Raw genomic sequence first — 288,358 nt, 5'->3', positions numbered from 1 at the left:
ATGAATTAAATAGTCCCTACCATTATGCAGAAGGCAAGGCAGAGAGCAGGGCAGCCTCACTGTAAAGGCAAGTTAACCTGAACAACTTGACCCCAGCAAGGTAGCAAGGAAGATGACATGACTAGGAAGGAAGGAAGGTCACTGATTCTGCTGCCACCTGGTTGGCTCCTGGTGATGGGGGATGAGGACGATGTCTGTGAGAGACATGTGGATGACCCGGACCTGTATTAGAAAGTATCAATTCAGAGCAGTGAGTATGGCAGCTTTGTGGTACCAGGGAGAGCTGAGCCCAGAATAATATAGTGAGATGTAAATTGTGAAAAGGTTAGAGATAAAAAAGCAAGAAAAAATAATTACTTGAAAATGGTGCCTCTCGACTGAAAATGCCTTGAACTCAAGAGTCTTCTTATTTATCTTTGAGCTTTTGCATAGTGCACAAAACAGATGCAACAGTTAATATTTGCAGAATAGATGAGAGCAGCAGCAAAAATGGCAAGAGCTGAAACAAGCAGGACTCTGAACATGGCCTCGTATTGGTGCAGCTCAATATTTGGACTACAGGATGAATGACCGGCAATGGCAAGGCGGCCCCATCCTAATGACCCTTGAGGGTAATTTTGAATGCTATGTATGAGGTACTTTCTATCTTCCCAACCTAAACCCTCCATTTACAATGTGGCTTACCTACAGTGAAGGGATCGACACTGGCTTAATCTCCGTCGTTAGAGTCCGACTCCCAAAAGGTGATGAGTTCCCAGAGAAACTTGAATGTATAACCTGTTTATTGGTGCATCTTTCAAAAGAGGTTCCAGGCTCCTTGAGTTGGGAGTCATATCTCAATTATCCTTATCCTCCTCCAACTGTTTTGAGCAATTTTGAGGATATAGCAAGTACTTAAAGCACCCTTATTGAATGAATTGGTAAATAATGATTAATTGGCTCTAAACAGGAATAATGACTATAGCGAACTTGTTATAATTTTTAGTACATTTTTATGTTTACCCATGGTATGATTGATTTTTCCTAAAATCTGTTGTTATAAATATTTCAAATAAAAAGTCCTATGGTGTAGTATTATAGTAGAATTAATGATCTGAATCCAGAAGGGCCCATGTAGGTATTAATCAAAATGCTAGTTTGCAGCAACTGGGCTGAAAAACAAAAGCCCTAGTGGAATAGCTACACAAAGATTTTAACAACAGGGACTCTGTCATATTAACAGCACCAGAACAATACCAGGTCATTAAAAAAGTGCCTAAATTGGCTTTTCCTGCATGTTGTATAGTGAAGTAAGCATAGTATAACATAACAGCACAGCATAGCATAATGTAAATAGTGTAATAAAGTATAGCATAGTGAAGTATAGTGTAATAGAGTAGAGTATAGCATAAAATAGTATAGAATAGTGTAGTATCCTATATACTAAAAGGCTAATATGCAAATCAACCAAACTGTGGAACCACCAGTTGCTATGACACACCCTGACCACCTGGGGCAGACACTCAATGCAGGAGCTGCCCTCTAGTGGTCAGTGTGCTTCCACAGAGGGCGCACTGCTCAACCAGAAGCTGGGCTCACAGCTGGCAAATGCAGCAGCAGTGATGGAAACAGGAGCCTCTCCCAACTCTGCTGCAGCACTAAGGATGTCTGACTGATGGCTTAGGGAGCAGGCCTAAGCCATCAGCTGGACATCCCCCAAGGGCTCCTGGCTGGCCTATGTGGGGCTGAGGGACCCCCACCCCCACCCGTGAGTGCATGAATTTCATGCACCGGGCCTCTAGTAGTATAATATAGCATAGAATAGTATAGAATACTGTATTTTCAGGCGTATAAGACGACTTTTGAAATGAAAAAAAGTCAACCGAAAATCGGGGGTGAAAGACCAAAATTGCACAAAAATTACCTGCAGATCTTGACGGCAAAGTAAGTCTTTTCTTTGAAGTGGGGGGTAGTCTTATACAGTGAATATAGGCCTAAACCTATGTTTTAACTAAAAATTAGGGGGTCGTCTTATACGCCGGAAAATAGGTAGTATAGTTTCAGTTTTCCCTCTATATTAAGTGGAGGCAGGTGATATTTAATCCTCTCTCATGCTCAATATGTTTATGAAAATTATGGTTTTGCTTTTTAAAAATTAATCAGATAAAATATGTTGGCTTTTTAATTCTTTCTCCTTATGGTTCCTCAACATACCTAGTGGTGAACTGGTGCAAAAAGGAGTGATGTTCTAAAACTTGACAGATTTCCTTTGGAAGCATCAATAAAGATCAGTATTGGCTATCCACTGCACATGAGGCAATACACTAAGTTCTTCAGTGAAAGTGGAAAGCAAATAAGAAAACAACTTCAAGGAAGTTTGGAAATCTATAACTATCAAAAACAATGCAGTGCAGTCCAAGTACATGCATATTAAGAGGCTTCATAATAAACACCTGACTTGGGATAAGAAAGAGTGAGGGAAAGACCGCTGGTAGAGGTATCCTGTGAATCCCCTTTTGGCGAGGTCAGGAGTATGCATTAGGCAAGAAAAGGGGCACGGTTTTGCTAGGTGGAGGCATTGCATGTGCAGAGGCACAGAGGCACATGCATGGCATGTAAAGATGACTAGTGGAGGAGTCAATTTCACCCATCGCTTAGTCATTTGGGAAAATATAAGAAATGTTCTAAGCCAGACAAAGCTCCCTCATTCCCTGGGCCTGGTGCTGGCACCCCTATCATTCCTGACTGAAATGCTGCAGATATACAGTGATGTCATCTCACCCAAGCTGCCCCACCCAATCAGGATTGACTTTCCTGCCCTTTTCAAAGTACCTTCGTGACTGGACAAGAGAATGCCCCTCTCACTGCCAGGGCTCAGCCAGCCCCGGATCTCTCCACCGACCGCACACACTGTCTGCAAAATAAGCAAACAGATGCCCCGGTTCTTTCAAAATAAACACACGTCGGAGACAGAACCCTTATCAACCGCTCCAAAATTGCATTTTCACCTGAGTCTGTGGGATGTGTTCCTCTTGTTTAGGAGGAAATTATTCTGAATATTGTTTAGGGGCTGTGTGTCATCAGAACCAGCCTTTCCTTTCCTTTCCTTCCTCCCCAGTGATCTCATTTGCTACCTCTACCAAGAGGTATTAAGTGACCAAGTTCCTGATCTAGTCCTGCCTGCTTTCAACACGATTGATCAGGAGTTGTTGTTTCTCAGCGGTGCTGCTTCTGCAAGGAGGTTGCTCTCATAGGTTGCTTGCTTGGAGCACCAGAATTTGCTCTCTCTAGTAGTGCCAGGAATCAGGATCATCTTCTCCAGAAGATTCTGATTTGTAGCATCCTGTCTCATTAGGGACTATCTTGTTGGTGGAGGAAGGGGAGCAGTGAACAGAAAATGTCTGGAGCCAGAGTTAGGGGTTAGTGGAAGGAGCTCTGAGCTGAACTGGGCCACTTGCAGTCCATTACTAATAGCAATTAACTAGCTGCCAGGCAAGTCCATTCTCATCTCTGGATCTTACTAAAAAGTCTGTAAAATGAGATATTTGCGCTACATAATTAAAAAAAATTTTTTTAATGATTTCAGAGAGGAAGGGAGAGGGAGAGAGAGATAGAACCATCAGCGATGAGAGAGAATCATTGATCAGCTGTATCCTGTGGACTGTGGAAATGAACCTTGACCTCCTGGTTCATAGGTTGATGTTCAACCACTGTGCCACACTGGCCTGGTTGGACTACATAATTTTAAAAATATGTTCCACCTCTAAAATGCTATGAGGTTACTTCTTTCCAGATAACAAGAAAGCTCCCAGAAAACAGAATCACTGAAAACATATTTGTTCTGAAGTTATTTTTTAATTTTCCCCTTAGTGCCCTACAGGTATACAAAGGACAAAATATTTGGAAAAGGAGACCTAGGATTTCTGATAAAGGTCTTGTGATTGGCTCTAAATGGGTCCTATTTAACATGCTTTCTGCCTCTCCATAGAGGCAAAGTTATAAAGACTGGACTCAAACAATATAGTACAATTTCTTTTTAAATCTGCCTCGTTGTTTTTTAACTGTTCTGTTGGAATCATATGCATTACCTGGAAACTGAAGTACTGCTATCATTAAGAAAAAATACTGTTTTTCTATCTTGTGACAAATACTTAAGAAAAATAGTTGTTTACCCAGTCAGCAGCTGAATTCATTATAAAATGGCATGAGTAATTATGGCAATTTAGGAATCTTTCTTCCTTCCTTTCTTATTTTTAGCTCAGCGGTAATTTCAGATAAACTGGTATAGAAAATGTAACATGGAACCAAAACAACTGATACGGTTCTACATTTTCGGGAGGCCACGCTGAATTAGAAATGGGATTAAAAAAATCTGCTAATGTACGTGTTTTTTAGAAAAGATATATGTTTTTAATGGACTTTGAGCCAGCTATTGTATAATGAAATATCAGGGGGGGGGGACCACTTAACCTTATTACATCTCTAAAATTAGTCTCAATTTGTCCTAAGTATAGCTAAATATTCTTAGGTATTGGTGCCATCTTTCTCTGTAAAATAGGAACATGGAACTGATTAACTTTATGCAGTCTATACAAGAAGACGGTTACAGAATGTGCTAGTAACAATTTATGAGAAGTACTGACCAATGCAAGCATTTACAAACAAGAACAAACAGAATCCCTAGCAGGTTGAGTTCTCTCCAGTAATAGAACCCTTCTGTTTATCTGAGCTAAGCCAATTGCTGGTTACTAACATCAGCCATTCACAATAAGGTGAAGCCAGTTGGGTGGTTTTTTCCAACGGGACACCAAGTCCTAGCTCTGTTAGGTGATGGCCGGTGTGTCCTAGCTTTTGTTACTTTAGCTATGTCTTTGCTATTGCAAATCATAAAACTCAAAGAAAATCTCAGATAGGTTAAAATAAATTATTTGATTAAATTTAAATCATTTGAAATATTTAATTGTTTAATTAAATAAGTAGTTAATATGCATTCATTTCATTATAAGAACAAAAATATACAGTGAAATCTTTCCCCCATCTTCCTAATTCCTAGCTCCACCTTGTTCCCAAGTGAATTCTGAAGCTTAACCAATTTTTAACTGAATTCACACAAACCTGTTTGCATGCTTAGACAACTCACTTTGTCTTTTTCAACTTGTTTTATAGAAATGTTGCTTTCTAGTGAGTGTAAGAGAGAAAAAATATTGCAGAAGCAGAAAATATCTTGCCCTGTTAGCAGTGAAAATATATTTCTTTATTTTTAGAAAGAAAAGAACAATTCTCTATTTAAAAAAAAACAAACAAAAAACAAAACAAAACAAACCTCAAAGATTGTCTTCTTAGCAATTACACAGTTGGAAATAACTGACTTAACAGGATAACAGGAAATTACTAAATCTTGGCAGAAAAGTCAGTCACTATAATTGATTTTATTTGTATATCTGTTTTTTATAATGTTTAGGTATCAATTAAAATTAGCCTCTTATGAAATTAACTTTAGCTGTTGGGAAAACAGTGTAGTATGATATCCGGAAATACAAACAGCTATAGGCATTTGTATCCTATGATTTGTAAAATGCACACTGGAAACTGTGATTAGTCTTGATAAGGAATAGGGATGTGTCTTTGTTTTGGAAGAGCCAGAAGTGGAAAAGATGAGCTCAGCATGGTTCTAGGGGTGTGGTGTGGTGTGTATTTGCGGTGTGGACGGTTTAAGGTTATATAAAATTGGTTGGAGTGCCTTTGGTGAATCAGCAAAAGGTAGCCTGCCGGCTTGAGGAAATAGCGCACCTCTCCTAGAAGTGCCTCTTGCCTGATTCTGGAGAATTCCATTGGAGATTGTCTTGTCTTAGATAAAAATACACCTTAAAGTTCACTTTGATGAACTAGAAGGTTAGGATTCTTCCCTATGATGGACCTGTTTTCAGAGGACTTTCATTCTCAGGAATCATTTGAGAGAGATCCTGTTGACACCTTTGAAATGAAATAAAAAACATGCCTTTTACCTGCTTCCTCCTCAGGCCAAGGGAATGGGTTTGATCCATTTGAATGTTTTCCCCTTAGTCTGCTTTGGAATGTCCTTTAAATTATTTCTTCACAACTATAAGATCTTTTAGCTTATTTTTGCCTTGTTCTTTAGTCATAAATTTTATTGATCATTTATTCTTAGATTTTATTTATTTATTCTTCTACATTTATAGCTACTTTTTATTGATAATGCAATTTCCTGAATATTAATACTTTATATTATTTAACATTTTTATCTCAGTTCATTGTCCTTTGCTATTCTTTTTATTTTTCACATTGTATTTATTTTTCCTATTCTTTATTTTGTATTTTTATCTTGGTTTTATCGTATTTGATCTTACTGTTTTAGGTAGGATTTTTTTTTTCTAGCCAATTAGACTTATGTATTTTTTAATAACTTAATTTGATATTTAAGGAGGAAATTAAAAGTAGAGACTTTCTTTCTTTCATTCCACTTTTGGCACCAAGCAGATAATCTACAATTGTTGTTTTACCTAATTGCTTATATATCTAGCCTAAAAACCAATCAGACTAGCTCAGTAGATATAGTTAGTCTCACTTTTTTGATTCATGTTTCAAAAATAAGTATTTACTTGGAGATTAAAAATATTATGACAACTGAATTGCAGTTTTTGTTAAATAGTTGTTTTTTGTGTATTGTTGTTTTGCTTGGTACCATCATTCAAATTGAAAAATAAATTTTAATTCTGGAAATGTTTGAACATATGGCATCATCAGAATAATTCAAGTTAATTATATTTATGAAATTGTGAGCTAATGTGATAAAGTGGGGAGGGGGGTTTACATTGTCAGAATTATAATATTTAAGCATTTTCCACAAGAAAAAAAAGAAGGCTTTCACAAAGTCAGGGAAGCTATGTAGATTTTTTTTTTTTTTTTTTTTTAATTAGAGGTATTGAAAAATGGTTCGTGGACCAAGAGTGGCTCATGGACCCTTTCTTAAGGGTTAGACTTCTCATGTTTTCATACAGTAAATAAAAAGCTTTTGAGATCCTAGCACTACAGCAATCTCAAATAAGTACACAAAGTATATAATACTTTCAGCTCAGCCTTTGATTGTCCAAACAGATTTTTAAATGATTTTGTCTTTATTTTAATAAGAATTTTATTATCAGCTTTATAGTATATTTTTAAAAAAATAATTGGAAGTTGGGTTTTTTGTTTGTTTCTAACATTTATGTCATTTCTTGGGAGTTTAACTTACCTATTGCATATATGTAAGTTAAAGATTTTTAAAATATATATACAGTTGTGTAGTCACCATCACTAACATGATATAAAACACATCTATCATCCCCAAAACTTTTCAGTGTTCTCCAACCCCTCACTCCCATTAATCACTTACTCACTTTTTATCATTATAATTTGACCTGTTCTAGAATTTTATATAAATTGAATCTTGTGGAATGAAGTCCTTCTAATTTAATTCTTTGACTGAACATTATCATATTGATATTAGTTCATGTTGTGGGTATATCAGTAGTTCTTTTCCTGCATGAAAATGTGAATAATAAGTCAACAGAGAAGTGTAAAAATGCCCTACTTTTTAGTGACAGTAAACATTCTGCAACAACTATACTAAGGAGTTCAGAAGAGTTAACTTATAGTCCTACTTTCAGCTAAAGCATCGACAGAGACATGAGCTCATTGTTATACAAGGAAATAACCAGGAAGATTAATGGTGCTTAAACAAATTCATCTTAATTTCTATTACTCTTCCAGCATAGACCTGTTTGTTGTTTGGAACTAAATTCATATTAAAAGGTCTCTAGTGCTTCCACTATGTGTATGTTTTGCTTCTAAAGTAGTTAAACAGCTTTTAAGAAATTCTTTCCTCAAAATGAATGGAAACATGCTCTTCCTGGGACTATTGACAGGAACTCAGTCACCCTTTTCATTGTTTATCCTGCGGTTCCTATTAAGTAGTAGAGACAACTACACTTACCTACCCTGTATTTGTTTTATAGTTTTATAACATTTTCTACTGCTAATGACTTGACAGTGCAGCAAAGGTACATGCCTGGATTTCATAGGGAATGAAATTGTTAGTCAAGGTGCACAAATGCTATTGAAACAACTCTTCCCGCCCCCCCCTACACAAAGTTATTACAATGAGAAAACCATAGACCATTGTTTATTCTTTTCTTATTAAGTATTTACTCACGAGCAATAATAGTGTATGGTCACACAAAATGTGGAGATGATTGTTCAAAGTAGCTTTATCATAATAGATCCCAAATGAAAATGACTTAAACGTCCATCAGTGGTTGAATGGATAAACAAAATGTGAACACTTCTCAGCAGTGAAGAGGGAAAGAAGTGGAGTAGCAAGACACAAAGAGTATATAAGACATGATTCTATTTATCTTAGAGAATTAAACTAATTTATAGTGGCAAAAATGAGATCAGTGTTTGCCTGGGAAGGGGTTGAAACATGAGGAGTTAGCCACAAGGAGCCATGAGGAACCTTGTACATGTGATCAATATCTATTTTGACTGGAGCAGTGATTTCATTGGTGCATAAATCTATCAAAATGTATCTGATTGTACAACTTAAATGGATGCAGTTTATTGTGTAGAGATTATATTTCAATAAAATTACTTCATGTTTTTAAAAAAGCAACGTTTAAAAACAAGAAAGGGGAGTCTCTGCATATGATAAATTGAGAAGTCTTGACAACAAACAAATAAAACTTAAAAGACAAACAAATGGGAACCCATAAAGGTAATCCAGGGATAGGGACAACAGTTCAAGGTCAGAGGGAGGCTGTACTGGATGCATGCCATCCATGTAGCATCACGACTAGGGTCTCAATGTCTGTGTAGGTGGAGCCTCTCTCTGCAGGTGGGCATCAGGTGAAGTGTGATCTAACACCTTGCGAAAAGGAGCCAGCATTAGTTGCCTGGAAACAACCATGCCCAGATGCTCAAATTTGCAGCAAGATATGAGACTCCATTCTACTGCAGGAGGAGGAGCAGGATTACGCACGCACACGTGGGATTCAGGCCTGTACTGCCTGTGCAGGTGTGGCCACAGAATGGCACCACCAGCAAGGAACCGGAACCCTAAGTGTGGATACCCAGAACATGTCTAGTTCAGAGCTGTGTCCCAAGAATCTGATAATTCACTTGCACGTGAGCCACAAATGTGGACCAGATTTCCAAAATATTAATAATTTTGAAATGTACAGAGTAAAAGTACACAAGATTATTATCCCTAGGGTATGTTTAGTGTTTGACTATGTGTGGGGGGATGAATGTGGGATGGGGATGGCTGGGGGTGGGGAGGTGTAATAAAATAGTAATAATGCAGATGCCTTCAAGAAGAGAAAGAAATCACCCCAAAAATATGTAGAAAAGAAAAATAATAATGTGTGTCTTTTTTGTGTGTGTTTTTTTTGTATTTTTTAAAGAATAAAGTAAGAGAGAATTTAAGAAAGAAGAGTGGCCAGATTTTGACATTTTCCTAGGCTCAGAATTGAGTAATGGTCTCCCTAATAAGCCTCTCTAAAGTATGTTTTCCATTATTGTCTTTATTACCATCTACATAATGATAATTCCCTATTTACATAAGTTTTAATTTACATGCATGCTTATATATAAATAAATTTTAATGTTTATTACATCTGGCTTCTCCTCTGAGTCACTAAATTAATTTACCGGTGATTTGAATCTATCTGCAAAATATGTCCACTTTTCTCCCTTCCACTGCTCTTTCCTGGGTTAAACCACTATCACCACTTGCCTTAATTCTTACAGTAGTCTCCTCACTATTCATTCTCCCAGTTTCCACTCTTGCATTTCCTGTCATTCTCAACACAGCAGCTAGAGAGGACCTTTAAAAACATTAACCAGAACTCTCCTCTCTTGGGCTTACAACCCTCCAATGTCTTCTTTAGCAAATAGTATTATGAAGGAATAATTAATTTTCAGTGTAGGAAGGTCCTGACTGGCTCTCAGAAGACATAAAATTATACAAAGTGAATCCATTAGGTTGAACTCAAGACATTGAAACTATATTTTAAAATGACCTTTTGTATATGTATGAAACTATATTTTAAAATGACCTTTTGTATATGTATGAATAGTAATTTGGGGTTATGTAAGGTAACCAGGAGAATAGCTTTTTCTGATGTCTTCTTTGGGATTTGGGATAGGACGGGGTGGTGGGGGTGGGTGTTATATTACTACCATTGAATGAAGCTCCAAACTCTGAAACAATACATTTAAAAACCTGTTTTTTCTTGGCAACTCCCAAGTTAGAGAGTGTGGGTGGCAGTCTATTTCCTATATTTGTTCACTTGGTGCCAAATTCCTCTGGGTTTGATTTGATCAGCATAGCAACTCCAGCGAGTGATAAGAAGTTTAGTTGAGGAGGAATAAAACCAGGGAAGGACAGAGGTACCATCCATCTGGTGTGTTTTTGTTTTGATTTGTTGACAAATATAGACATCAAAATATTTATTTGAGAAAATGTTTATTTGTGGTGTGATTAGTATCGTTTGTGGTTCTACTAGAGCCTCTTTAATCTTTGGGATCTTGTGAGAAGCTGTGAGCTCTGATTTACTTCTTTACAGAACGTTCAAGGTCAATATGTCATAGAGCAGAAAACATTTTGTTGAATCATTGACTCCTTATGTTTGACACTGATAAAAGTCATGCAGGGGCAATTTGTTGTCCAGAAGATGTTACAGGAGACAGAAGAAAAGAAAATGCTAAGTGTGGTGAATTGATTGCAATAATGGCCCCAGTTTTTTCATTAATGCTTATAACCTTGCCCTTTGATAGCATCCTTCTATAATGACTCGTTCGACTTGTTTTGACCAATGGAACAAAACAATCTGTGACAAGGAGAGACTTGAAAAACATGGCCTTGCTGCTCGTGAACTCTGCCACTATGGGTATGCCCAGGCTAGCCTCCTGGAGATCGAGACCATGTGGAGGAGATTGTACATGCCCCAGCCAACTGTTAGCCAGCCTCTAGCCTAACCGGAAGATGACATCTGACTGCAAACATGAGTGACTTAGATCAGCATAATAGCAGAGCTGAGCTCCCCCCCAGCCCCGAATTGTACATCCATTCTAAGGAGGAGGAAATAATCCAAGATCCACAAGAATATTTTTTAAAAATATATTTTATTGATTTTTCAGAGAGGAAGGGAGAAGGATAGAGAGCTAGAAACATCATGAGAGAGAAACATCAACCAGCTGCCTCCTGTACTTCCCCCACTGGGGATGTGCCCACAACCAACGTACATGCCCTTGACTGGAATCGAACCTGGGACTTTTTGGTCTGCAGACCGACTCTCTATCCATTGAGCCAAACCGGTTTTGGCTCCACAAGAATATTTTATCTACTACTATAAACCACATGTGTCAAACACAAGACCCGCGGGCCAAATCCGTCCCGCCAGGCCTTGCAATGTGGCCCGCACCGCGCTGTCATCACTGCACTCCGCTGCGTTTCCATCACAATGACAGTTTATGACTGTTCAGTAAACCATTCGGCCCGCGATTTAGGCTGGATTTTAGATTTTGGCCCCTTCTCTGATTGAGTTCGACACCCCTACTATAAACCATCATATTGGTAGTCATTCTATGAATTCTAAACCAGATTTGTCTGTGGGAACATCCCAAGTGCTTGGGAACTATTATAACCCTCTGCAGGAGGGCTCCCTAAATACCTCTTTACTGACTGATGCAAAAGAGCTGGCATTGTTTCAAAGCTGTTTTAATTAAAGTGCCTTTATCTGTTTTCAGTTTAGTGGGAAGCTACCCAATATTTACCACGAAGCTCTTTCCATTGTGGTCTAATTCTTGCTGGCCTATTTTTTCTAACCGTATTACAATGACTCCTTCCAAGACCTCACTATAGATCACAGAAATGACCTCTACTGAGAAGACGAAATGCTGAGTTATAGCTTATAATTTGATGCAATATTTACTAAGAACCATCACAGTTTTTTAAATTCAAGATGTCAGGTATGAAGTCATGGAGATAACTGGAGACCAAAAGGAAAACTTTATTGCCTCTGAAATTGCAAATACCTTGAATCATGCTATCTAACAACACAGTGGAGCAAGGGCTGCTGGGAGAGCAGTGGCTGATGAATCAGCCAGGCACCCAATAAAAAGAAATCCCACAAAACGAAAATAATAGTTCTCATAAACAACTTTGAGCTACAAGTAGTTATTTTGTGTTTCAGTGAAATAAAATGCAATAAAAGCCTTTAAGAGAGTCACACCCAAGTATCTCATAGATATACTAGAGGCCCGGTGCACAGTGTTCATGCAAAGGTAGGGTCTCTAGGCCTGGTCAGCGATCAGGGCCAATTGGGGCCTTCTGGCTGCAGCCTAGGCCTGCCTTTGTTCTGAGCTGCCCCGTGGTGATCAGCACATGACATAGCAAGTGATCAAATTCCCAGTCTCCCTTAGAACTCCCAAGGAGATATTTTGCATATTAACCTTTCATATGTGTGTGTGTGTGTGTGTGTGTATATATATATATATATATATATATATATATATATATATATATAGTACTGTACACAGTGCATACAAGGTAATCTAGAAGTGACAGGTATTTTCCATTAATCCAAAAACTCAGTCTAGGAGGTCAAAATAGCAGAAGGCACTGTGACAGGATTTTCCATGTCACATAGGACTGAGTATGTGGCTCATGAGCCTTTTCACCCACCACTGTATACACTGACTGGGTAAAAGTCAAGTGTGTTGGGACATTCACTCATTATTCAGATGACTGGATGGTGACTGCTATGATACTCGAAATAGTACAAAGTCTTTCATAGTCAACCTTTCTATGGAAGAAGTTTTCAAATCCCAACTTTTATGATGAAAAGCTTCTGTTTCAAAGATGCCAAAGCGATCCAAATCGTGTCTGTTCTCCCTGGACATAAGAAACTGGTGTTCTTTAATTACTGAGCATTGCATTTGTAATCTTCCTTACTATTTCAGTGATTTTTGTTTTGTCAAATAATTTCTCAGTTTTGTTTTGTTTTTCTTTGCTGGTTGCCAGTTTTGTTTTGTCTTGGTAATGCAGAATACAGAGAATGGACAAAAAGATGAAGGAACACACTTGTACTTATTCTTGCTTGCTTGTTTGATCAGTTCTCAAGTGTTCTCTTGGTCTCTTTCCCTTCCTTCTTTCCTCTCCTTTCTTTTCTCCCTTTCAAGTGAGTGCATTTTCTCTCTTGGAGAGAATATGGGAAATTAATGAAGCAGAGGAAACAAATATTTAAAAATCCAGAAATGTTTAATTTTGTTTTTACATTGAAAAGTTGGGAAGAAGGACAAAAGACAGGAAAGTTGTGGGTAGTCTTAAGCATTGGAGAGAATTTAGGGGAATTTCTCCAGGTTGAAAGGATGCAGAGCAGCTGTGACTATGAGACTTGGTTGGCAAGGGGTTTGGGAATTGTGGGGGGAGCAAAAATCTTTTTGGAAAAATGTCACTATGCTTTATAAATTGGATACTTTTAATTTTTTTTGGAGAGATGCCAGGATATTTGGAATTCCTTTTTATTTACATTAGGTTGTACCTATTTAAAAATGACCTCACACAGTGATTGACATACCTGGTATAATCTGGGAATTGTTGAGAGGCAACAAATAGGAAATGGTTTTAATTCTTTGTCCACTAAAATATTTAAACCCATTTCCTTTGACTTTCATAGTCTTTAATTAATTTAATTTAATTATTTGATTTAAACTTCATTAATGACCTCTTAGGCTGATTCCATAGATTTCTACTCTCAGTGATTAAAACATCTAGGCTAATTTTAGTCCTGCTGAACACGTGAATCCTATATCTACACTAGGGCTCATGTATTTTTTTTCTTTTGGCATTTAGCTTCTCCAGAAAAGGAGGATTAATTAGGAGGAAAAGAAGTTATCAGTCACATTCCAGCAAGAAACAGATACTACACTCAAAATAAAAGAGAATTTATTCATGAGATATTTACAAAGATGGCTTTAGGGAACCCCAAAAAGGATAATGCATCAGGCGTAGTGGCAGCTAAGCCTGTACCATTCCTGCAGGGACAAGGAAAGATCCAGGGTAGTTACTGGGGACTAGAAGGAATGAGTCATCATGCATTAGATTCATCCTAATGTATTTCTATTTCCTGAGACCTTTAGACTTTTTCCTCTCTATAGCATGAAAGGGAAATTCTGGTAGTTTGACCTCTACAAATGTAGGCCCTGATCGAGTCCACATTTTGATTTTTTAACCCAGCAAACTATTAACCCACTCCCTGGGTCACAAAATAATTCTGAATCTCTGGTAGAAAGGACATACGATAATGAATTTTTCCCAGTCAGATATATGTTATATGTCAGTTGGATTAACACCATTGGAATCTACCTTTACTCGTGCTCCTTGGGGACTTATTGACATTGATTGGTAGTGTCTTGTGGTTATACTGATTGTCTTCTTCCAGAATAGGCCTATAACTCAGCCCAGGCAGCGTCTTATAGGTTAGAGACGATAAAGGGCAGCAAAATGTGTCCAGACAAGAATGGGCATCAACTTGAGAGTCTGCTCATTAACGTAATTACATATTCACCATCATTCCTATCTCCCTTCCAAGGCAGAGTGCTTCTGGACAATCTGGATCATGAGGTGATAGAGGCAATGTCTTAAATGTTGCTGCCATTGACAACTCTGGGTCTCCTTTTAAACATTGTTACCAAGGTCAACTGGAGGTGAATGTCAGGAGGAGGCTTAACTGCTTTCCAGAATAATGAGACTCAAATTCCAGATGTTTCTGGAAAGCTAGATCATGATAACAGACTTTTAGGAGTATTGCTCAGCCTCTGCTTTTGTGCTTTTTTTGTAAAAAAAAAAAAAAAAAAAAAAAAAAAGATGCCCATAGATTCAAACATATAAGCTTTAGCAGTTGGCTCCAAATCACAAGGAAATGTTTTCATTAGTATGTGACCTCATAGAAGGCAAAGATTAGGCCATCTTTTTCATGCTATGGGAATTCTCAAGGTGCCTAGAATTTCACCAGGAACTCAATGGGTTTTCAACAAATAATGGCAGTTGCAAAGCATGGCAGGCTGAGCAGAGAGATGGTTCTTGGATTTGCACTTGAGCAGTCCTGGGTAGTCCATGTAGCTGTGATCACTCCTCGTGTATTCTCTGTTACATGTTCTCCCCTCCTGGTGCTCAGGTTATTGTGAGGGCCATTCATCTCCACACTGCAAAGGAACCTTTTAAGTCCTTATCAGTTTAGTTCATAATTATGTTTGTAATCCAGTGAAAGCCTAATTAGCTCTCCCATCCCTTTATCTGCTTCCTTCCCATCAAAACTAGTTAATTCATATACTTTTATAGTTTCTATTGTGTATTGCTCATCCTGGCAGCCAAGCTTTTCCACTTTCTCACCCACCTAGCATTTTCAGTTTGATCTTCATCTCGTTATAGGTCCTTTAACCCACTAGACAGGCCACAGTAGAGGCAGTTCACAATCTTGGCCTTTATTTATTTGTTTTTAATATATCTTATTGATTTTTAAAAAATATATATATTTTATTGATTTTTTTACAAAGAGGAAGAGAAGAGGGATAGAGAGTTAGAAACATCGATGATAGAGAATCATTGATCAGCTGCCTCCTGCAAATCCCCCACTGGGGATGTGCCCACAACCAAGGTACATGCCCTTGACCGGAATCGAACCCGGGACCTTTCAGTCCGCAGGCCGACGCTCTATCCACTGAGCCAAACTGGTTTCAGCAATGTTGGCCTTTATTACCTGCTATAGCTTTATTATCTATTTGACTGGAATTTGGCAATGTGTTCATTGAATTCCCTGATCATTTCCTGACTTCTCTTAGCTTTGAACCTGTCACTCTTCAGTTTCCCTCCTAAGATTTCTCCCCTCCCCCCATTCTTTTCTTTGTATTTCAATTTGGGAAAATTTTACCAACATGTCTTCAAGCTCACGGATTCTTTTCTCAGCTATGTCTATTCTACATTTAAAGCAGTCTCAGTTTTAGTTACAGTGTTTTTAATTTCCAGCATTTCCTTTTGATTTTTTCCTAGAGTTTTCATCTCTCTGCTTACATTACCCATCTGATCCTGCATGTTGTCTATATTTTCCAGTAGAGACCTTGTTGTATTAATTATAGTCTACTTAACATCTGTCTGATAATTCATTTTCAAATGATAAAATTCACTTCAAAACTTTCAAATGATAATTTTTGTTTTAAGTCTGAGTCTGGATCTGCTGATTCTTTTGTTTCTTCAAACTGTGCTTTTATCTGCTTGTTAACGTGCTTTGTACTTATTTCCTAAAAGCTGGACATAACTTACCAGGTTTTAGGAACTGAAGTAAATTGTTCTTTAATTTGAGATTTTATGTTAATATGGGAGGAGTTGAGCTATAATATTTAATTTTCAGCTATAAGGTCCTGAGACTTCCAATTGCTTTAATGGCTTTATTTTCTTATTTCACCTGTTTTTGAGCTTCTCTAGAAACTCTTTCTTAAAAAGAGGTGATGTCTCACCTGGCCAGTGTGTTTCAATTGTTAAGCAGGTCACAGTTCGATTCCTGATCAGGGCACAGGCCTGGGTTCTGGCATCCATTCCCAGATGGTCAGACAGGGGGCACCCAATCAATTATTTTCTCTCAACATTGATAAACATATCTCTCTCTCTCCCTCTTCCTTCCTCTCTGAAATCTATAAAAAATATATTTAAAAGAAAAAAAAAGAAGTGAGATCTTGCTACTCTTCTATCTGAAGTCCACTGGTGCTACTGATGTGGTATAAGGTGTGAAGAAGAAGTGTGATGGTCTATGATTCAGCCTCAGTCTTTCACTGGCCTGTGGCCCTGGGCTGTGACCGTCAGAAGCTTTCTTACCCCACCTCATCTTAGCAGAGACAGGAAGGCTAGAAGAGGCTGGCGTTGGGTTATTCCTCTTCCCCCAGGGATAGTGCTCTTGTAAAGTCTTTTCCCCTTTATAATAGGTCTTGGTTATGGAGCGTGGCCTGGGCATATTTCAATATGGGTCATATTCTCCACCACCCACTACCAGAAACACTAAGGGTTTGGGGTTTTTTTTGTTTGTTTTGTGTTTTGTGTGTGTGTGTGTGTGTTCTTTTATTGGCTGTTCACCATGAGAACATGGTGGTATTCCTGAATATAAAACTCATGATGATGTGGGTCCTCCTGAAGACTATGATCCTCAGGAATGTTTTGTTCTCGCACTAGCTTCATGTTCTCTGCCTCTAACAAATTTGACAAAATTACCATTCAGGGGTTTCAGTTTATGGCTCCTGCAGTTTTAGGTCCAGGTAAACAGATATCAGCAGTGATTCTCCATGTTCTCCTGTCTTTCCAGATTTCAGAGTGGCAGTATGACCTCAGATCCATGGTGCGCCCAAGAAAAGACATTGATTTCAGTTTAACTTTTTTCTGGTTATAAGTGCAGGAATGACAACTCCCATTTATGTGTCAGAGCGTGGCAAATGAGAATACCCTATCCACAGAGCTTTGAAAGCTCCCTCCCTCCCCATGATCTTGGTTTAGTGTTTGGGTACTTGGTAATCCCTCTTTTATGGCAAAATCAAAGTTAGTTCAACCTAGGTTTGCTTGCTATTTTTTTTTTTTTTTCTTCCCGGAAATACTTGCTGAATCTCTACTGCATGCCATTCACTGTTTCAGGTTATGGAGATACAGTGTGAACAAATATGTGAGATCATCTCTTTGTCCTTTTGGCCAGAATTCCTCCATAGCCCTGTTCCTACCAGCTCCTTCAGGTTAGACCTTGCCACATTGTCACAAAAGTATATCACCATCCACCAGGAGATTTTCTTTCCTCTATTCTTCACATTCTATCCAGCCTTTGGGGCCCAATGCAAAATCTACATTGCTTAACCTATAGTGACCTTTTCCTCTCTTGAATTCTTATCATTTTGTATTTATTTATACATTATCCATTGGGAGATGAATAATATCTTGAATTGGGAGTTGCCTTTTTAAAATACCATTTGCATCTCAGACTTAACATATTTATAAGCAATTAGGATGCAAGAACATGGTTGTTTTGTAATCAAGAGCACACAGTGGTCTTTGAACAATTCCTCAGCATTTTGCAATGTGCAATAAGTACTTGATAATATCTGAAAGTATGGATTGTGTCATAGTCAATCATTTCATTTGCAAGACAATTTATGCATCTGCACTAAACAACTTCAACTCGTTCTCGTTAAAAATAACTATGTTTTATAGACATTTCTATAAATACACCCAATTTTACAATGCTTCCTATAAATAACCAGCGTGGTTTCTGCACTATGGACCATGGAGATACATATGTGTCCTGTACCGTTCATTGCCTTGCATTTGCTAAGAAGTGTTGTTGATGAATGTGTGGAATGCCCTTTTTCCAGAGTCAGACATCTGGGTTTGGCATCCATTTTCAGGCCAGCTCCATGCTCAGCACAAAAATGGAATGTACTGGATTTTCTCATGCAACTCACATTTCCAAATGCAAAGGCTATTGCAAAATTCATTTAAGTTGGTACTAGGTATGACATGGAATCAAGAGCAGTATCCTTCTTGTTAGCTCTAGATTTTTTGCTAGTGCTACCATCCCATATTAATCATCGTGTCACGAGTTTCTGTGTGTCAAGGGAAGACCTAATTTACCAGCACTAGCAAAAGTAGCAATTTCTGCCGAAACCGGTAGCAATTTCCTTGTAAAAAATCAGGAAAACAATGGCATATTTTGAAAATTGTAGTAACAGCTAAACTTACATTTTTAAATTGTTGAATGTTATTATTAGTATTATAATACTAGTAACATTATTTTAATATTATTTAATATTTTATTAACCCGTGGTTAGATGTAAAAATGAGAAAGGCAGCCATTTGGGGCTTATGCTTAACTGTACTCTACATTAGACAACTGTTTACTTAACGGGTAATACTATTAAACCTTTTAGCTTAGTAGTACTGAGCTGTAAGTTGCTGGAGGAGAGTTTTAGCTGTACCCTAGAGCTCCTCCCCCCTACTGAATCTATGTGTCACTTTTTCATTTTTCAATAAACATTTATTGAGGACTATGTGTCAGTCAGTATAGTATGTGTTAAGGATATAGCCATGAATTAAAGACCATATAAAAGTCAAGCAGGAGCAGGTGAGACAATACAAAATAAATGAACAGATAAATATGTAAAAAGTAATGTGAAGCAAACTAGAGTGAGAGTCCTGGCTGGCTTTGCTCAGTGGTTGAGCATCAGTCTATGAACCAGGAAGTCACAGTTTGATTCCCAGTCAGGACACATGTGAGGATTGCAGACAGGATCCCCGGTTGGGGTGGGGGGGGGGGGGGAAGGGGGGGCATGCAGGAGGCAGCCGATCAATGATTGTCTCTCATCATTAATGTTTCTATCTCTCTCTTTCCCTCTCAGAAATAAATAAAAACATTTTAAAAAATAAAGTGAGAGGATAATGACATATGGGTGACATCTTAGCACACACCTGAATAAAGTGAGGAAGTGAGGCAGGCAGGCATGCAAATATCTGGCAGAAGAGTGGTCTGGGAGAAGGAAGGGAGAGAGTGCAGAGCAAATGCTCTTAGTCAGAATCTTATCCAACCTCTTCCACCAGAAGCCAGGAGAGAAGTGTGGCTTCAGCAGAAAAAGCAGGTGCAAAGGTGATGGTCAGCTGAACAGCCGTGGTAAGATCTTGTAGACCAAAGTAAAGACTTGGAATACTCCTAAGTGTGATGGGGAGCTATTGAGGGCTGTATCCCTAGAGCTTCGCAGATCCTAGCAGAGTCACCCTAAAAGTAAACATTCATTGAATGGCAAAAAAAAGAAAGGACAAAAAAAGATGAAAACTGAATGGCACATTATTAAACTCAATAAGGACTTTAGCAGGACAAAGTGAATAGGATTATAATATCTCATTCTTTGCTCTATATCCTCTACATTTCTCTTTTAATATGTATTTGATCTTTCTATATGTCTAATAATTTTCACTGTCTGAATAGTTATATTACATCCCCCTTTCAGCTACAACAGGGAGACAAGATTTCACCAGCATCACTCCAGTTGACTTGCTATGGAAGGGCTTGGACTCTGTTCCCATGTGTGCTGGAACACTGGCTTGTAGTCTAAGCCCATTCCTCTTGTTTGTTGTCTAGGACACAGCAGAAGCTCTCTGGAGTCAAAGAGGGAGCAAGTTGTCCATTTCCTTTGTCCAGACCAGAGGGCTTGCCATGTTATTCCTGTTATCAACATTGATTTTTTTAGGTATAATTTTATTCTGGGTATCTAAAACAGAGCAGGTGGCCAACATATATTTTGACATTCTTACCCAGCCTAGAGGGAAAAATATAGGCATGTAATTCAGACAGGCACAGGCTGTAATTCTGACTGCTGGCACATGTGTCGGGGGAGGCATTAAGTGTGAGAGCTCTGTAGTTAGTTAGGTGACTTTGGGAAATTTGCTTACATTTTCTGAGCTTTACCTTTAGCTGCCCAAGTGGCAAAACATGGAAAATGAAAGTACTGTATTTAACTCAGAGGTGATATAATAATTAATGAGTTAATGCTATATGTATAAAGTACTTAGGAAGTACCTAACATACAGTCAGCTCAAAATAAATATTAGTTATTACTATATTTATTATTATACTAACTGTGTACCTTTAGAAATTGCTTAGTGTCTGTGACCCTCATTTGAAAATTTGGGATTATTGATAGATCTACCTTACAATATTAATAAGAGCAATCAATGAGATGATATGTGAAACAGTTAACATAGTACCTGACACATAATGGTATCAGTAATACTAAAATTATTATTTGAGGTGGTTTTTAGAGAAACTTATATTCCAGATATGGCTCTTATGGTTTTTTCATATATAACAGTAAAGCTCTTGTGATTTAGAATATTACTAAACTAGAGGTTCAGTGCACAAAATTCATACATGGGTCCCCAGGCCTGGCCAGCGATCAGGGCCGATCTGTGGGGCGACCAATGGGGGAATCGGGGCTCTGCTGGCACCTGCCTTGGCTGTCCTGGGGCCTGCAGGCTGGGGGAAGCTCCTGCTTTGAGCATCTGCCCCCTGGTGGTCAGTGCACTTCATAGCAACCAGTCATTCCACCAGTCACTCTGCAGGTCGGTTGACTTGCATATTAGGCTTTTATTATATAAGACACTAGATTCTAAAACATATACCATGGTTTCTTGTCTCTCTTTGATAATGTATGTTGAATGGTGGATCCCGAAACAGTTAAAATGCATTTGTTTACAATTTAAAAACATCTGATTCAATATATAAGAACAAAAGGAATTGCCTCCCAGAATCAGCCATTGTCAGGGAAGTGGGTTCGGCATTACTGCATTCTCTAACTTAGGAGATGGTCAGGGATGCAGGATCCTCCTCCCTTCCCCTTGGGTATTTGCCAGACTTGCCCTCAGGTCAGCTATCCTTGTGGCAAGAAGATAATGTAACAAATAGAAAGGAGGCTGGGGAACACATCTCAGAAGTCCCCAACAGACTTACCTTTATATCTCATTGGCTGAAACTGGGTCATCTGCCTCCAACAAGTTCATCACTAGCAAGAATAAAAGGCTCGCTGTGATTGGTTTAAACAAAATCAGGATTTGCCTCTGGAGTTGGGGTAGGGTCATTCTCTAGTGAGTCCTAGGGGGGAAGTGCTAGAACCCTGAACAAATCCAAGGGTCTGCTCTCAAGGAAAAAAAGGAGAGTAGGAGGGAGGGTTGATAACAGGGTCTGCAATAAATGACCAACAAACCTTGCAAAGCTGCTTGACTATCCTCTAAAATGCACTCTGCTGGGATCTTTTGTTTTTATGAATTCTAAGCACTGGCTGACTGAGTAGACAGTAGCTATTTTCATGTTTATCATTCCAGACTATTACACAGAGATGGTTTCCAAGCCTTGGATATCTTCAAAGCAACCTTGTCTTTTTAGATACCCCAAAACAACCAGAAGTTGCACAGAATCTTCCATGAAGATCAAGAGTTCTGGGTCAGAGACTTTCTTGTTGCCAGTTGAGTTGGATTTTGCCGTCAAACCACGTTTCCACAATCCCGGCTGGCAGTGGGACATGGATGCCAATGTGGAAGGGAGAGTTTGTTGTGAAGCTTGTCTTTTCTGCATTTGTAGTAATAGTGCTTTAAGTGGGCAGGAAATGCTAGCCTTGCTCTTTCTTTATTGAATGCAGCCTGCTATAAACTAATTTTACTTTCCCCAGAGCTGTATTTGATTTTCATCTGAGTTGGTGCCTCAAATAAATGTCCAGCAGGACCAGCTGGAGGGGATTTGATACCAACAGAGATCACTTTCTAAAAAGTAGTTCATTGTGAGAAGCAATGAAACAGTTAAAAACTAAATAAGGAACTCTTCTTGCTGAGAGTACAAATTGTACTATCAGCACCAACCATGCACTGCTAAATGAACACAGTTAGCAAGAGAGCCAGAAAAAGAGAGAGAGAGAGAGAGAGAGAGAGAGAGAGAGAGAGAGAGAGAGATACAGAGAGAGATACTCCAGTTGAAATTTCTATTACAAATCTTTTATCAAAGGTGTTAAGACGTTGAATAAAACCCATCTTAAGTGGGATTTTTTACTTAGTACTTAAATAATACGTAGTGGGTATTAATACTTGCTTACATGGACCTAATTTCTGTAAATGAGAAACTTATTCTTCCTTATCTACTATAGTCTTTCTTCTGCCATCAACACTCTAGTATCTTTTAATATTCATTATTCATTACCAAGTGCAATAATCCTTTCTCTGTTATTCTACAGTATTTGGTTTACTTTTTTCCTTCTTGAATTTTTTTTCCCCATCCCCCTTTGGATCTGGACTAAATATATTCAAACTGAAAATGTTAATTCTTCATTATAAATGCAGTGTTGGAGCCAGGGGTCACTGGAAGCCAGTAGAGGGTCAGAAATGAGGGGTGATTTATTTTTTAAAATATATTTTTATTGATTTTAGAGAGGAAGGGAGAAAGATAGAAACATCAATGATGATAATTATTGATCAACTGCCTCCTGCATGCACCCTACTGGGGATTAAGCTGGAAACATAGTCACATGTTCTGATTGGGAATCGAGCCATGACCTCCTGGTTCATAGGTCAATATTCAACCACTGACCCACACTGTCCGGGCAAGGGGTAATTTCTAATTTACATATAGGTGTAAGCAATGTGAGTCTACTACTATACCCAAAAGAAACAGACTCTTTTAGCTCAGAGATGAAGGCAGCAAGACTGGAGTTTTGTCGAACTCAATCCAGAGAAGAACAATTGGACCAATATAATGATCAAGTTCACAGGGTGAAGACACAAGAAAGATGAAGAAAGTAGATGGACCAGAGGAACTAGAGAGTAATCAGTAAAGCAGAGAAATCTCCCAAGTCTCAGCAAGAAATAGTCATGAGGGAAATATGAATATAGTTCCATTAATAATCAAAATACTGCCGAGACCGGTTCGGCTGAATGGATAGAGCGTCGGCTTGGGGACTGAAGGGTCCTGGGTTCGATTCCGGTCAAGGGCATGTACCTTGGTTGCAGGCATATCCCCAGTAGGGGGTGTGCAAGAGGCAGCTGATAGATGACTCTCTCTCATCGATGTTTCTAACTCTCTATCTCTCTCCCTTCCTCTCTGTACAAAATCAATAAAATATATTTAAAAAAATAATAATAATCAAAATACTTTTCTTGAGTCAGAGACAGTCTGTTGTTTGAGAGAAAGAAATTCTTTCATCATAGTCCAAGAGTGTCTTTTCTGTTTACAAAACCAGCAGCTCAGGTGTGTAGGAAAGTTCTGAAGATGCCTGGGAAATGTTAAGTGGTTAGCAAACCTGGGGGTCATGCTGCATGGCCCATGTGATTCTGGCCTCTCTGATATTACTCAGCCTATCATTCCTGAAGATTAATTATTCATTTTCTATGCCTGATTTACGTTATCTTCTCTCTTCCATGATATAATGGCAGGTTTTCTTCCCTCCTCTCTCCTTGGTAATTTCATTCACTTTTCTGATTTCAAATCTACGTATCTGCTTCCAGCTTCACTCCACAGCTGTAGTTCTGCTCTCTCCACTGAGCTGTATCTAGCTACCATCATCTCAAAGTGAGTTTTTGTTTTTCATTGTCAGTCACCATGTCTTAAAACATCACTGGTATTGGAATACCTTAATTCTTACTCTTATGCAAAGATTCTGCTAAATCCTAGACATTCTTCCAGGTCCGGTTTGGCTCAATGGATAGATCTTTGGCTTGGGGACTGAATGGTCCCGGGTTCGATTCCGGTCAAGGGCATGTACCTTGGTTGCGGGCATATCCCTGGTGGGGGGTGTGCAAGAGGCAGCTGATCGATGACTCTCTCTCATCGATGTTTCTAACTATCTCTCTCCTTCCTCTCTATATAAAATCAATAAAATATATTTAAATAAATAAATAAATAAAATAAATCTTAGACATTCTGACTTCTCCATCTCTCTCATATCTGTTTCATCCTCTATCCCCAAAGTCATTACCTTAGTTCAGGCTCTTAGTTCTCATGTAGTCTTATTATTCCAGCTTCCAATTGCTTTTATTTCCCTGCTCTGTCCTACATAGCACTGTCATATTAATTTTCCTAATGTATATTTTTGATAATTCCCACTAATGTTCAGAAAACTTAATTCCCTATCTCTTCATTACCTCCGTCCATAGTGTAATCCAGGCCATTACTGATTCCTCACGTTGATGAGTGCAATAGACTTTTAATAGTCTCCGGTCACCTTGACTCTACTCTAGTTGGTAACCTGTGACTAGAATGATTATTTCTAAGATCAAGTGTAAACTTGTTAGTTCCCTGCTTATAGCACTTCGTGGTTTTCTACAGTTTTAATATAGTTTTAAAGTCCTGTCAATATCTTGCCCCTATTTTTGTCTCTGATTTCGCCTCTTGTTAGCAGTGGACAACTGTCCCATCCCCTATAACCTTTTTAGGGCACAAAACAAGAAGTAACTAGTAGCATATGGTTCCCCGTATCAGACAGGGGCAGCTCATGTGGGTAGGCACCCGCTTCCTCTTTAGAAATGGGCTCCAGGCCACTGTGTAAACAATGCCTGATCCTCTTTTTCCATGAAGCCAGAAACCATGTCGGATGAAAATGAAAAATCCAGTCAATCATCTGGAGGCATCCCAAATATCCAGATGTTTGGCATCCTGGAGACAGAACAGGCAGATGATTCTAAAATACATTTTCACTTTCCAGTTAGAATGTGTTTTGGTGTCCGGTAGTTATCAAAGGAGCAAACATGCCCAAGTGACTTTCTTGAGAAAATGAGTTCCAGGTGGAATTAAAAACACCAAAAGGCTGAAAGAGGAGTGAGAACTGTGGTTATTGCCCTTGTAAGACTAAGAACAATAAAATCATCTGAATTTGTTGTAAATCGGTGTTAACAATGATCTGCTTTGGTACTGGTTGATGCTCCCAGCTCTAACTAACTGTATCAGTAGCTCCCACAACAAGAACTTCCACAGACACTCCGACAGTCACTAGGCACGAGTCCACACACAGTGCACTACAATGACTGGAATGCTTTTTGTGTACAAGCCAGTTTAGTTACCTGAAAGAATCAACATTATATTCAGGGTTATTATGACTGAAGCTGACATCTCTGGTCCTGTGTCTCATAGCCAAGACAATCTGCAGAGCTAAAGAAAGGCTATGGCAAAATAAATAATTGCTTTTGAGTCATCTGAAAAAGAAAAATAAGGAACAATTAAATATAACTCACAAGTTGATAAGAAAGCAAGAAGATGTGTTTCCACTTCTCAGAGTGGTGTTGGGAAGAGGCTTAGAATTACACGAAGGATGTTTATTCAAACCAAGCAACACTGAGAAGTTGGTGAACAACCCCAGGGAGAATCAAATGAAGGTAGTTTAGAATTTGTGTCTGAATGTATTATAAGTAAAGTTTATTTAAGTTTACAAAGTCAATGACTGAAGCCCTTTAATTTTCTACAGCTATTTGTTAGTGATTTAATGTTATCTGGGCAAATACACACTGCTAAGGGAATCAGTTGTAACCGTTTGTGACTTGGAGAACCCTTGGTTTAAAAATGGCTGCTGTCATCCTGGCCAGGTGGCTTAGTTGGTTTGAGCGACGTCCTCTATAGGTTTGATCCCTGTTCATGGCCTGTACGGGAAGCAGCCAATCGATGTTCCTCTCTCACATCCATGTTTCTTTCTCTCTCTCTCCCTCTCCCTCTCTCTCTCCCTTTTTCTCTCCCTTTCTCTCTCTCCTCCCTCTCCCTCTCCTTCCTCCCTTATTTATTTCTCCCTTCCTCCTTTATTTATCTTTCCCTTCCTCCCTTCCTCTCTCTTTAGAATTAATGAAACATATCTTCCAGTGAGGATAAAAAATAAGAAAAAATCAGATTTCTGTCTTATATGCATGGTCTCCAAGTGTTTAAATATGAAAAAGTTTCCATTGCAAAATTATCACCAGTTGCTTGAAGTCGTTGGTGAGACTATCTTCATCAAGCAGAAAATTAATGGGAAATTTTTTTAAGGTTAAGAGATTAGTGATGTACATTAATGTGGAAAATCAGCAAACACAAACCCAGGAGCCTCCATAGGGTGTCCCAAAAATAATTTAATAATTATAAAGATTAAAATACATTTCATTGTCAAAATTGAGCTATCAGTGGTTAAAGTGTGTTTACATTTTGGGGGGACACCCTGTGTTATGGGTGAGCAGCAATGATAACAACAACAGAAAACTCATCTCAAAGTAGAATATAATCAAAGCAGAGAAGTGGTAACTCATTAAATTGCTTTCTACTTTACAGATGTTAGGTTGTGTAGGAAATCACATTATTGTGCTGTTTAAAACAACGTAGTATTTTTTTCTTACCTACATAGAAAAAAATGGTTGAACAAATACATCTTGTGCAACCATTGCTATGATTGCATTTGTAGTAGCTTCAATCAGTTATATATCTTTTGACATTCACCTGGCTAGCAACGTGGAGACTGAAGCAAAGTACCTTTTGGACATTCTTGCGGCTGTTAGAATTGCCTGGTTATGGTGGCGAATCTGCAGGTCTGTCTGGTCTATGTATAGGGAAAAGCTAGTATTCGTGGAAACAGAAACTTTGTTTTATTAAATCTTTACAGCCCTAAGTCTTACAGAATTTTATAAGTTTTAAGAAACAACACGTAGCTCTGCTCCTGTGAGATTAGAAATAATAATGTTTTATTCTTTTAGAGGAAAGGCAAAAGTTGATTGCTTCCTGTGGGTATAACTTATTTTTTGGGAATCAGGCTGTAACTGGGAGACCTGTTAATTTCCATAGATAGTCTGTACACTCACGCACATGCATAGGAGTAATTAAGGTTCTCTGAGGAAAATTCTTTAGCACATGATGTTGAGACCAAGTCTACGGAATACAGACTCCAACATTTGGTTATGATTAGCTACCATGAGCATACGATAAAAATTCATTCAAAGAACTAGGGTGCGTGCTGAGCAGAAGACTGATAGTTCTTTAAAGTTCTGTTCTATTATTAAATTTCTTCTGCTTCCATATTAAACTTCAATTAAATAGTCTCATTGGTTCATTGGAGTAAGTTTCCATTCAAAATGCACATTTGTCAGCAGATGCCTTTATAAACAGCTGTGGTTTTCTTTGGATATATATATATAATGTCATTATCCAGACCATCTGGCCACTTTGCTGATGGTGTTTCTTATTTGGTCCCTCTCTCTGACATATAATTTATTATCTTTAATCTCCTTGATTTCTTTACAGAGAACTCTCTCACACCTCATAGAGCAAAAAGAGGAAACCGACAATTAAAAAGGTTACTGGAGATGAACAGGCCTTTCTAAAGGTCACTCTATAGCCTGGTTACTTTTCTTCTTTCTCTTTTTATTGTAAAAATATAGCCTGGTTAAAGAGAAAGGTCAACGTAATAACAGAGCAAATGGCATTAATATTTTTCAAAGAAATTCTTTCCAAATTTAAGTATTTTCTGGGATTTATTTGTTTGATTTATTGTTTCTTTGATTTTAGAAACCTTGGCCACTTCTCAAATGATTAAGAAACAACAGCTTTATTTTTTCAGTGCTTATCATGCTAGCTTGTGCTTTTCTTACCAGTGTTTTATTCAGAATGGTATACCAATGGGAAAAAAAGAGGAGAATGAAGGTGTTTGCTTTAAAAGCTCCATCCTTGAGTAGCATAGGAACATAAGAGTTATACGCTTTTTGAATTCAGATAAAAGAAGTACATTTTTTAAATGCAGGAAGGTATAAAGAAGTAGAATTTACTTTCATGTGAACCCAGGATGCAACAAGTATATTGATAGTCCAAGAAAAATGTGTGTGTGTATGGGGGGAATGGAAAGGACATAAGTCACATCCTTATAATTCTCTTATTATGAATATGTAAAGTATTAATTTTTGTATTAATATAATATAAAGTTTTTGGAAAAATTATATTAGAAAGAAAATAATCAGCAGGGGAGGTGAATTAGACAGAGGTGGTAGTCATTCTAATTAACAAACAACATTATGACAACTTAGTTTACAGCATCAAAACTGTCCATTAAAGTTTCTTTCTTCTTAATGACCAGAGGTGCCCTGTTGTCTCCAGTCTTTATTGAGTTTTGTATGAAGTTCATCACAGAATAATAACTTTTGACTTCTAAAAGCAAGTCCACAACTTTATCTCCCTAAATCTTCCATATCAAAACTGTATGCTATATTGAGATTGTCTTTCTGGATGTGAAGGGTCATCATACACTAAGTGGCCAGATTATTATGATCTCTGAATGCATAATAATCTGGCCACTTTGTGTGTGTGTGTGTGTGTGTGTGTAAAAGCCCCAGTGCATGAATTTGTACATGGATGGGTGGGGTCCGGCCAGCCTGGCAAGGCGGGGGGGACATGGGTGGTTGGCTGGCCTGCCTGCTGGTCAAACTCCTGGTCTAGGGGACAATTTGCATATTAGCCTTTTATTACATAGGATATACATTTGAGTGGCCAGATTATTATGCATTCAGAGATTATAATAATCTGGCCACTCAGTGTAGATTTGCTGTGATGATCTCTAACATAAAATTTTTTGTAAGACAAGCAACTATGGTATCTGCTGCATTCTGTCCACAAAAGTATGCTGCAAATTTTACATTGAAATAGTGACAAATTCTACATGTAGAAAGTGTTTTCTTGTTATTGATGTAAAAAATATAAACAAATTTAATGAAAGATAAGGTGATATGGAACCAATGGTAATTTATACCTTCTCTTTAAACAGTAGATCTTTACTGGAAGAAAAAGTTTTTACTCATTAGGGATATGACTCTGCATGGCCCTGAATTGTTCTCTAGGAAAGGCTCTTCCCTGATAGAAGAGAAATCATGAGCTAAGGAACTAACATGCCAACTTTTCAAATGGATGGTTCCATCTAGACTCTCTGTGATACTGTGATTTAGGATAAGAAACATATACATGATCTTTGTCTGGTTTCTGGAACTGGTTTCTAAAACTCTTGGAATTTCTTAAATGGTGAGAACGTCAAAGGTGTCTTTGTGTTAATGAGTGACCTTTGGAAAATACTTAAAATAGGGCTGGTTGCCAGGAGAACCAACCTGTGATTGCAAGGTTGGGACTTTCAGTTCCACCTCCAAACCTCCAGGAGGTTGGAGGAACTATGGGTTTAATCACCAATGGTTGATGATTTAACCAATCTTGCATAAATAATGGAGCCTCCATTAAAAAACACAAGGATAGAGTTTAGAGTGTTCTGGACTGGTGAGCACATGGAGATTTGAGGAGAGGACATAAAAACTGTGCCCTTTCTCCATCATTTCCATCTGGCCGTTCCTGAATTATATCCGTTTATAATAAGTAACCTAGTGAGTAAACTTGTTTCCTGAGTCCTGTGAGCTGCTCTAGCAAATTAATTGAACCCATGCAGGAGGTTATGGGGACCTATGATTTATAGTCAGAAGCATAGGAGACAGTTTAGGCTTGCCATTGATTTCTGAAGTAGAGGGCAGTCTTGTGGAACTGAGCCCTTAACCTGTGGAATCAGATGCCATCTCAAGGTAGTGTCAGAATTGTGTCAAACTGTAGGTCACCCAGCTGGTGTTGAGAATTTTTGTTGGTATAGGAAACCCTCCCACCACCAGAACTGGAGTCAGGATCATTACTCCTTAAAGATCTTTTCTAATTCCCTTATTCTGTCAATGGCTCATAATTCTTTAGTCCCACAGGCTTCAAATTGTGCTATAATTTTTAATTCTTTTAATTTCAGTTACAATTAGTTAGCAATTCCTGATGAATCTTGTTTGTCATTGTGTCATGCATCGCCCTCACCCAACATTGCTTTCCAAGCCTCACGTCTGAGTCCTACTTAATTGCTGAATCCTTCTGCTATTGACATACTGCAACCCCACTAACCCCCATCCACGGGTGAATGCCTGAAGCTGCAGATAGTACCACAGTCTATACAGAAAGTACTATTTTCTTTCCTATATATACCTATGATAAAGTTTCAACTACCCTTGTGCTTTGGGGAGCATTAATAAGCACTTGAACACAAATACTGCAATACCTTGACAGTTGATTCACTTTGGCATGGAGCAGGATTTTATGAGATTTCATCACACCACTCAGAATAATGCACACTTTTAAACTAATAAATTACTTCTGAAATATTCCACTTAATATTTTTAGATCACAGTTGACTACAGATAACTGAACCCATGGAAAGCAAAACCTTGGATATGGTGACTACTTTGCTGATAAAATGCTAATGTATCACATCACCCTTTACTCAAGAACCTTCAATAGTTCCCTGTTGTGTGATGGCAAATTTTATTTCTTTGCCTAGCCATCCACATTCTCCTAAATTTGTCTCCAAATAATCTGCAGGGATTGCTTCCTTCTCCTCACGGTGAAGCTTTGCTCTGTACAAGCTCCTCTTGTCAGCCATTGCCACTGTGTTCTCTAAGGTGACCTCACATGATCCCTTGTTCTCTACTGTTGGGTTTGGCCTACAGGGTGTACTATTAAGGAGTTTAGTGTAAAAGACACTTGCCTTTAAAATAGATCCCAAATAAAATTGGTTTTTCTCTATCCTAACCAGAATTGCAGTGAACTACATAGAACTTCAGAGTAAAAAGAGTTCATAAAATTGATATAACACAACCCTCTTCCAAAGCAAAGCACCCTTTAGAGTGTCCCTAGCTTATGTTCCCTCTTTTCCAAGAATTTCCTTGCAGCCTTCAGCAGCTTTCACTTTTAGAAAGTTCTTTTTTATATATCAAACTTTCAATCTCTTCAGAGTTATATCCACTGTCCCTATCTCCTACTATAGACCTTTACAGCTGAAAGTGCAATTTCTCTCCTTATTTCAAACATTTTATGATAGCTATTACTTTGCCTTCCCTTCTCGAAGCTGGAAATTGTTAAATTTATGTCTGAACATATTTTATAAGCTCCACAGAGCATGTTGATTCAGTCTTCCTTCTGGTGCTCACTACCTTATGAGAACACTAGTTTGGTAGGTGCCCTTGCTACTGTATTGGATGCCTGGACCCTCTGTCATTGTGATCTCTTCAGAATCAGGGGCTGTGTCATTGATCTTTGAATTCCCAGTGCCTGGCCCAGTTATTTCATTTTATTATTTTTTAAACAAATAATTCAATGAATCCAGTTACTCCTCTTTTAATGCTTTGAGCGTACACCTTCTTCTCAGAAACTAACTCAGCAATCAAATGACATCTGAGCAGTATAGTATAGCGGACAGAAGCCGAACTTGTTCAGGATGGAATATCATACTCCTGTAATGCAGCTTGAGATTACATCAGCATCTTCCCACAACCATACCTACTGTTGACTCACGTGAAATGTATTTTAAATTAAGTTCAAGTTCTTCTTCTCCTTCTCCTCCTCCTCCTCCTCCTCCTCCTCCTGCTCCTCCTCCTCCTCCTCCTCCTCCTAATCCTCCTTCTTTACGTATTACGTACAAACGATAACATTCCTAATATGTATTGGTGCAGGAGCTTTTCTTTTTCTTATCCAAATATAAGAATTGATTTAACAGATAAAAATGTGTTAAATTTATTCTTGCCAAATCTATCAAACTATTCTTTTAGATCATCTTGGTTCCGGATACTATGATCGATTATATTTGTTATGCCTCCTATTTTTTTCTTTGTTAATAATGAGCAAGTCTTTATAATTCTTTCTCCAATGTATTGATAAAGATATCAATTTTATTAATTTATTCAGTGACTATTAATTTAGCATTTAAAAAATGCAAGCACTGTTCTAACTGCTGAGGATTCGGTGGTGAACAAAAGATGGTCTCAGCCCTCATGAACCTTATATTCTACGGTGGCGGTTTTCCAATGTTAGCATATATCAGAGTAACTGGGAAGACTTATTAAAATATAGATTGTTTTACATATAGATGTTAAATATAGGATGTTAAAATACAGGTTATTAAAATAGTGCCCATCCCCAAAGTTTCTGACTTACTAGGTATGGTGTGTGCGTGAAGTGAGATTTTGCATTTCTAATAAGTTCTTAGATGATGATGATGATACTATCTGGTCAGGGCCCACACTTTGAGAACCAAGGTTCTAAGGAGAGAGATACTTTTAAATACTTGCCTGGCCAGTGTGACTTTGTGGATTGAGCATTGCCCCGTATAAAAAAAGGGCATGGTTCAATTCCTAGTCAGGGCACATGTTCAGGTTTTAGGTTTCATCCTCAGGAGGGGGCATGCTGGAGGCAGCCAATCAATGTTTCTCTCTCATCACTGTTTCCATTTCTCTCTCCCTTCTCTCTCTAAAAAAATAAAACAAAACAGTAGAAACATATTTAAAAGATTTTTAAATGCTAATGATACTTGTTAACAAATATGAGTTCAAGAACTGAGAACAGATCCTTGCTTATAGAATATCCCAAGGTTTATTTCATTTTATATGACATTTGTAAATATAACAAAAAGAGTAGGTTGACAATTAATTATGGTCAAAGCAATTATCTACTATATTGGGGAGGAGTCAAGGACATACTAATAAAAAAGTCAAACTGCTCTTGAATAAATTAATCAGTTAATTTTATTGAAATAAAATATTTAATTTTATTATGTAACTAGAATGCTTTTTAGAAATGATTATTGTATTAGATTAAATAATCTCTCATGTGTTTTGTTCAGAAACTAGTAAATCTCAAATATTCTATTAATATAACTATGAATAAATAAATGAGAATCAGAATGACAAGTGATTTTTCAGATAATTGATCTATTGATAAGTGTCAGAATCTGGACTTGAACTCAGATCTCCAATAGGTTACAGAGTCAACTGTATATTTAGAGCAGTGAAGGCTTATTTCTAAGTCATTATAGTCTCCGAGTTAAATATGTGAGTTGCCTAAAGTTTGAGCACTGGTGTTGCTTAGTGGTTGAGCTTTGACCCATGAACCAAGAGGTTACTGGTTGCTTCTCGATCAGGGAACATGTCTGGGTTTTAGACTTGATCCCCAGCAGAGGGGGTGTGGGAGGCAGCTGATCAATTATGATTCTTTCTCATCAATGTTTATATCTATTCCTCTCCCTTCCTTTCTCTCTAAAAAATCAACAAAAACATAATTTAAAATAAGTTTGACCATTTATTTTCACAAGCACAATAAGGCTTAAGGAGCTTATGAGATATGGAGGATGATACATCTGAATCCCTTGAGAATTTCCCTTAACCTCAGATCCTTAACTATTTTTTGTCAGAAAGCCAAAGAATTGAACAAACTCTACTGTTAACAGCTGGGATTTGGCTGACTAACTTAAGAAAAATTCAAGGGTTGGCCCACCCAGATAGGATCTGTTTGGCCCAGATAAAATGTGCTCAGTCCCTGCGGACTGCCCAGCTACAAGAGGTCACTGAGGAGATGCGTGGTGATTGTTAAAGGTTGCGGCACAGGGTCCTTCCTACAGCCTGCATTTAGGTGCCATGCGTCCAAAGTGATGATATAGATCCAATGCAATGGTTTCTTTGAACCATCCAGTGTGCTGTTCTGGAGATAAGCCTAATAATCTGTAAATCAGCTGACCTAAAACCTGTCAAAACTTCTAACATTTATTAGTTTATCAGATGGCTCAACACCCAAATGATTTGGCTTTCTTTATGTCAATTTCTTACATTTTTTTGAAGTAAAAATATTGTAAGTTTTTGTGTTTTTAGTCCTTGCCTATTTTGAGCCTGCAAATAGCTCTCCCTCCATTATTTTATAGATAACTTATCTACCTTGGTAATCTCTTAAGTTCCACAAGGATTTCACTTAAACAATATAAGTTTAAATGAAAGTGAAGTGAAATCAATGTTATGTTGAAACACTCACACCCCTAACTAAATGACAGTAAGAGTCTGGATGGTTGGAATCAGTCAGAGGGGGGAGAAGTGGTTTATATTCACAATGACAAAAGAGGCTGCTATGGACTGAATTGTATTCCCCCTAAATTCATATATTGAAGCCTGCCTCCCACCCCCCAATGTGGTAGTATTTGGAGGTGGGACCTTTGATAGTTAGGTTTAGATTAGTTCATGAGGGGTGAGCCCTCATCATGAGATTCGATCCCTTAAAAGTGTAGACACCAGAGAATTTGCGCGCTCGTGCAAGCACGCGCTCGCGCGCGCTTGCGCGCGCTCGCTCTCGCTCGCGCTCTCTCTCTCTCTCTCTCTCTCTCTCTCTCTCTCTCTCTCTCTCTCTCTCTCTCTCTCTCTCTCGCCCTTCCTCCCTCCCTCCCTCCCTCCCTCCCTTCCCCCCTCCCTTCCTTCCTCCCTCTCTCCCTCCCTCCCCCTGACCTGTGAGGACACAACAAGAAGGCAACTGTCTATAAGCCAGGAAGAGAGCCCTCACCAAAAACTAACTCTGCTGGCACATTGATCTTGGTCTTCTTGCCTTGAAAACTATAAGAAAATAAGTGCTTGTTTTTTAAGCCACCCAGTCTGTGACATTTCATTATGGATGACTAAGACACAAAGCTCTTTAAATTAAACTTTTAGATGAATTAAACCATCTCAACTAATAACACTCTTAGGATTTTTCTGCAAATAAAACAGACTCCATTTGATTTTTTTAAAAAAAGCCTAATTGTACTTGAACTTGGACATTATGAAGACATGACTGTTAATTTTTATTGTGCATCATTGCAGATGCAATCATTAGAAATAAACAAGATGAGTCTAAAAGCAATGTCCAAACTCATTAGCAGTGAGAAAATGGGGGGGAAACATGCATCCCTTCTCCTTTCTTCTGCGAGAAAATCATTGACACCCAGAACAATGCCCAGAATCATAACTAATTAACTTGGACATGCCATTCTTGAAGTATATAATTGAAATGCCGTAAGTACTCTCCTGAACTACAGCTGTATCTTAACAGAACACGATAGGAAACTAAGTTGTGTAAAAGAGTCCAAGGGCTTAGGAAGATACTGACTGGCAGAGAACCAAACAAAGCCATCCTCTGAGTCAGTCAGATGTTCAGATTTCCAGTAAAGGCTCCACAAACAGCTACCCCGAGTGCATTGACAGTCAACTGCCAAAACAACAGCCCCTCTGTTTTCCAAAGCAGTACTTGTGTACAACCCATAAACAAACTGTCAGAGACATTGTACATCTGGACAGCACAGTTGCAAAGTTAAATTTGGTTGGGGAAAAAAAAACAACCAAAAAACTATACCCCTGGTTTTAATTTGGGTGGAATTTTGATCAGGGAAAGAATCCTATTGTGGGCACTTCTAACGTTTCTATGGACATGTGCAACAATGCTATGAACTGCCAAACAAGAGAAGGTTCTGATAAATAAAAGTGACGCTTGGAGTGAAGTCAAGGAGAGGTGGAAGGCTTTGTTTCATGGGCCGTATAGCAACACGGACCAGCAACATTCACGATCACATTATAGACTTGGGTTTTAAGATTCATCATATAGAAATAACTTTCTTGTTATGTGTGCTCCTAACATTTAGGTAGGCGGCTACCAAGGGGGTGATGCTGCCTGGTCCTTGAAAAGCACTGAGCAGTTCCTCCTGCCTCACAAACCAGTGGCGAGTTTCTCACTGTTAGAAAGGAGTAGCCACCATTTCCAAAGAAGTCCAGATCCTCTAGCACCTGCACTAATCCAGAGTATCTGGAGCTTGAAAACTGTCTACCGAATCCTTCTCTTATTCCTCATATCATTGAGGTCCATTTAAAAAAAAAAAAATCTAGTGTCTCCAAGGCACTGATATCAGAGAACCAAATACTCTTTCCATCCCAATCCTTTCTAAGCGAAAAAATAAGCATATTCATAATGACAGGACTCACTGGAGAATATGTGTAATTGAGGAGAAAAAAGAAAGCAAATAACTTTCATGATGTTGCATAAATGAACCCACATAAAAATCAATCAGATTCTCCCTACCACGCTCTTCATATTTCCTACTTGTCCCCTGAGTAGGCCATGGTCCACTGCATAATACAGCTGCCTTCTATTCTGCTGGGGCAATGGACTCTTAATAGTTTCCATCTGCAGTTAGGACCACCTCTGAAGTCGTAAGTTCAGCTTACTGTCTGAGGAAGAGTTGGAGAAGCCTTCAACACTCAACTACTAGGTGTCACCCCTGAACCCCTATTTTAGCAGCTTTCATCACCATTCTGACATGTGGCTAGGCTAACGTGTTTCAATAACGTGGGCTCAAGATGTTGGCTTTTCAAATTTGAGTAAAGCCAACACACAAAATTCAAAGTTATAAATAGATGCATTTGAGAAACTTCATTTTTACAGGAGTTGAAATTTTGGCCAAAGAATTACCACAATTTTCCTAAAGAATGACAGCTCCCAGTGTTAAATGTACTAATGTATAGAACCTATTTTTTGTTTGTTTGTTTTTAATTTACCTGCAACTATACAGGAAGACAAAAATATCACCATTTATATTATAGCAATATTTCATACTCTTTAAGTATATTGATTCATATTATCTTAACAGTTTTATAAACAATATAGAGCAAGACTGGTGCCAATTGTAGTTGTATAATCTGAGAAAAAGTAAATGACTAGTATAAATTCTCATTGATTGGGAATTAAAATCAAAACTCAAATTTTAGTTTCAAGACTTGTGTGCTTTCTACTACTCAGTGTCTACCTCTGAATATTTCCCACCTAATAACACATTGTTATTTAAAGATTAAGGATCAGGAACCCCAAGTATTAAGGATTATGAATGCTAATTCATACTAAAAATAATGGTGTGTCTACAACATACATATTTTAAAATATCACACTGTCTGTTTTTTTTATCTCTATATATCTTAGCTAGACCTTAAGCATAAGCACTGGCTCCATCCCCATGTGGGAAATACAAAGACCTATAGATTTTCTGGTGAATTAGAAAAAATTTACTGTTAATCTTACATCAACCTGTAAAACATTTCTAATAACTGGACTTCTAATAAGCTATAATCCTAAATCCATGTTCCAAATCTCTTTCCTCTTGTCCAAATTTCTGTCTTACTTTAATGCCAGGCACTTTGGTTCCCACAGTTTGAGGAACTTTTCTTGTTCTGATAGGCCTGTATCTTCAAACAGCACTCATGATTCCATGGCCAAGCACTTTCACTGTTACAGCAAGACGACCTTGATGCAGATGTTAGTCTGCCTGCTGGGATCAGGAGGGCTCCTTGGTGAAAATACCATGGATTTTTTTAGTCTGGCCATCATGGGTTTGAATCACTCACTTTTCACTTTTAGTCATTAGCTTTAATCTCTACAACTCCATGCAATAGGTTTTCAACTCCCAGTTTACCAATTATGAAACTAAAGTAAGTCACAATTCATAAAATACTACCATTACTATGATTATTTGACCAGGGCTACTCAATTGTAGACCGGAAAGTGAACTGCCTTCCATCATTGCTTCCTGACTTCATACATTCCATACAGGTCTGGCAGCATGTATCATGTCTCCAGATCCTCTTTCTTCTTGATCAGCTCTACTTTATGACAATCTGGACTTCCAGACACTCCAATACAAATTGGCAGAACAAAATAGAGAAGTCTCGATGAGTGCTCTCTTGGCATGAGTCTGAACAGCAAGTACATGTTACATAGTGTGAAATCTGAAACAGTTATCCACTTACATTCAATTCAAACTTCCTTATATCATTGCCTCCTCTTTGTACTTAAAATGGACACATGTTTGCTTTACTTTGCCTTATTTTCTGTCATAGTACTTACCAGTCATTGCTCTCTAGCATTATGCTATACACCTGTTTGTTTATTGTCTGATTCCTTCTCATAAACAAAGGCTTCTCCTCATAAACAAAGGCTCCTTTTCATGAAAGGATGGCTGTTTTGTTCACCTCTTTTCTCCCGGCATATAGAGGAGTGCTTGGAACACAGTAATTCCTCAATAAAGTTTGTGAATGAAGAAGGAAGGGACAGGGAGAGAGAGAGTGATAGGAAAGAAGGGAAGAAGGGACAGATGGAAAGGAAGTATGCCTGGGGTAAGATTGGAAAATAAACATTTTAATAATTTTGATGATAATGATATCTAAGACTTACTGAGTGCTACTCTGTTCTAGCCTAAAATTAATATGTGTTAATTAATCTAATGCAAATACATATTATCAGGTAGGTCATATTGGGAAATTGAGACACAAAAAGGTTAAGTAACCTGTTCATGGTCACATGACTCTTAATAATGGACTTAGCATTCAAACCCAGGAAATTTAACTTCAGATTCTGTGTTCATCTCCACAATGTATTGTTTCTTTTTAGTAGTATATAATTAATTCACAGAATATTGCTATTGCTATTAAAGCAAGTATCTTAAAGTGACTCTAAAACGTTCTCAGCATTGTTATTGAATTCTGTAAACTCAAAAAATCCTTTTTCTTTCTGCAAATTTACAATGGACACTTGAGATAAGAGGACTTGGAGAGAGAGACCAAGCTGAATCATACATTTCTTGTCCAGATCTGATATAAACTAATAAATCACAAACAATTCAGAGGACATCCTCATGAAACTCTGAGGGTATTTCAAGGAACCTCCCCATCTGGAATCTGTGCTGATTCTTTTCATATTGGATTTCCCTAAGGATGACTCATAGGAAATTGAGGTTTCAGAAATATGTTGTGTTTTTTATGGCATGTTTCTACCTTCACTGCAGAAGTTTTAAAGATAGTGATTTTGTGGTTGTGTTTTCCCCCATTAAGTTTAAAGAAGGAAACTCACCTTTTCAAGTATTTTTTACAACTTCTTTAATCATAAAAACATTTATGCTTATGTGACAATAATAGTGATTGATGGGGTGATGATGATCCTGTTGATTGTGGTAAAAATATTCTAATAAGTGGGGGTAAGAAGAAGATAAAAACACACAATAACTCCTGGATAATCAATAACATTGCAGTAAAACACACACACACACACACACACACACACACACACACACACACCAGTTGTTGGATAACTGTTTTGTGTAGAGCTATGCACGTATTGTGAGGAGTATAAAGATACATGGTCTGCTGGAAGAGTTGGAGGTAGACCAGTTGTCTCCAGCAGCATGAAAAGGTGGTAGCTGTGAAAGCAGACACAAAGTGCAGTGATATTATATTCACTCAGAAATGATTGATTCCAACTGGAGGCTCACGAGAGCCCTGTGGAAAAGTAACATTTGAAATAGGTCTTAAGAGATTGTATAGACTTTGTAAAAAACACACCATGAAGAGTAAAGAAGATATTTGTAAAGGTGGAGATGGTGGAGGAGGGCGCATAGAAAAAGCAGCCAGCTCAGAGGATTTTCTTTTTCTCTCCCTCCTTTCCTCTTTCTGTTCCTCTTACCCTTCCTTCCTTCCTCCCTTCCTTCCTTCCTTCCTCCCTTCCTTCCTTCCTTCCTTCCTTCCTTCCTTCCTCCCTTCCTTCCTTCCTCCCTTCCCCCCTTCCTCCCCCCCTCTGTCCCTCCCTCCCTCCCTTAGGCATTTTATTTAGTACCTATGCTGTGTCAAATGCTGCATTAAGGATTGTGGCACAAAAATAAGAGATACAGTCCCTGCCAATGCTGTGCTTATGATTCATGGGAAGGAAAAATAAATTTATGTGTATGCTGCTGATGATTATTAGATCATATCTACTGCACTATAGTAGGCAGTACAAAAATACTGCCTCTGAAGCAGATATTACCACCATTTTACAGAGGAGGATTTGAAACTTAGATAGGCAAAGCAACTTGCACAAGGACAGATAAATAGCTTGTATAAATGGTAGAGTTGAGATTAAAATTTTCAGACTCCCAAACATGTGCTCTTAACTGTTCATTACAAACTTTAGTGGTTGGGAACAGTCACTTCCCAGATTGGTGCCTATGTTGAGCCTTAAAGGATGATGAGTTTATATGGAAGAGAGGGAGTGGGGAGAATATTTGACACAAGTAAACGAGTGGCTTATGAAGACTAGAGCACATGATGATTTGGGAAAAGCTCTGAAAATGTGGTTAGAGAAACAGAAACAAGGCATCATATAGGAAGCACCGGATACGTAGGCTCAAGCCGAAGCTCACCAACTTTGCTGAACATTAGAATCAACTGGGAAATGTCTAAAAATATAAAAGACTGGGCACCTGTCCAGACCAGGTGGCATGCAGTCTCTAGTAGCAGGGTTGGCATCTGTATTTTTGAAATGTCTTGTGATTCTAGCACAGTGCTGGGGTATAACCATTGAGCTGAAAGATTTGAAACAAGTGTGGTAGAAGGGTTAGAAGGGCTTACAGCACAGGCAGGGAAGTCTGATAGAAGGGGGCTAATGAGCAGTGATGAGGGCCAGGTAGGAGCTAAATGGAAGAAAGTGAGGGATGTGCCAGATGACCCGGGAGTAAGTAGAACACTCTGGTTTCAGTGTCCATTGGGATGCCAAGGTTGATAAGGTAGAAAAGCGACTCTTCAATTTTTACCTGGAATGACTGTGTGGAAATTAATGCCATTTATTGAAATAGCAAATACAGGAGGAAGGGAAGGTTTGAGGAAAATATGCTGAAAGCCAAAAGCAGGTGAATGACACTTATAGGAAACAGAAAAGTTACAGAAAAGCCATGGGGATGTGACACTGCAAAGGCCAGGAGAATGAGGAGCAAGTTGCCCGTATGGCCAATGCCTCTGCAGTAGGAACAACATGATTTTATAGAATTCATTGGACATAGAGTGTTTCCTGTCTCTAAACAGATTCCTGCTCTGGATTTGTAAATGGAAGGGGACCCATTCAGCTCAACGCTGGCCGTTAGACTCATGGTCTCATCACTTGCAAGGCATGTGGACAGGGCACTGAACACAAACACACTAGCAGGGACAGACTGAGTCAAGGTGCAAAAGCATCCTTTCATTTTCATACTTATCCACTTTATTAGATAAACATTTGTATTGAGTTTTCTTTGCTCTTGTTATTTTGTCTCTCGAATGGGTCTCTACTGATACGAAACCTTAGAAAGTCTGTGCTGAATTCTGCTAGGAAGGGCAGGGGAAGATGGAAAGGAAAATGAGATAAGGGAAGCCGGGAGAAAGGAAGACCCATATTGGGATAAGTTAGAATAGCTGCAAGAGAGAAAGAAATTTGGGGCCTGGGGTAAACATTCTGTGATATTTTTAAAAAGTCTTCGAGGAAGGAGGCAGATGTATCTGGTTTTGCTGCATGGCTGAAATCCCTCTCTGTGCCCTTTCATCCAGGGCTGCAGTAAAGATTATATTACAGTTCATTTTGGCCATTTGGTTACGTGTGTCATCTCTATGCAGCACTTAGCTGAGACTGAGCAGATGAGACTGCTCTACAATAGTTATAGTTTGGAGCTGCTGTGTGGGAATTGGACCCCGTATCTGTTCTCTGCAGCATCCCAGGCGCAGTAATGACCCTGCAACTGAGCCAAGAGGGAACTTCCACCGTCATTCTCTGGCTCCTCCACTTTTGGAGCAAGGGAACAGAGATAGAGTCAGCATGGAGTGGAATGGTCCTCTGAACGCTAGAGGCACATTGCATAGGCAGAATTATTTCAAGTCAGGGCTTCCATGACATGGTAATAAGAACAGAGAATTTGACTGTTTAGTATTATCTGTGAGTTCAGTAAATTAACCAACTCAGAAGCCTGATGTAAATTTTTCTGGTTAGTTTTTCATCCAGATTTCAACAGATCTGTGTTTCTTAAGAAATTAATCATGCCCTAGCTTGTTTGGCTCAGTGGATAGAGTGTCAGCCTGCGGACTGAAGGGTCCCAGGTTCGATTCTGTTCAAGGGCACATGCCAAGGTTGCTGGCACAGTCCCCAGTGTGGGGCGTGCAGGAGGCAGCCAGTCAATGATTCTCCCCCATCATTGATGTTTCTGTCTCTCTCTCCCTCTCCCTTCCTTTCTGAAATCAATAAAAATTAAAATAATTTTTTAAAAAAAGAAATTAATCATCTCTGGAGAGAAAGAGAAGGTTTTTGGCAAACATGTTTCCGATAATTAAGTTCAAGGTTTTCCTCCTGTTTTGCCAACTGAAATGGACCTCATGAACGTGCAGCTAGTCTAACCAAACTTTGGATTCCCTGGTAGAGGACACTTGTTATCAAAAACTGATAACTGTGGGAGGAATAAAACACAGGATGTAAGTAAAAGTTGAGAAGTTATATAATGGCAATTAATCCATGAGGTTAGAAAAATACGGGAACTTCAGTAGAGTGTTGCATTGTCCAGAACTAGGAATTTTTCAAAACCATAAAAATCTGGGGTGGCTAACATGACCATCTTTAGAAGAGCCTCTGGTTGAGTAGAGGGTTTATAGTTACACTTAAAAAAAGACAGCCCTGGCTGGTGTTTCTCAGTGGTTAGAGTGTTGGCCCCTGCCCAAGGTTGCAGGTCCAATTCCAGGCTATCATCCAAGAGACCTTAACATTTCTCAATACCTAAACTATGTCATGAGCTATGCTTGCTGTATGAACTGAAAAGGATTCCTGACTGCAAAGATCAAGGTGCCAAGAGCAAAGACCAAGGTGCCAAGTGCAAAGATCAAGAAGGACATGAACCATCGTGTACAGAAAGGACCATGTGCCAAAAGGGCCAAGTGCAATAGAAGACTAACTGTCATGTCTAAAAGGATTTAATCACTCCAGCCACAGCCTATAAGTACAGAAGGCTCCTCCCAGTCAGGAAGAAGTCACCCTTCTCCATTCCTTGATCAAAGAATAAAGTTCCTGCTCTGCTTTCCCAAGCTCAGTCTAAGGCAGAGGTAGGGCAGGAGTAAGGAAGTAGCAGGAAAGCTTCACACCGTGGTCTGTGTTGAGTGGTCCCTGCATGTGTGGAAGAGCCAGAGCTACCCTCCAACAGCTCTACAGCAGATCTGCTAAAAGAGCAGGAATTTGGGTTCTGGAAGGATCTGGGTTATTCCCCATGGGTAGTTCCCCAGAGGCATTTTTGTAAAAAAAGCATTGCTGGCATCCACAGAGACTGGTGTACCACAGGAGTACCATGACTCAGCAGTCGGGTTTTCTGGAATTAGCATAATATCTCGGGACAGCCAGCTGCTGTGAGTCTGGCAGATCTGACATTGGTAAGTGGCTCTCCTGGTGAGTTTTAGGCATTCATTATTAGCATCCTGGTGGCAGCTATTGAATGAGGAGAAATGTAATCCTGGGTGAGGACAGGCAAGACTATCTATAGACACCCAGGCTTACCAAGGAACCTGACCTGTGGAAGCTGATGCTCATTTTAAAGACTTTTAAAGAAAACACTCAACCCAACAGGCATTTGGGGACAGCCTACCCTGGTGTAAGCCCCTTCCAAAGCCTCTGAAGCATAACAAAAATTAATAGCTTGTGACCATTTTTTCCTGCACATCATTTAAAAAAAAGTCTGTATCAGCTCTTTTAAAAGTCTGGTACATCTACTTCTTCCACCTGCCTGACTCCCTCTCTTCTCTACCCCATTTCCAAATAATTATTCCATCTGTAAAAAGCTTAAGCCACTGTGTGTTGTAGATGAACAACAACAAAGTACCTGTCTCCAAAGAACTATAATTCAACACCTGGAGAAAATATACATTATTTAAATTATGTATGGACTTCCAAGAAAAACATGTTCTCAGTGAGAAAATTAGAAGATATTCCTAACTCAGAGCATCATCACAGGACACATATCAGTAGACCAAGATTGTTTAATATCTTTTTCCCTTTTCTCAAATATAAACATCTCTTGTTTCCAGTGACCCGTGGCTTATGCACAGGAAACTCAATCAATCTTGACTCTGTTCTTTGGACAAGGTTTGAGGGGTCGTTACTAAGTATACTCAGCTCTTAAGGTAGACTCGAGATTAATAGAGCTTTAGGATGGAGTCACAAATATTTAACCAACTACAGTTATTTTTAGCTCACCAACTTTTCCATTCAACAGCATTGGATCAACCTTAGGTTTCTCCCTAAAATTTCAGAAAGATTTATGAAAGCCTTGTAACTGGATTCTATTAGCAAATATGTGTTGTTTCAGTCTATCAGATGGATTACTAGGGATTTGCTTCTTACTCTTAGCTAAACATTTATTGGACTGTGTGACTTAAGCTGGACCTGTGTGGTTGCTCTAATGTCATTTATTAAATATAAGTGCATGCTTGCCAGATGCTGTACAGCTGTAATGAACATACAGGTATTCACAGGGAGAAGAGTTAAAGCATTGAGGAGCTCTGGGGATTTAAATAAGTTAGAACAAGCACAAAAAAATCAATGTAATTGTGAAAGTTTGCTTTAGCTTCTGAATAAGGCCCCTGGCCATTTCATTATGACACTCTTAAAAGGAAACAAATATTGAAGTCTGGATCAGCCCAAGGCATAACCCAAAAGGAATTAATGTACCCCTGGCAGACTCCTTCCAACATCATATCCTTTTCCCTGCTGTTTCCCCCCATCAGGCAAGATTCCTGCTGCCCCAGCGCCTTCCCCCACGTGGCCTCCCACCTTGGCCAGCCCCTGTCCTCTGGACTGGAATTACTTTCCAGGCTATGACAGAATTTGTCTGCTCTCTCTTTCCCTTGGCATCCTATGGGATTCTTTAATGGACTTTTCAAGTGTTAGTGGATTATTACCATATATGTTTCTCTTTTGCACTCTATAGTGTTGGGGGAGTATATAATTTTTCTTGAATATAATGTCTATAATAATAAAAGGGTAATTGTCCTTCTGGACAAGGCCAGAGCTGGAGAGGAACAGCCCGGGTCCCAGGTGCCTGCCGGCGGCCAAAGGGAAGCCCAGGTCCCGGGTGCCAGAGGGAAGCCAGTGCCAGCAGCTGGGGGAAGGAAGGCCTAGTCTAGCATGAATTTTTATGCATTGGGCCTCTAGTAATATATAAGCACAATGTACTATGTATGTTTTTATATGGCTTTTTTTCCCCCTCCATATAGGCTTATTACTAAAAATTTGGGGGTATATAATATGTGCTTACTAAATAATGAGTTTTTATATTTAATATTTGAATGTGTACTTTTATATTTTCCCATATATTTGTAATGCTTTAATATTTATAGTATTCATATCTGACTGAACTTTTCTACTTATAATCTAAGAATATACTTTATTTCCAGTTTTTTAATAATAGCATTGTAACAACAGTTCAACTTTGAGCCTCAGCTGAAAATTAGGGGGGGTCTAGTGTCTTGCTCACTGGTGCTCTGCACCCAACAAAGCCTGTCTGGGTGGGGCCTGGAAGAGAGGATGATTTTAGTATAGCAACAGAATGCCAGGATCAGAAAGGAATACCGCCTTCAGTTCAGCTTGATGGCTGTCACTCAAAACCTATACCCAGCTCGGCCAGTGTGGCTCAGTGGTTGAGCATTGACCCGTGAGCCAGGAGGTCAGCATTCGATTCCCAGTCAGGGCACATGCCCTGGTTTCAAGCTCAATTCCAAGTGAAAGCCAGGCAGAAGGCAGCTAACTGGTGATTCTCTCTCCTCATTGATATTTCTATCTCTCCTCTCTCCTTCTCTCTCTGAAATCAATTAAAATATATTTTTAAAAAGAATCCATACCCAGTACGGCGATGTGGACTCATTTTTGTATATGGGAGTTTACCTCCCATATGTAAAAACTAACATATTTTTTTTAATTCAATTTCTCAGTAAACTATTAAGGTTTTGAAGTAAAATTGCTTTTTGGGATGGTCTCCATTTTGCTACCAAAAGGTGTCACAACTTAAGCAAAAAGAGTCCCCGATGAGTGTTTAATAAAAGCAGCAGAGGTATCACCTAGTGAGAGAGAGTGGTGCCCAGTGAGACACCTAAAGCAATGACAAGGCTCTCTCGGACACTTGTGTGTGGGCCCATGGGAGGCACCTCTGGGAATAGCATTTGCCAGGAGGTGAGGCAAAGACCCCAAGAATGTCAAGTTCTTACTAATGATGTGGCCCCATTAGCGCCTGTGATCTAACGGTGACTGGGGAATCTGGTCACATAATCAACACTTTTAAAACATCTTCGTATTTACAGATTTTTTTTTTCTCCCTAAAATTATTTCCCCGGGCTGATAATCCCAGAAGTGAGAAGAATGTGTAAACACTGGAGTCACGTTATGTCTCTTATGAAAATACATTTACTCTGGAGTTTTCAAGAGACAGTTCCTGTAGGAGACCCGTGGGAAATATATTTGGGGGCAAATGAGACTTCTGAAACCACTAATTTCCAGGCTATGTCAACCTTCCTATTCTTCATTCTCAGAGGCCAGCACTAATTAAACCTCCCCTTACTACCTTTAATGGATCAAAGAAAGAAATATGGCTTCTGAATAGATGTAATTGGGTATGTTGTAACTATACCAACTTATTTGAGATGGCTGCATTTAATTTAGTTTCAGAATCAGTAGACATATAGATTCACTGAAAAGATAGAAGAGGATTCCTGGTACATTTTATTTATAGTCAGCCTCACCCTTAGGCCATTCCAGAACCTTCTCTGCCTCTGGGTCAGTCTTGACTTACATAGTTTTTTCTTATCTAATGATATAGTCCCTTGGGATGTGAAAGGTAAATAATGCCTTACTTGCAACTGAGCAAAGAGATTGAGTAGAATATGATTCTTAGCAACCAAAGCAAAACTGTACAAATAATCACACAGATTTTAATCCATGCACTTTTTATAATTTAAATTCTTTATTGTTTAAAGTATTACATATGTCTCCTTTTTCCCCCATTGACCTCTCCCTGGCTGCTCCCACCCCAGCACATGCCCTCACCCGCTACTGTCTGTGTCCATTGGTTTTGCTTATATGCATGCATACAAGCCCTTTGGTTGATATCTTACTTCCCCTCGCCTCCAGCTGCCCCTGCCTTCCCTCTGAGGTTTGATGGTCTGTTCAATGCTTCTGTCTCTGGATCTATTTTTGTTCATCAGTTTATATGTTGTTCATTATATCCCACAAATGAGTGATATTTATCCTTCTTTGAATGTATGGTAAAACTCCCTGGTGAAACCAACTGGGCCAGGGCTTTTGTTTGCTGAAAGTTTTTTATTACTGCTTCAATCTCATCAGTAATTATTGGCCTATTCAGGTTTTTTTATTCTTCCTGATTGAGTTTTGGAATATTGTACGTATTTTTTTTTCAGAATATGTCTGTTTCATCTAGGTTGTAATATGTCTGTTTCATCTAGGTTGTTTAGTTTGTTGGAGTAGAGTTATTCGTAGTATTCTTTGACAATTCTTTGTATGTCTGTGAGGTCAGTTGTTACTTTACCTCTGTCATTTCTGATTTTGTTTGTGTCCTCTCTCTTTGTTTCTTGGTGAGCCTTGGCTAGAGGTTCATCCATCTTGTTTATCTTTTCAAAGAACCAGCTCTTGGTTTTATTGAGCTTTTGTATTGGGTTTTTTGTTTTGTTTTGTTTTTGGTCTCTATGTTGTTTATTTCCTCTCTGATCTTTATTATTTCCTTCCTTCTGCTTACTCTGGGCTTTTCGTTGCTTTCTTTCTAATTCTTTAAGTTTTAGGGTTAGATCCTTTATTACCAGTTTTTCTTGTTTTGTTTTTTGTTTGTTTAGGTAGGCCTGTATAGTTATGCACTTCCCTCTCAGGATTGCTTTTACTGTGTCCCATAGGACTGATACTTTCCCTATCCAATCAGAGCAATGCAGCTGTATTCCTTCCCCACCATTAGCATTTTCACCCACCAATCAGAGTAGTTTCATTATGACTGATCAGGACACTGCTTTTTGGCCAACAAAGTTACAAGGATTTGGAGTCCTCATTTGTATAAGGACAACCAATCAGGGGCAAGGGCAGTGTCTTCTTTCTAAGTTAGCTCCTCTGTGCCTCAGGGGGCACACTTTACCTTTCCATCAAAGACTGAAGACTGTGTTTCTGGATTAGAGCATCAAATACATCTCAGCAGAGCAGAGTTGTCTACCAGGAGAGCAACCTTGACCCGGGGCTTCCTCATTCCAGAGCCACCTCACTATGCTGTTCCACAACACTGCTGTTACATAATTGAGCTGTAACACTATCTATTCCACAGCCATGCTGATATCACAGCCATGTTGCTTCACAATTGAGTTGGGGTTTTTTTTGCACTGAATAAAGTTTCGTTCTTCACCACACCCCAAATTGGGTGTTCCTCTTGGCATTGAATTAACGCCAACAACCATCAGTTGATATAAGTATTGTTAGAGCTTTAATGGTTTCCCCTCAAAAGAAATATTGAAGTTCTAACCCCTAGTACCGATAAATGTGACTTTATTTAGAAATTGGGTCTTTGCAGATGTAATCAAGTTAGGATAAGATCATTAGGGTAAATTCTTGACCCAGTAGGACCTAGCTATCCTTATAAGAAGAGCAATTTGGAAGACAGTCAGGTGAAAACAGAGATAGAGATTGGAGTTATGATACCACAAGCCAAGGAGCACTTAGGTTTACCAGGAGCTGGAGAAGATGAGAAAGAGTTTTTCTCTAGCAGTCTTGCAGGCAGCATGGCCCTGCCAGCAACTTGATTTCAGATTTCTAGCCTCCAGAAGTGTGACAATGCATTTGTTGTTTTAAGCCAGTGGTCGGCAAACTCAGTAGTCAACAAAACCAAATATCAACAATACAACAATTGAAATTTCTTTTGAGAGCCACATTTTTAAAACTTAATCTTCTTCTAATGCCACTTCTTCAAAACAGACTCGCCTAGGCCGTGGTATTTTGTGGAAGAGCCACACTCAAAGGGCCAAAGAGCCGCATGTGGCTCTCGAGCCACAGTTTGCTGACCACAATTTGAAGCCATCAAGTTTGTGATACTTTGTTATGGGAACCTCAGGAAACTATTACCAGTATTTCCCCAGATAATCTCTTGTACATCTAACCTCATTTTCATATTTGATTGGAGGAAAGGTGAAGAGCAATAAAAGGACTCCAAATATTTTCACATCCTTCTTAATATCAAAATCTCATTACCCTTACTGGTTATATCTCACATATTAGTTCTTCCATAAGTCTTCTGTGAATCTCAAGATGAAAGAGATCATACCTCCTACAAGTCTAGCAGTTTCTTGACATCTATTATTTTATGTCTTGCATTCTTTTTTTTGATATATATCTTAATATTGTAAAATTCCAACGAAAACTGGTATTTTTAAAGTGATATTAGACTAGATCTGATTCTTGTTTTTAAATTGATTTTAGAGAAAAAAGGAGAGGGAGAGAAAGATAGAAACATCAATGATGAGAGAGACTCATTGATTGGCTGCCTCCTGCACACCCCTCACTAAGGATGGATCCCATAACCAGGGCATATGTCCTGACTGGGAATTGAACCATGGCCTCCTGGTTGATAGGTCATACTTAGCCACACAAGCCGGACTAGATCTGATTTTTTTAAAATAATATTTTCCATAGAATTTAATGTGTGACATCCAGCAAAAGAAAAATTTATGTGTTTTCAAATAAATGAGAATGGCATTAATATGAGGTTCTGGGATGGTAAAATGTGAGAGATTGGAGCAATCTGTTTAAATCTATGGTAAAATTTGGTACATTATATATATTGGAATATGGGATGATGAATTTATAGTCTTTAAAATAAAATTTAACATATAAGGTTAATTCTTCTGTCTTATCAACCCAGTTATGATGTTTTTTGACTTGTGGTTTTTACAGAGCTATCCATATTCTTTACATAATTTGTTAATTATTTCAAGCAAGCATCTTTAAAATGACTGGCCAAGAATTCTAGACTGTTGCCCATGAAACAGAGGGCAACTCCTTGGCATTTACATCGTCATCATCACTGTGCCGTGCCCTTCTAAGTAAACTCACCCAAACAAAACCATTCTTGATGTGTTTTCTCTGCTAAGAGCAACTGTCACAATTCACCTGAAAGCTAGAGAAGTATTTAACATCATAATACCTGGTTCTGCAGATTGGTCAGAGTTTATGTTTAAGGTGCATACCAATTTCTCATAGTACAGTTGGCACACCCTTGTTTTTTTTTTTACACTGGACAAAAAGGAATTGTAGATCTTTTTAGAATTATTTATCTAGTCATAGAAAATATTTCCTGATGATAAAGTATATGCATATTGCATGTAAGAAAGTCATCCTTAAATACTGAGCAAGGTGAAATGCATTTTAATTATGGGTAATCAATAGAACATATACCTCTAATAACCAGTTTACCTTTCTTTTTAGAGATTTACATTTTTTAAATATACATATGATTATGCACTATCTGAGAAGATCTGTCCAAAAGTTATTTTTTAAATATATTTTTATTGATTTCAGAGAGGAAGGAAGAGGGAGAGAGAGATAGAAACATAAATGACGAGAGAATCGTTGATTAGCTGCTACCTCTTGCATGCCTTCCATTGGTGACTGAGCCCACAACCTGGGCATGTGCCCTGACCGGGAATTGAACAGTGACCTCCTGGTTCATAAGTTGATGCTCAACCTCTGAGCCATGCTGGCTGGGCCAAGAATTATTTTATTAGTGCACAATGTGAAAAGCTTGAACTTCTGCCTGAAACCAAAAATGATTTTTTTTAAATGTGCAATGATGTTCAGTTGGTTTACTCATAAGTATTGGTATATAATATATCTGTGCATATATTACCTTCCGTTTCCATTTTGAAGATTCATCTACACTAATAAAAGAAACATGCTAAGTGACCATACGTTTGTGACACCCACCAACCAATCAGGAGTATGCAAATTAACTCAAAAAAGATGGCAAGTTAATTTGCATATGCAGGCGCCAAGCAGCTGGGGGTGGGGTGGAATGCTTGCGTTATTGCCATGGCGATGACACAGACATTCTGCACCACCCCAGCTGCTAGGGGCCTCTGGGCAGCATGGGAAGGCAGAAATGTGGCTCTGGGCAGGAGCAGAAAGGCGGCTCCAGCCAGAGTGAAGGCAGTGCTGGCAGCCAGTGGAAGGAAGGCCCATTTTTGCATGAATCTTTGTGCATCGGGCCTCTAGTATACTTATAATTTCTCAACAACTGTTCAAGGGAATGCTGGCAGAGGCGATAATCATCACCTTATCCATCCTGCAACTGTTACCATTCTATATCTAAGCTGGGGAAATACTCTAGAATGTTGGTTAACCATATAAGTGCCTCCAACCATAACACACTATATGTAGAAAGAGCATTATGGGTGAAGAACGATTAAGATTTTTAAACATTTGTATAATTTCTTTTGCTCTTAAAATGTGCAACATATATTTGCAAAATTAGAAAACAATAAACCCAAAGACGATATTTGGTCAAATTACCAATTTACACACACACACACACACACATATATATATTAATATATATATATAATCTAGATTTTTTTCATGTTTCTACATTTCCTTGAGGGAAAATAAAAATAATATAACATAGCAATTCCCCAATTATGTTTCATTCAACAGGATTATTAGCTATGGCAATAGGAATTACGGTCAAAGCTTCTGTGGTCAAGTAAAGAAAATGATGGATTAAAACTATTTGTGGTGGTTCAAAATATGTCCAGAAACAGCACTGTAGCTTCCTGCTTGCTCTCTTCCTCAGGCCCCCCTTTCTTTGGGAAGCGAGCTGCCATGCTCTGAGGACACCCAGCAGTGCTGTGGAGAGGCAGGTGTATGTGCTGAAGAACTGATTCCTCCTGCCAACAGCCGGGTGATGGAGCCACCTTTGAAACAGATTCCCCTGCCCCAGCCGAGCCTTTATGAAACTGCAGGCCCGGCCAGCAGCTTGACTGCCACCTCCTGAAAGACCCTGCGCCAGACTACGCACCGCAGGTAAGTCATTCCTTGTTTTTAGAAACTCGATTCCAAATGTTTGTTTTAGGCTGCTAAGTCTGGGGGCAATTAGCCATCAACTATAGGACTTCTCAAAGCTGTTACAGTTTACTGATGTTCGTTGTAGATCTTTAAGTGAGTTGGGTATACTGTATTCTTTTTTGTTTTGTTTTGTTTTTTACCATAAACATTCTCCCCTCCTCACCCCCCACCTCCCACTCCCAAAAAATCATGAAGGGTAGTGTTTCACTAAATACTTTTGGGAAAGCTGATATAGAGCTTTGATTCTTCACAGTCGAGTTAACAAGAGATCAGATTCACTTGGTTACGTAACAATTTCAGAGCAGTCAATTTAGAAAAATGTGGAAAAGCCCAGATACACTAGACTGAGGAGTGCACTGAGTGAAAAGCATTTCCAAGCCTTTGATCTTCGGAGCATTTCCTGCAGTGTGCAGAGGGCATTGCTACACCTAATGGGCAGAAAATTATCAAGATTTGATTAAATAGGTATTTTTTCTGCAAAGAGCCATTGCCAAAATAACTCATGGCAATTAGAGTCCCTCATTATGATGTTGGTCATGTTCCACTGCCCATTGTAAGACATTTTCAAACTATAAATGTTAAGCCTTTATAATTCAGCCTTGCCATGTGGAGGACATTCACAAATTAATAGGAAATGGACTTAATTCCTCCATGGACACTCAGCCTCATTTTATTGCAGGAAATTGCTATTTGGATTTGGATGAGAATAAGACCTATTTAAGGGAGACGACCCTGGTGCAGGAGGCTTCTTCAGGGGACTAGGGGGAGGAAGGCTCAGAGAGGATTTACAGGAATCTCAGGGTAAAAGTGTTTTCAGAAAGGCTTGTTCTTAGGCCACTGACCTCCAAAATGCAGACTTAGCTAATGCAGGCTTGTGGCAAGCGGAGCAGATGGAACTGCTTACTATCCAACCACTTCCCTTGGTTAGGATGGTTGCCCACGGATGAACCATGTAAGAATTTCAGACCACAATGTCAAAAATGGCTTTGATTCCATTTAATCTAATCATGGGAGCTCTCTAGTGCTTGAATTCAAGTCCATTCAGAAGGAATTGCAAGCAACTTACCTACTTCTCCTCATTCTTTGGTTTCATTTCCTTAGTTTGAACAAAGTTTGGGGGCTAAACTAAAAATGTTTCACTTTTCTCGTTGGCTGCCTAGAAACTAAGAGTCATTGGGGTGTCCCCAATAATGTATACACAGCTGATAGCTTTAGATTCTATTACATTTTAAAAATGTATTTTAATAAACACCGCCTTTATAATGTGTATACATTTTGGGGGACACAGTGTGTGTGTGATTGATTTTAGAGAGAGGAAAAGAAACATCGATGTAAGAGAGAAACATGGATCAGTTGCCATCCATACCCAGGGATCAAACCTGCAGTACTTATATATGTGCCCTGACTGGGAATCGAACCAGCCACCTTCTGGTGTACAAGATGATGCTCCAACCAACTGAGCCACTTGGCCAGGGCTCCGTTAACATTTAGAATATCATCATCAACACTGACTGTGGAGACTTCACTTTGTCATTATGAATGTGCAGACTTCTAATGTCAGAAATTCCCACATTCATTTCCCTACATGGGATTACTGGCCTGAGTGCATTTGAGTGTTCTAATTTCCCATTGAGGGTTTTCACTTGGGTGACTCCATAGGTGTCTTAAATTCAAAATATCAGTCTCTTCTTCAAACTTTCTTGTTTCTCCTGTAGCCCATGCCCCTAATGCTAACAAAAGGCACAAACATCTACGTAGTGCCCTGGTTCAGACTGAAATCCCTCTCTCAGGGACCCCACAGGTCCTCTGACTTTCTGCCATGCATCTCAGCTTTCCCTTCAGCATCTGTTCCACACTTTTTCCTGAGTGATAAATCTAAAAGCACCAATCTAGTCACATTATTCCCTATTTTAAAGTTGGAGATCCTTCCAGGCCAAGATCCTATACATGATCTTTCAGGCCTGACCGTAAGCAATGCCATGAGGGAAATTGGTATCATAGGGGAAACTGCCATTCCCACAGTTGACACACTGGGACTCTCTGGATGGAGTTGCAGGCTAGGGCTTAGATACAGGTGCCAGCAATTGGAGGCCTCCCTTTTTTTTTTTTTTTTTTATATATATTTTATTGATTTTTCACAGAGAGGAAGAGAGAGGAATAGAGAGTTAGAAACATCGATGAGAGAGAATCATCGACCAGCTGCCTCCTGCACACCCCCCACTGGGGATGCGCCCGCAACCAAGGTACATGCCCTTGACCAGAATCGAACCCGGGACCTTTCAGTCCCCAGGCCGACGCTCCATCCACTGAGCCAAACCGGTCCCGGCTGGAGGCCTCCTTACTAGGACCTCATCTGGGCACTTTCCTCCACCCTGACTCAGCAGCTTTCCACTGCCCCTCTCCCTTCCCGTCTGCCTCAGCCTCCTATCCATGAAGAGGCCAGAGCCTTTTGTTCAGGGCTCCCTGCAGTGAGCAGACTCTCTCCATGTGTGCTGCATGTCACTGCCCCGCCCACGCCTGCTGTCTCCCTGACAGCAGATGTCTGTTTGGCTGAGTATATCTAGTGATTGGCACATTAAAGGCTCTTGAAAAATATTGACTTAGTAAACCATTTGTTTGCACAGTGTAATCATTGAAGAGACCCATACACATGGCTAATCTGCTTGTATAGACCATGGCAATATTGGACTCAACTTTCTCAGTGCATGTAGAGACTGAGTTGCTTTACCTGGCTGAGAAACTAGATGGCTTAGATGTCTTGGGAGTACCTTGATGTTATTACCTTTTCAGCTCTGAAATATTTGGGCATGATAGAATTTGAATATGGACCAGACATTACCACTTACTGATACTTGTTCAAAAAAAATTTTGTTGTTAATACTACCCTGAGGATATTTTAAATTGATTTTTAGAGAGAGTAGAAGGGAAAGGGAAAGACAGAAACATTGATGTGAGAGAAACACATCAATTGATTACCTCTCGTACACTCTCCACCAGAGCAGGCAATCAAGGTATGTGCCCTTGACCAGAATTGAATTCAGGGCCCTTCAGTCAGTAGGCCATGCTCTATCCACTGAGCTATTCCAGCCAGGCTTGTTTAAAATTTTTAATCAAAATACAGGGACAGCCTAATACAGTCTAATGCCACAATATTTAAAAGTCTAAAGTGTTTTCAAAACAGTATAAAAAAATCATCTACATATTACTCAGTATTAATGGGATAGTGTGAAAAGGGATACTGTTTACAAAGTCAGGAATCAACTAAATGAAAACTAATGTTTATTCTCTGGGTTAATTTCAAAATTATACCATGTAAATGACTAACATTCTCCGTTGGATAGAGTTCAAAATGTGCCTAATAATGGATTTCTTCCCAGACTCTTATTAATTTGTTTAAGTGTGAAAAGGCTAAATTTTATTTGGCAAGGATAATAAATGCACATTTTGCTCTCTACTAATAAAAGATATCCATTTAGTACTATTAGCAAATTTGTTTTGCAATTAATTTCTAAGTAGATTTTCAAGATTAGATTATGCTTGAAAATCTTTGCTAATATATGTTGTGAGCCAAAAGTTGGAAATAAAAATAATGAAACCCTTGCTTATAAGGAGTCAAGAGTATAAGAGTATATAATGACAAACTGCAAGTCTGTCTAGTTAAAGAATTGGCTTTAACTTTTTTGGTCAGTTAATGGAGAAATAATTGCTGTTTGTATCCTATTTACTATTAAGCAAGTAGGAGAGGAACAGATAAATGTTTGCGGAACGGGAAAAATTTGGGATATGCATACACAAGGATTTTTCCAATATTTAACTCCGTTTTCATCTCCATTTGTTCAAAAAGTATTTTTGATCATGTACTATATGTATTTTGCTAGTAACTGGAAATAACTTAGTAAATTAAAATCAATAAATTATATTCTAGTGGGAAAGATAGATAAAATCAAGTAAGAAGAATGATGAACATCTAATCACGACCTAAGGGAAAGGAACAGGGTTTTTAAAAGAATATTAAAAAGGTACCTGAGTTTATATCAGGGAAGGCTTATCAGAGAAAGTGACACTTGAGCTGGGTTCTGAAAGATAAGTAGGAGTTTGTTAAATGAAAAAGGCTGAGGAGCAAAAGGAGAACAAGTATTCCATACAAAGCAACAGTGAAAGACAGTTAGTGGATATAAAATTGAAGGGTGCCCCGCCAGTAGTTGCTCAGTGGTTAAGGGTTGACCCATGAACCAAGAGGTCACCAGTTCAGTTCCTGGTCAGGGCACATGCCCGGGTTGCAGGCTCTATCGCCAGTAGGGGGCGGCATGCAGAAGGTAAGCCGATCAGTGATTCTCATCATTGATGTTTCCATCTCTCTCCCTTCCTCTCAAAAATCAATAAAAGGTATTTTTTTTTTTTTAGCCCTAACTGGTTTAGCTCGGTGGATAGACCGTCAGCTTGTGGAAGGAAGGGTCCCAGGTTCGATTCTGGTCAAGGGCATGTACCTTGGTTGTAGGCACATCCCCAGTAGGAGATGTGCAGGAGGCGGCTGACCAATGTTTCTCTCTCATTGATATTTCTGACTCTCTCCCCCTCTCTGTAAAAATCAATAAAAATTTTTTAAAAAGATATGTTTTAAAAAAGATTCTGCATATATTTAGTGAGTGTAGTAATACAGCATCAAAAATATTTATTGAAAATTTTTAATAAAGGAGCCATTCAGCATAGAAAGCAACATCCTGCAGTTCTACTTAGAATCAGATCTAAATTCTCAGCAGCAAGCAAGAGACTCAGAAAGCGCTGACTTTAATTACAAACTTTATTTGTCAGTACAATTCACAGTTTATACATGGTGCAGTCCACCATATGACCTTTCAGAACAGTTACTGAGGAAATGGGTGTAGCTTTCTTTCTCAAAGAGCCTGACCTTCTAAAATTTCAGTTAGAATTTAAGTTTATAAAAGTACCTTTAACTGAATATTTACATTTTTTTTTTTAGCTTAAATTTAAATTTTGGAAAATAAGCATCTATGAAGATTTTAAGATCCTGGGTTTATTATTAAAACTCTAATATGAATGCCAGTTATTTAGATACACCCCCCACAATAGTAAAAGAAACGTTTTGCAATTATATTTAGGGAAATCATTTTCTTTCTGCATTTTCAAAAATTATATATACAATGTACAGCAGATCTACATAAGTATGAAAATAAAAGAAAGAGTAGCAATCTATTGGGTGCCTTTACCGAATTTCTTCTGAATTTTGGAAACATCCAAAAAATTACAGGCTATGAAATGAAACTAAAAGGATTACTGGCCTTTTCTATCTAAACCAAAAGCTCTCAAGATTTAAATTGTGCTCTAACAGCCTTTTCTCTAATGTCAGAGATGTACTATGCCTACAGTCTGCGTTTTCCTTGTGCAAAATCACAGCGATCCCAGTTTCCACTCAGTCACCACTCCAGAGGCACAGCCAGGGGAGGCCAGGCCTGTGCCCAGCCCTGCCTGCTGCTTTGCACCCCCCCCCCCCCCTTGTCTGGCAAATGTCACACACAGAGAGAAATCATATAAGCCTTTCATACACCAGAAAGCAAATCGATGCTGGCAGTATAATGTTAATTAGCAAGTGCTCATAACACATTGTTTTGCTCTCTTCATCAGAATGGTAGTTCACACCAATTGTCTTAAATTGCCTCCGATAATATCCATTTTTAACAGTTTTTTTCTGTCAGATCATATATATATATATATAAAATATATATATTTTTTTTTCCTTCTTCCACCTTTAAAAATGTAGTTGTTAATAAGTGATAAATTCCTAATACTTCCAGGGAAAAGGAGACTGGGAACAGCCAGTTTCACTGGCCCGGTAACCATTACACTGTGTATGTGTACCACTGGTACCTGAGACAAATAAATACTCGGAGGGGCCGTCTGCGCACCTCTTTTGCTGCAGTGCCTTTTATGCTAGGGTTTCTGAGTGTTGCTTCAATATCCATCTAATTTGGCATCTAGTCCTTCTTCGGGGCATCACCACTTCAGTCATTTTACCTGCCGTTTCTAGCAAGGTATGGTATTCGAATGGGAGTCATGGGGGTGAGCCTAGGGGTGGGGCGGGGAAGGAAAACCACATATTAACTAGAGAGGTTCTGTTTCTTCATAAGATAAGGCACTGACAGAAAATTTCTTAGGTAAAAGGCTGCATAAGAATTTCTTGCCATTTACAAAAAGAAATGTTGTCATCCATTCGTGGTCCATATCTAGGCTCAGTTAGGTAGACCCTGAAAAGTTAAGGACTGATCCCTCGAAGCTACATGATGACCAGAAACAATTATAATTCATTCTGAAGCCTTATGGCACATTAGGGGAAAAAAGGGAGAAAAACAGTCTGGGCACAGAAAGGCATCAGACATTGCTTGTTTTATTCCACTGGTCAAAGAAAATAGACCGTACAAGCATCATCAAAAAAGATAGTGCTGGCTCAGAATTCCAAATTCTCTTGATGGTAGATGACCATGATGGGTATATCTATTGTCCCCCTTTTGGAGTTCATGCACAATTTTTTTTAAAAAAATGCTACCAGCAACAGTCTTAAAGAGCATATAGAAGTCCTCACCTATGGCTATGCCTAAGGCTCTCCAAAGAGAGGGCTATTTAATATTTTCAATGACAGCAATTTCCTCCCCTGCACAGTGCGGCGTCAGTCCATTCAAATAGATACTTTCAGCTTTCAATAGGGGAGGCAAGACATCCCTCTCGGTGGCGAGGTGGTTCACGGACAGGGTCCTCCTGCACGGGGTCAGCTCCTGGTTGTGGTTCCCAGCCAGTTCCGCGGAGAGCTTCCGCTTGATGGAGGTGGCGCGCTGGAACTTGTCGTAGATCTCCACACTCAGCCGCCTCCTGGTTTCCTTGAACTCGGCCGTGACGTTGGCTGTCCACTCGGCAGCATGGGCTCGGAACTCTCCCACCTGGAGCATACAGGCAGAGACAAGACAGAGAGACACCACACGAGGGTGAGCATTTTGTGAGCTTTATCTTCTGGCCGTTGGATTTGGGGGGAGAGTGGGTTAAAGAAAAGACTAGCCTGTTGTAATGCTGGAGGTCTGAGAACGGAGGTAATAAGACCAGACGTGCTGACCAAAGTTGCATTTTGTATAGCTATGGCTCTAAAAAGGCAGCCTACTAGTATGAATATAAACTCTTTCAATCAAATTGTATTAGTGGTACAAAATGTGCATGAATCCTGTTGTTGAAACTTCGATGCTGTAGCAAAAGCAATCTCTGACCTTTTAAAACTTGGGGAGTTTTGTTTTTTTAATCTGTAATTTCAAGAAGCATTTGGATGTAGAATAGGCAGTAGAAGCTGCAGGGCAGAATAAAAGCCTGGAGTGTGGACCCAGGCGACCTGACTGACTGAGAGCACCAGAGCTGTTTACTCGGAATACAAACGCAGGTTTGAGAGGCCAGAAGTGGCGTGTGCAAAAACTCCTGTCCACCTCATACTGCTCATCTATGGCATGTCTGTTTCCTAAAGAAGCAGTAAAGTATCTTGTTTTTGCCTTCAGGGGAAGCAAATGAGACTTGGCAAGTCCATTTTGAGGGCCATTTTAGAGGAAGAGCAAGGCCAGGGAGCCATTCCTCCGGGAATGCTTGTGGAGTTTTTGAGGGAGCTCAGCCTGTCTGCGCTCTGGTTTCCTCGGCTGGAGAGCAGGCGTGGCCACCGTGCACACCTCCCAGCATGCCGCCCCTGCAGGAGCCTGTGGAGCCACCACAGTGCATTTCTCTCTCAAGAGGTAAAGAAAAAAGATTGCCCTGCCGGTGGGTGTGGCTAGTTGGTTGGCGCATATTCCTGTGCACCGAAAGGTTGCAGGTTGGATTCCCAGTTAGGGCACATATCTAGGTTGTGGGTTTAATCCCCAGATGGGAGGCAACTGATGGATGTTTCTCTCACGTTTCTTCAGTAAAATATATTCTAAGGTGAGGATTAAAAAAAAAAATTGCCAAGGCCTACGCTTGGGTACAATGTTTCAACTCTATGAACTGTCTGCACTCTTGTGACTTAAAATTTTCCAGGGGGTTAGGCATGCCTAACCCCCTGGAAAATTTTATGATCCTTTTCTTTTTTTAAAAAAAATATTCTATTGGTTTTTTACAGAAATGAAGGGAGAGAGTTAGAAACATCAACCAGCTGCCTCCTGCACACCCGCTACTGGGGATGTGCCCGCAACCAAAGTACATGCCTTTGACCAGAATCAAACCTGGGAACTTTTAGTCCACAGGCTGACACTCTATCCACTGAGCCAAACTGATTTCAGCTACAATCCTTTTCTTAACCAACTAGACTTGAACTATCTAGACTAACTTCTGCAGTAACCTCCTTTTGTGGAGTAACTCCCCCATTCCCTCTGTTGCTGGCATTTTTGCTTTCAGCTTAGAAAATGAGTTCTGTGGGGCTCCCTAAGTGACATGGGCTCTTCTTTACCTGGTGAGCATATAACTATAACTCTGTTTTCTTTGTATTTTAACCTGATTTTTTTTTTTTTTTTTTTTTTAACGGAGAGGGATAGAGACTTAGAAACATCGATGAGAAACACGAATCAGTTGCATACTGGGTATGTGCCCACAACCAAGATACATGCCCTTGACTGGAATAGAACCTGGGACCCTTCAGTCCGCAGACCAATGCTCTATCCACTGAGCCAGACCAGTTGGGGCCCTCTGATAATTTTTGTTTTAAACTTTGGTATAACTGCTGGTTTCTGCTATGGTTTAATGTTAGTGTCTGCTCCGGATGGAAGGGTGGAGCCCTCCTGAATGGGATGAGTGCCCTATAAACGAGCCTACAGAGAGCTCCCTAGCTCCTTCCACCTGGTGAGGACACAGCGAGAAGGTCCTGCTATTACCTGGATCATGCTGGTGCTCTGATCCTGGACTTCCAGCCTCCAGAACACTGAGAAATCAATGTCTGCTGTTTATAAGCTTCCCAGTCTGTGGTATTTTGCCATAGCAGCCTGGTCAAAGTAAGCTGGTTTCTAAATATTTATTTATGCTGAAGATTTGAATTATAAGAAGGGATATCCATGTGCCCTGGCCAGAATGGTTCAGTTGGGTGTCATTCTGGGCACCAACAAGTTGTAGGTTCAATTCCCAGTCAGGGGGACATGAAGGGGGCGGGGCACCTGATCCATGTTTTGCTCTCACATGAAAATATTTTTCTTTTATATATTGATTTTTTTTATTTTTTTTTTTTTACAGAGAAGAAAGGAGAACAGAGAGCTAGAAACATTGACCAGCTGCCTCCTGCACATCCCCTATTGGGGATGTGCCCATAACTAAGGTACATGCCCTTGACCAGAATTGAACCTGGGACCTTTCAGTCCACAGGCTGATGCTCTATCCACTGAGCCAAACCAGTTTCGGCAATAAAAGTATTTTTAAAGAGGGGATATCCAGGAACATATATTTCAACATGATGTGTATTTGTACATGCACTCAGATAATCATAGATGTGTGTGTACATAAAAATGAAATGGAAATTGTTCAACTATCCTTAGAAGCTGGCACACAGCAGATCAGTTCTTCCTCTTCCATCCATAATCACATATACACGTTTATTTTATTTTCTACTTGTACTCTATTAACAAGAAATAATTGCTTATTGTCTGCAACTGGTTCTGAAAAATGAGAACTTTATGGCACACTTAATTGGCAAGATGAAGGGAGCCTGCAGAGAAAGAGGTGTTAAATTTATAGCAATTTAGCCTGAAGATTCTCACCGCTCCTGTAAGGGGCCCTGTCCCACTATACTTTGGCATAGCAGAGATTATTGAATGTTTCTTCCTACTTTTCAGGGACTCTGGTTAGAAAAGCATAGTATTAAGAAACACTGTTCAAAACTGGTTTGGCTCAGGGGATAGAGAGTTGGCCTGTGGACTGAAAGGTCCCAGGTTCGATTCGGTCAAGGGCATGTACCTTGGTTGCAGGCACATCCCCAGTAGGGGGTGTGCAGAAGGCAGCTGGTTGATGTTTCTCATCAATGTTTCTAACTTTTTTTTTTTTTTTCCTACAGAGGATAGAAAGAAAAAAAACACTGAATTGCTCCATACCCACTTATAAATGCCCCTGAAACGTTTATATTCTTTTCTTGTTTACCTTGCTGTCTGCTTAGATTACAAGTTTGAGTCTAGAGCATATGCAAAGGTGTGTCTGGTACTGAGAAGGCCCTCAGTAGAAACTTGAATTGCTCTGAATAAATGCTATCTATAAAATTTTAAAAATAATACCTTTGCTATAAAAAGAGATTCAGTTGTTTCTCTACCAGTTTCATTTGAATTTTAAAGACTTAAGTTATTTTCAAACATCTTATTAAATTCTCCTAGTTTACTCAACAAGCAGACACAGTCTTGACAGTGTGAAATTTGCAGTTTATAATAATTACTAATGAAAAAATTTAAATTCCAACTAACCTTTAATAGCACCTTACCAATGATTTTATAAAAAGGAATTAACCTGTTTTATTTGAAAATTCAGGATTTTTCTCAATGTAAAAAGAACAAATGCTAATTTGACTATTATTTGCATTTTCTATGATGAATGGTTCCTAATAGTAAGGTTAATATAATAAATGGAACAGAAAAGAATATAAATTTTTGTTTAAATATTATATGACTCTGGCCCAGCCAGCATGGCTTATTGGTTGAGCATTGACCTATGAATCAGGAGGTCACAGTTCAATTCCTGGTCAGGGCATCAGGCTCAATCCCCAATGTGAGGTGTGCAGGAGGCAGCTAATCAATGATTCCCTCTCATCATTGATATTTGATGTTTCTATGTCTTTCCCTCCTCCCTCTCTAAAGTCAAAATACATATTTTTACTTTAAAGAACCAGCTACTATATTCAGTTTCCACCCACAAACAAGTGGTTAACCAAAAATAATCTCTGGCCTTAAGTCCTGGGCACCATTAGAACTGACAGACGGAAAACTAGGTCTACTGCATTGGTTTGAAGTGGTCACCGGCCTTTTGCCTCCACATCTGGAAGGGCCACTGACATTTTCTGGCTCTGCCTCCCTTTTTTACCTTAAACATATCTTCTTCTTATTCATAGTAATTGACTTTGCAGGTTTTCCTATCTCCTCTAACTAGAATTTATGTGTATCGTCAGCACCTGGAATACGCCTTGTATGAAGCAGACTCCTAATATCTGTGAAATGCATAAACACATGAAAATGCATGTTCTCTGTAATCTCACACCTCAATGAAAACTTATCAATAGTGTTGCACACAAACCACCCACTGGTTTTCTTCATATACCAACCCTTCTTCCTCTTCTATTTTCATTGTCATTAATATTTTTTCAAAAGTAGTCTTATAACACATTGTTTTGCAAATTTCTCCCCCAACCAATTTTAGTCTATCTCAGCAGCCTAACATTGCACAGGATAATGGCATAGCATGCTACTGTTGATGAACTTTTTGGTGGTTTCTGTTGTTCACATTGGGGTGTATTTTTGCTATTGATTATAATATAAAACTTCAGTGGATTTTCTTGCACCCATTCCAGTAACTTGCTAACGAGTCCACATATTACTGGAAGTAGAAATGCTGGTTCAAAAATAGGAATATTTTCAGATCTTGAATACACTAAAATTTCTATCCAACTGTCATTGTTTTCTAACTCAGTGTGGTATTAGCCCCAATATTTCCTCTTTCTCTTCATGCTGCTGCTTCCCACCCACTAGTCACTTAGTATAGTTGCCTTGGTATTTATAGTAATATATAAAAATGTTAAAAAGATTTTAAAAGGTTTGAGTTATCTTTCTTGAACCTTAAAATGTGATAATAAGGACCCATTTTCATTGCCCTGAAGCATGTGTACCCCATAGATAAGGATTTGAACTTCAATTACTGACTTAGAAGTGACTTGCTAAGATAACCACTTGTAGACCCTCACCCTGTTTGAAATTAACACGTGTGCATTGACGTAACTCACTCATAGCCAACCGAACTGCTGTGGGTACGAAACAGGCTTTGAAAATGGGTCCTGACCAGCTAACCACAGTGCGCGCCTATCAAGACCACCACAAAGGCACATCCTTTTGTCAGTCTGGCAAGCGATGCCACTCCTGCTCCTCCCTGCCAGATGACAGAAGAACGGCTACTACCTCCTGATCAAAACACAACTGAGCTCCCGGGTGAGGAACTCCAGCCCCCAGCACCCGGACCAGCCCAGCTGCCGGGCCCTAGAGGACAGCACCCCTGGGATTCCGTCTAAGCCTGTACCCGCAGCACCAGGCACTTCTGTGAGTAATAAAGTGCTGTGTGATTTGCAATTGCACATGTTTCATGTGGTGCAATTCCTCCGGCAGTTAATTGAATTATTTTGCATACTTAAAACTGAAATTAAAGTTTCTGGTCTTTTTGGTCCTAGGCCTGCCCTTGGTCTGCTTGCATAGAGCAGCCTCTTCGCTAGCAACTACTTGAATGTCCCAACACCTGCACGGTTCAAGTTTATCTCAAGAGACCCCAAATCCTTTCCCAGGATTTTTCTTGAAACACTCAGTTATCAGGATGACTGTTGATAAAATAGTGCCTGTGTTCAGGTAACCCTTATTTTACTACTAATGGTCCCAAAGGACATGAGTAATGTAAACTTATCACAGGCATGTATATGTAGGAAAAAACTGTACATAGAGGGCTCAGTCCTATCTGTGGTTTCAGGCATCCACTGTGGGGTTTAGAACATATCCCCCAGGGAGGAGGGAGGTGTGCTGTATTTGGTTGACACTTGAAAGAGCTTCAACTTTTCTTTAAAAAAATATTCTATTTATATGCAGATCTCATCATTGTTTCTGATGTGGGCAGAATAACATGGATAGAGTCTTTTCCCCAGGAGACATTGTAAGGAGAATCTGAAGCAAAGCTGAGCATTTAGGATTTCATGGCTACTAAGTAATTTTCTTCTCATCATTGACCAATGCTAGTTCCTCCTGTGGTTCCATACAAATGGAATTTTAATTTATTTTTCTTCATGTCAGTAAGGTTTATAAGCATCTGAGAAAGTTAAGTATTAAAAGCAAGAGGGATAAATATACCTGTTCATGGACTGGGAAGAATCAACATAGTTAAAAAATGACCATTTTACTCAAAGAAATACAGATTTAATGCAATCCCTAACAAAGTCTCAGTGCCATCTTTTTAAATAAATAGAATGAGAAATCACCAGATTTGTATGGAACCACAAAAGACCCAGAATAGCCAAAGCAATCCTGAAAGAAAAAAAAGAATAAAGCTGGAGGTACACGCTATCTGACTTCAAAATATACTACAGAGCTATGATGATCAAAACAGATTGGTATTGGGAGAGAAACAGATATACAGTCAATGCAACAGAATAGAGAACCCAGCTATAAAACCACATGTATATGGACAGATAATTTTTGACAAAGGTGCCAGAAATGCACATTGGAGTAAAGATAGTCTCTTTGATAAATGAATGAAACTAGATTGCCATTTGTCACCACATACAAAAATTAATTCAAAATGGAATTAATGAAACCCAAAACTATTAAGTCACATAGAAAAAAATATACCACACTTATAGACCTGAGTGGTAGAAAACAGTTTATGGTGCAATATACAGATTTGTAACTTAGTAGCCCACACATGAAATCTGTATGTTAATGTTAACTAATATTACCCCAATAAAATTTTAAAAAATAAAAGCAAGAGATGAGTTGGAAACATTAAATCTGTAAAAGTAATTTAAAGCCTACTTTGCATTCTACTTTCAGTGGTTAACTAGACTATAATTATCATTACTTCATTTTCTGAAGTATTGACATTTCATTGTATTGTTGAACTGTACTGTCAGAAAGAACAATTCAAACTATTCTCTTTACCGACCAGGTTAATAAAAAACCCTACTAAAATAATTACTAAGTGCCACATTATCTTGACAGAACAGTACATGATGTTTTTCTTTGGTATTCAGGAAAGTATATGTAATATTCATAAGGTCTTAATCTAAACTGCTTTTTTTAGTTAGCAATTTCTCTACTTTATATAGTTATGTTAATGTGTGGCATTAAAAGATAAAGCAAAAACAGTTTTAATAATGATGTTAAGAAAAATACTATTAATATGATTTTATATAATACTTTTCTTTTAAAATTTGAAGGTATTATGCACCATGTAAATACACAGTATTATGAGGCATGGCTGCAAAATCAAACATTCACTTGTAAACTCAACGTCTTAAGTTTTGTCATTGTATCACTGAACACCCTTGAAATTATCCCCACTGGTCTGGTATTGGGGTTACTTTAACAATCCATTTTATGGATCTCAGCTAACTTATACAGCAGCTTATTGTATTGTAAAGATGGGATATTAAAATTCATGAAACAATACAAATTAATATATATACTTTTTATGAAATGCCACATACTCCTAACTGATTGAATTGTAGTAACTAGATATTTGCTTGTCAGCACAGTGGAAATTCTATGATTGGGCTGAGGGGGTATTCACCTGTTGTTTCATTTCTTAAATGTGTATAGCTATGAAAAATATATCACGTCAAAAGTAATAGCTGAATGAAGGGGTGTGTTGACACCTGCACAAAATATATTCATTATATATTGAATAAAATCCAAACATTTAATGATATTTCCAGACTTAGATTTAATAGTTCTCCTATAACAAAAGAGCATTTTATGTTCACTGCAGGAATACATGACCTGGCCACTTAAAAATTGATTGTTTCCTTTCCTCTCCCATTTTCCTTCCTAAACAAGTCAGCCCCAAGACAGGGGGGAAGCAGAACAAGGTAGGCAGTTGCAGAGGGGCTGGGCCAGCGCTGTAGTGCCAGAGTGCACTGTCAGAGCTAGACCCGCACAGGGGACTCCATACAACGGATGGCAGCCCCCCCAGGAGAGGCCCAGCATATAGTGCTGAGGACCAAGCATGGTGGGGAGGGCACCCCTGCAGGGTAGGGTGGTAGCAGAAGTTGCAGTTCAAGCCTGGCTACATAAAAGAAGACCGGGGGGGGGGGGGGAATCTATATATCTATAATGAGAATAATATCAATCACTATTAAGAGAAAGGAATTACAATACAAATATAAAAATTCAGAAAACTAGAAGGGAATTGGAATTAGAGATACTGGTATGATCTCAAGGTTTTCAAGGTGTATAGATATAAAATAAATGTAGATGAAATATTTATGTGCATGAATATAAAATATATTCCTTAGCTCTGTCTACTTGGAGTACTAGGGAGCAGTAACAGCCCCGTTAGCAACAAGCACCCATATCTTCATTTCTAAATACCACCATCCACTAAAAGGAACCATAATTCCTGTAAAAACAAAAAATTCCAGGGCTGGGACAGAGAAGTTGTGTTAAGTTGAGCCCAAAACATCTTGTGCCTGAAAGTAACAAATTGCCCCCCAAAACTGTAGATATTCCAGAAGACAGCTTGAAGGTTCTCCCACTGGCAAAGACTAGGGCAACTTGAAGATCAAAATAAATGATTATTATAACAGATTAAAACCCATAGTTTACAACCAAAATCCATTAGTCTGTACTGATGTAAGTATGTAAATAAATAATAAATTGAGAGTTCAAAGAGAAAAGAACAACCATAAAGTCATTAAATACATCCTCACAAAGAACTCATTAATAGTAAATAAAATTAACTGCTTTTTTTTTAACTATCCCAAATTTTTAAATCATACGTTTATGCATAAAAATCGAGTTCAACAGGTAAATTGAAGATGATTATTTTCAAATTTAAAGCCATTAAGTCCAGTTTGTAATCATAAAATGTAAGCACACTGGAAATTCCACTGCAAGCAGGTGCCAGATATGTAGCCTTTTATTCTATGAAAGTCAAAGGAAAAAGTCATTTTGGCACCTAAGGCTAACACAGTCTCTGAGCAGGTGCACTCCCAGCACTGGTGTCAGGACAAGCTCTGGATGAGCAGCTGGGAGTTCAGTGTGAGGAAGAAGAGGAGACCTGCCTATAAGGACGTGAGAAAAAAACAAGTCTTCACTCTATAGTTCTCTGTTGCTGTTATTTTCAGAGGCTCATGCATTTAGCTCTGGAAATGTGCTCTATCAGTTTAAAAATATCTTTATCATAATACTTAAACCTCGCAAACGGAATGTGGGAGAAAATATTCAATATGGTCTAAACAGATCCAGGAAAATTACACTTCCAGCTTTGTTTTCAAAGGGGAAATTGCTTCCAGAAGTTTCTCTCACAGAGTTAACGCTCCCATGTAGAACTGCATGGGTGGTTACCATATACAGAAAGCGTTTGAGATAATTGACAATCCACGTATAGCTATTCGCTGTGAAAAAAGGTGAAATGCAGGAAGGAGCAACAGCAATGTAAGGGGCGAAGATGTTCTCCAAGTACTGCTTCAGATAGGGAAAGGAGCAGGTAATGTCAGTCTGCCCATTTAGTTCACTGCCTTTGCAATTAGCCTTTCACCCTTCTTTCTAACTCTTGGAAATGATATCAATTAAGGACAATACAATTCTGGGAGGAAAAACACAATCTACAGCAGCAGCACAGAAGCAGCAGCTTTGTTTAAAAAGATTACTGCCACAGATTCTTAGTCTATAATCTGTAATATAGACTATAATCTGTATTATCATATTAGTCTATAGCCGTGCTGTCTACTTCAGCGGCCACTGTCACTCTGGCTATTAAGAGACTTCAAATGTGGGCCAGTCTGATTTGAGATTTTTTTTAAAAAACGTAAAATATATACCAGATATGGAAATTTTATTACAAAAGCAATGTAAAATATCTCAATCATAAATTTTATAGTATTTAAAATAATAGATATATGGGATAAAGTAAAATATATTACTAAAATAATTTCACCTGTTTCAAAACTTTTTTGATGGGGCTAATAAGAAGTTACAGATGTGGCTTGCACATTTGTGTTTTGCATTATATTTCTATTGGTTTGGTCCATAAAATGCCATTCCATTGTACCATCTTTTTATTTTTTAATCCTTACCTGAGGATTTGTTTTTATTGATTTTTTTTTTAATAGAAAGAGTAACAGATAGAGAAACATTGATCTGTTGCCTCCCATACATGATCCGACTGGAGTCCAAATACACAACCTAGGAATGTGCCCTAATCGGAATTGAGCCTGCAATCTTTGGTGTACAGGACAAAGCTCTAACCAACTGAGCCATCCAGCCAGGGTGTTTGTGCCATCTTTAAATTGACCCACACAGAATTATGCTTTTATTCTTTTATGAATGTCTAATAAAAAAAATAAAAGCAACCACCAACTTACACCATACATAAAAACAAACTCAAAATGGATAAAGGCCTTAGACATAAGACAGGAAGCCATAAAAATCTTAGAAAAATCCATAGGTGGCAAAATATCAGACATATGTCCTGGCATATCTTTACTGATACAGCTCCTAGGATAATGGAAACTAGGGAGAAAATAAACGAATGTGACTACAAAATAAAAAGCTCCTGCACAGCAAAAGAAACCATCAACAAAACAAGAAAGCCCTCTGCATGGGAGAATGTATTTGCAATGTTATATCTGATAAGGGTTTAATCTCCAAAATTTATAGGGAACTCACACAACTTAACAAAAGGAAGATAAACAATCCAATTAAAAAATGGACAAAGGACCTAAATAGACACTTTTCAAAGGTGGACATACAGAAGACCAAGAGACACATGAGAAAGCATGCTCAAAGTCACTAATCATCTGAGAGATGCAAATCAAAACAATGAGGTACCATCTCATACCTGTCAGAATGGCTCTCATCAACAAATCAACAAATGACAAGTGCTGGCGAGGATGTGGAGAAAGGGGAATCCTCGGGCACTGATGGGAATGCAGACTGGTGCGGCCACTGTGGAGAACAGTATGGCGTTTCCTCAAAAAATTAAAAATGGAACTGCCATTTGACCCAGTGATCCCACTTCTAGGAATATATCCCAAGAAATCAAAAACACCAATCAGAAAGGATATATGCACCCCTATGTTCATAGCAGCACAATTTACAATAGCTAAGATTTGGAAACAGCCTAAGTGCCCATCAGCAAATGACTGGATTAAGAAATTGATACTTCTATACAATGGAATATTATGCTGCTGTAAAAAAAGAAAAATTCTTAACCATTCACAACAGCATTAATGTACCTGGAGAGCAGTAGGCTAAGCGAAATAACCCAGTTGGAGAAAGATAAATATTGCATGGTCTCACTCATTTGTGGAATATTATGAACAATATAAACTGATGAACAAAAATAGACCTAGAGACATAGAAGCATTGAACAGACTGTCCAACCTCAGAGAGGAGGCTGGGAGTGAGGGTGGGTAAGAGATAAAGCAAAGAACTTGTATGCATGCATATAAGCATAACCAGTGGACATAGAGTAGGGGGGTGAGGGCATGTGCTGGGGGGTGGGAGTGGCTCAGGAGAGGTCAATAAGGAAAAAAAAGGAGACACATGTAATACTTTAACCAATAAAGAATTTAAATTATTAAAGAATAAATGCAAAACCAAAAATTTCCCCCCACTTGATTCAACAAGTCAAAGCAGCAGCGAGGGTTCAATAATGCAACACGTTCACTGCACACGAGGCAAGTGCTCAGGGCCACCTCTGCCAGACCCAGGAGAGCACTGCCTGTCAGTTCCACAGAAACACAACTTGCTCTGTCTTACACTCATGCCATTGAATTTCCATGAACTTGCCCAAACTCTAACGAGGCTGCCTAAGAAACAGGAAATAAAAGAAGGGATGGTGGAAATACCAAGAGAGTGACAGCAAGGCAGGCTAGCTCTCAGCCCGGTGTCCTACGAGAGGATCAGACGCGCCCTGAACCTGTCTCCCCAGCTGTGTCCAACTGACTGATTGATGGCTTACAGGTGTAGAATTTAGGGAAAACAACTCCTCTAAATGTAAGGATAAGACATAAGAGGCGTCCATTGTGAGAGGAAAGTCAGAGAACTATATCTTAATACTCCAACAAATGCTTCTGACACTGTGTGGCAAGGCAGCATGATAGCAAACACGCCTCCGGCCCTCGCTTTCAGCATGGGAGCTGTCCACAGCATCTTCGCAGATGACACAAATAGTAAAGAACTTTATCAAGAGAGACAGTGAAACAGAATCCCTTCCCTTCCACACTAGTCTCCTCGGGCAGGCTTTCATATGCAGCCCTTATGATATCACTTTATGCTTCAGAGAACACAATTTGGCCTACTTCTGTCTGTATCCATTTAATGGACAGCTGTGTTATAGTGGGTTTTTATTATACCTTGGTCTGGTTATTTTATGAAGCCTGCATTACACTGAGTACTAAAGTGGTAAGGAATATGCAAGAAGATGAGAAAAGGCGGGGAGATGCAATGACAAATCCAAATCCCTCTCCCGGCATCTTTCCAGAGTTATTATTTTTGATTTGATATTGACTGCAAACCCAGCTTCATTATTGCTCATGTTAAACCAGTGCCAACAGTGGGGAGTGAGATGGAACTTTTGCCTCGGTTTGATTATAACATCTTCAGGGCTCATCACCAAGCTCTCAAAGGCTTTAACTATTTTCAAGTTCCCTCCACTAGCCTCATCTTTTTTTCCTTCAGAAGTAAAAGTTGGTTGCTGGTGCATGAATTTGTGCACCGGGCCTCTGGTATAGTAATAACTACAATTTCTAGTAATTCCATAGCTATAATGCTTATGAAATTGAGGGAACTTTTTAGTAAAATTGAATTTGCTTATTTAAAATAAGAGGTCAGCTGGTGTGACTCATCATTGATGTTTCTATCTCTCCCTTTCTCTCGGAAATCAATAAATATATATATACTTTTTTTTTTTTTAAAGCAGGTTCTTCTATTTTACTTCAACTCTTACCTAATGTTTCTATTTATATAAAACCACTAGTAATTCTTAAGATAAATGCAAATATTAAAAATAATATACAGGGTGTCCCAAAAAAGTATACACACTTTAACAGCCGATAGCTCAATTTTATAAATGAAATGTATTTTAATAAGCACTGTCTTTATGTGTATACATTTTTGGGACTCATATCTGTGGATAATATAGCTAAATCTATCAGAAATTTGGAAATTAAATTCAGCAAATATGAGCATAGTGCATAAAGTTTAAATCTTTATGATGATGACGACATTAATTCTTTCCTTAAACTACAGCAATAATGTTTATGCAGTTTACTGAGTAATGTGAGGACAGGAGGGATTATAATCTAGGGCAGACAGCCCCTTAATCTTCATGGTTTCAAACAAAGCTTAATTTCTCCTGCTAACTGCCCATGCATGTCAGCAAGGGTACTGCTCACTGTGGTTACTGAGAGACCCCGACTGACACAGCACCCTGATCTCCTTATGGTCATTGTGCCAGAAGCATGGAAGCTCTTGAGGGGCTCAAGGCACAGTTCAATTTTCTTCCCATTTTCTCATGTCAGTTCTACCCACAAGTCATTGGCTAGGACTATTCATATGGCGCACCAACCACAAGAGAAAGAGGAAGTGAAATGCTAACAATTCTGGAAAAGGAGAGAAATGGAAATAGTTCATGAGGAAGAACAGGGGTTCTTTGTCTTGATGAGAGGAGAGTTTATATATCTGTATGTCTTTGTGTACATGCATATACACACACAATTATTAATAGGAAGCTGTTTTTTAGTTCAAATCAGTTTGAGACAGGAAGAACTAAATTTCCTTACTACAAATAGGGTGCCATCCACTGAACACTAATGAAATCCTCATACTTTGTTGTAAAACATGATCCAATAAATCATTAAACGTCAATATTTCCCTTCTACTCTCAACTTCAACTAACCGCAAACAAGCTAATACTCTTTTAGAAAGAGCCATCTATGAAGAGGAACTAAGAACAAATTAATTTTGTTGACCCATCATTGTAAATACATTTGCTTGTGTTCTCATCAAACATAGGCTTTGTTTATTTAATTTGTGTACAATGTGATTGATTTTAGCTCAGAATATAGGCAAGCACTCTCTTTGGCTTTCTGCAGAGTCCAAAAACAATTTTAAAAGCAAAGTTCATAGTGGCTGCTTTTTCAAATACAAATTCTCAGAACAGATGGCAGTCTCAAAACAGTCAAGAGAGAAACATAACATTATATCTTGATGTATTAACTCCCTATAATGTGCTTTCTAGCTAAAGAAAATGAAATTACTTATATAAAGTGCTTTGAGGCAAAAACCATTAACTTCCTTTCCTATTATGAACAAATGAACAGAAAAAAAAATGATTTTTGCCATTACCAAATATTGCATTCTGTGAAATACTTGAAGCAAAAAGAAGACATAATTTATAATTAGTGAGAATTCAACATAAAATCTAAAAGATAAGAAAGGAATCTTCCCACATGTGTTTTTTTTTTTTAAATTAACAACTGAAATATTCTTTCTTAGATTCATAAAATGAAAATACAAATGGATTTCTACCTCAGTCACAATTAGACACCAGGAAATTGGTGGTTCTAACTCAGGAAAAGACTTAGGTAAGAGTAATGGGTAGATTTAAAAAAACATTTCAGGTGGAAACTAGTTTTTAAGTCCACAGAACATCCAACATATTAAAAATTTCTATACTTACTTTTCCCCCCTTGGCCATTCTGGACTTTCTGGGTTTGTGATAAACTTCCAGCAATGTCATACCTAATGTTTTATTTGCATTTATTTATTTCAACCAGATAAGATATTCAAATTTGTAAGCATTCACAGCATTTGATGCTCATGAAGAACAATATCCTATATAATGAAAGCCTAATATGCAAATCAACTGATCAGCAGAATGCCGGAACTTAAGCAAATCACCTTACTTACCTCCCCAGGCTTCCATTTCCTTACTAGCAAGTACTATTATGTTACTTTACATCATGAATTATGTTACCATATGATCAGTGAAACTTGAAACCTAAAGTTTTAGTATTCTTTCAAATGAATAGAGACAATTTTTATGATTTCTGAATAAATGCCTGGACTTTGGAGTCCATAGATATTTAATTCTATTAAATATTTACTAATAAAACATTAGGTATGATATTGCTGTGGACTTTTACATCACTATCTCATTTAATGTTTTTTAAAGAAATAAAGTCTATTCTAGAAGAAACATATTTCCATTTACCACTTTCCATTTACCAGGTCGGCTATGATGCACACTGACCACCAGAAGGTAGACACTTAATGCAAGAGCTTTCTGCAGGCCCCCGGCCAGCAAGGCGGGTGCCAGCAGGGGCCTCCCAATTGCCCCACCAAGGGAGGCGACCAGTGGTGGCAGCAGGGGGTGGGGCTGGTGAGTGGGCAGTGCCAGGCTCACCAAGGTGGGTGCCAACGGGGGCTTCCTCTGACCTCCCCACAGATCAGCCACAATCACCAGCCAGACCTAGGGACCCTAACTGTGCACAAATTTTGTGCACCGGGCCTCTAGTATGATGATATAGAGATGATAATCTTAGAATTTACAGGATTAGGTGAATTGGGACAATATTTGATACTAATTTCTTCTGAAACCCATGAAGGAAAGAACAAGCATTTAGCACATCCCCCACTCTACCCACTGAATCTCCAAGCAGTCTCATAAAGAAGGTTCAATCTAATTTTTAAGAAAATGTTTACTCAGAAAAATTAGGTATTTTAATGATGTTTATAGAACTAGTAAATATTTAATAGAATTAAATATCTATGGACTCCAAAGTCCAGGCATTTATTCAGAAATCATAAAAATTGTCTCTATTCATTTGAAAGAATACTAAAACTTTAGGTTTCAAGTTTCACTGATCATATGGTAACATAATTCATGATCAGACTATTCATAAAGCTCTTCTTTGTAGCTACATAGTAACAGATGGGTTAAACTGTAGTACTTCTAATATGTTGATATTACTTATGTATAAAATAAAAATAAGAAGAAACAAATGACAATAAGAACAACACATGACCAATTTCTTCAGCCTTTGGAAGGCAGCATAGCAAAAAGTCTGGAAGGCTGGGCAGTCAAGCCATCTAGGATGATTACTGATTCTACCTCTTACCAAGGACCAGCTGGGTGAACTTAAGCAAATCACCTTACTTACCTCCCCAGGCTTCCATTTCCTTACTAGCAAGTACTGTTTGACCGCTGTGGACTTTACATCATTATCTCATTTAATGTTTTTTAAAGAAATAAAGTCTATTCTAGAAGAAATATATTTCCATTTACCACTCTCAAATCCTATTTTTGCCATGTATTTTGACTTTCCTAACATTTGACCCTCAATGGTTTCTAGTCCACAACATAATACTGAGACTATACAGAGACAACTTGGGATCTGGGGTCTACAGAAATAACGGTTCATAACATTCACTCGGACATTAGACATGCACTCATGTGTGAGAGTTACTGTGGCCTTACAGCACAATTTAAGTCTTCAATTATTATTTGTCCTTTTATTTTTATTCTCCTTTCCTAAGCCTATTTACTAAATAAGTACTAACTTGCTGAGCTGCATTCTAAACCATGAACAAGCCCTCAGAAGAGATCCAGTGATCCAGTCTCCATACATTGAGATGAGTCTATCGCCTCCTATTTTTGCCCTTGTCACTGCATATGAAGACATCAGAAAACAACTCAAGAATTCAAAGAAAGAGAACTCTTTCCTAAAGAAAAGAATAAGATTTTTGGAAGAAACAAGTTCTGTGGCACGGGAACAAGTCCCAATAAATAAGGCCTATCATGCAAATCAAGAGGTTTGTATTGATGGAGATCATTTAAAGAGCAAATTGGATAAAATGAAAGAAGACAGCTCTGAATTTTTGAAAGTACTGAATGAACAGCTGCTGTCTAAGGAAGTAGAACTCCTCCAGCTAAGAACTGAGGTGGAAACTCAGCAGGTGATAAGGAATTTAAGTCCACCTTCATCAAGCTGGGAGGTGGAAAAGTATTGTGACCTGAAGATCCGTGGCTTAGAACAATAACCAGAAGAAGAAAGAATGTAACAATCTTAGAATAGAGCTTCAAAAAGCCAAGCAAAAGGATCCATCTTTGGAGCACAACCTGCAGAGCAGAGATCTCCAAAGACCAAGCATTTCAAGAGATGATGTGCAAAATGCATACTGGGAGCTGGAGAGAGAAATGTCTAATTTACATCTGTGACTCAAGTACAAATTGACCTACTAAGAAAACTGAAAACCCCAACTGCAATCAAGAAAGCCTGCGCCCCTGTAGGGCTCATGGAAGACCTCGGAAAGACAGCACAAAACTGCACTTGACGAATATCACTGCAACATACAAATGACACCTCCTCTCCCACCAAGTGGCAAAACTCTTTGTCATCCCACATCTTCCCATTGACCAGGAGATGTAAAGATTTTATCAGAGGAAGCATTTCTCTAATCATGGGCAGATAGCACAAGACCCATTCCTCACAACTTTTCAGACTTTCAGGAACACTGCTCATATGGCAGAAATTCTTTGGAAGATAATTCTTGGGTACTCCTAAGCCCGCATAAACCAAATGAAACAGCATTTGGGGAGAATAAAAATAAAACTTGGCCTTTACCCATCATACCACCCCCGCATAACTTGGATCAACGTACTCAAAACTGCCTTTATAAGAATTAATTCTAAGAGATCTGTGACTTGGTCATTGGGTTGCTTACCTCCCATAAGGATACCCTTGAGAAATTATTTAATAAACTGAAAGCAGGTTTTGATTAAACTTTTGGAAAGTTCTTCAATGTACACACTTGCACATACTGTACCATATTATGTAGTTGATTTTCCAGTATGAGAGAGCAACCCTCCAACTTCACATTCTGGCTAAGAATAAGATATATACTACTAATAAATTAATAAACCTGAGGTGTTTCAAAAGGACAAAAGAAAACAGAGGCCCTTTATATATGCCTTATTTTTAATAGTCCATAGTGATATGGCTTGCCTCTATTTTATTTTATTCTTACCTACTGTACAAAAAAAAAAAAGTTACATGCATTCATTTATAAACCTGTGAAGTCTAATGATCATTACATATTATGCCCATAATCCAACTCCAAATAACCATTCATAATTACTTTACTATCTCAACAAGAGAATAAATAAATACTAAGGAAAATTTGGAACTAAAGAGTAATTTTCCATTCCCCAAATATTTTAGAAATCAAAGCAAAAACTACAAAGCCTGATGTGCTCTCTGAAGATTAAAGAAAGAAAGGGAGGAGGGGGAAATAAGTAAAAGCCAGCTATTTTAGGAACTAATCAAAAACTAAGTGCCTTCTTATTCAAAACTCCGTTTTCCATCTCTAAAAGAAAAGAAAAACAAACATTACAAAGATCCATAAGAAAAGGAATCACCATGTAACCTTTCTGACACAGAGATCAGCCCCAAACTACCACAGGTGAAGACTTAGTCCCAGAACCTATCTTTTTAATTCTCAGGCTTCTTCATTGCTGAGTCCTTAGTATGTATCTTTTTAATGAGTGAATTATTGAATGATTTAGGGATGAATTAGACCTTAAGTAAACTCCTAACTGACCTCCAGGCCTCCAGACTTGCCCCTTTCCTGCTGCTCTGACACAGTCATTCCACAGCTCCCCCCTCCACCTCCACCCCTCCCCTTGCATATTTACCATGTATTCCTGCCTAACAGTACCCTGGGCCAGGGCTGCTGCCTGCTCAACTCCAGGGAGCACTAGGCACAGCTTTCTATTACTTGTGCTCCAAAGGATCCCGTTTCCAGAAAATACAGCATAAATGCTGCTCTTTGGGACTGTGCTTGATGCACCTGCCCAGAGAAGTATCTTAGGATGGACCCACTCCACTGCACAATTACAGGGACAACATCTACAGAAGTGGCATCCCTGGAGCATAACCTCACTGAAAATTCCAATTACTTTAGCTCTCTATGTTATTGTGTCAGCCTTTCCTTGGATTCCGTGTCTTCCCCTAGTCGTTAGCCATGTGGATCTTTAAGACCTCAACTCCTTTGACCTTCCCACAGACCCCTACTGTTAAAGAATCAATTTATTAGACAATGTTTTGCTGTGACAGTCCTTTATAGTCTCTACATGCTCCCTCTTAAATGAAGGTGTTACTCCAAGTTCCAAATGTAGCTCTTTTGTGGACTTACTGTACAAATCTTCATTAGGTGAATTCCTTTGTACTCACAACTTCCACTGTCATGTATGTCATCATCACCCCACGCCCCTAAACTATTTCTCCAGCTCCCATCTTTCTGACATTCCAGGCATGTATATACAATCATCTACATCTGAATTATCCACCTGGAGTCCAAACATCCATCAATTAAAACATGTCCAAAATCTATCATTTTTCTGTGTTTTTTAATACCAGCCAAAGCTAGAATCATAAGTACCATCCTCTCTCCCTTCCTCCCTCCCCCCCCCCTCTCTCTCTCTCTCTCCCTCCCTCCCTCCCTCCCTCCCTCCCATTGATTTCAAAGAAGGAAGAGGGAGAGAGAGATCGAAACACCAATGATGGGAGAGAATCATTGGCCTCCTGGCTTCAGCATGCCCCAAATTGCAACCCAGGCATATGCCCTGACCTGGAATTGAACCTGACCTCCTGGTTCATAGGGTGATGCTCAACCACTGAGTCATGCCAGCTGTACCTCCCTTTCTCTTTACTGTCCATAGCTAATGAATTATCAAATCCTATTCCTTCTGTCCCCAAGTACTTTTGAAATCCCTACTTCCATCTCTATGCCAGTGTGATCAGGCAATAGATCTTTATTCCTTGCAATCATGTCCCATCTGATTTCCTGCATCCAGCTTTGTTTCTTAGCCATCTTTCTTATTGTTGGCAAGGTCATTCATTCCTCTAACTTAAAGTCCTTCCAGGACTCCCTAGGGTTTTCAGAATAGAATTATTTCAAATGAAATCTAACGCCTTTCATATTACAAACACTTCTCCCATAAGAAATAATGACAAAGTGCTGCACAGCAAACTTCCCAGTGCCCAGGTTATAACTCATCTCCAGCCATGATAGTCACCAAACCCTAGCTTTGTCACTGAAGGGAGTGACTTTCAGAGAAGACCAGATGCTCGCTGGCCTGGTAACGGGCGGAAGAAAACTATATCCCTCCATATTCTCAGTGCGGGGCCAAGTACCAGTTCTCTCAGGGCTTCTTGGCACTGGTGCTTCCCAAGCAAAGGGAGTTTTCCTAATATGACTGAGAAAAGGCCAACGTCCTAAAGTGAGCATTCCCATGTACATGAACATCTCCAAGCTATGGGTTAAGGAGTGATGCTTGGCTCGGCCGGCTTAGCTCAGTGGTTGAGCACCAACCTATGAACGATGATTCAATTCCCAGTTAGGGCACATGCCCAATTGTGGGCTCAATCCTCAGTGTGGGTGTGCAGAAGGCAGCCGATCAATGATTGTCTCTCATTGTTGACATTTCTCTCTCTCTCTCCCTCCCTCCCTCCCTCCCTCCCTCCCTTCTCCCCTATCCCCCCTCTCCCTTCCTCTCTGAAATAAAAAAAAAGAAGTGATGCTTGGCTATCCACCCACTGTGGCCAGCTGTAGGGCCAGGATACCAGCGTGCTGTGATAGGAGCTGTGGCAGTGTTCGTCTCACACATGGACAGGAACTTTCCAAACACTGTGGTATATGTACATCAATGCAGGAACTGTACAAAAATCCAGGCCTTTCCCACTTGAGGGATGTAAATGGTATCAAACTGAACTATGTTCATGCATAATTCCCTGCTTGCTTAGGAATTTACCTTCTGAATTTTGTGACCACATCTTATTTTTACTTCTCCTGCGTCAGATATTAGTATCACTGTGTTATCCAGAATAACTAAATAATCTTTATTTTCTAAATGAAAACATCAGTTCCTCAGAGGAAGGCACATGGCTTTAGAAAAAGGTAGTCATATCAGTTCTTACTGTTGCACATGGACCTACTTTCCATTAGAGATTTAAAAATAATGAAACACTTTATAGAAAGCTGTATGTCTCCATGGAAAAATTATTGAGGTCATTACTATTCTCCTTGAGGAATGCACATCAATTGTAATTATATGTGACACTTCTAAAGCCTTGCAGTATTATTCCAACTGATGATCTCCTCTTCAACTATGTCAGAGGGGCTAGCCATACAAACATGTTTTGTTTCTAAACATAATATTTTCATTAAAATTAGTTTTCATTGGAAACAATATATTTTAACATAAAAACAGAAATAAGAGCACATATGATTGGTACTATGTTTATACTTACTCAATATATCATATTTGTTTTTAAACTGTAACCTAACTAGATGATGTTCCAAGATTATTTGTGGGGTTTTTTTTAAATTATGTAAGATTGGAGTTTATGATTTGTCAAAATCTTTTCATTCAAGGAAAGCATGTGTCTTAGTATTTTCAACTGGAGATTTAATGCTATATATTACTTTGTATTTTCTTATATTCTGTATTAGTTACATATTTTAATAGGGAGGATTCCAAGTTATCAAAATGATTTGGCATTTTCATTCATCAAAATTTAAAACTAGAAATAACCTTGTTGCTTCTGAACATGTAGGGAATATTTAAAAATCTGGAATGATTTAGGTTAGAAGGTAAGAAATACAGACTGAATGGTCATGTGGCACGGTTTACCTATGTAAAAATGACAACTAGGATGCATTAAAGTTTTATTTATTATGCCCTTTAGTGAGTTATTTCAAAATGAAAATGATCTAATAATCTTTTTCAAGAGTTGTAGAAATTCTAGCAGTATTTCATTTATAAGACTTTGGTCCTGATGATCTATAGATAAATTATGAATTGTCATTCCCTTCCTTTCTTACATTTTCTGTTGAATTTGTGTCCTGATTTTGTCACTTCCCTAAACAGCATCTTACATTAGAAAACACACATCTGCTCAAATCGACAGTCCCATTTCAGCTGGCTCGACTGTCTGGTGCAGCTGCAGCTCCAGACTATTCACATGAACTTGCTCATGGCCTTCACTCCCATGAACTTTCTACAGATGCAGCCACCAGAAAGGATGTTACTCACAAGGCGAGGGAGAAGCCAAAAGGAAAAAAAAACAATACTACTTTTCAGTGTTTAAAAGCAAGAAAACACAATGATGCATCTCACACTTTTGGTTGCGAATCATGAAGACCACTCATCAGTAGGCACACAAACTTGTTTTTCATATGAAATAAACCAATGCATGTACAAATGCAACTTTATTTCAAAGAATGCTGTCATCGCCTGAATTGCAGTCTCCACAAATTCAGATGTTGAAGCCCAAAAGGGACTGTGATGTTTGGAGATAAGGCCTGGAAGGGCGAGGTTAAGGTCAAATGAGGTCACAGCGTGGAGCTCCAGCCCTACAGCACTGGTGTCCTTCTAAGAAGAAGCAAGCCACCGTGCGCTCTCCCCCCGGGCGTGTGCACAGAGGAGAGGCCACAGGAGGACATGGCCAGGAGGCACCATCTGCAAGCTGAGGAGGGAGACCTCCCAGAAACCAAACCTGCTGGCACCGCCAGCCTCCTGAATTGTGAGAAAATCCCTTTCTGACAGTTAAGCCACCCAGTCTGCGGTGCTTTGCGATGGCAGCTGGAGCACCAGTACAGATGGCTAGCTCATTACTCTGAAAAAGCTCTGCACCATCAGTCCTACCCCAAAGCACTGGTTTTTAACATACAGCTTTTAAAACATTAATCCAATATCCCTGGATATTTAATTAAACAGGGCAGTGTGATGCAGATCTGTTCTATATGTGCCTCAGTGGCTTTCAAACTGTGATCCACAATATTATTAGTATGTACATATATATGTATGTATGTATGTAATATGTGGTATGTTTATAATATATGTATAATATATATTGCACAAACTATTATTTTTTTCTTAACTATAAGAGATATATTCTGTTCAGTTCTATTTTATTTAAAAAATAAAGGCATGTGCGTGTTTCTAAGAAACCATTTGAAAGAAAGCCAGTTTATGGGTAGATGTTTGAGAAGTTCTCCTTTTAGCTTGTCATCTAAAATAGTTCCTATTTACAATTTCTTTTTTTTCCTTAGCATCTCAAGATCCTTCAAAGTATAATACATTGAAAATACATTGTAGTGAAAATAATCACAATTCATTCTCTTTCCCTTCTCTTCCCCCCCTTCTCTCTCTCTCTCTCTCTCTCACTCACACTCACACACACACACACACACACACACACACACACACACGGAACTTGTCTAAAGCTAAGACAAATAAATTGGTGTCCTATACAAAGTAGAACTTTTCACATGATTTAAAGTAGAATGCCAAGCATATTGTCTTACTGATTTGTTTCTAATAAAAAGACTTTGGTTTTATGGTGCAACTAAGATATAGATGAATGCATCCACACTGCACATGTGAATACCCAACAGAGAAATATAGTATCCATGAAGGGAACTATTGGATAACTTACATTCTTTCTAATCACCATAGGTACCTTCAGTATTTATGTAAAATTATATGACAAGGATTTCCAAATAAAATTATTTTGTGTGTAGAGATTAATTCATTTTATATCCTATTTTATTCTATTTCTTTTGGGTGTATGTATCAATCAAAGATTTTGACACAGATGTCTCTTGGCTATGAACAGCAGATAGTGAATTGAAGGGGATAATTAAAGAAAAACAATGGGTACAAGTTTTATAGACTTGTTCTCTGGAAAAAAATTAGTAAAATTGGCTAACAACCACAATAAAAACACACAAAATTCATACTATTCTATCACATTCAAACTAACAAGACTTCTGGACCTAAAAATATTAAATCAAAATTTAATTTCAGAGCTCTGTAATTTTAAAATCAGATTTAAATTTTAAAATTTCTAAAATGTCATGAGCCAACATTCTGATATTCATTTCTGTATATAGTTGTTTAAAATATGTAAAAGTGTGTGTTTTTAAGCAACTAAAATTAGTATATAAGGAAATTAGCCATAACACATACAGCTTTGGGGCATTATGTATTTGTATACCTCTGGACTACCACACATTTATGTAGACATAACAAAAAAGGAAATAATTGACTAAATTCATGCATGCTATTGATACCTTGACAAAAATATTTTCTATTATACTTTTCTCTATGGGATAAAATTTACTTTGTTATTCTGAGAGAACAAAAAAAAAAAATGAAACAAACAAGCAAAAAGAAATAATGTAAAAAACACTAATTACATCCTTTTTTAGCACAAATTACCCTAACCACCTAGATAGCATCAGGAACATAGAAGTGTTTAGTATTTGGTAAGTGAACGAATTATAACTCATATGATAACCATGTAAAACAAACTCATATCAAACATAAGCATTTAAAAATTAATGTTGAAATACCGCTTTAAAATGTAAAATAAATATATATATATATATATATATATATATATATATATATATATCGTTGACGTTTATTAAATTAGCTAAATAGAAGTGTTTTTGAAAACTTCTTAATTCTTACCTCTTCCTTTGTCTTTTTCGAAATCACTCGGAGCCAGTCTCCAATCATGCTCAGGACAGCAGCAAAGTAAGCAAGTCCTACGAGGATCCAAAACCACACGACAGGCTTATAGAAGTCTAGGTATTCAATATCTGACCCACCTGAGAGAAAGAAAACAAAACAACTTTAAATTCTTAAATGTTAATACAGATATTTGCGAAAATTATGGCTTGCAAATCAGCAATTTTCTTGTCAATTAACCCATGTCATTTCCTTCACATGAAATTCCTCCTTTCCCTCTTGCTATCCTTATCTATTTTTTCAACAACCAGATAAATAAGTTTCATTAATTCTCCAGATCATAATATTTTCTTGTTCCTTGTTTCTTTTTTATTTATTACAATGTGTCTTATAATTAAAGTCTAGCACTTTACTCCAAGTTCTTTTTCCACCTCTATTTTAACAAGGAGAAGACAGAGATGACACTTTTTTTGGTATACACTTAATTGAGTAAAGCTATCTATTGCCAACCAATTCATACTAACCAATCAAAACATGCTACCCAATCAATTCAATGCTATCCTGGGCAGAGAGTGGTTCTTATTTAAAGATCATCAATACAATAGATTGATAACAAATGGCAGAGGCAATGCCTTGGTGGGTCTCATTTAAACAGTAATTTGCAGGTAATGCTGCCATTTGCTGTTCTCTGACTTTTCAGAATTCCCATGTTTGACATAAACTTAAATCTCTAGCTCTCAGAAAAGAAAAAAAGAAAAAAGACAAAGGAGCTCTTTTTGCTTCATTCTAATCTTTACTTCTCCATCCTTTTGATACAATAACTGCACCTATGAGAATGTGAATACATTTCAACACACCCCTCCTACAGCACAGTTTAATGGGACACATATTAAATCCCAAACACTGACGAGTGAGTTTTTTCCACAAGAGATGGAAAGAAAGCTCTCTTAAGAAATTCATAATTTAGCCTGAGAAAGCCTCACATAGACAATTAACCATCATGGTGTATATCCAGTGACAGCGAAAAGAGAACAAAATTGTAATAAGACAGTGGTCAGCAAACTCATTAGTCAACAGAGCCGAGCATCAACAGAACAACAATTGAAATTTTTTTGAGAGCCAAACTTTTTAAACTTAAAACTTCTTCTAGCGCCACTTCTTCAAAATAGACTCGCCCAGGCCGTGGTATTTTGTGGAAGAGCCACACTCATGAGGCCAAAGAGCCGCATGTGGCTTGCGAACCATAGTATGCCGACTACAGTTAAGAGAGGACACAGAAGAAAGGATTTTTACTTCTGGAAGGAGGAAGGTGAGTGGACACAAAATGAGTCTTAAGTGATGAGGATCAAACCAGAGAAAAGTTTAGGTGGAAATGTGTGGTATATTCAAAAGACTTAGTAGCAGCTAAATCTAAATGTGGATGAGTGACAGGGAGCAGATGGGTAGAAGAGAAGAATCTAGAAAAAGCAAGTGTGTCAGGCTGTGAGAACTGGCTCCTGACGCCGTGGGGAGTAGGTAAAAGTAGACAAACAGCTAAGTCCCATATGCATGTTTCACTCTATACACAGAATGATCAAGTGGCAGAAAGGAAGGGCTGACAGGGAAGCCCGTTAGAAAGTTTGTTCTAAAGGAGCTAATAAATTATTGTGCCCAAGTTGAGGCTGAAATGGAAAAAGAAGCATTTTGGAGACAGCATCATCAGGCATTGATAACCAGTTAGCTGGTGTAATACCGTAAGTAAGAGGAAGGCTCTAGAATGAGCAGAGGCCCTCACGTGGGAGATGGTGCCAGGTACAGAACAGGAAACACGGGGGAAGGAAGAGTGACAAAGAAGAGAGAAGCAACTTAAACTGGGACATGATGGGTTTGATGTGCTTGAAGTACAAACGGGTGGAGATACCCAATAGGATCCTTAAATTTACAGGATCAATAGCCATGGATGTTTAGACAGGGGCCATGGATGTACTCAATTCTCAAAATTCAACCCATCCACTCACAAGAACAGCTAATATGTAGCCACTATTGATTAAAAAAAAAAACTAATGTAATGCCCTGGCTGGTTTGGCTTCATTGGTTGGAGCATCACCGTATGGGGTCTCGGGTTCGATTCCTGGTCTTCCTGGTCAGAGCACATACACAGGTTGTAGTTTGATCCCTGGTTGAGGCTCGTGCAGGAGGCAACCAAGCGAGGTTTCTCTCACATAGATGTTTCTCTCTCTCTCCCCCTCTCCCTTCTCTCTCTAAAAGTCAATGGAAACATATTCGTGAGTAAGCATTTTTTTTTTAAATCAAGTATAAAATTTTGACTCTTTTATCTAAATTAAACTTTGAATTGCCTGCAATGACATTTTCAAGTATTAAAGGGTCAGGGTAAAAGGTGACCATTTTTCTATCAGGCAAATGATGTTTACTTCATTTAAGAATACACTTCAAAGTAAATAATGTTACCTTCAAAATGTTGTGAACGTTTTTTTTACCTTGTGCAATGTTTTTTTAAAAAACATCATTTCTTGGGAGGATTATGGAGGCTAAATTCATCTCCTGATGGTTAAGGCTTGGCCCGGGGGCTGCCGCTCTACGGTTCACAGAAGTGAGTGACTTAGAAATGTGTGTGGAAACTTGTCACATGATAGGCTCACCAGCGAATTCTATTTTTCAAATGTTTCCATTTCAATAAAACCAAAATGACATTTTTTCCGAGTACTTTCTCTTCAAAACCAGAAAATCTTCATCCAAATAGTTGTGACTCATTTAACACTTAAATTCACCAAAATGTTGATTTGAGGAGTCAGGTTCAAGCTCAAGATGACTTTTTATAAATCTCCCTTCTTATAAACAGGATGTCACAGTTTGAAAAGAGTAAATTAGCTTAATCACTAAAAGGTTTATATTTGGGTAAAATGTTTACCCCACAAGTTTCAGTGGATTCTAAGCCACGGTCGAGGGGATTGGGGGTGGGGGTGGGGGGCAGTGTTTTCCCACTCTTAATTGCCACTCTTAAGATGAAATACAAGGAGTCAAAAGATCTAGGAAAAAACTAATATATATATGGATCATTGTCAAACAACTCCCAAATCCTGATCACTTTCTGACAGCTGAGACATGAATTAATTTCCACCTTATTCAATTCACTTGATCTAAGAATCTTACCCAAAATTAAATTATCTGCATTTAAGTTGCTAAAAAGAGCTATTGGATTTGTTGTAAGTTAGAAAACATTCAAAAAAATGTCTTGGCTGTTATAAGTATTAATTTTAATCTGGCTACATTAAGGAAATCTTTCCATGGGTCTCTTGTTAGTTAAGGACACAGGGTAATTTCTCTGTCCTGGATTCACTCCCTACCCCCAGGTCCCCTCTGCTACTCCATAACTTTCCCCCCCTCTTTCCACAGAGTCCCGAGACACGGCCTGCAGGATGCTACAGCCCACTGTCCACCTTGGGATTCCTCACCCACTTGGCAGGAACAGTCACCTCACCGCTGTTTTCTTTTTTGCCACCCAAAATATGCACACAGATCCTTCCATTTTAAGAGCTTTTGGCTAATCACTCTAGGAGAGTAGATAGTTGGCAATAAAAATAGCGAAGAGGGGTGGAAGCACACAGGTTTCAGGAATCTTATAAACTTTTCCAAGTAGTTAAAATAACTCTCTCCCTGACTCGCGTATGGTATGTGACAGCCTTCTTTAAAAGTTGCCATTGCTCTCGGGAGTCTTCTCCCTGGTGCTTAAGTAAGGAAACTAGCCACAGCCTAACCGAATCCAGCAGGTTCAACTGCAGGTACCAGATGCAGCCCGGGAAAGGTGTGGGCTGTCACTAATGCTCGGGACTCATTTTCTTCCCAGACGGGCTTCCTGAAAATTTGAGGGAAGCTGCATTCCCACTCCTGACATTTCCACTGACGTAGGCCAGGGCAACTAGTAAAACTATTTGTCCTTAGATGTAAGCCATAACTCCAGCTGCCTTTACAGTAATTAAGCTAATCATTTTTGTAAATTAAATCTTTACTGTTCAAAGTCTTACATATGTCCCCCCTTTTCTCCCATTGACTCCTTTTAGCCTGCCCCCACCTCCCACCCCAGGCCTTTACCTCCCTATTGTCTGTGTCCATGGGTTATGGATATATGCATACAAGTTCTTTGATCTCTTCCCACCCTTCCACTCTCCCCTGCCTTCCCTCTGAGATTCCCATAATCTGTTTTACGCTTCTACATCTCTGGATCTATTTTGTTCATCAGTTTATTTTGTTCATTTGATTCCACATATGAATGAGATCATGTGATACTTGTCTTTCTCTGATTGGCTGGTTTCACTTAGCATAATACTCTCCAGGTCCCTCCATGTTAGGCTAATAATTCAATTGCCATCATTTTCACAGTCTGGTTCAGAACTCTGAAGTGAAAGGGTTGGTATTGGCTCCTTGACATCTCAACAGGAAGTGTCCCCACTTTTCAACAGAGAAGACAGGGTCTCAGCACAGGTAAAATAACGTGTCAGGTCTCCCAGGAAGAGAGGCAGCAGATCTAGAATTCAAACCCAGGCCCGCCTGGCTCCGTATCACAGGCTTTTGCATTGACCTGGCTGTCTATGTTACTTAGGATCCCATCATTTATCCAGCAGCCTTGTCTGCCCACACCAAATGGTAAACACCTCGCTGGAGCTGCAAACACTAAATCAAACAAGAAGTGCTTCTTCTCTTAAAGGGTCCTGCCTAGAAACCAGGTGAGTCTGAAGATAAGCATTATTTTATCAGAAGCCTCCTCACCTTGCTTCTGCCCTCATTCCAACAATTTCTAACAGTTGGCCCTACTATTTAAAGAACTTGCCATGCCCTCTCTACTTAAATTTAATTTTCTTTCCTTGTGATGCTGCTGACTCAGAAAATACTTATTTTAAAAAAATGATGATGAAAGGAGACTTGCCTTGGAGTGGTAAACACACACTGTAACATACACATGTATTATAGAATTATACATGTGAAACTTGCATAATTTTATTAACTAATGTCACCCCAATAAATTCAATTAAAAAAAGGATCTAGCCTGGAAATCATCTAGCCATTCTGGGCTAAGTTATCAACATTATTTCTACAATGCTGTATTATTTGTTTGCTTGACTTTATTTTTATTAATCAAAACCGTCCTGCATTTAATATAAAGGGAGAAAATAAAACTTCCTGCTTTGGTATATTTTTCCTTTTATATGATAAAGCAATTTAACTGAATAAAATGTTTTCTCCATGCTCCAAGACTCTTTCAGAATGTTATAAATTCTATTTTCTTTTTTACAAATGGAAGTATGACTTTAGTATTAAACACTAGCTCACCCACTAAACAAAGCTTCTCATAAACCTGTGGTCGGCAAACTGCGGCTCACAAGCCACATGCGGCTCTTTGACCCCTTGAGCGTGGCTTTTCCACAAAATACCATGGCCTGGGCGAGTCTATTTTGAAGCAGTGGCATTAGAAGAAGTTTAAAAAAATTGGCTCTCAAAAGAAATTTCAATCGTCGTACTGTTGATATTTGGCTTTATTGACTAATGAGTTTGCCGACCACTCTCATAAACCACTGAGTCAGAAAAACACGAGGTTACAAAAGGTAAACCTCTCTAGCATTTGAACCTATATATTTTGGGAAATTTCAATTTCAGCATTCAAGATGTTGTCCACTTCCTGTTCGACACTTGGTCTAAAATTAGGAAAACTGACATTAGAACATCTCACAACCCTAAAGAAAGAAAGATCCCTACACCGTCTCACTCATCCTTTATGAGGATGGAAATTTATAAGGTGTACACAATTATTATGTCTAGAAATTACTGTTAAGACTCAAGATAGAGCAATCTGGATTTTTCAAATCAAATTTAGTACAATTTACTATCAACCTCCCTAAGTCATAACTGTTAATCATTGAATGATTTCCTTCCCTCTTTTTTCCCCATATGTTTCCACAATGCTACTATATATCGATATATCCATTCTGAATCCAGGAACTTACATAACTTCTTGTATCTAGTCCCTAAGACTTCTGAGCCATTTGGGTGAAATCCCATTTAATTAATCATGTAGATAGCTATCAAATCTCTCATGAGTTCTCTGAGAGCCACTAGCTGAATCAGGGTGGACGCGAGTCCTTGTAGAATTTTCTACACTATCAAACAGAATAACTGCACCAGGATTGGTAGCTCTTCCTGGATCTCACACATTCTATTCACAGGAATAGGCAATCATTATCACTAAGTGCTAAGCACAGTATGGAATATACAACATGTGCTCACTACATTGCTGAATGAGTGAATAATACAATACATTTGGCAGTCATATAAACCCTCGCTTTCCAATCAGAGCCATTGCTGTGGTGATGGTAGTACTGACTGTTCTTTATCAGAACTCTTCCTCATCAGGTACTTTCCTTGTTATCCACTGAATTCCTGGCAAACTTTTATTCAGAGACCAGCTCCATAATAGCAGTCTTATCGATAATAACCGGCCTATGACCTAGATGCAAAGCTTTTAGGCATCATCAGCAACTGTTTTCTGCAGGGTTGCTGTTAGAACAAACTGTTTTAAACAAAATAAAAAATAAAAAATCTTGCCATGGTTTTTCAATAGAGATTTATATGTTTTCATGATAAAAATCCCCTTTCGTTAATTAAGCAAGCTCTGAGCACTCCACGCAATGAGTCATGTTTTCAGTTATAAGGAAAGCAATGGTGTGGTTACTAAAACCTGCTTTTTTAATAATGACTCTGAAAACACAATTCTAAGAAAATTTAATTCTTAATATGAAATAAACAAATATATTTTTTCTAAGTAAAAAAAGAAAATGTGATGCCAAATGACTATATAGCTGTGAAAAATTGTAAAAAAATAATAAAAGTATATGCACCAGAAGAAGAATCTGACCTGGGAAAGCCCTGTTATATTTTCTATACAGAGGAACATAGGGTACAAAACACGAAGTGAGCTTTCCATAACTACAAGTGAGATGAAGAGAATGTCATTATTCAACTAAATATACTAAATTTCATGGATCAAAATTTCAAAAGATATATTTGAATAGCTGAATAAATGTATGTTCTGATGGGAAATGTGTTTTCATAGTATCAACCATAAAGATTTGTTAGAATATCTAAATTTTTGGCGAAAACTTTTGTTTTTTATTAATAAAGAAGGTAATATGAGCTCACTGCTTGGTGAAACTATAAATTTGCATTTGGCTTTCATTCAGTCATATTATCTCTTATGAACACACTTGGTTTTCTAAAAGGATTATTTTAAGGACTTCTTTATCAGAACTCTTCGCCAGTATGGCTCAGTTGGGCATCACCCATCACCGAAGGGTTGCAAGTTCTATTCCCAGTCAGGGCACATGCCCAGGTTGCAGACTTGATCTCTGGTAGGGAGCATGCAGTAGGCAGCCAATCTATGTTTTACTTCTCTCTCTCTCTCTCTCTCTCTCTCTCTCTCTCTCTCTCTCTCTCTCTCTCTCACTCTTTCTCTCTCTCCCTCCCTCCCTCCCTTCCTCCCTTTCTAAAAATCAATAAAAAGTATTTGAGCTCATCTTGCAGAAAAATTACTAAGTGTTGACTTCCTCTATTCAGTCACATAGACAGAGAAACCTGAACACTATGTGGTTCTGTCTTGATGAGTGGTCTCTAAATGCTTTTTCACCACAATGCAAAGGTTTTGAACATTCAAACTTAAATGTATTTACTTATGAATTAGAAACCTATTATGCACTAACTTATAGCATGCATTGTGTGACATGTAAGGAATGAGGCCTAAGAATACATAGAATCAGGAGGTGTCCTGTTTTCTTCCTATGGTAGAAAGTCTTAATGCACAGACTTTCTTGCTCATTCCCTGGGGATGAGCACTCTGCTTCCGAGTTCTGGTCTAAAACACCACATGCTCACTTGTTGCTCTTGGGATGTTCCTAATAGTTACACCAAGGTTACAACCTATTTTCTACACATTTATACATCACTCTCCAAAATTCACTTTTCTTTTCATAACACCACAGTTTGAATTAGTCTTTCAAGAAGTTCAATACAACAGTGTAATTGATCCCTAACACCTGTCAAAGGACTTGCAGGCTTGAGAAGAGCACCAGCCAATGAAGGTGCATCAGGAGAGGTCCAACTTGGTTTTCTTTGGAGGTTGAAAACCCAAGAGAAAGCCGAGAAGTTTCAAGTTGCAGTGGTGCCTCTTGTTTTTCCCAGCAAAAATACCACAATGAAGTGAAAACACTACCTGCAGTGACATCTAATAGCAAGAGAGAAGGTTCTAAAAAAATCAACAACCAATATTCCCCAGCTGGGGTACTTGCCTTCACTCCACATCTAATTGTACTTTATAGTCTCAAAGCACCCAGAAGCAAAGACTATTTTTACATCGAACTATATGAGGCAATTCTTTCCCAAGGTCCTTTTAAAAAACTCATAATTTTTGTTTTTCCAAAGACTTTGGCGAAGGGCACACATTTCCTACAGAGCCTTTGCCACACACCTGCCCCCTCATCCACATTCTCGTTCGCATTCCAAAAAACGCTCCCTGGGCAAAAGGACCGAGGCTTTCAAGACTACAATCCGAGGAGCAGGGCTCCACAGACTCACAAAGACCAAAATAGCTACAGCATACATCAATTAAGGAGGCAGAGAAACATCAAAAACTGCTGTCAATCTGCCTCTTCTCTAATTTATCCTTCTCAGCACTTGCTAATGATTAGTAAAGTATATTTCTACCATTGTTCATTATTTCCTCTGTCAAATTAAAATAATGAATGTAAAGAGGACTACAGCAAAAAGAAATCTCTGTAATAATCAAGATGTTTACTGGACTAAGCTCAATGCCATGCAAATGCCCTTCTGTTCCCGTTTCCCATAATACGGCGCTGCGGCTCTGAACTTCAGGGTCGCCCGTGATACGCACACTTCACTCTGCAGGCAGCAAGACTGAACACCAACAAACCCACAGGAGCTAGCCAGGTTCAGAGTGTTGATCTCTTAAAGTTAAAAAAATTATTTTTCATCTTTCATAAAACCATAAAGTAAAAATATCGGTCCTTTTTTTAATTCTGGTACTCTGGTTGCAAATATACAACATTATTTTAGGATTCCGCCCACATTTCTTTTATTTATAATTTTTGTTTCTTTAGAGTCTCGACCATGTGGTCCCTATAATGTATTGATACAATATGCCAATGGTTGAAATACACACTGTATGACAGCATTGAAATTTGCTAAGAGTGTAGAACTTAATTGTTCTCACCTCCCCCCCCAAAAAAAAATAAATAAGGAACACATGTGATGTATTAATTAACTAGGAGGCGGGAATCCTTTTACAATGTCTATGTATATGAAATGCCATGATGTATACTTTAAGTATCTTGCAATTTTACTTGTCAACTGTATCTCAATAAAGCTGAAAAATAAAACGGTGCCTTACTATAAAAACAAATACATATATAAAATAAAATAATACAAACAACACAATGTTGTTCACCTAAAAATAGAAGATAGGTACCTATTCGATATATATTCTGGTTATCAGCCCTTGTTAATTATGTTTATAAAGTGGTACAAGAGCCTAAGATTAACATGCCACAAGGGTAAGCTTTGTTATCATCCGTGAGTCTCACTTTCTCCTGTGTTCATACACTTTCCACTTCTGCTTAAGCCAAGTATATCGCTTTGATGAGAGGTAGAAAAATGGACAGAGCGTGTAGATGGAGGTACAAACGTCTGAGATTCCTCTCTCCACCAATAAGCACATCAGAAAACTACAAAATCTCCAGCCCGATGTGCGGGGAGGAGGTGTCCTCCTGACTCAGGGCCTCCATCCAGCCCACAGACGTACACAGTATTTTTTACCAAAGCAACCTGTCACTCATGAAAACATCCTCATCTTGTGTAATTAACCAATCAATAAAAAAACATACGAACTCCCAGCCTTCTGTGAGATTTTATAGAACACAACATGTTCTATAAACACAACATGTTCTCTTTCTGAAAATATTTAAGTGAGAAGTTTGGGTCAAGAAAGAACATCTTCTGATTCTCTTTGTTGGAGGTCTTGTCTTAGCAAACATCATCGATATTAAATACCCAGAGTCCATTTAAACGTTCTTTAAAGTTGAAGCAACTGTCTCTGTTTGAACAGATGAAATAAAAATACCAATCAAGGACAAACCTAGGAGTGCCCAGAAGGGAAAACTATACCAACTGCTGGACTCCCTTCTTTAGGAGCCACGGTATTCTTTCCAGGTGTTAGTAATTAGATTAGAATGTGGCCACTTGGTTAAACTTATGAGACTGCAGTTCTGAATGTTTAAAGGTTTTGACTGCTATAAAAACGTTATTTTGAATATATCTTAAATTATAAGATTAAAAGAATTTTTGTGCACTTTTTTCATTTAATCGGAATGATTTTCAAGTTTTAACGAATAGGGTAATGGTAAAGCATTAAGCATTTATTAGTGAAAATATATATATATATATATTCTCATTTCAAAAATACAATAAATGAGCGGAGTTGAATAAATGCTTTAAAGTTTACCACATTGCCAGTGGTTTCACAACCATTCTCTTGTATTTATTTATTAAGTAAAATAAAAATGATTAAGACTAAAAACAACAACAACACAATGAAACAAGAAAGAATAGTAAATAGCCAGAAAGTATAAAACTCCCCTAAAACTAAATTAGGCTGGTGAATTTACTCTGGAAAATTTAACGGCACATTCCTACTATAACGTTCAGCATGTTTTTCTAATACTTCCAAATGATTTTTTTTTTTTTTTAAAGAATAGCTTTGATTTTCAGTAGCTGGTCAAAATGATCCATGATCATTATTACATGACTTTTACCACAATTACAATTTACTTAAAACTGGAATTAAAACAATAATAATTAAATAACATAACAGGGGAGCCGGGACTGGTTTGGCTCAATGGATAGAGCGTCAGCTTGGGGACTGAAGGGTCCCGGGTTCGATTCCAGTCAAGGGCATGTACCTTGGTTGCGGGCATATCCCCAGTAGGGGGTGTACAAGAGGCAGCTAATCGATGACTCTCTCTCATCGATGTTTCTAACTCTCTCTCTCCCTTCCTCTCTGTATAAAATCAATAAAAAATATATTTTAAATAACATAACAGGGGAAAGGAGAGTGGAAACGACAGAAATGGAAGTCCTAAGAGCTACGGCAATAAAGCCAACAGCAGGTGGTCGGAGCTGCCTCTGGCTTCCACAGAGTTTGGATGGAACAGCCTAGGGACGCCCCTTCTCCCAGCCTGCGGCCACCCTCCATCTCTTATCCAGTCCCCACCTTCAGCACCATCTCTGAGACCAGCCAACACACGGGCTTCTGCCTTAACTCCTTGTCGCCGAACAACCATGAGTCCCAAATTCATCAGAATTATCCCACCAAAGTGGAGGCTGCCATCAACCGCCTGGCCCCCTGCCTCTGCGGGCGCCCACACCTACCTACCTCTGGGTGGTGAGGCTCTGGAGGGTGTAGGCCGCTTCTTCCTGGAGTTGGTGGAGAGGCTCCAGGGCTCTGAGCATCCCTTAAAGATGCAAACCCAGCGCGGTGGCCGCCCTCTCCCCCAGGACTCGCTGAGGCCCCCCAGGATGAGCGAGCAGAACTCAGGGCGCCAGGGGGACCGTCATGGCCTTGGGGAGGAATCTGGCCCGGGCCCTTGTGGACCTGCAAGCTTGGTTCTGCCCTCGCAGACGCTCAGCTCTTACTTCCTGCAGAGCCACTTCCGGGTGAGGAGGTGAAACTCATCAGGAAGATGGGCCACACCTGGCTCCCCTCCGCAGGCTGAGGCCCCCAGGCTGGGCGGGGCCAGAAGCTCCTGGAAAGGCTCCCCCTCCAGCAGGACTAGGAGCCTGTGGAGCCCGGAGGCCTGGTTGTCTGCCTTTGGCCTCTCCTGGAAACTGCTAGGCATTCTTTTAACCACCTGAAGCCCTCTCCCAGGCATTGGACCAAATGAAACAATAAAGCTTTTTGCAGCAAATAAGCAAACAGCAATTGAAATAACATATATAGAAAATAAGAAAATTTAAAATGAATAAAAATAAAATGAACATTTTAGCAAAGGCCTAAAATATTTTCCCGAGAACTAAAAATTAAAGATGGTAAATATCTTAGAGAAAAGAAGTTTTTAAGTAGCTAAGTACATCTAAAGTTTGCAGGTGTTTTTTAAACTAAGATATGAAAAGGCCTAAGTAAAAAGAGCAAAGCTAAGTTAAACTCAAATTTTTTAAAAAATTAAGAGGCAGATATTTGGGTTTGGAAAATAGGATGGGAATATAAAATTCTGAATAACCAGCAATTAAAACTCTTTCATAAAATAAAAAATAAATGTCCAACTCCACCAATCTGCTCACCTCCGCTGTCATGGAATGACTTCCTTTGGCTTTATCACTGTTAAAATGTGTCTTCCAAAAATATATATATTGAAGTCCTAACCCCTAGTACTTTGGAATGCATCCTTATTTGGAAATGAGTCCTTAGAAATGTAATTAGTATGATGAACTCACACTAGACTAGCGTGAATCCAATGTGACTGGCATCCTTTGGACACAGTGAGCGAGACATGGAGAAAGCAGTGGGATGATAGAAGCAGAGATGGAGTGATGGGTCTCTAAGACAAGAATCAACAAGGACTGCTGGACAGAAAGCAAGGAAGGATTCTGACAGTCTTAGAGGGAGCATGCCTCTGCTGTCACCTTGATTTTGAACTGCCAAGAGAGAATGGATTCTTTTTGTTTAAAGCAACCCAGATTGTGGTACCTGGTTATGGCAACCTTAGGAAACGAATACAGTCACTGTGTTGTACTGCAAACCCAAATGGAAAGTCTAATGAAGGGACGTGGGTTAGGAGGGCAGTGTCGGTGCCAAGAAAAACTTACCTGCAACATAGTCCCCGAATCCAATGGTTGTTAAAGTGATAACCACAAAGTAAATGGCGTCCAGAGCACTCCAGCCTTCTATGTGCTTAAATATGATAGCGGGCAGAGCAACGAAGAGCACACAGCCAAACAGTATAAATATGATTGTTGAGATGATGCGAATCTTGGTCTGACTAACATTCCACTTCTAGGGAAGACAGCAAGAGAGTGAGAAAGAGAAATTGACTGAGATTAATGGATTATTGGCATACGCATAAAGCTAATTTATATACACTGTTAACAAATTAGCAAGTGGGAATTTTATTCCCTTTTATGATTAATTTTTATGACTTATAACTAAAGTCAAAATTGGGTATAACATAACTAGCTCAAAACATTCAATGCTAATAATGATACCATTTTAGTCTTACACAGCTTACAACAGGTAAATTACTCTCCAAAGTAAATCACATTTGCTCTAAGAATACAAATCTCAGATTTACATCATCCTTTTGTTTACCTGAACTATTCTTAAAATATTTTCAGTCTTTAGGCATACAATAGATTGTGGGGTGAATACAATCTAGAAATATATGAAAATGGAGAGAAAAAAAACCTGAACTATGAATTAAATATTTACTACTAATCAAATTATTCCTTCTCACTCCTATCGCATTTCCAATCAATATTTAATTGATTAAAGTGTATGTTCAGAGACTTAAAACTCACATTTGATTCCCAGATGAGCCTGATGAACTATCTCTCTGTCCTATGGTCTTAAACTATGATATAAAACTAAATATATCAAAGATGATATGTAGCCGAAGCCGGTTTGGCTCAGTGGTAGAGCGTCGGTCTGTGGACTGAAAGGTTCCAGGTTCGATTCTGGTCAGGGCATGTACGTTGGTTGCGGGCACATCCCCAGTAGGGGTTGTGCAAGAGGCAGCTGGCCGATGTTTCTCTCTCATCGACATTTCTAGCTCTCTATCTCTCTCCCTTCCTCTCTGTTAAAAATCAATAAAATATATTTTTAAAAAAGATGATAAGGAAAACTCTTCCAAACCTCTAAGCTACAGCTGCCATCAGAGTACCCATATTTTTTCACCTCCTTCTCTTATCAGGAATCTCCACAGTGTGACATTAAATGAAGTTTGTACAGACAGCAGTTTACCTCCAGGTCTTTTGGAAATTTATCACCGTGAATTTTTTATCTCTAACTGAATCTATCTTTTCTGGGTCACAGCCCCACCATAGAAGAATCACTGAATTGTAGAGCCTGAAATTTTTCTAGAAATAAAGGTCAATGAAACCATTGGGTGGAAAATAGAAAGAAAAGTTTCTCTAGTCCACCATCCTTATCACACATCTGAGAGCTAAGTGAATTCACATTTGTCAAGTTCTCAGGAGTTTTTAGTGCTGAATGCTGAATCATGACCACTGGAATGTATCCCCTAACAGGGCACGGAATTGGTCTTCTGCACTGATGTAGATGCAGCACAAAAGAGACTGCCCAGCCTCCAGTAGGTGCTCAAAACTCTGTTGAATAATGAACAATTCAGTACTATCAAGTTTACACCACTAACATTATCTCTCAATTAATATAAATACAAGATATTTTTATATCAATGTAAGAAAAGTATAATGCCATAAAAAGGATAAAACTTCTGTTTGGTAATAACCACACATACTCCATTCTAACAGTAAAAATATTTGAGAGTGGCCCTAACCGGTTTGGCTCAGTGTCTAGAGCTTTGGCCTGTGGACTCAAGAGTCCCGGGTTCGATTCTGGTCAAGGGCACATGCCCAGGTTGTGGGCTGGATCCCTACTGGGGGGCTTGCAAGAAGCAGCCAATCAATGATTCTCTCTCATCATTGATATTTCTATCTTCATCTCCCTTTCCCTTCTTCTTCCTGAAATCAATTTAAAAAATGAGAGTGAACTTTGAACTTAAATATGAAACATAATAATGCTAAAAACTGGAACTATGATTTCAATTGAAAAACCATATTCAAGAGTTTTATTTCACCCATAGAATTAGACGTAAAATGCTCTGACAATTTTGCGAAAATATGAAAATGTCATTTCATAATAAATAAAATATATTTGGAATAGTGCTGACAGTAGTAATAAATCATTTATAATCCCATCCTCTAACACAATCACTTTCTTTATCCATAATTTTCTTCAAGAATAGAAGTTTGTACTCATGATATTATTATTTTTTATTTAGAATTGTAACAGAAGCATTTTCATTTTATTTTTTCTATTGAATGTAATATGGCCATGAACATCTTCATATATATCACTATTGGTTCTACTGAGTTATATACCTTGGATAGATTTCTATCAATGATATTACTGAATTAAGTTGTATGGTCATCTTTATCCTGTTTGCCATATAGGTCTATATCCCTCACAGAAGGGTTATATGTTCACAGTGACACCAGCAATGAACAAGGATACCAAAACAATTTTTAATTAAAATATTTTCAGTCTTTACTAGTTCTGTTAAACTTTAACTTATATTATTTCTAACTCTTGGAGTAATGTTTCATTGTCAATAGTTCTGGTCACATTCAATAAATTACAAAATATAGCTAGGAGACAATATATCTGGAATTTGAACTAGGGCTGTCAGATTTCTACTTTTTAATGCATATTTTAATAGTTTCCTCATGCATTAATTTATTCATTCAGATAAGTATAAAATAACTATACAGTGTGTTACATGCTAATAGGAGTACATATAAATTGTTATGGAAAATCTAATAATGAATGTATAGCTGCACTGAGATAATAGAAAAAGTGTAATATTTTAATATATTAAACAAATAATAACCACATGTAGTTAAAAGGCTATCATACTTACAATAAACGTATCTTCCACTTTTGCAATTCCTTTTCCAAATATGGTCCCTAGTTGATCTCCAACTCCGGCCAATAGAAAACCAAAGAGGGGAATTCCCAGTAAGGCATAGATGATACAGAATATTTTCCCCCCTTCTGTGCGTGGTGAGATGTTTCCAAACCCTAGATAAATTTAAGGAAAAAAAAAAAAAAAGAATTCAGTTGTTTATAAATGAATACTAGTTTAAAACACATGACTTCAAGGTCGATTCAAAAATTCCTAAATATTATTTCAATCACAGCTTTCAACTAGTTAAGAATCATTTTGTAGTACATAAACTTTTAATATATTTTAATATAAAATACTCATAAGCAAACATTTCAACAATCTACAAACTAAAGCCATTGTTCCAATTAAACTAGACCACAAAAACTGAGGGGGTGACATGTGTAATAAAGCAAATATTTTTATTAAACGTACTTCTGTCTCTCTATATTTACAATCCTGTTAGCTACATGGTTTTCATTGCCATTTACTGAGAAGAGTATATTGCTTTAATGGACTACTAGTTGGTCACGTTAACCGCCTATTTTCCTCCCCATAATATTTTCATCTTTCCCTGCTTCCTACTCAGTCAGTTTCGTATTCATTGCTAGTCAGCTCATCTACTGAGTTTTTTCTTTTAATGTATCTAATTTTCAAGAGCTTTGCCTTTTGTTATTAGCCTGTTTTTATTAAATGAAAATAATAATTATATTAATTTCTTTGTTTTGTACCATGTATTAACTCAATTCCTTGAGCAAAGTGCTATCCTTCCTTTATTCAGGTGAATTTCTTCAGGTGTTTGTGAATTCCTGGCAAAATTTTCATACTCATAAGCACAGTACAACACTAGATTGGTTAGTATTTATGGCTGCAATGGATTTCCCAGTCTCAGTGAGAATCATTGCTGTGCTGGTGGTGTAGGTAAGATTCCTTTTAAGGAGCCTGGTTGAAGTAGAGTTGTGTTGGCCAAAAAGTGGAGGACTCTCCTAGTGGGTGCGCACTTCACATAACTCACGAGAGAGAAGGGTCTCCTTATTCCTCATGATGGCCGCCAGCTCCCAGCCACCAATTGCTCTCAAGCCTGCTGCCTGCTCTGGGAATATCTCTAAACTTAACTCTGAAATGCTTGTATTCACATCTTTATTCCAGAGGCGAAGACTGGAGACTGCTGCAAATTTCCACCAATGTTGATTAATTTATAGGCTACTGGCCATGGGCTCCCTTCTGCTTCTAATTTTGGTGCCTTCAGAAAAAAATTTCTCTCTGGAACCCTCTGTTTTGCTTCTATGAGGGACGTGGGGTCCCCAGGTCAAAAAGAGTTCATTGTCAATCTGAATCTATACTAGTATGCTTCATACGATCCCCCAAATCCATCCTGTTGTGGATCCCTCCATCCACCTCCCTGACCTCAACCACACTATGGACTTCTTTTCCCATTATTTTTACATGTCATCTCAGTGCAACTTTTTGGGTATATGAGGTAAAAATGCATGTTTTTATCAAACAACTGATAAAGTAAATTCATGTTGTATCAGATAAAAATTAAATGTGTGAATTTAATGATGTTTTTTTTAAAGATGGTAAGTACTAATCATCTAATAAAAAGTCCACAGATTTAGAGTAAAATGCAAACATGACTTTTTAAAGCATTTTTCTTAAAAGTCTAGGATTATCTGATTGAGAGAGAAATCGGACGAACAGCCTATAAAAGCTTCACAATTCATTGTAGCCATTTTTGCTCACTAGATAAGTGACCCTGGGCAGATTATTTCCTCATCTGGTGACAGGGTATGATTGTTATTATTGTCTACTTCATTGATTTGTAAATACTAAGTAAGCTATTACATGAAGAGTGCTTCGAAAAGTCTATTATACTGCATGTGCTCAATATACATTATGTTAGGCACTGTGATCATTATGATTATCATTACTATTCTAATAGTACTGGTAGTAGCAAAAAGTAGCCAATCATGTACTTAACCCTATTGATATGCAGACTATTAAAGAGCTAATGGAATGGCATCACAATTACAATACACTCTCTACTGTGTTCGGGAATGTCCTGTCAACCATGGCCGCCATTCTTTGGAAGGAGCATTGGCAAAGAGCACGCAGAGAGGAAGTCATCTTCTCACCCTGATGGTCGAAAGGATAGAGGATGTTTATGCTGAAGAAAAGATGGAGAAGGGAAGAATGCAGACCAGCTGCTTTCAACTATCAGAACGATTAAAATCTGGGGAAGGAAACAGACCTGCTGTGATGCTCAGGGAAAGAACAAAAGCAATGGATATAAGCTACAAAACGTGAGCTCGAGCTGGGGTAACTACAACCAACATGGTGTAAGTGGCTAAACAAAGCAGGCAATTATTTGCACTGTCTGACATTCTGGACTGAGCAGTACCATCACCACATTTTGCCACTGTCCTATTAAAATCCTTTAGAACACTGTTTTTTCCTATAGCAGGATCCAATCCAAGATTATGCATTATATTTAATTAAAATATCTTTTTTGTTTTTTTAATCTCCCAGAATAGTTCCTAAGTCTTTCTTTGTCTTTCATGACTTTGATGGTGTTTAAAGAATACAAACCAGTTATTGTTATTTAATTGTGTCTGGTACATCCTCACAAAAGAATTCAAGTGATACATTTTTGGCAGGAATACCCCATACGTGATACTGGGTCTTTCTCGGTGCATACCACCAGAGGCACATGATGGTTTGTCTTAGGGGATGCTGTTGACCTCGAGTAGCTGGCTAAAAATGTGTCCACTAGATTTTATTCCCCATTGAAAAGTTACTATTTCTGTCCTTTGCAATTAGTAAGTCATTAAGGAGTAAACACTGAGATTATGTAAACATTTTGTTCCTCAAACTTTCACTGATTAGTTATAGTATCTGGAAATAAACACATAAACAGTGCTAGAAAACAAAATATTGAAGATAGGTGAAGTAGTAAGATAGTAAGTGAGATAATAATAATTTCATATAGATTACAATTACTAACAGAACCCAGAAGGTGGAAAAAGGAATCAGAGGAGTGAGCAAGGTTGTTGTCCATCCACTGTCTAGTTCTAACGTGGCTTCAGAAACCTCCATGGGTTGTAATGGACACATATGTTCCTATATAAGAATGAGGAGGGACTGGGAGCTTCTGAGTCAGATAAAGAGCCTGCCATAATTGGCCCTCAAAACCTAGGGAAAACTAGCAAGACCATGGGCTCTGATGTAAGGAGTCCTCACATTTCTTTTAAAATATATTTTATTGGTTTTTTTGTTTTGTTTTGTTTTTGTTTTTTGTGTTTTTTTTTTCGTTTCGTTTTGTTTTTTTTGCAGAGAGGAAGGGAGAAGGATAGAGAGTCAGAAGCATTGATGAGAGAGAAATATCAATCAGCCGCCTCCTGCACACCTCCTATTGGGGATGTGCTCACAACCAAGGTACATGCCCTTGACCGGAATTGAACATGAGACCTTTCAGTCTGATGCTCTATCCACTGAGCCAAACCAATTAGGGCAAGGAGTCCACACATTTAACTAATGTATCTCCCATCTGCACTTATCTGCTCTTGAAATGTTCTATTGATATATCAGAACAGTATGTACAGAGGGTTCATCCAGGGCACATGCAAAAAAGACCCAGAAAACCTTGTATTGATGCAGGTTAGTATAAAGCTAGGAAAAGTCCTTGGCAAGTGGAATGGAGAAACAGACAGTTAAAGAGAAGACTGAACAATTTACAGCCAGCTAATAAATCGCAAGATTTCGTCTTCCCTAACCAAGGACACTTAGAAGCAAATGCTTTACACCATCCAGGCCATGCCAGGGCAGATGCACCCGCCCCTACTCCCTTGCTGGTGACGTCTTTGAAGGTAAAACTGACCAGAGAGTGACCCTGACCCCTCTAAATGCTCATTTTGATGCACCGGAGTGTCAAAGAACACATCTGGAAAGCAGGTGAATATTCTGATGGAGACCTCCCCTAAAATGCCCCACTTTTAGAAAACAGATAAAAATCCTTAAGACAAAAGACCCAGAGTGAGCTGTCCCTTGAGTATGCCTGTGCCTGCATCTCTCTCCCCCCTCCCTCTTCCCTCCCACCTCCTCTCAGCCTTCTTCCCTCAGGCATGTATCTTTGCTTTCTTTCTCCTAAACGCTAAAGCTCCCAGGAGACTTGCAACCAGGGGAGCAGTAGGCAGTGACAGCTTGTTCCCGGCTATACCCTGAACTTGTCTCCCAGAGTCCTCCTTTGCCCATGTACCTTATTTCCTGAGTCTATGCAGCCCAGCTGGCTCATTTCTTCTGCCTCTGGAACTTTCTTACTAAAGGGCCAAGGCAGCTGTGCCTAGGATCACACCTGTTGCTATGATCATACTTCTATCTCAAGCCCTTCCTTTGTTTCACTGTCCCCGGCTCTAATAAATGTTCTCCCAAAGTCACAAGGACTCATGGCTTTAAATCTTTCCTGCATAAAATCAAGAACACACACATTCCAGACCATGCCGGAGCAGACCCACCTGAGCCCTGGGCCCTTTCTGATGACAGCATCAAGGTTATAAGAAGACAAAGGCCATCCCAAAGGTTAAAAAGTCTGGGAATGTTTAGCCAGAACTACTAGTGTTTGGATCAGTATACTGTTTCTGCACACTATCCAAGAATGGAACTCTACAGCTTCAACCCTGTCCTATATTCTAACATCAGCAAGTGAAGCACTGAGAACAGGAAGTCCTTGTTAACTTGTCAAGGTGGACTGTTTTGTCATCAGTTCTCAGATTATTCCAGAGAGCCCTGCTAAGGTCCAAGGCTGTTCTTTATTGCCTCTCCAGATAAAAGCTACGTGGCCTGAGGCAGGGCAGGCCTCTGCTTCACCCTATTCCATCCCATTTGCTCTTTTTGCACAAGAGGACACATGTCTTCAGTTATATCCATAAGAAGTAATGTACTTCCCAGAAGGATGGGGGTCAAAAAAATTTTTTTTATATTTTTAAAAAATTCTGACTGTGGCATTGCTATAAATAGATTCTATTGTTTAAAGAATAAAAGCCTAGCTGTCACAGGGCTCCATTTGACCTATACCATGCAAGTTAAAAGGGTGTAAGAAACAAGAACTCCAGGTTTCCATCCATTACTGGTTCAGATTTGGCCTGGAGGCGACTGGGACACCATCTGATAAACTTATAGAGGATTTCCTCAGGAAGCCTGCTTACATCCCCAACAAAATGGCCCAAAATCAAAAGAGAATTCTAGATATAAGGAAATCTGCCTTTCATTGATAAAAAAAAATAAAAATAAAAATGAGACCAGTCCCTTGGGGCTGCATTTTTATTATCTCCATAACAAAGTGAGCAGAAGGGAGCAGGAATGAAGGAACCTGACATGGTTCTTCTCTGAATGTATTCTACCCCACCTTATAAACAGTTGTGTGGGCACCTTAGGCTGAGTGATTGAGACTGTGCCTCAGGGTAGGCATTCCTCATTCAATCTCCTCCTTCAATCGCCTCTCCCCAAAGTGCACAAAGAGTGACCTGGCAGTTTTCTGATGTAAAGGGAACACCTGCTGATCCCCACACATTTCCCTGGGTGACAGAATCAAGTGGCTATTGGGGGCGGAGGGGAAGGTTTCTCGTGGTCGCTTCCTCTCCCCTCTTCTCTGTATAAAGTAAGAGTAGACTTTCCTCCAAGATTTAGCACATGCTCTAACCAGTGAATAGCTAGACACTAGTTAACTGACTTGCTATGATAAATGGCTTCATGAGTCATAGATGAAAGGTATCTATTAACTCTGAGCCATAGTTTGTTAAGCTTTTAAAATTTTAATCATTGTGACTGTCTGGCCAGTCGGCCGCATCTTCATGGCCCAGAGGTGTGACAGACCATTATAACAAGATGGAAAAGAAAAAGAAACAGCATTAAGCTGTAGTTTTCTTCAACTCCTAAATGAATGTTGTTCACACTCAAAACGTCCCCCCTCGAGAATGCAGCCATCAGTTTATGGCATCTCATAGGCATAACAAGAGAGTGTCAGCCACCCAGCTTCCAAAGAGCTTGAGGGAACAGGGCAGACTGAGGGAGGATAGGGCATGGCCTTGGAGGAGGTGGGGTGGAGCAGAGACCAGAGAATGAGACCTGGGGGCTTAGGGGTAGAGTTCAACAGTACACCAGGGTTGGCTTGAAACCCAATTGTTAAATTTTCAGGAATTTTTCAAGTTAAATGACTTCACGTTAGTAACCTGAAATTACTTATACTAGGAATATTTACACTGCAGAAATTAGTATGTACTACAATTTAGGGCTTCCCCACCCCCTTGCCACCTACTATTTACCAACACGTTACAGAATAAAACAGAGTCAAAGTTAAGAAACGGTAAGTAATATGTGCCATTAATTTGGATGGAAGCCGAGCCAATACCTGAAGTCAGCTCTTGGCATTTATATGCGTACACCACACGGAACAGCTCTCATCCCTTCTCTTTTTCGCATCATTTTCAGGGAAAGACCTTCGTAGGCAACTCCTGTAGGTCCATTGTAAGTGGATCATCTGCAGGAGGCCCCTACCTGCCACCCTGTCTGAACAGTCTCAAGTGGACAGTCCATTTTTCTGACGGAATTTATTGATACAACAGATAAACAATGCCCTCCTTCAAGCACTGCATTTGTAATTATTTAACTTGTCTTAATTTAATTAAACAAGGAAGCCATTCGACTGAGGTGGTTCTAACACCTTAGGAGCCTACTTAAGCAAACCCAAACCTAACCTAGTAAATGTTCCAAGGTTAAGAAACCAAAACCTAAGGACAACCAATCACAAACAGCCACTGGACTTTTCCAAATAAGGCAACCCCTTAAGCTACAGCCAATCAAAGAACTTGCTTGCTTCTAAACTCTTCCTGTTTGGTATGGCCCAATTCAAAACCACTTTTGCTCAAATAGACTCTCAACATTTTTAATATGCCTCACTTTATCTTTTAGCATTTGTAACAATCAATTTAATAGCTATCTGATTTCATATATATATATTTTTTCAAGTACCTTGACACTTACCATAATTGACAACCGATAAATATTTCTTGACAGGCCCATACAACTAAAAAAAAAACCTCACAATATTTTAGAAAAAGGGTAAAGATTAAAAATATATATATACAGAGAAATACAGTATTTCTGTGTAGGAACTCATGAAAAATTAAAAAGTTCTCCATTAATAAATAAACGTACTATCTTTGCATTCAAAATAACCTAGCTTTTACATTTTACAACTTAATGAAATGAATCTAAAATGCATCTGCAATAAAATGAATAGTCAATAAATATTTAAAAGGAAGACTACTGTAAAGTTTACTGCCAAATTAAAAAGATGCTATCTATAGTTTTAATTAAAAATTATGTGGCAGATTACTAAATAAAAATAATAGAAAACACAAGAAAGGTTCCCAGCATGTAAATGAATTTAATATTTTATAATATTACCAGATTGATTAAAGTATCAAATATTTTTAACATGATTCAAAAATATTATACCAAAAAGATAGGAGAGTAGTTCTCTAAGCATAACTCTCAGGACAGAACGACAAAGAAAATGAAGGATAAACATGACTACACAAAAATATAAGAATGCTGTATGTGAAAAGAAGAGCAAAATCATTCTGTAAAGGCCAAACGTTTTTGCTGAGTCAGTGGAGAAAGACTCAAATGTTTCTAACTAGTTCTAGGAGGATTCCTTTGACCAAAGAGCTAAGCTTTCATTTAATTTTTAGGGCTGAAGTGGCTTGAATTCGTCATGTTTGCACCTGTGATTTGAGATATTCTAATTCAGTCTTTCACAACAATTACTCAAACCTTAGATTATTACTTAATAATATACCTATTAATGGAAAACTTTAAATATCCGTATTGATAAACCCAAAATGCATTATTGGTTAAGTGTCGATAGGATATTTAACCTGTCAAATGGCCAAATTTTACAAATAAGTTCACTTTCATTGAAAAATGTCAGGGTAAACTTGTAATAAGCAATTATTTGGGTAATAATAGCCTTTTTACCCTCTGCATGAGACTTACATAAAGTAACGTAGTTAAACTGTTAAGACTTGCTGGCTGCAGCAACATACATACTTTGGACTGAAGGATTCTATTTGTCTACTTTGCATTTCATGAAAATCTTGACTCTTTTAGCCAGTTTTCAATGTGGAGGTAGGAGTTTATGATTACTTTTATTAACAGCAATAATAAAAGCAACCATAAATTTAAAATTGCATTTACATAAACCCTTTTGAAGTTAAACACATTTTTTTAAAAAAATCTAAGTAATTCTGAGAAAAAATTTAGGATGTAGAACTCTAATACCCCAATTCCGTGAAGAAAAGATTTGGGTGAGACAAAAAATGCATGCTATCATTTCACTCAGTTCAATTCTATATCATATGAAGTTATACATAGGAAAGAAGAAATAAAATATTATCAGAGCAATCTGTATGATTAAGTTTGGTTCACTGCAATACTTACCAATAAATACTATATGCCCATCCCTGTGCTAGGTACTGAAAACACAAAGATAAAGAAACCACTGTTTTAAGAAATTCCAAATTATTAATAAAATCGATTAAATATGCTCTCAACCAACTTTTCTTTAAACACTAATGAAGGTAAGCACACAAATGGAGAAAGATTTGCCAAAAACCAAGGATGGCAATATGTGTGTGAAAAACATTCTCATTAAAGCACTGAGTTGGCATAATGTGGGTCCTATGTTTATTTTGATCTCTGAATCAGCCCAGCCTCCTGGGAAGTGGCCAAATTAGGTCTATTCAAATGTTGAATCTATTTAGAGGCCAGAACTGCTCTCAAAATGCAGCATTTAAGCTCTAAAGGTAGGACAGACCCAAGAAGAGACTTAAAATAACTCTATATCTGGACAAGAAATGTCCATGTACTGTATCGGGAAATTCAGCATAGAACCCAAGGAAAATGAAACACACCATGAGCCTCTAAACAAAATCATAAGTAAATCAACTGCTAAAAAACATAAATAAAATCAGCATCTAAGACAGGAATTTACTCCAAGTGAAAATTTCATGGGACAGTGTGAACTAAGTTTTGAAAGAGATCTAGAATATCCAGAAACTTAGGAAAAAAACAACAGAATTTGTATTAAAATTACGCAATAAAAATGTTTAAAATATGAACAGGTAAGGAAGAAAATGAATGACTAAAAATCTTAGAAATAAAACATATGAACTATTTTTTAAAAGAAATAATAGATGAAACAGACAAATATAGATGAAGGAAGAGTTGGTGAATTTGACGACAATGCTGAAAAAATCACATGGAATCTGACACAGAATGGAAAAGAGATTTAAAATAAAAACATAAAGGAGCACTTAGGAAGTAGAGACTTGGAGGATTGAGAGACTCCAACAACCAATAATACAAGTTCCAGAAGAAGTAAATGGATGAATTCTAGGCAAACAATACTTCACATACTATTAGCTAAGAATTTTTAAGAATTAAAGACCTGTGCATTCATATTAAATGTGTACTCAGTTTTGAATATGATAAATACATATAATCCACATTTGAAACAGCATAGAGAAACCAGAGAGTACATACATAAGAACAAAACCAGAAAGCTAGCACATAAAAGGAGGAAAACAGATTTGTTACAAAGGAACAACACACAAGCAATAACAGTCATTGGAAAATAATGAAGTAATATCTTAGAAGTGCCGGTGGAACACAATCATTATCCTGAAATTTTATATTTAGCTTACTATTAAAAAAATGAATGAGGGTCTTAGTATAGCAATTTTCATATGTACAAAGTACAAGAAACCTTACCACCCAGGAAACCTCACCAAAATAACTATCTAGGTATGCTTGAGAAATTACATATTTCAGAAAGAAGAAAAGAGAGCCCAGAAGGAAAACATAAGATAGGAGAAAGAGAAGGGGGCACAGAAATGGGGGGGGGGGGATGCCTGAAAAATTTAATCAACTACTAACTGTAAAACACATGTGTGCACGCGCGCGCGCGCGCGCGCACACACACACACACACACACACACACACACACACACACACAGTAAACACCAACGTAAGCCAGGGGCAATAGTAACAAGGTGATTGGGAGATGAGGAACTTCAATCAGTAAGTTAAGCATTGTTTGTCTAAAATGCTAGCGATATAAAGTATTAGCTAAAAATGTGTTCAAGAATAATGGTAACAACTATCAAGCCAACAAAAGCATAGGAAAGGAGAAAAGAAAAAAAAAAGAAGCTCTGGCAGTTTCTTATCTGGTGTGTGGAAGTTCTCAAGAGTACCTGGTAAAGTTCCAGAGCATGGACCTAAAATGTTCTCAAACAGCTGGTTCATGTGGCCCTCACTGAGATGGTGGGGTGATGAAACGATGCTACAAGAAGATGGCCCCTTGATGGGCTCTCCCATTATCCTTTGAAATCTCTTCTGCACGTAGGTTGTATCTACAGTTTGAGTTCTGCATAGTATTGTTCCTTTAAAAATAATCAGACTAGCTTGTTTCCTGTCCCTCCGTACAGTAATTCAGGTGAGTGACTGTCAGATAACTATAGTGGCAGCTCACTTTGCCTTGCCACTCTCTTTGACGGACCTTTTTCTTTAATATCTCATGGGTTGTCTTACAAAGAGTTTTTTAGTGGAATAACCTGCCCCTTTCCCAGCCTCTACCTCCCACATCAGGAGAGCTGGGGAGGCCCCTGAACTCTTGTCATCTGAACAACACCTTGTCCCAATACTCCTGGCCTCAACAACACTATCTTGTTAGGTTCAAATCAATCACCACTGGGCCAGGGTTCTCAAACCTCTCCCATGCCCAGATCCAAAGGCCATACAGCTTTGAAGGCAATGAGGAGGCACCCTCACCTAATGCTTCGATTCTCCTTCTGGCTTCTGGAAAGTTCCACTGCCACCACCCCAAGACATCAAAATAGCCTGACTGTGGTCTTTTCCCATCCCAATCCATCTCATAATAGTTCATTCTCCCTGAACCACAGCTTTCGTCTTGATATTCGGTAACTTTATAAGTGTTCCAAGGTCAAGTCAATGTACAAGTTACCACTTCATATTTCCCAAATGTTAGAACTTCTAGGGATATCAGACTCATCATCAGTCACTGGAAAAAAATTAAAAAGCTGGAATTTTCTGATTCCTTACATTTTTTTATGTTGCTCATTCCTTCTAGAATATATATAAAATAGGGGAGTAAACCCAAGCAAGTCATATGTCCTGAAGCTCCACCCTCATTAGCCTCAAAGTAAATCTGCCTCTGCCAGATTATTATGTAGGATGACCTTGATTGGAGGACTCTTCCGGATTGGCTATGGTATTACTACTATGTTATTATACTGTCATTACAACTAATAAAATAATTCTCACTACCAGTAATAAAAACAAGGATCAACAGGTCAATACTATTATTTATTGATCACACTTTTTCTCATACTACATGCCAGATACAGTGCTAAACCTTTCATAGGCCTACCTTAATTAACTTTCATAAAACTCTATGAGATTTAAGTATTCCTACTCTCTGATGTGGAAGCTGAGGTTCATTGAAGTGAAGTATTGTATTCAAGAATGCACATACTACATGCTAAGGCTGAGATTTAAAGAGCAAGCATTTGGGATCAAGGCGATAGATACTGTTCCTCAAACTTAAAAAGAATTGTCTTAATTACATAACCACAGAGTAGGTATTCATAATTATGGCCCTAGCATTCTGCCAATATCTGCTGTTTTACCTAGTCACACTGGGAAGGAATATAGAGGTGCATTGAAATAAATGTGTCCATTAAAGTAACTAACTCAAAGAGTTGTTTTGATATATTCTTTAAATATATTTTTATGATTTCAGAGAGGAAGTGAGAGGGAGAGAGAGAGATAGAAACATCAATGATGAAAGAGAATCACTGATTGGCTGCCTCCTGCATGCCGCCCACTGGGGATCGAGCCCACAACCCAAGCATGTGCCCTTGACTGGAAATGAACTGGGAACCCTTCAGTCTGCAGGCCAGCACTCTATCCACTGAGCCAAACCAGCTAGTCCGGGTTGTCTTGATATTTAATTTAATGTTACATCACCAAACTTCAGCCCAGAAGCCACTTGACTGACAGTATTTCACAAAATGTCTCCCTTGCTATCTATAGTTGCAACTTACATAATAAATTCTGACACCACATTTATAAATTTGCAATTCTTTAAGAAGTGACGTGTTTCTTGCCATTGTTCATTGCATGAGCTTCTAGCAAACATATTTTCCTAACAACATACAACTGCAGTTAAAGGTGGAGGGGAAATTCCCTTGCAAAGGAATTTTGCCAAAGAACAACAATAATAATTGATCTGTATATTGTTCCCTAACTTACCAAGCTTTTTCTTCAGTGCATTGGTTTACATTCTATCCCCTTTCCACCCATGCAAATATGTGCTTGGTAAATGGGGGGAGGGAAGGAGGTAACAAGAGGGGAGCAGGAGTAGCAGTTACGCTTCGATAGGATCAGACCAGCACCCAGTGTCCCGCTGGTGACAACAGCCTGCAGCAGACATGACCTGGGAGAAGTGAAACAGCTCATCTCCAGGTCTTTCTGGAAGCCCACAGGCCACTTACTGTGAGAGTGTCTCACTTTCCTGGATTTGATGGTGTTTAAAGATGTGCATTTTTAATAAGCTGTGACCACTAAATGACCACTATTTTATCTTCAGCTGAAGCCAATAAACAGATCTGTCCAAGAGGTAATGAAATAATCCTGTAGAGATGGCTGTGACTTCACGTGCTAGTAAACTGCCTCTTATTATCTGATGCTGCTCTCATCCCAAGTGCTATTTAGCCGAAACCGGTTTGGCTCAGTGGATAGAGTGTCAGCCTGCGGACTGAAGGGTCCTGGGTTTGATTCTGGTCAAGGGGATGTACCTTGGTTGTGGGCACATCCCCGGTGGGGGTGTGCAAGAGGCAACTGATTGATGTTTCTCTCACATCAATGTTTCTAACTATCTCTCCAACTCTCCCTTCCTCTCTCTCTAAAAAAAAAAAAAATCAATAAAATATATTTTTTTAAAAAGAAAGTGCTATTTATTTTATAGCGTATTGGTTAAGACTGCAGGCTCTTGAGCCCAAATATATTGGTTTGAATCCTCGCTTTGCCATTCTGCCACTGAGGAAGTTACTTAAAAAAAAAAAAAAAAAAAAAAAAAAATCTCTTGGTGACTCAGTTTCCCTATTTTTTAAATAAAATTTTAATTCCTTCATGTGTATGTGAAAAAAACACACATCAAAGAATTAGCATGGTGCTGGGCACACGGTGAGTCAGTGAGTATTAGCCAGCTCACGTCACTTTCTTGACCATAAATAAAGCATGGCTTGGGCACTGCCACTGATGCTGAGAATGTGTCCTCTGCTGATCAAAATAACGCTGGTGATGGTGATGGTGCTGCTGCTACGAATCTCTTTACAGTAAGGAGTCGAGCCAACTTGCTTATTCCTGCTTTTTACTTTGCCGATTATACAAAGAAACAAAAACAGCTATTACTTGATACCAATCAAATGATCCATAAGGCAAGTGCTGGAAGTTACCGTCATTCACCTTTATTGTCACAGCCATGCAGGCTGGGCCTCCAGCAGAAGACAGCGCCCTTCACCAGCAAGTGGGAAATGTAATCATTGCAGCCCAGCACGCCTGCTATTTTGAAGGAATTGCTTTGACGTAGCTCAGAGGATTGCTAGACAGTATCGTACCTGAGATGACCCATTATTTTTCTATTGGAATATATACACACTACAAAGCACCAAGGAATGAGAGGGGAAAAGGCACCTATGTTTTTTCAACAAAACTGTACAATGTAAACATTGAAATGGCCAATAGAATTCTAACCCCCTCATTACGCATTTATGGAAATCTGAGGCCATGAAAAATTGAAATATTGGTGATAATTAGGTAGCATAGGTTGAAGAGATAAAATGCAAAGTTGTCCATTGTTGAGTGTCTATATTTAATGAAATGTAACTTGAAATTGGGGGTAAGGAACTATGCTTGCCCTGGCTATTACCTTGGGGCAGTAATTCAGAGCTCATCCACTGTTGTCAGTGTCAGACAGGAGCGGAGAGAGTGACAGCCAGCCTACCTGAAAGGTGCATAAATATGCAGACACCGAACTTGATGATGACAACTGAGGCTGAGCCACCAATTGAGGGTCATCAATTAAACTCAGTTTAAACTCAGCATCCATTGGCATCTTTCCGATTCATCTCTAGTCTGAGATGAGATTCCAATGCATTCTTTGGTTTTATATCTTTGAATTAATTTATTCATGTGCCTTATTTTTTATAAGGTATGCTATGGCAGAAAATTAACAATGCACATTTTACGTGTTTAAAAACTATGTCCTCGATAAGAGGAAGGCCGTGTAGTCTCAAGATCATATGAGGCTTTCTCACACAGTGTAAAGGCAAATATACTTGGCTTAATTCAATATTTATAAGTAAAAAGAGTCTTGGAGGACACATCAGAATCCAATGCTTTTCAAGCCAATTTGTGCAAATTACTTGTACATTTTTCCAAAGGTAACAATGGTACAGCCCCTAGAACAGCGAAGTCTTAGTAGTAAGTCTCTAGCAGAAAGAGATAAATAGACACCATCAGTTCACTTAAAATTTATGATAAAACCCATATACCTACTTTTCTCAACGTATGTTGCAATACAGGTCAGGGGTTTCAAGCACCAACATGGCTGCCAGGATCTGTGGGTTTAATACCCTATTAATGCCATGTACTCACTGTATAACATAGGCACATTATTTAATCTCTCAATGCCTTTATTTGCTTATCCCAAAATGGGACTAAAGACAGCAAGTACCTTATAGAGGTCTTCTAAGGATGAAAGCTATATATATATATATATGTTTATATATATATAACTTAAAACAGTACCTGGAACATACTAAGTGCTAGTATTTATTTGTTATTTTGTTTGTTATTAAGCCTGTTCACTTTGAATTAAGTAGAAAGAACAACTTTTGTGGCCCCTATCCCCACTCTATGTCCACAAATTAGAAAAACAAATCCAAAATGGAAAATAAAAAGCTATGTAGAAAGCTCAAAAATAAATATCTTTTAGATTCCCAACTGCCACTCCCAGCATATTTTCCTGGTCTACTTTTCCCCTAAAGCTATAGTATAATTAACAAACAGCATGCTATCTAACTTACTTTCTTATAAAGTCTCTTATTAGATTTTTGTCTATTTATCTGATGTACTTCAACCACCTAGAAACTATTCAATAGTCACTCAATAAATATTTGCCAAGTAAATGACTAAATGATTAGCATGTCTCTGAAAATGGTATTACTGCAGAGCCCAGAATATGTTTGCAAACCACAAAGGAGAGAATAAAACATCATATCTACAATTTGAAGCCTAAAACCAACAACAAAAAATTAGTTCATTATGATTTAAGGACAAAAGTCCTTAAGTAAAGAAAAAGAGATGTGTATGATAATAAAATACGAAAGCTAAATGTCGAATTGCAAAATTAAAATCTATGTTCCAGATAATTAAGGAGCGGAATTGAAATAATAGAAAGTCTAATTAGAGCTGTAGCTTACAGAATATGAATGATTTTCCAGAATTACAGGGGGGAAAAAATAAAGATAGAATTTCAAGAGGCAAATAATAATAAAGAAAGCAGAAAAACTGTCAGTGTCCCTAAAGGTGGGAAAAAAAAAAAAATTATAACAGAACGAGAGGCCCGGTGCATGGATTCATGCACTGGATGGGGGGGTCCCTCAGCCTGATCTGCACCCTCTCACAGTCCGGGACCCCAGGGATATTGGGCCTAAGCTGGCAGTCAGATATCCCTCTTGCAGTCCAGGGCTCTTGCAGTCTGGGAGAGACTCCCACCACCACCAGTGCACTCGCCAGCCATGAGCCCAGCTTCTGGCTGAGCGGCACTCCCTCTGTGGGAGTGCACTGCCACCAGGGGGCAGCTCCTGAGAGTCATAGTGACCCGTCATTCTGCCATTCGGGTCTATTTGCATATAAGGGTTTTGTTATATAGGATAATCAGAACTATACATAAACAAAGGTTTTTCTAAAATAAGACAAAATAAATGAAACCAGCACAAGATTAAAAAGAAAATCTCTAATCTAAAAAAAAAAAAAAAAAAAAAAGAGAGAGGGGGGGGAGAATTAAGGAGAACAGGTTGTCAATTAAAGCAGAAAAATCAGGCCAGTATCAAACTCCTCCTGTGTAACAGCAAGTGACAACAGAACAATAGAGAAATATCTATAGTTGTGATAGGAAAAAGTTACAACCCAAGAATTTTATACCTGACTATGTATACAAAAGAAAGCCAATTGCAAATATGTAAACATTTATTCCACTTGCATTGAAAAAATTGACTGAGAATAATATAAGCTAATTGTGAGATAAATCCTCATAATAACAAGGTATTTCTATGGCATGCTGAATTATTTTTCTCCCAGTTTAACTGACACATTTTAGATCTTACATAACAATTTAGATGACTGGATTGTATTGTCTAAAAAATGATTGAACAAAGGTTTTTTTCCCCCTTATACAAAGCATGATATTACTAGTAGTCATTTTAAAAGACAAGTATATTAAGTAATGACTTTCTGTATCTTTGAAGTTCATGTTAAAAAATCCACTTTTAGTTCTTTTTTTTAATTGAAAGGCAAATAAGCCATTTAAGGACAGATATCTTATGCCAACAAGCTCAGATTTATTACACCTATAGGATCATTGGTATTATTATATTAAATATCTCTAAAAATCAGCAATCATGATATGATACAAACTATATCAAGCATATATAGGAAAACCATGGTAAGAAAACATGGTCATATCAAGTTATATTCTTTTTTATACATTTCTGGATTTTTCTATTAATCACATATTTCCATATATAAAAAAACAATTTACATATGATAAATAAAATTTTATAAATAAAATAGAGTAACAATCATGATTTTTTTAAAGCATAGGAAAAGGACTATGAACTAGCCAGGTGGCTAGTTTGTTAGAGTATCATCCTGATACTCTAAGATTGCAAGTTCAATCCTTGCTCAAGGCACATTCAAGTACCAACCAATTAATGAATAAATAAGTGGATCAACAAATTGACATTTATTTCTCTTGCTCTCTCTCCCTTCCTTTCTCTTCCTATAATAAATAAATAAATAAATAAATAAATAAATAAATAAATAAATAAAATGGGGTACTAGATAAAGGAAAATAAATACAAAGTATATTTATTACATATGTTATATAATATTTAAATATCCAATGAGCATTTTAGTGACAAATAACTAATGATCATCCAAAAGGATAAAGATATGAAATGTTATTTTTTTTTTACTAAATTTATTGCGGTGACATCGATTAATAAAATTATACAGCTTTCAATGTACAATTCTATAATACATCTTAGATTGTGTGTTCACCATCCCAAGAAGAACTGACATTCTCTTAAGTTGGAATAATATGCAGCTGCTAAAACAATAAACAAATCTTCAGAAAGTGATAAGAAAAAAAATTCAAAATATATTATCTGGAAATAGTAAGAAAGTCTGGGTTTCACTTGTATAAGAAAGGGCCATGTATATATTAATTAAACATACATACATAAATACACCAATGATTTATAGAATAATAGCATGAAATAGTAATAGTGATTGACTCTGTATAGAGAATGAGAGACTAGGGGTCAGCTGCAGGGGATTCTCTCTCTATATAAGGGATCCCTAAAAAAGTACAGAACACTTCATCAGCTAACTCAATTTTGAAAATGAACTGCATTTTAATAAACTCTGACTCTGTAATCATTCAAAGTCTGTATACTGGTACATTTTTGGGGAATACCAAATAAATAAACATATATTATACACACACACACACACACACACACACACACACACACACACACGAGGCCCGGTGCATGAAATTTGTGCACAGATAGGGTCCCTAGGCCTGGCCGGAGATCAGGGCCAATTTGTGGGCTGACCGCAGGCAATCAAGGGGCCCCTGCTGGCACCCACCTTGGCAGGCCTGATGCTGCCTGCTCACTGGCCCCGCCCCATGCCTCTGGTCACCTCCTTCTGCCAAGTGACTGGTGAGGCAATTGGAGGGGAGGGGGGACCCCTGCTGGCTCTCACCTTGGCTGGCCTGGGGCCTGCCAGCTGGGGGAAAATCCTGCATTGAGCATCTCCTCCCTGGTGGTCAGTGCATATCATAGTGACCAGTTGTTCTGCCATTTGATCAATTTGCATATTAGGCTATTATTATATAAGATTTAAATATACATATTCAATATTTTTATTGCATTTTAAAGGGAGAGAAGGGGAAAGAGAGAAACATCTATGTGGTTGACTGCCTCCTACACACCCCCACCAGAGACCTTGCCTGCAGCCTGGGGAATATGCCCCAATCAAAAATCAAACCAGCAACCAGTTTGTGCATGGGATGATGCTCAACCAATTGAGCCACACTGGCTAGGACTGTCATTGTATATTTTTTTATGCTGCTTATTTGTTTCTCATTTGTTTGTTTAATTACATAAATGTACTCCTTATTACATTTTTAAGTAAAATTATACAGTACTTGACTTTAAGTAAGCAAATCATTAATTGCTCACTATTTGCAAGCCCAATGTTGCCATATAAAAGAATCTGATTTATTGATATAGGCAAAACACCTATCTAAAGTTGTATTGATTTATATATCTTTCCCAAAGTTTCCATGAATTTTGAAAGGCAATTAGTAGTGCACATCTTCAGACTTTTGGCAAATAATTATAAACTGAACCAGGAAACATTGTAGAAAAGACAAAAGAGTTTATTAAATGTGATTTACAATCAGGTCTAATTTTTCTTCCTATAATTACCCATAATTAAGAATGTCTTTATCTTAACAACCTCCTGTAATCATAAATCCATTATTTCCACTCTCTAATTTATCCCCCAAAGAATTTGTTGACATATTTTTCTGGCACTTAAATTTCATTTTCTTGAAATTTTTTCCCCAACGCCTGAATTTTTTAAAGCCAGAATGTCACAGATGGAGATTGGACTTTTGTGTGTTCTAAACTATAACATTTCTCATCGTGTTTGCAGAAAACAACTCAGAATCTGCAGGAGCTTGGGACAACTGGAAATATTTGACACTATCATGTCACTCAGAGCTCAACAAAAGATTTTTATTTTTTATTTTTAGGAACATAGTTTCACATGGTTTTCTTTTGAGCTCTATCCTCACATCTTGGTCATTATTTAACTGCTAGCATCTACCTGAAAATATTGCAATATGGTATTTTCTCTCAGTTTGTGAAGTGCCACTAAAATTTCATTTTTTCATCACTCTGAAAAGCATAATTATTCAAGCCAGTGGTTTTAACCCCCTTTGAGGACTGTGAACTCTTTTGAGAATCTGATACACACTAGATATTCTCTCCAAAAAACATAATCTTAAACCCTCAAAGCTTATCCACATAACTTGCAGGGTTTACAAAATTTAAGTCACAAAGCTTATTTCAATCTTCACTGAGCAATGAAGAGAAAGGGATACAGCAAACTCTTTTTAAAAAAAAAAGATCAATATTATGTGCATAGGAAACATTACTATAATAAATATATTGTCCTTTTAGTTTTCATAACATCCTGTGAGACAGCAAGCATGCTTATTAATAATCACCTATTAAAAAGTTTAAACTAGCCACCTGAAGGAAACTACCCAGAAAAGTAGTTCAATGATGTAGTCAAAATGACACAATGACTAAACATTGGAATCAAGACCCCAATCCACGTCTTCTATTCACAAAGTGCATTCTTTTTCCTTGCCTTACACTCTTTTCTTTGGTCCCTGGTTGGCAAACTTTTCCTGTAAAAGGCCAGATAGTAAATATTTTCAGCTTTTAAACAAAACAAAACAAAACAAAACAAAAAAAACCTATTTTATTGCTTTTTACAGAGAGGAAGGGAAGAGGGATAGAGAGTTAGAACTATGGATGTGAGAGGAACATCAATGAGTTGCCTTTTGCACACCCTCCACTGGGGATGTGCCCTCAATCAATGTATATGCCCTCAACCAGAATCGAACCTGGGACCCTTGAGTCCACGGGCTGACGCTCTATCCACTGAGCCAAACTGGTCAGGGCAATATTTTCAGCTTTGCAAGCCATATGGTCTCTGCGGTAACTACTCAGCTCTGCCATTGTAGCAAGAAGATAGCCAAAGACAATACTAAAGTAAATGGGTGTTGCTGTGCACTAATAATGACCTACCAGGTGGAAGACTGGATTTTGCCCACTGGCCATAGCTTGCCGACCCCTGCAGTGTTTTGCCTCTACATCACAAAAGAAAGTCAGTTTTTAAATTTATTTTCCTGAATGGTTTGAATGTTTTTTACCATGATTTTGGACTTTATTAAGCGATCGTTACTAAAATGAAAGTGAAATTTCTAACTAAAACCATCAATAAAGCTCTGTAAAAAGAGGTTAAGATTATAACTTTACATATTTGTTTTTACTTTGAGATAGTTTCCCTGATGAAACCACTCTATAGGAAGGTAGTTCTGGGACACAATTTCCTTTAGTAATACACAGGAGCCAACACTACTTGTGAAAAGTAAAAAAAATATCCAATTGCAGTGACGGGATTAAGGAAACAAAGTTTGGAAAGCAAATTAAATATTTTCTTATAATGTTTAATCAGTTTGAATATCAAGTCGCACTGAAGGAGGGCATTCAAAGTTTTACAGAGAATGTATTTCCTTCCTTTGTTAATATCAGTACTATAAATAAATGTGCAAAAGATAATATTGGCTTGTTTTCACAAAAGAAACATGACTCTAACAGTAAAACTAGCTTCTCAGTGTACAAACAATTTTCACGTGCATAATCTTATTTAACCTGCACAGCAACTCTGGCTGTGAGAAACACTAGCCCCATTTGACAAGTGATAAAATTAAAGATAATGGAACTGCGATTTGCTCAAGAATACAACCCTAGCTTACAGCAAAGACAAAAAACCTAAACTTACATTTTCTGAAATGAAATTTGACATTCCTTCAACTGTATTACTCCTTTAAAAAAAAACCAAAAAAAACCCAGGGAGAAATATTTTCATTATAAGCGGTGCTAAGTAATACTAGGCTAAGTGGCTGCATGAGTAGGTACATATAACACATTATTTAGGGGTGGGAGCTAGTACCTGCATCTATTTTTATGCATCAAAGTAAGTCACATCATAGTTTCCATTAAGGAGCCTACAGATATCACTGCAATTAGCTATTAGAACATGTGTTCTTTTTGATCACAAGCTATTTATGACTTATTTCATACCCCTTCTTTTCTTTTTTTCTTCTTTTGCCGATTGCCCGTGGGAATTTCACTCTGCTAGCATCTTTAATAAGGAAAACCTAAGCATAGAGGGGAGCAGTATAACACTCAACTGGCCCCCATGCTGTTTCTGTTTTAAACATAAAGTTAAAGGGGCAGCAGTTTAAGATTAGTAATTAATAGGCATTATTTTTATTCCAATTGTTCCTACTGTCAACGCAGGGTGGGGCAGAAGTAAGACTTACAGTTGTGAGTAGGTGAGACATGCAGAGTTTATTCTATTGTTATTATTATTTACTTATTTATTATGGAATTATTTTCCATACCAACAACTGTAAACCTACTTTTGCCACTCCTTGTATTTCCACCAATGGGATGTCAGAGTCAAGAGTTGGCTTCAAGGAATTCCTTTCCATTTGGAATTAGTCTAGTCTGTACTGGACGTTGTGTGCACACAAACCACAATACTTACACATGACCTGCCTTTGGCACAGGTGCTTCTTTTGTAAACATGGTGCTGTATTTACAGTACCACACACATAACAATGCCAATTTTCCAAGAGTGAGATTGCACAAGTCCAAAAATTTATCTTAAAAAGGACTGGGAAGAAAACAAATATGCAGCATAATGACTAGCTGAGAGCCAGGCAGGCACACACAAATGTTATGACATTCCTTCCTTATCGAGTGAAATACTGGAGACGGTTACCAACAGTATTTTTCTGATAATCATCTCACCTAGTTTTAATCACATCCAGAGCCATACCTGCATAGCCAATGGTCAAGCCAATGTCCTGTAAAATCTATAATTTATGACAAATAGTGCTAGATTTCAGTGGTCAGGAAGGGGGAAAAGACAAAGCAAAAAATAGAGTCTGTGTGTGTTCAGGGCATTAACTTCATGACAATTCTTTGCTTCCAATCTTGGGGTAATTTCTTGATCACAAAATCTGACAGTGATTGCTTTCCAGAAAATTAAAAATGTTACTGCAAACTTTTCAGAAGTATGCAGAAATATAGTGTGTTTTGTTCCAGAATACAAGCAATTCCTGACTTGAACACACTCAAGACGTGTATGACTGCTATGCTGATACCATAGCCCAGTGGTTGGCAAACTGCGGCTCACGAGCCACATGTGGCTCTTCTGCCTCTTGAGTGTGGCTCTTCCACAAAATACCACGTGTGGGCACGCATGTACAGTGCTATTGAAACTTCGTGGCCTATGCACAGAAGTCCATTTTCGGCTCTCAAAAGAAATTTCAATCATACTGTTGATATTTGGCTCTGTTGTCTAATGCGTTTGCCGACCACTGCCCTAGCCAGTCCTCCTCTCACTGGGAATTCCAGTTTCTGTTAGATCTATGCTCTCTTGCTCTGTGTTCTTCTACTACAAAAACAGAAGGGGAAGGAGGAGGTGGAGGAGGTGGAGGAGGTGGAGGAGGAGGAGGAGGTGGAGGAGGAGGAGGAGGAGGAGGAGGAGGAACTTCCTCATTCCTGGGGAGATTGTATCTCTAATCCTTCCCACCAGCACAAGATTCTGGGATTCTGAATATCAGGTGCTCTGAACTGAACCTCTTTGTGACTGATGTGACATACATATGTAATGCGAAGAGAAGATGACTAATCTATTTCATTATTGCTTTGGAGTCTACAATACTATTAATGCAATAATTCTGTTTTATTGCCTGCCAAATATAATTTTGAACTCCACAAACTTAACTACCATTCATAAGACATATTCTCTGAGAAAAGCATTTTAACTTAGAAAATAAGTAAACCTATTGTGAATGGCAGGAAATATGTAGTTAATATCTCAAGATAGGTTTTCATTCCCATTCATTTAAGTGGATGGGAAGAGAAACTGGGAATGAAAAACCCAAAACAATTTCTTAATTTTAACGTCTGTATTTCAAATGCCCAATACCAGAGTCACATATTTTGGGGAAAAAAATTAAATACACACTTTGACAAACTAGTATAAAGGAAAATACACAGATTATAGTCAGGGTTGGAAGTCACCTCGAGAGATCATCTGTGTTTTAAGCTATCTCACAGAATATTAACATTCCTTTAAAAATGGGTTTCCAAAATCCAATATGCAGTTTTCTGAGAATGGCTAAGAGACCAGTGAAATTCCACAGAATTATGAGTGCACTAAATTAATAAAATAATACCCACCCACCAAAGTTACAATGACATCATCCCCAGGGAACATGTTAACTGGCAAATTCTACACCACCATTTCAAGTGCATTCATTCCCAGTTCAGACAGTGGCTCCTTGAGATCACAGAATGGAACAATTTCCCCCTCACCCTCTAAGTTGTAGTTTGTTTGTTTTTACCATATCCAGCAGAAAGGTCCCTGCTGAAGAATGTATAAGTCTCTACTGCTTGCAATACACCCTCTGCAATTCCAAAATAGACATCATCTAAGAAGAAGATAAAAACCCAGGTAAACTGTTTGATAAAGTTACTCCATATCTTTAATTTTTAAAAATTTTGTCTGTTTTTTTTCAATCATTGAGTATTATGCTAAACAGGCAAAATAGGGGCTTGCAGTAAATCTGTGACAATTGTCATGACAGCTTTTGCAATTCAGCCTGGATAGAAGCAAATTAAAAATCCCCATGGCTGGTCCAAAATATAGAAACTACATAACTGAATTCAATCTCTACACTCAAGTGGTAGAAAACGAATGCTTTGTAACTGTGAGCACAGTTAATCCAAGGAAAGCTTCCCATAAGACTAAAAGTGATGCTTTGGGGCCTTAAAGCTACTGTAGACCATAGTGGTACCTTTGTCATTATGCATGTGACCATCAGAGATCATGATGGTTAAGGGATAAGTTTAGGCAGATCTCAGCCCCAGCATTCCAATTTACTTTCCAACAGGGAAAATTTTTATCATGGTTAATGCCTTATTTAACCACATTACATTTTATTTCTGACTTCCAATTGACCTCAAATTAAATGCAGTTGTCCATTGCATCATTTTGACAATAGCCTTTCCTCCAGTTACCAGTGATTTCCTATTAGCTTTAATATAACAAATTAAAACCCAGCATTCTCAGAAATAAGTATATCTCCATCAGGAAACTTTCCTTTTAATCATACATCTGTCCACTGTTCACCCTCCTTAGTTCAAGTCAACATCTTCTCTCCTGTGGTTGAATACAATAACCTTTTCCCCGGTCTCCCTGCCTTCCTTTGCCCTCCAAATGGCAACCTGAGTCAGGTCACATCTCTCCTCTACTTAAATCACTCATGGCTTCCCGCTGAATTCAGTGTCACCTTGACCTACCAAGTCCCACACACTCGGCTCTTGTTAATCTTGCTTCTTCAGGGATCTGCCACATGGACCCTTCTGAAGTCCTAGAATATGCCCAAATCTGCCCCTCTCAGGATCTTTGCCATTGCTGAGTCCTCTGCCTCTACTCATTTTTGCCCTCTTCTTTACCCAGCTGCTTTCTTTCCATCGCCCAAGTTGCAGCCTAACTGTCACCTGCCCAGATGTCTTGAATAGTCTCCATCAGAACACCTCCCACTCCGCACCCAGTTCCGCTATCTGCTCCCTGTCACTGCACATGAACTTCTTATGCAATGTGTATGGCCATCGACAGCGGTCTTGTTTTTTAATGTGCTAACAATTGATTGTTGGCCTCTTCAACCCAACTGTGAGCTCCCAGAAGGAGTCTGCCCACCTGTATTCCTCCTCTGTCCAAACCAAAAAATAAACAAATAAAAATTGAGGTGGGGGAAGCGACTAAAATGAAGCTTCATGATGTAATACAATATATAAAAACTTGGCCATTGTTTTTCCTCCTTTCTCTTCACAGGATCAAATATTGCTCTCTATGAATTACAAGCTTGCTGCCTAAATATGCGCTTCAATATTCAACACTTTGACTCCTTTCTCTTCATTGTATTAGTCACTAAGGCCTGTTGATTTTTGCATCTAGTTATTTTAGCATTTTGTCCTACTTTCATCCTTCAACAGCAACTCCAATCCCCTCAGCTAATACTCTCTTGCTCCTTCCGTGGGTCACTGAAATGACCTCTTAATTGTCCTCTCAGATGTCAGTCTCTATAGATCCTCTTCCTGACAAATGCATCTTCGAATGTCACTTTGACCTGTCCTTCCACTTGCCAAAAGAAAAAAAAGAAAAATCCATGTTCTGTCTTATAGAAATTCACAAAAATCAAATTATATTCAACTTTTTTTCCCCCCACCTGAGTCAGTCAATAATATTTCCCACTATTCCTTTAAACAATTCCTCTGGTTTAGCCAAATGCTTACTTTTCTAATCCTCAAAATAATTCAAGTTCATTCCTCTCCCTGTATTTTCACTTAGCCACATCACAGACTCAGAGGCTCTATCCCCTTCCTCAACCAAACCAAAACTTTTTCTTCAAAGCAGAGTTCACATTCCATTTCTCTAGTTAAATCTTTCCTCCCAGTTCCAGCCCACATAATATTTCCTTTTCCTCAATTCTTACAGCACTCCAACCATGGTTTCCATGTACGGTGTGAATATGCTTGCTTCTGCTATTCTTCCGTTATTTCATACGTGCAAGTTTTATCTTGCACATTGGACTGCAGGCAGAGACTGTGTTCTTTACAGCCCCAGCAGTGGCAGGAGTAGCACTGATCCAACAGGAGCTATTTACACTGACTTACTAATGTACATGGTCCTGAGCATGAATCCCTTCAGTGACAGACAACAGTTCTATTGGGTCGGCAGCTAAGTAATTGCGGGTTTCACACATATATGGCTTCAGTTGAATTTTTAGGTTTGCAGACGGAGTACAAATGTAAAACACATTTTGTTATTTGATAGTTGGCTATTCAGCTGTTAATCAGTAAAAAAAGTTTTTTTATCTGTTTTGTAGTTTTTGTTTGGCGTTCGTTGAAAAATGGAAAATCAAAAGGAACATTTTCGTCATATTTTGCTTTTTTATTTCCGCAAAGGGAAAAACGCATCGCAAGCTCATAAAACGTTATGTGCTGTTTATGGTGACGAAGCCTTAAAAGAACGGCAGTGTCAAAATTGGTTTGCCAAATTTCGTTCTGGTGATTTTTCACTCAAAGATGAAAAACGCTCTGGTCGTCCAGTTGAAGTTGATGACGCCCTAATCAAAGCAATAATCAATTCGGACTGTCACAGTACAACACGTAAGATTGCAGAGAAGCTTCATGTATCACATACATGCATTGAAAATCACTTAAAACAACTTGGCTATGTTCAAAAACTCGATACATGGGTTCCTCACGAACTGAAAGAATCACAGTTAACGCAACGCATTAGCAGCTGCGATTTGCTAAAGAAACATAATGAAAATGATCTATTTTTAAAACGACTGATAACTGGCGATGAAAAATGGGTTGTTTACAACAATATCAAGCGGAAAAGATCGTGGAGCAGGCCAGGTGAACCAACTCAAACAACATCAAAAGCTGATATTCATCAAAAGAAGGTTTTGTTATCAGTTTGGTGGAATTACAAAGGAATTGTCTACTTTGAACTCTTACCACCCAACCAAACGATCAATTCTGATGTCTACATTGAACAACTAATGAAATTAAACAATGCAGTTAAAGAAAAGTGGCCCGAATTGACAAATCGAAAAGGTGTTGTATTCCATCATGACAATGCAAGGCCACACACATCTTTGGTCACTCGGCAGAAATTAATGGAGCTTGGTTGGGATGTTTTGCCACATCCACCATATAGTCCTGACCTTGCACCATCTGATTACTTTTTGTTTCGATCTTTACAAAACTCCTTGAATGGTAAAAATTTCAATAATGATGATGATGTCAAATCGTACCTGATTCAGTTTTTTGCTAATAAAAACCAGAAGTTTTTTGAACGTGGGATTATGATGCTGCCTGAAAGATGGCAAAAGGTCATTGATCAAAATGGGCAATACATTACAGAATAAAGTTATTTAGTTCCATAAAAAATTTGTCTTTAAAATCCGCAATTACTTACTTGCCGACCCAATAGATAACTTGCAATTCCCTAACAGAACATACTGTCTTAGGCCCCTGATCATGCCTTCATGACCTCCCAATGCCTCAAATGCTTCCTTTCCACCTTTACTCGCCTGGAAAATTCCTAGTTATCTTTCCAGTCTCAACCAGGATGCTCACTAAGGAAAGTATTCCTTGTCCCTTTCCTCACCTACCTGTCTATCCTGATATCTATGTAAAGTGTCACTCCTACCCACTTCCATAGATGGTTCTGAAACAAACTTGACACACTAGCAGGTAAATGATCATTGGCCCCTTTGGCCTCTCAACTGGTCCTTATGCACCTTAAGCTCAAATAATTGATCTTTATTGTTGCAGTAGCAGAGTGGTACTGTATTATTATTTGTTGATTCAACAAATGAACAAACAAAAAATCAGTAATGAAATCTATTGAAAGAGCTAAGAATTTAGTATAATCAGTATCGATTTAGCGTTATATCATGTCTAGTAGCCATACTTCATACCACTTAGAATGCCTAGTTTTTTATTCCAGAAATAATTATCAAGTACCCACTATGGTCAGACATTGGGAATACAGAAAAGATTCAAACACATAAAATCCCTTAACCTCATAGAACTTGCATCTATGATGAGAGAGGCATAAAGTATGGTTTTTGCTCTAACTGAGTAGGAAACCACAGAAGTTTCTGAGTAGAAGGTTCTTTTCTACAAGGATTCTGACACTGAGATGATAGTTAAATGGTGGATCTCCTTTAAAGGCAGAGCCAGCAGAATTGGTTAATAGTCGGAAAGTGGAGAGAGAGAGAGAGAGAGAGAGAGAGAGAGAGAGAGAGAGAGAGAGAAAAAATTCTTTTTAAAAAAATGGGTTTTAGTCTGTACAACTATGGAATGGAATTTGTGAAGGCTTTGGAATGGCTTGATTTTGGAAAGAGTATATAGACATATGAAGAGATTCTCTAAAATTAGTCCTTAAACTTTAATATTCCATTTTGTGTAATTGAACTCTCCTTGGGCATATTTCCAATGTACAGTAAGGATAACTTTTGTCTCTAAGGCAAATTGCTAATATTGAATAGAAATCTCTTGGACAATAGCAGCCAATGCTGAAGCACTACCTGTACCAGGCACCTTATAAAACCCACTGCAATTTATTCTCCAAAACTGCTGTCTCAAGTTCTATTTTTACTTTTTTAAATAGTTTTTGTTTTTGTTTTTGTTTTGTTTATTCCTTCAGAGCAGAAGAAAAAGGGAAAGACAGAAACATCTATGATGAGAGAGTGTCATTGATTGGCTGTCTCCTGCATGCCCCCTACTGGGGATCGAACCTACAACCCAGGTATATGCACTTGATCAAAATTGAACTGGGGATCTCTTCAGTCCACAGGCTGAAGTTCTATCTACTGAGCCAAACCAGCTAGGGTTCAAGTTCTATTTTTAAATGACTGATACAATGCAACTAGTGCTAGAGGTTACAATTTCAATGATTGCTAAAAACCACTTCAAGGCCCACACAATTACCATTAACATTATTAGTAATTGCATTTTTTTTTCATTTTTCATTTAGGTTTGTTTTATTTAAGTTTAATGTTAATTCTATGCTGTGTTTCAGTAAGAACAGTACAGATTCTGTATCTGTGGCTCCAGTCAGATTTCCAGATAATACAATTTAGCTTCAAGTTACACATGCTGAACAAAAGAGATTGAGCGAGCAAAGGAGGGGGTGGGGGTGGGGGTGGGGAGAGGGAAGGAGTACAATTACATTTTAAATTTCCAAAGGCACACCTATGAAAGAAGCCAAAATGTTCACTGAACCTTAAACGATAATCTGGTCCAGGGATAGGGAACCTTTCTCCTGCCAAGGGCCATTTGGACATTTATAACAGCATTCGAAGGCCATACAAAATGATCAGTTTAAAAATTAGCCTGCTATATTTGGTCAGTTAATTAATGTACCCCTAATGCCTTGGCAGGGCCAGATCAAATGATTTTGCCAGTCATATACGCCCTGCCAGCCAGATGTTCCCTGATCTAGTGCAAGGTCAGAGGAGGTGGCCTTGACCTGGGAGTAAAAGATCATGAAATAAATCTGGATGACCTGGAATGACTTAACTCACCTAAGACTGAAGCCCGAGATAGAACAGTAGGCGATCTGGGTTGTCAGGCAGCTACCTAAACAACCTAAATAATCAGTTACTGTGCTTAATGGCTATCATTTGGGGTAAGGCGGTAATAATGGCTTATTTTTTTCATGTGTTGAAGGATATGTCTGCAAAGCTTACTGAATTTGGGATTCAAAAAATGAGACTGTTTATAAACATACCCTGCAACAGGAAGGCTGTATAATGACTGAGTCTCCTGTGGAATAATTTAGTGGTGGTCATGATGAGTTATAACTTGGACTTTTGAGTTTTCATTGGGCAGAGACAAACCATTCTCACTCAGTCCGTGAGTTTTTTTCCCTTCCAGACTCTAAGTAGTTTACACAATAAACAGTCATTTCCATAGTAGAAATGACTGAGATGCCTACATGCCAAAGTTAACCTGTCATTATGGTTAAAAATCAAGGTTGCCATTTTTCCAGATTTTCACAGCCACACAACTTTTTGACTTAGCTAATGGAAAAGTAAGAGTAAACATCGTTCCTTGACCTCTTAACGAAGGCAAAAATCAACATGCTAAGGTATTTATTTCACTGGCAAGTGACCCAGCACAAAGAGGCACTGCAGTGGATTCATAATGACAGGTCTGATTTGAAACCTTATCAACTTAATGTGTCACTTGTCAATGACACCAAAGAATACAATGAAAATTTTTAGAAACTTAATTCACAGCCCAAAATCAGAAATCGAGCCCAGCAGAGGCATAAGTGGAAGGGCAGAACTTGGTTTTGCACACATATTTTCTTCCACTTGAAATTCCTTCATAACTGTGATGGATCATTTTCCTTATCTTGAATATTATGCTTTAAAATGACCTCTTTCCATTAAACCAGACAGCTATAACTCTCCCTGGTCCCCAAGCCTGGCATTTATGATTTATGTCTTCTGGGTATTTCTTGGGCACTGAGTGACTAACAGAAGAGAAGTTATCTACATGACCCATTCTGCTGCCTAGAAGGTGCTTGCGCACTCGGGGCAGGGGTGTGGAGGGGAGAGTGTGTTCCCCACAGCCTGGCCTGTGCCCTCTTACAGTCCAGGAGCCCTTGGGGGATGTCCAATTTATAGCTTATATAGTAAAAGGCTAAGGGGAGCAGGCCTAAGCCAGCAGTCAGACATCCTTAGCACTGCTTCAGAGGCAGGGGTAGCTCTTACCACCCCCACTGCACTAGCCAGCCATGAGGCTGGCTTCCTGTGTTAAGCGTCTGCCCCTAGTGGTCAGTGTGCATCATAGCAACTGGTTGTTCCATCATTTGGTCAATTTACATATTAGCCTTTTATTTTACACACACACACACACACACACACACACACACACACACACACACTGTAGAGGCCTGGTGTACAAAATTCATGCACAGTAGGATCCCTAAGCCTGGCAGGCAATCAGGGCCGATCTGTGGGGCATCCAGCATGGTGATGGGGGGGGGGGGAGGGGCCCACTGGCATCCACCTTGGCCGGCCTGGCGCCACCTGCTTCCCCAGCCACACCCCCAACACCACCAGTAGCCTCCCTTTGCAGAGGTCCACACTGACCTCTGCCTTGGCTGGCCTGAGGCCTGTAAACTAGGGGAAGCTCCTGCATTGATTGCCTGCCCCCTGGTGGTCAGTACACATCATAGTGACTGGTCATTCTGCTATTCAGTCGATTTGTATATAAAGCTTTTATTATATAGGATGCTAGAGGCCTGGTGTATAGATTTGTGCACCAGTGGGTCCCTCAATCTGGTCTGCGCCCTCTCATAACACAGGACTCCTCGGAGGATGTCAGAGAGCTGGTTTTGGCCTGACCCCCACAGGCCAGGCCCAGGGACCCAACAGGTGCACAAATCCATGCACTGGGCCTCTAGTATGCATATAAGATTTTTGGCTAATCTCTTCCTGCCTTTTCCCCTCCTCATTTGCCTCTGTGATTCATCAGTTTGTTCCATGTTTCCATGCCTGTGCATTGAGCGTCTACCCTTTGGTGGTCATTGCATGTCATAGCTACTGGCCAGTCAGCCAGTCCCTTAGGCACACACACACACACACACACTAAATTAGTATTAGAAACACAATGTATAAAAAGAAAGCCCTGAAGTGATTAAAATAGACATGCATATAAGAACAGGAATAACCTATTAAAATGTAGAGTTAAAAACCTATAAATTAAAGAAGTTGATATCAAATCATTTTAAAAAGTCAAAATTGTATTCCAATCCTTTGTTTCTAAAACCAAGGAATCAAAGATGCAGGAAAATTTAAAACTATTTGCCCTCCCCCACCAAACACACACATATACACACACACACACACACATACACACACACACACACAAAATCATAATTTCAAGCCATTGCATGAAGTTCCTACCCATTAGTTGAATAACAACTACACTACCCTGGAGTTTCATGTGTATTTTAAATTTAACTCAGGATTCTGAAACAGTAACTAATTCATTTCCATCATTCCTTTGTTCAAATCTTTAAACCTTCTTTCCAAAATTAATTCACTAAAATCTAGTTTTCTACCTTACAAAGACCATTTGACCGACTGTAAAAAATAAAAAAATTCAAACAAATGAATTTTAGCTCACAAGCTGTACCAAAATTAAAAAACAAAATAAGTTGTCTCCTACCTATGGTGGTAATAACAGTGCCAGCAAAGAAGAAGGAACTTCCCAAGTCCCAGTGACTGATTTGATTGGAGGTGTTTCCTAACGGTATAATCCCTGCATTTATTGCTGCCACTATTTGCTGCAAGTTTAAAAAGAAATTCATCAGTACACATGAATCACATGGAGGCATCAAACAGCATATATTCCACCCCAGATGGCTAAATAGACAAGAAGATTCAATGCTAAGATTTGCTTTTCCACTTAAAAGTATACAATATAGATTACAACTTTATGCTATAGAATTTAATAAATTCAATAATTCTATTTGATAGCAAGTGAATGGATCTGCAGGAAGCTTATCATATTGTACCAATATGCATTCATATCACCCATTAACATATATAGTGACTTATTTACCTTAGCAACTAACCGTAGCAATGAATTTTTAGTAAACATCACAGAATTAAAATATCAGATGGTGAACTACAATTTAAATAATATATACATCTTCATCAAAAACACAAATATTTCCAAAGTCCTAATAGTTTTGAATGTTAAACATAAGTAGCCAAACCTGGGAAGTGTGAAGCTATAGAGAACATATATCAACGAGGTCCAACAAAACAGGCAAAGATGAAACAGGAAAGGCAACTGCAGTTCACTATTCCCTAAGTAAGTCATCTATATCTAGATTCTTAGACTCTCTATGGATTCTTATAAATTCTATGACAACGAGTATCACCAAAGACCTATAGATACAGTTAACAATATTCCCGTAGGACCACGAGGATATAGATGCTACCTTGAGTAGTACAGACAGACAGATGATGACATTTTAAGCCCTTCTTCAATCATCAGATGTTGAGGATGGAAATCGGAAGTTCCACAAACACTAAACATAGAAGGGAATATGAGCCCAAACCACATAGCTCAGTGGTTGAGCATTGACTATGAACCAGGAGATCACAGTCCCATCAAGCTTGATCCCCAATAGAGGACATGTGCAAGGCAGCAGATCAATGATTCTCTCTCATCATTGATATTTCTCTCTCTCTCTCCCTCTACCCTCTTCTCTGAAATTAATAAAAATAAATAAAATAAAAATAATGGGAATATGTTAGGAGAAAATGTGTAGTGAAAGAAAACCATAGAGATAGTTCAGATAAGACATTTCTGTTGGAAATATAGTCTTAGAAATCTTCATCACTTGACTTACAGATTTTAAAATTAGAGAAAATTTTATTTGATATGCAAAGAAATGAAAGACCTAAGAGGTAAAGTGGCTTGTTTAAGATTATATAGTTTACTGGTGAATGGGCAAACACTACACTGTATGAATACTCGGAGGCACTATCCAAGAAGTTACTGTCAGGTATGGTAAAGCAGGTAATCCAGAACTAAAATAAAGAATAAAGTCTCATTCATCTATTGTATTTTCATCTATAAATTAAAACGTCAGTGGTTGTGTGTAAAGTTAATTGAGTTATGTATAATTGTTTACATTAACTAAGACATGTGTTCATTGCAGAAAATTAGAAAAATACAGAAAGTTATAAAGGTATGTTATGAATAAAAACTATTCATAATTCCAGAATCTAGAGATAACCACTATTAATTTATTAAGGTATCTTCTCCTGGTATTTTGTAACCCTTTTTACATAGTTGAATTTATAAAATACATGAAATGTATTTTCTATTTTCAATCATTATTCTAGATGCAGTTTTCCTTGTCAATACCATATTTGTTATGAAAATATCATTTCTCAATATATAGACATTCTAAAATGTGTCTTATTATAAAAAATGGTGCCATGTATATTTTTGTGTATAAATACTTTTGCATTTCTGAATATTTCCTTGAGAGAGAAAAATAAAGTTGCCACATTAAAGATTATGAATATTTTGAAGTACTTGATATATAGTTATCCAAGATAACTGCAATTTACAATTTCTTTCCCCAACAATTTATAAATGCTTAGCTATATTATTACCTCTAATACTAATATTTTATCTTCACTAAACTGATAAGAATTATTTCATTTATATATCCTTATGGTGAGTGAGGTTGAACACTAATATTTCCTTTATCATATAATCAATGCACACAAGCATATACATATTCAAGTATATTCACAGTACAATGAAACTAATTTTGAGTTAAATATTTGATTTTCCTTATCTGACTCTATATTATAATTTTAATATCAGATAAGACCTGATTATACTTCTTTAAAAATTTTTTTTTGCAGTTACTACCTATTATTCTTGCACAAACTTTAAGATCCTTTAGTATAAATTTTATTCAAATTTTCATTTCCACAGGCTTACCAAATCCATTGTTTGGATGTATGTGAAATCTATAAATTAATTAAGGAAAATAAACATTAGTATAATAATAACACTTCCCATCAAAGAACATGGTATGAATCTCCATTTATTGAGTCCTCTTTAATATCCTAAACTATTTTCATATACTTCAGATAGGTCTATAAGATATATTATTATTTCCATTTTAAATTATAACTGGTTATTGCAGTATATTGCTCATTCTCTGCACCAGCAGGTCTCAATTTTTTTAATCTCAAAACTACTTTACAGTCTCAAAAACGTCTGAAGACATCAATGAGTTTTTGTACATGTGAGTTATAACTAATGATATTTACATTTGTTTGAATTTGTAATTCTTGAAATGTTTCTACTCATGAAAACTATAACAAGAATCCCATTATATATGAACATAAGTAACCTACTTTTATAAAAAATAATTTTTCCCAAAACAAACATTTAGTGAGAAAAGGGGCATTATTCTATAATTTTATAAATCTCTTAAATATTTGGCTTGATAGAAAACAGATCCTAATATATGTTTCTTCTTTCAATATATTGAGAGAGAACAACACATTGCCTGCAGAAAACTCATGAGATAATCAGAGTGCAAAGGCAAAAAAAAAATCTTAGTATTACTAAGAAAATAGCTCATTAAACCTCTGAGATGGTCCTGGGACCACATCTTGAGAAGTGCTGATCTATGCTACTTCAACTCACTGCTCTTATTTCTTTTTTATTTTCTATCTGAAAAACCAAAGTAAGCAAATTTATAGTTTACAAATAAGACATTTTATCTCAGCATCTTTCAATAACTATGTTTTATTACTTTTCATCTCTTATTACATTGCTTAGTATTTCTAAAGCAATGTTAAATAAAAATAATAACAGACTTCTTTGGGGTTTGTTTGTTGTTGTTGTTTTTTTTGTCACATAAATTTTTCAATGATATCAGTGTTTTATCATTAAATATATTGACCGTTGGCAAGAAAGTGGTATTTAATTAAATAATTATGAGCAGACAAAAAAAATAGGACAGATAAACTTAAAATATTTTAAATGTCTTTGGAAATATCTTAAGATAGGCACACACACATTGTAAGCACAGGCTCAGTGATCTCTAACCTTATGATTCCCAGGAAAAACTAACATTTCCATTAAAAATCAAGGAAGAGGGGTAGGGATTGAGATAGATTATAATTGCATCCAAAGTATATCTTTTATATTTTACATTCATTTATTCAAAAAGATAATCAGTTGCTTCAGGTGTTGGGGAATGGGGAAGCAAGAGAAGTAAAAACATGGGTGGTATATATGATAAGAGATAAGGCATAACCTTAGACTACACTGTGAATTACTTTACTGACTAGAAGCAAGCTAATTCCTCCAACAATTAACTTGATATAGCTTTCATAACCAGCACCATGATTTTTTAGCCTGTTCTTTTGCTCGTCCATGATGAGGTGTGACATTACCCAGACTCTTGGACAAGGGCCACAAATTATTTAAATGCAAAATAAGCAAAAGTAGACTTATAAACAGTATGCCTGGCCATGTGTGGGCTGTAAATAGTTATCACAGAGCTGTGATTATTGCAACAGAAGCTTGAAATGGAACTGAGAATATGTCAAATCACTATGAGAATGAGTCTACCATGAGCTCCTTTTTCTGGAATATTCTTGTAAATTTATTTTATATTTTTGTGCAAGTTCTCTTGGTCACCATCCACAGGAAATTGAATGCCCTTGGCAAGTGCACTGTCATAGATCTAAGAGTCTGCAATTTCAACATAAATTCAAGCTATTAGATCATTTAACAAATACCTTCATTAGAACTGTTCCTGTATATGCCATATAATGTGACCAAACAACCATTTCACCAATAATAAAAATTTACTTTTCCATTTAAAGGCAATTTTTGTGGAAATGAAGTCATGTTGACAACCGATGAATAAGTTGAATTGTTTAGGTTAGGGTGAAGTAATGTTGGGTTCAATTGTATTTGATTCTTATATATTATTATTACCTGAAGGGTTTCCAAACTTAAAATCTACAATAGATATAGTAGATCTTGGTTGGATTGTCACTCAATGTTGCTCTTCAGTTTATAGTCAATAATAGAATGTGCACAAGGAAAGGAAATTGAATCATAGTCAAGATTATGAGCTTATACTTAGAGTTCTAAGAGGCTTATACTCATAGAAATGATAAAGGTAATTACTCAAAATTATGAAAATCTTAGTTTCCATGACAACAATGGCTTTAGAATCAAAGTTCACAGCATTCTACTGTAAATTTGTGCATTCTTGAATTATAAGATGTTGATGTCTCAATGTCACCTGTCTTTCTAGAACTATAATGAGCTTTAACACCAAATATTGTTAAGACATTTGTTTGTAATCATATGAAACTAGCACAGGCTTGGAACTTGAGAAAATTACTGACAACCATAAAAATGGTCCCATGAATTCAATGCATGAGGTAATATTTCTGGGACTATTGATAATCCAACAAGAGAGCGAACAAATTCTTGAAAGCTATACCATATTAGCATAATATTCCATAAATATACTCCAGTGCATTTCTCAGCTAATGATAATACTGGGTTGAACTATGTAATATTGTCAATACCCAAGAACTTTTTGGCCAAATAAAATAACAATTTCATATTATCATGCAAAATAATAGTACTGATATTTTCACGAATAGTGTGTTAAACATGCTACATTTCATTGCAGTGTGGCATTTATTACTGCAGCACTAAAGCTAATTCCCATAAACAGGAAATCTCATAGCAAAACGATCTATCATGGCCTTAGAGTTCTACTCTGAAGAATATACACCTGTTAGTTTAAGTAAAACCCTATATGGCTGAGAAAACATGGATTACTTACTCCTTATTGGATATTCAAGTTATGTCCAACTTTGCATATATTTGAGAAATCAAGGGATATTATCTAATATTTAGGATGATTACATTTTATAGAAGTAACTTTTGGTATCAAATATTCTATACTAATATACATTCTACCTCCAATTTGATAAATGAACTTAACACACATTCCATATAACTTCGTGTTTTTTCCCCCCGAAATTCTGTAGTTATATGAAGATGGCATTTATGGTTTTTGTTTGTTTGTTTTGGCCTAGAAAAAATAGAGGCATCTACATAAATACAAAAAAAACCACACCTCCATAATTATATAGTTAAATGAACTATTATAAGTATTGAAGAAGGTGAGACTTTTCTAAATCTAACATCACTAATCTCTTTCTTTCTACAATATATATTTTTCATTTCATGGAGAGAAAAAAAAGATGAAGTAGTACATTTGCATATTTTATAAAGAACCCAGGGGATTAAATATGCTATATTTAAAGTCTGCTAAAGGAGCAAGTTTTCAAGGTTTTCCCAGAATATATCTTTTAAGTGACCAAGACAACATGCAATAACGTTTTTAATCTATTTTTTTCATAGTTTCTTTAAAAGGCTTTCAAAGTCCTGGAATATGTTTCCAAGTAATGGATGACCTAAGTTTAACCACACATTAATTACAAATTCTTATAAGGCAACCTTTTTATAAGGCACCCTTTAAAAAAAAACACAAACTTCAAAAGACTTAATTCTTATAACGTAAAAAGGGTAGCATTTCCAACAGGAAGCAGTATCTGCACAACAGTCTTTGGAAAGCACCTCAAAAAGTCAACATCTCGATTACCTTCCCAGGTCTCTCCTATTGGGGATTACGCCATTGCATGTCAAAGCTATTTTTATACAGACTAATGAGCTGCACACCCTTTTGCTTGCTCTTTTGAAAGTGAAAATTGATTTCCCATTAGAAAAAAAAAGAAAGCTTAAAGTCCAAAACAGGGAACCACAGAATTAGTTGGAGGTGGACCGGAAGCAGGAGGCGTACTGCTGGGTGGAGGGCTGTATCCCTTGGTTATATCCACCTTGGAAGATTTTTTCCAATCATAAAGTATTATACATGGTATTGAACATTTGGAAAAATAAGAATTAAAAAATCACTCACAGTCTGTAAAAGAGATTTTTTTTTTTTTGCAACCTGCATGTATTTAAATTTTAGTCTGGTTAAAGGTTATAAGCATTAAACCTGCTTTCAACTATTTTCATATAACATAAGCATGTTCCAAGGCATTTTGAAGTCATCAATAACTCACTTCATAGACATGTCACTGAGTAAGCTACAAGTAACACAGTTTACATAACCACTTCTCTATCGCTGAGTGAATTTGTATAACGGCATCCAAGGGTCATCAGTGACCATCATCCAAGTTGTTGTAGAGTTGTGGTAGAGATGATTTATATATCAAACAAGGACTGAACTTGAAACAATGAAATTCTGCTATTCTTTGAGCCCTGCCTGGAATGATACAGTGGGCCATCAGGCTAACATGAGATCGGGACCCCTGAGTCAGTGCAACACGGAAGAAGCCAGAAAAATTCATGTGAAGCCAGCATACCAAGACCTGCATTTCCCTAGCTGTACATGCTTTCATGAGTTTTCCTAGATTCCATATTATTGTATGATATTCTAATAGTCTATCAGAGTATTAATCTCCGTCTATCTTTCTGGCCCCTTTCATTGCAGCATAAGTTGGGGGATAAGATTAACAAAAGATAGGAAAAAATAGGGAGAGAGGAGGTTGAGAGAGAAGTCACAAAGAAACAAAAGGGCATACAGAAGGGAGAAAGATAAAGGTTGCTGAGATAACAAAGAAGAGACAGTTGTACAGGCTTAAGCTGGGAATTAATACAACTCACAGTCACTCTCTCTAGGAAGTTCTATTATATAAAAGAAGTTGTCCTTAAAATAGGATTTGTGTGGGCAGAAGACTGAGATCAAGGAGACACAGCATCGAAGAATATGGTATATTTTTATACCATTTGCCTAAGGCCAACCACACGAACCAGCATTTATTCACGAACTGTTTCTGAGGCCTGACATTCTAAACTCATGAGAAAAAGTAGCCCAAAATGGAACGAGGGAGTTTCACTGTCAATGATATGTATCCATAGAATCCCCAAGTTTGGATATTCTGTTGGCTTTTTCAAGAGAATGTCACTGATTTTTGCTCATCTGATTTTCCAGTACACATAAGCATATATTTCCACAATAGTTAAACGTTGAAACAGGTTTTGTGGCTTTTAAAAACAAATGATTTGCCAAAACTGGTTTGGCTCAGCGGTAGAGCTTCGGTCTGCGGACTGAAAGGTCCCAGGTTTGATTCCGGTCAAGGGGATGTACATTGGTTGCGGGCACATCCCCAGAAGGGGGTGTGCAAGAGGCAGCTGGTCTATGTCTCTCTCTCTCATCGACGTTTCTAGCTCTATATCTCTCTCCCTTCCTCTCTGTAAAAAAAATCAATAAAATATATTTTTTAAATGATTTTTTTCCCTGCCTTTCCTAAATAGGTAACTAAAAGATCATAATGAGGATTAAAAAATCTCAGCTTCTGCACACACACACACACACACACACACACACACATCAGAGATCAGCTAATGTGAGTTGTATTTGAGTAAATCTAACTTGTCACAATCCAATTTAGTCATTGATAAAGGTCAAATATCACAATGCTAAAGCATTCCAATAATATTCTAATAGACAGTTCTTCTGCTTCAAGCCCTGAAAAAATTTATGTATTTCTCACTTCCACGGAGTTAACTCATTGCCTTTAAATAAGCCTCCAAGAAATGTCTGTGCTTGCAGGTCCCAGGTAACATTTCTTCAGACACCACAGATAAATGTACCGATGACTTGCTAACATTATGCAGAGAAAAGTCTTACAAAACTGTTTCACATGTTTATATTTCTTGGTTCAATGTCATCCAATCAAGACAGCAAAAATAGCATATGAATTACTTCCTAAAATGTAGTGATTCATACTCTTCCTGTCTGAGCTTCTTAGCTTTCCTCCCAAGTTTTCCCCCATCATTCTCAATTACACACCCATACACTCCCCAGTTAAAATAAATACCGGATTAGCTAAAACCTACTTGGTTGAGAAACAGGAACATGATAGAATTTCTTTTACTTCTTCAAGCCGAATGGAATGGCAGGGCTACCCTTTGACAAGTGTCCAATAGTTCTTGCACAAAAATGCAATTAAACCCTTCCCTCAGGCACCTCTCAGACTAGCTTAAGAGTGTCACACCACAACCATCAGCACCAAAATCAAGCCTGGCATCTTTCCCCGTGTTTTCTACATTAGTCATTCACAGATGCTGTATTATTCATCTTTATTCACACAAGGATACCAGTCCCAAGAGCATTTCAGGGCACAACAACCAACCTATGAAGATGCCATTTCTAAGAGCCATCTTTTGTCTTATTATTGATTTCCTGCCCTTCCTAAATATGTAACTCAAAGGACATAACAAGGATTGAAGATCTCAGCTTCTGTGCACCCATGCACAACCAACAAAGAGACCAGTTCATCAGATTTGCATTTCAGTAAATCAAATTTTGTACGGCCCAAATTAGCCATCAATAATAGTCAAATCCAAAACGTGGGGATGTGCTCTGACAGGGAATTAAACCAGCTACCTTTTGATGTACTGGACAACACTCCAACCAACTGCGCCACCCAGGCCAGTACGCTAGAGTGATGTTTAAGGGATGATGGATCTCGTGACTAGAGAAGGATCAAGTTGGACCAAACATCCTTAGTGATATTCACTTCTCTCCTGCCCTCAGACTCCCTCGAAACAGCAATGTGTTTATGCCTGTGGAATGAGCATGATACATTTAAACTGGGGAGAGAGAGAGAGGGTGGGGGAGGGAGGGAGGGAGGGAGGGAGGGAGAGAAATGAAAAGTCACAGTGAGCAACATGGAGTTTCTTGAGGGTCCAGGAGATGCATGAAGGGGGAAGAGTGCTCGCATTAGGAGGCGACTGAAAGCATTTGAACTTCACTCTCTGTTTCACTTTTAATCTGTGCTTCTATTGAGTGTCTTCTAGAGTCCATTTGGAACCAGCACTGTCAGATTGAGGTGTTTCACCATCTCATAAAAATATCTCTGTGACCATTATCAATATGGTATCACACAACAGAAACCAGATACATATTATTTATCTTCCACAAAAGCTGAGGCACAGAGATGTCAAATGGATCACTAGCTCCAAGTAAGTAAAAATAATAAAAGCAAAATAAATGAAAGCAGTAAATTTTTTTTTAAAATTATGGTTTCAGTCTCAGGTCTTGGTGTTACAGTTCAGCTATATGATAGCTTTGGGCATAGCTATTACTTATAATTTATTTCTATGTGAAAACACTTTAAAGGCACCAAGTAATGCATAAATGTATAATTAAATTTTTTTTTTAAAGAATCCATTCATAAGTTTGAAAGCTGGTGAACATCCTGTTTATTTTATCCACATGTGTATAATGTATCCCAAATGGTCACATGACTTATCTTTTATGATTGTGTCACATACAGCCTGTGTGTTTAGTGTTTGAGCTAACTGCTCAAAAATTATTTGTGTCATGTTTGGGCTTAATGATTTCTAATTATACATAAAATTACTATAATTAGTTTATAGACTACAGTACCAATTAACTATTACAGATCATGGTAAAGAGAGGGAGACTTGGAAGTAGGATTGGACAGAGCTGGTCTCTCCCATTTTGTGAAGCATCCTCACTTGGCTCATAGAACTCCACACTCTCTGATTTCCTCTAATCTCCCTGAACACTGTCTCATCGCCCTCACCTCTCAGTGCCTGGTCCTGTCCCTCTCCATCCATCCATACTCTTAGGTGATTCCATGTAGCATCACCAAGATGCTCACATCTCCCAAATGTATTCTTCACTCTGGACCGCTCCTCTGTCAGAGTGTCTGAAAAACAACTCAAACCAATCATACACCAATTTGGACTCCCGACCTCACCCCTGAAACTTGCTCCATCTGAGTTGTCCCCATCTTATTAACTGGCATCTTCATTTTTCTAGCTCTTCATCCTTGACTTCTTCCTCTCATACTTCACATCAAATCCTGCCAAGTTTAGTTTTGAAATCTCCCAATTTGGTTGTATCTCATCACATTCACTGCTTCTGTCCAGACAATCAACCATCTCCCCACAGGGTTCTTGATTGGATCCCCAACTGTAATCTATTCTCACAGGACAAACACAGTGATTCTTCTTTTTAAATATGTTTTTATTGATTTCATAGAGAGGAGGGAAAGGGAAAGGGAGATAGAATCATAAAAAACGAGTGCCCGGCCGGCGTGGCTCAGTGGTTGAGCATCAACCTATAAACCAGGAGGTCACAGTTCGATTCCCAGTCTAGGCACATGCCCAGATTGCAGGCCGGATCCCCAGTAGGGAGTGTGCAGGAGGCAGCCAACCAGTGATTCTCTCTCATCATTGATTTCTATCTCTTTATCCCTCTCCCTTCCTCTCTGAAATCAATAAGGATATATCTTTTTTTAACAAAAAATGAGATAGAATCATTGATTGGCCACCTACTACTGGTTGAAATCCAAGATCGGCCAAAAGGGATGCCTCTTGCACCCATTAGCCAAGTTGTGAATGCAAAGGAAAAGTTCTTAAAGGAAATTAAAAGTGCTACTCCAGTGAGCACATGAACAAGAAAGAGAAAGAGCCTGTTGCTGATGTGTATAACGTTTAGGTGGTCTGGATAGATCAAACCAACAACATTCCCCTAAGCCAAAGGCCAATCCAGAGCAAGGCTGTAACTCTGCTCAATTCTAGGAAGACAGAGAGGTGAGGAAGCTGCAGAAGAAAGTTTTGAAGCTATTTTAGTTCATGAGGATTAAGGAAAGAAGCTGTCTCCACAACATAAAAGTGCAAGGTGAAGTCCAATAATGACAAGACAGAAGCCACAGAAAATTAGCTAGAAGACCCTGCTAAGACAATTAATGAAGGTGGTTACAGCAAACAACGGCTTTTCAATGTAGACAAAACAGCTTCCTACTTGAAAAAGATGCCATCTAGAACTTTCATAACTAGAGAGAAGAAGTCAATGGCTGGCTTCAAAGGTTCAAAGAACCTAATGACTCTCTTGTTAGGGTGACTCTAAGTTGAAGCCATTGTTCACTTGCCATTCTGAAAATTCTAGGGCAGTTAAAAATTATGCGAAATCTACTCTGCCTCTGCTCTATAAATGGAACAACAAAGCCTCAATTATAGCACATCTGTTTACAACATGGTTTAAAGAATATTTCAAGCCCACCGTTGAGACCTGCTGCTCAAAAACACAAATTCCTTTCAAAATCTGACTGCTCACTGGCAACATACCTGGTCACACAAAAGCTCTGACAGACATGTACAGTGAGCTGAATATTGTTTTCATGTCTTCTAACACAACATCCATTCTGCAGCCCATGGACATAATGTCAACATTATAGCCTTAGTATTTAAGAAATAGATTTCGTAAGGCTTTTGCTGCCATAGATATCAATTCCTCTGATGGGTCTGAGGAAAGTAAATTGAAAGCTTTGGAAGGGATCCACCATTCTTGACGCCATTAAGAACATTCATTTGTGGTCCATGAGAAGAGGTCAAAATGTCAGCGTTAATAGGAATTTGGAAGAAATTGATTCCAACCCACACGGATGACTTTAAGAGGAGACTTCGGTGAAGGAAGTCACTGCAGATGTGGTAGAAATAGCAACAGAACTAGAATGAGAAGAGGAGCCTGAAGATGTGATTGAATTGGGACATCTCATGACCAACCTTGAATGGATGAGAAGCTGCTTCTTATGGATGAGCAAAGAGTGGTTTCTTGAGACAGAACAAGCTGATGGTGAAGATGCCGTGAAGATTGCTGAGAGGACAGCAAAGAATTGAGACTATTACATGAGCTTAGTTGGAAAAACAGCGGCAGGTTTTGAGGGGACTGATTTCAATTCAGAAAGAATTTCTTCTGTGGGTAAAATGCTATCAAACAGCATCACATGCTACAGAGAAAGCAGTTATGGAAGGCAGGGTCCATTGATGTGGCAACCATCAGAACCCACCTCGCTGCTCAGTCAGCAGCCCTCAACATCCTGGCAAGACCCTCCACCAGCAGAAAGATGGTGACTCACTGAAGGCCCAGATGATGGTTAGCATGTTTTAGCAATAAAGTGTTCTTTAATTAAGGCATTTATGATGTATTAAGACAGAATGCTATTGTTTCAAGACACTTGTTAGTCTACGGTATGTTGTAAACAGAACTTTTACATGCACTGGGAAATAAAATTTAAAAAAATTGTGACTTGCTTCATCGTAATACTAGCTTTGTGGTGGTGGTCTGGAACTAAACCCCACAATATCTCCATGGTATGTCTGTGTTATCTTTCAGATCACCAGTCTTTCCCCTATTTCAACGCAGCATGATCAGAAGAAAACTCCCAGCCCCTGAGAAGGGAAAGAATTGGAATGAGCATCTAATGTTCTGGGTTTCTAGGGTCATGCCTGAGGGATTGGTTTCTTTCTTTCTTTTTTATTTTATTTTATTGATTTTGTAAGGGAGAGAGATAGTTAGAAACATTGATGAGAGAGAGTCATCAATCAGCTGCCTCTTGCACACCCCCTACTGGGGATATGCCCGCAACCAAGGTACATGCCCTTAACCAGAATCGAACCCAGGACCTTTCAGTCCCCAAGCCAACGCTCTATCCATTGAGCCAAGCCAGTCTTAGCTGTGTTTTTTTTTAAAAAAAAATATATATATATATATGATTTTTTTTTTAAAGAAAAGAAGAGTGGGGAGAGAGAGAAACATCAATGATGAGAGAGAATCATTGATCGGCTGCCTCCAGCATGCCCCACACTGGGGATCAAGCCCAATATCCGGGCATGTGCCCTGACAAGGAATCAAACCATGAACTCCTGGTTCATAGCTTGATGCTCCACCACTGAGCCACGCTGGCTGGGCGGGACTGGTTTCCATCTTGTCTACTTCAGAGCACTGATAGGGCCTGGCACAGTCTGGATGCCTGAGAAACACTGAGAACAGAAGTGAGCTGGACATCTTGCCTCTGCTCCAGAGGACCCATGGTACAACAGACAGAGGCCAACACAGCGTAGCAGCCTCTCCATCGTGGGGCAAGAAAAGAGTGGAGCACGCGTCCGACATTCTGGCTTTTGGGGGGCTACCCAAAGAGGTAGTTTCTGTCTTGCCCAACACAGAGTACTGATAGGATGCAACACACTCCACAAACCTGGGAACCACTGAGACTAAAAGTGACTTGATTGGCTTCCAGCAATTCCAGAAAATCTGCAGTACTGCGGATAGACACCAGAGGTAGCAAGAGATTACAAGCCCCTAAAAAAAAAAAAAAAAAGAAAAAAGAAAGAAAAGAAAGAAAGAAACTGGCAAATCCATCTAATTGGGAATTTACATGCACAAGTCCAGAGAAGATGAATCTACAGCAAAGGTTTGAGAGGCCTCTCAAGCGCAGCTAATTGGTGAAAGTCTTTCCCTATACATAGTCAGTCGGTAAAGATGGAAGAGGGGGCTGTTTTTTCAAAGGGATAGATCACAACAGAAAGACAGGGAAGCATGGCACAATGAAAGGAACAGAATAAGTCTCCAGGAACAAAGTTATAATAATAATATATGTAGTAGTGAGGTTTTAAAAGATGGTTAAATAGGAAAATAAATCACCCTGAAATTTATGAGAATCAGATGAGTGAAATGTAATTCTAACATATGATTACTGGCTCATTTGCCTTCCTCCCTATTAAAACACTGATCTTGGTCCTTGAAGCCATGCCATTATAAAGATTTATTTTACCAAAGAGAGAGAACATAATTTATTAAAGCCATATGGTTATAAAGGTGAGTAATATAATAAGCAATGGGCAACTTCTGCGTTTGAAAAAAAAAATACTAAATAAGCACAAAAATACTCAACCAGCAGTGAATATTAATGAAGCTAAAGTGGATTGCCTCTGTGGGGCAGAAAGAAAAGAATTAGGTCATATGCTGAGCTCTGTTTGTTGGCATTCCAAAAGCAATGTTGCAAAAGTGACCATCTCCACCTCCAGATGGTCTCCACCAGCCATGACCTTCAAGTTGTTTGCACGATCCCAAGTCCTCAATCTGGGTGGTGCCGAAGAGTGGGACCATTTTCGAATTCACACAGTTTCCTCCAGCAGTGTCTTGAAATCCCAGGCCTTTTTCTCCTGTCCACGACTAAACCCATCTCAATTCAGATGACAAGAATCAGATATTTCAATCCAAAAAAAAAGGGATGGAGTAGGAAGATGGAATGAGGGGATAACAACAGCAAACAAACCTAACATTTTTTAAGCACTTAAATGCTTTCCTTGGATTATCTCTTTATTCTTCCGAGCAACCCTCTTTTATATGTATTCTTTCCTCAGTCCAAAGAGAGCATTTAAAGTTTAGAGAACAACATTACTTGCTCAAGATGGCACCTCTAAAAGAGTACTCAACTGAAGTTTAAAATACATTTATCCCAAAGTTTAGGCTTTTACCACTACTTCAGGCTACCTCCAAGATAGCCTAGGACTCTTCTTCTTCTTCTTTAATTTATAACTCTTCTTCTAACACCCAAGGGACATGGGGATTCTTTAGAGATGTTTAGTACCTCTTATGATTATGAGGTACAAAGAGAGTAAAGTGATCGAGATCTTCGTAGGAACAGGCAAGGGAATGGGTGGAACAATGAGATTAGCTGCCAGGTGTACTGTCAATACTGGAAATGTTGCTATCATCTAAAAACAATAGAGAATTCAGTATATAAGTACATGAGGAGCCTGTTCAAAATTTAAGTCAAATAAATGAGATGCAGAAGTGTCTGAATGTGGTAGGAGCTAAATTAGGGTCAGAGAATATTAACTTTGATAATTTTGACTAAAACTTGAGCAATAATAACTTGTATGTGTATTCTATAAATATAAAGGGCTACAAAGGGCAGAGAAAGCATTCAGGAATCCATGGCCAAAGGAAATGAGAGAGGAAAAGTCTTAGAACATGAAACCGGATAAAAACCAATAAGAATTTCTTCTCTCAATCTACTGTTTCAATGCATTCAAATGATGTCAAACCAACTATAAGATGAGAAAGAGTGTTTTCAAAAACCATCAGATCTCTCCTTATAAGAAAGTTCTAGGGCTTTCTTCTTGACCAGGATTCTTGGTTTGGCTTATGTTTCATGCAAAAAAATAAATAAATAAAAAATCTACAACAAAAACATAGCTATCTCAAGGAGCCTAACTGAAACTTGCAAGTCACTTTGGGATTATATATTAAAACAATGTGTTCCTCCATAAAGATACTATTCTGCTTTTATAGAGTACATCCAAACTAAATTAGTTTTTATTTCAAAAATGCTATTTTTCCATACAGTGCACATTGCTTTCAGTTGGGGTCTAGAGGAGCAATGATTGACCCCTCCTCCCTCAGTGCCCAGAAAAGGCAGTTAGTTGTTACCAGTGACACTGGGCTCCATGAAAGATAGAAGCTACAACTTGTGAACCACGAGGGGTGCCAAGCTCAGAGGATCGCACCACACACTCATCTTTTTTACCTTACGGTGGTCCCTGCCACAATCAACCCAGCTCTCCTGCCTCACGTTTTCCTCAGCAAACTTTCTCAGGTGGCAATGTCCACTGAGCCACAAGGACCTCCAGCAAGTAACCCCAGGTCCATAGGGGTCCACTGGCGGTTCTAAGGCAGGGCAAAGGAAAAGAAAGTTGGGAGAGGCCAGGACGGATAGACAGAAGAGCAGGAACAGAAGAGAATGAGAAGGCATAGTGGGAGGGAGAGATAAGGAAAAAGGAGAAGAAAAGGTGGTAGAAGTAAGAAAAGAGGGAAGCTGTGTAGAAAGTTGACAGTCTGCAGAGAAGAATTCCATGTGAAGGAGAAAAGGAAACCCGGGAGCCCCCACAGGCAAACCAGGACAGCTCTGTGCTATGAGGTGCCTCCTCTACGTCTCAGTCTTCCTTCCCCCACAGAGGAAACAGAGGGACACCCCTCTGTGCCACTACCTGGATGAGCTCGTCCAGCTCAGTGGAGTTGACGCAGGAGTGCTGGGAAATGAACGTTTGCTTCTGGATCACGATGGTGGTCCTCTGGGAGATCTCGTGCGGCTGCTCCAGGGCTTTGAACACGGTGGCTCCGATGATCAGGTAGAGGACGACCACCAGGAAAATCGTGGAGACCGTCTTCCATTTCATAACATTAATGGTCGTGTCACTCTCCACCCGGGAAGCAAGCACGGCGGGTTTCGTGGAAAACGAGAGCCTCGGTTTGGAGTTCTGAGCGGCAGATTTTGGATCCAGCAAGTCAGGTGCCGCCACTGAGAACAGAGAAGGAGGGTTAGGGTTGGAGGAGATGAGTAGGGTGGCAGTTGGGCTTGTCTAAGAGGGTTGCAAAGGTTGACTGGGTTCTGTTCTCCTGATGGAAGCGCTGGAACCAGAAGTGCGCCCGGGAGCATATAAATGGGTTCAAGGAAACGGGGCTGGGCCTTCGCTCTCTGTTGCTATTGGGGATCCAGATGGGAGGGGAAAACAAACAAACAGGAGTTGGACCAAGAAACGTAAAAAAAATAAAAGCATGCCCGCCCAGCTAGTGTGGCTCAGTGGTTGAGCACTGACCTATGAACCAGGAGGTCATGGTTCAATTCCTGGTCAGGGCACATGCCTGGGGTGCTGGCTTGATGCCCGGTGGAGGGCGTGCAGGAGGCAGCCAATCAATGATTCCCTCTAATTGTTGATGTTTCTATCTCTCTGTCCCTCTCCCTTCCTCTCTGACATGTCTGAGGGCTTCCTAATTAATTTCAAAATTTATTATCTGTCCACCATGAGTCAACAAAGACTTACTGAACTCCTAAGAGTTGATGATGCTAAAGTAGATATTTGAATACGCATGAGGAAGGTTCCCGGATACTCCCCTTCCCAAGTCCTTAACACTCTATACCACAGCAATCAATGTAAATAACATTCTCTACTTTTGCCTAAAAAAATAAATAAATAAATAAAAATTCATTATAATAAAGGAATTGTATTCTAAGTGAATTTATGACCCAGACATTATTGCTCAAAGTAAGACATTAGTAATTTTCTGGTAATACATGATGATGGCAAATAAACCACAGTAGCCCAATCATTTTTTTTCTTATCCTCTAAATTGGGCTCATGATTAAGCATTCTCTATGTTTTGTTATTCAGTCTCTGACATGTGTATAAAAACAAGAGTATCGCTACCCATTGTGGCAAAATCTTTGGTGCAGCCAAGACATGACAAGTTCCTCCCACTTCAACAGTGAACATTATCAAGGGGGAAAAAAGTTTAAAACCTTGTCTCACACCTTGGACCCTACATGCTCTGTGCAAAGCTAATTGCTCCATTAGAATGAATTTATGTGTTCTCTTACAAATTCCCATATACTCTGAGGTGACTCTAAATCCATTTATTATTCATCTGAGCTGTTCAAAAATATCATTAATGGATTCCTTTTTAGCTAATACAAGAGATACCAGACTTCTACTTGCTAAGGGGAAAATAAGCCATCTATTACAATATATTTGATTGGGAAAATAACATGGAACCAAAAGGGGTAATAGAATGGCCAACAAAAAAAAGGAAATTTTAAAAAGCCACCAACTCAACTAGAATAATCAACCTATTGCCCATAATTGTTATAGAAACAAGTAGAAATAGTATATATAATACAAGTCTAATAAAATGATAACCTAATCTAAAAGACACTTTTGGGTAAGCATAAGGGAAATCTCAATGGAATTGCCTCCAAATACCCTACAGGAAACTTAAATTACTTGAGGATGAGAAGGAAATAGAGAGTGTCAATTTTCACATGGCTACATACCTTGCCCTCTTGACTACCACTGAGTTAAATTTAGGACTACCACAGTTTGGATTGGTAAACTAAACCTTCAGTTTCCCATCAGAAAAAGCAGCTTTGCAAATAAAGCTATTTGAAGCACCAGTGCTAAGCAGTGTTGTGAAATGATGGCGGATAACAGAAGGAACCTCAACCAGCGAAGCTCTGAATGCTTCTGACTTTGAAGAGAGGAAGCCAGGGCTCAGATGAGGTTACAGGGATCTCCACATACGTTCCTTGCAGCAATTAAGTATAAGTATGCACACGTGTCTCTCCTGGGACTCTCACCTGCTCCGAATAAAGCCCCAAACTAACAGACACTTTTAACATCTTGTGTTCATAAAGACAACTTTACTCAAAATCAGCACTGGCTATATGTTTAGGATTTTCATTTAAAAAAAAAAAAACACTTTTAAATAGAAATGGTGAAAATAGCTAACATCATCTGCTGTCTAACCACCCCACCAGACCTCCATGCTGCCTTATGAGTTTGAGTGAAAAATAAAGGTCATAACCTAAAATTAAGGGCCCCCCTTTTTTTTCAGAATAAAAATAATGAAACCACATAGGAGCTCAACATTATCTCTCAGGAGGAAGCTTCCATGACTCTCTCTGCAGTTCTCTGCTCTCTCCGGTTTCTGATTGTTCCTATCAGTGGTTTCCAGTCTGCAGAACCAGAAAACACCAAGAGGATTTACCTGGATGCTCCCCAAATCCCAGCCCTCCATCCCAGCCCCCAAACTAAACATCATTATATGCTTTCAGAGGAGGGAGATAGGTATATTTTTAAAAGTGTGTGTGTGTGTGTGTGTGTGTGTGTGTGTGTGTGTGTAGCTCATACCTTTCCTGATGGGATTTATTTTAAGCTATTGCCATGTCCTTTAATTAACAGAAATACATATAATGCACATTTGGCAGACCGAATGGGCAGAAACTGGTGAGATAGCAAAATGGAAAAAAAAAATTTTAAAAACCAACAACAGCCTTTCCTCTCTCCGTCTCATATGGGAAACCCTCTGGTTCCCACCTCCAGCCCTTTGGGGTGAGATCAGCAAGAGAAGCTACTGAGTACAAGGAGCCAGAGACTGGCCCCCTCCGCATGCCCTGGGCACCGCCAGGACCTCCCTTCTCTGCCCCCAGCACATCAGCCTCCTTCCTCAATCCTGCTCTCCCCTCCTCACTCAGGTATGCCTTCCTTCGCTCTGCTCCCTGAGTCAATGGACGACTCAGTGCCAGAAGGAAGGAGCGTTTTTCAGCACTACTGCCCGTCCCACCGCGCCACGGGCCACGGCCACGGGCAACAAGTGTGCCCAGGGTCACCAGGCGTCCTGCCTGCCGGCTGCTGCTCCCAAGGGTTTGACCCTCCTCCTCCTCCTTGGAAACTGCCCCCCCATACACACACACACACACACACACACACACACACACACACACACACACACGGTGTCTCAAACCCATTCCCAAGGCAGATGCAAAACCCTGCAGGCACCTGCGGGAGACGGGGGAGAGGCGGCAGGAGAGGCGCAGGGTAGGGTTGAGGTTTGCCTCCAGCCCCAGATGAAGACCCAGCACCCGGGACGGGAGATGGAGGTGGGGAAGGGGAGAGGGAGGTGGGCAAGGTCCGCCTGCAGCCCGCGGGGCGTCAGCGCCCCTCTCCCCGGAGCAGCCTGGGCGGGAGGCGGCGGGGGTCCCCGGGGTCTCACCTCCTGCGCTACAGCCGGGTGTCTCCGGCGGGGCGCTGAGCAGCATGAGGCATGCAGCCTGCAGAATGCTTTTTGTGCCAAAAGACGGACGGGATGGTACTCACTTCTCATTCGGAGACGGGCTGCGCGCTCCGGGCTGCGCGGGCGGGCATTTTCCCCGGCTTTGTTTTAGCGGCGGGGAGAGCAGAGCGCGGGGTGGACGCGGGAGGGGGTGGGGGCAGCGTGAGAAGAAGCAACGGGATCGCGGGCAGGAGGGGACGCCCGCGGGCTGGGCAGAGGGCGAGGCCGGGGCCAGGTTGGGCTCGGGCGCCGCCGCCGCCCCCGCGCGCGCCTGCCGCTGGGCCCGGGGCACCCCGAGAGCGCGGGCCGCCCGGGTCCCCGCTCCGCCCCGGGCTGCGGGCTGCGGGCTGGCCCGGCCCCCGGCGCGGTGCGGGGGGTGGGGGGCCGGTCGGAGCAGCCCCGGCGTCTCTGTGCCCGAGCCTCGCTCAGCCCCCCTTCGCATGTCTTTGTGCACCCCCCTTTCCCTCCCCCCGAGCCCCCCGCGAGCCCTCCGTGCCCCTCGAGCTGCGGCACCGGCTCGGTGGCCCTCCGATGCGCTCCTCCCCTGCAGCTGGCTCCCTCGCCCCTCGCCGGCTCGTCTCCCTCCTTTCGGAACTCCTTCCTCTCCCCCCTCCCGCCCCTTCCCCTCACCCCCTCTCCCCGCCCGGTTCGCCTCCCCGCACCCCTCCTAGCCCAGCCCTGGCCTGCGTCGCCCCAGCCCGGGGCTCCCTCCCCAAGCCCCGCTAGGCCCGCCTCCCGCCCGGGGCCTCAGCCCGAGGACTCACCTGCTGCCGCTGCTCCTCTGGGCACTGCCCCTGCCCCCCCCCCCTTCCCCTTTCCCTCCCCATCCTCTCGCTCGCTCTCTCTCTCGGGCACGCGGGGCTCCACCGCGCTTCTTCCCAGTCGGGGTGCGGGGTATAGAACCCAGCCCTGGGGGCGAGGGTCCCCGGAGCCTTTGGCCCCTCCAAGGGTTGGATGGAGAAGTGCCCCCTTTGACGCCCTGAGACCCCCGGATGGGGGCTGTCCTGAGGGCGCTGGCTTCTAAGCCTGCGCCTGGGGAAGGGTTAAGTCACCAGCAACCCCCCCCCCCACACACACACACACTCACACACCCCCACACACACACACACACCTCCTCTCTAAGGGTGCTTGGCCCAGGGGGCAAGGAGCTCTGAGCACAATGTTCCGGACCTAAAGGATGGGGAACGCACCGGGAGCCAGGGCGAGAGCATCAGGGATGCAAAGGGAAGGGCAGGAAAATCCGTTAGGCTCTGGGGAGCCAGACCCCTTTGCTGGCGGGGTGGGAGACTTCAGACTTCGGTCTGGCCAGGCGCTCCTGCACACCTCCCTCCCCATCCAGGTCCAGACCCCGCCCAGACTGGCTGACCCATGGGGGCAGCTGACCTGGGGGAGGGAGGGGGAGCTACGGGAATGGAACCTGCAGAGGAGGGAGCCGCAGAGTTGGGGCTGCTGCGGTGGTAGGCGAGTCTTCCCACCACACACAAGCGGCTGCGGAATTCCTGTCCCTTGGTGAACTCTCCCTTCCCACTCTGGCAGCCGGAATCCCCAGCTGACCTCCACCCTCCCACCTCCACCGGGGGAGACAGTTTATCCTCCGGCGAGGCTGCTGGGCCGGATTGGAGTCTTTGCCCGGTGACAGGGGAGCCTCCTAGTGAAAGCTGGAGACTGAGAAACCGGTGCCAGCCCCAAGCCCCCAAGGAGGGGAGGTAGAGCAGGGAGACCCTTGGTTGTAAAAAGAACAATGCCATTCTTTGGCAAAGCTGTGCCCACCAGGAATTAAAAGCATCAAAGCACGTTTTCAGTTCCCCCAAGAGACTCAGCACCTCTTTCTGCTTGCTAGTCAGAAGGACTTGCTGGTTAGGAATTCCATCCTGCCGGAATTGAAACACGTTTTGCCTCACTTCTGCTCTCAAGAAGAATAGAATGGGAGGTGCTTTTCTAAAATGTGGATCCGGACCTCTCACTCGCAGGCATAAAACCCTCTCGGGCTCTCAGTCACATACCATGTGCTTCCTGATCATGTGGATTCCTGGGTGCTGTCCCTCCCTCACACACCTTCCCCATCCTTGGTCCAAGCCTACAGGACTAAGACTCTTGTATCAGTGCAGTTCTCCAGAGAAACAGACCAACAGGGTGTGTGTGTGTGAAAGATTTATTTTAAGGAATTGGCTCGCAGGATTGTGGGACTGGAAAATCCATCGGAAACCCCTAGGGCCATGGTGGGCAAACTGCGGCTCTCAAGCCACATGCGGCTCTTTGGCCCCTTGAGTGTGGCTCTTCCACAAAAATACCAAGGCCTGGGCGAGTCTATTTTGAAGAAGTGGCGTTAGAAGAAGTCGAAGTTTAAAAAATTTGGCTCTCCAAAGAAATTTCAATCGTTGTACTGTTGATATTTGGCTCTGTTGACAAATGAGTTTGCCGACCATTGCTCTTAGGGTAACTCTGGAAACTCAGTTGAGTTGATACTTCAGGCTTGAATTTCATACTTTCTGGGAAACCTCCGTTTTTGCTCTTAAGACCTTTAAGTGATTATATAAGGTCTCCCCACATCCTCTAGGGCAAGGGTTGGCAAACTCATTTGTCAAACAGAGCCAAATATCAACAGTACAACGATTGGAATTTCTTTCAAGTGCCAAATTTTTTAAACTTAAACTTCTTCTAACGACACTTCTTCAAAATAGACTCGCCCTGGCGGTGGTATTTTGGGGAAGAGCCACCCTCAAGGTGCCAAAGAGCCACATGTGGCTCATGAGCCGCAGTTTGTCGACCACGGCTCATGAGCTAGGGTAATCTTTCCCTAAAGTTAACTGATGGTAGATGTTAGCCACACCTACAAGAATACTTTTACAGCAACACCTAGGGTAAGTGTTTGATTGGATAACTGGGCACTATAGCCTCGTCTAGTTGACATCACTGATATTATCCTTCAGATTCCCAGGTGTCTGAAAATTTTTCCTGAATCCTGTCTGTTTGCTTCCCACGGCAACCTGAGCTTGTATCTTTGCATTTGCCACATTGTCTGGTCACACTGACTTGGCACTTGTCACATTGTGTCGTGCTTCCTATTCCCCATAGTACCCACAATACCCAGTGACTGACACTAAAAAGGTGTTTGGTAGACATCTCAGGAACGTGTGATTGTTGACATTCACCTGGTCTCCCTCCAGAGTATCCTCCTACATGCATAGGACGTGAGATGAATGTACCGCCTCAGCACTGGTTTCTACCTTGTCACAGGTTATTGGTTCTCTAGGGAAAATGGTCCCAAACACTGTAGGTATTCTGTTTTGGGATGTGTATTTTGGTTGTTTGGTTGCTTATTTTACTTTTTCCCTTTTGTTCAACAACTTGGTGATTCTTTTTATGTTCCCTCTGTGTCTTTGGCAAATTTAACCACGCCTTGCCAAGCTCTGGTCTTGGGTCTAACTGACCTGTGCTTACTGCAGTGGAGGGTTAACTCTCAGTGTGTATAGTGAATGCTTTCCTTTTCCCAGACTCATGGCATGTAGGACTGGCCACCAATCCCCATGCTGAAATGCCACGTTCATCAATTCATATGTAGCAGCTGTCCTCCATGTTCCATTCTGCATTCTGCGTTATTCTCACATTAAGCACATGTGAGTGGGGAGGGGTGGATAATACTTTACAGAGGCATTAAAACAAGATTTTAAAAACAAATTTCAAAGTGTAACATTAATAGGAACCACTCCACCAAGCCAGCCTCAGCCTCACAAATAATTCAAAAGGACCAAGAAACCAGTCATCTATCCTTGCTTTCCTCTGCAGTCCCTGCACAGGCCCCTCATGTAAGTGCTCTTGCCCCTTTAAGAGCCTCTGTGCCAAACACATATTTATACATGGTCTTTGGAGTAAGAGTCAAAAAAGGAAGTAGACTGGTTTGCATATCATTGTAACTGGAGAAACAAGGAAATGGGATGGTTTATCCTGTTTAATTTTATGCCTGCATTACTCAATGCGTATAAATTCCACCAAAAGTGGAACAGAAAGAAAGACTAAGTAAACTCCATTTCTTTTCTGCTATCAGGACACTTGACACCCATGAACTTATCTCATATGCTGCCCTCATTGCAGTGCCCTCAGAGCTGTTCATTTTGATTTCTGACTTTTAGTGTCAGTCACTGAGTATTGTGGGTAATTAAAAAAAAAAAAAATGAGCATGCCACAGTCTTCCCATAATTCCAATCAGATCCGGAATTTTGACATCCGAGTGACTTCTGTGGTATCCTAACTCTACCATTTCTGAACCATGTGAGATTGAGGGAGTCCCCCTTTAGATCTCTAGCCATCAGTTTCCTCATCTAAACAATAAAGATAATACATTACCCTCACAAGAGATTGTTGTAAAAATGAAAGTGAGACGATATATATGCTTAATATTGTAGGTTCTCAGAAGAGTTTTATTCACTCCTGTGCTTGGCCTAACCCCATGATCCAGGGGGCTCCTGGTCAAGCAAGACCGCCAACAAATTCCAACTCTATAATAAACCTTGCCATTTCTTTGATATTCTGGATAACAAAATTCCATAGGTCTAAGATAAGGAAGAATAAATCCCATTCGTCAACTATTTGTTGAATGCCAACCAGGTGCCAAGCAGGAGTTCTGTGGCTATAATAAGGTTGCTGCCTTCATTAAGAGGGAAGCTGCTAGGCTTGGCTGGTTTTTCTCAGTGGATAGAGCATCAGCTAGCAGACTGAAGGGTCCCAGCTTGGATTCCTGGCCAAGAGCATATACCTCAGTTTCAAGTCCAATCCCTGGCCTTGGTGGAAGCAACCAATTTATGTGCCTCTCTTGCGTTGATGTTTCTCTTGCTCCCTCCCCACTCTTTCCTTCCTTTCGCTCTGTCTGAAAATTAATGGGGAAAAAATCTTCAGGTTATTTAAAAAAAAAAAAAGGATTAAAAAAAGAAAAAGAGGGAGGGTGCCAAATAAATACAAATTTCAAACTTGAATACAAGCAATAAAGAATACAGGGTACTCTGATAGACTCTTATGTTGGAGGGTAAGCGAAGACCTGGCTAAGAGGTTCTAGTTGCCTGCAAACTTGGTGGGGGGGGGGGGGGCGGGAGTGTGTGGGGGTGGCAACAAGACAGACAATACTTCAGTGAAAGCTTGCCTATTGTAGTCTGAGGGCACTTACCTCCCCCTCACAGCTTATGGAACCCTTCCCTGATTGTGGGTGCAGTGTGTGTCCTGGGTCTGAACAATGCAGTCATGATTCCTCCGTCTCTCAGTTGGTTTAGGCAAGGATCTGTGAACCGTTCAGCCAATGGAATTTATGCCAGAGTTTCTGGGAAAAGACTTTCATGCTATGCCACTAACTTTGCACCTTGAGAGGCTTGTGGTTTACGTGCCAATAGAGAGGAAGCTATCTGAGAAGGGAGCCGATACAGAGCAAGCAGAACCAAGATGAGCAGATCCAGGTGACAACATTTGCTCAGTCCCCTATATCACACCACACCATAAGGCACACACATTTCCTGTTTGGATAGCCAGTTTGTGTTGAGATTTCTGACACTAGAAATCAAGAGTCTTATTCGAAACATTGCAATGCAAAGAATTGGACCAGGTGAGAAATAGTTTGCCTACAAGTTAACCCACAATGATTCCTGCCTCCTGATATGCATGCCCTTAGGTTGTGCCCTCCCTTGAATGCGGGCTGCTAATGAAGAGAATACAGCACCAGTGATGAGGACATCCATCCCTTCCATGACTAGGTTATAGGAAGACCTTGGCTTCATTCTTGAGTGCTCTCTCACCCCCTCTTGGATGGATACCTCTGATGGAAGTCAGCCGCCATGTCATAGGCTGCCCTGAGGAGAGGCTCACCTGAGTAAGCATGACAGTGGATCTCCTGAGGTCTCCCAGTAGCTGTGTAAGAGAACATGGAAATGGATCCTCCCCAGCTGAGCCAATGGCGATATGCACTCCCACATATCACCATTCATTCGCAGTCTCAAAGGGGCACAGTTCAGAAGTTCTCTCCATTCACAGTACCACCTACATGCAGTAAGTCATTGATGGTACAGGAAATATATTTCTTCATTCATCCAAGTAGCACTTATTAGGCACCTTCTGTGTACCAGGAAGGCATGTTTCTAGCACTTAAGGATGTACACAAGCAAAGAAGATATACTGAGTTTCTGTAATCATAGGGTTACAATAAGGAAAGAATGACACTGGTAAAATTATGTCTATGTCTATTTGGTAAACATCATTGAGCTGCTGAGAAGATTTCTAATTAAAGCACCTCACCTTGAAATATGAAAAACTGCCATTTGAAACCTTAACAAAATTTACCAGAGTTGAGCAGTTTGCTTTGTAAAAATGAAAATTAAAGTCACCCTAGAATACATAACTTAGCAATGCCGTTTTATTTTTTTTTATTTTTTTTTAATATATTTTATTGATTTTGTACAGAGAGGAAGGGAGAGAGATAGAGAGTTAGAAACATTGATGAGAGAGAGTCATCGATCAGTTGCCTCTTGCACACCCCCTTCTGGGGATATGCCCGCAACCAAGGTACATGCCCTTGACCGGAATCGAACCTGGGTCCTTTCAGTCCCCAAGCCGACACTCTATCCATTGAGCTAAACCGGTTTCGGCAGCAATGCCGTTTTAAATGGTCTTATGCATTGACCCTTTCAAATAAGTACATATAAGAAAATACAAAGGTAAGACGAAGCTGGTTTGGCTCAGTGGTAGAGCGTTTGTCTGCGGACTGAAAGGTCCCAGGTTCGATTCCGGTCAAGGGCATGTACATTGGCTGTGGGCATATCCCCGGTGTGGGGTGTGCAAGAGGCGGCTGGTCAATGTTTCTCTCTCATTGACATTTCTAACTCTCTCTCCATCTCCCTTCCTCTCTGTAAAAAATCAATAAAATATATTTTAAAAATAAAAATAAAAAAAGGTCACAAAAAAAAAAGAAAATACAAAGGTAAGATTTTTCAGTCTAAACAAGAATCTCTTTTATAATGGTATTTCTTAGTCCCATGTGATTTTTTTCATTTGAAAACTCATGTAAGTCAAAACACTCGTCTTTTGCATATAAACATGAGTGCTTTAATCAGTGCACACACACAAGAGTTTATTAAAAATAAGCTAATATTCATATATAATTTTCTTCAACAGGGAATAAGATAATGAATAAGGGCAATGTAAAAAAAAAGGAATTCTTATAAAATGGCACTCTATTATAATAGAGTAAATTCAGGAAAGATTAGAATTTTCTTAGTTTACAGAGAGGAAATTCTGCTCCAAATTTCCTTTTCCATTTTAAAGCTGAGCATCATAAACTGTCACTTGTAAATGAACATTTTGCTTACATGTTTCTAGACTTTAAACACTTTCCACCTTTGGCATCACAGGTAAGTTCTCCACAAAAAATGAACTCATTAGATAATTTTTTTAAGTCTGCCACTATTAGGCAAACTACTTACAACAAAGAGGATACTTTGTATTAAAGTCAACCATAAATCCAGAGAGAATTAGAGCATTTTCAATCTTTCTTGATTGCTTTCATTACCTAATGAATTTTCAGCACATCCAGTACTTAATTTAAAACATACTTGTTGTGAACATTTGCCAGCCCAGCATTTTGCCTTCCCCTAAGATCACAAATTCTGATAGCTGTGAATGTGGCTTCATAAAGAACAAATCAATTCAATTTCTCTTCTAAACTGAAGTCATAATACATAAAAGCAATAAAGAAGCAAATAGAGAATGAGAGTATTTTAGAAGCTCCTAAAGACACTTTTGGATGGGTTCAACAACCAAAGATCTTAATTTCACCATACATTAATCCGGATTTCCTTTATATCTGTTTTGTATCTATAATTATTTGTATCTACAATTCTTCCATAAACTTGCAAGTGCTAAGTTTAAGGAAGAATTGAGATAAAAATCCATGCATCACCCAGGGCGTATTTGTTCTAGAAGAAAACCCTAAAATAGAGAGGAAAGCAGAATTTTGTGGAATTCCAAATTTTCTTAAGATGGATGTGTGATCTCCAGATTCTACAAAGTGACCATGGCAGAACTGCCACCCCCAGCACTTGTCCCCAGGAACTTTCTCCAGTGGCCTCATCTCCACTGGCCTCCATTCTCCACCCTGGGGCCAGATGGATCATTTAAAAATAAAATTTGGATAAATTGAAGTCCTGATTAAAAACATGCACTAGCTTCCTATTGCCTTAAGGATAGAGATCAACATGCTAAGGGCAGCCAGCCCAGGGTTCTGAATATCATTGCCCTGTCAATACTGACATTAGCCACATGAACAATTGGAATCAAACAAGAGGTAACATCTATGGAGCCATATGTGCCAGCCATTCTTTTAAGATTCTTTCATTTACTATCTCATTTAATCCTCATAATAGCCATGCTAAGAACTGTTATTATTCTCAAAAAGTTATATAATTTCCCCAAAGTAAGTCAATACACTCCACCTTATAGTGTATAGGGGCCCCCTTCTTTAGGTTCCACAATTTCCTGCCTGTTTCAGCCACCAGTTTCTTGTTTCTTGGATACACCCTACTCTTTCTTTCCTTAGAGCAGTGGTCGGCAAACGTATTAGTCAACAGAGCCAAATACCAGCAGTACAACGAGTGAAATTTCTTTGGAAAGCCACATTTTTTAAACTTAAACTAGATAGGTTGGTACATTGTCATTAATTTAATTAGGGTACTCCTGAGCTGGCCTTTGCTAAAAACTCAAAGGGCCGAAGAGCCGCACGTGGCTCGCGAGCCGCAGTTTGCCAACCACTGCCTTCGAGCCTTCGCACATATCAATCCACCTCGTTGTGGCTGCGCCTGTTTCCCTCACTATTAGAAAGTGGCTTCTGCTCATTTTGTCAGCCCTCGGCTAAAACACACCTTTCTTAGGAAAGACCCCATAACCTCCTAACAAAACCAGCCATCCCGCCCACATGCACCCTCATGGCGTTCTGTTCTTGCCCTTCACAATTCTGGCCACAATTGCCATTAAATTGACGTGTTTAAATCATGATTTAGGAACTGCCTGTTAGGGCTGCTGAAACAAAATACCAAATACTTGGGTGCCTGAAGAGATCAGAAATATTGGGCCTCGGTTCTGGAGGTTGGCAGTCGGGGTGTCAGCAGGGCCAGGCTGATCAGACAGCTCTAGGTGAGAACCCTCCCTGGTGGCTTCTAGCTTCTGGTGTTTGCCAGCAGTCCTTGGCATTCTTGGCTGGCAGACGCATCACTCCAGGCCCGTGGCCATCTTCTGCCTGTGTGCCTGCGTGCTGTTTCCCCACTGTTTGTGTCTAACGCTGAGTCCCGGTTTTTCCCCTTTTAAAGACACCAGCCATATTGGCTTAGGGCTCATTCTAATGACCTCATGGTAACTTGATTACCTCTGTAAAGGCCCAATGAGGGCAGATTCTGAGGTACTGGAGCTAGGACCTCAGTGTACTTTATTAGGGAGATACAGTGCAACCTATAACATTGCCTAAGAGATTAAAATAAGATCCAAGAGAAAGGGTACCATGCCATCTTGTTCCTTAGCCACATCTTATACACAATAGGACAAGACTAGATGATTATTAAATGAATGAAAGCCCATATTTAAGAGGTATTATTGAAACACTCCTGCAGTAAATCAGGGCTCAGAAGCTCAATGCCTCCAGCACCGGGCAGTAACATAAACTTATGAAACGGGCCCAGTGAACTTGAAGAGGTGGTCTAGTCAGCTCTGGTTGATTATTGCCATGAAAAAGCACAGGTCCAATTTTCCATGAGAAGTCAGATTATCCATATTGTTTTAGAAGGCACCTTTCCATTTCCAAATGGAGGCAGCTTGCCGTTCAAAAATAAACAATGTTTGTGGTAATAATACATGTTGACAGGATGAACATGGTCCCAAAGGCCCCTGATGGCAGCCTCTGGGTTAAGATAACATCAGAAACCCTGTGAAGTCACATCTATGACGCAATGCAATGACTCTTGGGGGCAATAATATGTGTAGAAACATCTCACCTTGAGTGCAATCATGCAGTCCCCAGCACTAGGGCTGGGTGGAACAAAGCACTCCCCTCAGTGCAATATTCAAGATGTCAAAAACACAATGATCCAGATAAACATTCTAATACAATGTTCTAAACACTGATATTCATGAAAAAAAAATCTACAGTGAACAGAAGTTCAAAATTTAAAATACAGGGTCGATCTCACCCTACACTTGCATGTATTGGTCTCTCTCACTTTACCCCACCCCTTACCTTGCTGCCCTGTTTCAGGAATGCTTACCTTCCCTGCTCCATCACACCTGGGACTCCCCCTGCATCAGCTCCCCTTCCCTGGAGCTCCAGGTCCTGGGCTACATGACTTAAGAAGCAGCCCTTCCCCACTCAACACGCTGTGCCCAAGCATGCCCTGCACTGCCACTGTAATGAATTAACTTACACTTCCTGTGGGTTCTCCGGGATTACAGGGAGCACCTGAGACCTTTCCTAAGCAACCACTGAACATACAGACCTTCTCAACCATCATCATCACAAACTTCCCCAGGCGATGATGAATGTGCACCATTAGGTAACAGCAGAGGGCACAATGTTCACTCATGGTTGTCACAATCTCTACAAGCTTCTTGCAGACCTTGAGAGTCACAAGATACTTCTACATCACACCAGGACTAACTTAACCAATTCTGCCAATAATCCTATGAACTGGGAAAACAATTCAAACCAGAGTAGGACCTGCAATAATACTACATAATCCCCTGAAATAGTGATTTAAATTAAAAGCAGGATCTGATGAGGAAAGTTAAGCTTGGCCCCAAGTCCCTGTGAAATCTGCTTCTTCATACTCTTTTAGAAGACAAAAAGCACACAATTAGACAACTGTAATTTGATCAGGACAGTTACCTGATCATATATCCTGACAGCACTCTGTGAACCTTCCCTGTTCTTTACTTCTGATAAATTTGATCACAATTGCCACGTGTCCTAATTCATGCTCATATCACCTTTTACATCTGTCTCTGAGTCTAGCTTCCTCTTGTAGACTGAAAGCTCTCAGAGGGCATTCCATCTGAATTCTTTTTTATTCCTTAGAGCACATACTAGGTATTAAAATGTCTGAATACAATACCACCACTATCACAACACACAAAATCACCAGCGTTTAGGACAGTCAAAGGGTTTCATGGTAACGCTGACATTTATCGTCAAAAAGCATTTAACTCACATCAAGGTATTTTTGTTACAATGAAAGTCACCATATTTCTTCCAGGCCCTTCATTACTCAAGTCATCCTATTATCATGAAAGTCAGCATAGTCATTGGTGAAGATTACCAGATGCCTAGATTCAGGTCCAGGCCTAGTTACTTCTTAGCTGTTTCTTCCTAATGTGTGAAATAGGGATGAAAAAAAAATCAACCTCAACTTGTTAAAAGGACCTCAGAGAGTTAATACTTGAAAACTGTTTAGAACAGTGCCTGAAATATAGTAAGAATTCAATAAACATCAATCCCCATTAATACCATCATTCCCATTGATAGCACTGATCATGAAGAGAAGGGGAAGGAAATTGGGTTTGAGATAAGAAGTGAAACAAAAAAGAAAAGGCCTAGTATCTTTTAAGGCTTGGCCTAGCAAACAGGGAAGCTGACTTTTAGGAACCAAACCAGCAATTGGGATTCAGGAAGGAATCAGGAAATCGAGGCTGAAAAAAAAAAAAAAAAAAAAAAAAAAGGAAGTCAAATTCCAGCCTTTCTGTTCTGGATAGAAAAGGACTTTGCAACTCAGAAACTTCCTTCTTGGTCAGGGAGCTTGTCCCAGAGTCCCTACCAGGATACAGCCAACAAAGGATGAGTAAGTGGGATCCAGTTAGGTGAGAAAATGTGCATTCACAAGGCTACAGTGGGAGCCCAGACACAGGCATAACATTCCATTCTCACCATTTAGCTCCTGTGCTGCCACTTTCTCTACCATGCACATACTTAGCTCTCCCTTTTGACTATGGCCAATATTTTGGACAGTTGCTATCTGAAACCGTTCCTTCAACTGTGTTGACTTGACTTTCTATTTCCTTAGCAACTATGATTGCTTTAAATGCTCCTGGTTTTACTTGTCTCCCTGCCCCCACTTTTATTGTTATCCATGTTGTTTTGTGTTCGCACATAAAACTCTTCCTTTTTAGAGCATACTTTCAATTAAAGTAAAACTTTTGCTAACCCCACATTGTAGGTTGATATGGAAACGGATGTATGCAAATAACACAGAAACACAATAAGGGCCCCAGGAAAGAAATTTTCTATTGAGCCAACAGGTGTAATGTGTATTCACTATTGTGACTCAGATATTCTGCCTGCTCCCTCTTTGCTGGCTTATCAAAGATCTCTTATTATCCCAATATCACACTATGCTCATTTTAATTTAAACTGAGATGTCAAATATTTACTGTTCTATTTTTAACAATTATTGATGAAAATCTGTTAACATTGTTGCTGACCAAGTACAGCTATAAATAGAACAAACTGACTTTTCTTTTTTTCTTTTCTTTCTTTCTTTCTTTTTTTTTTTCTCCCAATATCTACACAACAGTGGAAGGCTGAGTTTGGTGGTGGTTTACTTTGGATGAAAGTTGGGTAGGAAAAAAAAAAACTTTAGTGTTTTCCATTAACATTTTCTCAAGAAGGGGAACCAATAGTATATTGTTTATATTTCAACATGCCTTGCCAACCTTATTGGTAATTAACTGTTGTGTTTCTTTGGCCCGAAATAATGGGTGTCATTCACACCATTTTCATCCATGGCATTACCTTTTTTCTATACTGTATCTGCATATTTTGGAAAGTGTAGATCTAAACTCCAGGTGTCTCCCTTCTGCCGTTGGCCTCAAATATTGAGTTTGGGATTAAGTGTCCCTTTCCCATGATTCCATAACACATAGTAGATATTGAACAAAAATTGAACCATCACTATTGCTTATATAGAAATATACTAAAAACTCCAGAGGTTGGGCAATACAAATATGAAAACCTGATAGCCCTGTCTATAGAGATTTGATTATCTACCTTGGGAGACAATATCTCTATGAAAAAATAAGATTATAAAGCAGACTTGGAAGAGACCACAAAGGAAACATCTGCTCAGGTACATTATAAATATTTATTTAAATAAATTACATGAGAGCCCTTGCCAGTGATATTCTGAGGACCTCTGAGAATACGATGTTAGTAATTCGTTTGAAATATGAAATGAGAAAGTAAGTTATTTTTTTAAATCAACCCATGATGATTTCTTTGTCATTAATCTTGTGCAGATTTCCTCAACATTGTCTAGTAAAGTCGTCATCATAGAGTCAATCATTCTACCTTGATACCATTATGCATAACATGATTGTGGTTACCACGCTTTATTGTGGGTATTTGTTACATCTCTCCTTGCTGGAGTTCCTGGGGGTAGGACTGTGTCATGATAGTAGTTTCTTAATAAAGGCTTATTGAAATAAACTCAAGTAACTTCGGCAACCTCAGAGGCTTTTTTATATAAATTTGCAATACTTTTATTATTAAACATTCCAAAAGAATAGAAAATAGCAAAAACATGAATTTTTAAAAGTACTAACATTTTGCCATATTTGCTTCAGATATAGTTTTCTCCATTTTTTGAGGGAAAACAGAATTCAAATACAGTCCCTTTCTTCTGTCTCCCTCTTCCCAAATGGCCATTCTCCTGGAGTAGGTGTTCATCCTTGTGGTGAATATAAATATATCTTTCCAATGTATGTGTGTACTCATAAAAATATAAAGTATTTTAAAACTCACATAAATGGTATCATGTTAAGTGAATTCTTTTCAATTGGCTTTCTTTCCCCATTTAAAATGTATGCTGTCACCCTGGCTGGTGTGGCTCAGTTGGTTGGAGCATCTTCCCATACACCAAAGGGTCCTGGGTTCAATTCCTGCTCAGGACACATATCCAGGGTGTAGGTTCAATCCCTGGGCCAGGGCATGTACAAATAGGCAGCAAATTGATGTTTCTCTCTCACACATTGATATTTCTCTCTCTCTCTCTCTCTCTCTCTCTCTCTCTCTCTCTCTCTCTCTCTCTCTCTCTCACTGACTCCCTAAGAAAATCAATAAAGAGCATGTAATCCTTGGGTAAGGATTAAAAAAAAATTTTAACTTATGTTGTCCAGATTTATCCATGTTGAGCTATACAGAGCTTTTTCAGAGGGACCCATTTTCCTGGTCCTCTGTACTATCCTAAATCTAATACTTGGCCTTAAGTAATAAAATGAAGGAAGGTCCTATAAATATGAGGCAGAGAGAGAGGAGCAGAGACTTCTCTTTCATGCCTTTTTGCCCTGTCAGACTACCGTGACCAGCCCTCTCTACAGACTGCTGCATTGGGTCAAAAAAGCCCGAGTTAAGAGCCAGGGTTTAGAAATGACAGACAGACAAGGAGTGATCTGTGCACACTGGCCGGAATATTCATGCCGAGAACAATCCAGCAGTCACCAAACTCACACTCAGCATGGAGCATTTGGCAAGGAAAGCAGGTGGGCATTTCTCCTTTGACATTTCAGAAAAGAGATTTTTCCTCTCAACTTTTCTTCCAGACCACCTTAGTCCATGAGTTGCTAATGCAAGGCGCCTTTAAGTAAATCCTCCTATTGTAATACCTGCAAATTTATAATCCCTCATCACCTTTACTTTCCAGTTTCCCCAGATGAAATAATAATCCATTCTGTTCGATAAAACACAGCTGATATGTAAACACTGTACCACAATACTGCACAACCCACAAACACAATAAGAAAAGAGAGATATAGGGGTTGGGGGAGGGGAACCATAGCAGGAAGAGGAAGTTAGACCTTTTGTATTGGAAACTAGCAAGGAATTCAAATATAAGTAATACAATTACCAGAGGTGGACTTCAGCCTGGACACTTGAATATTAAACAAACCTGCCCTCGATGAAGCTGAAACTTGGCCTTGATGTTGAAGGAAAAGAGAGTGGCCTCTGTTTCCCAGCCTCCTGGGAGAGTGGACTCGGGAGTAGTTTGGTGTTCTTTTTTCCTGGCCCAGCTCCCAGCTGTACCTGAGCAAGCCCTGGATTTCCGAGTAAACTGCATCCCTGCCCCAAGCAGCTGGGTGCCCAAACCATGCGCTCCCTAGAAATTACTGAGCAAGTCCAAGCGTGTTGGAATCACCCAGGGAAGCAAGCTCTGTTCTAGACACTGGATTCTGCAGCCTCATCACCAAGGTGATAGAGCCAAACATCCAGTGTCTGGGGCTCGGCCCCTTCCTGAATTTTCTGCACTATGTGAAATCCAGTTATTTATTTCCTTTGGTTGGATCCATATTAAACACACACACACACACACACACACACACACACACACACACAGACACACACACACACACACACACACACACACGGAGGCAATTATTCATAGCACAAAAGCTTTTAAAATGCAAAATTGACATACCTGTGTCTCACTTATCAGAAAATTTCAGCTATTTCAGGTGAAGGCAGAACTTTAGCTTGAATGACTCATGTAGAACCTCATTTCGCTGATTCCCTTGGCAGGAGCACATGGGACTCTAGTCAATTACTTAGATGACAACAACAACAAAAAAGCTAATAACATTATAGATAATGTTATATATGATTCCCTCCCCCCCCCACCCGCCTCAGTCATGCCATTCCTTACAGCATGTTATTTTGTCATATGTTAGAACTCTACTCAAGGAGATTCATACATGAGACTTTCCCAACACCTTCTATGGACCTCTGGCCTCTCTGGTCACCTTAGAACTCTCACCTTTACAGATCTCATCAGCTATTGATCTGGGTTTTCCCTTGAAAATATTGTGAAGGAAGAGTTTTTCTGATGCCTGTTTTGGGGGGTTCTTTCTCTATTTCCTTCCAGGTTCCTAAACCCCGGTTACAATGCCCCATTGGGGAAATGAAGGCTAGTGTATCATGCATTGTGTGTTTTCACTAACCTCCTCCCAATCAAAAGGGATCTGGTCTGCTGCGGGTCCTCAGGAAAAATTGACTAGATGACATGCATATTAATTTATGATGGGTACCTCTGTCAGGCAACAGAGGTGCATTGCAAGGAAGCTTTCTTCACAGCATTGAAAGGTATAATGTTCAACCATTATGGCAGGTTGATAAAGTGATTTAATCATCTGCAAGGATGGCTGTTAGAGTCTTTCAAATCTTAGAGCATCTGGTAGCAGTCGTAGCTTATAGGAATGGTCCAAATAATTGCTCATGAACAGAAGTCTCACTAATCCCAATAAATTGGAGGAACTACAGCTCACATTGAAGAAGAATCTGTTTATTTTTAAGGTAGTTTAAAGAAACACTCCCTTCCCTTGCTTCCAGAATGCTGACAGTAGGCTTAAGCCACTTCCCTAGAGCGAGGATCCGGGAATTCCTCTGTGGAGAAGCTGACAGCCCAAGAAGAAGACTGTAGCTCACTATCTGCCTGATCCTTATTGTGAAGCTGCCACTCAGAGACTCACTTCCCCACGAGATCCCCCACCATGCACCCACACTGCTATTAGTTCTCATATAAATGAATTATCCAACATAAGAGGAAATCCCTTAACGCAGAAAAGGATTGGGACAATAGAAAACCAAAAATGTCAGGCAACAGAGAAAACCCAGAGACCAAAATAAATTTCCAGAGATACCATAACTATTATTCTGAGAGCCAAGAGAAGTAACTAGGTGAGGCGATAGATATGTTAATTAGCTTGCCTGTGGTAAATACTAGTATGTCACGATACATACAAATATAAAACGATCACATTGTATACTGAAATACTGTATTTAATTTTTAAAATATATTTTATTGATTTTTTACAGAGAGGAAGAGAGAGGGATAAAGAGTTAGAAACATCGATGAGCGAGAATCATCGATCAGCTGCCTCTTGCACACCCCCTACTGGGGATGTTCCCGCAACCAGGGTACATGCCCTTGACCAGAATCGAACCCGGGACCTTTCAGTCTGCAGGCCGATGCTCTATCCATTGAGCCAAACCGGTTTCGGCTATATTTAAATTTTGTTAGTCATTTTCACCTCCACAGAACTGAAGAAAAGGAAATAAACCTGTCTTTCTAAGTGAAAATTCAATAATATAAATTAATAATCAGAAAAAGAGAAGATGGCCTTGGTCCTTGGCCCGGGTCTGTGGAGCCCAGAAATCATGGCCAGCTACATCATGATCTCCAATGCCACAAGATGCCCATTGTGGGGCTGAGCACTGCTTAGGCGGTCAATTCTTTTTTTTTTTTTTTTTTTTTTTTTTTTAATATATTGCTTATTGATTTCAGACAGGAAGGGAGAAGAAGAGACAGAAATATCAATAATAAGAGAGAATCATTAATAAGCTGCCTTCTGCACACCCCCCACTGGGGATCGAGCCCACAACCCGGGCAAATGCCCTGACAGGGAATTGAACCATGCCCTACTGGTTCATAGGTCAATGCTCAACCACTGAGCCACACCAGCCTGGTATAGGCAGTCTTAACTGGAGGCAGGTGACGCCAGCTGAGGGATTACCCAGGGTCCTCTGGGGTCAAGTCTGGGGCAGAAACTTGAACACTGTTGTGGGTCACTGACAGTTCAGTAAGCCAAAACACAATCAACATGAAGCTGGAGAGAGAGATCAGGACAAAGGAGAGAAATTACTCAAACAGCTATGTTACTAAAGACAGTAATGCCAGCAAAGAGGCAGTATGGCAAATTGGTCAAAACAGACTCTGAATCAAGTTTCTATCATCTGTCTGCTTTGGGACCGTTTTTGTTCCTTTTTTTTTTTTTTGTTCTCTAGAATGGAGATAATAATAGTGCTTTACTCACAGGGATGTTATGTAAATGACATAACTGGTGACATATAAAGGGTTTAGAGTTGTGTCTGCTTGGGGTAAGAGTTCAATAGATAAGAATTATTTTATTTAACACAGTTACTCTCGGAAGAGTTATTATTATTAACACAGCACCTCTCGGAAGAGGTAGGAAAAGTAGCTTTCAAATACTCATGGCATGTTGAATGGAAAAAATCCCAAATGCCGGCATGCATGGACCTGTGGATGGGGACTGGTTAAGCAAGACGAACATGTTGCTTCATTATTTTTCACCTGGATTGCTGCAGTAATTCCAAGTTGGTGTCCTTGCTCCCACCATATATCGCTTTAATCCTGTCTCACTGTCGTGGTCAGAATACCATCGCGCTGAAAACCTTCCCGTGGCTTCCCACAGCCTTTGGATAAAACGCAAGCTATTGGCAAGAAATAAAGGCCCTTCACTTGCATGTTTCTCCAGTTTCATGTTCTATCTCGCTGCTGCATTACGACCCTTATCCCTGACCTTATGGCTGCTATATTCCTTCCAACAGGCCAAGGTTTCCAATGCTTCAATTCATTTGCATGAGATCTCACTCTTTGACCCACATCCAACTGGCTACCTTCCACTCAACTCTCAGAACTCCTTCCAAGACTCAGCACTACCTTCTCTATCTCTTCTTCTCTCACAGGAAACTTGCTGGACTCCTCCTCCTTCTAATACCAAGTTCAGCCTGCTGTTTGTGGGGAGGTTTTTGATTATTGATACAATCTCCCTGCAAGTAAGTTAATCTGTTTAGATTTTCTATTGCTTCATGATTCAGGCTTGGAAGATTGTATGTTTCTAGGAATGTATCCATTTCTTCTAGCTTGTCCAATTGCTTGGTGTACCTTTTAGAATTCTTATCTGACTATGTTATAGTCATTGTTTTCTCTGGTGTGTTCATCCTCTTTTGAAATCAGGGTCTATATCTTTCACTTCTTGTACCCCACAATTTCTGACAAGTGTCCAACATATAGTGAATGTTGGAATCAATGTTTGAAGAATGAATAAATACGTTTGGGATCACCAAAATTTGCTTTAAAATACCAGAAGATTTTAAAATAGATCTTTGGATCAACAAAAGGACTTGTATGCATGCATTTAAGCATGACCAATGGTTACAAGACACAGGGGAGGGGACAGGTGAGGGCATGTACTGGGGGTAAGGGAGGACAGGAGGAGGTCAATGGGGTGGGGGGAAGGAGACATATGTACTACTATTAGTAATACTTCAAACAATTAAAAAAAAATCTCCTTCAAAATTACTAAACCCTATTTTAAGGGTTGTAATAAACATATCATTGAGCACTTAAAAAATAAAAAAATAAAAATAGGTCTTTGGTTTAAACAAGTCTGTAATTTTATTTGTACAATTGCCTAACCAACAATCACTTAACAGTGCTGAATGTGGGATTAACCCATCTCATATCTAATTATTATGAACACTAGCTTAAGGATTTTATTATGCATTTCTTAGGGCTCTTATAGAGTCTGTGTTTGTCCTACCTACCTCCTCAGAATTGCCCTTTTTGAAGCTTAATACCATATTCATCTTTCCTACTGTGTTCTACCTACATATAAATGTTGTAGAATGACTAAAGTATTATTCATACTGGGCTCATGAGCTGATCATGTCTCATATTTATATCTCAAGGTGTTTAAATTGATCTGAAGTGGTATTTAAAAAAAAAAGTTATAGCTATTCAAACCATTACCAATTCTCTTTGTTTATTGCCCAGAACTCATCTCTTCTCTTTCAATTGAAGTTCCACACGCTTATCTATGTCTTTGGTTTCCAGCATAATGGTTTGATTCCCTTAGAGTCATTTCTGGCCTTCTGAGCAGGCTTAGACAATTAACTTTGTCAGATCCCTGTGTAGTACTTAATGTAAACCATGTATTGGCTAGAGCAGAAAGACAGGATGTTACCATTAAACTCATAATATTGTCTCGCAGATTGTTAACACCTATTTTTATGCTGGAAAATTACTTCAAACTGCCTTATAATTTGTAATGTTTAGAGTTAAAAATGAGTGTTTAATTAAATCTCCTAAAACGTCAAGATTATTTCCTTTTAAAAAATAAAACAAACACTAGAAAAGCCTTCTTTTTTCACATACTCCTTGCCTATTTCCTAAGTAATCTGTTCCCAAGGAAACAACTTGAGCTAGTGACTTGGGTTTAACCTCAATAGTTAAAAATAATTATAAGGACAACCTTTTTTTTTTTGTTATTGGTCTTAGAGGAAAAAAGTACTTCTGAGATATTTTTAAAGAATTTATAGCCCTTTTAAATCCATCCAGTTATCCAAATTAACTCAAAATATTTTTATAGAAGGCCCCCAAGAGTTGTGAATTTATTAATTTTTAATCCACAAGACTGTTTGCATATTTGACAGACTATCATAATATTTTAAAGCGGAATGAGTAATTTTTGAATCATAAAAATCCCACATCAAAAAAAAAAAGAGAAAAATTCATTCTTTGAAAATTTTTTTTGGATACTTTTAAACATAGACACATGTGATGTCATATTTCTAAGTAAAAAAATACACAAAAATATAAAAGAACTTTCAATGAGAACGTTGAGACTTAATTTGAAAAATAAACTATATAATTGCTGGAGAAATCACATTTATGTCTAATTTCAGAATTTTAAGTCTGCCCAACCTCATTTCTTTTATGTAGAAGCTTAACACAGATGCTTCAAAACATTCTGAAAATAAGCAAAGGCCATCTTGTTTGGAGGTGATAATTGATGGTAGCAGATGAGTCCAAAATACTAAACTGTCAGTCTCATGTGAGCTAGTTAACAAGCTACTATATCTTGACTAATGGGGTACTGTGCACAAAGTTTTATGTATAAGCACAATATTTATTACATCAGATCTGTGGGCAAATAAATCATAAGGTATTCATATCACTAAATGTTACTTACACCTTAAAATTGTTTTTGAAGATATTTTAATGGCATGGAGAAATGTTCTCAATATGATTAAATAAGTGTTTAAAGTGCTTAGAAATTGAGCATAGTACATAGCATGATATACAAATTAGCTACAATAACATCCACTTAAAAAAAAGAAAGTTAAAAATAGAATATACAACATGCAAACAATTTTGTATTAGATTTACTTGTATTAATACATGGTTGTATGTAAATCATCTTTTTCTAATATGTATATGTCTTCTGTAATCAGAATGTAATAAAAAAATTAAAATACATGTATATAATCATACACAGAAATTAAAATGCACGTATATAATCTTCTAGTTGTATAATCATAATCACATATTCTCAAACTGAATATTTAAAGAGCTCCATCTTTCCAAATGTATTCTTTCATATTTTTATATCCACACCAAATATGATAAAGTTAAGAAATCAGATTCTGTGCTAATATTGTTAGTCTCATATTTTCGGGAGAAGGTAATTTGAATTCAGTGAACACCTAAGGCATCAACATTGTGAAATGGGTTACTCAAGTAACTCAGTTATGTAGAGAAAATATAGGTTCATAATTTTCTCTAAAACTACTCTGGTCTTCCTCCAAATCCTTCACCTTCTTCACAGCATGAGGAAAAGAAAAAGAGGGAGGGAAAGGGAAAAGGGGTATCAACTCTTGACCTCTCTGGTTCTATACCTCGAGTCTTTCTCCTCTGTTCAGTTTGGGTCAAGCCCTGCCTGCTTACTTAGCCTCCCCTGAGCTCTTGCTGGCTTGCTCTGCACACCTCCTGAGTCTTACCGGGTCTGCAGGCCTCAGACCACAGGGAAAGTGAAGCCAGGTTGCACACTGCCATCCAGACGCCTTCTGTATGTCCAGGTTGCAGTACCCCAAGGCCCCGCTGACTATGATGGTTTGTCCTATCAACTGTGCTGGAGGCTCCAAGCTCACCGCTCTGTGTTGCATTAGCACCTTCCTGGGGTGGGATGGGGGAGGGGGACCTCTTCACAGAAGGGGGGCAGGGCCAGAGAACTCTGGGATTCTGTAACATACCCCTCTGCAGCCCTTGGGTTCAGACCAAAGCGGGGTAAAAAGGATGAGTTTCTGACTTTCTGCCTTCCATATTATCTATCTTTCTTCTTCTCTAGGGCTAGAGCAGACAGCCTTTCTTTTACCTCCTCTTTTTGTCTATCACAGATGGCCGGTCTATAAGATTCTATGACCAAGTTTGCCCAGATTCGGCATTTTAAACTGTTAGATATTTAGAAAAATGTTTCCCTTCAGCATTCTCTGCCTTTTAACTCTACTGATTTATGGCAACATTTTGTTTTAAAAGTTATATTATATGAGCTGTACTTTGAAAGCCCGTGTGTGTGTGTGTGTGTGTGTGTGTGTGTGTGTGTGTGTGTGTAAACACTTGAGGCCTGGTGCATAAAAATTTGTGCACTCAAGGGGTCCCTCAGCCTAGCCTGCAACCTCTCGCAGTCTGGGACCCCTTGGGGGATGTCTACCTGCTGGCTTAGGCCAGTTCCCTGGGGCAATCAGGCCAGAGCTAGCAGTCAGACATCCCTCTAGCAGCCTGGAAGCCCTCAGGGGATATCCAACTGATGGCTTAGGCCTGCTTCCCACGGGGACTGAAAAGGAAGTGGGAGAGACTCCCACCACCGCTGCTGAGATGGCAGCTGTCAACCTGGCTTGTGGCTGAGTGGAGCTCCCCCTGTGGGAGGGCATTCGCCACTAGGGGGCACCTCCTGCAGTAAGCGTCTGCCCCTGATGGTCAGTGCATCTCATAGCAACCAGTCATTTCACTGTTAGGGTCAATTTGCCGATTACCCCTTTTTTATATAGGATTTTTTTCAAAATAGTGTTTTTTTATTTTTCTCACTATTGACAGCATATTTCACTAAGTGATGAACTTATATAATTAGGAGGAGGATGGAAAGCCTTTCTGAATTAATGGCTTGAATAAAATGCTGGTTACCTGTAAATAAATTTTTTAAAATTTTTTCTTTCTTTATTGATTTGAGAAGAAGGGAGGGGGAGAGAGAGAAAGAAAGAAAAAGAGAGAGAGAGACATTTGCTGTTCTACTTTTTGATGCAGTCATTGGTTGATTCTTGTATGTGCTCTGACGGGAGGATCGAATCCACAATATTGGTATATCGGGACAATGCTCCAACAAACTGAGCTACCTTGCCAGAGCCTACCTATAAAGAATTTTAAATACTGGCAAGGATTCTGTATTCAGAGACTGAATCATAAACTTAATATATTTCTTATTGAGTTTCTGTTATTTACTAGTACTAGACACACTCTTGGCACTGGGAAAAGACTACAAGCAAGACAACCAAGGTCTCTGATCTCCTTGAGCTGAAATTCTGGAGACAAGGAGACATACATATATGTTTATCTATAGATAATAAACACATACACCCACACACACACCACACACCAGAAAAACAAAAGTGAGAACATGTTTATGTGATCCAGGAGACTGGGTGGCTTTTACATGGGTGGCACTCTAAAGCTGCTCAGAAAGTGATTTTAAGCTAAACTCCAAATGACAAGAAGGAGTCTGGAATATGAAAATGAGAAAGAAAAAAAAAATAGCCATTCAAAAGGTCCTAAAGGGGGAAATACAAAACTTGGCAACTTCAAGCAACAGGAGAAAAACATCTTCAGTGTGGCCTGAGGGTAAATGGCAAGGAGAAAAGCAGAATGAAATTGGCAAGGTCAACAGGGGTGATTATGTACAGCCTTGTAAACAAGGAGAAAGGGTTTGGGTTTTACACCAGTGCAGAGGGAAGCCATTAGGCAATTTTAATGGGGGAAGGGGATAATTTTATCTTTGGAGAAAGACTGAAGAAGACAAAAGTGGAAGCAAAGGTAATTATTGAATCTGGGTGGTCGCCTATGTGGCTTGGGATGGTGTTACCATAGTATACACGCAGTGGCCAGATTATCATGATCTCTGAACGCATAATAATCTGGCCACTCAGTGTACTTCTCTTAAGTACCTCATTTACTTAATATCAAAGGTACTATAAATGATGCACCTGATCAGTTTTCCCCTTTGTACTGGCTGATAGAAAACTCAGGACAAGTAGGTGTTTCATCTCCAGCAAAAGTCTAGAATATTTTTGGTACTCATTTTAGATACAAATACACTGAGTGGCCAGATTATTATCTGTTCAGAGGTCATAATAATCTGGCTACTCAGTGTAAAGAAAGTGGATTTTTCCCTGGCCACAATCGCTCAGTTGATTGCGCATTGTCCCGTGGGAGGCTGCTGATTCAATTCCTGGTCAAAGGCACATGCTTGGGTTGTAGGCTCAATCCTCGGTGAGGGGCATGCAGGAGGCAGCTGATCGATGTTGTGCTCTCACATTGATCTCTTTCTCCTTCTCCCTTCTTCTCTAAAATCAATAAATTATTTTTAAAATATATTTTATTGATTTCTTTTACAGAGAGGAAGGGAGAGGGAGAGAGAGTTAAAAACATCAATGAGAGAGAAACATCAATCAGCTTCTCCTGCAGACCCCCACTGAGGATGTGCCCGCAACCAAGGTACATGCCCTTGACTGGAATCGAACCTGGGACCCTTTAGTCTGCAGGCCGACACTCTATCCACTGAGCCAAACTGGTCAGGGCAAAATCAGTAAATTATTTTTAATTGATTTGTGTGCATGTTTTAGAGGTAAGGTGAACAGGACTTAATGATGGGTGAGGGAAAGAGAAACCAAAAATAATTTTTTTGCTTTGGGCATTTTCTGGGAAGATATACAGAGTTAGAGTCAGCATATATGCATTCCAATTCTGCATAACTATGCTCCTAGATTCTGTCATCAGTTCAGTTTCAGCTCCTGGTACTAAAAGGCACAAGTGTAGTCCTGTCCCTACTAGAAAGAAAAAAGAAGAGGGCAAATACACAAATGAGTGAGCACCTCTGCCAGCTAGTGAACAGGCAAACGGAAAGTATTTACCTGGTGTGGAGACATGGCCATGGGAACGAGAAACACATAGTATTCCTTGAAGACAGTTGGGGGCAACGTTTCAATGGGGTTCACCTGGCATTTGTTCATATTCACATTTTCTCCTTTTTTATTTCTCAGGCTTCTTCTTCATCTCCTTTTTAATTTTTTTTCACTTTTTATACTTGTTAATTTTTGCTCTTTATCATCATTATCACATCATAATCATCACTATTAAGCCAGTATATCTTTATGGTTGGAGTTACTTCTCAAAACTCCCTGGGGAGATATGATCAGCCCTTTGAAAGCATCCGTAGGGTTGGAGAAATGAAGCAGCCTGCCCAAGATTGCAGGGTAGAAAGTGGGGGAGCCAAGTGTGAAAACAGGCTGTGGTCTGTGTCCTCAACCTATTCTCAAGTGCTCTTGGCTCCTTCTCCTTCCTTCACACTCACTGCCTCCTCCTCTTCTTCCTCTTCTTCTTATTCTTCCTCTTATTATTCTTATTCTTCTTATTCCTCTTCTCTCCTCCACTTCCTTCTCTTTCTCCTTTCTCTTGTCATTTGCTGGCATTCTCCTGACCTATTTACCTCCCTTCCTTCTGTCTCTTCTTCTTCCTTCTACTTCTGTCAGACTGCCTTGCTTGGTCCCTCGCCCCACTCTTGCTATTACTAATCTGAAATTGGATACGGTTACAAATAGAAAATACACATCATGAACTATTAGAGCGAAAAAAACAAAAAACTCCAGTGGGAGAGTCAAAACTTAAAAAGCAGGTCCATGCAGCTTCTACTCCACAAAACCCTATAACATGTAAAGACAAACCTAGGCAAGAGCCATCCTTTTTCATTGTCGCCCACGTGGGTCCTGTCTCAGCTCTCACGCCCAGAGCTGTGCCATTTGTGGAGACTACGAGCTCTGCCTGACCTCCAGTCAGCCACCCTGCACTTCTGGAAACTTTGTCACACACCCAACGAGGGTGGTAAGTGCTGAAAAGATTATGTTTGCTTCCCTACATTGCCCATGTATCACTCAAAATGAAACAGTCAAAAAGTAAGAATAACCCATGTTCAAAAAATTATGATTATCCTATTACATTTCTATGCTTCCATATGTACAGATCAACTTCTTTCTTTAAAAAAAAAAATGTTTGTTCCTCTGGTTTGCTATCGCTGCAAGCACGGCCTGAATCTGGCTGTTGGGTAATTCAGCTGCATCATAAAGACAGCTGGAGAAAGGCTAAGGGCAAGCTGGGAAATGAGCAGCAGTGTATAAATCTAAAAAGGGATAATATAGATAATAAACATATATCACGCACTCTGAGCTAGACAGGGGATAAGCCATTTACATTTAGCTCTTACGACAAAAAGTTTAACTAATTATTAATATTATTCCAATTCCACTGATGAGTTCCAGGTACAGCAAAGGTGGTTCCAGGAGTTGGATCCGGTTCTGTTCTCTCCACAGCTTGAGTGAGCTTTTAAGGCACATTCCCTCTTACATTTACAAGTTATAAATGCTACTTGTTTCCAACAGTTCTATACATTAAAACATTTGGGTAACTAGGGCAAATTATTGTCTTAACCTGTTTCTCCTTTTCTTAACAAACTTTCAGAAAGTCATTATGCCAGGACTGCATGTTTAGTCAGCACTTTTGATAAACACTAGTAATAAATATAGTTGCTAGGAAACTAGCTACCCTAGATCTCCTTGTGCTCTTGTTTTTCCATGGTTTTTAGTCCTCAAGTCACATGATACAGTTTAAGAAATTAAACTCAGAGTGATTTAGCTTTCAGGTGGCCTTAGGCTTCAAATGTATGCTTTAGGATTTGTAACCCGTAAGTCATTGTATATAAAAAATGTTTCCAGTAATTTGCTAAGCTGCCAAACAGGAATCCTTCAAGGACAGTGCAAAATATGATCCCTGAATTTAGATTTCCATGTGAATTTGCTGCAGCCTTTGCTCAGGTAGCCCAAAAAGTCAATGGCTGGTGACAAGAGTTCCTGCTATTTGCCCGAACAGCATTCCTACCAGATACAGAAATCCAACCAAAAGGAAAAGGATTTCCACTTCAATGAATGGAGGGTGGAAGGGAAGTTTGGAGAGAAGAAAGACTAGAAATATTATCTTTCTTTATTCATTTAGGGGAGAGTAAGACCCATAGGAAAGACAGCCGAGGGCATTCTGGGGCCTATTTTATGTCTGTCCTCATAATAAAATCAAAGCTCTTCAAACAGTAACGAGGCAAGCTCGTTCCTTTTCTCTGCTAGACCACCCACGTTCCAGAGAATACACCTGCTCCTACGGAAGCAGTTCTTTAGGAATGCCTGACTGTATCTTATTTAAAGCAGTGAGTGTGCAATCAATACTTATTTATTAGTCCTTTCTCAGAGCTTGAGGAACTGGTATGTGTCTTTGTCTCCCTGAAATGGGAAGACGTTCTGAGCATTTCTTTTCTTTTTTAATTTTAAAATTGATTTGAGAGAGGAAGGGAGAGGTAGAGAGAGAGGGCAGGAGAAACACTGGTGTGAGAGAGAAACATCAAACATCAATAGATCAGTTGCCTCCCATACGCACCCAAACCAGGGACTGAACCCGCAGGCTGGGTATGTGCCTTGACCAAGAATCGAACTGGTGACCTTTCAGTGCATAGGATGATGCTCAGCTGAGCACACCAGCCAGGGCAAGTGAGGATTTCTAATCACAGATAGAGTTTGGAACACATACAACACTTGTCTGAAGAAGGTATAAAGACACCAAGACACTGATAAATCTTAGGTCTCACTCTATTGTTTTACTCATGAATAATGGTAATATAATTTAAGAGATGATGTGCCATGGACATTTCTTAACAATGTGAACAGATCATTCATGGTCACACTTTCAAAATTCTGTTGTATTTTAGATTTCATGTTTAATTGTGATATTTGTGTAATATCCTTAAGTAAGCAGTTCATCTAATTTAATTTCCTTGGAATTTTAATTCTGTGTTTACTATTCAAATGAGTAATCTAGCACTTGAATCATATGCTCAATATCCATATTAGTGATTTAAAGATATTGTTTCTTAAACATTCACAGTATTCATTAAAGACAAGTAAAAACAAACCTAGTGGAAAGAACATGCTAGGGGGGGAAATGAAAAATGGTTTAAAATACATGTGCATAGAGAACATTCTGAACAAAACATATTGGTTTGTGTAGAAAAAGACTAAAAAGCCTTCTTTTAACTTTAAAATATATATATATATATATATATATATATATATATATATATATATATATTCAATCAGGTAATCCTTTTCTAGTCTCCACACATTTCTGTGGTTTGCCTTATCACTTTGCATATCACATTCTATTTATAGAAAGACACACTAGGGACCTCGACCCAGGACTCACAGACGTTTGCTCACGCACAATCACTCAGGGTTGGTGCCTCCCTGCCCCTGGGTAATCTCAGAACACTGGCGGGTGGGCACTACAGCCCACGGAAGAATCGACCATCTCACACGTGCACTGGGGACACGTGGGGGGAGGGGAAGCTCAGTTACACTGAACAGAATATGGCACCTTTTACACTTGTAGGAAGGAGTATGAGTTCCTTGTGGCGGGACGGTGCCAAAAACAAAGCAGGCTTTGAGACCTCTCAAATGCTTCTCAAACTGGCTTGGGGGCTTTGGCAGTCAGAGCTAACGTCTGAGAGAGAAATCGCAGCAACCATGGATTTCTTTAATCGCGGAATTAAAACTAGCAGAAATAGCAAAGCTCCAAATAACATAGTTTCAGCTCAAAAATTACAGACTTTACGGTGTCTATGTTGTCATTCTTTTAAGGTGGAGGACCACTTTGATTTTCTGAGAAGAGACATCTCTGAAAAGTCATGATTTTTTTAAAAAGTGACAATAACATGAAACCAAAGCACAATAGTCAACAAGTATCTATCAAGTGCTTTCTTTCTATGGCTGTAAGCTAGAAACACCACACAAGAAGAAGCAGGATCCATTTATTTTTCCATTTCCTAGGATTTCCAGTGGCAATTGTGATTTGAGTTCAAGCATGAAACATAACTTTTTTTTTCCGGGTGAATTTTCTATTTTATAAAACACATTTAACACCTTCCGCAAGCGGTTTATAATTCGCCTTGTCCGTTTTTATCTTTTCACACCTATATTTATTCATTTGTATTCATTTTCTATTGTTCACAGATTTTTTTCATTGCTCATTGAACAAATTTCCCAATGTCTAACCTCACGTCCTCATATATAGAAGGCTTCAAACATTTGTCGGTTGACTAATTGACTTCTAATACCACCCTACAAATCACCCAGAATGCCTAGGAAAGATATGTTATTGTCGCTGTTATCCAATGAGAATTGCCAGGAGACAGGTAGCATCCTCCTGCTTGTTTTCCATGTCTCTCCATGGATTTGTACATCTTGCCTCCATTTTCTAGATGGGAGCCTCAAGCTCATCATCAAACGATTGAACCCGGAAATCCAAATGCCAAAAAAATCCCTGCAAGTGAAGCCATGAAAAGCTCTCATCCCTCTGGGTTGGGGGGAAATACAAAACCTATGGCTTATCTCCTGAACCTACCCAGACAGACAACTGTACCATAACTACCATTTACAGAAAAGAAAGACAGGAATCGAGCACCATGGCAAGAACTCAAAAGAAATATCTGCAATTATCCTCATCTGCAGCACACTCCTTAATTCCACATAACAGTCGCAATGCAAAACTTCATGGACGGAACATAACACCTTTTATAATCACATGATGAAGGATGTGTTCCCTGTGGAGGGATGGTTCCAAAAACAAAGCAGCCTTTGAAGACCTCTCAAAAAAAAAAAAAATGTTCAGGTTGGCCTGGGAGCTGTTCCTTCTCCCATCACAAAATTAATGGCGAAAAAACCCATTCCTTGCTGATGTCCAAAACCTAGGAATTAATCACGGATTGCTTTTCCCGCAACATCTAATCCGGGGTTTCTCAGCCTCGGCCCTGTAGGCGTTTGGGGCTGGGTCTATTTTGCTGTGGGGCCTGCCCTCTTCACTGTAGGATGCTCAGTAGCATCCCCGACCCCCACAAGCTGGTAGAACATCCCAGTCATGACAACAGAAAATGTCCCTGGACGTTTTCAAATATCCCAAGGGCGGAGGGAGGGAGGGAGAGCATGACAATCACTCTTAGTTGAGAACAAATGACTCTTCACAGCGAGTCCTGAAAGCTGAAATTCCTAAATCCAAACGTTTCTTCCAAAACCCCCATCCATCTGCCCCAGACAGAAGTCCTCAGCACTCACTTCAATCACTGCAATAGCTCCTCGCTGTGCCCCTTCGGTCCGCTTTGGACTCTATAGTCAACACAATCTTTTACAAACCTCCATCAGATTGTATCGTTTCTCTTCTCCAAACCTTCCAATCCAGGGCTTTTCACTCCGTTGGGAGCTGCTCATCATTCAGCCCCTGGCGCTCTCCCCTGTTCGCGGTTCTCTCGTTTCTCTGGCTTGGATGCTATTTTTCACACATGCCAGGTTTTTCCCACCTCAGGATATTTATACACACTCTCCTTGGAATGCAGACTCTTTTGTAGTATTCAAGGTTTGTTCAAATATCATTTCTCAGCAGGTACTTCCCGGACCATCCCCATGTAAATAACTCCCCCTTCCCCCAAATACTATGTGCCATTCCACCTGCATTGCTTATAATTATTGTAGGTACATCTTTATTTGACTTATATTACCTTTTATGTTTTATTTTTGTTTTACCTAATATAATGTCAGCTCCATCACTGAGGGCCCTTGTTTATCATATTTATAGCTATAAGGTCCCTGGCCCAGACAACTCACTTGGGATATAGTAGGTACTTAATAAGTATTTGTTGAATGAATAAATGACTGAAAAATGTGTTTTCTGTTTGAAAGGTGAGCATATTGTTTTATATGTCTTTTTATTGATTTCAGAGGGGAAGAGAGAGGGAGAGATAAAAACATCAATGAAGACAACCATTGATTGGCTGCCTCCTGCATGCCCCCTCCTGGGGATTGAGCCCACAACACAGGCATGTGCCCTGATCTGTGACGTAAAAGCTATAGTTTCCACATTGTTAAAGCAAAGCAGGAAAGTTTGATGATTCCAAATGTAAAAAAAAAAAAATTGTCAGAAGAGTATGAAATCGTTTTCAGAGCAATTTGGAGTTTTAATGCATTAACAGATTTTTGCTGAATAGTATTATGTATATTGTGCAATCATAAGCAAGGTTGAGCCATAGGAATCAAAGGGTTCTAGGTCTGAATGTAGATCCTGTCATCTGCTAGATGTGTGATCTTGGGCAAGTTACTTAATCTCTCTAAGCCTCAATCCCTATTCCTTGTTAAACCCATCTTTAAATGAAGATAATAGCTGAGACCGGTTTGGCTCAATGGATAGAGCGTCGGCTTGGGGACTGAAGGGTCCCAGGTTCGATTCCGGTCAAGGGCATGTACCTTGGTTGCGGGCATATCCCCAGTACGGGGTGTGCAAGAGGCAGCTGATGGATGACTCTCTCTCATCGATGTTTCTAACTCTCTGTCTCTCTCCCTTCTTCTCTGTACAAAATCAATAAAATATATTTTAATAAATAAATAAAAATAAATAAATAAATAAATAAATGAAGATAATAATCCAAATTGCTTCACTCAGTTGCTTTGAGAATTAATTTCTTTGGAAATCAAACTTCTATAGCTTTAAAAAATGAATGCAAAATGCTCAGCACAACAGCCACATGGTAAGTGTTCAATAAGGTATTGTTTTCATTAATATCGTCCAAACCAACTATAGGAATTGATGTCAATATAGCTGTCTATATTCTGAGGAAAATCTTTTAAAGGAGAACATGAAATTATATTTAATTTTTCTGCAAGTTGAGCTCAAGCACCATTTTTCTGTCATGACACTGAAATTTCCACCTTTGAAACGTGTAAGGAACCGTATTCTTAGCCATTTTCAATCTTTTCTGGGCTCTAGCTAAGACATTTGGAAATGAAGTTTGACTTGATCATCTTAGATAATTGCTAAAAAATCACTATAGAGATAGATATTAGGTTCTCTTTTGCTACAAGCTTAACATTGAAATTGACCCACACTGCTCAAAATTCAATACCTCCTTGGGTAAAAAAGCGTATTGCCAAGCAAGCAAAGTCAAGGCTCAAATTTATATCACATGGTACAGTCAAGAAATATATCTTTTGATATACATGTTACTTTACTGTAGCCCTAATTTTTGTCATGTTATTTATATAATTTGAATTTTTATGTAATATAACTGGACATAATATTTTGTTTATATAAAAGAGCACAGGATTTAAAAGGCTAAGAAAACTGATCTGAGCCTATGAATGTGGTACTAATTCAACATAACCTGTATCTGTTTATTCTAAGCTCGGCTTCTTCTGATGTTGCTATATATAGTTATTTGCCTGTGATCTTTCAAAGTTGAAAGTACAAACATCAGAATGAGTATTCTATATCAGAAAAAACAGTCTCCCTACATTCCCTATTTTTATATATTAAGATCAGATTTGACTTTAGTCCAGTATGGTTCCCAACCATATCTAAAACATTAAGAATTTTTCTTAAATTATTCTCATTCTCTCTCTCTCTCTTCTCTCTCTCTCTCTCTCTCTCTCTCTCTCTCTCTCTCTCTCTCTCTCACACACACACACACACACACACAATCTCTCACCAAGGGCTATCTCTATATAAAATATATTGCTGTTATATTTCTCAAATAATATTTTCCAAATCAAATACATTAGTTAATAGAGATTTCCATTCACCTCAGGGGACAATTCCATTTTTCTGGGTATGACCTAGAATGTACAAGTCAAGTCTGAGTATAACGTAAAATGTAAATGTTTGTTAGTCATTCCTGTTTTGTAACCAGTTCTTGCTATAGTAGAATTTTCCATGACTTCTTGAATTATTGATATGTGTAATCCATCACACAGAAAGCTGTAGAATTTTATGTGTTACATTTTGGAGTTCTTTTTACAATATAATGGATGTTTGTGTTTTGCCAATGGTGAGTCCTTCCACAAGGTAATTACTACAAATCGACTGCACTGTTATTAGCATCAAGGGACATATTCATGGAACACATCAACACTTGCAGAAGTCATGCCTTTGTTAGTGAGGCAAAACTAGGAACAACAGAATGGAAATTTTTGTGTATAGGTGAGAGCCCAGGAAAACCTACGGGAACATACAGACCACTTTGGATAACTATTATAACTATTCAGGGGCCTTTTTAAAAAATTATATTTATAGGGGTGACATTGGTTAATAGGATTCAAGGGCATTTTTTATTTTTTAAAAAGTTATTCAAAGCCAAACTATTATACATATAGATGGTAGGAAGGGACTTTCAGATAATAATTCAAGGGCAGAATTTTAGATGCTGTCTAAATTAAGCAAAGATTACATGTATATTTTAAGCCATTTCATATGCATTTAGAAAAAACCCAAGATATTTATAATCCTTAAAAATTATTTTCTCATGTATTAGTCACAAGGTCATCCTTTGATGAGCAGTAATAAAGCAAGATTACAGTGCTCTTTGAATTTTGGTTTGTAAAGGAAACTTGTCACTTTCAGAAAAGAGAGTAGATCCCTCCAGCAGCTTCTACAGGGACGTAATTAATGGTACAAACACCCAGACAAATTACTCCCCCAGGCCATTACTGAGTTTTATATGCGACCACAAAGGTTTATCTTATTGTTAGTAGTTACTGCATCATAGTTTAGCTAATCCCCAATTTGTCTTTAACTCTGTTCACACACACACACACACACACACACACACACACACACACACACAAGTTAACTCCTGGGTACCTAGTTATAGAACACAATGACGGCTAACCAGGTTCCCCAATTATGGCTCAATTTCATGTCTCCCCATCAAATTGTGTCCTTTTGTAACCCTACTCGTTCATGATACTATGGATTGATCAATTAATTGAGTCAATTAATTGATTACTTTGCCAAGCAACCATAAGTTCTAGTATTCAACCTTATAAAATAACTATTACTATTCTCACTTTATAATTTTGTTTCCTGAGTCAGCATCTCCAATAAAACACCCTCTTTGGATCAGCCATGCCCACAATGTAATTAAATGATTTTTTTCAGTATTAATTCTTTGTCTTTATGTCCTATGAATGTCTTGATAAATATTGTTTGTGAAGCTGTGAATTCCCACAGAAAATAAGACCGTTCTCTTAGGGGGAAAAAAGTTGGTCTTTCCTATCACCTTGGATCAGAATTATAAACAAAATTGCACATTCAAGTTTCATATTCTCTGAGCTCTTCTCACCAGCTAACTATCAGCTAGCACATAGTATGAGCCAGACACTGTTAAGCTCTTTATATGCACTCTCATATTGAATTATATTATCATATTTAACTTTAGGAAGTGTGTTATTTTTTTTCTTTCAGTTTACAGATAAGAAAACTGAGGTTTAGTGAGGAAAATGACTGACTGAAAGTAAATCCCTAAGAAGTGGCCGAGTCACTTACTTTAAGCTCCAAAAATGTAACAAGATAGCAAAATGGAATGTGGCATAATCCTCTGAATATTCGGTTCCTGGAGCATTGACTGCTGATGCTGAACATCTAATAGTTTTCTCAGTACAGCTAGAAATGAGATGATAGACGAGGAAGGAAGGTGTGAAACATACAAATGCAAAAGCATAGAAAGAAGACAAGCTCTGGCCAGTGTCACCCAGTTGACTGAGCTTCATCCCAGGCACCACAAGGTCCCCAGTTTGATTCCCAGTCGGGACACATACCCAGGTTTCGGGCTAGATTCCCAGTCAGGTGTCTGGGGGTCAGCCAATCGATGTTTTTTTTTCATACATCAATGTTTCTCTCCTTCTCCTTTCCTCTCTCTAAAATCTATTAAAAAACAAAAGAAAACACACACACACACACACACACACACACACACACGAAGACAAGCCTGGAATCAGTAGTCCAAACCTTGATCAGACCTGATTGCGTGGCCAGCTCTGAGTCAGGAGGGATGGCAGAGCTGTCCGCCCAGAAGACAATCCCCTCTTGTCCACAGAGCACAGGACCTGTGTAATCAGCAGTTTCACATCAAATGTTTTATTTGATCCTCCAACCGCCTTCAGGGGTTGACATATCTGTGGATATTACTCTTACCTGATATAGTGCTGGCGGCCACTGAAAATGGACAGCTGGCTGAATCCCAATTAGACATGAGAACACTGATTTGACCAAGACCTCACCACTAGCAATAACCACGCTGTGTCTAAAACGCCAAATGGCTTCCTAGCCTCATGCCAGTTCACTTCTAATGACAGTGACTCCCCCCTTCATAAGCAGAGACTTCCTCTAAGCGGGTTCATCTTGTTTTATATTAAGCCCAAGGATCCCCATCCATCAGACAGTTGTGTAAATGGAGGCCGGGAAGGGTTAACTGCCTTTCCCAGTATCACATTCTACCTGGAAGCAGAGCCACATCTGGTAAAATAAGAAAGTACAATGTCTTCAAAGTCTAAGAGCCCTAGGTTTATACTCCAATCTTTCCATAGGAAGCCTGGACTAGCTATTTAACCTAACCATCTGCTTTGTCATCTGTCAGTAATAACAGCACTTTCTTTATAGGTTTATTTTAAGAAGTAAAGGTAATTGCAAATAGGACCGAGTATTGCTTATGTGCTTTGCCACAAGCCGGTAAGGTGAAAAGAGCACGGTTTTCCTATCAAGAATAGCGAGAGGCAGAGCGAGGTCAATTAGCCCAACATTCCATAATAGTCATAGTAAGTGAGTGGAGATTCAACCCCAGACTATATGGCTCAAAAGCATCATATTGCTGTCATCTACTGTAAAGTACTTAGCAGAGGAACTGGACTTACTAAACACTCAACTCAGAGCTCCTTCTGTGACGCCATGGTTTACCTGAAGAATGGCATTCTGTAATGTTGTGCCCCGTGACTCAGCCGGACTGCTCAGTGCCACGAGCTGCCGAAAGTTAGTTTTCCTCGGAGGCAGCAGACAAGGATAGAAAGAGCCTTCATTCATTCTTTCTCTGCCCATAACACTAAAATCTCAGGGACTTCAAGTCAATGAGCTCTCCAGAGCATAACTAAAAAATTATTAGAAAGCAAATTGTATGTGATGGCAAGAATCCAAGTACTAAACTATTTATAGCCCCAAAACAGAAAAGCACTTGTGGAAAGAGAACTTCAAGAGAAAAGTTCCAGAACAGTCCAGTAAATAGAATCCTGTGTGGTTTCTGACGATGATTTCTAAAATATCTTGAAGTAGCCTGGCCGGTATGGCTCAGTGGCTGATCCCCAGTCAGGGCATACTTTATAATTTAAAGTATCAATTTACTTCTCTGCAATACCCAATGCTTATTTAAAATTATTTATTTCTAGGTTGGCCCTAGCCAGTCTGGCTCAGTGGATAGAGTGTCAGCCTGCAAACTGAAGGGTCCTGGGTTCCATTCTGGTTAAGGGCACATACCTTGGTTGTAGATTCAATCTCCTTGGTTGGGGCCTGTGTGGGAGGCAACCAATTGATGTGTCTCTCTCACATCAATGTTTCTCTCCCCCCACACTTCCACTCTCTCTAAAAAGTCAATGGAAAAATATCCTCAGGCGATAATTAAACAATATCAAATAAATAAATAAATAAATAAATAAATAAATAAAATTTTGTGGTCACCCAGCTGGTGTGGCTCAGTGGATGATCCCCAGTAAGGGTATACTTTACAATTTAAAGTATAAATTTACTTTTCTGCAATATCCAATACTTATTTGAAAATTATTTCCAGTTTGGATGATAATAGAAACATAAAAATGGATGGGTTTTATTAGAAAACTAGGAAAGAGTATCCCAAATGGAGACTCCAAGAAAATTCATATGTAATTCATTGGCTCCTGTGATAAATGGCTGATCAATCTACCCTTTATCTTTCAAGATTAATTTTGTTTTCAAATTTTATGAGCGCATGAAGTTGTCCCCACCTTGCTGGAAAAATCATAGTCTAAGATATGGGTTAGCTTGTTAAAACAGGAGTATATTCAAGTTAGAATAATTGCTTGTATGTAATTCAATGCAGCTGATAAATTTAAAAACATAGCATGGCACTATTTTTAGCTTTATTGTCCGGGCAAAACGCACACAAAAGGCTTATAGATAGTCTTAAGACAAAACGACTAATTACTAACTAATTTATATCTTTTTTTCCTTCAGGAACAAATAGTAGGCACCTTTTCATTTCTTCTGCATTATCTGTTCAACCTAATTTCTACCCTAGCTGAAATCTTATTTCTTTTCTTTGATAGCATAATTGTTTCCATGGCAACAATCAAAGATGTGAGAGTATTCTCTGCTGCAGGTGAAAATAATCATAACATATTGATAAGCCATCTTAAGATACCATTTTCATGTAAATGACCTTATAATAGAAGAGAGAGAGAAGAGTTATGGAAGCAAAGTGGCATTCAGAAAGCAGAAGTGCTTGGAATTAAATATTTTCCAGAGTTTTCAGTGATAAAGAGTCAAATTGAGAGTGAATGTCAGATAACCATGCCCCTTGATTAGATATTATAAATAACAAACAATTTCTTTAAAACTTACCAAGAAACAAAGGAAAAAGCTTCTTATTTCAGGAGGACAATCAACTAATTCAGTTTCTCTGTTCCTTTGGGGATGGATCAAATATATGGAGGTAAAAAATAAATGATTCTGAAGCTTGTTATAGTACAGAAATGTGAGAATCTGTAAACAGAGCCTTCTAGACAATGTTCACAAATTTAAATTTAAAGAACAAAATTTGGCCCTAGCTGGTTTGGCTCAGTGGATAGAGTGTTGGTCTGAGGGCTGAAGGGTCCCTCGTTCCATTCCAGTCAGGGGCACATGATCAGGTTGTGGACTCAATCCCCAATAGAGGGCATGCAGGAGGCAGCCAATCAATGATTCTCTTTCCTCAATGATGTTTCTCTCTGTCTCTTCCTCCCCTTTCCTCTCTGAAATCAATATATATATATATATATATATATATATATATATATATATATATATATTTTTTTTTTTTTTTAAAGAATGAAGTTTGGACACTGAAATGAAAGGGGTTATCACCTTAACACACACCAATTCTGTTTACTATCAACTCTTAAGTAGCCATTGTCTCCTGAGGTACCAGCAAGTGTGGGCAGGGGGGTGAGGGTGGGGGTGGGGTGGATATGAGTAAATGAGGAGTGAAACTAAAGAAAATTTTTATTGGGCAATTTATATAGAAGTGAACACACAAGGCAAGTAAGATCCATTAGATATTTTTATAGCTGAAGTCGAGCAGACCTTTAAAGAATATAATATATACTATTTCAGACCACAGGAAATATGAAAAATTTCCTAACTTTATATGAAGCAACCATAAATTAAATAGCAAATATTGATTGAAATAGGTCAATCCCATTCAGGAATATCAATACAAAAATTCTAACTAAAATATTAACTAATATAATCCAGATACATATCAACAAAAATCTTGAATGAAGTAGGGCTTATTCTAGATGTTCAAAGAGAGGTTTAAATTAGAAAATTTATCATCATAATTTAGTGTTTCAGCAAGTTGAGGGAAAACAACTCATATGACCATATTAATAGATATTGAAATGACATTTGACAATATTACCAGCCAATCTCAATAAAAATCTTTAAGTGTGATAGGAAATATAACCATTTAAATATGTACTAAAACTAAAAGTCAGAAGTATTCTCAATGTCAAAAATAAATATAAATAAACAAATAAAACTCAGGAATTAAGCAGAGATCTTGGTATCACTATATTCAATATTAGTTTGGAAAGTCTAGTGAAAACAATGAGATGAGAAAATTAAGTATTTGGTATAAGTATTAAAAATGAAGAGATAAAACTATATCTATCTTATTGACTACATGATTATGTATCTATAAGTCCTAGAGAACTTAAAAAGAGAAAAACTATGAGTATTAATAAAAAAATTTATGGAATGGCTGGATACCAGGAAAGTAGACTAAAATCAATGGGCTTTCTCTACTTTGGTAACATGTACTTTCAGGGAAAAAAAAAGAGTAAACATTTCTTTTAAACTAACAATATAAACTGAATTGAATAAGAAAGGCAGGGAATCTATGTGACTTATGAATCTTTTAAATTTTTAATTATTATTATTTATTTATTTATTTATTTATTTATTGTTTTATGGATTTCAAAGAGGAAGGGAGAGGGGGAGAGAGAGATAGAAACACTAATAATGAGATATAATAGAATCATTGATCAAGCGCCTCCTGCTTGCCCCCTACTGGGGATCAAGCCTGCAACCCGGGCATGTGACCTGACCAGGAATAGAACTCTTGACTTCCTGGTTCATAGGTCAATGCTCAACCACTGAGCCATGCCAGCTGGGAAGTTTATGAATCCTATTAATCTTTGACCAGGGTATAATTTAATTGGGAGAGAAAAAATATTCACAAAACTACTCCCCAAACTGAATGTTTATCCTTAAATTTTTTTAAATAATCCTATTTCATGTCATATACAAAAGATAGGTAAATGATTTTATATAAATATCATTTCAATATTTTATTAGAACTTCTAGGGAAGACCTGGACAGAAGCTAATAAAGAACTATTTTGTGGTAGATGATACTATAAATAAAGGCAGTAAGCAAATAATAAATTTAAAAAACATGTTTGTATTACAAATGACAGGTAAGGGTTTAAAAGCTATAATTATCTGAAGAAAGCTTTAAAAACTGACAAGAGACAGACAACAGCCTAAGAGAAAAATGAGCAACAGAATATAAATAGGCAATTCACAGATGAACAGCTGCAAAGGCCAACAAATATATATTTTTAAATTTACTAATGGGGAAATGGAAACTGTTAACAATAAACCAACTTAAACCTATTAGACTGGCAATAATTTTAAATAGTGGTCATACTGTCAGTGGGGATATGTGGAAAAGTCTTTTCTGCATTGCTGGTGGAAATGTAAATGGATACAGCTCCTTTGGAAAGCAATCTGGCAACATTTATTAAGATTAAAAATACATAAACCTTTTGACCAAGCAATCTCTCCCCTGAGTATATGGCCCATAGCAATATAACCATCAGTAAATAAAAATATGTGAGCCCAGATGTTTACTGTAGCATCCAAGTTGATAAAAATGTGTATATCAATACAAAGAAAAACATTATATTAGTCTACAGAACATAATATTCTTCAGATAATTCAGAGAATAATCCATGAAAACAACATTATTGTTTATATCTGTTAGCTGGAGGGATTTCCAAAGACAATAAGTGAGAAAGGTAAGATGCCCCTCTCCCAAAAATATGTGGGTAGTATATAATCTCACTGTTGTAGAGCAAACAATGAAAATGATTTATGGGTGTACATATGTGCATATGTGTATATTATATGAATATGCAACTTGGTTTGATAATCATCAGGAACATTACAGAGCAATACATAGAAGACTACATGAGTTAAGGGGGTTTTTACTTGCTAATATTTTGTTTGTTTTGGTTTATTGTTAATCCTCACCTGAGGATATTTTTCCATTGATTTTTAGGGAGAGTGGAAGAGAGAGGGAAAGACAGAAAGAAACATCGATGTGAGAGAAACACATCAATTGGTTGCCTCCTGCATGAACCCCAACTAGTGCCCAGGCTGGGGAGGAGCCTGCAACCAAGGTATTATACATACCCTTGACCAGAATCGAACCCGGGACCCTTTGGTCCGAACGCTGACACATAATGTTTATGCTACTTCAAGTGTTTGGAGTAGGAGAAGCAAATATGGGGAGAAGGAAAAAAGCAAAAGAACTATAAAAAAGGAATATTATTCTGAAATGAAAACCTATGGTCATCTCATTTACATAAATTGATACGTTTGTGTGTATATGCATATTTTTCTAGCCTCTACCAGCAAGTATAGCTAAGTGTATTGAGTGTGCTTTTCTATACACTCTATACATACTAACTTATCTAACCTTCACAACAACCCTGTGAGATTCAAACTATCATTATCCTCATTTAACAAATGAGAAAACTAAGAGGTTGAATTACCGTACTTGCCCGAAGTGACAGGGCTGTTCAGCTCCAGGATGTGGATTTGAACTTGGGCAGTGAAACCCTGAAGCCTTGCTCTGCACCACTAGACATACTGGCTCCTAACCAGGATGTATCATTAAGCCAAATGCACACTTGCCATGTAAAGGGTATAATACGATTTTATTTCTGTGAAAAAAAGAAACTCCTAGAGGTATGCATATTTGTTTGAGCCAGAAGGAAGATGTGGAAGGCCAGTCTGCTGGCGAATATATAATATTACTTCTGGCAGGTGGGAATGGATAGGAAGACAACAGTGAGACAGTTGTGATGTATAGCTATCACAATTGTCTCTCTTAAATGGTATAAAAAATTTATGAATCCCCGAGATATTTTTTCTCATTTAGGACTCTTGGATAGTTAAGTGACATTGGTTCAGTGGGGATTTCAGGCCTGAAAAGCTTTGTGAAGAAGGTGCCTTGGTCAGATTTTGAGAAGTCAGAGGAATACCATGAGAAAGGCTGAGGGCAGAACACCACAAGTCATCTCCTAGACAGCCTTTGTTTTGGGGCACGGGCTCGCACAAGCATTTTGTATGAAAGCAGTGTTAACAAGCCTCAAGTGGCCTCGGTGTGCATGGCCTTCCGTGCCAGGATTGTTCTCTGAGCAACTGGACCCAGCACCTGTGACAATGGGCCTCTTAACACTGTGACCTAACACTGTGAGAAGCTGACACGCATGCCAGCTGATTTCTACCATGGCCCTCACCTTGGCTCCAGCTCGCAAACACTGGCCCCATCCAGAGACAGCTGTAGTCTGTGCGGCTTGTCCTCGGATCCAAAGGACCCCACAGGGTGTCAGCGTGGGAATGTGTCTGCAGAAGCACTCTTCCCCAGCAGGTCCCTGTACCTGCCTTAGGAAGCTCATGCCATCACTACTTTGCCAGAAGCGAAATAGCCGCCCCCAGCCACAAGGGGTCACATCCCTTTTCTCCCGCCCACTCCGGGCAGCAGAATGAGAAACCCCCCAGAGCTGATGTGCAGCTGGCCCCTCCTCTCACCCATATCCCAACAACAGGAACATCAAAGACGGCGGGAGGGGGTGCAGTGGATGGGAGTCAAAGCCAAACAAATAAAACAGGACATCATATAAAATTTAGAGTCAGCTCTCTGGGAACAAGCATCACATCGCTGCAACAAATCAGCAACTTCTGTCACCTAAATTCCCTCGCCTAGAAAGCAGGGCCTTGCAAACTAAAAACTACCTGTTAGGGCTGTGATTGTTTTAAACCACTCCCATTAGTAAAGTACATGTTAAAACAAATCTAGGAATTTGGTGCTTATTAAAATATATTTGCTGCCCTATCTGGTTTGGCTCAGTGGATAGAGAGAGTGTCGACCTGCAGACTCAAGGGTTCCGGGTTCGGTCCCAGTCAAGAGCATATGCCCGTGTTGTGGGCTCGATTCCCAGTGAGGGGCGTGCAGGAGGCAGCCAATCCATGATTCTCTTTCATCGTTGATGTTTCTATCTCTCTCTCTCTCTCCCTTTCACCCTGAAAACAATAAAAACATATTTTAAAAAATAAAATACATTTGCTGCTTAATGGACTTCAGCTGTATTGCATATCCTTAGATCCCAGCTCTGTAACATGGCCACGGTCACTGACTAGGGCCTCCACTATTGACTGTAACTGCGGTGGAGTCATTTAATCTAAAATATTGTCATCCCTCCATTCTCACAATGCTCCCCTGTAACTGAATTCAAACTACGAAATACCATTGAAGTGACATATTTATGGCCAGGGGACAGATATTAAAAGGTGATTCATTAAAGGCTCAGTGAACTGACTCGTTCAGCTATGCACAACTGGCTCTCACAGCAGTGATTATCTTTGTCAAATAGGGGACAAAGAAAGATGTCCTTATAATAGAGGGCTGGCTGGAGTCCAAAGAGCCCTTTTTTTTTTTTTTCAAGAATACATGTGGAGGGGGGTGGGGGTAAATACAACAAAAATACAAACTGAGCCTTAAAGAAAGTTCATATAATGCAAGATGGATGGCTTGAAAGGAATATACGCAGCTATTTCACAGTAGCAATAGCGCCATTAAAAGGGAAGGCTCACTCCCTTCAGTTTAAAAATCTGTTGGCTGTGGGAAGCCACATGTAAACAACCATACTATTCATACATGAGCACTGTATGACTGAGCTCTTTCTCTTCATTCCTAGGGATTCTTGTGTGTTTCTGAGACTCTACCCCAGTGATAAAGCCACTTCCAGCCAGACTCCCGGGCTCCAGGAAGGAGAGAAGGATGAAGGAGTAAGTGACTGATTCTGGAGTTTCAAAAACCGAAGTCCTCATGTAAACATAAATTGGAAAAATAGTAATGTATAAAACCCAAGATTTTTTTTTTTTTTCTATGTTAGGGAACATAAAGGTTACCTGTGCTGGAAAAGGAGAGAAAAATCAGGGAGAGGAAGAGAGATTAGATGCTCCTAAATTCTTGTGACCCTCGGCCAGCTCTAGCAGGGGGAGGATTCGTCTCCCCAAGCAGGTAAGCAGGTTTGGGATTCCAGCAAAGCCTGGGACCTGAAACTTGCTTCAGAAGACCCCAGTAATTATGGCAGCACATTTCTTTAAAATGTCCTGTGCCACCGAAACCGGTTTGGCCCAGAGGTAGAGCGTCGGTCTGCGGACTGAAAGGTCTCAGGTTCGATTCCGGTTAGGGGCATGTATGTTGGTTGCGGGCACATCCCCGGTGGGGCGTGTGCAAGAGGCAGCTGGTCGATGTTTCTCTCTCATCGACGTTTCTAGCTCTCTATCTCTCTCCCTTTCTCTCTGTAAAAAATCAATAATATATATATTTTTTTAAATAATAAAATAAAATAAAATAAAATGTCCTGTGCCCCGTTCAGCACGGTGGTGCTAGAGAAGCAATGACTGCAAACGGTATCTGACCAAAGGGGACCAAAGAGCATCAGAGATTCCCCTGAGGACCTATAATGCACAAGGGAACCTCCACACACTGCTGGTGTCTCCTGAGAGGGGCTCAGAAACTGCCGAGCAGACTTGAAGAGGCCTCATATTTAGGATAAAGAAGACACCCACCTGTGAGGACTCAGTGATGAGAGATGACACAGCAAATGCCATGACAAGGACGTGAACCATGGAAAAGCTCCGGAACCTAGAAGCAACCCCAGGATTTGGGAAAACACTGAATTGACTGAAAAGACCCTGAAGCAATGAAAGAACCCCCAAATTGATCATATTAAACTTCTACCAGGTAAAACAGGAAACTTGAAACAAAAATCAACTTTGCTTACTAGAAAAATCAAATTATATTCCTTAAACATTCAGCTTTATAGACTAAGCACATCACATGACTCAAGCATAACTTTTTCACTGTCCAAAGATAGATGACAATTTCTGTAAATTTAAAAAATATGTTCTTAATAGCCAATAACCAACTATCACCTATCAGGAAAATATACATTTTGTGATTTTTTTAAAAATTAGATAATTTAAAAATCATTGAAATGCTTAAGTCAAATCTTTTCATCATTATCAAAACATGTTTGCTTGTAGATTAATTAGGCAGATCAGGAGACTTATAAAATGAAATTAAGAAGTGATATGTCATGTATGACATTTTATTTGAGGATTCTTTAATCCCAATTATTTTTTTGAGTGAAAATGGTAGGAACAAAGAATAAAGTAGAAAGCAAACTTTTTGGAATTCACACATCCAAATGAGTACATCTTGCAATAATGACACTGGAAAGCCACTACAATATACTAATATTGAAAATGTTTTTGGAATTCCCTTTTTGAAGTTGGCTTCTGAGATGGTAAGAAAGTAAGTGTTGTCACTAGGATTTAGCCAATTTACAAGCTATTCAAGAAAGAGAGCTAAATGCCTTTTAGTCAGGCTTTATCTTTCCTTATTAATATTTCAAAGCTAGATACACTTATTCTATAAATTTGATCCCAAACATTATTAATGGCGTTCACAGCACAAAACCATCCTTTAAAATGTCCTCACAGCCTAGCCAGTTTTGCTCAGTGGTTACAGCAGTGGCCCAAGGACCAAAGGGTCGCTGATTTGTCAATGGCATGTATCTAGGTTACAAGTTCTATCCCCAGCCCCGGTTGGGGTGCAAATGGGAAGCAACCAGTCGATGTGTCTATGATGATACCTGTTGAACAAAATCCTCCTGCTACATCCAGTTTTTTATAATAGTAGACTAAAGATGAAAGGGCTTGTTTTTATCAGATACTTAGGACATAGAAGATTATACTCCAGAGAGCAATAGGTCTTTCTTAGTTTGCTTTTTTCATGTTCAAAGAGAATGGAATTCCATTAAGTGCTTTTCAGACCTGGCCAGTTTCATCTCTCACTTGCAGTGGCCCCTACTTTCTCACTCAATCTCACATGTTCTCTCTCTCTCTCTCTCTCTCTCTCTCTCTCTCTCTCTCTCTCTCTCTCTTCCTCTCTCTCTCCATCCCTCCCTTGAATTTCTCATCTCCCATCTCTTATCCCTATCTCTATCTCTAAATATATTTCTATCTCTATGTCTCTTTGATTTTGCTCTTGACTCCATTGACCATTGGCCATCTAGCAGCCAGAGTGGTCTTTTAAAACTGCAAATGTGATCACATCCCTTTCTTGCATAAAACTTTTCAAAAAGTTCCTATTGCATTTAGAATAAAAGGTCAAGTCCTTAACATGACCACGTGGTCCTGAATGATTGGCCCTGTGTATTTTTCTTACCTCATTTTGACCTCGCTCCCTTCCACCCACTATCTTCAAGCCACACAACCCTGAGCTCTTCCATCTCCCAGCTGTGTACCTATACTCTCCCCATTGTCTACACTAGCTCTTCCCACTTTTCCCTCAATTTCATAAAAAGGCCTTCCACGAATCTCCAGTTAACTTATTTCTTATCATTATGAATTCATGGATGGAAACATTTGAAGAATTTCAGTTTATTGCAATTATTATCCTACTCAAATTTTCCCAATTTCATCTAATAGTATCCTTTTAAATTTGACGAACCAATGGCACAGCCTTATTAGTCTGAAGCACTTCTTCACTATATGAAATGATAAGATGGTCCAGGTTCATCTCCTCATCAATTTTTAGAAAATGTCCAAAGCAATTTTTAGAAATTTCACAAAGCATGAAGTGCTTTTTTTGTTTTGTTTTTGTTTTTGTTTTTTTTTAATAAACCTTTATTGTTCCATATTATTACAAAAGTTTCTCATTCCCTGGTGGGGTAGGAACCTGGAACCTCCACCAGGTTCCTACCCCACCCTCTGCCCTTTCCCCACCCCCCATTGTCCTCATCCATGGGTGCACAGTTTGTGTTCAGTCTCTTCCCGCACCCCCCACTCCTCTTTTTCCTGAGAATCATCAGTCCACTCCCCTTCCATACCTCTGATTCTATTATATTAAACAGTTAATATAGTTCATCAGGTTTTTTAATTCCCTTAGTGTTTTTTGTATTTTTATTTTTGTTTTTTGTTGTTGTTGTTGTTTTTTATTATTATTGGCTTCCAAAGGAGAGTTTAAGGTCAAAAAAAGTTTTGGGTGTGCCCAGATCCTATTCATCAAAATCTGGGTAAGCTCCTTATTTTTTGGTACAAGATTTAGCATATTGAGACCTTGGTGAGTCCAGGTCCTATTTTTTCCTCATTCCAGCACATGGATTAAGAAATTAGTACTGATAAGAGGATTCTGCCAGTGCCCTCGGGCTCAAGTGATAAGAATTAAAAGAATGTCCATGTATCTTCTCAGGCGGCTCTCTACATCTCACCCTTTTTTTTACTAATTAAAATTAAATTTAAACACCAATAATAGGGCTCTAAAATTAAAAACAACTGCAAACAATGCCAATGCAAGAACTAAACCACATACATGTTATTTTCAAAACTTGAACATCAAAAGTGCTTTGTTTTTTAAAAAAGTGTGTCAAGGTGTGAATTTAGGAGTCATCCCGTTCTAGAAGAGAGCCCTAGTTCACTGATTGTGAGAGTTCACCAGTTGGTCTAGGCCACTGTTCTAGCCCTTTCGATTTTACCATGAGCCCCTTGCTCTTGACTGCTACTGGACCCAGTTCACACAAAGGATTACTGCAGGAAGTAATAATTCCAGAATGTAAAATTCAGGAGTCCAATATACAGAAGACAACCCAGAGACTTGGAGCCCAACAAAACAGAGAACTCACACCAGGGAAACCAGAGATAAGAGGAAAATTGGAAAGAAACTTTAAACTAGTTATTTTTAAAATGAACAATGAGAGGTTTAGTAACTTACCTAAGTTAACCCAGCTGGCAAGATCAAGCCAGGCAATCTAACTACAGAGTTCACAACCATTGCATTATGTTATACTGACTTCTCACATTGTTCCTGAACTAAAAGGATTGACATCAACCAAACCAGTCTTCCTTGGTCTAATCTCAGAGTTTAGACTCTCTTCCTTAAATTGATATTCTTATATTTGGCATCACAATACCATCAAAGCAACCTACAATTGTGCCATCAAGAAAACAGGAAGATAAATACAGGTTTCCCCTACCTCTGGGAAATTCATCTCTCTGTGGAACATACCTATTATACTACTCAGGATAGGCATGGAAACACTAACCATAGTCTCATTAGTTTGTGGAAAAATTACCAGATGGATTCCTTATATAAACATAACCTTACGACGGGAAGGTGGGGATGAGAGGTGATCTGAATGGATATGATTTCGTAACTTACATCATACATAGATTATCATGTTAAACAATTTCCTGAGATAGTCTCACTGAATTTTATGAATTACGTGATCCACTGCTTTTATTTATTACACATGCTTTAGATTACCACCCAGTTATTCAGTACTAATTTCTCTCTATTAAAATAACACTTGTTAACATCTTTACATTCTGAGAGCCAGAAAGCAGAATTTTTGACATTTTATGAAGTCAGCATTATCCTGACACAAAAGCAATAATAAGGCAATACAAGAAAAAGGAAACTGCAGCTGAACACCATATATATATATATATATATATATATATATATATATATATATATCCTCAACAATTATTGGCAAATTTAATCACACACACACACACACCAACCTCAACCTCAGAACCAAGTGGGATTAATCCTGGAAAGTAAGGCAGTTTAACACTCAAAATTTATTTTTAAAGTACCATTAATAGTAGCTCAAGAAAATGAAATACTTAGTATAAATCTGTTAAGCTGATTCAAAATTATTTATATGAAAAGGCAAAGGAGACAGAAAACAACTCTGAGAGAGAAGAACAAATTTAGAGGGCTCACACTACCTGATGTCAGACTTACTGTATAGCCATCCTAATCAAGATAATATGGTATTAGTGAAAGCATACACACATAAATTAATGGGGCAAAACAGAGAATTCAGATATAGATCTGAAAATATAGTCAACTTATTTTGAACACAAGTGCAAAGGCAATTTTATGAATAAAATATTTTCAACATTGCACTTTAGAAAATTAACCTTCATTTGAAATGCTAACAGCAAGATACCCATGAAAACAACACACATGGTGTCAAAACAAGCCAAAGGAAAATCATTTGGGCAAAAAAATTAAAATGAAAAAGGATCCCAACTCAAATTTATAGAAAATATCCCTTTATTAGCTTTTTTGGTTGAGAATATGTTTGTATATTTTCAGAAAAACAATTCCGAGACCATCTGGATTCTTGCAACAGAGAGGAATTTACAGGAGTGCTCCAGCCATGAAGACAGAAGAGAAACAGTTCAGAGATGGAAGACACTGACAACACCTCGCCATATTAGCAGACAGCAGCTGTGTGTTGCTGAAGGACCAAACCAGGACCAAACCAGAGACAGTCGGACACATCACCACCATTTGTCCACCAACCAGATCTAAAATATCATTGCTGACATGTACACATAGGAACTGTTTGACATTGAAATTGGGACTCAAAAGAACTGTTGGCCCAGAAAGGAACTCACTAAAGACTGATTCATTTGCCTCTCAGCATAACCATTATGGCTTGTCTCAGTTTCGATTCTTATAAGGGTATTTCTTGGATCACATGATCTCACACATCTAGGGGAAATAATGAACAACATAAACTGATGAACAAAAACAGACTCAGAGAAAGAGAAGCAGTGATCAGACTGTCAAACCTCAGAGGGAAGGTAGGGGAGGGTGGGGGTAAGGGGAGAGATCAACCAAAGGACTTGTGTGTATGCATATGGGCCTAGCCAGTGGCCATGGACAACAGGAGGGTGGGAGCATATGTAGAGAGGGGTTTGGGATGGGAATGGGGTGATGAGGACAATTATGTGATACCATAATAAATTTAAAAAAATAAAACTAAAAAAAAAAAATATTTTCAACAAATGGTGCTGAAACAATTGGACATTCATATGAAAACAAAAATGTATTTCAATCCATGCCTTATGAAAAACTTAACTCAAAGTAGATAATGGACCCAAAAGTAAAATATAAAATTATAAATATTCTAAAAAATAACAAAAGAAAATTCTCATGAGTTTGGGTTAAGAAAAGAATTTTTAGATACAACACTAAGAACTTGGCCTACATGAGAAGAAAAATAGATCAACTATAAGTTATAAGAACTAAAACTCTATAAAAGGTGGTTAAGCTCTAACTAGTTTGACTCAGTGGACAGAACATCAGCCTATGGACTGAAGGGTCCCAGCTTCAATTATGGTCAAGGGCACATGCCCAGGTTTCAGGCTTGATCCCCTGTAGGGGGTGTGCAAGAGGCAGCCAATCAATGATTCTCTCTCATTATTGATGTTTCTATCTCTCTCTCTCCCTCTCCCTTCCTCTCTGAAATCAAATATATATATATATATATATATATATATATATATATATATATATATATACAGTATATATTTAAATATAGTTAAGAAAAGAAAAGAAAAACTACAGTAAAAGTATCTTTAAAATCACAAATTCAACTAAGGGCTTATACACATAATTTAAAAATAATTCTCAACATCAATAATACAAAAACAAATTTCAGCTAAATTGACAAATTATTTGAACAGATATTCTATCAAATAAGATATTCAGGTTGAAAATTAGGTTTAGTAACTTACCTAAGTTAACCCAGCTGGCAAGGTTAGATGAAAAGATAACATTTAAAACAACAGTGAGATGTCTTTACACACATTGTAGAATAGCTCAGAATTTTTTAAAATCTAATAATCCCAAGTGCTGACTAGGAGGCAGAGTAACTTGAACTCTCCTATGTTGCTGTTAGGAATGCAAAATGGTAAAGTCACTCTGGAAAACTGTGACCGTTTCTTACAAATTTAAATGTACACTTACCCCAGGATCCAAAATCCTACTTGTAGGTATTCATTTACCCTACAACAATGAAAACTTACACCCACACAAAAACCTATGTTTAAAGTATATTATGCTTAAAGTATGTCATTGTTCATAATGACCCCAAACTGGAAACAGCCTGAATGTCCTTCATTGATGAATAAATCAGCAAACTCTGATAAAGTAAAATTCTGACCAGCAATAAAAAGGAAAAGAGTGCTGATAGGCATGACATCATAGATGAATTACAAATGCATTCCACTAAGTGAAAGAGAACAGACTCAAAAGGTTGCAAATTATAATTTTACTAATATGACATTTTAAGAAAAGGCAAAACTATAGAGACAGAAAAAAGGTAAGTGGTTCTGTTTCAAGGGGTTAAGAATGGAGAAGGTTTTGGCAGGGACCGGTTTAGCTCAATGGATAGAGTGTCGGCTTGGGGACTGAAGGGTCCCGGGTTCGATTCCAGTCAAGGGCATGTACCTTGGTTGCGGGCATATCCCCAGTAGGGGGTGTGCAAGAGGCAGCTGATCGATGACTCTCTCTCATCGATGTTTCTGGCTATCTCTCTCCCTTCCTCTCTGTACAAAATCAATAAAATATATTTAAAAAAAAAAAAAAGAATGGAGTAGGTTTTGACTACAAAAGGGCAGCAAGATAGAATATTTTTGGGTTGAATGAGTTGTTCTGTATGTTGATTGTGGTGGTAGTTACAAGACTCTCTATATATGGAAATTCACAGAACTAAGCATACAAAATTAGTGAATTTTATTTTATATATTTTAAAAATAATATATATATATATAACAAAAATTTGTGTTCTGTGAGCGGACTATCTTACCCTGAAGGAGTGGGAATCCCTGTATACCTTTTTCAAAAATAAAATAAACCTTTAAAATATGAAGAAAAAGAAAAAAAAGCAAGAACTTTGAAAGGGTCACACCACTCAGAACTCTAAAATCTCAAGATATTAAAAGTTACTGGTTGCTTTTCTAGATGACTGTTCAATTCATCTTGACCTCTGACCTCAAGTTCCAAAAGAATAAAAACAGCATAATGGAAACAAAACACTTCAGCATCATACTATTTAATGACCTGTAATCACAGCTCTATTAGCTCAGCTGCACTTAGCCTAACCTTAGAAGCTGTTTCTCTCATAGGAGAAAAAAAAAAAGGCTAATACAGTCTTAGCAATGTTCACAAACAAGATCTTCTCTAAGTTTTATTCTATTCAAATCAAAATGCACCTAAGCCCTCTATTCTGTGATTTCCCCTTTAAGCCTACTTTTTCATGAAATGCCACCAGCCAAAAGTAGTATACAGAACATGCAGCAATCTTAAGATTTTCAATGAAAAGAAAATTAGGAACTTCACATTTAAAAATTGCACAGATTGCAAGTGCCTGGCTAGCTCATTCGGTAGAGCATGAGACTTAAAAATTGCACAGATAAAGCTACTGATATGGGGCAAAAAATCAACACATTTCATTTTAAAGTCACCTAGGGGATAAATTGTGCAAGATATGTGGACCCTACTACTATACAGTTTTCTGTTCCTCTTGTACCTATAAATTGTGGTACCTGCTAGCTAAAGTCATCAGTCACACTAAAAAAGACTCCTGATTATTACACTGAAATTAACAAACACAGCCATGCCCCAAGTTTTAAAATCTATGCTTATAAGATTTAGTTTATCAGCCTTTGAAGAGACATGGAGCAGAAGTTTACCTGATATTGTAACTTGGTTAATTTGTCATATAATGTGACATAATATAATAGTGTAGATAATAATGTGTATACTAGAGGCCCAGTGCACGAAATTTGTGCTCATCCCAGTCTGCACCCTCTCACAATCTGGGACCGTTGGCTCCTAACTGTTCACTTGCCTGCCTGATTGCCCCTCACTGCCCGCCCCCATGCCAGCCTGGTCACTGGCCTGGTCACCCCTCACTGCCCCCCATGCTGGCCTGGTCACCCCTCACTGCCCCCATGCTGGCCTGGTCGCCCCTCACTGCCCCCTCTGCTGACCTTGTCGCCCCACACAGTCTGCTGTTCAGTCATTTGGTCGTCCCTCACTAACTCCCCTGCCGGACAGGTCGCCCCAGCCTGCCTTTTGGTTGTTACTGTGAGGGTGTAATGACCAATTCAATTATTAGTACAGATATAAAATCCTATAAAATAAAAGGCTAATATGCAAATAGACTGAAAGGCAAACTAACCCTTCACTATGATGCATATTGACCACCAAGGGGCAGGCACTCAATGCAAGAACTGCCCCCTGGTGGTCACTGCACTCCCATGGGGGAGCACTGCTCAGCCATAAGCTGGGTTCATAGCTTTGGAGTGCAGTGGTGGTGGCAGGAGCTTCTCCCACCTCTATGGCAGTCGGACATCTCACAAGGGCTCCCGGACTGCAAGAGGATGCAGGCTGGGCTGAGGTTCCCCACGCCCTCTCCCCCCAATACACAAATTTCATGCACCAGGCCTCTAGTATATAAATAATATGAAATACGGTACATAAAATGCAATTGTTTGGATCCATGTCATTTCAGCCAAGAGTACAATAGTAGCCTGAATCCTTTGCAAAACAAAAAATTAAAATGAGTAAATATGAACACATTTACTTTCTTGAAGTGTCTGGGAGATTCTGATAGTAGAGAAGACAGAGAATTCCAGATGCTCAGGTTTTTCTGCACAGCTGACTGAGGTTAAAGCTCATTGCACTATATCTTTTGTGTGTGTCTGATTATTTGTGCCTCTATGGATGATGGTACAATACAAAATAGGAGTTTAAGGTTCCTGCTAAAGTATAAAAGGACTGAGTGAATCAAGCATTTATGGATAAAAATCCAAGATGGTCATAAAACCATTAGACTAATTATACTAGATCAAAGCCTCGTTAGTTCATAATCCACTTTCTCCTTAGACAATTCTGCATAAACTCTGGGCTTATTGTTCGGATAGTGCAGCAAATGGAATAAATGCAGTATCCCTTTCTACTTCAAGGGTGACAAAAAAATATATATATGTGGAAATGTTTTGAAAAGAAAAATGACACTCTATACATGCAAAATAATATTTCTGTCAATAGGCAGTACTGACATCCTCTCTAATCATAGTGATATTCCATATAATAAATCTAACAGCTAGGTTTGTTATTTCCTGTCTGGGATGTGAAGCTCTGCTGAAGCCGGTGTCTGCAATAGTATAAGAATGGTGGTTCTGCCAAGTGCTTTGCACTTCTATCAAATGGACACAATAAATTAAATCAGCAAAACCCCACCCATGAATCTTTGACTTCTGTAGTCACCCTAGAAAGATATCGCAGGAAATATTTTGAAGATGAACATCTCAGTCCTTAAATTCTCAAAAAGCCATTCATTTCTGCCAAGAATGGCTTTATTGATTACAGAGGCTTTCTTAAGATGATTAGACACAAGATGAAAGGGAAAATTAATAAGTGATAGCCACTCCAGCATTTCCACTGCCTTAATCATCAAGGATTGTAGAACAGTCAATCAAATTGATGTCATCACCTATCACATGTAAAACATCTTTAAGGAAACTTCATTATCTCCAATTCCTGCATTCTGATTGCCTTACATATTCTTCTACTGCATGTGAGGTAGCTTTGTTTTATGATTTTCTTATATTAGGAACCCACTAGGTGAAGAATAAATATTTCTATTGAGTTACATTTTTGGATAGTGTCCATATATATCCATATATATTTAAAATTAAAATATAGCTTATTTTAAACAGCTAGAATCATTAAAACCACAAAGTTAGAAAGGTCATGTAGATTAGTCATCATATCGAACACTTGTGACAGGCCAAATTATTGATATAAATGATCTCATTTCATTTTGACAATAATTCTAAGGCAGAAAAATTATTATCCCCATTATATATATGTGGAACTAGACACTTAGAGTTTAAGTAATTTGCTCAAGGTCACACATTTTAGAATTGGGGGACCTGGAATTCCAACGTATATTTGTTTAACTCAAAATATAGGGTGTCCCCTCAAAATGTATACATATACTTTGCATAATTATAAAGGCAATGTTTATTAAAATACATTTCATTTTCAAAACTGAGCTATCAGCTGTGAGAGTGTGCATATATGTGTTTGGGGCCTTCTTGTATTTACTTTTCCCTCCTCCTCTCCCAGTGGCAGGAAGCTCATTCCTCACAACAATGTGACACAACAAATCTTTGGACAGTTCTGACCGATCTTGCTAATGTCAAACAACTAACTAGAAAAAAATTTACAAGCTGTCATAAAAATTCATGCTATCATTTGTCATCAGTAGCCACATCCTGAGCCTGGTGGGGGGTCTAAGCCTACATTTTTCCTTTGAAGATAGTCCTAAAAAATCTTAATCATCCTATCATACATTACTTACTTGGCTTTCCTATTGTAATCACATGCCTTCCCTTTCCTTAAAAAGAGGAAGCCTTAAGACATAGCTGATGTTGCATCATTTCTTGATTGAGGTCCCAGAGTTCTGCACAATAAATCCAGATGATTTTTAGCTTGAAAATGTGTTCATGCAGAACCGACCTTCTAATTTTGACGAGAACTTCCAAGTGATTCCTGTAAAATATCTTATTCTAGGTAGAACTACCTAGATAAACTACCTATAAAATATACCTCTAAGAAGGAGACTAAACTGAACTTTTAAGGGATAATTTAAGCCTATTCCATATGTTATATATGACTATCCAAAAGTATTTTACCTTGGTGATAACTGTTGCTTAGTTACAGCTTCTATCTGTTCCTACCCAAAGGATCCCACTACCCTTCTAATAAGATGAAATAAAACCACATGTATAGCACTTTTATTTTGTCCTTGTAGTAGCATAAAGACATGTGTCCACTTAGCAAATACCTATGAGTATTATAACAGTGTTATCTGATACCATAGGAGATAGAGATGGCATCACTGGTGAATTTATCTTACCTCTCCAGCTCTCTCCCACTCAATACCTTTCTCCATATTTTCTGCTTCTCTCCAGAAATACTTGGCTTGCCTCCAAGAGTCTCTTTATAAACACACTTCATAGTTTATTTTCATGCCTCTAAAAAAAAAATGAGCTCCCTGATTTCAGAGTTTGGCCAGTGTCTTGGCTTACCCGTCAATCTTCAGCAGAGGGGGCTCCAAAATTGCTAATTCCAAGTCCCAATGCCACACACTACTGCCTGGAAATACATGCTAAATAGAAATAAGCTGGTATTGCATATACTGAATTATTCCCAAAACTTTATGATATCTTTTCAAATAGACAATAAGTTTAACAAACTCTTCTTTTTTTTATTTCAAAAGAAAAGCAACCAAGAATAGAAATCATTTAGAATTTGATATAATGTAAACACATTATTATACAGCTCTGTGTTAAACAGAATTCCATCATACACATAGATAAGTCTGCAAAGTAAAATCCTGATGTGAAATGATTACTGTACAATCAGGATATCTGTCCTGTTACCCAACACCACTAAAGAGGGACTTAGCTATACTTAATATTTGATGTTTTATAGGGTCATGCTCTTGATTAGCTTGGTTCACAACAATATTCCTATGAACCTACAAGTCTTATATAGAGACATCTAAACAATTTTCGAAAAAATTACTTTCCAAATAAATATGAAAACGTAAAAATGAAAAAGGTATTAGTTCCCAAGTTTTAGTTTCAGCTCTCATATCTTTTCTTCCCCACTTCCAAGACTCTAAGCCATTGCTGACCTACTATACAAATAAGATTCATCAAGGAAATAGTTAATATTCTCTCTAAATAAATTACAAATAATGTGTCTATATATAATGTCCTCTCTCTCCCTCTTCTTTATATGAAAAAATGACTACAGAAATAAGAATAATATGAAACCAAAGTAAACAAAGTTTAAATGTCCAGAATAAAAATGTGATGGAATTTATAGATACTTATGGTGATCAATTTCCCATTGCCAGAGTAACACATCACACCATTAAAAGTTGCTATATCATGCCTATTGCATAAAATGTGCCCACATTTTTAAAAAAAATGCAATTTCTTGCAGATTGCAAGGTAATGGAAAAAAAAATCTCAGTAACTAACCCTCTGTTGGAACCATCCAAGTTTAATTATAGACTTGCCCATAATGAAGACTCCCTGAAACAAGTGCTTGCTTGGAAATCTACTCCACATACTCTAGACGTCGTGAAAACAAACCCAATACTCGATTATCGCAGAGATACTCACAGTAGAAGTTCCTTTTTGCGCGTGGGTTCATCATTTGGGGATGTTTTCATCAGGAGTCATCATGCTTTTGATCTTGAACACCGTTCTTCCTCCAAGCTTTCTTGTCCGTAATTTCCAAAACGGAGTCACTTGTACTAACAAGCCATCGTCCCATACTGTTTGCTTTCTGTGTGTGAGTGCTACCCTATAGATCAATTTCCTGTCCAGAAACACTCAATAACGAACACACGCTGCTGTGCGCGAGTGAAATATGCTACTCAAACGCTCTGCCTCTGCAGTTGGGTTCCTGAAAAAGTCCCTGACTGGAAAGAGAGGAACTATATCCCAGGGATTCCAGGGAACTTACAAGACAGAAGTTTCTTCCTTAGAAATGCGCAGATCAAAACTGCCTCCGTCATGTTTCTCACCAGCTTGCGAGTCCAGTTCTATGACCCGCGAAGCACCCATGTACTGTGTGCAGCCCAAAGACCCTCCCAATCACCAGAGTAACAATATCCCAACTACATTTTAAAAACGGACTTAGTATGCTTTGAAGTACATAATGTTTTCCATTCCTGAAAGGACAAAGAGATCTACATTGTCAAAGTTTATTTTTAAGCTCGTGTGCTTGCTAAGTGCAGTGGCGAGCAGGCTTTCCGTGCCTGTGGTACCATCGCTGGAACCTATTAATGCAAACAGATGAATCGCTGGCTTGGTTCCACAGAGGCTTTTATTCATTCTCTCCCCCCCCCCTTTTTTTTTTCTTAATCTTATCTAAATTACATTGGTTATCATTTTTCAAATCAAGAAGGCTATCAGTTTTTCTACGCCTGCTTGTTTTAATTTGATCAGTACAGAGCAATGCGAGAAAGGCAAATAAGAGAAAGTTTTCAAGTAGCTTTCGCTGACCTAAGAGAGTTAGCAATTAGAGGTAGATTCTGTTTCTGGATAAAGGTGGAGGGATATTTGGAGAGAAGAAAAAATGGCAATACATTTTGGATAACATAGACAAAGATAAAGGATGAAAGAGAGTGAGAGAGAGAAGAGAGAGGAGATAAGAAGAGAGAGATGTCTTAACTATTAATACTAATTCTTCACATATTTCTTATTGTTGGGGAAAGCAAATTGCTCTGCTTTGTATAACCCCCTACCGATCTGCTCACCCCACCAAAATTAGCCCACATGTCATCTGATACCAGACCAAGACTCATGGAAACACGTTATTGTCCTGTGAAAGCCCTAACAAAGCACAACTGAGCAGTGAGCATAGGGTGGCCCTGAGGAAATACAACCCGTGTTATAGAATTTCTAGCCCCAATTTTGAACATCTGTTTTTGATGTGATAATAAATGTGATAATGTACATTAAATGCCAGCATTAAAGTAAGATAATCCTTCCTTCTGACGAAAACAAGGCATGCTTTTCAAGTCACATAAGAGAGAGAGATTAGGAGGATAGACACTTGTGTTTGTGCATCTACCAGAATGATCCTCCCAGGCACACACACGTACACATGCACAGGAATAGCACAGAAACTATCAGCAATAAAGAAATTAAAGGATGTTCCTTTTCTAGACATCCCTTTGCACAGTTGCACTACTTCGTCAGAGATCTGAGATGAAAGGAAATGGAAGAGGGATGTGAAAAATAACAATACTAATTGGACCAGACAGAGATGGGAGCCCCTGACCTTGGCTTTATTAGTCCTGCCTCATGCTGTAATCTGATGAAGTGCCCAGCCACTGGCCACTTGAAAAGTAAATTAAATTGGATTATTCCTATCCTGTTTTAACTTCATGGGGAATTAGCGTTTCTGTGTTTCAAGCCCAAATATTACCAGGTTATTAGATGTCAAGTAAATTGGTGCTATAAATGGTGCTAGAGTCCAGAAATTGAGATCCCTCTAAATTGGCAACCTAGAATTAGACCAGTTGATTTTTAGAAAAAAAAAAACAGAACTAACTCAAGAGCATCTGCTGACCTTTTATATTTGCTTAGGAGAAGGATGACAGGGTGACCTGGAGGATGGGAAGTGTGTGGAAGCTGCTGAGACAGAAGTCATGTTGGGAATGACAAAGGGTTAATGAGTATGATGAGATTAAGATAAGGATGAGGCTCATGTTGATTGGGCGTTCATGTGTTTCAGAAAGGGAACTTTGTACAATGGTCTATTGTACAAATTCCACTTACCAAACATCTACTATGTCCCAGGTACTGTGCTAAGAGCACAATTTTGTATGATAAGTGCAATAATATAAATATGTACAAAGTAGAAAGGTAGCAAAGATAAGGGAATTTTTCATTATGTCTGGCAAGATTTAAGTTGATGTCCAAGCTGAATTTGGTACAAAATTAGAATTTGCCAAGCAGACAATAGGTGGTAAGATGTTCCAAGCAGTAGAATTAGCTTATGCAATAGAGAGATGAGAGAAATGGAAACATTCTCAAAAACACAAGTAGTATACATCATTAAATGTATACATTATTAAAATTCTAGTGACATTTTGGAAAGAGCAAGATAATCCCAGTCCAGGTTTGTCCATCTTACTCAACCATGTGAACCACCCAAAGGGAGAAACTAAGTCTTGTATATCTTAGGATCACCTCTATGCCTGGCACATAAAAAACTGACTGATTAATAAACTGCATTGCCACTCCACCCTCCAGGAAAAAATGATATGAGTATATCTTGCTCCAGTGGTAATCTGTATTCTGCTTTCTCCCAGCAAGGAGTCTTGATCAAAGTATGTTTGAACATCAGGAATATTGAAAATGTATTCCCCCCCTTGTTTCCTGCTGATGTTCAAAGCTTCATGAGTCAGGTGAATGGCATTTGAAGGAGCTGGCAGAAATAAAAACCCCAAGTGCTCTTTCTTGGTTCGAGCCAAACCCAAACCTTTTGAAAGGCGTGAAAACATGCAGCCACATTGGTTTGGTTTTCCTTTCCTGGGCCGCTCTTCTCCTTGGTGCTGGCCAGCACCACACAGAAGTCTTGCGACATGAGCCATTTCCACGGAATTTTTAATTCTGCCAACAACAAGAGGGATTGGAAATTTCGTGAGAATGGTTATTCTTAGGAGATTTCCATCCCAGATTCCTAGCTTGTGTGGCTCGTATAAGTATCTAAGATGCACTGCCAAACCTTCTGAGGTCCCCGATGCACTTATTTTTACTCACATGTCTGCATGGAGACCTCAAAGTAGCAGTGAATGCAATGGTTTGTTGGGAAATACTTTCGAATGCCAGCCCAAGATCCCCCTACCTATGTGGAAATGGCTTTGGAATGCCATGATAAAACAAACATTGGGTTTAAATGTACCCAGAATATGTTCAATTTTTAGATGAGATGTGTTTACATTCTCCCAAATAAAAATAACCTACTCCAAAGCAGCCCTTCAATTATTGTCTATTCCTTTCCTTCTGAGCAACTATAAAATACAATAAGAATATTTCCTTAGTATGTTGCTAAGTATATAATAGCTCAAGCTCTGCCTATAGGCTTAATTCTCTTATAGACTTCCTATGAGAAGACTAGATCACAAATTCACCCCAAATAGGGACCCTATTTCAGCCATTGCTATGTAACGCGCCTCCTCCAAACTCAGTGGCTTAAAACAATAGCCATTTATTATTATTGGTGACTATTTTATGGGTCAGCATGACAATCCTGGTCTCCTCTGGGCTCATCAGCTGCATATGGGTGAGTGACTGCTGATCTTGGCTGGGCTCTTTGACCTGTTTTGGGGTCAGCTACCTGCAGGCTGGTATAGGATAGCCTAGATATTCAGCTCTTCTCCCTGAATTCTCACTTGTCTTTCATATCCCTCCAATAGGCTAGCCCAAGTGTGGTCTTCAGTCACCTAGTGTACATTTTCAAGGCAATCAGAGGCAAGAGAGGAAGTGGAAATGTGTAAGTGCATTTTAAACCCTCTGTTTAGGTCAAATTGTTAAGGTCATTTTGGCCAAAGCAAGAGACAAAGCAAGTCCAGAGTCTATGTTAGGAGGGCAGCTACTTCCTAAAGATGTGAATACAGAGAAGCATGAAAAATCAGGGGCTTCCATACACTCTATTTACCACAGGTGCAGAATATTATATTTGAAGCCAAGCAAGCCACATATCTGGAGTCCCTGTTTCCTCCCACCATTCCAAGACTTCAGTTCCAGAAGCACACATAACATGAGGTAAGACCCGGCTTCCCCAAAGGTGTCAAGGGGACCAAGTGATAGAACTTTTTAAGTGTGGGGGCAATCAACTTTCATGAGGCAAGCTTTGACCAACAGAAAGCAGAAAATGGAAGAGAACTGCAAATAAATGTCAACTCACTTATTTCCTTAATGCGCTGCTTAGATGCAGGATTTTGCCATGCTGGTGGTCCAAACAATGCTACAAGTGGTACACTGCTGATGGAGTGCCTATGTCTCTTTGTGGCCCTTGGTGAAGCTGTGCTCAGCATGGTAACGCATCATCTTGCTTCCCACTGTTCTCTGCACACTTCCCTAACCCTCCTCTCTAATTACCCTGGGATTCTCTTCCGATAAAGCATTAGCACTAAAGCCTGTGTCAAGCTCAATTTTCAAGGAAATCCAGGTGAGACATCTGTTTATGTATATATGTTGTATTTATTTATATATGTATAACATATATTACATATATATATATATATACTTACACATATGTCATTTTGTTCTATGTAGAGCTAAATATTGTTATGTAATTATATAAAGATGCATAGGTTATGTAATTATATAGAAACATCACCGCTGTATGGTGATATTATGAAATAAAATATCAATTTTAAAAGAATTTATAAACTCCAGAGTTTTCGTTTTCTTTTTATGTTTTTTGTTGTTATTTTTTTGCTAGTGAAAAAAAAAGGAATTAATAAGTTAACTTGCAGGAATTAATAAATATGAACTTTGTCAAACAGCCATAGACTTTGATCCTCTAGGAGTGTAGGGTTTCAGACACTTAAAATTAGATATAAATGAGATGAGTACCTTGAAGGTTTTTATCTTAAAATAGTTTTAGCTTAAAATAGCTTTTCTATTAAATTTAGTGGGGCTTGAAACCAAAGCTTTGCTTTTGTGCCTCTGCTAATAACAAACAAATGGTTGTTGATAAGAGAGCAGGGACTGTAGAAAGAAATGTGCAGTGAGAGAAGACGCTATTGTCATGGGGTGAGTTGAAGCTCACAGCCGGGTGCGGCTGAGAGGATTTGAGTACAGCATCAGAGACATCAAATACCACTTGAGTAGCTAAAAAGTGGAGCCAATTTTCTCTTTAGGAGTATCCTATCTAACATACTAACTCACAGGTTAAATTGTAGTATTGCCAGACCAGTGGCCCACAGTCATTTTATTGAGCATAACCTTAAATCCAATGCTATACCTTTGTGAAGCCCAAAGACCCAGCCTTGCTTTCTGCAGATTCCCAATAATTTACATCTTTAAGCATCTGTTTCTTGGCCTCCTGTCTAGAGTTGCAAAGTCCAACCTCTACGTCAATTTCCATTGAAGCACCCTGTGAGTTCAGTAGCTTTAAGGCTTAAGAGATTGTGAGAAGGGACATCTCATGCTGTCTCACAGCTTGTCATCTTGCCCACTCCACTACATTCACTCCCTCTCGTTATCCAATATCTTCAAGCCTGCTCACAAGTGCATTGCATTTTCTCTCACACACGAGATCCATTCATACTTAGATCTTAGAAGCTCAGCTTTTCCTAACAAAGTTGGGTGTCTGCTTACAAGTTCTCATAGAAGTCACTGAATTTTTTTCCTTCATATTATGAAACAGGCCATAAAATTTTTTCTATGACATTCAATAAAACTATTTTTGAGTGGAAAAAATGTGATTGTAAACGTTTTATTTTTCCTAAACTATCACTTGCATAAAATAAAATATCCCTGATGGACTAATTCAATTTTCCCTTTTAAATGTTTGCATAACTGAAAGCATCTCTCCCCTTTAAATTTATTAGATTTATATTTTTTCTTATTCTCATGATTTTTTATTAATGTATATCCCTCTTCCTACTAGACTATAAACTCTAAGAGTATAGCAATTAAGTTTAATCTCATCCGACACTGAATCATGGGCACCAGAGGTAATGTGAATGAATGAATGAAAGAAACTGTATATGTAAGTGTATTAATTGTATATATAGAGAAAGTGAATTACAGAGAAAAACAGAAACAAAGCCCAAGGCCAAGAATAGTGAAGTGTGTTATGCAGGATCATACAGCTAATTGAGAGCAGAGTGATTTTAGCAAGATTGCCATGCATATTCTCAGCTCACTTGTTTTCTTGTTGATAGACAGCAAATTAGTTTGCACTTTACATTGAAAAATGGGCCCAGCCAGCATGGTTCAGTGGTTGAGCATCGACTTATGAACCAGGAGGTTACGGTTCGACTCCTGGTCATGGCACAGGCCCAAGTTGTCAGGGCTTGATCCCCAGTGTGGGGCATGCAGGAGGCAGCCGATTGATGATTCTCTCTCATCATTGATGTTTCTATCTCTATCTCCCACTCCCTTCCTCTCTGACATAAAAAATAAAATTAAAAAAATAAATTTAAAGGCACAGTAGATCAATGCTCTATTTTTTTTTTTTTTATCACTATTTTAAAATAACCCTTTTAGCCCTAGCTGGTTTGGCTCAGTGGATAGGGAGTCGGCCTGCTGACTGAAAGGTCTGGGTTTGATTCCAGTCAAGGGCATATGCCCAGGGTTGTGGGCTCAATTACTAGTAGGGAGTGTGCAGGAGGCAGCCAATCAATGAGTCTCTCTCATCATTGATGTTTCTATCTCTCTATTCCTCTCCTTTCTTCTTTGAAATCAATAAAAAATATATTTAAAAAATAAATAAAATGCCTCTGTTATTTCCACCAGACTTTTAGTGAATTAGCATGGGGTCATTCCTCACATGCATGGAAAGCCAAGGAGAGCTGAGTGTCTGCTTCTCGGGAACACATGGGGGGAAACAGAGCGGATGGACAAGCACTCATGGGGGCTGGTAAAGACAACAAAGCAGGTGTCAATCCCCTCTGGGATTTCAAAGAGCCCCAGACATTTACATAAAAATCAGCAGCAGGGAAAGAAACTCTGACTTTATTTCTACACATCTTAAAGGAAGTCAGATTAGAATATAAATTCCCACTTGTAATATGAGGCTGGATGTGTTTGGGTGTGTGTGTGTTTTTTCCCTAGGTAGAGCTTCCAGGGTGGTTGGCTCAGGAGCACAGTAGGGAAAGCTTATGGCTCCAAGGCCCTTGTGAAACCTGCTACTGCAGACCAAGTTTGGGGAGAGGAGAGGGAAATCCTACATTCTCATCAGAGGGCCTGGAATTCAAACCTATGTCACTACTCAAGTACTATACCATTTTTTAAAAAAGAGAGACTGCAAATAGGAACTCCCTCTCACACTGTTCGCCTTAACATATTCCCCAAAGACTTTTATGTATGGGCCCGCCAACATTCACAAAATGCAATAAAGCTTCCCTAGGCCACACAAAGCAGGGGGAGGGAGGGATCATGCTTCTCTACAGGGTAGAGAGATTACATTCGATTGAATGTGTTAATGTTATTCCCTGAGAAGTTGTTTACACATTTTAAACGGCAAGTCTTCTTCCCAACAATAACCCTCAACAGAGCCCTTATATCATACACTCCAAATGAGTGTGGCTGAGGCCAAAGGCAGTTGCTATGAATAGACTTGCAAGTAATCTCTAGCAAGTGATCCCCACCTGTGATTCCATCCTTTTCACGCACACCATTTAGAGCTTAGTGCATGGCTTGCATACTCAGAGGGATCCCATAAATAATTTCTCACTGGAAAAGATCATTTTGAAAAGGTTTATAATGATTAAAAAAAAAAAAAAACATCCTATCAGAGCAAACCTCTCTCCGCTGCTGCAGAAAATAGAATGATTTCTCTCTTGCCTTCATTTTTCTTTCTTTTATACTACACCCTGGGTCCCGAAGCCAGTGGTATTTTTTTAAAATCTATAATGGCCCTGCTTTGTAACTTGTTCCATATGTTTGACATGCTTTGTAAAATAATTCCACATTAGTTTCCCCAGCCTAGGGTTTGGATCGTGACATCTGTTTTTTCCTATGTTTTCATGATTTATTTTGGTGTCCGTGTGAACTTGCTGTACAATAGTAAAAGGAATTTGCTTAGATTCCCTTTTCCTGGAATGTCTCCTGGTGCCTTGCAAACCCATCAGACCTCCTATCCACAGAAGATCTGACACAGCCACTATCAAGCCCAAGCTCTGCCACTTTGTAGTATACCAGCTCACACAAGTCCTCCCAGCTCTCTGGACCTCAATGTCCACATCTGTAAAATGGGGATGATAACAATAATACTATTCATAGGCTTTGGAGAAGATTTAAATAAGTTATCATATAATTACTATAAAACACCTTGATCAGTATTTGGCACATAGTAAGAGCTGGTTGCTTTAGTTATTAAAGCCAAGGCACAAAGAAAGGTCTTGAAGACCTATGTTCCTCCTCCTCTAGCATGCCTTTGCTGACCTTCATTTACTCACTCCCTCAACAAATGGGTATTAAGTACCAAAAGATAAAATCAACACCGAGTGCAGCCAGCATGGAGACCAAAGCTAAAGGAAGTCAGGAATACTAAATCCTATCGTTATTAAAATCTTGATATGTTATTTATCACAGATTTTTGCTTGAATATTGACTTTTTAAAAATACTGCATTAAGCCCAGCTGGTATGATTCACTGCTTGAGCATCAACCCATGAACCAGGAGGTCGTGATTCAATTCCAGGTTGGGGCCCATGCCAGGGGGTTGTGGCTTGGTTTCAACAATTGGAATAATGGGGTTACTATCAGCTGAAATAGTAAAGTCTAAAGAAATATTGTAGGTCTGGGAGGGAATATTCAGGAGCTCGGTTTGGACATATTAATCTTAAGATGTTAATAATCAACAAAATTGATATTGAGATACTCACAGGTATGAACTTTAGAATTCAGGGTCCCAGTTAGGTCTAGAGACAGGAATTTGGGAGTCATAGCATACAAATGACATTTAAAGCCACGGTACCCAATAAAATCATGTAGAAACGTGTATAGATAGACTAGGGAAGAGTTTAGTTGTCGGGTATATGAGAGAGTTTAATGGAGGAGACTGAGTTGGAGAAAGTCAAGAGAGTGTGGGGATGTGGAGTCAAATGAAGAAAGTATTTAGAGGAACATGTGATAAACCATCAGATGCTGCTGGTAGGTCAAGTAAGATGAGAAGTAAACATCGCTGTTTGGATTCAGCAAAGTGAAGTGACCTTGGCCAGAGCAGTTTTAGTAGAGCAGTATCAGTAAAAGTCTAATTTAGTGAGTTCAGAAGAAAATCAAAGGAGAATTTTTAAGAGAACTATTTTTAGATACTCTAAAGTATTTAGGCTGTAAAAGGAAGGTGAAGAATGGGGCCATGACTAAAAGGAAAAGGGAGTTTAAGAGAGGGCTTTTAAATTTTTGTTTTGTATTCTAAGATGGGGAAAATATTTACCTTTTGTACATGGGACAGAAGACAAAGGATTTGACAAATAAGAAAGTGTAGTCACTCATTTGTCGCATATTTTAAGTCTGGTCTGATGATGATGATGATGAGTGTGTTGTTGGAAAAATGAGAAAAAAATGGCCTATGAGAGGCAAGGAAGAATAAAGAAGACAACTGCCCCCATTCACACCAAGCCAGTAATCCAAGGAATATGATTGGAAAAGAGCCTTCAGTCTAGCCAGATTTGGTTCCACTCCTGGTTCTCAAACCTTCGCCTGCACCTCAGTCACCGGAGGACTTGTTAAGATGCAAATGTCTGAGCCCCAGGATTTTCTGATCCAGCCAATGAGGGGGTGGGGTCTGAGAACTTGCTTTTCTCTCGGGTCCTAGAGGCTACTGGCTGTGCTCCTCCTGAGAGACCATCCACTCAAGGCAACACAGTGAAAGTCATGTTCCCGAAAAAGGCTCTTTAAGCCCGTGGCCTTCACAGTTTGAAGTCAACTAAAGCCTGGCCCACGCAAAATTAACTCTAATTTTCATTGTTTTTAAGATCAATGTTTAAAAATTCATCACTAGGCATAGTTCTATTTTTCCTCATTACATTACACTATTAAATAGAATGTTTATTTTAAATAATGTAGATGTATTTATAATTTCTTTGTTGAGACAAGAAACTGAAGCCTTCTTCATCATAGTTCTAGTAATTTTCAGTCCTTACTTGTTTTACCTTTCCTTTGACTCTATTTCATTTATTGCAAACATTTCACTTGAAGCCTATTTATTTACTCATTAATTTATTCAAAAGATATTTACTGACCACCTGCTAAGTATCAGGCACCATTGTAGCACATGGGATACACCAATGAACACTCTGGTCTTTGGAAAGCTACCTTCCAGTTCAAGGAGAAAGAAACCATGAACAAATAGATAAACACACAGTAGGGTTCTGGTGGCAATAATTTTCACAAAGGTCAAGATAAAATAAAGGAAGGGAGGTTAGGGATGCATTGAAAAACAGGATGGGTAGTCAAGGCAGCCTCAAGGAGATATGGAAGTGAGATACCCGGGAGTAGGGTATTCCAGGCAGAAAATAAAGGGGCTCCAAGATAGGAATATACCTCGCATGTGCAAAGAAAAGCAAGGAGTCCACTGGAATGTGTGGACAGGGGTGGGGAAGGCTGTAGATGAGATCAGAGAAGCAATGTGGCAGATTGGGACAAAGGACACTGTAAAGTGTTTAGGGCACTGATACAGATTTGGCTTTTGTCTATGTGAACTGAGAAGCCACGTGCAGGTTTTGAGCAGCAGAGACATGCTCTGGCTTGCTTTTGCAAAGGGTCCCTCTTGCAGTTGTCTTGCAATGAATGCATAAATGAGTGGAACAACAAATCTATGTTGCTCTCTCTCCCTTCCTCACTCTCTAAAATCAATCAATAAATTAAAATAAAAATTTAAATTAAAATGTCTACCAGGAGCAACAACAGAAACAGGGTGACCCCGAGGAGGAGGCGTTGAGATCATCCAGGCAGGACATGATAGAGGCTGGGAGGGTGGTGGGTGGTGCAGATGTGAAGGAACAGTCAGATCCTGGAGCTCTTTTGAAGGCAGAGCCAGCAAAATTTGCTGAGGGATTAAATGTGAGTGTGGAAGGAAGAGTCAAGGGTGACCGCAAACTTTACTGCCTTGCTGAGCAGAGCTGCCCCTGACTGAAAGGCAGTATTCTGGCATGAAAATATGAATGTTGGATTAATCTGTATTTAGATGGCATTAAAAGGTATGGGATATTCACGCAGGGAATAGTATGGAGTGTAGATCACTGAACCTGTATGCTCCAGCCTTTTAGAGTTTGAGATGATAAGAAGGAGCCAGCGGAGGAGACTAAGGAGTGGCCAGGAGCTTGAGGGGAACCAGGAGAGCATGTGCTCTCAAGCAAAGTATAAAATCTTCCGGGAGGAGGGAGATTAGGCCTCCTGTACTACTGGACCATGAGCTTTGTGAGTATAAAGCATATTTTTTTCTGAGATACATAGTAAAACACACCATGACACAATGCCTAAGGTCCAAAAAATGCAATCACATAAAACACAGAACCACGTTACTGCATGCTAAGCAATAAAATAAGCAATATCAAGGAGCATGTACTTTCACAAAATGAGCATGTCCATTTACATGGTTCCCAGAAATGCATGTATTTTCAAAGACAAACTGACATGCCTACACATCATTCAACATTTGTCTCCCCAAACATCTGTGGGGATTCTAAAGGGCACAAAAAAGAAATCGTAAAATGCACACACATGCAATGACACAGGCACATACACTGACATGCACACACGTGCAGGCACACACATTTATAAACACACACACTCATGCACAAGCGCATTCTTTCCCATTCTGCTGCCAGATCAAGGTTTCAGTGGAATTTTCCAGATTCCTGCTGTCTTTTCCATGAAATCTACCTTTGCTGCCTTTTGGATAACTATTTGTCAGCGATGCGTAGCATCCGCCAGTTTTTGAGCCAGGCCATACACAGCATCCAAATACAGAAGGAGTTGTCTGTCCACCATGTGGGCGGAGCTTGACTTTCCTTGGTGGTCCTCAGGCGCAGGCATCGCGCCATCACAGGAAGGACACCTTCACCTCCAGCGCATCTGCCGCCCAGCAGCCCCGCCTCCACTGTCCTCCCTCTGCGGACAGTGCCGTGGCCTTGATGGTTTGTATTTGTCACCGCTCATTTTTTCTAACAGCTCTAATTAGCCCGAGTAAGAATTCTGGCTTCTCCTCTGTGCATTCACGGAGAGAATTGAAAGCAGGGCCCCCTGGGCCGCACAATTTAGTTACTTATAGTGAGGCCATGGATCAGCGGCAGAAGAGGAAAGAAGCACATTTGTTTCCTAAGCACATAGCAGGTGGATGTGCTGGCGCCTGGAGGCTGGGCCATTCCTGTTCAGTATTAAGAACTGGGAACAAATGAATTTTGTGTTCGTTTTTAATGTTATGATTATTCTTTTTCAATTACAGTTTACATTCAATATTATTTTACTAGAGGCCAGCTGCACGAAGATTCGTGCAAGAATAGGCCTTCCTTCCCCTGGCTGCAGGCACCGGCTTCCCTCTGGCACCAGGGACCTGGGCTGCTTTGCTCTGGCTGCCACCGCCACCCACTGGGACCAGGGCTACTTTGCTCCAGCTGCTGCCAGGCATCTGGGACCAAGGCTGCTTCGCTCCGCTCCGGCCAATGCTACCACCCACGGGGGTGTGCTCTGAGCTGTGCCACAGCCGCTCGGAGCACGCCCCCACCCTGGTGTGTGTCCGCTGGGGTGGGGGCGGCAAGTAGTTCACCCCCCTTTACACCTTGCCCATCTGTGCATGCAGCTCCTCCTGAGCGATCATGATACAGCCTGTTGTGACACCTAGCTAATTTGAATATTACCTGTTTAGATACATAGATTTTTGTCTAGTAGTGAGACAATCATATAACTTTACAAAGTGTTCCCCCCACTATTTCCAGTCCCCACCCGGCCCCATACATAGTTATTACCATATTATTGACTATATTTCATATTCTGTACTTTATATCTCGGTGACTATTTTGTAACTACCAATTTATACTTCTTAATCCCTTCACCTTTTGCATGCATCCCACCTACCTCCTTCCCCATCAGTCTGTTCTCTGTATCTATGAATCTGTGTCTGTTTTGTTTGCTCATTTGTATTGTTCTTTAGATTCCACATATAAGTGAAATGACATAGCATTTGTCTTTCTCTCACTGACTTATTTCACTTGGCCTTCTACTCTCTAGTATCATGCAATTGCAGATGGTGTCTTTGTTTTTAAGTGACAGTGACAGAAAGAACCAGGCTCAAGTTATCTCTTCTTTTTAAAAAAATATATATATTTTTTTTTTACTAATTTTTTTACAGAGATGAAGGGAGAGGGATAGAGAGTTAGAAACATTGATGAGAGAGCAACATTGATCTGCTACCTCCTGCACACCCCCTACTGGGGATTTGCCCACAATCAAGATACATGCCCTTGACTGGAATCAAACCTGGGACCTTTTAGTCTGCAGGCCAACGCTCTATCCACTGAGCCAAACTGGTCAGGGCCCAAGTTATCTCTTTACAGGACAGATCACTTGTGTCATGTAATGTTTCTGTATCAGTTTCTCACCTGATTGAAAAGATCTATTAGCTAAATATTATTATCCCCACTCTTCAGATAAGAAAGTTAACATCTTAGGATACAAAAGAGCTTTATACCTTGAAACATACTTTACAAATTTGTCATTAGTGTTACTATTTACCTAAAAGCACAGAAAAGGTCTCTTGCCCTCCCCCTTTGCTCTTCAACTCTGTGAATTAGGGACTTACAGTCAATTGACTTACTGACAATAACACAAAAGGACATTTTACGTCCCAACTGGGGACAAAGATGTCACAGCTCTGGTCAGGGAAAAATAATTTCCTGGGGAAGACTAGTCAATGCTCTCATTTCGATGGGAGAGCATGATTAGAGATTTGAACTTTCCGTTGTTGAATCTGTGAACCTTCTGCTGGTTTCCTCACAGGGAAGCATTGAAAGGTGTTTGAAGGAATGGACAGTAGGACACTCTGGACAGGAACTGCCAGATTCAGACAGCAGAGAGTCCTTGTGCTGTGCCCAGTGACTGTGCTCAGAAGGCAAAAGGGAATTCTCAGAGAATGGGATCCGAGGACTAGAGTCTGAAACGTATCTAACAAGCCCCTGGGAGGCTGGCAGAAACATGGATTGCTATGTGCCACCCTTGGAGTTCCTGACTCAGCAGACCTGGAGTGGGGCCTGAGAGTTTGCATATCTAACCAATTCCCGGCTGACCCTGATGCCACTGGTCTCTCTGTCCTTCCTTACCTCTAGCCAGTAGCACCTGCCTGCAGCCATGACAACCAAAAATGTTTGTAGACATTGTTAAAGGCCCCCTGAGGCAGGCGAATACAAAAACTACCATACACTGGCTAGTTTAAATAACAAACATTCATTCATCAGTTTCTGACACTGGAAAGTCCAAGATCGAGGTTCCACCAGATTCGGTGTCTAGTGAGGTATCACTTCCTGGTTGATCAACAGCCCATTTTTCTGCTGTGTCCTCACCCACCCGGTGGGAGGGAGTAAGAGAGAGCTCTCTGAGCTTGACAGTGGCACTAATCCCATTCAGGAAGGCTCCCACCTCATGACCTAATCCCATCCCACAAGCTCCACCCCTAATTCCATCACCTGGGAGGTTGGGTTTCAACACGTGAATGTGGTGGGACATCAACATTCAGTGCATAGCTGGTCCTGTTTCATAGATTCCAGGCACATTATTCCATTCTCACAACAATTTTGTGAAACAGAAGTCTCCACTAATTGATTTAGAATCATGGACTCATTGATGTTGGAGAACTTTCACACACGTAACATGTGCCTCTCTGATTCTCGGATCTCTACCCTTTTGAATAGGCTGCCTCCATGTACTAGAACATAAGGTCAATTGCATTTCTGTGACTGACAGTGACTCAAATTTCAGGAATTGGGATAATGGCAATATCTCAGGGCTCAGGCCAGGAGAACAGTTCACGTAGCAGGGAAAGTGAGGCCAACCTTCCCATCCAGCCTCCTGTGCAAACAGCAGCATCGCGGCGTCCCCGAAGCTCAGTCTTCTTGCTGCAGCCTGACAGACATCTGTCAGAAGAAGCTCAGACCGTCAGGGTATGGAAAACATAGCGGCCCTCTGCGATTCATCAGGCTGAGCTCAGCTTGTCAGTCTGTCAGTTATGGTCATGACGGTGCCACCCTGATTGGGGCTCTTTCATCATGAAATATGCGGTGTTAGCAGGAAAACCCCTGAGGAATCAAAGTCCCATGGCTTCGCAGGTGTTTTTGTTGTTGTTTGTTTTTTGCTTTGTGTGTGTGTGTGTTGTTGTTGTTGTTTTTTAATGTTTCTTCAATATCAGAGGTAATTCATTGCTTCAGAGGAAGTAAAAGGATAGACTCTAAAGAATACTCAAAGAATGAGCCGGAAGCCTGTTTGGCCAAGCAAAAAAGGGGCCTCCTTTATTGATACATGTCATCACTTTCATGGAACACCGGAAATGTGCTAGTCTTGGGCAGGGCACAGGACACATCCCAGCCCTCAGGGTTCCCACTGGCACACTTCCATGAGGTGCTTCATCAATTAACTGCAATGCAATGGGTCTCAGGGCTTTAATACCTGAAGAAAGGCTAAGAAGCCATATTAGGAACCAAAAGCACAGGGAATACAAATTCAGGGATGTCTTGCTTAATTAAATTGTGATGGGAGCTCTTCGATGTGCTAGTAATTCAAAATAAAAGAAGCTGACTGGAATGAAACTATAATTCCATTTGAGTCTTCCCCCTGCAATCAATCCTTTAGTTTCCATCGCTTCCGTGTTATTCAATCCAGGCAACCCTTTAACTCACCACCCAAAGTCTGCAATTGGTCTTGTTTGCAAACTGTCAACCTATCCCAGATAATTCTTTTGCCTGCTTCTTGTCTTTATTCTTTTGTGTTTACCGAATGCCCTCACTGTCTTCCCGGTTTTAGTTTTCGTCGGAACTATACAATGTCCCCCTCCTAGTGAAAATTCTCTGCTTTCCTCTCAATAACTTTTCGGGGATGCCTTTGCATTCTTTTTAGCAAAGAGACACTGAGAACTAAACAGAGCCAGACATATTATTTCGGATTCTGCTACTCTGACCTAGCTGTGGCTGCCACAGCCACTCAGGTGACGTTTCAACAAGGACTTGCTTTCAAGCCCTGCATGTGCAGAATCCAAATGAAAGAGAATTGTGAGGGTTGATCTATTTTGCCCTATTAATGTAAAATGGCAACTTCACTGGGAAGCAGCAGTGCATAGGGCACCACGATTGATTTTGGGTGTAAACTAATTATAAAGGAAACAGATTGGGACTGAGCAAATGGAGTCAGTCAGGGAAGTTTATTTCGCCACAAATAAAGGACAGGACAAAATTGGAGCAAATAAAACCGAGTGCTTAGATGCTGGTGTTTTATGAGGGGAAGAGAAACATATGAGCCAGGTTTATTAAATAGCTTTTTATATTTCAAGTAAGCCAACCTGTTGCGTTGAGGTGACAGTGCTACAGTCAGATCGTCTCTTACGAGTATTTCTCCCAGCTTTTTGGGCAAAGTGAGAGCAGTGAGAGAACGGAAGTGTCCATTCCCAGCCCCAGCTGGTCCAGCGTGTGTCCTGTGCACAGATTAAACTGGGCTGAGTAACTCAGGTGCTCAACACACCTAATAAGAGGTTGGAAGAAGTACAAGGAAATAGTCCATTTCCTTCATTTATTTTCCATCCCATTTCCCCCCTCTCCTCTTGTGGGTAACAAAGCAGAGTGCTCCTTAGTCATTTTCACCTATCTTATAGTAATAAGTAACCCCCCAAAACAATTACCAAAAAAGTACATCCTGCCAGCAGGTATCACTCAGTGGTTGAGCATTAACCCATTAACCAGGAGGCCATGATTTGATTCTAGGTCAGGGCACATGTGCAGTTTTTGGCCTTGATCCCCAGTAGAGGGGGCCTGCAGGAGACAACCAATGGATGATTTGCTCTCATCGTTGCTGTTTCTCTCTCTCTGCCTTCTCTCCCCCTCTGCCTTCCTCTCTGAAATAAGTAAAATTTTTAAATAAACACTTTCTTTTAATACACACATCATCTGCTTCAACCAAACTGGCAAGATATTTGCCAGACCTGATTCTTAGGGCTTCACCTATATCTCTGTACTTTGTGCTCTTATAATCCGTATGGGGGGAAAAATAAACACAAACACTTTATAGAATAAGAAACTAAGTCTCAGAGAACATAACTAACTACCCCAAAGTCATATGCAAGTTCAAACTGTCCCGAGCCTTCCTCCTGGCTGGCACACGTGCAAACCTGTACTGCCTCTCTCTTCTTGGACCTGCATATATATTCCTTCTGGAATGCCTCTCCTGCTCATTTCCATTCACCTGGTTTTCGAATTTTCTCAATGTCTCAGCTCAACTGCCATCTCTTTCACAACCTTAGTCTAGCCTTTCTAATAATCCATTGCTCCTCTTAAGTCCTCGGGGGCTTCTTTCCTTGGCATTTAACAAATGCAACCTTCTGTCGTTCATCTGTTCTGCAGTAGAGGGTAGAAGTCAGCATAAGCTATTTATCCACTGAATATTTAGACAGTTTTAGGCTGTAAAACTTTATGCCAAGATGCATGATGATAGAAACAGAAATATTTCATCAATCATTCTATGCCCAAGGGCTAGCAGGGTAACTGACACATTGTAGATATCAATATATTTTTATCAAATAAATACCTAGGAAGAGGGACATTGAGGTGAGAAAGCATGAATGCTATATGCCTACAAAGGCAAAGAAGTATCTTGTGAAAGTAATTTATTTTCAACAAGGCCATCCAGGCCCATTAGGTCAGTATTGGAGAGAAGTCCCACCTGAAGTATGCTTTTCCATTGTTCCCAGCTGTCAATAAGCAGTACTTAATCAAAATACCTGGGATTTAGACTTATAAAGTAAACAAATAGAAGTACTGCTTTATTAAAATCTCTGTAAGGCACAGAACACACTAAGTGTATCTTTTTAGCCCAGGCATTAGGCCAAAGCAACAAGTGGGCACAGAAGGCATTTTCTGCCCTAACCGGTTTGGCTCAGTGGTTTTAGAGCATCAGCCTGCATGCTGAAGGGTCCCAGGTTCAATTCCAGTCAAGGGCATGTACCATGGTTGGGAGCACATCCCCAGTAGGGAGTGTGCAGGAGGCAGCTGATCAATGTTTCTCTCTCATCAATGTTTCTAACTCTCCATCCCTCTTCCTCTCTGTAAAAAAAAAAAATCAATAAAATATATATTTTAAAAAAGAAGGCATTTTCCTCTCTTGAGCTGGGCACTCAGGAGGCAGATTTCCACGTAATAAGGGAGAAAACCAGGGAAGCCTGGTTCGGAAGCTGAGCTGAGCTACACGTGGAAGGAAGATGGGAAGACAACACTGCAGATCAGTGCTGGCAAGGGACATCCCTGAAGAACCAAAAGCAGGAAAGAGAGCATGGCAGCGTCTCAGGGTAGCCAAGGGACCTGCCCAGTGATGCACAATGAGAACCCATGGACTCCACCTAACAGACCAGAGACCTGTGTCCTTAGCACTCAGACTTCCTCAGAGCTTCCTGAACTAGTTGGGAGAAATTTCAGGGGTAATAATAGGCCAAAATATACATAGCAGGTAAGCCAGAGAAATGTTGCTGGTTTGGTATTTATTTTTACTATTAATGCTAACTTTGGGGGGCTATTTTGTATTGCCTGAGCACACTTTTGTTGTACCAATATATGTCCTAGCTTATTTACAAAATCTCAATATCCTAGATGTTGAGAAATATATTATACACATCTTGGTGTCCCTGAGTTTCGGCAAGATTATCTCCATTAGATTCTACTGAATAAACACTTAACAGAAATGTGATAATGGCAATAGAAATCTTAAAAAGATCACCAAAAGACACCTTAGTTTTATTACAGAGAGTTATCATTGCTGAATTTTTAAGTATTTTGTTTCTGCTCCAAAATGTTCAAATAATAATATATTCATTCTAGCAATCCATCAAGGGCTGCCCCCAAAAGTCTCTTGTATTTTTAAGAGTCTTCAGTGCATATTCTGTTGCCCCAGAGAACGACACTTGGAGGAATCCAGGGTCAAGCAAACTTGCCAAAATCCACACGAACACAATCCCCTTAGACATCACAAAACAAAGTAGAGAGCTCAACCTTTTCCAAAAGAAAACAGATAAAACATGAAAACAAACTGGCCACTGCAGGGGCCCATTAGTCCCTCAGTAGAATCTCAGATGCACCTAAAGCAACAAGAGCACATTGGACTCTGAGTTGCCAGGAAACAGACTCTTTTTTTCTCTCTCTCTACACTCTAATGCCTTTTCGCCATACTGAGAAAGCTGGGATCCTGATATTCAGCCCCGGATGGGAGAATATAACTCTTAATGACCCTCTTTTCCTAGAAGTTGAGGAAGTGGTGTTCTAATCTAGACTATCATAAAAATAGTTGGGCATTTTTTGAGTCAGAGTGTAGATGATAGTGGAAAATAAAATATTGGTTAGCCCTTAGTTCTGTGGATCTTGAGTCATTAAACTCATCAGATCAGCTTCTGCTGCAGATGTTAGAAACTTGACATAACCTTGCATGGCAAAAGGAGGGATTTGGGAGCCAAGAAATCAGCTGCCAACAGCTAGCTCTAGGTTATGGTTGGACTTAGAGACAATTGGGGTGGGACCTTCAACAGTACCAGAATGCTCTCCAAGCTCTCAAGTCAGCTTCTCTGGAGTTTCAACTTCTTTCTTTCTAAACTGGCTTTGTTTAGACGTAGGGGTGTCGAACTCAATCAGAGAAGGGGCCAAAATCTAAAATCCAGCCTAAATCGCAGGCTGAATGGTTTACTGAACAGTCATAAACTGTCATTGCGATGGAAACGCAGCGGAGTGCAGTGATGACAGCGCGGTGCGGGCCACATTGCAAGGCCTGGCGGGACGGATTTGGCCCGCGGGCCTTGTGTTTGACACATGTGGTTTAGAGGGTCAGAGCATATCTCAGCTTCATATCTCAGCTTCATTCGTCACTGAAAGAGATCACTGTCCTTCCTTTAGTCAAATTAGAAAAGATCCTGTAATGGATTGGCTTAGCTTGGGTTCCATGTCCACCCCCATGCCCAGAAAGTAGGTTACTATGATGCAAAACTTTCACCAAGATCACATAATATAAGAGATTGGACACATTTCCAAAATGAAGGGGAATATTATTCCAGAAGTAGAGAGGACAGTTGGGCAGATATTAATAATGGTCTACTATACCAACATATTCTAAAACTCTGACTCAAAAAAAGGGAATGTGATCCATTTAATATTACTTTAATAGTGACCAGCGGATTCTATCTGAATTTCCATCTTCTTGTCATAAAGAACACCTGTGCCTAAGCAGAGCATGGACTATCCGTCTTCTTGTCATAAAGAACACCTGTGCATAAGCAGAGCATGGACTATCTAAAGCAGGAAAAGTCTAGATGCTGTTATAATATTCCAAACAAAAGAAGATAAGGGTCTGAACTAAGACAGTAATAATAGGGATGGAGGAGTCAGGCTAAATATTTGTGAGATAGAATTTGGTTTCTGCTTGGATATGGACATGAAGGAAGAGGTCAGAATTAAAACCATTTAAATACGAACAAGAATCTGGGCAATTGCTTCAAGATTGTTGTAACGGGAGTTTTCCTTGTGCATAGAGGCATCCCGATAGTGTAAGATGCACAAACCCACATAATCAGCATCCCGTGTCAATGCCATTTTTTTTTTATCCTTGAATTCTTAACACCTGCACTAAGATAGACTTGGCTCAGGGACTTTATGAACTGCCACAGTACTTGTCAACTTTATAACTTACATAATTATCCCCTTTTATGTGTCTTAAATGTCAAGGTTCCTGACGTAACAGCAGATTAGCAAATTGGGCAACTTTTACTGAACTTAGAAAGTCCCAAGTTTTTAAGCAACCCTTTAACACCAGCATCGTCTACACAATAAAATGATTAATTGGTGGAATCAATTAAGAAGGTGAAACTATTTTTACTGAAGTTGGAAAATAATGGGCAAGCAGGAACTGGAGTATGATTCCACTTCAGCCCTCCCACAGAAGTGACCTCCCCAGCTTAGGCTGGGAGCTCAGTGGCTAAATGGCTCTCAGGGTGAGTCCCAAAGGAACAACTGGACAAGCAAACTCAAACACTTCATATCCACGAATAAGACTGAAGGATTAGGAAGTAGATATTGTCAGCCAGAATCAGAGCTCCACCTACACATCAGTCTAGATAGAGAATGCTGTGGGCTGGGGAAGAGAGACATGAGAGACAGAATAGACACAAACCATGGAAGTTAACCATTAATGAGTCAGGTGCGATGGCTGTGTCTGAACCCCTTGCTTCAAGTTTAGTCTCCATGAGGAGCCAAAAATACCTGAGCCCTCCAATTAAGTCATTGGATTCAAAGATGGGAGAACACGGGCCTCAAGTTTCAGGCAAAGTCCTTGGTAACAGCTGGTTGTGCCAGTGTGATGGGGCTAGGGACAACCCAGGAGTCCTTCAGCCCAAAGGTGGTTGATCTCCAGACTGGAGGTAGCAGTTGGCTGAAAGACAATGTGCTGTGGGTTACAGAAAAATTACAGCAGGGGGCTAATGCAGAAATTACAAAGGGTCTGTCTAGTAGGGGTTCAGCTGAGAATGCTGTTAAAATGTGACAGGTACCAGTGCTGTAGAGAAGAGCCAGAGAATCCAATGAATGGACAACCAGATGAATCCAAGTCATGAAATAAACATCAATCCACCTTCTGCATAACAGCCTTCTGAGCATAGCATTAAAAGGGTGTCGTTGAATAACCTCAAACCTGAAATGACAGACAATAGACTTAAACCTGACTGAATTTTCCTGGTAATGACTAAATTAAAATTTTGCATCAGAAACAATGGGGACTAGAGAGAGAGATGAAGTTTAAATAGACAAGTGAAGGAATTTACATACATTTGCTCACCTGAGTAAAAAGAATTTTGAAATTTGTACAAAAGTGTCTAACAGAGGTCAAGGACAGTAGCTCCCATAAAAACAGACCTAGATTTGAAGCCAGCTCTGCCAATTATCAGCTCTGTGGCCGTGAGCATGAAGCTTATGCGCTCCAAGTCTCAGTTTCCTCATTGCACATCCTCATCTGGCTTAGACTTCTGATGTTTACTTGTTTACCAGACTTAATTCCTTGCCCATATATCTGACTAGTCCTAGCAAACCTATCCCATCTGTGTTCCTGAGCCCTTTTCCTATTCTACAGCTGGTTCACCTAACATCCTTATTTCCAATTTCAGCCTCTAATTTCCAGTCCTTTTCTAGGCTTTTCTAACACATAACCTGTCCTCACAACAATGACCCAGGCAGGAAAGTTCACCAAATCCTGTATCTACAAATCTAGCTTCTGACATCATTGTTGGAGTAACCTTCCTGGAGGAGATGGACTTTCAATGCAATTGATTCTGCTCTGAGTCTGACTGTAGAATCACAAAGATTTTAGGAAGATGGAATCAAGAAATTTAGTGATTAAAAAAAAAAGAAATTTAGTGATCAGATTAGATGCTGCTTATAAAGCATTTGGTGTTAAAAACGTTAGATGTCAAAGCTGTTAATAGAACCCTTGTATGTACAATGAGTTCCCAGAAAATAAGATAATAAGGATGGAAAAAATTCACAAGAGTGAGGAACATTAGCACTATCAGAAGGTACAAGCTGAAGCACAGAGAACCAAAGCACAAGCAACACATGCAGAAGCCAGCTGTGCCTTCGAGTTCTCATCACCTTCGGATCTATCACAGTCATCCCAGTAGTCATTCTTTACGCCAACCTTCCCAGGATCACTCAGCATGAAAACCATGTTATTGAACAGAAACTGACACCCTACTGATTTTCCTCTATCCATTAAAAAAAAAATATGCTAGGATAGTTAAAGCCCTCTGCATTCATCTTCCTAAATTGTTCTCCCTTCCCCATCTTCCTAAATTGTTCTCCCTTCCCACAGGGTGAATTAGCATAATTAATTCGCTATTTTTCATTGACAATAATTTTTATATTCTTTAATGCCGTGAGCACATATTCCTAAAATATAGGTATATACTTTTGTTTTATAAATATTTCAACTATGTATATTTATTTGTCTATATTCTTACTTCTTACTCTAAGCATTTGGGGTGGTTTATAATGAAACCAGGAACCACAAAAGCAATAGTAAAACATAAATGAGAATTTTAAAATGAGTAACAGAAAGAATACAAAGCAAACTAGCAAATTAAGACTTGGGATAAGAAGAATATAAGCATTATTTATAATTAAATAAAATAAAACTGAACTTCTACTTTATTTATAATGTAGACATCAGGCTATTCAGATTTTAGTTTAAATCATTAAGGGTTTACTGTAAAAGGGTTTCATTGATGTGAAATACCCCATGCTTCCTCATAGAATGATGGCAATATCTCCTGTCCCCCACTTCCCTCTAGAATGGCCCATCGTGGGTCCCCACTTTAGAAGGAGAGGTGTGGTCATTGTGAGAGAATATAGTCAGGGTAGAGGGCAGGGCTACTAATTACAAGACCAAATGCTGAACACTTACTATGAATCAGGTAGTATACTGAGCTATATACATATAATCTTTGATATAATTCTCACAATAACCCTTGGAACTACCCTGTTTTACAGAAGAGGGAACTGAGAATTAGGAGGGTGAGGTATTTGCCTAAAATTAAACACTTAGTAAGTGGTCCTGGATTTCAAGATTTATTGGGTTGACTGATATCCAAGTCTGAACGTTAAACTATTATACCATGCCAATCTGCCTGGAATCCTGAATCATTCCTCCCACACCTTAGTTAGGCACATTATAGCTTCTGTCTCAGCAATCAAGCCCCTAGAATAATTATGATGACATTTTGTTAAAGTTTTTTAACACCAGACCTTGAATGGAACTAGACACCTTGTAGGAGATGACAATGTGCATTCAGGCTGTCCTGGACCAATGGATGTCAAAGCCTTATCAACTGTTTTCCTCTGCCTCCCTCAGAGGCCTGAGACAAACTTCCCAGAGGAAAAAAACAGAACCTCTTCTATGGTGGTAAGAGCAATAATATTCAATTTAAGAGACTTTGTCCTGAAGATCTTGATTGGCTTGGTTCCCAACCACAGTTAAAATCTAACCACTATGCCCCTATGAACAAAATGTATCTTTTCAAAACTCTTGGGAGATTTTGCTTCTTTTGTTTAAAAAAAATGAGATTGAAAATATTAAGAACTTTTTACTAGAAAATATTTAACATTGAAAGTACCTCAAGAGGCAGATCTAAAAAAAAAAACAGAAATAGATATTTTACATTTGACATTCAGCTTATTTTACTGTGCTTAATTGATTCCATTATTCATGTTTTCCACACCCAAAATGTACTGATTTTTTTCTTAGTGCTTATGCACTTCAAGAATGCCTAGTTATTAATCAAAGGATTTCTTCTTCACTCAGCCAAGTTATCCATGTTAAATTCTTTTCATCTTCTCCCATAAGTCAGTTCTTCCAGCTCCTTCATCATTTTCATTACTCATGTTCAAGCTCTTTCTAATTTATCAGAGATGCTCAAGATTTCCCACTGTTACAAATTCCACAGAAAGAGATTCTTCTCTTCCAAATCATGACATTATGATTCTCTAATTAAAGTAAATCGACATGAATATTCTTCGCTGTCTGCTGTTCAACTCAGATTTAATCTGCTACCTTACAAGATGGTGGCTTTTCAGATTTGGCTTCTTCATTAATAATCAGTTTCTGGTTCCTCGTTGCCTACCTGAATTTGGGGTGAGACCCTAACCAAAACAGGACTCTAGATGGGTGTTTAAGAGCCAGAGAGGGCTAGAATCCTGAATTCACTTGGATTAAACTAATTCACTAGAGCTAATTTTGATACTGACTTCCAGATCCCTGCCTTTAGATAAATCTAGGGACAAGTCACAAGACTGTGCAGGCTCCATTAAGTCAAGTAGAGTCATGTTCTCTTGTCTCCAAACATTTCTAAGACACTCTAGGCTCAAATGACTTTTATAGTATTTGAGGATTAATGGCAGAAATGTTTTTATGTGAAAGGCTGGTAGAATCTCTTTGGCAAAATTTGGCTTAGGAATGTATGTAATTGCTGGTTAATCCTCCACTATTTTGACATTGGTTGTTCAATGAACATACAGTTCTTGTCATTTTCTCCTTCCTTTCCTTTTTCCCTTGGCCTGATACATAGACATATTATCTCTACAAAAGGATAGAGATAAAACATGAAAAGTAGAAAAACAGGAAATAAACTTAGTCTTGATTGAATTTCTACTGCGTTTGAGTCCTATGCCAACAAATCAGTACTCCTCACTACCAGCTCTGGTCTTCACATATTGGAGCCAGCTTTTCCTGTTCCTAGATGTAGTATATGACATTTCAAAAAGCACACACACACACACACACACACACACACACACCTCCATAAGTGACCAAAATATACTTTGATGTCACCTGTAGATTGTATTTACTAAAGTTAGTATTACAGTTCTTAGCTATGGACAATCAAAAATGAGATATATAAGTGAACCACCCTGACCAAGATCAACCTATAGCAGAATAGATTAATTACTAATGCCCAGTGCACAGATTCATGCACATTGAAAGGAAATTAATTAGAAGGTGGCTGACGGAGTGGGACTGGGCAAGACAGTCCAGAAACACCCTGGAGCCAACCTCCCACAATTCTCTCTGGCTGGCCACACCTGGGGCAGTGCTGCGGTTCGAAAGGCACCTGCAGAATGAGCAGGGTCCCTCCAGCAGGTGGGGTCCCTCAGTCTGGCCTGTGGGGATCAGGCTGAAACTGGCTCTCCAACATCCCCCAGAGAGTCCCAGATTGCAAGAGGCCAGTTCTCAGGGGATGCCCCCTGGAGTCGGGCTCCCTCCTCTCTAGTTCCAGGGTGCATCACCCAAAAATCCACTGCTGCCAAGTCAATGCAGCTCGGCAGCTCCTGCATTGAGCATCTGCCCCTGATGGTCAGTGCATGTCATAGCTACTGGTCGGATGGACAGTTGGATAGTCGCTTAGTCTTATATATATATATAGATTATCTTTTAGGACCAGCCTAATAAAAAGAATCACAGTGTATTAGGAATTGATGTTTTCCAGTGAGACTCTATATACAAATCTAATTACTACCAAATATACTAAATCTTGAGTCAGACTTTTAGTGTCATTAAAGAATTTGCCAATCCATTGGAAAGCACCTAAGAAAATATAAGACTTGTGATTATAATTTATGTATATTTTCTAAAATATTTATTGTTGAAAATATTGCATATGTCCCCTTTTCCCCCCATTGACCTTTCTCATCCCACCCCCCATCTCCCACCCTAGGCCTTCACAACCCTATTTTCTGTGTTCATGGGTTATGCATATATGCATAATTTATGAATAAGTTGACTCTCTTCTGAATCAGAAATGATAATGCACCAATGCATCTTGTCATCAATTACCTTTCTTTTACTTAGATTTTAACTATAGATGATTATAAATTACAAGCAAATCTTTGACATTTAAATCAGAAAGATATATAGTTTGAGGTCTAATGAGGCTAAAATTTCTTATGAGATCTTGGATGTAATTAGCTATTAATCTCTGATTAGAAGCTTCTGGATGTTTGCTACTATGATCTTGAAATTAATTATCAAAGAGTCAAGATACACCTCTGGCAACCAATCTTTGGGTGCTAACATGAAGCAATGGTGACTATCACTTATTGGCTATTTATTTAACAACACTTGCATCAACTGGAATTTTTCTGATCATCAGAATCTCCTAGCTCATTCAAACATGGCAGGCAATAATAAATATGGTATTTTTGGTAACTAAGGGTCTAGATGTGTTGAGAGTCAATATGAAAACATTTCACTGGTGACCCCAGTACAATAATCTACATGTAATTGAGACCACTCTACACATCAGCCTCTGTGCATGCCATTAAATTTTCCCTGTTTATTTCAGCTGATGTGACAATCATGGCCCAACGTCTGTCACGTATCTTGATCTGCAAAAGCACAGGAATGGAAAAATTCTAGTTAATTCAAGGTCTCATTCACTTTTTAACTAGACAGTGCTGCTGAGTTGTAGCTGTTCTATATATAATTCAGCACCATTTTCTTTGGCATGACACCTACAGAAAACAGATGATTAATTGTGGTAATCATTACAAACATGAAAAGAAGGAAACCTAATGCCTCTGATATGTCAAGTGATTTTTTTTAAATTATTGATTTAGAGAGAGAGAAAAAAAGAGGAAAACATCAATTTTTTGTCCCACTAATTTATGCATTCATTGGATGCTTCTTGTATGTGCCCTAACCAAACTCACAATGTTGGCATATCAAGATGACACTGTAAATAACTGAGCTACCTGGCCAGGACTCAAGTGATTTCTAACTATCATTTTTTAAATCCTTAGAGTAATTCTGTGAGATAGAAAAATATTATCCCCATTTCTAAGATGAGAAGACTCAGGCAAAATTAATTAATTCCAAGTCCACATTGCTTGGAATTGAAACCAGACCTGAGAGATTCCAAAGCCTGTGGTCTTCCCCTTTCGTAAAGTTGTCTCTTTTAGGGAAGCATCAATACAACTGGAAAGAGAAACAAAAAAGGCTTTGGTGGGAGCTAAATTAGAATCAATATCAGCTTGTAAAAAAAGTTTCAAGTGCCCAGTTAAAATGTATAATCCTGTATGGAAGCAGATCTGCTGATAAGGCAAAGGAATCTGACTAAAGGGGAAGAAATATAGATTGTCCAGGAGGCGTGGAGAAAGAGGGTTAGAACAATTCAAACTTATAGCCATAGACATGGAGTCTCTCTTCTCTTTGCACAAGCCAACTAGCAGCCTTGGCCCTGACTGGACATCCCAATAGTCAGAAGTGTCTGAACCAAGCTAGCAGGACACTTGAAAACCAGAAGTCCTTGTGCGGGCCCCTGGTATCGGTGAGGGCAAGACCACAAGCTAGTCGAGTCGAGTCGCAGTCAATGGTAAACACCTTTGCAGCACGTTCACCTAGGCAGTGTTTCCCAAAGTGTGGTATGCGTACCCCCAGGGGTACGGAAAGAGTTTGGTGGGGATATGCACTGCACCGTGCTTAGCTGCACCCAATTCTACATTCTCATGAGTACGAGGGGTACTCAGCGTTATGAAAATTATAAAAGGGGTACACATATGTCAAAAGTTTGGGAAACACTGACCTAGGGTACTAACTACAGCTCTCAAGTTGGTACCAGATGCTGTGACGAGACTTCCTTTGAGGTTCTTTAACCAAGTTGCCTTCATTAGTCTTCCAGGCAGGAGACGAGGAACCTCATTCCCCAGCAGAATAGTTCCGACAAGAGACTGTCAGGGAAATGGAACAGCCTGAACAAATGGTGGCCGGCAAACTGAGGGCCTTAACAGTGCACTGCGCTGACAAAGCCGTCTCAGAACCCTGGGGACAGCACTAACCACGTCGAGCAGGTGGCAGCGGCCCTGGGAAGCAGCCCTTGTCAAGCAGAGGCTCCAGACCAACATGGCACAGGGATCCATCCTACAAACAGCTCTGGACACAGAGCGAAGCACAAACAAACCCCCTTCTCCAAGACGCGCTGTGTAACACTCTGGTCTCTCAACTCTTCCAACTCAAAGGAGGCAGGTTTTCTTCCTTCTTCTAGTCTTTCTTTCTTTCTTCCTTCCTTCCTTTCTTTCTTTCTATAGAAAACAATTTATTTTTCAAGTACAGTTGATATACAATATTAATTTCAAGCGTACAACTCAGTGATTAGACATTTATATAACTTACCAAGTGACCACCCTGACAAATCTAGTACCCACCTGACACCACACATTGTCATTCCACTATTATTGACTGTACTCCTTATGCTATACTTTACATCCCCATGATTGTATTGTAGCCACCAATTTGTACTTCTTAATTCCTTCACCTTTTTCATATACTTCCCAACCCTCTCCCCATCTAGAAACTGTCAACATGTTCTCTGCACCTATGAGTCTGTTTCTGTTCTACTTGTACACAATGGAATACGATTCAGCCATAAAAATTTTTTAAAAAAAGAATGAAATCGTTCATCTGCCACAACATGGATGAACACAATAGAAGGTACTGTGCTGAGTGAAACAAGTCAGAGAGAAAAAGACAAGTGCCGTATGATTTCACTTCTATGTGGAGTCTAAAAGACAGAATAAAGGGAGGCAGGTTTTTAAAGATGCTATCAGCTCTCAACTTGCACCGGGCCTCCCTTCTCCTTGGTGTGTGTGCAGGTTTAGACTCTGAGCTTTGGCAAGCCCTAGGACAGCAGCAAATTATTCCTGTGAGATCGTGGGAGAGAAGATGGAAAAGGATTGCTCTGAGCATTGCACACCCTTAGGATCAGAAGTGAAAACGGGGCAATCTTCAGGGATTGCATTTCCAGTGCTGCTGCCCAGGAGCAGGAAACAAAGACATAATGTGGGGCTTTCTATATTACCCTTTACCACTTTGCACACAATGGGCCACAATGGCCTAATCCTCACAGCTCCCAACTACACGGTAACATTTAATCTAGTCTGGTGGTTGGCACACTTATTAGTCAACAGAGCAGCAAACGGCTGCTCACAAGCCACATTTGCTTTACCACTGTTCTAAGTTGCCCCTCATTTCCCCCATTGCCTTCTCTCTCACCCCAAACTGAGGCCTATGTATGCCCTGTTCATCCAAATCTGAATCTTCTCCCCTTTTAGCCCCATTTCAGCAACTCCTACTTTTTAAAAAAGATTTATTTGGGTTCATTGACTAAAATTATAAGAAAATGCCAATAACAAAAAGAGCAATTTCCTGAAAATCTACATTAATTGCAATAGAGAAGAATCGAATACTTCTCCCTTTTACCCTATAAAGTATTTGGCCTTTAGTTAATTTTTAATTATTTATAATCAATTTTAGAATCAAAATCAACTCACTCCCCCACTGGGAGGAAATCAGACTCCATGGAGAGGCTCTTGTAAACATGAAATTTGGTTTTCTGTCCTCAAAACAGCCCTGAGCAGTGGGACTTATTACCATTCTCATAGGTAGGGAAACTGAGGCAAGGAGGGTACAAGCATTCATCTGATTGTCATACAGCTGGAGAGTAGGCAAGTGAGGGGAGAGAAATCAGAGCCTTGTGATACTAAGGCTGGGGCTCTAAATAGACAAAATTATCTCATTTTTCTGTAAAACCAAGTTGTTAAGTATATTTTAACAGCTATTGTTCTTTGTAGTTTTAGGGAACCTAGAAAGTCCTTAAAAGCAAAAATAAAAGTCAATTCTAGGGAATGGAGATCTTTGCCACCCGCCAAAATCAAAACCTAGCCGGTTTGGTTCAGTGGATAGAGCGTCAGCCTGTAGTCTAAAGGGTCCAGGATTCGATTCCAGTCAAGGGCACGTACCGTGGTCGCATGCAGGAGGCAACCAATCAATGTGTCTCTCACAAAGACTTTCTCTCTGTCTCTCCCTCTCCCTTCACTCTCTCTAAAAATCAATGAAAAAAAATATCCTCAGATGAAGATTAACAAGAACAAAAAACAAAAAAACAAACAAACAAACAAACAAAAAAAGGCAAAGAACTAATGTTAAATGGGAGGTGGCTTAAAAGTGTTTCCAAAATAAATGGCAAATATAAGTTCATTTCTTGGCATGATAAAATACATACAATAATTTATATTTTTGAATTGATAAAACCAGAAAGGTATTCTGCTGGAATTCGTAATAGCACATCAGTCTTGTGGGACTGATCCCTTAACCTGTGGAATTGGATGCTATCTCCAGGTAGAGAGTATTAGAATCGGGTTGACTTATAAGACACCCAGTTGGTGCCAGAGACTTGTTTGTTGCATAGTTTTAGGAAACCTCCCTCCCTACACATGGGAATTGGGCACAGAATCCTCTTAACACATAAAGGATTTGCATATGTATTGGGATACAGTTCTCCATGGACCTCTTGTTTATCTAGCATCTTGCAAGCTGCTTACCAGTACTAAGCTTTGAACTACATTTTTAAGGATGTTTGTATAGGAAAATAGTTTGGAAAGATAGAAATAGTATCGCCCACTGGAGTAAAAGGCAGGCATGCTTACTACCCGCTATAAAAGATTTGAATTTTCACCTGGTTGGTGTGGCTCAATGGGTTGGAGTATCGTCCTGTGTACCAGAAGGTCACAGGTTCAATTCCTAGTCAGGGCACGTACCTGGGTACAGGGTCAATCCACTCCTCGGGTGAGGATAAAATAATAATAAAATTAAAATAAAAAATAAAGATTTGTGTTTTCTAAGTTCAAGGTTCCCTCCTAAAATGTGACCCATTGCACCTGCAGGTATTACCTGGCCCCCTCAGTATCACCCTATAGGAACTGAAGCTTGGAGAAATGGCACAAAAAAAGGCTGATGCTCCAGCCATTGCTATGGCTTTGAGAATTCTGTCTTCCACAAGGCTCTGTGAACTCATGGCAGGCTAACTTCAGAGTTTGCAAATAGGTAAAATCCAATCCTTCACAGTTTTTGAGAATGCTTTATTCTAAGCAATATGTTGGTCAGAAGGGTTTTATAGTTTCAGATTTTGAGCTTTTGTTTGGTATAGTCACCTTTACAACCCTAGAGAATAGTGCCAAAATTGAGGAAATCAAGTCATCCCCACCTAGAGTGATACTTGGTATAATGAGGGGCAAAAATGCTAAAACGTTGTCAGCATTTATTGCACAAGTGTAGAGTGATATAATGGAAATCACATGCATTTGGTGTGCTCAAGTCTCATTTCTGCCCCATGCCATCTTTTGAGACTAAAAAGCCACCTAATTTCATTTACATTTGAATCCATCATCTACTAAACAGTGCACATGAGAGTGAAATGAGATGATAGCATTTGAATAATATTAATACGTTTTGCTACCAACTAACCTAAAACAGCCAACAGTGCCTATCTTTGGAAAACTTGGCTACTGAAGAAACAGTAAGACAAATTTTCAAGATGAGTTTGCTCTTAACCTAAAACTTTTTATTGTTGGGTCACTGACAAACATTTGTCTATTTGTAACAACCTTCGTTTTCTCTTTCTAAAAGCTTTGCCAAGCCAGGGAAAAAGCAGTCGATATTTGAAAATATGACCCACTTCCCAATCTCAAGGTCTGATGACTTTCCCATAACCATAGAATCACATGTCCTATGATAGCGGTAGTCAATACTTTTTTTAAAACTATAGCCATAAAGCCACCGTGGCTGTCTATACCCCCAGACAACTCTCAGAGGCACAGCTGCTGAAATGCTGAAAATGAAGCCATATGTCAATTCCTCAAAACATGTTGAATGCCGGTTTCTTAAAACGCAAGTAGCAGGTGAGGTTTTTGTTTCTGCTTTTAAATGGCTGTGAGGCATCCCTATTCCCAAATTGACGATGTCTAAGCACACAACGAAGCCAGATCTAAGCTGTCTTTTTATAGTTTTCAATCTTCAATGAATTCTGAGGAGGAAAAAAAAGATTCCTTTCCATTCTATTGTGATACTTTTTTGACACTTAATTTGAGATTATGATAGATCACCAAAAACCTGGTTAATTAAAGCACCAAACACCACTTTGCAGTGATGTTTCCTTGCTATATTGAAGACAGGAACAATTAACCTAAGAGGCTATGGGACTTTGTTATGAGAAGCAAGCCTGGCCTGAACTTACCAGAGCCAGGACTATCAATGGCCACTGGGGTTGACCGAGGGGGCTTTCAAGCTCACCCAAAGGTCATTTCAACTATGGCATCTGATTATTCTTTCATGTGCCTTCATTTTATCCTCTAGATATTTTTTTTTATCATATATCTATATCACTCTATGCCGCCTACTAGTTCATCTGTTAGGTTTCTTAATTAAAACCAGGGACTATGCTTATTTAACCACCCACTGTCAGTAATGAACATAGTTGCCTAGTAAATGTTTTTGGATTTCAATTGAATTAATAAGTGAATAAAATATAATAACTAGTGGAACACTAGCGGCCAAAATACAAGCTGGAAATTTGCCATCCAGGAGGCCTTGGAATAGTTGGGACAGAGGACCCCAGTAATAAGGCAGTATTATAGCAAGTGAGGTGACTTGGATTTATACTTCAAAACTCCAACTGAAGTTCCTTTTTTTTTTCATAAAGGAGAGTTGGCTCCAAAGCTGTTTAGGAGAAAAAAGCTGACACCTTTGCCTTCTTCCTTGCCTCTTATTACCTGAGGTACAAAATAGAGCTTGGACTTTAAAATTGTGGAAGGCTAGAAAACCGGTAAAGGTGGCAGCGCAGGGCACAGGGGAGCAGTTTCTGAGATCCATCTAGACGAGGACTAGAGTGGGAACAGATCATGGAGCTGTTCCATGCTAACGAGGCTGCCTCAACTTCTTTTCTCATTCTTCTGACGGCCATAGGTTGGCCTGTGGGTCCAGTGATCCGACCCCGTGTCTAGTGCTCTTCACTTACACATGTGCCCAACTGCACTCATCTTTTCTGTCTACCTGCCTTGGCAGGTAGTTTTTATTATTAAAGGTTATCATCTTCCGCTTTATGTTTAACATTTTCAACAAGCATCTTCTCTCTCATGGTCATCTGCAGTTCTAAGAGGTAAACTTGGCCAGAATGTTGTTCAACCAATACAAATAGCTTCCAACTTTATGGCTTACACACACACTAGTCATTAATGATAATTAACATCTTCACACTCCCACTGAACCAGAATTAGCATCTTTATAAACTGAATATTAGAAGAGGAAGGATTCTGATGAATTAAGAATTATTCCACAAATCCCTCTTTACCAAACAAGATAATCTACATACACTAATAAAAGAGTATTATTCAAATGGACTGCACCTTTGCAACACCCAGCCAATCAGGAGTATGCAAACTAACCCAACAAAGTTGGTGGGTTAATTTGCATACACAGGTGCAGAGCGGCTGGAGGTGGGGCAGGAATGATAACGCAGGTGTTCTGCACTGTCCCAGCTGCTCTGGGCCTCTGTCAGCATGGGAAGGCAGAAAGGCGGCTTCGGGCCAGAGTGAGAAGGCGGTTCCCACCTGAGCGAAGGCAGTGCCAGCAGCCAGGGGAAGGAAAGCCCATTCTTGCACAAATCTTAATGCATCAGGCCTCTAGTATTATATTATTTCTATAACGCTTTAAAATAGATAAGCTAATGATTATCTCTCTTATCTATTGAGGCATGTCCAATGCCTATACATTGGCTTATAGGTCTGTTCAAGAAACATTGATTAAATGAATTAATAAATGGTCTTCCTTTATTAATTTTTACCTGGATTTTGTAATTTTAAGGTTGAAGAAATTGATTAAAACCTGAAATGTAAATGCATCTCTAATTCATCTCTGTTGGAGATGGTGAACACGTATTATTCCTGAATAATATTATTTTTACACACCTCTTCTTTTCTGTTGTTACATAAGCCTAAACCTTCAATCTCTCCTTAATAGTCTCAGAACCTTGAGCTCTTGGTTCAGAATCCCCAGACTCAGATCACTCCCACATTCTCCCAATTACACCCTACATGATTCTATTTACTCTCAGTTTATGATCCTCTTGCTGTAGCCTCTGGTCTAGAAAATAACCACTGTATTAATGTGTTCTTTCCAAACTCTCAGTTAAAATTTAATTATTAATAAGAAAATAATAAAGTGGCAAAAGACATTTTCTGCATTACTCCTGAAGACAGTAATTTATATGACTTGGAGTTCACATAACTAACTCACTGTGTCATAAATAAACTTATTTCTTATTTTGGTATAAATAAAATCTAAAAATAAAATATGCCAGGAATAATGACAAATAGATTTAATTAATTTTGTGATTTATTCCATTTCAATGAGTTTGTCAAGATTTTTTTTCTCACTAATAGAATTATATGCACTGCTTACAACATAGCACGTGGTAATAATTTCCACCATTTCATTGTCATTATGATTATAATCATCAGAATTATTAGATTGGTTATTTGCCTTTCTGCAGATAAAATTATCCCCTAAATGTGGGGGGAGAGGGAATCTACATCCATTAAAATTCATTCCTAGCTCTACTCGCTTTGTTATTTCTTATTTTGTAAGGAATACTATAAGCAAAGGACACAAAGTGACTTGGGGGTCCAAAGGAACTGGTCCTCTTCTCCCAGGGGTGGGCTAAAACCTAGAGACCGGAGTGGCCTGAGCTCTGCTCGAATGGATGTAGCAGAGAAACTCCCCCTCTCATCCTGCCCTAGAGAAGGTCTTACCTCAGGGCAGGAACACAGGCTCAGGTCTCTTAATTCTCCACTGAGTCCTCTATGGCAATTAGAGGAACCTGCCTTGGCCTCCAGTAGTTACCACCAGGCCAGCTTCAGAGCAGTCCGCCATTTCACTCTTTCCACTTTCTTCCTCCATCAACCATAAGCAGTACGAATTATTAGTAGTATACACATCCACTGAAACAGTTTAGTCCAAATTAAATTGAAAAGTCATCTTAATTAGATCGTGGGTCTTAGACACAAACATTCCTGCTTCTCAGTGCTGTCACTGCTCCAATGGCTGAGTAACGGCACCCGACCCACACCCTCTGCAGGTCTGCTTCTGTTTACACGAACCGACACCATCGGTGCCTGTGGCAGTAACTGTAGCAAGTGCTCAGCACGGTTCCTGGCAAAGTGTAGAAGCAGTAAAATATGGATTTAAAATCCATGTGCTTCTCTTCATATATAACATTATTGCTCAATCATTTGCTTGTGGAAAATTGGCATTTTTCTAGAATGAAGACAATAAAGAAGAAACAACAAATATTCTTATGTTCTTCAACTCACCAATAGGCTCTTGGAGTGCAAAGAAGCAAGATATACAATGCTGATGCCGGAAACCAATCATTGTCTCACTAATATGAAAGATGTAAAAGGCTGGTCAAACTTGAAACTCTGAAAGGTCAGAGCCAACCACTCCCTATCTAATTGAGACAATGGTAACTGAGGCAACTTCCTCATCTTGTGATCATGTAAATCCTTACTGAATGATAATCCTCTTATCACCTGCCTAAGAGCTATGGGTGTATCCCAAACCTGCTTAAGGGTAATGGGTGTATCCCCAAAAGGGATAGCCAGGCCAGAGCCTAGTGACAGTTCTCCCATTAGAGGTGGGCTGCCACCTGGCTCCCCATATTGTCAAATTAAATTTCTTCTAGTCTCTCTTTAATTTGCGTGTGGCCCTTCTTCAGAACCCAAACCCTGAACCAGAACCCTGAACCACATAGGATGTGAAAGGGTTTCCCATAGTACAGTATTATGCACTAAGCTGTATCACCCCAAAATTCATATGTTGAGGTCTTAAACCCCAGTAACCCAGAATGTGACTGTATTTGGAGATATAGAGGTAATTAAGGCTAAATAAAGTCATTAGGATAAACCTAATCCATTAAAACTGGTGCCCTTCTAAGAAGAGATTAGGATACAGACTAGCACAAAGGAAAGACTACTTTAACAAAGAGGGAGAAGACTGCTCCACAAGCCAAGAAGAAAAGCCTCCGATATCATCAACCTTGCTGACGTCTTGCTATCGGACTTCTAGCCTCCAAATTTGTGAGAAAAATTATTTCTGTTGGTGAAGGCCACCCACTAGTTTGTTATAGCAGCACTAGCAAGCTAAATCATAGAATTTATAACATAATAACAGGTCAAGAAGAATGAAGAATGCCCCACATACCTTTGGTTCCCTGGGAATGGGGTAAGGGTCATTTATTCAGGCAGGGACTGGTAGTATTAAAAAATATAGATTGGAATGTAGAAAGAACAAAAAATGAGGAAATCAAATCTAGAGGGGTCACATGGAAGCCAGCCTTTCTACAGAGATACTCATTCATTCTCACCATCTCCACCCTCACACATCCCTTTCAATGCCAGCAAAGTAAGCCACCAATCATGGAAGTCTACTGCAGATTTTACTTCAGATTTCACTTGTATCAAAAATATCAAGTCCCTGTTCTCCCAGGTCCTCGTTTCCAAGATGACTAAGAAAAGAAGGAATAACAGTCATGCCAAAAAAGGCCGAGGCCATGGGCAGCCTATTCATTGCACCAACTGCACCCGGTGCGTGTCCAAGGACAAGGCCATTAAGAAGTTTGTCATGTGAAGCATAGTAGAGGCCACAGCCATTGGGAACATCTCTGAAGCGAGTGTCTTCGACACCTATGTGCTTCCCAAGCTGTATGTGAAGCTGCATTACCGTGTGAGCTGTGCCATTCAGAGCAAGGTAGTCAGGAATCGTTCTCGTGAAGCTCAAAAAGACTGAACATTCCCACCCCAATTTAGACCTGTGGGTGCTGCCCCATGACCTCCACCAAAGCCGATGTAAGGAGCTAAGTCCTTAAGGAGTGAAGAACAGTTCTCTGGCAGAGGAAAATAAATGGAAACTGTACTTCCTGATGGGTGTGGCTCAGTTGGTCAGGCACCAAAGGGTTGCCAGTTCGATTCCAGGTCAAGTCATGGGTTATGGTCTTGATTCCCAGTTGGGGACATTCAGGAAGCAGCTGATTAACGTTGCCCTCCGGCATCCGTGCTTTGCTCTCTCCCTCTCCCTTCCTCTCTCTCTAAAACCAATGAAAATATTTTTAAATCAAGAAATGCTTTTGAGTAAAAAATTTCAAATAACTATTAATCTAGAAGAGGAATAAATAAACACTGTCTAGGCAGATGAATTGTTTAATTGAAAAGATCCTGGGAGGAAGTGGTAATTTTATTTAAAGACTGAAAAGGATTTTTAAGGAAAGAAAAATGTATTAGAGCAGATACTACCAGGTAGATATCTAGAAGAAAGCTCTGGCGATTAATTTGCTCATCAAATATGGAAGATTTAATGACTTTCTTAAAGGAAATTTTGGGAAAGGGCAATTTTTTGAAAGGATTTGCAATTTTTTTAAGGATTTGCAATTTTTTGAAATTGTGAAACAATTGAATTTTAAATGAGAACTTTAAATCTATCTGTATATCTAAAGTTGTTTTGTTGGTTGGGTGATATGAAAATAGAAGATGTACTTCTTCACCCCTAATCAATCATGTCAGATACGTTAGACTTTAAAGTGTTTCTTTACATTTAAAAATACTCAGACTAAAATGGTCATTTTATTGATTTTTCAGACATTTTTAATATTGGTCAGTACTACTATTTCTACACACCAAAGAACTTAGCAGTTCTTCACTCTGGCCATTTCATGGAAAAAATGAAACAGATAAAGAAGTTGTCGATAGTATATTAAAATTTAACTTGGGGGCAGTGACAAAACAGCCACTGGGATGTAAAATACAGCATAGGGAATATAGTCAGTAATACTGTAATAACTAGGCGTGGTCTCAGGTAGAGACCTGGAATATTGGGGGAAATACTTTGTAAAGTATATGACCGTCTAACCACTATGCTGTACACCTTAAATTAATACAAAATAATATTGAATGTAAAATAAAATTATTTTAAAAATTTGAACCCCCCCCAATTGCATTTACCATATTCTATTCATTCATTTTTTCCCCATTTAACTCAGAATATTTTTATCAATCACTTATTATGTGCTAAGTACAGGAATATCACACCGAACAAGATAAGCACTTCTCACAGCCTCCCAGGGAGGCAGGATTAAACAGTTACGTGAATAATTATTCAAGAAAACTAAAATTGGGCTGAGCTGCAAAAACAGGAGTCACCATCAGAAAAAAAAAAAAAATTGAATGTCGCTTTGAAAATGTAAGAGCAATCCACCTCGTTTACCAATCCACCTCCTTAGCTGCAGCTTCTGTTAAAATCATCTTCATGAACTTCTGAAGAGGGATGTTTGTCTTAGATTGAACAAGGATGTCTTGCCTCGTTTGTTTCTAAATTTGATATGCTTCTAAATATAGGTCCTGATCTCGCACATTCTGCTTCTGGAAAAAGGAGAGCTGAAACCGTTGCAAAGCGGGAGAATTCGTAGCCTCAGTAATAGAGGCTGACTCCGAGCGAGCGAGCACCCGCAGAAGTGTGTGTGTTTGCTTAAGGGTGTAGGGCAGCTCCCAGAATTCCTAGCTCCAGGTTATCTTCCAGGAAAAACACCCAAAATTATCCTGCAGAACCGCTCTGGGGAGGGAATTACTGGTGCTGCCACGCAGTCAACTTCCTCCTCTTGAACTTGATGTTACGGCAAACATTTCCATCACAAACACCATTGCCCCTCTGCCTTCTGTCTCTAGTTTCAGAGGTTCCAGTCCGGCCTGAGTGCCACTGAGTGGCAGAACCTGGGGGGCATGCCCATGTGGTACCTGCATCATTGCCAGACTGTTAACTGCTATAGCTCTATGGAGAAACTCATAATATATGCCGGTGGGTCTTTTTCTACTGGAGGGTTCTTAACCCAGGTGGTTCATCAGCATTATTTGGTCAGTTTTGGAATATACCTATGCCTGGAACCATCTCTGGGAATTCTAACTAAATGATTCTGGAGAAGGGCCTGGAAAGATTTCAGAGAGGAAGGGAGGAGAAAGAGATAGAAACACAATGAGAGAGACGGATTGATCAGCTGCCTCCTGCATGCCCCCTAGCGGGGATTGAACCCCAAACCTGGGCATGTGTCCTGGCAGGGAATCAAACTGTGACTTCCTGGTTCATAGGTCGACACTGAACCATTGAGCCACACTGGCCAAGCATGTGCATTTTCTTTTATAAAGTAACAGTCTCATCCAGTTCATTGATTTCTGTTTATTTCATGGGTATGAATCACATTATTTGATTCCTGGCCTTGAGAGTAAAGTTATCCATATAACCAATGTAAAAGTGGGCTTAATTAGAACCTGCATTTTAACAAGGCATCAAGTAATAAGTGCGATATGTACTAGCATATATGTTAAAGTTTGAGAAGATTTTTATCGTATGTGAGAGAGGAAACTTTTTGATATAAGCAAGCTCAATCAGGAGAGGTCTTCTCTCAAAAATAATATATATTTTAGGAAGAGGGATTCCCTCTTCCTTTTAAATCTCAAGCCACAAGGATGTAAGCTTGGGGTTGTGAGGGCCTTCTTTCCTGCCACATAGAACACTAGCCAGAACATGCATCCAGTCCACAAAAGGAAGGAGGGTTACAGGTATAGGAAGATAGAACCCAAACATTACTTGGGTTCCTGGCCTGCCTCAAGTTAGATCCACACTTGGAATTCCCAGTTAAATAAATTCCCTTTTTTGCTTAAACAATTTTGAGGTGAGTGACTATCACTTGAAGCAGAGAGTTCTGAAATCTGTAACACAGATCTCTGTGTCTCAGCCCGCAAATATCAAATACCAAGAGATACATACATTTACCATTCTGGAGTATCATGTGGGATTTAATCTGATTTCCAGGCTATTTTTGAGCCAGAAGCTCCACAGAGGAAGTAGTCAATGGCCAAATGGTATAATATTATATCTCATTGTCAAGAAGAGTACTGGTCTTATTTCATATCACGCAAGTTTCCCCTTCTGTTCTTTTTCAAGTAGCTCCCAAGCCCAAGATTTCCAATTAGTTAATAAACTTTGTCTCCAGCTGTCCCTCTTGTTGTGCAAATTTCCATAGAAGGAAGAAAACCAATTAGCATGCACCTGAATGCATTTACGTAGGCAAGATTTTTTAAGTGGCTTTTTACTAGAAAAATCTAAGCAACCCTAGAAAAATAAATCAACAAGCTTCTGGAATAGGAGACTGGAAATGAAGGACTTCTCTCACCTGGGTTAACAATATTGGATGGACTGAGAGATGGATAACTAACTGCTAATGAGAAGTTTCCTATAGAAAACAGTCCTGTGATTTTTTAGTGTTGATAACAGTTTTTAGTGTCGGGAAAGACCAAGCCTAAAAGCCTTCTTTGCTACATAAACATGTGGGACAGAAAATTATTACTTTTTAAAAAATATATTTTATTGATTTTCACAGACAGGAAGGGAGAAGAATAGAAAGTCAGAAACATAGATGAGAGAGAAACATCAATCAGCTGCCTCCTGCACCCCCCTCCCCCCCACTGGGGATGTATCCGCAACCAAGGTACATGCCCTTGACCAGAATCGAACCTGGGACCCTTCAGTCTGCAGGCTGAAGCTCCATCCACTGAGCCAAACCAGCTAGAGCAGAAAATGATTACTTTTAATCCTCTTGTAGGACCAATTAATTTTCAATAGGTTCTGCTCTGTTTTATTTCTAGTTCTTTATCCACTTCCTTTAAGCAATATTGGGGGGACAATATGTGTGCTCCTATAGTCTTATTAAAACATAAATCACCTAGGGCAAAGTAGAGAATTCAACATTTAATGTGCATGAGTTCTCAAAAATATTATCATTCTTTATCTGGCCTATAAATATGCCTTATAAATAAGATATAGCCGAAACCGGTTTGGCTCAATGGATAGAGAGTTGGCTTGGGGACTGAAGGGTAACGGGTTCGATTCCGGTCAAGGGCATGTACCTTGGTTGCGGGCATATCCCCAGTAGGGGGTGTGCAAGAGGCAGCTGATCGATGACTCTCTCTCATCAATGTTTCTAACTCTCTATCTCTCTCCCTTCCTCTCTGTAAAAAATCAATAAAATATATTTTAAAAAAAATAAATAAGATACAGCAGTGATTTAAAGTCCAAACAAAAATCACACTTTTCTCCAAACAAAACACAAAGGAATATGAAACCTACAATATGATTCTTGCCTTAAAACCTATTCATATATATATATATATATATATATATATATATATATGAATATTTAAGATTAGAATTTGCCACCCCCACTCAAATAATAATCTTATAGCTAACTTCTACACAGTGCCAGCATTGCTTTGCCCATATTAATTTATTTCATCCTCAGAGTAACCTCTAAGGTCAATGTTACCATCATCAGCATTTCACAGGTGAGAAAACAGAAGCATAGCTATTTGGCCAACATCATGCAGTGACTAAGCAATGGAGCTGAGGTTCCAGCTGTGCTATACTGATCACCTACCAAGTAGAAAATAACTATTCCATATTTAAGAGAAATTTGGCAAAGCTGTTACATTTATATGAACACAGACAACTGATTCTTCTCACAAAACTCAGTTCGAAAACCTCAGAGAACTGCCAATGACATTCTGTCACCTTTCTCAGAGCTGGCACAGGGACCAGGCACGTGGTCTCCAGTGTTAAATATTTACGGTCAGATCCATCTTAATGCTCATCCTCAGATTTCCCACCTCCCTCTCCCTAATTCCCACTTGGAAATAACCTATGAGTTCATACACAATTCTGCACTTTTGAGAGGATTTATCCCAAATGTCCTTGGATTACAATTGTGTGTCTGATTTATTAACCTAAGAAACTACAAGCTCTTGAAAGAACATTTTTAAAAGTACTATTACAAAGCATCTAAGGCAAGGTTTTATATGGACTACATACATAATAAGCCCTTGTTAACTGTATTAATTAATATCTAAGGTAAAAATTTACTTCTTCCTTAAGTATAGCATTCCAAGCAGTTGTCTCAAAATTTGGCGGGGGTGTGTGGGGGGTGGTGAGGACAGGATGATGATGACTGAGGGATGATGATAATAATAATGATGAATAATTATGGTAGATGGAAAGAAAGAAAGAAAGAAAGAAAGAAAGAAAGAAAGAAAGAAAGAAAGAAAGAAAGAAAGAAAGAAAGAAAAGTCTAGTATTGGGTAGTTCTATAGAAAGTAACTGTTTTCCAAAATAATTTTGATAATTAATTCTCTTGCAAATATTCACCACCAATATCTACATAACCACCTCAATATGTCTCATTTACCTGATGCAGACAAACGCAGCTTCTTCCAGTCCCTTATTGAGAAAATGGAGGGTAAAACAATGAGATGACACACTTAAAGCTTCCCAGGCTCAGTGGAGAAACAGGGCAGCAGTGTATTCATCCTTACCGCATATTTCCATGGCATATCTACAACAATAACAGCAAGAAGTAAACAGGATAAAATTTCTAAACGGCAATATTTCTCTCTCTCATTTTCCAATACCTTAATATTTAACCTCAGAGAACTGCCAATGACATTCTGTCACCTTTCTCAGAGCTGGCACAGAGACCAGGCACGTGGTCTCCAGTGTTAAATCTTTGCTCTCTCTCTCGGCAGCCTTATAATTGTCAAATCACCTTGTACTCAGGTCAGACTCCTATAAGACAGTAATGGCAGTTCCCATGTCACAGAGCTGCTGTGATGTTTGGACGGGGTGCTAGGCAATGAGAACAGTAAACTGCATAGAGAAAGCCCTCCGAGAGTACTGAGCTCTATTTTACAGGTGTTCTCTGGCAATATTCCTATCTCCCTAACATTGTCCAATTGTCAGGAAAAAAAAAAAAAAAAAAAAAAAAAAAAACATTTAAAACCTAATTGTAGCACAGAATTTGCATGCATGAGTAAAGACCTTGCCTGTTGGTCTCAAAATGACTCCTCAGATCTTAATTTCCCTGTATGTCTGAGAAGGAAATGGCAATGATAATTATTTACTTTTTGATGTAATTATTCTGTTCTGAGTTCATAGTTTGTATGTATATTGTTATTTGCCTCATCAGGTCTTTCGTCAATCTGACTCTCATGTGTAATATCCTGTTAGCATCCTGATGTAATGCATTTAGGACAGGCACGGTCATCCGTCTTGGTCCTTCTAGGCTAAGAGATAATAAAATGAACCGCAGAAGAAAAATCACATGTTTGCTTTTTGTTTTGTTTTTTGTTTTTTGAAGATCTGTGACAGTAAAACAATATATGTATTTTTAATTTCTGAAAGACTGTACATTTTGCAGTTAATTCATTTCTCCCGAGACTCTTAATGTGGTACAATTTGCATGTTAATTATTGCGTCTCAAAGGATTAATTGATTACTTCAAATAAATGTGATGGATTTTCTAATGAATTGTCCTAATGTGGGAGGGGGAAAAAATACAGGAATGAAAATGAGCTCCAGCCCACGCAGAAAATTTCTAAAAGACCTCTTGCGCCGAAACCGGTTTGGCTCAGTGGATAGAGCATCGGTCTGCGGACTGAAAGGTCCTGGGTTCGATTCCGGTCAAGGGCATGTACATTGGTTGCGGGCACATCCCCGGTAGGGGGTGTGCAGGAGGCAGCTGGTCGATGTTTCTCTCTCATCGACATTTCTAGTTCTCTATCCCTCTCTCCTTTTCTCTGTAAAAAATCAATAAAATAAATAAATAAATAAATAAATAAATAAATAAATAAATAAATAAATAATATTGATAAATCTTTGTTAAAAAAAAAAAAAAAAGACCTCTTGCATGCTTCATGGAAAGGAATCCATGGTTTTAAAAGAGATGAGTCTTATTTTGGAGCAGACTCGTCACAGATGCAGTCCCAGAATATTCAGTGCTTCTCAGTATCAACTCAGACATTGAGGAAGAGTGTCAAAGGCCAGCAGTGCCTCAGAAAAGGTCTGGATCAAGCTGTTGGATGATTAAGAACTTGACTTTTGTTGTCAACTATTAAACATATTTATAATTTAGATTATAGCCAATTATGGAGCTATATTCCAAAGCTATGTGAAGGATTTCTAAGTCAAATTCCTTTTCCTCAATAATTTCATGTGTCCCCATAGAATAACATTTTCCTTCTTGGGAACTCTAATTTTTTACCTATGCATTTCATTGAATGAGTTTACCAACAAAGCTTCAATTTACCTTCCTTGGACATGGAGAAAGTTTAGACTTCCATCACCCAAACTGCAACAGAATTTTACGCATGTCAAATCACCTTGTACTCATCAATAAAATAAGTGCATGTCTGAACTGAGACTCACATAATTTTAATTAATGGGATACTCATTTTCTTTCTTCTTAATCAAGAATCTAGATATAATTGCTTTTGCTGCAATTATCAATGTGCTATATTTCCAAGCTTTTGACAAATGATTCTAGGAATTATAAATTGATTTTGCCATCAGAATGAGTAACATAAATGCCTGATCAAAATAATTGCCTCTACATTTCTGGCATTTTCATGCTCCCTCCATGGAAAAAAAAAACAAAAACAACCCCTAAAATTTTTCTTAGTTGAGGTCCTTCCCAGAAATGTGAAACCACTAAGTGAACAGATTTTCTTCGCTCTAAAACACCTGCAAAAGTAGTTATACTCTGTCTTCTTCCAAAGAATTTTCATCCTGTGCAGCCCTATTTAGCATTTAACACATCAAAGTCATGTCAAATTTTCTAATCTTCTAATCGTCCTTTCACCAGAGGTAGGTGGAATATTGAGTGGCATCATGACAATTCTTTCCTAAATCGGAGACACTAAGATCTGCAAGTGCCATACATGTGTGATAACTCTTCTTCACCCCTGTCTTTAATGAAAAGCTCACATCGCATCTGCACAGGCAAGCTAAATCTCAAAAGGAGAGAGAAAAAAAATTTTAAGCTGCACGAGTGATGCTAACACCATGGACTTTGGAATAGGTAGGCCAGCATACCTTGTCACAGTTATAGCTTAACTTTTGAGCCTCTGACTCTCTACCCTTGAAATGTGAAAAAAATAATATGAGATAATAATATCTAGCTTCCAGAACCACTGTGAGAATTCACGGAGCTAATCCACAATAGAAGATGGGTACCTAATAGGCATTTTTGCAGATGGCAGCTATTTTTATTAAATTGTGTCAGGGACATAATTTATCATTTCCACCAGGGCCATTTAATTGGACTGGTATAGACAGTCCAGATGAGAACATACAATGCAACACAGTAACTTCAGTCTCAGCTGGACCAGATCTATCACAAAACAGCAAAGGAAGGAAATAGAGCGTTGAGCTTGTTACTTTCCAAACTGAATCCCCCAGAGAGTCATTCGGATAATTATTTGTTTCTTTCATACATCATAGAATTAGCAATTCGGCCATTCCACTTAGCCACTCTCCTTTCTTCCATCTTTTTCTATATTCTCCAACTTCTTAGGTATGTTTACATCCAAGCCTATTGATGCTTTAAGAAATACTTTCTGATGCAATGTAAGTGACTTTGAGTTAGAATGCTTTGAAATGAGGACTGAATTCTGAATTATCTCCATTGCCTGCTTATAGTTTCTACCTAAGCCAATGCCAAAACACTTGCTCAAATGCTTACTTAGGACATAGCTACTTTCTATTTAATCACAAAACTCCTTTGATAGAGACAACAGATGATTTATTGCCTGAAATGGTGTTCTGTATATTTTGCCCATTTTTTCTGTTGGAATCATATGGTTTTCCTATTGCATTTTACAAATCTTCATATTTTACAGGTATTAACACTACTATTAGACATGCTTAAATTATGTTTCCCTAAGGTGTGATTTGGCGCTTTTTTTATGTGTTTTGTGTGTGTGTGTGTGTGTGTGTTTCAAGTTCTAGCCATAAATTAACAAATATTAATTAAGAGCTTACTGATGTCAGGCATTTATAAGATGCTGAGTCTATAAGACAGAAATGTGTGTTCTTCTCAGTTTGCATTCAGGAGAGAAATGTAACTGTGAAAAATGCAGCAGACAGTCAAATAACAAAACTGGAAACCAATGGCTTACGCATAAAGAATTTAAGTTTAATTTTTTAAAAATCTAAGTTAGTTAGACCAAGCCTCATACAGCTGATCACTCTCGAGTTGCTGTTGCCAAGGACCCCAGACTTTTCTCTTTCTGTCCCATCCACCAACCTTAGCTCATGGCTTTCATACTCATGATTACAAAATTGCTGTTAAAACTCTCCAGACATAATTTCCACAATTTAAGTAGGAATTACAGAGGAGTTCTAGAAGTAGGAGACTATCAGGTAAGGAAGTGCCAGAAACCATCAGCTTACGACTGACTGACCAGCTCCTGGTGGGAAGAGGGCTTTGGGAAGGGGGTATTTTTGTTTACCTGGATACAACGGTACTCTGATAATATCAAGAGCTTCTTAATAAGGAAGAACTAGTAATGGATATTAGATGGCAACTAACAGCTTCAGTCTCAGGAAGACTGTTTACAAAAAATAATAATTAAAATAACTATAAATTGGGATTTAAAAAAAAAGAGTAAGGAATGCTGCTATAAAGACTATAGGGAATGGAACTATTGATTATATTAGGATGTTCCTGGAAGTCCTCTTAAAGAGGTAACAAAGCATGATGGGAAGGGTGAGAAGGAGTCAGTCATAGAAACAATGAAAGAAAAAGTGATCCATGCAGAAGGAATTAAAAATGCAAGAGCTCTGAGGCAAAAAGACAAACAAACAAACAAAAAACCACTTGGGTTATCCAAACTAAAAGAAGACTAGTGAGTGCAGGGAAAAGATCCAGAGGAAATACCCACCAGTTACCTGACCCAATCTCATCAGTTCAACAAAGAAGGAAACCCAGACCAAGAATGGTTAAACAATTCTCAGATAATCATTCTTTAATTATTGGTTCCTTATAAGGACTCCTTAAACTAAAATTCAAGCCATCAATTTCTGATCTAACTTTTTCCCCCCTACAGCATACAATAGCTTGATTTTAACTTTCAAACACAGACATGAAGGGAGAGAAAAATCTTTTATTTTTAAATTTAACTTATTGATGTGACATTGGTTCACAAAACCATACAAGTTTCAAGTGTACAACTCAATCAAACATCATCTGCGCAGTGCATTGTGCGTCCATTGTCCCAAGAAAAGTCTCTTTCCATCCCCAATGCTCCCTCCCCCTTTGCCCATCTCTACTTATCCCCACCCCCTTTCCTTCTGGTTATCACCAATCATATATATATAAATATATATGATTATATGAATATAGTTTGTTTGTTTAATCCCTTCATCTTCTTTCATCTAGCCCCCCAGCCAAATACGTTCTTATATGTGAAAGAAAGCTTCCTATAGCGAATCTAAAGCTTTAGGTTTAAATTAGAAGGAATACAGAAATAAATAAAATGTTGACAGTGAACATGTCTGTATTAAATCAATATAGATATAACATATAGTTCCATAGGAAATAATCGATGACAATGATTGAAGGGGGGGAAAAAGAGACAGGGAGAGTTAGAAAATATTTCCGTTAGAATATCTAGTAAATTAAACAACTTATCTATTTGCCTGGTTCCTACTCAGCCTAACCCAGTTCAAGAACCATTTAAAGCTGAAGACTTTAGCAAAAAGAACTTATCTTATCCTCCATGTAATTTCACACAACCCTGCTACCAGTTAGTAAAGATACTGAGGAAGAGTTTGCTGGCAAGTTAATGCAGGCCTATTGTGAAACACATGCCACACTAATAGTTTATATAAAACAGCTTATCATTATGTTTCACTGATATTTCAATCACTGATCTAAAGTGATTACTGTTCAAGAGCAAGTACAACAATTATTATAATCTTAATTTTTACTGGCTCCTAATCCTTCATCACATAACTTAAAGTCATAGTCCCTCTAGATCACATGTGTCAAACACAAGGCCCGCGGGCCAAATCCGTCCCGCCAGGCCTTGCAATGTGGCCCGCACCGAGCTGTCATCACTGCACTCCGCTGCGTTTCCATCACAATGACAGTTTATGACTGTTCAGTAAACCATTCGGCCTGCGATTTAGGCTGGATTTTAGATTTTGGCCCCTTCTCTGATTGAGTTCGACACCCCTACTCTAGATAGTAAATCAAATTGATAACTCATTGTAAATACTTAATAGATTTTTAATGAGTCATATAAATTCTTAGATTTTTTTTCCTAATGAAGTTTCTCTACAAGAAGTTAATGCATTTATCTGAGTTTCTTTTACCCAGGGTATACATTCTTAAAAAGTTATTGAAAATATGTTCCATAATTATGTACAGTGTTACATAATTAGACTACAAATTGTACTACAAAATCTATATTAGTTCTAAAATTTTCTCATTAGTTGGTAATTAAATAACTTAAATGCTAGAGCACATCATCCTCTGCTGATGGAGATACAAAGGGGCAGATGGCTCTCCAGTAATTATTATGATTTCTTCAGTCAGACACATTTTAAAATTATGTAAACAGAGCCAAGTAGAGTGATGAATCAAACTGGGAATTAACAATGCATAAATGCAGAATATCATGAAGATGTTTTAAAGAAATTTGTGTTCTTATTTCTAGCTAACTTTACTCCATTTCTGTCTCGTGAACACATCTTGAACATGCTTTCACTGGTTATTTCTTGAAAGACTCCACTATGAGAAAGACAGCGGATGCATTCATTTTGATAAAGTTTTTCCAGTTGATTATGTTGTCTACAGAGAGTTCAACAGACTTAACAGAACTGGATGACACCTGTCATATAACCACAAAAGATGTACTTACCAGAATAATATATCATAGAAAGAACAAAATATAGATATCAAAATGAGAAGCACAATTGGCCCAGGCAATGTCAATACACTTGCCAAATCTAGTCCTTACTGAAAGAGAACTTGATCCTTGGAGAGGAAACACTTGCGTACTATGCCTCTCGAAAGGAGTTATGATAGCAATACTCCGGCATTCTCAGTAGTTAGAGATGAATTGCTGCTTTCTTCTTCACTAACTGCACAAGAGACTGAGCTAAAATGTTCCCTTAAGTGGATCTAGACTCTAGAGTAGCAACATATCATGATTTAACTGTTATCAATTATCCCTGGGAGGAATGATCCACATGCCTCTCCCTGCCATTCCAGACTCTTGGTACCAGACATGTCATATAGCACACATTCTAAAATCTCTAGTATACAATATCCATCATCTGTGGCAAAGGCTAAGTATGCTGCAATAGTGGCTGGGCAGTAACACGAAGAAGGCAATATCTGTACTACTTTCTCTTCTGTCTCATAAGTCTTTAGATCATCTACATAAAGAAGAGTGAATCATATTTTTTATCTATTTTCCCCCCAAATATATCCCAGGCCTTTAAAGAAAGAGGAACTCAATCCCTTGAGCAAATGGTGAAGAACCATGTCATGGTCCTATATGCAAGGTAGCTCCACAGTATATTGTATATAAAGTCCACAAAATCATAATATTAAGAGAAATGAGATACCTCTAAGACAGGCTGAGGAATGCTCTATCCAGACTAATGGTCTTGACATTGACATTTAAATCCTTGGATAATGACAGTAATGAGATATTTTTCAACAGCTGGGGAGTTCTCAAACTTTCCATTCTTAGGTGGAAGGCATTTTAGGGGTTTTATGTACCTGCTGTAGAGTCAGCCTGCCTGAACTTAAATCCTGGCTCTACAACATTGCTCCACAAAGAGGTGACTTTTTCTGGTTCTCAAGTTCTGGGAATCTTAATTTCTTCACCTGCAAAATGGGTCTTAATTTGTAGGCTCATTAGGAGAATTTAAAGTAAAAACATTGGCAAAGTATTTGATACAGCGCTTACTACATTCAGAAAAAGTTATTAGCCTGGTCGGTGCGGTTCAGTGGTTGAGCATTGATCTATGAACCATGGTTCAATTCCCGGTCAGGGCACATGCCCAGATTGCGTGCTCAATCCCCAGTGGGGGGTGAGCAGAAGGCAGCCAATCAATGATTGTCTCTCATGTTTCTATTGAATATCTGTCTCTCACCCTCTCCCTTCATATCTGAAATCAATAAAAATATATTTTTTAAAAAGAAAAGAAAAGTTATCAGTAAAGATTAAAAAAAAAAAGAGCTAATAATTGCATATATTTGGGCTTCATGAATAGTTAAGAGCAGAGCATGTCTCTTTTGCATTTTCTCTTCTTTTTTGACTCCCTACAGAATGGAAAGTCAATAAGCAGCTGATTGATGTAATGAAATCCTTCAGTGTATATCAAATCAGCAGGACAAGGATAGTATCACATAATTTTACGTCTGGGTTAGATTCAATTACTGCAAGAAGTTCATAAGATCAGAAGTTACAATTCTTGCTGTTGTCCAACTTTCTGTTTGTCATACTACCCTTCATCTTTATGGTCAGAAAATGTAATTTTAAGGTTAAGTAACAAAAAAATATATAGCTTCAACATTTTTTAAAATGTTTTAATATCTCAAACCACTATGGCCAATTAATCTTCGACAAAGGAGGCAGGAACATACAGTGGAGTCAAGACAGTCTCTTCAATAAATGGTGTTGGGGAAATTGGACAGATACATGCAAAAAAATGAAACTAGACCACTAACTTATACCATACACTAAAATAAACTCAAAATGGATAAATGACTAAAAATAAGACGGGAAACCATAAAAATGCTAGAGGAATCCATAGGCAGAAAAATCTCAGACATATGCCAAAGCAATTTCTTCACTGATACTGCTCCTTTATTAAAGAGAAAATAAACAAGTGGGCCTACACCAAAATCAAAAGCTTCTACACAGCAAAAGAACTATCAACAAAATAATAAGAAATCCCACTGCACGGGAGAACATATTTGCCAATGTTATCACTAATAAGGGTTTAATCTCCAACATTTACAGGGAACTCATACAATTTAACAAAAGGAAGATAAACAACCCAATCAAAAAATGGGCAACGGACCTAAATAGATACTTTTTTAAAGAAGACAGAAGGAAAACCAAAAGGCATATGAAAACATGCTCAATGTCACTAATCATCTGAGAGATGCAAATCAAAATGACAGTGAGATACCATCTCACACCTATCAGAATGGCCAACATCAACAAATCAACAAACGAGTGCTGGCGAGGATTCAGAGAAAAAGGAACCCTCGTGTACTGCTGGTGGGAATGCAGACTGGTGCAGCCACTGTGGAGAACAGTATGGAGTTTCCTCAAAAATCTAAAAAATGGAACTCCCATTTGACCCAGTGATCCCACTTCTAGGAATATATCCCAAGAAACTAGAAATACCAATCAGAAAGGATATATGCACCCCCATGTTCATAGCAGCACAATTCACCGTAACTAAGATTTGGAAACAGCCTAAATGCATATTAGCAGATGAGTGGATTAAAAAACTCTGGTACATCTACACAATGAAATACTACACTGTGATAAAAAAAAAAAAGGAGTTCTTACCATTTGCAACAGCATGGATGGAACTGGAAAGCATTATACTAAGTGAAATAAGCCAGTCAGAGAAAGATAAATATCACATGATCTCACTCATTTATGAAATATAATGAACAACATAAAGTGATGAACAAAAACAGATTCAGAGACAGAGAAACATAGATCAGACCATTAAACCTCAGAGGGAAGGTAGGGGAAGGTGAGGCTAAAGGGGAGAGATCAACCAAATGACTTGTATGCTGCATGCATATAAGCCTAACCAATGGACACAAACAACAGGGGGGTGAGAGCATGAGTTGGGGGCGGGGAGGAATAATGGGGGAATAAGAACACATATGTAACACCTTAATCAATAAAGAAATTTTTTTAAAAACCCAAGACCCACATTTGCTTTCCACAGTTATTAATGTAGATATCCAAAAAGCACACAGTCTAAAGCACTTCATTCAAACCTCATCTGAAACACAACAGCCAATGTATAGTTAGCAATAGTGTACTTTAAGTATGACTTAATAGAATATGCATATACCTTATAAATATATGTTATAGAATTAAAACTGTTTAAAATATTGTATGCATATATATAGATAAGGAGAAGAAAGCAGATAATAGGAAAACAGTTTAATTTGTTAAAAAGAGAAGATTTCAGGTAATTAAAGTAATTAAAAAAATTTTTACTGCTATAATGTTTACACAATATTTTAAACTGCAAACAGGACCATATCTACTAAAAACACTTTTGAAAAACTAGCTATTTGTAGAAAATTGCTAATTAATTTTTGTGATACAAGAAAAAATTTATAACTAATCTCATTTGCCAAAGGATTTCTCTGTAATAGTTTACAAAACCTCATTTGCAATAAATTCTCCAATAGTTATTGCTAGAATTCTTAATAGCAGATAAATAACTGCTTATTAAATGTTATGAAGATTTAATATAAATATAAAACTAAGCCAACTAGAATGCTTATTTTTTTCTAAAGTTGAGTCTCCAGACATATACACACATTTAAGATGACCAGTTTTTTGTAATATAAAGTAATATAATATTTAGTAATATAAAGTAATATAATATTTAGTAATATGATATAAGCCCTTAATCTAGAAATTTGATTGATCTATTTATATATTAGTTAGATTTTAAATCTATTAAAAGTAATAGTCTTATTGGGAAATCATTTTTCGTAACTATTTTTACTGATAAATATTTCCCAATATGGGTTAGATTTTTATAAATGTACATTAAATGTATTTGAGAAATTATTTACCTAATAGAACTCACTGAACTTTTTATATGTACTTAAAACTATCCTATATAATAAAAGCCTAATATGCTACGTGTCGAGTCATCCAGTTATCTGTTCAACCAATGAAAGTATAATATGCTAATGATATGCTAAGGCCACTCAACTGCTCTCTATGACATGCACTGACTGCCAGGGGGCAGATGCTCCAATTGGTGGGTTAGCTTGCTGCCCGGGTCCGGCCAATCAGGACTGAATGAGTTGGGCCAGACATATCTTTGAGCCCTCCTTCAGTCCCTCCCTGGCTAGCCAATCTCTCACAGCCCCGATGGTGCACTGGTGGGGTTCCTTGGCCTGGCCTGCACCCTCTTGCAATCCGGGACCCTTTGGGGGATGTTGGAGAGCTGATTTCGGCCCAATCCCACAGGTTAGGCCAAAGGGCCCCACTGGTGCACAAATTCATGCACTGGGCCTCTAGTTTATTTATAAGAATAAAGGTAATAGCATCTTCAGCATGGCAAATATAGCTAAATACACATTTAGCCCTAACAAAGACATGTATGAAGATATTCAAATACAGTTTCAAATTAACATCATTCACTCAATAATCTAAATGCATTGGCCTCATGGTTAATACTGCACTTTAGGAACATGCAGTTTTCATATCTAGAATTTCCTCCCATCCCAACCCTGCAATGGCCTTCTTCATGTGTAAGCAAAACCATCTAAAGGGAAGAGTATGAAAATGATTAGTCACAAAGTAACTGAGCCCATGGCCCTGTCTCCTGCTTGGTAAGATGTGGGTGACTGAACATTTGTCTTACAGGTACCTAAAGTCTGTCCTGTGACTATCAGAACAGCTATATTTGCTCTGATTTTGGCATTCAGTGAAGAAAATTATGGTGCAAAATCAAGGAAAACAAAAATCATTCTCCGCCCATTTCCTATTTTATGTGAACATGTTTTAGAACATAGGAAGAACATCTTATATCTCCACTTGACTTTGCATATTTAGTTCCTCTAAGATCCCGAACTAAGACTCTTAATTGTGGCTTTCTACAACAGGCACTATTCAGGAAGGTACTCTGAATGTTGGTATGCACGGTATTCTCTAAGCCAGGTATGTATTTAGTTCCTACTTTCATCTAATAAGCAGTATATATGCTGGGTCAACCAAAAGTTCAACGAGAAATATTGTAAAGGAAAAGCAATTAGGACATTATGTCTTTTGATGTTTGACTATTTTCACATAGTTGCTACACTAAAATGAAGAATAGCTAAGAGAAAGTCTCCAAATATCTGGAAATTTTTATCAAGGGCAACTCTACATCATCTCTGCTTGTTGTTCTTGTTGAAAGCATTCCTTCATGTTGGTCTGTTTGTTCTTTTAGAATGTTGAGAGGAGGGGAAAAACTCAAGCTGATTAATAATGTTTTTCTTTGAATTTGTTTTTTTTTTAATCCAACAGCTCAGTATTTACATAAACGGGTGCCCTGCTGCTGTTGAATCATTCATCTATGTTTGTCTAGAGATTGTTTCTTATAAAGCTAACCCCATATGTTTTATAAGGCTTGATTTCTCAGTTAAAAATAAACCTGAATTTTTCTTTTCTACTACCATTGATGAGTATTCTAGAATTGATTTTTTTACAGTTTCCCTGAAGATTATTAGAAATCATGTTTTAATAACTAGTCTAACATGACTATGCAGCCAGTTTTGTTCTTTGTTGTTTTTCCTTTTTTGGGTTTTTTTTGTTTGTTTGTTTGTTTTTTGTTTTTTTTTCAGGTTCTAACTCTTCATTTCTTCAAGTTTCATCGGCTTATGAGGAAAGAAAAAAAATAAATAAAGAACCTTGACTACAAGGAAAAAATATATATATACAAGGTTAGCCGAAACTGATTTGGCTCAGTGGATAGAGCATCAGCCTGTGGACTGAAAGGTCCCAGGTTTGATTCCGGTCAGGGCATGTACCTTGGTTGGGGGCACATCCCGGTAGGGGGTGTGCAGGAGGCAGCTGATTGATGTTTCTCTCTCATCGATGTTTCTAACTCTCTATTCCTCTCTCTTCCTCTCTGTAAAAGATCAATAAAGTATATCTTTAAAAAAATACATGGTTATTATAGTTAGAGTTTCAACCATAAAATTTCAAATAGTCTCCTTTTTTCCAAGCATGCTTAAGTTGTATTTTTCCTAGTTCTGGGAAGTATGAGGCAGGCACTTTTCTAAACAATAAAATTCTTTTCAAAGCCATGATCATAAATTTGTAAGGTTCAAGCCCAAACTATTGAATTTATTTGTGAAAAAAAAATCATAGTACAGTCATTTCAATCTTGCCAAAAGAAAGAAAAAATACTGACTAGAGAAAGTATAGTAAATTTTAAGGACTTTTTCAGGGCATCAATAATACCATATCCCAATGGAATTAACCTTCCAGTAAAAAGGAAGAAGTTTAGGTTTTGCTGGTGAAGGAAATTTCGAGATCAGACACAGATATACTTTATAGATCCCTAAAACAATTATGTACAGCAGAGGGGAGGCACAGGGCTAATGGCTTAAAGACTTTAGTCCTCTTTGCTACCCTCCCAACTCATTACCCTTTAAGCTATTTGATTTAAAAACAAGCTGTGTTTTTACTCAATTATTTTCCACCCCAACTTTGGACCATGGGAACAGATCTCTATTTTGTCATGCTGCACTCCCTGCCTTCCCCCTACTTTTCTTTGCAAAGGAGGTAAACACGTTCTGGTCCATCCACAGCTGTTCCTCCAGATGTTCCTGAACCAGGACCAAAATCAGCTCATCTGTGCCTTCAATGTGGTCTTCTTGGGAATTCTTGTGGGGGTTGCCGTCTTCTCTAGGTGAGACCTTTCACAATCTCAGGGCTCGGCAGGACAGAGACCTTCACTTCTTAAGAACATCTGCTCTCTGAGTGCAAAAGGCGGCTCCCTGACCAATCAGCTAGGGAACAGGCAGCTCTAGGATCCTATGAAGACAGGAGAAGTCGAGAACAACAGCCATCGGTGGGGAGCCATGCAGAGACGCACCACAGTGAGAAGTCCTGTCATGGAGGCAATCTGAGAGCTTGTCTGCTGTTGAGTTCACTGGCTGAGGATGTAGCATGTGCCACACAGTTGACATACATCATTTGAATTTAAATCTTACTCCATGCTGTAGTGAACCTCATCACCTCTAATTTTACAAATAAGAAAAGCCAAGGCATAGGGAGAATCTATTTGAATAAGGATTTTCTGAGGGGTGAAATTGCCAGAAATCCAACTGAAACTATTTTAAGCAGAAGAGAATTGGATTGGCTCAAACCATTGGAACGTCTACAGCCTTGCCTTCAGGCCTGGCTTGAGTGCACAGGATTAAAAGTTTATCATGGAATTGCTGACACTTCATTTCTCAGCTCTGCTTCCCTCTGTGTTGGCTTTCTCCTCCGAGAGGCCCCCTTCGTGTGTATGAAGGATGACCAGAGAGATCCAAGACAACGTCATCCTCAGAGCTGGCAATCTAGCAGAGAGAAAGGACGCCCTTTCCCTAACAGCTCTAGAAGTAAAGTCCTGAGGAAGACTCCAGATTTTCTGGCATGGCTCCACAGCTCCCTTCCTGAACCAATCACCTAAACAGAGTGCTCTCGCCAGAACTGGTCACATGCCCCTCTCTGTGGTTGAGAGATGTGGTCAGACTCAACAACATCCTATGAAGAAGGCCTCCACAGGAAAGGAGAGCTCAATGATCACAATGAGGAAAGGAAAACATGCCTGGCAAAAGAACATGATGTAGCTACCACATTCTCATAAAGAAGGTAAAAATCCTGCCCGAGGCCACAGTGCTGGGATTTATTCTCATCTGAACTGTGAACCCCAGCTGCTCCCACCCTAGAGATGAGAGGAACATACAGTCGTGCTCCCTTACCCATGGTTTCCCTTTTCATGGTTTGTTACCTGTGGTCAACCACACTCTGAAAACATTACATGGAAAGTCATAGAAATAAACGATTTATAAATATTAAATTGTACATCGTTCTGAGTAGCGTGATGAAATCTCGCACAGTTCGGTCCAGGCTGTGAATCATCCCTGTGTCCAGCATACCTGTATATCCTTCCTGCCCCTTAGTCATAAAGAGTTGTCTTGGTTATAAGATTGACTGCTATAGTCTCCCAGTATACTTGTGATCAGTAACCCTTTATTTTACCTAACAATGGCCCTAAAGCACAGAAGTAGTGATGCTGGCAGTTCAGATATGCCAAAGAGAAGCCATTAGGTGCTTCCTTTCAGTGAAAGGTATGTATGTAAAGGGAAAAAAACAACACACTATATATATATATATAGTTTATACACACACACACACACACACACACACACACACACACACGCTTTGGTGCTATCCAGGGTTTCTGGCATCAGGTCTTGAACATACCCCTGTGGATTAGGGATGATTAGTGTATAGTTACACTAGCAAAGAAGAGAAGACTGATGTTCTAGATTTCAATAATGTAGCAACATGGCAGAACAGTGCTGGCTAGAGACTGAAAAACTGAGGGTTAGGGTTTTGCTCTTATATCTTCCTTACCTTTCTAACTCTGTTTGAAAAGATAAAGAAGGCAATTAAGAGAAATTCTCATCTTCAAAATAAAAAGTATTTAATGCAGAAAATGTATTTATACTTACTATTCCATCTGTTATGCTTTCACTGGGATAGGACAGACAGAAGATGAGACATTAATTCAATGGGATTGTGACTTAGAAAGAATAGAGGATCCGAAATCAATGGGTATCACACAAACCATTGCAAAAAGCCCATCATCACCTATACCAGACCTGCCTGGGCTGTGCACAGCAGGCCTGTATTGAATATTTTAAGGGAGGGACCCCAACCTTTGTACTCTAGGGCTCTTATGTTGCATGATTATGGGAACATGGCGCCTTCCCTGGCTGATCGGGGGCCAAGAAACAACAGCAATATCTGTTGACAGAACCCTGGCTCCAATCCTATCTTTCCACCTTAAGCATTCATTGTTGATGGTAATCCCAGCCCCTCCCTACCATGATGACCTGGGAATAGAAAGTTGGTGTCCAAACTTGCAGTTGACTAGGATTAATTGTTAAGCACTGACACAAAACTAATTTGCATGGAGGTTCAATGCAAACCAGTTATTTTACTGGGAGGTCAGCTTGCAGGGGATCAGTGTTGGACAAATTAATTGTTGTCTCAGGAGATAAAGCCATGCTTGCATATAATCAAAACAGCTTTGAAAAATCTCTTAAATTTACCTAACGCATGGTTTATATATATAAAAAAAAATTCTGTACAGAAATCTTACATGTACTAAAATAGAAAATAACTGAGCTAGCCTGAAGAAAATAAGAGAAAAGTCTGTAGGCAAATACCAGGACATTCAAAGCATTTGGCTTTTAAAACAACAGTGAAATCTCAAGGTGAATAAGAGCCTGGTAAAAAATTCTAGAATGGCCCTGGCTGGTGTTGCTCATAGTGTAGAGCATTGGCCTGCCCACCAAAGGGTGTCAAGTTCGATTCCCAGTGAAGGGAAAGTGCCCGGGTTAGGGCTTCTGTGGGAGGCAACCAATCAATGCATCTCTCTCACATCAGTGTTTCTCTTTCTCTCTTCTTTCCCCTCTCTCCCTTCCACTCTCTCTCTAAAAAAAATAATTAATTAATTAATTTTTAAAAAAATCAATGGGGAAAATATCTTTGGGTGAAGATATTTTTAATAGAATTAAAGGAAAACAAAAAGAACTCTAGAATGTTCCTATTTATGTACAGAGCATACTCGATTCTCTTTTACTAGCACTGATATTTATTAAAAGGTTTTTTTGTTGTTCAAAGAATTGTATCAGTTCTTAAGTTAAATGGCCTTTATTTAGTTTTCACAGGTTACAGTTGTTGATGTAATGGAAAGCACTGAGTTATTTTTGCTTTTCTCTGATATTTGAGCTTGCTTTGTTGGTTTCTTAGTTGACAGCTGCTTTGTGGTCAAGTGGAAAAAACAACATTTAAAATATTATAGCAAGAAAAAAAATTATTAATAAAAATGTATATTAGAGAGTTGAGCACACCATTGTTTCTCTGACACTTCATTCGAGGCAAACTACTATAGGCAAAAACATTCCTATCCATCGTCTGATTTAATTCCTGGACTTATCCTTGTGTTATAGATGATGAAACTCAGGTTTCAAGAGATCAAGTGACTTACTTTAAAGTCATGCAGATTGTGAGTGACAAAACCAGAAGTAATTCGCTGTTTTCTTGAATTTAGGTCCCTCTATCCTTCTCTTCAACATTTGATTTTTCCATTTCATAAGACAGATAGTGATCCAAATTAATTTAATAACCTTTTTTTTTAAATATATTTTATTGATTTTTTTACAGAGAGGAAGGGAGAGAGATAGAGAGCTAGAAACGTCGATGAGAGAGGAACATCGACCAGCTGCCTCTTGCACACCCCCTACTGGGGATGTGCCCGCAACCAACGTACATGCCCCTGACCGGAATCGAACCTGGGACCTTTCAGTCTGCAGACCGATACTCTATCCACTGAGCCAAACCGGTTTCGGCGAATTTATTCACCTTTTGATGGTTAATGGTGGTATTTGTTTAAACCCAAAATCAAAGATGGAATAACGATGAAGTAATTAGAACTCAAATATATAAAAAGATATATGGAGTTCTTTATTGTTACAGAAGCTTCCCAAGGAAACATTGAAAGGCCTAGAACATCTTTGAGAGCAAATGTCTCTGCTTTTATTTTTCTTCCCGACACCCTTTTCTTCCCCAGCTGGGGTTCCTCTGAATTGATTTCACAGGAAGAACTCCCATGGTCACAAATGGAAAAATTGCACCTGCAATCAGTAGAGAGGCAAATGGAAATCACCAGGAGGATAATGAAACAGATAGATTTTGCTTACATCAGAGAACTGGAAGATAGATAATTATCAGTTTGAAATTATTCTTTATCACAGCAGTTAAAGTAGATGTTTGAGAAGTAAGTAAGCATTGTCCTTAGAGAAATGGATATTTGTATCTGAGAAAAGATCTAGTGATAGAATGAGGCTAGGAGAAAGAATGGGCATGTATAAAGGAGGATAACATGGCAAAGGAGCATAATGAGAGCAGACTCACACAACAGAATGTTAAGAAAAGGTCTATCTTAATGCATCAAACTATTATAATGAAATGCATTAAAACAACAGAAATTTATTTCTCGTGGTTGTGAAGAATGGAAGTCTAAGATCAAGGCACCAGCAGATTTAGTGTATGGTAAGAACCCACTTCCTACCGATTGCTGTTTTCTCACTGTAACTTCACATGGCAGAAGGGGCAAGGGAGTTTTCTCTGGCTGCTGTTATAAGGGCATTAATTCCATTCATGAGGGCTTCACCCTCATGACCTAATCAGCTCTCAAGATGTATCTCCTGATACCATCACCTTGGTTGTTGTATTTCAACATACGAATTTTTCATGGACACAAACATTCAATCCATGAGAAGGTCCAACTGGTATACAAGGTGGGGCAAAAGTAGGTTTACAGTTATAAATAAGCAAAACACAGAGTTTATTCTTATGTTTGCATTTATTAATGATTGTATTATTTTCCATACAAACAATTATAAACCTACTTTTGTCCCACCCTGTATATGAGACTTTACTTACATAGATTTAAAACAACCTAGCAAAATAGATGTTAGAATTCTACTATGTAGAAGAAAGCAAGACTTAAGAGAGACGAATTGGTAAATGGAAGCACACTTTTAATGTTAGCCCCAAAACACTCAGGTTTCTCAAATTCTCCTTCTCTACATTTCTGTATTTATCACTGAAGTCTCTGTTTTGAGACTTCAGTGAAGGAAATAGAGTGAGACAAATGGCCTGTTCTGCATACAAGTGAGTGGTCACATTGTCGGTGTTGGTGTGGCCATCACTGCTGGCCCAGTTGCAGAAGGTAACATCACTGACCCCAAAGATGGTTAACTTTTATCGGTCTTAGTGATGGCACTCATGAATGGTAAACCAAGCAGACAAATCTCTGTGCGTTCTCTTTCAGCTTGACCATACCATACTGTCAAGATAATCAACTGCACAGTGGGAAGTCCCCCTACCATTCAGGGTGATGGAATCAAGGTTATTGTATGGGTTAGGACTGGGGCATTGGACAGCTCATGAATGGGAGATTTGCTTGAGCATCTTTGGGTTACTCACTGCTTAGGCATAAGCCAAACATAAAAGAAGGACCAAATCCAAAAGGAGAGGCAAAGGCCAGCTGATAACTGCAAATTACTGTCAAATCAGCAAATGCTGTTCTTTTTCTGGCTTTCAAGGTACAAAGTACATTTTATGTACAATTTCTCCTAGTTTTCCTGCCACCAAAAACTTTTCTTCTACTTCCTGTGTTTTGAAAGATTTTTATCTACCAAACTTTATTACATAAATTAATTCATTTGCTGAGCTTCATTCATCGAAGACATAACTACCCATCAAAGCTTCTAATCAGACTGGGATTATAATATTTGCACAGTGAGCTAATTATAATTCCAGGCTAATGCAAAGAAAATTGACATATTAGTTAGCATGGGTGACTTTGCCACAGTACATGAGTTGCTTCCGCTGGCTCTGTGTAGATACTGAAATTAGTTTTCACTTGTCTTATAGATCAGTTACCTTGGCTTCAAAAACAATTGAGTTAAGAAGTCTGTGGAACATACTACAATACAAAGTTGTCCAGCAGCCATTGGATTTACTGGCCTGGAACTCTGCAGAAAGATATTTAAACATGGCCAGAACAATAGTAGATTCGAAGCCATACAATAAATTGTATTACCGTGGGCCGGTATAATATCAGTAAAGAAGAGAGACATCTACACATAAGTAGTAGAGAAAGAAAAAGAACCCCCACTGAGCCTGGGGAGCTGCCAGAATGGAGTAATGTAATAATCAGGAAGGAATTAATATCTTGAAACCCAAAGAAGAGAGATTAGTCACAGTGTTGATGCTGTACAGAAATCAAGAAGCTTGGTACCACAATCATCCATTGGGTTTTCTCCTGTTTTGTTGAGGGAAGAGACCCAGTATGAAGTTTGGAAGGTTTGGAATTAAATAGCTGTCTTAATTTCTTCTTAGTTCTAATAGTTTGTCTTTAACCCACTTCTCATTGCAAAACAGGGTAAATATAGTCAAAATGTTCCAGAACATGACTTTTCTTATTTTCACAGGGATGGAATCGTGATAATCATAGATGTACCCAAGGGGCCATATAATGCTTTGATTTTCATTGATAAAGACAAGAGTCCCAAGGAAACCAACCTAACATTGGCATAGCAATCATCAAGCTTAAGCCATTGCCCAGTGAAATGAGGCATATTCAGCAGCTGCATTAAATCTTTCAGGTCACTGGGTCAGATGTTATAGTAAATTGTAAAAGAGAATAAATATAAGATTATTAAATGTCCAGAAATGTGTCAATTAGGAGAACCAGCCCTTAGGACCAGGGTAATTTGATTTCTTTAAATCTTATTTTCTTCCTCTAGATACTATTCTCAGACAACCCTAACAAGATCTTCAATATAAATCTGCCTGGTGCCTGATGTTAATAGATACTATTCTTTAGTATCTATTAGAGATTCTTTAGTAACTATTAGAAAAAAGAGTACCATCGAGTAGCACTCTGCTGCCTCAGAGAAAATATTTTCTAAAAACTGCTGCTGTGTGTGCTGTTGTATGCCACCAGAGCCCCCTAGAAACCACTGCCTTTGCCAGCTGCTCCCTACAGCTCATGCTTTGTAGCAAAATTCATCCAAAATATTATTTGCACTCATTTTCTGCAATCTCTCTCCTGATATTCTCTCCTAAACTCACCTGAGCAGAATCTCCTCCTACCACTGCACTAACACTGATCTTAGAAGGGTCCCTACTAATCACCTGGACAAATTCAGCAGTACATTCTCAGTCCATGCCTAACTGAACACACAGCAATGTTTGACCCACTGGGTCACCCTATTATTCATTACACTACATATCACAGCAACTCCAGGAAATGCCATGTTTCCCCGATTCATCTCCGACCTGGCTGGTTGCTCCTTCTCATCCCCTTGGGCAGCTGGGGCCTACTTATCTCTCACTGCTCTTCACTCCCTATCTACACACAACCGCTTCGGTGAACCCATCCAGTCTCATAACATTAAATACCACTTCAATTCCAACAACTCTCAAATGTATACAACCAAGCCAAAAACGGTTTGGCTCAGTGGATAGAGCATCAGCCTGCGGACTGAAAGGTCCCAGGTTCAATTCCGGTCAAGGGCATGTACCTTGGTTGTGGGCACATCCCCAGTGGGAGGTGTGCAGGAGGCAGCTGATCGATGTTTCTCTCTCATCAATGTTTCTAGCTCTCTGTCTCTCTTCCTTCCTCTCTGAAAAAATCAATTATATATATATATATATATATATATATATATATATATATATATATATTTAAAATGTATACATCCAAGCTCAGATTTCTCTCCCAAGCTTTCACCTTATATATCCAACAGCCTATGCAACGTCTTCCTTTGCTTTTTTTTAAATTTTATTTTTCAATTACAGTTTACATGTAATATTATTTTGTATTGGTTCCAGATGTACAGCAGAGTGGTCAGACAATCACATCGTTTACAAAGTGATCCCTCCTGTATTTCCAGCATCCACCTGACATTAGACATAGTGATTACAATATCATTGACTATATTCTTTACGCTGTATCTCACACCCCCATGGCTCGTTTATACATATCGATTCGCACTTCCTAATCTTCACCTTTTTCACAGAGCCCCCTGAACTCCTCTCCACCGGCTACCATCAGTCTGTTCTCAGCAACTCTAAGTCTGTTTCTATTTTGTTCTTTAGATTCCACATATAAGTGAAATCTTATGGCATTTGTATGACATCTCCCTTTAAATATGTAAAGGAGATCTTCCAGATCACAATCCCTGACCTTCCTCCCCAAACCTATTCCATCCATGGTCTTCCCATATTAGTTCACCGTCACTCCATCTTTCCCGTTTCCAAGTCAACACTTGAAAGCCAGCATGTCAAACTCAAGGGCTAACACGGGCCAAATAAACAAGGTTTAAGTTTATGTGGACTGCAAAAAAACAAAAGCTTCAATTTTCATAGAAACATGGATTTGTTTTGATAGAGACATGCTGAATACAAAGGGCTAAAATAAATGAGTAGTCATTAACATAAAGGAACATTTTAATAAAAATTAATATTTTTTCTTGAACATTAACTTCACAGACACTGAATAACTACACAAATTAAGATACAGGATGCAAACAAACTTCTTTTTCTTGTTCTCCGAAAGCAAAATATTTCCTGTTGCGCTCACCAAATAAGACAGTCCAAGACTAAGAACATGGGTATCTGCTGCTAAAATATTCACTGCTAGTATTAGTGAGAGAGTGTGCCTGCGCGTAAGGTATATAAGGGAAATGGATGCAACATGATTACAGTAATCAGTCATTAACGAAGGTTGTAGTTCGTTATTAATAATTATGTGTAACAGGATACTGTAAAAATTAAGTTACAAAATTTTTATTAAAACGTTTCTTACATACCATTACATTGGCTGGGCCGCAAAAATATTTGTTGAGGGCCGCATGCGGCTCGCAGGCCGGGAGTTTGACATGCTTGCTTTAGAGTCATCCTTACCTTTTTTCTTTCTCTCACAATGAATTGGCAGCCCAGTAAGCAAATAGTGTCAGTACCATCTTCAACATATAGAATTTGACTACTTTTCCCCACCTGTACTGCTGCTATTCTGGTCCTACACACTCTCATCTCTCACCAAGGCAACGGCAGGAGACGGCAAAGTCATCTCCCTGTCCCCATCTGCGCCTCTCTTTAGTCTGTTCCCAACTTTCTCGCCAGAGTAATCATTATAAATGTGATGTCAGGTTGTCCATTCCTATGCTTAAAAAAAGAACAACTGCCAAGCAATTCCAGTAAAAGTCCAAAACCTATGGTGGTCTGTAGGACATGACAGAGCTAGATCTCCCTGTTACCTTTCTGACTACCCTTCCTACTCCAGTGTACCCTCTTTGCTCTTCTTAGAAGACACCAAGTATATTATTTATGTTTGGAACAGTCTCTCCCCAGATATCCATATGGGTAACTTCATCGCCTCTTACAAATGTTTGCTCAAATGTCATTTTCTCAATGAGACTTACCCGGATTACACTGTTTAAAATTGAAGAAAAAAAAATCAGCACTCCTAATCCCCCCCACTTTACTATTGTTTTGGTTTTTTTTTAATAGCACTTATCACCTTAGACAATTCTATATAAAATGCCTCTTAGTTATTGTGAATCCTCCATTTAGAACAGTTTCCATGAGAGGAGGGACTTTGCTTGCTATTTCTCACTGATGTGTCCCAAGTCCATGGAATAGAGCCTAGCACATAGTAGGTGCTCAATAAATACCTATTAACTGAATGGCCTTCATAGCATTGGCTTTCTAACCTCAGCACACTGTTGTCTGTTCCGACGTCCTTTGGTGGCTGACTGCTTCCAATAGATTAGTATGTTTCTGTGTATTCTGCCAAGAATAGAATTTTTTTGTTGTCATTTTGATTGAGGCAACATTCACATACCATGAAATTACGCATTTTAAAATGAACAACTGAGAGTACCATATACATTGGCTCAATTGCTGATGGAATCTTATATCTGTAATTTTGTGGTCTTTATTTTGAATGCCTTTCTCATTTACTCAGTCACTCAATGGACAAATAATTATTGAAAGTCTATTATAAAGCAGGTACTATCGCATACGCTGAGGATACAGCCGCGAACAAAAGAGTCAAAAACGCCCGTGTTCGTGGAACTAGGGTGCTAACATTGTGGTTGGGAGAGATAAAAACAAGATAAATAAGTAAAATTATATTGGCTAGGAACTTGGGTAAGAAATACAAAGGTGCTATTTATCAGCTCCTTCATAGCCCAACAGTTTTCAATCCCACAACGAGAAAAGGTTATCATTTACTCCCACTTGCATTCCTGCTTGCAAGCAATAGAAAGGAACTCTGGCCCTTTTATGTATGGATAGGGATGCATAAAACAGTAGAAGCATTCACTACGTACAGATGCAGGTTTGAAGTGTGAACTAGAGACAATGGGGGCGGGGTCTCCGGAAGCCTATAGCAGGATGTAATCACCCACCACCCATTGCTGCAGCCATTGCTACAACCTCCCTGGCCCACAGCGCCTTCTCCAGGGTCAGGTTGCCAGGCAGAAGTATCTTCAGCTTCGGCCTGAACTCATGGGCATGTGCTCTGGCTGCCAGGGATAGAGTGAGGGAATAACTAGCTTTTGTCCATCTCCATAATGAAAGGTACGAACCTGCTTGCTTCCCACTGAGGCCCACCTAATGAGATCATTTGAAAATCAAACTGCTTGGGTGCTGAGCTGCTTGCCTGGCCAAAAGAGACATATATCCATTATAGTAACGCCAATGTTATCCCAGGGCCCTTAAATCATGCTAATCGTACTTTTCTACTTCCTGTATTTATAAGAAATGCTTATCCTGATTTTTTTTTTTTCCCCGCTTAATCTTATGGCTAAAAACAGGGAGGGGTTAGAGGTAGGAAAGCCCTTTTAAAATTGCAAGCAATGCCCAGGCAGGTCACATGGCCGGGTTGTGGGCTCGATCCCCAGTGTGGGGCAGGCAGGAGGCAGCCGATCAATGATTCCCTGTCATCATTGATGTTTCTATCTCTCCCTTCCCCTTCTCCTCTGAAATCAATGAAAATACATATTTTTTAAATTGTAAGCACTTTTTAATCTCCTGATAAATGGAGAATGGAATTAACCTGAGGCAAATTGCTCCTTCATTGTCTGGGAGGGAGGGGGAAGGCAAAAGGGGACGGTGGGGAGGGTTGACTTACCTCCGCTCTACAACCCAGTATCCATTTTGAGATTCTGAGTACAGTGTTTGAAGATTTAATCAGCTTGTAGAGATAAATGTTTCTTGTTTTCTGTAAGAAAAAAAAATTGCCTTATGTTTATATTATTGTGAGTTTTGTGGAGGGGTGTGTGTGTGTGTGTGTGTGTGTGCGCGTGTGTGTGCATGTACACAAGTTCAAACTCTTTCTCAGGAAACCTGGGAGCAAGGACTCTAAAAATGGGAAAATATGATGTATACTGTGAGCAGATAAGAAATTATAAAATAGAATTTAAAAAAAAGAACTGGAAATATAATATTCAAAAGAGAATGACACAGAGTGTGGAAACATAGCTGTTTTGGACGATGTTTGGGAGTGATTAGCTTTTGGAGGCCCCAGGACAAGACCACAGGGGGGGTGGATGGGGAGCAGGCTCCCCCCAGAAGAGGGACCGTCCCTCCCTGAGCCCATTCACCACGGCTTCACTTTGCTGCACCCACTGCTCTTCTAGCCTCAGGCACCCAGCCTCCCTCCCCGCACTGCCACCTCTGCGGTGACTAAGGCAAGGGCTGCCCACCCCCTCCACCCCCTCCTCTTCACCTCACTGGCTCCTTCTGACCGGAGGGATGCTGAGGGGTGGAGCCTGGGGGACCAGTCTGTACTCTAACCACAAGGCAGACTGAGCAAGCCAGTCGGGTAGCAGCTGCTCTAGAAGGACAAGGTCATTGCCAAGACTCCCTTTCCTCGCCAAGGTAGGGGATTCCCAAAAGTGGGAAAGAGTTTGAATACACAAAACAATGGCAAATGCCCGCTACACATTCTAACTTCATCTTAAATATGGTGTTGTTTATAATACAATCAAATGTTAATTTTGCTATCATCACCTTCATTTTCCACCTGGGAACCAAGAGATACAGCAATGTAATTGCCTGATAAGTAGGAAATTAAATTTGCTGGTATTAAAAATTCTTTTTAAATTTATTAATTAAATCCATTCAACAAGTACATACTAAGTGCCAAATCTTAACTTGTAGTATTTAATAATAATTTAGAGTTAGGAGAGCTGGGAAATAGTGTAGAACGCCTTACATTAATATTTTATTAAATGTTCTAAATTATTAAATTCAAATTATTAAATGTCTTTGGGGGAAAAATGAATTTTTACAATTCTACTATCTCCCTGGATTTTTCTATGTTTTTCTTCTCTGAGTTTTTTCACATCTCTAAAACTTTTTTATTTTAAATTCATAAGGAATTGTATTTAAAAATGAAGATCATAGAGAAATAATACATATATTATATATTTTTATTTATTTATTTTGCAAAGAGCACTCAAGACACACAGACACCTCTCTGAATCTCAAAACATATTTTCAAATGTTATATAATAAGCACATACTATGTGACAGAAAACACAGTCTGGTATTGACAGAGATTTGTCACACTTAAATAGTTATCCTACTTCAAACTAAATTTTGCTTTCTTACTTCTCTTCCTCCTCTCACTCTGTAGCCCTTACAGAACACGGAATGGGAATGCCAGAAATATTTGTTGTCTTCCCTTATGCCTTCCTTTACTCCTCTTTCTTGTTATTATCCACCTCTAACTTTTCAATTTCCCCTCGTTATTCCACCCCTAAAAGCTCCCATTTGTACTTAGTGGCTGGCACTGACAATGACCCTAGCTAAAGCCAAGGAGAAAATGCCTGGGCCTTCAGATACCTCATCTCCCACATGGCTGCAGTGCTGGCCCCACTGCTGCTGGCCTTGCAGTGTTCTTCCTCCAGCAAGCTCTGAACAACTTCATCCTACACCTTCAGTCTTATCCTGACTTTTGGTGCCTATTTGAATCCTTGGTCCAGAGGTCTCAAGTTTATAGATAGGTGTAGATGAAAGTGATCTTCGATCAGACCATCAAACCTCAGAGGAAAGGTAGGGGAGGGAGGGGATAAGGGGGAGAGGTCAACCAAAGAACTTGTATTCATGCACATAAATAAGCATAACTAATGGTCATAGACACCAGGGGGATAAGGACATGAGCAGGGAAATGGGGGGAACACATATGTAATACCTTAGTTTATAAATAAAAGGAAGGAAGGAAGGAAAGGAGGGAGGGAGGAAAAGAGGGAGGAAGAAATCTTGAGTGGACTAACCAGTGGCCCACAGACCAGAAATCTGGGGTTGAGTGATTCTAGGTCTGCAAAAGGCAACCAGGACAGATCTGTTCTCACAGCTTCCAGTAACTCCGTGAGGCAATAAAATTAATAACAGACTGAACTTTCTGTAATCAAAGGGGTTGGGAGATGAGATTGCAGAGGTAGGCTAGAATATGACCACAATTAGTAATGACACATTGAAGAATTTGGGGTTTATTCTACAAGTAATAGCACATTTTAGCAATAATCAGATTTGTGGGTTTGAGGTTTTTTTGTTGTTTTTTAAGATCACTGTGACAGTAATGTCCAGCATAAAATATAGGAAGTGACTAGCAGCAGGGAGAAAAAAAAATAGAGATTATACTAGTCTGTGAGACAGATGATGAAGTCTTCAACTAAGATCTATAGATTTGAGTCCTATCTCTCTTAAATTGTTGTCAAAATTGGATCTAGCCTCCCTGGTTATTAAAAATGTATTTGTTTCTGGCTCCAGAATTTAGATTATAGCAAATATGCTTCTTGTGCTCCTTCAAATTAAATATACAATTAGTCCTCCATGACATATTCTCTTACTACACTGCACCTTATGACTAAATGTTCAGCAGATTCTGAAGTCACATCTTTCCCCAATAGGGTCTCTGTACTTCTCTGCCTTCATAGCCATGTCAGGAAAAGATTGTCCTTCTGAACTGGTAATAGTTAATAAATCAAGTCAGTTCATGTACAAAAAGCAGGAAAGGTTTTTACATTACATATATTGGAATATTTTACACGCCTATGTGAATTACATATACATAATTTCAGATTTTGCTATTGTTTTTTCATTGCCAGCTTATTTTGTAAGCTTATATGTTATACAACCCCATTTATCTATGCCTTATAGAAAAAAAATTTTTACTTTTCTCATAGAGAATTTTTTCTCATTTTGCTTTCAGCTCACACAATATATCCAGTCCTATAATCATAACAGCTTCTACCTAAGAAAGGGAATATGTGAAGAGTACAAAGCATAGTAATGACACAACTTTCAGAGGTGCAAATTTCAAAGTGAATATTTATTTGCTCCTTTTTGTCCCTCCCAATGAGTACTCCAAGACATCCATTAGCTGTTCTTAGGGAGGGAAAATTACCTTTTTGAAATATCAAGATTGAAAGCTAGAAAATGTAAAATAATAATGATAAAATGTAAATAGTACCCTCTTAGGGGGAAGGTACATCCAATACTTTCATTGTTATCCTATCACCATTATACATAATAAGTAGGGCCTCCTAGGAAGGATAGATCTATGATTATGATTAGATAATTATTTTTTCTTTTTGAATATCTGTCCAAAGAATGTTCATGTTATTATGCCATTTACAAAAAAAATGGGAAAATCATAGTGAATTAAATGCAAAATACAATTGCATGTAAAAATCACATTCAGATTGCTTTATTCCTTTGTAGTACATTTTCTTCTTGCTATTACTTACCAGATAACAAATCAATGTATAGTTGCCTCACTATATTTAAAGTGCCTCCCTAAACTGGGCAGGAGAGTACAGTCAGTCTTTTAATGACAGTGAGAGAGAAATTTCAGGACACCAAGAGGCAAAGGGTCGCCCTTCACTCCTACTAAGTGTAAGTCCGCATCACTGCTGCCCTCTGTTGCAGGGGGGATTGCTTCAGCTCTTTGAACAGTCTTAGACTCCATAGCTGGATGGTTCTACGAATAGAAGGCTGTACAATACAAATGCTTGCCTCACCCTTCAGGAGGGACAGGAATGACAAGATATACAGTAAGCCCAGGACAGAGGTGTGCTATTACTTCCCCATAGAAGAAATCATGACCCTTGGTGATAGTCTATATTCCAGATGTTCAACTGTGGCCCCCTTTATTTTAGGATACTGAATGAAGAGGTAAGAGAGAAATCGTAATTGTTCCCTCCTACCCTGCCTTCTTCTACTGCTTCACTGTTGTCCTTTCTTTAGTAAGAAGATACGTGCTCCAATGCTGGCAGATGCTATTTTTTAAGTGTTAAACATTTGCATTTTCCTCAGGGTAGTGCATTAAAGTACATCTTCATTCCAGTGACTTCCATTTCACTTGGTGGTGTGTACATGCTGGGGTGTTTTCAGCAGCTAGATGTTTTGTCTTTTCTTTCCTAATTCAGAGCTGGTCAGATTCTCCATGTACAAAATTTATATACTTACTACTGAACATAATTGACAAATTCAGTGTCATTATGTAGAGCTGAAAATATCTAAAATAATCTCCTCGATCCCAGCTTTCCTTCCTTAATTTCCATTCTTACGTGATTTTTGCGCTAGGCTTCTAAAAGCTCCTGTTTCTGTTTTTGAAAAAGGTGAGAACTCTACCATCTGTCTTTACAATGATCAAATGTTTTCCTTGCTAAAATGAATATAATACAGAACTCTCAATTTCTAAGTTAAAATTTTAGTCTTATTAAGGTAATTGACATTTTGTAATTCAAGCAAAGGCCAGTTTTTTTGGGAGAGATGTTCTAGAAGAGAAACATCAGATCACGACTGGATGTGAGCTATTGACTCACTTAAACATTTATGGAGTGAAAACAATGAACCATAAGAGATGATGAGCCTAGTTTTATAGCTGTCAAAGGAAGTAAAGCCACTGATAATGAAATGCCCCCATCATTCCCTGCTACTCATGTCTCCTCCCTAAAGGATTTCAGATTAACAATCCTATACCCAAGGAGCAGTACCAGATTAGAAGTCAAAATATCAACTTATTGTTCAATGCTCTTTAGACAAACGTTCAAAGCTCTTTAGACTCAATCTTAATCAACGACCTAGTTACAATGAAAAGGGAAAAGAAAATAAAGAACTTTACCTATTGCCATTGTTTTCCTAGAAAAGAAACAGGAAAGATATATAAGATACATAGATATAGATATAGATATAGATATAGATATAGATATAGATATAGATATAGATATAGATATGATATAGATAAGATATAGATATGGATATGGATATAGATATAGATATAGACATAGACATAGACATAGATATAGTAGATGATATAGATGATATAGATGATACAGATATAGATATAGATATAGATATAGATGATATAGATATAGATGGAGATGGAGATGGAGATAGAGATAGAGATAGAGATAGATATATAGATAGATGATATGATATAGATATACAAATATATATATATGGCTATACATGAGTTCTGTGTTCTAAAGCCCTTTAACCTATTATAATCATGTAATAGAATGTGGCTTTGACCAGGTGACTTCCAATTCTTCCTCCACTTTGGAAATAAGATGAGGCTGAATTGAAGACGTTCCCTCCCCAAGAGGTACGAAGCTTTACACTGCTGTTGATACAAAGATCAGCACTACAACCCTCAAACTACTCTAAATAATGGCAAGTGAATCAACTATCAGGCTCCTTCCAAGGCTGCAATGACATAATTCTTCCAAATATGACTTAATCTAATCAAAACATCAAGAGCTATTTGTTTCTAAATTCTGATCACAGAGCTCTCTAAGACAACTCTAGAAATTATTAAAATTAAATATATTATTTAACTTTTTTGAGTCTATTAATTTCAGTCTAGCCAATCCACACACCGATTAAGACTTCTAATCAATGAAAAGCAACATACAAGAACCATGATTTCTAAAAAATGGGAAAAACAATTAGATTTTCATCCATTCAATAAATACTGATTGAGCACTAATAAATATGCAAGTAGTGAGGATGCAGCAATAAACAAGAACTCAAAAGTTGTTGGCCTGGAAAGAAACTCACTATAGACTATTACATTTGCCTCTCAGCATAACCATTATTGCTTTTCTCATTTTCGGTTCTTATAAGCGCATTTCTAGTATCACATGAGCTCACTCATCTAGGGGGAATGATGAACAACAAAGACTGATGAACAAGAACAGCATCGATCAGACTGCTAGACCTCAGAGGGAAGGTAGGGGAGCGTGGGGATAAGGGAGAGAGATCAACCAAAGGACTTGTATGCATACATATGAGCCTAACCAGTGATCACAGACAACAGGGGGGAGGGGGCATGCATGGAGAGGGGTTTGGGATGGAAATGGGGGGATGAGGACAAATATGTGATACCTTAATCAATAAAGTAATTTAAAAATTTTAAAAGAAAGCCAAGGACCCTTTCTCAATAATTTTTTTTATAATATAAACACACACACATATGCATAAGTCACAAAATTATTCTTTTGAAGCAAGTATGAATTTCTTATAGTTTCTTGGAATCCAATAAATTTATGCCATAAATTAAAAAGTACCCAAAAGACTGCTTTAAAAATCAGATAAGAGATTCAAAAGCAAAAATTAAATTGTACACATGGTTACACTCTTCATTAGTATGAATGTGTGGCCTTCCTCTGCTCAGGTTCAGATGTCATTCATCAGTCATCCCACTCTGTCTACCTGAGCCCAGAGGTAATCTCAGAATCTTTCTCAGAGTGCTCTAGGCAACCATTACCAATGAACCGTGGCAGACACTCAGGGTGAAAAACCCATCACAAAGTGCTTAGTGAAGATTTACCATGACTTCCAACTGCTGCTTGGTGGCTATAAGGAAAGAAATAGGACTAGAAGACATGGACATTTTGGTTTTTCATGATCCCGATAATACCTGATTCTTAAGGATTCCTGGCTACTCTGATGAACAGCCAAAAGTCTCTTTAATATTTATACTGAGTCAAGCTGGATTTGACAGATTCACTAATGTTAATACCAGTTATACACCAATTGGTATTTTAGAAATCGTATTTCAAGGAAGTTACATAGAAAATATCCCATTCTGAAAAGGATTCAGTTATTTTGAGAGACTTCATTTTTTAAGAATAAAGTGGTCCTGGCCAGTGTTGCTCAGTGGTTAAGCATTGACCCATGAACCAGGAGGTCACAGTTCAATTCTGGTCAGGGTTGTGGGCTTGATCCTCAGTGTGCGGTGTGCAGGAGGCAGCCGATCAATGATTCTCTCTCATCATTGATGTTTCTATCTCTCTCTCCTCTTCCTTCCTCTCTTAAATCAACAAAGAATATATATTAAAAAGAGAGAAAGTCTCTAATAATAAAAATAATTAAAAATAAAGTGATATGTAATGGAAATATATGAAATTCTCTTGGTGTTAGAAAGAAATATATCACATTATTATCACTCCATAGCAGTGATATAGCAGAATTAATTTGAAATTTTTTCTGAATAGCTAAAATTGATTGAGTACTTATTTATACAGAATGCTAAATAACTTACATTTGTTATAAATAACTTACATTTGTATGAAGTTTTACAGCTTTCAAATCATTTTTTAAGTTCATCTCATTTAGTGCTCACTAACACTCTATAAGGTTGTTCAGCTATTACTATTCTTAGTTTACATACTAGAAATCCCAATTTTAAACTTTTTAAGTGATTTGTCCAAAGTTGCACATTGATTAAATGACAAAATGGGAATTCAGATCATCTGACTCGATTTGATTCCCTGACCAACCACTTATTTTAAAGTCATTAATGATAAAGCTTTTTGTGATCCAACAATCATTGAAGAAAAACCAAAAATAAATGATGAAGAGGGGCAAAGAACACAAAATCAAAAAGACTGAAATATGAGTGCCCACAGATTCATAACACTTGTTTTTTTATATATTTGAAATACAACTTTATTCTGATTCTAAATGAAAAGGAATATGGATGATAATAACAAACAAGAGGTAGTGTAAACAACATTTAGAAATACCAAGATAAATACAAAAGCAAGTTACTAATGCCGTAAAGAATTTTCCTTTGGAAAGTAGACTAGAGGTGAGGAACTAAGAGAATGGATTACCATTTTTCATAGCACTCTTATAGTATTTGATTACATTTTTAAATAATTTTAGTAACAAACTAGGTTTCACTGCTGAATATTGTGATGTGGCCTCAGCAGTCTTATAGTTGAAACTCAATAAAGGAAAAAATGAAGGTATTACATTCATTCATGACAAACAATGCTATTCACCCACAAAGAGCCTGAGGAAGGCTCAGGACTCACATGGACCACATGTTACAACAGGCAGATGTGAGGGGTGGTGGTGAAATCTTCAGAAAATGGATGAGGATTTTATAAGGAACACGTGGACTGTATCCCCTCCCCCACCTAGCAGTGATAGAAAAAGAACAATCAGAAAAGAAGAAAGCATTCTTGGAAATGAAAAGTACAAGAGCTAAAATAAATAACTGAATACCACAGTCAGAAGATAAGGCCTAGAAATCTCATAGAACTGCATAAGAGGACAAAATACTGGACAAAAGCAGAAGAGATAAGGGAATTAAAAAGACACATTCAAGAGGTCCAACATTCTATTAATGGAAGTTCCAGGGAGAAAACAATGAAAGAGTGGGGGGGAAATTATCAAAGAAAGACTACCAGAAATTTTCACTTAATTGAACACAGAAGTCTCCAGATTGAAAGGACCCACCAGCTATCCAGCTCATTGAACAAAAACAGGCCCACACCAAAGCACATCATTTTGAAATGTGAAATAATGAAATCATAAAAGCTTCCAGAGAGGAAAAAATAAATCACATGCAAAGGATTAGAAAAAAAAAAATGACATTGAACCAGTTGTCAACAACATTTGAAGATAGAAGGCAATGGAACAAATCCTTCCAATATGTGAAAGTGTATTTTAAATCCTAAATTCTACCCCAAGTCAAATTTTAAATTAGATGTGAAGGTAGAATAAACACATTTTCACACATGCAATGCCTCATAAATTTATTTCCCAAGTACTTTTCTGAAAAACCACTGAAAATTGGAGCTCTGTGGAAACATGCAAAAAAAAAGATGAAGGCAGAATATATGAAGCAAGGAATCCAATAAAGACACTCCTAGATACACCCCAGGGTGCATCTAGGTTAGAGCAATGGTCTGCAAACTCATTAGTCAACAGAGCCAAATATCAGCAGTATGACGATTGAAATTTCTTCTGAGAACCGAATTTTTTAAACTTAAACTTCTTCTAAAGCCACTTCTTCTTTTGAAGCCACTTCTTCAAATAAGACTCGCCCAGGCCGTGGTATTTTATGGAAGAGCCACACTCAAGGGGCCAAAGAGCCGCATGGGGCTCAAGAGCCTCAGTTTGCCGACCACAGGGCTAGAGAACACCATCCAAACTGAGCCTCCAGCAGGGGCCACTTCATGCAAAAGCAAGAATCTGATTGATGACCTCATTTATTTCAAATATGTAAAATTAGATTTAGACACTATGGAAGGTTATGAAAATATTTAGTAATAGGTACCAAGAAAACTCAAACAAGTGAAAAAAATGAGGCAATGATTAACTCCAAGGGGGGGACCGGAGGAGTGTATTTGTTCAAGAAAAGAAGTGAAATTTTGCAATGCTATTTGGTTCATCAGTGTACAATGTTTGTATAGGCATAAAAAATGCAAACCCTAAATCTTGACTACCTCCAAGTTGTGATATAACTATCTTTAAAAATGGGATGAGGACTCAGAGTGCACTTAAAAAGTGGGGAGGCTGGGCAGCAAATCTAAGTAAGGAAGGTTTTAAATCCTAATCTTCCTTAGTCAAAAGTTATAAGACAATGTCTAAAATTGATGAACCCAGAGGTAGTGTAAACAATATTTAGAAATACCATGATAAATACAACAGAAAGTTACTACAATTGTAAAGAATTTTCCTTTGGAAAGTAGACCAGAGGGGAGGAACTAAGGGGGTAGATTACTATTGTTAATAAGCTTTTTAGCACTCTCACAGTATTTGATTACATTTTTAATATAATTTTAGAAAATATTCCCAGAGCTGGCATTAACACAACCTTGCAACTCTGAGCCATCTGAAAAGTGCAACAAAGCATTTTACAAAAAAACTAACAGGTTCAAATCCAGGCGTAATTGCCCCTGGCTCTAATTTTTATTCCCAGCCTAGCCCCACCCCTGCCATTGGTATGCCTTTAGGAACCACATGTGGCTTGGTCTCACCCAGACTCCCTTCACAGACTCTCCTACTGAGCTATGAATGACTGTATGTGCAGATACAGCTTTGATGAGATACTTAAACAAAAGATTCATATTTAGAAGCGTCTGGACTTAAAACAAAAGATTTATATTTAGAAGCCTCTGGAATATTGTTGATATTTAAGGTGTGGGTGGGTAGGAAGTGATCAACTAACAGACAATAGAGTAGTGAGGCCTGGGGGGTGGGAGGGGAGAGAGGGGAGTGGGGAGGGCTAGAAGGGATCAATGGGGGAATATAGGGGACATATGTAATACTTGCAACAATACATATTTATATTTCAAAAATTTTTAATAAAATAAACCAAATATCATAGATGATTAATGAATAGTAAAAACATTAGAGGACCAAGAAGGAAGCCCTAGGACACCATCTCTGAGGGGACAGTCAGACAAAGAGCAAAATTGGAAATTGAAAAAATGGGGGGAGGGGGGAGTCCAATGGGAAAGTAAGAAACTGAGAAGGATTAGTTTAGAGGTAAAAATAAAATCAGGAGAAGCCAGAGGCAGAGAGAGTTTTGAGTAGGGTTTGATCAATAATGCAAATGCTCCAGGAAACTCAATTAAGTTAACTGGATACGTAAAATGAAGTTAGAAGTAATCTTTTCAAGAACAATTTTAGGACGGTGGCTTGAGAAGTCAATAAGAAGCGAGGAAATAGGCATGACAAATGTAAACGGCTCTGGCTAAACTTGAGAGATTAGACGGCTAGAGAGGTAGCTTCAGGCACAGTGGCTCCATGGAATCACCAGTCCCATAGCTCTTCTGGATTTCTGCTTCCTTGGCCTCCCTCCTCTCCTCCCCCCACTCCCCACCACATGTTGCTTTGTAATTCATGGTTATAACATGGCTATACCCCTAGATTTCACTTTCATTCCTTTTCCAGGGGCAGGGGGCGGGGGAAGAGTACCCAAAGACTTCAGCTTGAGCTTAGTTGGAAAAAAAATTTAACACGTGGCCACCTATCTATAGGGGAGCCTGGAAAATCAAGATTTTATATTTATATTACTTGGATAGTAGGGTCAGGTAAGAGCAAAAGGAGTTGAAATGGAGGTTGAAATAACTCACCTCCAGGATTTATCAGGGTCCTACTGCAGCAAGAGAGCTTAGCTTCAAAAGAGGAGAGAGGTTAGTTTCACCAAGGAAAGATATCAGGATTTACCTCTGTGGGGGTAAAGAATACAAAGAACACAATTGGGGGCTTTGATTTATAGGGGCCCTTATCCTCAACTTGGGAGTAAATTTCACAGAGGATGAAACAAAAAAGGTGATTAACTCACCAGGGTGGAAAAGACTGTAAAGAGAGTCTAACAAAGGCAAGTGCGGAAAGTGGATAACAAATACTTGCGAAACTGTGTTATGATGGATCAGTGCCTCTCTCTAAGGAAGGAAGGGAAGCCAGAGTGGGCTGGTGATTTCGGACTGAGAGGTAACTGCAGAACTTAATGAGGTCAAAGAGCTCATAAGCACAGTAAGGGACAGGAAGACCTGGAAAGGTAAGAGGTTCTGGACAGAAATGGAGATCTGAGATGTTAGAGGCAAGGCACTCTGGATGCTAACAGATGGATCAACGTCCAATATTCACGACAGCTTTGGCATTAAAGTCAAGGAACTATGAGAATGAATGCATGAGCACAGCCCAGGAATGGAGTACTTGGGTCAAGAACCAAATTCATAGATATTTTAGGGGTATGTGACCAGGATATGAATAGATGGCTGTCCAGATGGGATAAAGAGTGATATATGTACTCGATGTCTCCTGTAGGAAGACTTTAGCCAGAGATGGGAAGCCTTACCAAGCTAGTGAAAGGCCAAAAATAAATGTAGCTAAAATGTTTAAGTATTTGTACAAAAACTTATATTGTAGTCCATTTACTTCCATTTTATGTTTTCAATCATCTAAATGCTACCTGTACAAATGTGAAAATCAATTTTCAATTTCTCAGTCATCTATCAGATCCATTTGAGTATCCACCTCATAGGAAGTTCTACAGGAGAGCAGGACTTGAGAGAAAACACCACAGAGATGACCTTTCAGAGGCCTGGCTGTTAGAACTGACCTGCTTTTAATGAGACATATTTCAGTGTCTTTGGGCCTCAGTGTCTATTCACAGTACATTGAGCTGGTTTAGGTTAAATCATATCCTGGATCCTTTTGCTCGAACATTCTCTCCAAATACTTGTTTTATTTCTTTTTCTTTTTTCCCCCTTCATTTTTGGTCTATTCACTGCTCATTTAAATCATCATTAGAGGGTGAACAGTAAAAATAGAAACATGTGAGATGTCAAGGGCAATTTTTGTTTAAACTTATCAGCTCTAGGAGATAACACTGGCTAACCTTCATTGGTTCGCATTAGATCATCTCAAAAACTTTTGAGTTCGTACCAAATGTGGATTTCTCTCTAAGCTTCCTTTAGATGTTCCACGTGTATGCACCATCTCTAATAGCCATATACTACCCAGCATCGTTACTACAGAGGTGCCATAGCAGGTATTTAACAAATCTTGTGGACAAGTGAGA

General features: G+C 38.9%; 1 protein-coding gene and 2 pseudogenes across 5 annotated transcripts; 2 read left to right on the top strand and 1 right to left on the bottom strand.

The window, feature by feature from the left end:
- Positions 1-57,171: 57,171 nt before the first annotated feature.
- KCNK2 (potassium two pore domain channel subfamily K member 2) lies at positions 57,172-208,636 on the bottom strand. Of its 5 annotated transcripts, XM_045583139.1 has the most exons (8): positions 153,147-153,492; positions 148,111-148,421; positions 131,815-131,932; positions 99,650-99,810; positions 96,801-96,987; positions 83,883-84,022; positions 58,987-59,338; positions 57,172-58,472 (listed from the first exon to the last, which is right to left on the bottom strand). In XM_045583139.1, exons 1-7 carry the CDS (start codon positions 153,475-153,477, stop codon positions 59,021-59,023), a joined length of 1,566 nt encoding a protein of 521 aa, XP_045439095.1. In that variant the 5' UTR covers positions 153,478-153,492; the 3' UTR covers positions 57,172-58,472; positions 58,987-59,020. The 5 variants fall into 5 exon arrangements, with proteins under 5 accessions (XP_045439095.1, XP_036298074.1, XP_045439093.1 ...); XM_036442181.2 differs by lacking the exon at positions 153,147-153,492 and adding an exon at positions 208,263-208,636 and having other exon boundaries at positions 57,172-59,338; XM_045583137.1 differs by having other exon boundaries at positions 57,172-59,338.
- Positions 76,001-77,279, top strand: LOC118721329 (annotated as a pseudogene).
- Positions 208,637-245,485: 36,849 nt separating the features above from the next.
- Positions 245,486-245,877, top strand: LOC118721459 (annotated as a pseudogene).
- The last annotated feature ends 42,481 nt before the right edge of the window (positions 245,878-288,358 follow it).

The sequence above is a fragment of the Pipistrellus kuhlii genome, unplaced genomic scaffold, assembly GCF_014108245.1.
Source record: "Pipistrellus kuhlii isolate mPipKuh1 unplaced genomic scaffold, mPipKuh1.p scaffold_m20_p_18, whole genome shotgun sequence".
NCBI classification, from domain to species: Eukaryota; Metazoa; Chordata; class Mammalia; order Chiroptera; family Vespertilionidae; genus Pipistrellus; species Pipistrellus kuhlii.
Note: the sequence above shows the minus strand (reverse complement) of the source record. Positions and strands in the feature narration are given on the sequence as shown.

Excerpts from the sequence above, each read along its gene's own strand:
- KCNK2 (XM_045583137.1), bottom strand. The coding sequence starts at position 153,477 with ATGGCATTGTTCTTTTTACAACCAAGGGTCTCCCTGCTCTACCTCCCC. Across the intron at positions 99,811-131,814 it reads CACTGTTATTACCACCATAG|GGTTTGGAAACATCTCACCA; the intron begins GTAGGAGACAAC and ends AAATTTATCTAG. Across the intron at positions 96,988-99,649 it reads AAGTGGAAGATACGTTTATT|AAGTGGAATGTTAGTCAGAC; the intron begins GTAAGTATGATA and ends TGTCTTCCCTAG.